General features: G+C 39.0%; 1 protein-coding gene and 1 long non-coding RNA gene across 23 annotated transcripts; one reads left to right on the top strand and one right to left on the bottom strand.

Moving 5' to 3' along the window:
* Positions 1-93,474: 93,474 nt before the first annotated feature.
* SNCAIP (synuclein alpha interacting protein) lies at positions 93,475-250,654 on the bottom strand. 22 transcript variants are annotated; one of them, XM_058277732.1, is made up of 15 exons: positions 250,298-250,409; positions 189,016-189,204; positions 183,127-183,235; positions 182,201-182,275; positions 167,650-167,752; positions 152,655-152,727; positions 133,444-134,312; positions 131,642-131,821; positions 125,025-125,138; positions 116,515-116,640; positions 112,365-112,534; positions 107,807-107,899; positions 106,163-107,231; positions 104,809-104,879; positions 93,475-94,092 (listed from the first exon to the last, which is right to left on the bottom strand). In XM_058277732.1, exons 5-15 carry the CDS (start codon positions 167,704-167,706, stop codon positions 94,008-94,010), a joined length of 2,907 nt encoding a protein of 968 aa, XP_058133715.1. In that variant the 5' UTR covers positions 167,707-167,752; positions 182,201-182,275; positions 183,127-183,235; positions 189,016-189,204; positions 250,298-250,409; the 3' UTR covers positions 93,475-94,007. The 22 variants fall into 22 exon arrangements, with proteins under 22 accessions (XP_058133715.1, XP_058133736.1, XP_058133719.1 ...); XM_058277753.2 differs by lacking the exons at positions 182,201-182,275; positions 183,127-183,235; positions 250,298-250,409 and adding exons at positions 172,844-172,959; positions 247,908-248,011; positions 249,041-249,163; XM_058277736.1 differs by lacking the exons at positions 182,201-182,275; positions 183,127-183,235 and adding an exon at positions 186,560-186,650 and having other exon boundaries at positions 250,298-250,516.
* A 290-nt stretch (positions 250,655-250,944) lies between these two features.
* LOC131273699 (uncharacterized) lies at positions 250,945-251,372 on the top strand. The gene is made up of 2 exons (XR_011646449.1): positions 250,945-251,033; positions 251,179-251,372. It is a non-coding gene; the product is annotated as an uncharacterized lncRNA (long non-coding RNA).
* The last annotated feature ends 36,986 nt before the right edge of the window (positions 251,373-288,358 follow it).

The following is a 288,358-nucleotide window of genomic DNA, read 5'->3' as shown; positions in this document are numbered from 1 at the left end:
GAAGGTAATGCATTTACATGCTGAGTTTGGCTTAGACAGTGGCCACATTTGAACAACATTGAGTCTCACAGGATATAACTCTTAGGCACCCTGTAACTCCAGACCTAGCTGAAATTTCAGGCACATAGGCTCATAAGCATAGTCATCAGTATCAAGGGCTCATCATTGGACCATCCTTCTTCATTGGTCTAGTCTTTGCCCTTGCACTTAGGGGATTGTTGCTGTTTCATTGGGGAATGTGACAGCTTCCCTCAGCATCCTTTCTTGATAAAAACACTTAGAAAGATAGGAATAGAGAAGCAGATGTGGCTCAACTGATAGAATGTCTGCCTACCATATAGGAGGTCCAGGGTTCAAACCCAGGGATTCCTGACCTGTGTGGTGAGCTGGCCTATGCACAGTGCTGCCATGTGCAAGGAGTGCCATGCCATGCATGGGTGCTCCCTGCCTAGGGAAGCCCAATGCACAAGGAGTGCATCCTGCAAGGAGAGGCACCCTGCATGAAAAGCACAGCCGACCCAGGAGTGGTGCCACACACACACAGAGACCTGACACAACAAAAAGAGACACAGATTCCCCGTACCACCTGACAAAAATGTGAGCAGACACAGAGGAACACAGTGAATTGACACAAGAGAGCAGACAATGGGGAGAGGGGGGAGAGAAGAGGAAAGAAAATAAATTAAAAAATCTTTAGGGAAACGGACTTGGCCCAGTGGTTAGGGCGTCCATCTACCACATGGGAGGTTCGCGGTTCAAACCCCGGGCCTCCTTGACCCATTTGCAGCTGGCCCATGCACAGTGTTGACGTGCGCAAGGAGTGCCCTGCCACACAGGGGTGTGCCCTGGGTAGGGGAGCCCCACGCGCAAGGAGTATGCCCCGTAAGGAGAGCCGCCCAGCGGGAAAGAAAGTGCAGCCTGCCTAAGAATGGCACCACCCACACGGAGAGCTGACACAACAAGATGACTCAACAAAAAAGAGACACAGATTCCTGTGCCGCTGACAACAACAGAAGCGGACAAAAAAACAAGATGCAGCAAATAGACACAGAGAGCAGACAACTGGGGTGGGGAAGGAGGGGAGAGAAATAAATAAATAGATAAATCTTTAAAAAAAAAAAATCTTTAAAAAGATAGCAATAGAAAGAAAGTTCCTGAATATGGTAAAGGGCATATGTGAAAAACCCACAGCCAACATCATACTCAATGGGAAAGGTTGAAATCTTTCCCTCTAAGATTGGTAACAAGACAAGGATGCCCACTGTTGCCACTGCTATTCAATTTGTGCTAAAAAATGGAGCTAGAACAAGAAAAAAAAAAGACATCAAAATAGGAAAAGAGGAAGTAAAACTATCGTTATTCACAGATGATATGATTCTGTATTTGGAAAATTCTGAACTGTCTATACAAAGCTTTTTGAGCTAATAAACAAGTTCAGCAAAGTGGAAGGATATAAGATCAACATACAGAAATCAGTAATATTTCTGTACAGTAGTATTGAACAATGTGAGATGGAAATCAGGAGAAAAATACCATTAACCATAGTAACAAAAAGACTCAAATAACTAGGAAACAATTTAACCAAAGAAGTACAGAACATATATGCAGAAAACCAGAAAACAGTGCTGAAAGAAATAATTGAAGACCTAAATGAATGGAAAGACATTTCATATTCATGGATTGGAAGACATCATGGAGATGTCATTCCTACCCAAATTGATTTATAGATTCAATGCAATATCAATCAAAATTCCAACAGCCTACTTTAGAGAAATAGAAAAGGCAATTACCAAATATATTTGGAAGGAAAAGTGTACCCAAATAGCCAAAAGCATTCTGAAAAAGAAGACTGATGTGGGAGGACTTTCATTGTCTGATCTTGAAACATAATACAAAGCTGCAGTGGTCAAAACAGCATGATATTATCATAAAGACAGACACATCGATCAGTGGAATAGAATTGAGAGTCCAGAAATAAACCCTTACCTGTATGGCCAACTGGATTTTGACAAAATTGGCAAGTCCATGTTAACAGGACAAAAGAGTCTCTTTAACAAATGGTGCCGGGAGAACTGGATAGCCATAACCAAATGAATGAAAGAGAATCCCTATCTTACTCCCTATATAAGAATCAACCCCAAATGGCTAAAAGACCTAACTATAAAAGTCAGGACCATAAAGCTACTAGAAGAAAATGTAGGGAAACATTTAAAAAACCTGTGGTAGGAGGTGGTTTCTTGGATCTTGCACCCAAAACACAGCAACAAAAGCAAAAAAAAAAAAAAAAAAAAAAGAAGATAAATGGGACCTCCTCAAAGTTCAACACTTTTGCACCTCTAAGGACTTTGTCAAAAGGATGAAAAGGCAGCCAACTTAATGGGAGAAATATTTGGGAATCACATATCTGATATGGTTTTAATATCCATTATATATAAAGAGATGCTACAACTCAACAATAAAAAGACAAATTACCCAATTTAAAAATGGGCAACAGACTTGAATAGACATTTGTCCAAAGAAGAAATACAAATGGAAAGAAATACATAAAAAATGTTCAACATCATTAGCAATTAGGGAAATGTAAATCAAAACTACAGTGATATCCTGCATCTGTCCCTGCAATATTGAAGCAGGCTAATAAGATAGAGAATCAATAGACAGATCTGAAACCTGGCAGAGATTCCACGTGAACATCAATAACCATCAAGGTGGCTGATGCAAGATCCCCACCCCCAAGATTCTGCTAGTCAAAACAAAGACTTCTGGAAGCCAGGAGAAACCCTGGATATTCCACAAGGACTTTATCATTGGGCCCTCATGGGGAATTGATGGGTGGGGTAATCAATCAAAACAGCAAACAGCTGGAAACCCTCCCCTGCCATTAGCAAAGGAGTGGAATAATTAACAGTTTAAAAAGGCAGGCACAGAGCCTAAGCACGCTCTCGCTCTCACTCTCTTGCCTCTGGACCTGTTCCTGCCCTCTGCGAACCACTCTCACCATTTTTCCTCTCCACGTGGCCACACAAGTAAACCTGGGCATTTATAATCCATAATGGGGAAATGTAGCTTGTAAATTAGCCTGCTTTATCACTTTTCAATCCCTTCTTCTCTACCTGGGACCCCTGATCTGTTATTTTCTCCCATTTCTCATCCCTCCCTGCCTGAATAAATTACTGGCTTAACTCACCTGGCATGCTCTTGAAATTCATTTCTGCGGCATAGCCAAGAACCTAAATAAAATCCGGTAACAATATCATTCAGGACAATGCAGGATATCATATATACTGCCATAACCCCCTGAATGGACTGGGAGAGAGTGTAAACTACAATGTAACCTGTAATCCATGCGGTGTAGCAGTGCTCCAAAATGTATTCATCAAATGCAATGAATGTGCCACACTGAATTTGGTAATGTTGAAGGAGTGGGGGGAAGGGGAGTGGGGATATATGGGATCTTCTTATATTTTTTAAGGTAACATTTTGTATGATCTATGTATCTTTAAAAAAAATTAAAATCTATTAAAAAACACAATAACATTTTAAAAAACCTACAATGAGATATCATTTTATATTTACTAGAATGGCCACTATTAAAACAACAGAAAACTACAAGTGTTGGAAAGGATCTGGGGAGATAGGAATGCTTATTCAGTGTTGGGGGGAATGTAGAATGATTCCCACTGTGCAGGACTGTTTGTCAGTTCCTAAGGAAGTTGAATAAAGACTTGGCATGTGACCTGACAATATCATTACTAGGCATATACCCAGAAGAACTGAAAGCAGTGACATGAACAGACATCTGCACACCGATATTCATAGCAGTGCTATTCACAATCACCAAAAGATGGAAACAACCTAGTTGTCCATCAATTGATGAATGGATAAACAAACTGTGGTATACACACATGATGGAATATTATGCAGCTGTAAGAAGAAATGAAGTCGCAAAGTATATGTCAACATGGGTGAACCTGGAAGACATTATGTTAAGTGAAGTAAGCCAGACACAAAAGGAAAAATACTGCATGACTGTGCTATTATGAACTAAATACATTGTATAAACTCATGGAGTTAATAATTAGAATATGAGGGTAGAGAATGGAAAGCTGAAGGTTAACCTGTGCAGAATTGGTAAAAAGATTGTTTGTTAGTCTTTGGAAATAAATAGAAAAGGAGAAAGAACAACATAGTGTTTGTAACTAAGAGTGCTTTTATATGGGTATGATATAGATTGAAAGGGAAAGTCTAAGGTCATGTATATTATTAGAAGGAAAGCTAAAAAGTGTAACATGGGACTGTATAGCATAGTAAAACCTTGTATGAAATATGAATATGGGTGATATTTCATATATAAGATTGTTTTCCTTTGACACTGAATGAATGTATGTTAATATTATAAGATCTTAATATCAGGGGGGAAAAAACTATGCTAAGTGAAAGAAACCAGACACAAAATACTGCATATTATATGATTCTATTTATATAAAATGTAAATATAAATCAATGTATAAAGATGCAATTAGATCAGCGGTTATGCAGGACTGGGGAAGGGTAGAGGGATTGCAAGTGACTGCTAAGGGGTGTGGAGTTTTTCTTTCTGGAGTAATAAAATTGTTTTTGCAGTGATGAATGCACAACACTGATTATACAAAAAGCCATCGATTATATACTTTGGTTAGATTATATGGCATATGAATATATCTCATTAAAACTGCTTTAAAAAAAAGAATCAGTATGGTTTACTTTAGTTTCCTTTAGTTCATGGTTAGTATATGTATGCACATCCTAACCTGACTTGTGTACAATTTAGAGTCCTAGTAAAAAGACACTGAGAGCTTCATGTTTATAGCTGAAGTGATAATTCTGAAAACTTAGAGCTATCTAAATTTTCAGAAACAACTAAGAAACAACTCATCCAGAGAAGCCCAAGGCAAAGGGATGATATGTCTTGTTTGTTTCTTGCCAGCTACTTGGTCCCATTTAATCCAGAGACTGATTTCCTGCACATAATTGAGGCATAATTGAACTAAAAACAGCCTGTTACTTGGTAGGAGCAGGTTATGTGAGCTGAGGGCGAGCTGGGATCCAGGAGGCATTTTCTGAGGACTTCTTATGAAGCTATTACTCAGTTTTTCACATTAAAAGACATTGCCTAGATGGAATCAGCAGAGACAGGAAAAGACAAAGAAAAATGACACGGTAGTTCTCGAAGAAAACAAAACCCAATTCCAAATGTTGCCCATCAGCTCAAGCCATTCATCTTCTCTGTACTTTCATGTCATCTTATTTTATTTCAATCGAAAATCCACCAGGCAGGGATATACCTTCTGAGTGATCTGGATAGCAACATGGATCCAACTGCTGTTCAGTGATTCAAAATAAAACTCAAGGGAAAAAATAAATAAAATGACAAAAACTTGTAAAACAAAACTCAAGGATAAAGAAGAACCAGAGAGAGACTGGCAAGTTAGGAGAAATATTTCCAGATCATTATTCGAGCAAATAGAAATAGGAATTGGGGAAGAAAGAGAAAGAAATGAACAAAAGTTAATTTGAATTAGTAGAAGATGAAGATATTTATGTTTTCATGAAAAATGTGATATGTTTTGGATATTAAAGTTTTGTTTTTCATTTGGAATTCAGGCAAAACAAACTGGATATTTATGTAAAATCCATATTTATCCAACAAGTCAATCAAGGAGAACCTCTCCTCTGTGCTCCCATTTTATAATGTGAACTATAATATATCTTCCAAGGGTAGTTTCAAGTGTTAAGAATAGATATATATAGCATTTAATATGGTGCCTGATTCAGTGTTGGTACTCAGTAATTGTTAGCTATTTTAAAAGCCATTTTAAAAGATGCTTCAATGCTGAAAAGCAGCAGAAGATGAAAGAGCAAACTTTCTCAGTACCTTAAAGCAAATATACAAAGTTTAGATATATTCTCAACATTTCAGGATCTGGGGAGTTAGGCTGTAAGTTTATAGATATTCATTTTTCATTCAACTCATTTTTTAGCACATATTATTTCATGTAGTTCTACACAAAAACAAACAAAAAACAAAGCAAAACAAAAAACATTGTGTCCACCTAATATGCCTGTGAGATAGACTAAATATATAGTGGGATAAAAGCAATGATAGAGGTACATACAAGAGTTTATGAACCTCCCAAGAAGGGGCATCTTAGTCAAATGCTTCTTGGAGGAGATAAAGTTTGAACCAAGTAAATCTTGACAGGAAGAAAACTTACAAACTGAAGAATCAGCATGTGGAAAAACACAGAGGCATAAAATGCACGATGCATTCCAGGAAGCGAAGTAATTGAGCATGGCGAAGGAAAGGCTGCATGTACAGGTAATACCAGAACAATAGGGAAGGGTGGGATTCCTGAAGCAAGCTAAAGTGCTTGAAGTCTTTAAATTACAAAAATGACATGCTTAGATTTGCATTATAGTAACAACAAGCAGTTGCGGTATGGAGGATGGGCCGGTGCTGTCAGTCAGCCATGGAGGATCACAGCAGTTATGTATCTGTGAATTGCTGTGCATTTGTACTTTGGTTCATTATAACATAATCAAGGTGAACGTTTCCAAGTTGATTGTTCAACAATATGTCTAAGGACATCCAGATCATCATTCTGAATTCAGTTTAAGCAAGTATGTAGGTGTTTGAGTGGGTGTTTGAGGAAATTCTTACCTGAAAGCCTCTATTTTCTGAGATGTAGGTAGCCAGGTCATTTATTAAGAGTGCAGTATGTGGCATTTCGGAGTTTAAACATCTGACTAGACCACTGAATTAAGAAGGGCAGGAAAGTACTCATCCAGCTCTAGCTCTAGCACTTGTGGTAACATAGAGTTATCAATAACTTCAGAGATCTTCAAATCAGGGTTACCCTTGGGTCCTCTGAGGACAGCTGGAAACCTCATTCTCTTTAGGTACACCCTGCAGGCTCCTCAGTCATGAGTGTTTACTGTAAACAATGCAGAGGCCAAGGAACTTATTTTCTACTTCAGTATTAAATTGAATCATATAAAATTGCTGACTTTTGACAAATTTTTAACTTCAAAACAGGCTATTTCATATGGGTCAATCTGTTATATTATAGATAGATGATAAATAGAATCTTGAATATTTTGGAAGATGGAGTTAGAGGTAAATTCACACTGAGAGATAGCTGCAGCACTCTCCTCAGCTGGAAGTGGTGGGGGGCTCTACATTTCTAAGCCTTTCACCTTGAGACTGTTCAGAATGTGTTTGCTAACCACGAAGAAGGGCAACCCAGCCCAGCCAGAGCTGCCGCCAATCCTGTGGGTACCCAAGTGAACGCCAGGTGGCTTCTGGTTACTTGCTCCTTGCTGTTGACTACTAATCTCCTGACTGTGGCATTCGAGCTAGTCAGGGTTAATGTGCCTCCCTGCCTGCCTGCAGCTGGATCCTCTCAGGCCTGAGAATCTCCCACACATCATCAGGTCCAAATCCACCCTGCCTCTGATCTCTGTTCTCACGGTTCACCACAGGCTCCTCGGGTCATCTGCTGTTTCCCAATCGCACAACCCCTCTCATCTCTGCCACCTTCTCCATCAGTCCACGCCCTTTCCTGCCCTCCTGCCCAAGGAAGCTTCCTCTCACATCAGTCACCTTTAAACTGGATGGACCAGTCAATCCAATTTAAGGTGTGCATAGTTTTAAGTAGCCTCACCGTGGTCGTCATTCCAAGTTACGTTTCTCCTTCTGAGTCTGTTTTAGAACGTGTAGGAGAAAAGTTATGACTGACACCTCAGTGACTCCAACGAAGATGTCCCTTCACTCCTCCCTTTGTTCCCCTTATTAAAAAACCCCTTCAGACTTCACTTCTCTTATTGTCCTGTTTAGAATCCATGGTGCATCATTATACTTTCTCTATTGAAAATACCCTTGTTCCTTGCATTAACAATATAATTTGGTCAGAATGATAAATCTGTTATTATCTAACTAAGGAAAATTTAAATCTAGGAATCCAATTTATCTCTCATTTTGGGAAAAAGAGAAATAGGCAGAAAGATAATCAGGGACACAAACGTTAGCTGAAAAGTGACTTTTTCTGCCAGAGTCTTGTATTTTTAGATAATATTCTCCATCTTCACACCATTAATGATGGGTGGTTTCACAATTTCCTGAAGTATTGCATTTCAGTTAAACACCAAGTCCTGCAGCCAAACCTTCAGTTCTTCTTTCCCAATGGTTTCTCTACTTTCAAAGTCTTTTGTGGGTAAGTCAAAGATCACCTTCCAGAATGATGAGAAAAGTAGGAGCCTGACTTAAATTGGTTTGGGGCCCCAAAACCTCAATGTCTAGCATTCCTAAAACTGTGGTTGAAAATTATGCTAGTTGCAAATCATTGCCAAGGTACATGGAAGTTTTCAAATGAAAAATTCTAGGACACCCATGGCTTCATGGTCCTGCCTAGGTTACCAGGAATGGAGCTGTCATACCCTGGCCAGACTTTCCTCTAATGTTACCATAAGGCCAACGTGCCTTAAATGGATCCCTTAGTAAAGTATTAGCTATAAAGGCATGACCACAGGAGAGTAACTCTCTGCCCCTTGTTCATACTTTGTCAGCTTTGTCAGGAGCTGGAGACTCATTTGGGCACAAAGTGGGGGTGGGAATAAGGGTGGGGGTGGGTGGCAATGGGGCAAATGGGAGGTGGGTTATTTCATAGCCTTTCCTCCTTCTTGGTCTTACTTCCATACAACTGCTGGTCCTGACACAAAATATACGTAACTAGAATTCTTATCTGTAGTAGAGAATGTTAGCTGTTTATCAAAATTAATACTCTTCTTTCCATACCAGATAGAACCTGTTTCCCTGACTCTTTTGGAGATGAGTTTGGCCATGTGTTTGCATTCTAGACAGTAAAATGAGAGGAAGTGCTGTGCTATTTCTGTGTCATGGCTTTTAAGAAGTGCTAGTTTTTCCTCCAGTATTTTTCCACTTTCAATGGCTGGATGCAAATAACAGTAAGGCCCCAGGGGAGGGCAAAAGGGAGGTCCCAAGTCACCAGGTGAAGGAGAACCCCACCAATGAGCAACACCTTCTTGGATTCTTCCATCAGCGAGAAGTAAGCTTCTATTATGCTGTTCTTATACATTGTTGTCTCTGTGGCTGTCCCTGAAATCATTCCATGTGTTCGCCACATAAACTTGAGGCCTTAACAGTTTAAAAGATCTCTAGTTTTTACTTGAGAATATTTTGAACAAAACACGAGCTGTCTGTGTAGGAGGACTTTTCAAGACCCCAGTTCTTGCTGTTTAGATATTGCCATTCATAGTACTTACACTGAACTACTTTTTCTGCACAACTATGGTCATATTAAGAGCTCATATATTTCACTCTCTACCTAATATTCCTTATTTCAAATTTGTTTAGTTATTTCAATTGCTGAACCTGTTTGGGTTTTTTTTTTTTTTTTTTTGGTAAACCAATCCTAAAAGGGAAGGCATTTGTGTAGTCATGGTACATATTCTCTTTTATAGAAATGGCCTCTGCCAAAACCATACTGTATGAAAAGCACTGATTCTTGTCAATTGCCTGATGCTCATCTTTTTATTTGTGTATGATTTGGTGAACTTTGAGGTACAGGGAAAGGAAGGGATATGAGAGCTGTAAAACCCGAACCCGAGTCTCCTTTATCCAACTCCAGAGGGCACAGAAACATGCCCCAGCACCTCACGGTAGCATTAGATCTGTTTGCTTAGAAAGTGAGCTAAGGCAACTAAAATTTCAAAGCCCTTTATGAGTTGTATGATTTTATTTAATCCTCACAACAATGAGAGGAGCTAGTAGGAAGGCTGTTTTGATTTTGGTTTTGCATCTGAGGAAACTGAGGTGCAGAGACAGTAAGCGCTGTGCCTCCAGTACTGGGGCTGTACCGCACGCGGCCGGAGTCCGTATCCTTTGTTTTTTCGCATTATATGATACAGCAATTTGCAGCCTCCAAGGGTATGTTCACATTTATGTTCTTTGGCATAATTTTCTCTAAGGTGAGGAATGTGTGAACTGATTTCCAAAGTTCCTTCAGTTCACATATTCTCTGACTACATTCTCCTATCTGCCTTCCTGTAAAAAGTTTCTAGGTTTTCATTATGCTGAAGGCCTATAGTTTTTCTCTCCTCTTAATTCTGTCTTCACCATGTGGAAAATGATTCAAGCTTTATTTGCTGTTCTTTTCTTCTTCACTTAATATTGATTCCATGCCCTTAAGTATATTACCTCTGAAGCTGTGATTTTTTTTCCTTGGAATCAAGCCAGGAATGAAGTTAATCTCAGCCCATTACACTACTAATGCTTATCTTCACCTCAGGATGTTTTCCAAACTGCTTATAAGTCATTATCCCTTATAGGACCTAGCACTGAGTTTCCACTTTGTTTAAAATTAGCATGACCATATATATTTTTATTATCTGAACCAGGATACCTTTACTGGGAAAGCAGGCTCTACAATACTTTTGATGGGCTATCTGGCATTAATTGTATGTCCCAATCAAACAGGCACATATATATGTTCACCCTTGTTAAAAGCATTTCTAGGTGATAGGGGGCCTTTTCTGGCTTTACAATCTAACATTGGTCACTCTTGTTATTGGCTATGATAGCATCCAATAATTGTTTTTCATGATAAGAGCACATTAATTTATATACTTTAAAAATGTCTCTATTCCTCCCTAAACTCTTTGCTCTATAAGGTAGACCCCCACACCTAGCATAGCACTTACTAGATAAGAGTTGCTCAATAAATACTGATAGGTAAAGAAATAAACAAATGAACCTACTGCTCAAAGGCAGCTGATTGATCACCCAAGAACTTGCCAAAATAAATAAATTTTTTTGTAAAGGGATGAAAATACCAGAAATGGTGTGACTTTGGTGGACTTCAGACCTAAACACTTCTGATTTGTATTTTTTGTATTCTCGAATAATTACTACACTATTCCCACCAAAATGGCATAGTAGATTTTGTGCTATAAGTAATTCAAGTTGCAGTGGCATGTCAAAATGTACTAATAGTGGATGTAAAAGGTATAATAAAGTATTTTCTCTTGTATTTGAACTTATTAAGAGTTCTGTAAGGAATGCTGTAAGTGAATGAGCCCAAAGAATGGTTTTCTGACTGTTCCTCCAGGTCTACAGGTGACAGTGCTTCAGGGACAGCACAACAGCTTCCAGGACTGCTCTTCACTTGCACATGATCAGCAAATAAATTCTATCAGATCGCTAAATTGGTCAGGTTTTAGAGGACTGCCTTGTGTGAGTCCAACTCAGAAGAGACTGATTAATATAGACTGAATACCAACTTTCAAATTTAAAAAGAAAATTATACCATACATTCCAGAATGCTCAAGTCTCCTGGTCAGTACAACCGGTCTTGCTGAGAAATGTGAATTAGCACCAAAAGGCTCTTCAGGAATACAGAGTCCACGTGGGTAGACCTAGGATCTGAATGCCGTTGGAATCAAGCTTTGAGAGTCAGGTGTGTGCATGTTCTCCTGGGATGTAAACTATATCAGGTCCTTGGAGATGCACCTTCCTGAAGTACTCGTCTGCTCTTGGAGAAAACTTCTCTCCTGTGTAGTGCTAGCCAAGCACAGAAGTTTTAACAAGCAATTTAAAAAGGTTTGTAATAACATACATGATAAACTATGATAAGATTTTTAAATTTTTAAATGAGAAAATAGGATACAAGAAGAAGAAAGGAGAAGGAAATATAACTTGATGTTTATATGCTTGACAGAGATGGTTTGTAATTTGAATCTGAGCTTTCCAGTAGCCAATAGAGAGACGGAAACTGATCAATTCTGCCTCTCCAGTTCCCTCTGAAATAATTAGTCAAAATGAGCATCTCCTCATGCCTGACATGTTGCCAAGTAACTGGGTAAGTAAGCTACATTCTGGTTTCAGAGACTGGACTGAAAGACTACTTAGTTTCTCCAGGTACAGATGACAACCTTCTACATATCAAAACATTAATCCTTCCTTCAATTCAGAGGGTGTTTGTTCCTTAGGCTTACTTCCAAACCTTGAAAAGTATGTCCTACTTGGCAGCTGTAGATCCCTGAATACTGACTACCATCAATCACTTGATAATAATTATACAAACATGGTATTTTCTTAGGTTAAGATTGATCAACTAAGCTTTCTAATATGTAAACTACAGATTTTTTTTAGAAAAGGAAATTTTTTTTTTTCCTGCCACATATACTATCTCCTACTAAAATTGAACTCTCTCAATTTTGGCATGGTGATAGAGTGAAATTCCTTCCACGATTAGTGCAATACCTTAAATTTACTCTCAAAATATGAGATGGACCACAAGAAAATATCATTTTGCTACAGAATAGTGATTCTCAAAATGATACCCCCTGTTCTCCACCATCTTCCAGCCAGATGAGAATCACTACTGTGGTGTTGACATGTGTTATATTCCTTAGGTGTGTTGGGGTTAAAATAGGTTGAAAATCATTCTATGTGGGCAAAGACTGAAATTTTAAATAAAGAAATTGCTTTTACTCAAGCCATTGGCTGGAACTTGGTAATGTTGTTGCTTTAGTGAGTTTATAGTTGTAACCATGCTTGTTTTATTGTGATCTAGACTATGTCTGAAAACAGAGTTAGCAAAAATTGACATTTTTCCAAATTTTAAAACACTGAGTTTAATAGCTGTACATGTACATATACAGAGTCCAGCAGCGAGACAAAGAAGAGTCTATGGCTTAAAATATTTCTAAAAACATGATTTGTAGTATGGAAGGTGGCATAATTGCTAACTTTCCTCGCCAAGGATGAATAACAACGTTCATGATGTTCAGAGATTGCATTCAATTAGGCATCCGATAATTCCATCCCTCATTAGAGATAATCAGTGTCTAGAAATCAGATTGATAGATGTTTCTAAAATTTTGGCTAGACTTATATAGAAGGAACTTAACTGGAATTAGAAAAAATCATGAAGGAATTATTTAATGAAACTTTCACAACTGGCCTAAAAGTAAAATACCTCCTGCTTCCCAACAACCCCATCCCCTTCCCCTCTACCACTAGGGCTTTTTTTGTCTAAAACATATTCTTACTGGAAGCAAAATGTTGAAAGCTCTTATTTTAAAAATGCATAATTCATGTTTTTCCTCAAGTTTAGTATTCTCATTTAGCAAATGCTGAAGGTTGTAAAGGATTTAGCTTGACATTAAAATCTCCAAAGCCTAAGCTCTGAAACATTCCATTATATGACTTTAAGAAATACAGAGTTGTGAGTGTGTGCATGTGTATGTGTATTTTTCTGGGGTTAGGACCTTGGTTTCCATCAGATTCTCAGAAGGGTTTGTAACATTTAGAAGGTGAAGACTTACTGTTTTACTGGTCAATTTGGACATTTTTTTGTAGTCGCAGGGATGACAGGTTGAGATTAGGATGAGACAAAAAAATTAAAATTCAGAGGATTAGCTTACTAGTAATAGAGGAAGGTGCTTATTATGTGAAGAAGAAAGCACAGTACAGGCTCAGAAATTAAAACCTAGTAGGAAGTCCTTGGTAATGATTTCATTAAGCTAACATAGGAAATTAGTGAGTGAGAATTGGTTGCAGAAATTTCAGAATTCAGAGTAACGAAATTGTAGTGATTAGTTGGTGGTTACATATTGGCAATATATGCCAGGGTTTCTAATAGTTTAGACAGTTTCAATTCATAACAATATTTAGTAATTCTTGATTAGATTGGGATTTGCATGTATACTTTTAGCATCTGGGTAGATATTAGGAAAATAGAGACTGAGAAGCCTGCCAAATTAGCATCTGCTTCAGAATTTCATTTGAAACCATTTGGAATTTATCACACAAAACATCTGAAAATATTTTTGGGTCTCCAATTTGTGTTACACATGCTAGGATTACTATTTTCAGAACCACTCCCCACAAGTGAAGAGTCATTGTGCTTACACTCTTCTGCATATGCAAGGTTTGACCTTGCAGATAAGCAAGAAACTTCCATACCATAGAAATTGGGCCCAGTATAAAGATTAACTATAATTTTGATCCATAGACTTATGTGCCCAACCTATGTTAATCTTAGATATAAATAGGATTGATTAGTTAGGTGCTAACTACGGTGATCTAATTATCAATACACAAAGAGCCAGAGTCCCAGTCTTGGTCCTCAGTGCTTTTACTGGCTACTCATCATCATGGTAGTTATGCTCCTGCTCATAGATACAAGATTCCGAAGAGGAGGTGGCTGCATTTCAGTTGACAGCAAGGAAAGGCAACATGAAGTACTAATGTGATGGCTGATGATATGGGGTCCAAGACCCCTCAGCAATTTGGGGGCATTTTGACACTGAATTAATTTAGCAGTTCATCTAATCAGTTCTCCCAAGACTTCTCCTTTTGGATCAGGGGAGTCTGAAGGCTTGTATTTCCTTGCAGGGGGAGGACTATCCTCTTTAGGGAGTGAAATGGGGGAGGGGGTGCTGAGGGAACGCAGAAACCACCATGGAAAATGTGATTTAGGGAAAGAGGAAGGGAAAAACCAATTCTGTGTGTGTGTGTTACTTGTGTGTGAATTGTATAATTAGGAAAATAAGAACAATTAAATATATGAGTACATACCTTTTTAAATGATTATTTCTTCATTAAAATTGAAATCAACATCTTAATTCTAACTTTTCTGAAGATTTTCTCACTTTATCATTTTAATTCTAGTATTTATAAAGGATTTTTTTGTTCATTATTTATCATAAAAGTAAGGTTAAAAAATAGGGTATTTATCCACATGTATGTTTTATTAAACTCTGGTATATTTTTAATGAATTTATATAGGAAAAACAGATATGCAGGGTAACAAAGAAATGGAAAACTTTTATCTCCAAAATTTTAAACAAACATCACTTTAAATAGGAAAGAAAATGAAACCCTTCTTCCTTCCAAACTAATTAATGTGGATGGTGGGTTGGCTTCTGGCCGGGGTTACTCCTGTCCCAGATGGGAGTTGTTCCGGCTTTCATCTCTCAGAGTCTCAAGCAAGCTCTCACATTTACCTGTGAATGAAGAAGGTGTTGGCTATTACTATAGAAACAAGCCTTAAAAAAATACACAGGCTTTGTGTTCTGCTTCAAAAATAAGTTTGTCTGAATCACAAACTTTTGTGTGATTTTAAAAGGACCTATAATGAGAAAATAAAGACAAAACGAATCTGTGCCATTTATAGAATAAAATTAGTGAAAATATAGTGAGATCCCTTCACTGTGTTGAAGTGTCTGACACAGCTTAGATAATTAAACTTTAATTTCTTACCAGAAGCAGGTTAAAACGAATACAATTTCCTATAAAACCTCATAGTGCATTAAAGCAATTTCATGCCTCCAAGAGTAAAATAAGGTTGAGTTTAAGGATACTCACCGAAGGAGATGAGACTAACTCTATTTAAAAAGGTAGGAAACCACAGGAGAGCTTGTCATCCTTCTCAGCAGACAGACTAACTGAAGATTAAATGTGAGGACACTTCAGTGAAAAAATTTAGAATATGTTTAGAATAAACTTAAACAAGACCTTCCTCCCACCTGGCTAATGTCCTTTAATCTTTTTGCTTTTATGGTAACTCATTTAGAAATAACCACCTGACTTTGATCTTACATTTATTCAAAGGTTAATGACTATTCCAGTGCTTTGCATTGTCAAAGTATTTTAAGTCTCTCAAGGTTGCTCATTAAATACTGCCGTGGCTTGGGGAATATGGCTTTACATACAATTTTAAGCAAGACTGAATCAAAGTAAGTAGGATTTATACTTTTTGATTTTTACACTTACTACCATATAGTAACCCCACAGATGAGGAGTAAATCCTCAGGTGATACTGGCATTTAGTGCCAAATCTGCCATCATAAACCTGACTGAGCTATTGGAGGCTCAGAATAACTCAGCAATTATGGGGTTGTATGAGTTTCCTCTTGTTGCTATAACAAATTACCATAAATTAAGAGGCTAAAAACAGCACACACTTTTTATTTCATGGTCTGGGAAGGCAGAAGTCTGAAACAGGATTCACTTCCTAAAATCAAGGTGTTGGCAGGGCTGCTTTTCTTCTGGACGCTCTAAAGGAGAAAGCTTCCTGCCTTTTCCAGAGAATTCCTTGGCCCCCTAAATTCCTTGGCTCATGGCCCTTTCTTCCATCTTCAAAGGCAGTAGCATAACCTCTTCACATCTCTGCCTCTGAGTCTCCTGCCTCCCTCTTTTACTTTTAACGTCTCTTGGTATTACATTGTGCCCAGATGGATAATCCAAAATCCTTAGTCCCATCTGCAAAAAACCTTTTACCATGTTAAGAAACAGTCATAGGTTCTGCGGACTAGGGTATGCACACTTTTGGTGGGTCGGTTTTCTGCCTGCCACATGAGTATTGACAGCATTCTATTATTTTCAAATGAAAATGAATGCACAGGTCATATATAAATATATTCACTTATATAAAAGATTATAGATAAATCTAAAATCTCTCTTTCACTTTCTCCCCATGGCCCAGTCTTCTCAGACGTAGCCACAGTGGCTCATTTAGTTTTTGTTTTTTTCTATCTATCTATCTATCTATCTATCTATCTATCTATCTATCTATCTGTATCTATTCATCTCTTTATGCCCATCATCTACCAATCATCTATCTTTCTATGCACACACATTTATATTTAGCCAAAGAAGTACAATTTGGATCTTTGGCTTTCTTTCTTCTTCTTTATTGTTATTTTTAAAAACAGATCCTGTTGGGATTACTCTGGGGTAAGAGAGTAGTTCCAAAGAGACATTATCACCTTTACAATATGTAATCTTTCCATCTTGGAATTGCTTATTCTTCCATGTTTTTTCAGGTCTTATTTTAAGGATCTTGGTAAAGTGATGTAGGTTTCTTAAGAAATCATCCCTTTTAAGAAAGACTAAAATAGGTATGTATTAAGATAGGAAGGACTGTGGCCAAGAATGTAACATGTTACTTTAGTTGTTGAAAGAAAAAAATATCATGTCATTATATTTACATTATCCTCTTCTCTTTGCTGTTCATTTAGGACACTTCTAAATTTTTGGTGAAGCCACCCTGAATCATAGTTACAAAGATTCTGTTGCCACAATGAAAATACTTTATAATATGGCAGGCAACAAAAAGGAAGCACAAAGTACAAGATTTGCTATCATTCCAGGCATGTGAACATGTGCTTACATAGGCATGTAGACTGGAAGTGGATGGTGGAATTGTGTGTTTTTTCCTCTTTTGGAAATTATACATTATTGCTACGATAATTTGATAATGAATTATCAAAAGCTTCTCCTTGCTTAGAATTTATTCCTATTTTTGTATGTCTTCCTCCAATGTTTTTTCTCAACCCTTAGACTTTCTCCATCTATATACTTCTCCTTGGCATCCTCGTCTGCTTCTATTTTCACTTTTTAACAGATGATGTCAAAAATTTCTATCTCATACCTTTTCCCAGGCAACTTGTCTTACAAAGAGTCTTAGAGCCAGACAGATCCTACTGCTGCCACTGAGTAATGTTTCCACTGTAAAATGTGGCTAATAACACATAGTGGTGTGTTGCTGTCACAATGAAATGAGATGACATGTAAAGTGCTGGGCTTGATGTGGGCACTGAATTGGAGCTCACAATATCCATTCCTTTTTCTCTTCTTTCTTATGGAAAGAGGCAGAACGTAAATAAATTCAATAAACATAAAAACTTCCTGTCCCATACTTCATACACCTTATCTCTGTCTAGAGGCTCCATATTTCTAACTCTCTGCTAGACAGCATGCCAAGCTCAATATCCCAAAATGAATTTATTACCCCTACCTCCAAATCTTGACCTTTATCTGAGCATGTTTTTCTAGTAACCACAGCAGCATTCTCCTGGTGTGTGAGCTGCCTTGGCCCCACCATGTAATTTGGTCCCAATTCTATATCCACAATATGTCTTTTAAAATACTATTTTACTTTCTGTGATCACCATCTTAATTTAGAACTCTATAATCCCCTTTCAAGACGATTGCAAACAGACCCCTAGCTGCTTTAATTTCAAGCCCAATGCTAGATTAATCTTCCTAAAGCATAGTTTGAAAGTGACACTCTCCTAAGGAAAAATCTTGCTCCCTATCCTCTTCTAAATGAAATTCAAAACTTTTTAGGTTGACATTCAAAGCTCTTGACAAGCAGGGCCTAACAATGTTTTCAGAGTTAATACTCTATCATGTCTCTCTTTGTGTTTATCAAACTTTTGAAAGTGTGTGTGTTTGTGCATGCTTGATTTGTGTTTAGGCAGTTGTCTCATTTTTGCTAAGCTAAGTCTTATAGGGACTTCCCCTCCATCAATATATAAAAGAGTAAAAAGTAAATTTGAACTGGTTAAACTAGAGTAGAAATCCTCATCTGTCCTGATCAAACTCACCCTCATGCTCTCGTCAACTCCCGGGAGTGACAAATCCCCCAAGCCCTGCCCTAACCAGCGCTCCCCCTCATTCCCCAGAAGTGCCGCTTACTTGTGCTATTACTCCTACTGCTTTTTTTCTAGCACATCTTCTAGCAGCTTTATTCATAATCACCCCAAACTGCACAAATCACTAAAAAGTGGGAAAAAATCCAGGCCTTCAACTAGTGAATGGATAAACTGTGGTACATTTATCCATATCGTAGCATGCTATTCATCAATAAAAAGAAACAAATAATTGATAGGCAGAACAAATTAGATGAATCTGAAAGGCACTGAGCTGAGTAAAAAAAGCCAGTCTTCCCTGATGGAAGAAGCTCTTCCTGGATGGAAGTCAGGCTCTTCCATAGGTCACATATACTATTCCAGTTATAGGACATCCATGAAATGACAAAAGTATAGTGACCGAGAGCATGTTATTTGGTTTCCAGGGATTAAAGATGGGAAAGGGTGTGACTATAAAGGCATAATAAGATGGCAATTTTGGGGGCGATAGTACTGTTCTGTATCCTGACTATAGTAGCACTCACATACATTTATAAATGTGTTAAAAGTCATAGAATTGTACACAAAAACAAAAACATGACAATCTTTCTGTATGGTATTTTTTAAATTAAAATTTATAAAGGATTTTGAAAAGTCCATCAGCTTATTTTGATATATAGCTTAAGTCTAGATTCCAAAAACTCAAAATGCACTTAATCAATACTCCTATTTTGAAACAGCCATTGCTACCAGCCTTTGAGACTCATCTCAGCTGCTATTTCCTTGACGGAAGCTTTCCCAGTATGGTAGTCAAGTGCCATCTCCATCCCTGCCTCCAGCAGCCTGTTACTATCTTCCCAAGAACCCTTTAGATATTTCCTTTATGCTAGAGTCATTTATGTGTGCATGTTATTTTCTATCCTAGATTCTAGTTTCCCTTAGGACAAGAATTCTTAAATTTTAAAACTCATTCAACTGTTCCCCTCATACAAAATGTTTCTAAGAAAGGATGTTCAATAACATATTTTGTATCTTAAGTTTGTGGTATGTTGCTTATAATTTTGAAATTTTTTGAAACTCAAGGAAAACTGTGATAATCATACCACTAGTAATGATTTTGATTTCATATTTAGTATACCTGGAAATATACATAGATAGATAGGTAGATATAAAAATGTACACCTATATGAAAATACCAGAAAAATATTATAAAATATGTAAAAATTTCAGAATTATTCACTTATAATAGGTTCATGATTAGATTTATCTTTAAAAGAAATTTTAAAACTTAAAACAACACAAACAAACAAAAACCCCAAAGATCCATACTTCACCTCTACACATTAACTAATGACTTTTTTTTATTCTTGTAGCCATTTTTGGTGGTGCTTCTTTTTGGTGAGGCAGCAATGTTGCCTTCTCTCTTCAGGGGGTATATCCTTGCAGTCCTAATTTTCCAGTGCTCGGTAAAGAACTCCCAGACACTTTATGTCATTCTAACTTCCTGTGGCCACAGAGGCTTCTTCGGAGAAGAAACTTAAAGGCTTATTAACTACTCTGTGAAAAATCACTTTTGGTGGTACATTTGATTACATCTCTACCTTAGGAATTAAGTTTTTTTCCATTAATAGGATCAATGTTTTGAACTGCTTTCAATGCACAACCCTAGTTATTTTACCATAGTGTCATAAAAATAACTTGGCCTGCCACCAAAAATTATTGTTTTGAGGAACCCGAGATACTCATTTTTTAATTGTTTGGGTCTTTTCTTTCCAATATATAAATGAAAATAAGTTGGAAGTGGCTGCCTGAATCCCCGAAGTCTCTCAGAAAAAAATGAAATCTTCTTTTCCCAGACCACAGTGTGGTGAAATAAATTAGTATAATGATTTATGTTTACTGTTTTAGTCGATTCTGATAGAGATTATAGAGACAAAATGACAAACTGCCTTAGTGGTAAACTTAAATCATGTCAACCAATCTTTAGTTTTTCCTTACCCTAATTGCTCCTCCTGTTCATTTATCTTCCCAGGCAATCTTTGGAAGAAATACTAGTTCAATCAGTGCATGTGCAAACCACCCGAGATAAAAAAGTTTAGTCTAATTTGTCTCACTAAATTGTAATGCCTACAGTAAACAAATCTTGGTTTGAAAGGAGACTAACGAAATCTGAATAACTATGGGTACAAAATGCTCCCTTTTTGCATTTCTAAGGATACCATTTATATATAGGCTTCTCCTCTCTCCACTCCTACCTCTACACCTCTTTTTATTATTTTTGAAAATGTGTCATATTTCCAAATTAGAACCCAGAATTGTGGGCAAATTTTTTTTACAAAGATTTATTTTATTTATTTCTTCCCACCCCTTCACTGTCTGCATTTGCTGTGTCTGCTTGTCTTCCAGTTTTCTTTAGGAGACACCAGAAACCAAACCTGGGACCTCCTGTGTGGTAGGCAGGGGCCCAATCACTTGAACCACCTCCACTTCCCTGCAATATTTTTATTCATGCAATTCAGGGCCTGATCAAGATAAAAGTGAAAGATACAGACTTTTTAAAGGAAAATACTCCAGCAGGGCTCTGCATTTAAAAAGACTATGTAGAGGAGTGACTTTCATAGGGATAATAAAGACATGCTTAAAATGGAAAGAAAACTTCTAACCATGTGAATGCTTTGAAGAATGTAAGCTCTTAGCTGATGAGAATGGTGTGAAGAGTGTGAGTGCTTTGTTTCAACAGCAAAACTTTATAATGGACCTACTGTGTGCTAAAAACTGCCTAGCTCTTGTTATATTACTTTTCATTTAAGGGGAGCTGGGGAATCCAGGGAAATTGTTATTTATTTATTTATTTATTTTTAATTAATTTATTAAGTATCTTTGTGTTTATATTGAAGAGTTACAAACTCTTCAAACTGGGGCGATTATGGTAAAATTAGTTTTCTCCCTTTTCCTCCTTATGTAAAATAAGCCTGACTTCCCTGTGACATCTCTCTTTATCCACCAGATAGAAAATTCTGAATCTGAGCTCTTAAATGATGCCAGACAAGCTGGGTGGGCTTGTCAACAACAAGAAATTAGAAATTAGAGCATGCAGCAGCTTCCATCACTCTTGCTTGCCTGAGAATGAAAAAGTCTAAAGCTCCTGGTCGTCACAGAAGGGTCTGATGTGATTCCATGGGAGCTTCGGCACAGGGATGGGAGTCAGGCCAAGCTCGGCAGCACCCTCATTCCACAAAACGGGTGTTCATGCTTGTCCTGAAGTGTTAGAAACCACCTCTGAACTGAGAGTCTCGGATATATGGAGACACTGCAGTCTAGAAAGGAAAAGGAACTTTCTAAAGATCATGTGGGAAATAGGTAGAGAGCTGCGACAGGAACTTGGGTCAAACTCTGCCAGGAGGACTGACTCTAGACTCCAGATCCACACTTAGGAATGAAGAGAGAGGAGGCAAACCAGAGAAGCACATTGAAAGCCAGAGAAGATTAGAAATGTTAAAGCAAACTTTAATCTTTCCTTGTTAAAAGACCATTTCTACAGCCCCTATGAGACTGGCGCAACTAATATGCTTACTTTGAGGCTTCTCATTTAGAGGATTGATAAAACAATTAATTAATCCTGCGTACAAAATCACTCTGTTAGGTACTTAGAGCAATAAAGAGAAGGACAGGGCAAGACCTCAGGGAGCTTACAGCCCAGTGGATGATATGAATGTAAAAAATGACTAGCCACAATGTAAAGTCAAATAGTCAAATAAAACAAGGGCAAAACTATAGGTTATTTGTAACTAAAAAAATACTTATGAGGGGAGAGATTTCATGGATATAAAATATCTTTTCAATTCACTGGTGGATCTTAACTGTGCAAGCAAAAATAATTAATGAGTGAATATTACATCAGGTTGAAGTTACACACTTCAAGTGTCACAGTCAATTGTGCTATACAAGTACTTGTCTTTCTTTTTTTGACTCAGAAGAAAAAAAATGTGCAATTTATACAGATAAGAAACAGATCCAATGTTTCCTTATATTTTACCACTAAATGACTGATTTAATGTAAACATAATCATTTTATCACATTTCTTCTTTGTGGAAATTTGTTGAGGAAATGTACATCCTGCCAATGCAACATCTGTGGGGAAATCTAACATTGATCAAGTGCTTCTGTGCACCTGGTACTGTCATAGTCATGTTCATGTATTTTACTTCATGTGCTCATTACCTTCGTCCTGTAAAGCATTGTTCCTCTTTCCATCTTGTAGATGATAAAACTGAATTTTAGAGAGGTGAAGTAATGTACACCCATGGCCACCTACTTAATAAATGGCAGAACCAGAATTTAAACCCAATTCTGAAGGCTCCAGTATCCATGGTCTTCTCCTTCACCTCCCTGCTAAAGCACGGTGCTACAGGGGAATCGAGAAGGAAGTGATTAATTCCAGCCAAAGAGAAGGGAGACCTTTCAAAAGAGAGGGCTCAGCAGCAATAGGATTTTGGCAGTGTAGTGACAGAATAAAGAGAGTATGAGGAGGAGTATATGGGAAACCTCTATATTTCTAATGTAACAGTAAAGAAAAAAATACAGAAAAAAAAAAGAGAGAGAGTATGAGGAAATAGTGTGACACTCAAAGGTATGAACACTGAGACTGACCATGTCTTCTATCTTTTCCTGTCCTGCCCCTGTGCCAGAGAAGCATTTGCTACCTGAGATCATTAGTGCTGAAGTAAAATAGATTTTAGCCCCTTTCCCTCAGTAAATTGAGGTGGAAAGAGGGAGATTGGGAGGTTAGGTTTGAGTTAGAATCACATTTACATGCAAGCTGGGCACTTTTGACAGAGAGGTCAGAGGCAAAGCACAGCCTGAGTGGCTAGGCTGCTTAGAGGGGCAAAGGGGGGAGGGAGCAGGAACATTCACATGTGCAATGCATATTACCAATGCCCAAGTTAGATGGCAATTGTTAGCGTTGGCCATTTCAGTAACAAAGTGTTTTTATGGAGGGAAAACAACTTCAATATTTAATAAGGAATGCTATCTTTTATTAAACACAGTATCAACAGCAACAAAATGAACAAAACCACCCAAAAAAACTTGAAGAAGAAAAGGATCCTAAAGCAAGATGTTTTGATACCAGACAACAGCCACAAAATGTTTTGTGAACTCTCTCTGTTTAGATAGGAAATATTGTTTTTGTAATTAAGAAATTAAAGAGTAGAGATAAGAGAATCTTTTCTCCTGTATGACTGAAGACATAACTCATGCCAAGCCCCTGAATTCTTATCACTTTCCCATTATAACCATTTATCATGGCCATCTATCTGCTTAACAGGCCTGTGCGAGGCAAAACATCAAACAACACAAGCAATCTGGAGCCCTTGAAGAAACCACGATACTGGGCATGACCCTTCAAAAGGCATCATCATCAACCAGAAGCTATGTTAACTCTCTCACAGGGCTAGAGAGTATGATGCTGAAGATTAAAGACTTGATGTTACAGGGAAAACAGGAGAAGCTACATTTAAAAGAAAGAGATGAATTTCTTCTTTTTTTCTGAGTTCTTTTCATGATTGTCCCTGTAATCCACTTTATACTGAATTGCTTGGCTGCAGTTTTCTGACAGAAAAGAAAAGCTTAAGGGAAAAATATCTTGTTGGAAATTTAAAGGATTATTTATTTGTGTTATTTTATTCAGGTTCTCAAAACTTATCTGCCTAGCTGGAATGCTAAAGTTCGAAGACAGAAGAATGAGAAGGAGGTGGGGAATGGTTCAAGAAGGCGCAGAGGGGAAAGGAAAGTTTTGGACATAGGATTTGAGGTGACATGATTGGGTACATCATAGTAGAATTTCAAAACCTTAAACCAGTTCCCGTGTCAGTGGCATTTCATAGAAATCCATAGGTTGAATAAGTTGTTCTCAGCTTTTATTGCAAGGAGCTCTTTTCTAAGACCATCTGTATATAACTGAGGTAGACATTGAGTGGAAACTAATTCAGAAGCCATGTTCGAGCTCTTGGTACCAAGGGAATGTTCTATAGCATTATGCAGAAAGGGCAATGATGTCCACAGATCTATATAGCTTCTGCTCCAACAGTGGATCTTCTCAGCAGAGTTATAAAACCTCTGTTTACCATGGCCTGTGGAGGAACTCATCTTGCAGTGAGGGATGGCGGGTACAGCCTGACAGATGGGGAGATGGAGATTAGCAGCAGCATAGAACAGCCACATTTGCAGTGCAACCTGAAGAGAATCTTAGTCTTCTGTGAATATCCTCTGGAGGAGCTAAGAATATGTCTCAACTAAGAGCATGAGAAAAACAAAGAGTAAGAAGCAGAAGGCAGGGAGGCCAGACCTTGGAGGACATAAAGGAGGCTCTGGATTAACCCAGAATGACCCAAACCAATCTGCTCCACCATCCTAGATAAAGGTTCATCTGTAGGTTCCTTAGTGGGGAGAGATGGCAATCGGCCATCTGCATCTCTGTGTCTTTTTTAGAGTATGAGGTCCAAACCTGAGGCCAGGGTACCCAAAGGGTTTTCATGGATGGGCTTTAGGAAGAACAGGAATCTTTTGAAACTGCATGAAAAATGTTTGCTTTTTTTTTTCTGTAGAAAGGAGTTTCAAATGTGTCCAGGAACCCCAAAAACTTTAGTGTTTGTTATATACAAGTAAGTATTCTGTCCTTAGGCAGGATTTGGGATGAACCATTCCCAACACATCTTTCATTCTCTTAATTTTTGTAAGATTCTTCTTAGTTGTGTCATATTATTATACTGAAAAGGGAAGGCCCTCCTTTGTGAGGGGCAACAAAGTTTTGATTTGGAGTGTGGACAAAGCTAGAGAAGCAACTCCCTTACTGAACTGACCCCATTTGGATATGCATTAGATTACAGGCAAAGGTTGCAAACTCAGATGCCTACAGGGGAGGGACCAGGCAGCTTACAGAAGTGAGTGAACAGATCAAGGCATAAAATGATAAAGGAATCTGAGCACTAACTTGGGGAGACCATGAGGAACTGTCAGCACATCCACGGGGCAGTCATGACTCAGCTGGTGGAATGCCTGCTCAGGGTTGCCAAGTCTTCCAGATTTCCAAGAAGATCTTGAGATCTCAATTTTCACACAAACATTTCTGTGATATTGTGGATATCCAGAAAAAGCACTATAAAATGTGTGATCTCTATCTACTTTATGCCTGACTGAGCCGTAAGTCTTGGTTTAGGGTAAAATGGATTAAGTGCTTTCAGAACTTTTCCGAAACTTCTCTTTGAGGTTTACAGAAAGTCTAAAAATATTCTCACTTAAAATGTTAATATTAGAATAGGTAGGTAGTTGGAACATATTGCTCTTGTTTGAAAATGTAGTTGATTCTATTATCTAATAATATAGAATGACATTAGGGCTGAGCCCCGGAAGAACATCCCTTCAAGTGCCTGGAGGAGAAGAGAACTTGATCCATATTATCCAAAATGGACAGATAAAAACTGTGATATTACTATTAATAAGTCTGAAAGGAGCTGATTTCTTTTGAAAGGAAGGTTTTCTGTATGTGGATAGAGAGATGAGGTAGTAAAGAAGGAAGAAAAAAACAAATGAAATTGCATAGAGCCCAAGCTGGAGATATGTTCCTTCATCTTGAGATGGGAAGAGCAGGGCCTCAGAATTCAGAGCAGCTATAGGAAATTGTGGGGCACTCATCCAGACAGCAGAGATGCCCCTACTAATAGGAGGGCTTACTTTCTAGTGTGCACTAGGACCCCGCCAAACCTAGACATACAAATACACCAAGTCTGATAAAGTCACACTCCGAAGACATGGACTCACCCAAGTGCCATTCTAATGGGCAATATTAGAGGAAAGACTACAATGGGATTGCGTGAGCTCTGCATTTAGTTCTTGTTGAAATTCCATGCTTACATAAGGGGCTGAGTCCACAGTTGCCTGACACACAATCCCTTTGCCTTGGTCCCAATCAGAAGAGTTAAATGTGTTTAGTTGGTTCTAAGGAGATTGTCTTTGTGGAGAGAAGTATGACATTGTTTTCTGTGGATTAGTTCTCTGTTCTTAAGGCTGATAATGCCATCGTAGTGTCTCTTGTGAGGGCTGTGCCTGAGAGAAGGGAAGTCCTTATGATTACTGTAAACTACTATGAAATAAATGACAACTTTATTTTGCATACTATTCCAGTGTGATGAATTTTAACTGCTTTACAAACAAAACTAAAACTGGGGATGGACATGACAAAGAAACAACTTATATTAATTTATTGCCTGTAAAACTTAAGTTTTTAAATTTCAAACTCAAATCTTGGATTCCAGTTTTCACACATTTCTTTCTGACCTGAGGAGATGAGGTATCCAGACAGAGTCTTCCTAGTAGTCAGTGAACGAGGTTCCTATGTTGTTTTATCCCCAATAGCTGCTTGTACTCTTTTTACCTTCTTAATAGTGGCCAGTTAGTAGAAAATGAAAGGTCATTTACTTTTTCCTCTTTAACAGGAGAATCATTTGAAATGTTTACTTCTGTTCGATTGAAAATTAAAAGAGAATTTCTTTATCCTGTGTTGCCATTTTCTAGAAAAATAATTGATTTTTAGACCTCCGAATGAGATAGATCCCTAGATTAGCACAGAACACTTCTTTAAACTCTGAAATATAGACAGCATTACTCACGATCTGGAAACTGACTCATTCTGAGAAAAATTTTAAGGAAAATAATTTATTTGTAGAAAGAAAAAGTAAACTATTTACAAATTTGCTTACAATTGTTGATCTTAAATCTTATACAAAAGTTGGGAAAATAACCTGGGTTTTTGTAGCTCTTTTTTGTATTCATACATACACAACATTGTGGAAAGAAGACCTGTAGTTTGAGAGATAAATCTCAAAGTTAGAGTCTTAGGCATAGGGCATAGTAAATATAATAGGAGCCTGGAAGTCAGAAGTCAGACTGGTTCCAGTCCTAGCTCGACCACTTATCCCCATCTGCAAATAAAAAAATTAAGTCATATGGGTATGTTAAGGATTAAAGAAGATAATACATGAAAAATACTTAGAATAGTGCCTGGCACATAACACAAGTTTTCCAAAAAAGGGATTTTCAGGATTTGGTTTTTCTGTTTGTTTGTTTTTTGTTTTCTCCATTCTAATAGGTAGGTAGCAGTACCTCATTGAGAGTTTAATTTGCATTTTCCCATGTCTAATAATGTTGAGCAATTTTTACTGTCCTTATTTGCTTCCTGCATATCTTCTTTGGTGAACTGGCTGTTCAAATCTTTGGCCCATTTTTAAATTCCAATAGAGGTATTGGATCTCCTTGCTTCATCATGGCCTGCAGAATGAAGAGTCACCCTGCAGTGGCAGGATGGTGCAAACACGAATCCCTTAGAAAGGATGGCTTAGAGCTCGCTAGCAACCAGCTACCAGCAGCAACTGATGCCCAAGAATTGGGAGATGCTGATAAATCAAATCTTTCCTCTCTTAGAATGTGCAATTGACTTGTCACCAGAGGAACTTTTAGTTGAACCTGATAATGGTGGTGGTATCTGAGCACAAGGATAATATCTACTTCAGGGGCTAAAGAGAAGGGGCTGCCAGCAGTATAAACAAGGAGATACCCACTTTGACCTCAAATAGTGTCAAATTTTGGTCACTTTAATTTTTTTTTCTGGATAGGTCAACTTGACTAGGCTACAGTTCCAATTATGCAATCAAACACTAATACAGGTGTTGCTATGAAGGTATTTTGTAGATATGTTAGAGAACATAATTAGTTGACTATGAGTAAGGGGAATTACCCTAGATAATCTGGGTGACCTGATTCAATCAGATGAAAGGACTTAAAACAAAGCTGAGTCTTCCCTGAAATTGAGCAAATACTGCCTGTGCCAGCATCTCCAGCCTGTGCCTAGAGTTCCAGCACGTCTTTCCTGATGGCCGATCTTACAGATTTCAGACTTGCCTAACCAGCCCTCCCAGTCATGGAAACCAGATCCTTGCAATAATCTCTGAATTTATATATCCTACTGATTTTGTTTCTCTGATTGAACCCTGATTGAAACAGTCACTCATTGACTATCTTCATCTTGCATTATACAGTCTTGTCCTCATTTTTCATAAGCATGGCACATCCCCCAAACTGTATTTTAAACAAATTAGACATAGTTCTGTTTTAACAAACCAAAGACAGAGAGTTTAGCCAAATTTTGGACTTTATTATAAAAATAGATGTTTTCTTTGAATTTTGGCTTTTTAATTTTGATGTATATTTAAGAAGCGTGCATTAACCTGCAGCCACAGAAGCCAAGGCTTACAAGAAGCATTGTCCCTTTACATCTCCATACACTTTAATTTTGTAGGAAAATATCTAAGCAGACAAGCTGCTCACTCTAATTTGTTCATTCAGTTGAGCAAAATCATTGGTTTGAACAATTCCTAGTACAAGTGACTTACACATGGTAGATGCAAGAAATATTTTAATTAAAATTTCTCTTAAAAAAACTACCTTTTTGCCATCGATTTTAAAAGTATAATTGCATTGTGGACAATGGACATACTTTGTATAATATCCTTTGAAACTTATTGAGACTTTCTTTTATAACCTTAAATATGCTCAATTTTCATGTGTACTAGAAAAGAATTTATTGGTTGAGCACAGGCTATCTTCCTCTATCTATTAGACAAAACTTTAAAATTGTTTTGTTCCAATCTTCTATAATTTTAATGTTTTGTTTGATCTATCAGTTTTTGATAGTTTTTAAATCTCTCATTACAACTGTAGATTTATCAATTATTTCTCATGATTCTCTCAGGTTTTGCTTTATCTATTTAGAGTCTTTGCTTTTAGGTGCTTCTAAGTTCCTGGCTATTAAAACTTCTTGTATAGGCTCTTTTATCTATATTAGTGTTTTTGCCTTAAATTCTATTTTTACTGAAAAGTTAATATTGCTAGAGCAGGTAACTTTTGGTTAGCATTTTCTAGGCATATCTGTTTCCATTTCCTTATGTTTAACTTTTCTATGTTTTTTTCTTCTTTCAGATTCTCTCTTGTAAGCAGCATATAGCTGAGTTTTATTGGATTGTTAAAACTTGCTTCATTTCTCTTACTGTTTCCCTTTGCTCTGGCTGTGTTTGTTCTATCAAAAGTTTCTTCTATACAGATGTATTTATATTTCCATTCAATACCATCAGGCCTTAGAATGGCTTTGGCTTTACAAACTGAAATCATTTGCTGGTTTGTAATTTGTGGATATTCTTTTTTAAAAAAATCTATATTCATTTAACAAAATATAGAGGTATTCAGTATTTCTATCTTTTTCCCAAACATGTAGGGTTTAAATACTATTGAAAGCTCCTAAACCAAATATTATTTTTCTCTAGAGTTTTAGTTTTATTATTTATATACATACCAAAATTTCATTTAGACTTATTTTTATAGGAAAGTTAATTTTTTTTTTTTGCTAGGGGCCAGGGATTGAACCTGGGACCTCTCATATCACTGAGTCAATTAGCATCCTGAGTTGTTTTTTCCATTTGTTTTGCTTGTTGTTTGTTTTTGTTCTTTCAGGAGGCAGGGAAGTGGGCACGCAATCGCTTGAGCCACGTCTGCTTCCTGAAAGTTAATTCTTTTCTCCACCATTCCTATATGTTGGAGCCTCGTATATGTGTGTGGTGTGTGTGTGTGTGTCGTATTTATATAAGGAGCCATTTTGATCCTCAATTTAACTTTTCATTACAGATTTTTCAATATTTAATATGATCTCAACTAATTAAGAATCTCAAGATAGGTCTTAAACAATTTAACTCAGAAATGATGAAAGTTTCACATGCAGAAAACCCACCAAAGGATGATGAAGAAAATAAATTTTAAGTTTTATTCACTACAATTTCCAAAGGGACATCTGTACCTATTCATTACATCCTAGAATCTCATACCGCAGCATCAGAAAAGAATAATGAAGCATCCACAACTGCTTTAAAAATATCTAGAAACAAAATGTTAATGATGTGAGATGAAAATTTAATGTAATTTAGACATGAAACTATAGATTATGCAATATAAGACAGCATTTAATATGCAGAAAGAAGTTCCTTTTCCTTAAACTTTTTTCAGAGGTATAAAATCACCCCTTAATTAAGAGTCAATTTTCAAAAACACTACTAATTAAACCCATCTTGTTATTGAGAAAGATTGCAGTTCCTGATGCATTGATTTGCACAAAGTAATAGCCATTATTACACTGAATTCAAACCTTCTGGGAAAGCAGAATACAAACCCTGAACTTAAATAAGATTCAGAGTTGTTCTAAAAATGGTGTAAGTCAATATTTAATCAATCAGAACAAATCTGTTTTTGTATGAAAATTTAAACACACAAAATGAACACCCTGAGACACTTTTGGAATATATAAAGCAAAGAATTTCCAAATAAACACAGTCTTAGCTTGTGAGTAAAGCCCTCTGTTGTTGTGGGCTGCAGAATGGCAGTGCAGTGTAGACAGAGCATGATGGGACAATAGATCACAGTAATAACATTTGCAATAAACAATAACAGAACAAAGCAGACATCTATAAGAATCCCACAAGGAATTTACGTTATCCATAATTTTTCTTTACATTTGAGAAAATATGGCAGGAAAGGCCATTACATTCAATGGCACCAATTAATTTCTGCAACTTTTAATGACATCTTTCTGAGTAAAAACCTCACATAATACCCTGGGCACATGATTGATAGCAGCTTGTGTTTGATTTGTACTGGATTCCTGATTTTTTTTAGTATTTTTAAAGAGTCCCTCTGCAGCCAATCAAGCAATCAACATGAAATACTCAGATTCTCTCTCGAAAAGTACAAGAAAACAGAAAAGACAATGTGACTTCCTTCCCTGACCAACAGACAATTGGTGATGTTATTTAAATAGTTTTCTGGATGATGGATTACAGAGATTTTTATTCCAAAGGAAAATGATAGTCAAACAAAACTATTTAATTCTTGTTCTATTCAGGATGTCAGAGTATAACACTAGCCTTAAATATGGGTTTGCAATACACGTTTCCCTTTATTGACTTCCCTAGACTTTAGCAAAAAGTATTTCTTCATATCCTAGAAAATATCCTCAGTTTGTAATATAAATCACAGGATTTAAAATGAACAAATAGGACCACACAAGAATTCCCATCTGTTTTCAGTGGTCATGATCATGGGAAATGAATCCTTGATTAGAATGTGGTTTGGATGGAGCGTCTCTCTCCTTTAACCATGGAAGCTTCAATCAAATTTTGGTTGAGTAATATCACTAAACTAGCCTGCCATCTAAAATGATGAGTGTGTCTACAGGTGTCCTCTTAAGCACAAGGTTCCTACCCTCAAGGTATTTATTACTGAGAAAGGTGTTCTGAATAGAAACAGAAGAGCCTAGAGAAAAAGCTGCATAGCATGTGTGCAAATAGTATTTTGGGTAGCAAGAAGGACTCAGTGGATACCAGAGCTTGCCCAAACCATTTGCTGAGTGCCTAGGAAGGACAGAACACAACTTCATTTTAGAAATATATATTGAGTGCCTATTATACCCAGATATTGTGCTAAATTCTTGTCCTTATGGAATTACAGGGCAGAGGGAGAAAAGCTTAGAGATGCTAAATGACTTGCCCAAGGGCATAAAGTAATTAATAGAGTTGAGATAATCAACACACCCCCAAATCCTAGTTTCTAACCAATGTACTAGTCTATTATGAAAATAACAAATGGATGTTGGAGTTTTCGACAGCGAATTAAAAGGAAACCATTGAAAAATTACCTTGATAATTTGTGGCTTAGATAGTTCTGTACTACTTCAACCATAGAACTTAACCACATTAGAAGAACTTAATTCTTATCCAAAAGGCACTCTCTTTAACTGTTAGCTGCCTCCTGTTCGTAGTTAAAGAAGAATCAATGCCTAGCTACTTGGGCAATAAATGTACTCGTGCCTTTAAATTCCCATGTTTCCTAGAATTATCCAGGTTTCCTGGAACGTTCACTAACCAAGAATTCTGGATAACCCAGAAATCACTCAAACCCCATAACCTCTGCTGACAAATAAGGTTATGGGTGAAACTACAAGACAGTGAGCTAGATTAAAGATGACAAACTTCAGATTTTTCCATGACTGTCAATACTGTCACCAACTCTGTGATATTATATGAGAGCGAGCCATAGGCTCTGTTCTAAGTTGTGTGTTTCATGCAATCTCTCTTTCAATCTGCAGAAAACTATATGGAATGGAATGACTTGTTATGAATGGGCATGTCCAAGTTTTACTTCCAATGTTGCCTTTAGTTACAAGATTGCTGCCTAGCTCTTGACTTCTGGAATATTATCCATGAAGATAACTGCTGAGGATCATTGTGTATTAAGGAGGATCTAAACCTAAGAGATAAGAAATTCTAATCTCCTCATTTTATCAATCCAGAGATTGAAGTTTGAAGGGTTAAATGACTTGTTCAAGACCACTGGGGAAACTTGTGGCAAAATTAAGATAGAACTCAGGTCATCAGACTCCTAATAAATGACAGCAATATTCTCTGATCACTCTACATAATCACTGAAGTTGGGATAAACAAGAAATAGGGTACTGAATTGCTTTCGTTAAAACATTTTGTGGGCCCTGTTAGAGACTGAAGCGTTCTTTTCCTTCCCCTCTTAAAGAGAGGCAAACTAAATCTTGCTCAGAAACATCAAGATCAAAACTAAAATTATTTCCCAAGTATACATGTAAATATTCTGAAAAGCCAGTATCAATCACATCCCCCTTACCAGAGACCGAGGGTCTTATTAACTGCCATCTACCTTTTCTTTTTCTGAAAAACAAAATGGACCCATTGTATTTGAAAAGGTTAATTCCTTATTTTACTAAAGCAAGGATGAGAAGTGGGGAGAGGAGTATTGAGAAAACCAAAGGAGAAAGATAGGAGGAGAAATAGCAAAAGATGAGTATAGGAAAGGCAAGAGAGCGAGATGTTTAACTTAAGAGTATTTGGGAGAAATTTGTGAATTGCAAAAAGGTAAATGACCCTTATACCCCAGTATTCACTGTAAAAATTCCTTTCAAGTAATATTCATTTTCAGTTCCAAAACAAGCAATTGCTTTTTTCAAAGACAGTGGTCTGGGGGCAATTCTGCTTACTTTCCCCACTGGCAATGGTTAGTGGCCATTAAACTGATGCTTTCTTTATAGCTTAGAAAAAGTATAAAGGATTTCAGAATAAGTCACCCTATGTAGTCAAAGTATTTTCCCCTGTGGTGTACAATATTTGCTTTGATTATTTTTATTTAAAAATAAACAGCTGAGTCTTATTTTTGCAATACTCTTTCTGATCGATCCAAAGGCAGCAAGAATGAAATATTTGTTCTTTCTATTCCTTTCAGTTAGTTTTTCTTTAATTACAGGAAACTCTCATTATAAATATGCTCTGGGTTATCAGACAGCATCCACTATTGGATACTTATCCTGGCTGACAAGTTTATTTTAGTCTTTAGAGCTCCTATCTTGCATGGACATTCCAATTTCTCCCATTCCCTATTAGAGACTGGGTAATGCCCAAATGGCAAAGGATCACTATTTATTAAATGATGGAATAAATTCCCATGAGCACAGACGATATGAAGCAATTAATTTAAGATATTTTAAATGGTGCTTGTTTTTACTGGCAAAATATATAGTATTTTTTTTTAATATACAGTGTTTTGAGGTAAATGTTTCTTTTATTACCACTGTAAGAATATCATATAATTATTACTCTCTTAGATCTTGGGAAGCTGCTGCTAGGTACAAGGTCCTTTACTATACTGCTGTAACACAAAGGGCTGCAAGACATGGTCCTTGCCCCCAAAGGATCTTAACATTTATTAGAGGCACTGAATGGATAGAGGTTGGTTAACCTGTTTTACTCAGTTTTATAACTGGAAATGCCAGCAACAGTTCTGCCATCAATATAGTCAAAAATTGCTTCCCTTTAATGTATCTCTATCTCTTATGTTGTGAGAATGGAAACCATCTTACTCCACCAGCTTAACTGTTGATATCAACATGACAATAGCATAACTTTACTTACCCTGATTGTTCATTATAGGAACTTTCTGAAAGACCCATCCAGTCTTCAAAAGAAATCGTCAACTGGCAACTCATAACCAAGATTCACTGAACCCCTTACTTCAAAATGCTTGATATTTCTGCCAATCTCTAGCTATTATATCATGATCCTTACCCAAACCTAATCAAGTCTCCACTTTAAACCCAGACTTCAAAATTTCAACTAATCAGGCCTTGCTCTTCCCTCAGAAATCTGTGGTATTTATAATAGCCAAAAGGTGGCAACAATCCAAATGTCTATCAATGGAAGAATGGATAACAAAATATGGTATAATACAATGAAATATTATTTAGCCATTAAAAAAGAACAAAGTACTGATATATGCTGCCACATGGATGCACTCTGAAAACAGTATGCTAAGAAAAAGCAGCCCAGACACAGAAGGCCACATATTGTATGGTTCCATTTATATGAAATAGCAGGAAAGGAAAATCCATAGAGACAGAAAAGAGATTAGTGGTTGTCAGGGACTGGAGAGAAGGGGAACTATATCTACTTAAGGGGTATAAAGTTTCCTTTAGCGTTGATGACAATGCTTTTTGGAGCTAGAAAAAGAAGACTGATGCACAACTGTGTGGATGTTTTAAAAACCATGGAGTTGTATGCTCTGAAGTGGTTAATTTTATGTTATGTGACTTTTACCTCAGTTTAAAAAGTTTTTAAAAATATCTGTAGAATTGATGTTCTCTCTTACCACAATAAGCAGTAAACTCAGTTGTCTTATCTATAGGTTGTTCTGGTGATATTTGGGGAGCCAGCTTTGGACAGCAGCGTTTTAAGCCAGAGACCATCGACCTACTCCGGTTTTGAAAACAGATGACGATCCCTTAGGTATAGGCCCTCAATGACTTCCAAAGATGGAGCTCAGTTTCCTCCTCTGTCTTCTCTTCCTGTGAGTAAATGGACCCTTTTGACACCATGTTTTATCCTCATATGATTCATCTTCCTATACTTTAGTGATCGTCAAGATACCATTGAATTTGAGGCACTCTTATTTGTAAATCTCAACTCCTGATTGGTCAGCTCTACATTTCTATCTCATAGCTTCTTCCTTATGACTCCTCAATCCTTAAAAAAACAGTTATACTATTTTCACATATCTAATTTGTTTTGATTATTTGTAACTTTTTCTTTGAAAGTTAAATTCTTGTGTTGAAAGTACAGAGACTCTCTCAAGTCATCTTAAACAAAGAGGTCTGTTGAGGCCCCTGTAGTCAGGTGAACTGGGCTAGACCTGGATTGGCAGCACCTGGGCCTGGGCTGGTCTCTTTGTTTCCCTAAGTAGGGGTAGGAGAGATGTGAGCATGTCAGGAAATTCACCCTCATTCTTGTCTCATTTCTCTGGGCTTTTTGTTTCCCTCAGATGTGCTGATCCACACCGACTTTTTTCCCCATTTTTTTCCTGATGGCTTCCCAGATTAATTAAAGCATAACCTAGCCAGAAAGGAGTTATGGGAACAAGTGTAGTGTAAAGATGCCTCATGCTTGCCTTTGGATTATTGTCCATTCCTTCTCACATTGCAAATACACTCAGACCTCAACATATTTGAAGTCATGAGGAATTTGTATAAGTATGTGTCTGCTTTATTCAAAGACAACTGTTTCGTTCCAAAGCCCAGTTCAGTAGATTTATCTTCCACAATTATGGAGCTTTGATCACCCTTGAATAGGTGATGTAATGTGGTATGTAGCTGTCCTTTCCCGGTGCTCTTCCCTTATCAGGATACATGTCTGTTGATTTGTGAGAAGCTGGCTGTTTTTCGTTCCTGACAAACCCCAGTGATTAAAATGTAGTGGCTTGCTCTTGTTCCCCTGATAAAGGTGACAGCTGCAGAGTTTCCAGTGGTGGTGGATATCGTCCATGCAGATTGCTTTTTAATGAAAGCAATATATTATCTTACCTAGAGACCTTGAAGCTTTACCTTGTTAATGTATTCTAGCTTGGCACCACATTCATCTATAAATTAGTTGTATTAAATGCACTCCTTACTATTTATCCAGCCTTTAAAGAGTTTTTCTAGTGAGAGGATTTTGTCCCCTTTCTTTACCTTAAAGATTGTTATACTCAATGACAACCCCAACGATAATTTAAAGTGTAACGTTCCTAAACAGGATGAATATTACTGCAATTACTTTTATACTCTACATTATAAACTGTAGTCCTTCACCACATTTAGTCATTAATATGAGTGAAAAGATGGAAGTGGTTAGAGCACCAGTCTTTCATTTGGGTCTCCTGGAAGTGTGCAAAAATTCTGAAAGCAAAGCCCACTAAATAACATGGTTAAATAAGTCAAAAAGAAATCAACTTAAAATTTCAGCTGATATAAAGCTTAAATATTGAGGTTATAGGAAATCTTCAATCCATATGTAGAAAAACAAAAATAGAACCCTGTCATAATTTAATACTCAAACAATCCCCAATAGGCAACTTTTTAATAACCCCACAAAGGGTATATGTAATATGTCAGTTTTACCGTGAGTGATCACAATTCTTGTGGGAATGAGTGACATCTATTGTCCTTCTCTTAGAGGACGAGTCCACAGCGAGTTGCAAATTTCATGCTGTCTCTGGAAATAACTACAACACCAAGGCCTTGTAATGACCCATGAACCAAAATTGGAAACAAACAACTATTTCCCTGAATGTGTCCTCTCTGACCTAAATCTAATATTAAACTTTTTACAAAAATATAAATCAAATCCATTAGAAACAAAAAACCCAGTGAACCAGTCTGAACTAAATCCAAGCCTACATATTTTCCAAAACAACTGAACTGTAACAAAACGAAAACATCAAAATATTCTCCAACCTGAATCGATATTTCATTTGGTTCAAGTCTCTGAACCATATTTTCTATTTCAAGACAGGATTATTGTTAAGTGTTAACCATCATGTTAAAGGGGAAATAAAAAAGGGAAGTTAGCACCTTATCTAGTACTTGTATATAACTAAGAAAGGTATGCAGTAAACCATGTGAAAAATACATCCATCCTACATATAATTGAAGTAAGCACCCAATTGTTGAAAGAAGAGTGTCAAATAGAAGGAAATGCAATAATCAAATTTGTGAACAGTTAAAAAGGCACAAGGGAACCAGTACTCATCACCTTCAGGAAATGGCAAATTTCATGAGGTATGATTGGTTCCATGGTAAAGGAAACAGGCAAACAAATTTATATTAAGCACCGCAACACCAACGTACATTTTAGACTCCCGGGAATTATACTCACTCTTGTGAGAATTTTGCTCATTTCTTAGATATTTTTTGTTGATTATGCATGTTAAAGGACTATGTAAAGAGGAATAAAGAATTTTGGAGTGACTTTTGGTCTGTACAAGCAGGAAATGACAAAAATCAGAAGTATATTATTTGAGTTGTTATCCTAGACAGGTTAACATTTTTTGACAGTTTTTAAAAAGCAATTTTAGTCAAGGAAATGTTTCTCTAATATATAAAAAATTTTTAATTGTCCTTTTCTAATGTAGAAACATGAATGTGCCTCTAAAAGACATTATTTTTAACTATGCTTTGGTATATACATATATATGTACACACACACACTCATTTATCTAAAGAATTCTGGCATCTCATCAATGGTATATTTTATTTTATTTTATTTTTTAAGATTTATTTATTTATTTCTCTCCCCTTCTCCCCCCATCCCGGTTGTCGTTTCTCCCTATTTGCTGCATCTTCTTTGTCCGCTTCTGTTGTTGTCAGTGGCATGGGAATCTGTGTTTCTTTTTGTTGCATCATCTTGTTGTGTCAGTTCTCCATGTGTGCAGCACCATTCCTGGGCAGGCTGCACTTTCTTTCGTGCTGGGCGGCTCTCCTTATGGGGCGCACTCCTTGCGCGTGGGGCTCCCCTACGCGGGAGACACCCCTGCATGGCATGACATTCCTTGCACGCATCAGCAGTGCGCATGGGCCAGCTCCACACGGGTCAAGGAGGCCCGGGGTTTGAACTGTGGACCTCCCATGTGGTAGAAGGACGCCCTAACCACTGGGCCAAGTCCGCTTCATCAATGGTGTATTTTAAAGCTAACATGTTTTAGACAAATGATCACAGTGCAGGGAGTATGCCTATCTATGATTTTTCCCAAGTTCAAGTAAGCCAAGATTTCCACTAAGAATACTAACATATTCAACCCATCTCAGTGTTCAGAATCTTGTAAAATAATAAAATTATTCTCTACATCTGGAAACTTCTCTTAAAAAGTAATCATGATTGTAAGAAGATTTACCCAGGAGGATTATCTCCAATCAGTATGTGGCAAGAATGATTTGTTAATTACAAGGACACATAGCTAACCTCTATTTCCCAGCCTCCTTTGTAGTTAGATGTGGTCATGGGATTAGGGTCTAGAAGTGATGTGTGATGTGCCAGCTCTGGGTCTGTCTCCTCAGTGATTGCTTATTCTCCCCCCACCTCCCTTCCCATGGAGACCTTGTAAAATAGCCATAATATGGAGCCATAGTATGGAAAGGATTTGGATTCCTAAATCACCATTTGAAGGAATGCCACCTGGTGATCAGGAACATTGGTTTGAACTCTAAATAAGTTATAAATAAAATTCTACTGCAATTCCAGGGGTTTATTCTTAATTACACAACATTTTTTAATAATAGCAAAAATTTGGAAACAACCTAAATACCCAGTAAAGTTCAAGAAGTAATCTGGCATAGTGGGGATAATTTTGATTTTCTTCCTTGTGTTGTTAAGAATAGTTTTCATTTCCTGCAATACATGCATATAACATTTGTAAAGAAAACAAAGTGTATAATTCTGATATTATACAATCAAATTAAATATGTACAGGATGATGGTGTACAGTTTTGTTGGCTTCCAGAAATGATGTATTCTTTTAATAGAAGGAGAAAGGAATTTTATGCTCATAAAACATAGTAAGTAGTTGGGCCTAAGAAAAGGAACCCTTTGCATTTTCCTCACAATTCAATTTGGCTATATTCATTTGAAAATGTGACAGGAGGGGGTTGTTATTGGTTGATTCCTGCATATACACTTGTCTTAGTTTGCCAGGCTGCTATCACAAATATCACACAATGGGTTGGTTTTCACAACAAATTGGTTTTCACAATTTTGAGGATATAGAGGTCCCAAATCAAAAATCAAAAAGGCTTGCTTTGTTCCAGTGTTCTGGTGCTGGCTGCCGGCCATCCTTGAGCTTTCTTGTTTTCTATCTCTTTTCCCCAACAGGCAGTGATGTCCTCTCTTTTCTTGCTTCTCTGACTCCCAGTTCTCTTTATAAGGCCTCAAGCACTCCAGACTAAGATCCACTCTTATTCAGTTGAGCCCATTTTATCTAAAAATCATATCTTCAAGAGATCCTATTTACAATGGGTCCACAAGGCCACGGATTAAGAACCTGCGTTTGTTGGGATACATAATTCAACCCGTCACAACACTGTTAAAAGTCTTTATTTGTGTATGTGATATCTAATAGGAATCCAGTCTAGACTTGCTCATACAAATGGCAATAGCATGGAGGCTTTTTAACACTCCTAAAAATTATATTGAATGACTGCCTAGTTGCCATGGAAAATATAAAGAACCAACTATTATTGGGGGTAAATCTAAGGATGGAAGAACATACCTAATTTACTTTTATGTTGACCAAGTTTTAATTTAAATATTAACTCTGTGGTTATCTCTTTTGATGATAGTTACTATTGTTTATATTATCCAATCAGCTTTAACTCATTTACTGTTATTAAGGTTAGGTAAATAATACCCTTTATTATCATAGCATGTGCTGTCTTAACTGAATTGTATATAACCAACTTAACCAGAATAACCATGTTCTTCTTTCAACTAAAAATCAATATTTTGATTGAAGTCCATGACACACTGAATGCATGCAGTAAACAGGATATATCCCAATACATCTGTGCATTTCCAGATCCAGCAGTTAAGCTGTATGCTTACAGTTGACTGTTGGCATTGAGATTTTATTTTTACCTTACTTACAGGTTAATGTTAGTCTGATAATATTTCGTTGATGCTGGCAGAAGACACAAAACTCCTTAAGCAGAGATAAAGGATTTTTATCTTTCAGGGAAGAACAAGTAGTAGAACTATATTTGGTTCTGTTTCCCTAGTGTTCAAGTGTCATGAGGGTGTTATGATGGGCCCAGGAGGATGCTATACCTGCAGTTGGTTTGCATTGCAGCTGAGGAATACTGGACATGGGAAAACTACCTCTTTTATGGTAAGCAGTATGGCAAATGGATGTATGTTATATGTCTTAAGTTAAAAACATTTAAGAAATGTATTTTTCTGACTCATGCTTAAACTACTTCAACAATTAGTTGTGGTTCCAACTATTCTACTTTTCTTCCTTTTTAAAAGCCATTTATTATCCAATGGTACTTTGTTCTAATGGTTTGGAATTAGATTCTCTCTGTGTTTTCTGCAGAGTGTACCTCACTCAGCAAAGAGTGTTATAGCCACATGATGTCTAGAGTCATGTTACCCATTTTCTGAGAGATTTCCTTTCATAGACCACTTTTCTTATTTCTCCCTTAGTTGGCGGGGGGGGGGGGGGGGGGCTCTTTTCAGGGTATTGCAGGTAATTACAAACCTAGCTACTTAAGAGCTAGTTTCCAGTTTATGAGTCTTCCATGAGCATGACTCTGTTGACAACATGACAACTTCCAGAAAGAAAGTCCACTACAGGTTGAGAAAAAAGAGTCTTAGTAGTTATCATATATATTTCTTTTCTTTTTTTTTTTAAATTCATTTATTTATTTCTCCCCCTTCCCCTCAGTTGACTGCTCTCTGTGTCCATTTGCTGTGTGTTCTTCTGTGACCGCTTCTATCTTTATCAGCAGCACCGGGAATCTGTGTTTCTTTTTGTTTCATCATCTTGTGTCAGCTCTCCGTGTGTGCGGCGCCATTCTTGGGCAGGCTGCACTTACTTTTGTGCTGGGCGGCTCTCCTTACGGGAGGCACTCCTTGCACGTGGGGCTCCCCTACGTGGGGGACATCCCTGTGTGGCACGGTACTCCTTGCACGCATCAGCACTGCACATGGACCAGCTCTACATGGGTCAAGGAGGCCCGAGGTTTGAACCTTGGACCTCCCATGTCATAGGCAGACACCCTATCCATTGGGCCAAGTTTGCTTCCACCATATATATTTCAGAATGGAATTATTTATGTTTATCCAGAGTTTTTCATGTAGTACCAGCTGCCTTTGACTAAGCTGCTGCTTTTTTTCTCTGACCATTGATAGGGAGCTCATACCTATTACCCAAAAGGCATGTAGCTTGAGGTCTGAGTTTACAAATGGGGGGGTAGATGGCCTCATGTCAAGAGTTTCAAACCATATCCATTAACATTATGCATTTTTTTTTATTGGTCCATTTTCTTTTATTAGGCACTATCTATGTTCTTGAGGAATACTTATCCCTCTAATTGAGGACATAGCAGGACTCCCCAGGATGGAAGTTTAATATTTCCTTGTTTATTGTGTGGGTGTCCACCCACTGAGATAACATACTATGACAAGATGAACACTCACGTAGTCCACAGACGCCTGCCCCAGGTGCTCCCTATCCCGCATATCCCCCCACACCTGATGCCCTACACCAGTCACCCTCCCCTGCCATATTTGCCAAAAGAATATTCCCAACATTGCAGTTTTAACCACAGACCATGAGCACTTCAACTGTGGCAAAGCCTAGAGGTTTTACAAGCCTGGAGGTCTCGTAGCAGCCCATAAACACAAAGGCCTATTTACACGAATTACTTCAAAAATTTAAAAACTTATCTAATGTACTGCATAGAAGAGACTGGAAATAGTTTGCTCTCAATTCATACTGAAAACAAATTTTGTTGAAAATAGCACAATGCAATCCAAGAGTGGCAAGTCAGTGATTTGATCTGAATTTACATTATGACAAGAAATATTAGGAAATAAAAAGTTCTTTGTGAGGAAAAATATTGGCCATGAGTTTTTCCAACAATTACAAAATTCCACAGAATATAGGTAGGCAAACCTCCAGAGCCCTGACTAACCCATTTATCCTCAACCCATACCAGTTCTTACTTTGTAAACTCTTAACATGCTGAACTCTCCTTTCCTTACCTCTTTTTTTGGGCTCATTTCTGTTGTATCCAGATATTTTGATTGACAAAGATGATCATCTGATGCAAAAAGAGCAAAATGTCCAGATTTAGATTACTAGGGAAAAGAAGGAGATTATCAAAGATCTAAATAATGCAACCAATAGCAAAACATCCTAGTAAATCATAGTAGCCCAGCTAAATTAGATAGCACTGTCCATATACAATTACACTGGTTGGCTCCCATGACAGCCTTTAAATGTGACATGTTATTTGACATGTTTGCAATTAGGGCTTAGGAAAAAAAATCAATTTTTTTCTATTCCACTTAAAATAAAAAATGTACTGTTTTCCGATGAAATGTACCTTTTAAAATTCAAGACAGACAAAAAAAAGTAATGCCAGAATAAAAATATCACAGCTGCATTATGAAGATAGACATTTAAAGCCAGTTTTATTAGATTTTATGAAAGGGCAGAACCTAGAAGTAATTACTGGCATGTTGTATTTACTATCACATCATTATCCTTATTCACTTTGCCCCTAGGCTTTGAACAGGCAGTGAGGTAGATGCACCAGGCACTATTCTAAATGATTTAAGTGAACTGTCTTATCTGATCTTCACAGCTAACCTATATTTTTATTATGATCACCAGTAAATATATCTGCAGTTATCAATAGTTTAAGAAATCCCAGCAATAGCTTCTGAGTAAATCTTTATAATTCCTGGTAGTTACTTTAATGCAAATAGGGTGCTATGATACTTAAATTAATTCTAAGGTGAAGTTTGGAGAAAACAAATCTAGCAATGTGAGAGATGGGTAATGGCACTTCAAAGAGGTCCTTGTCCTGATCCCCTAAATTTGTGAATATATTATTTTACATGGCAAAAGGAACTTTGCAGATGTGATTCAGTTAAGGATCTTCGGATGGGGAAAGAACCTTGGATTATCTAGGTGGACCTAGTATAATCACAAGAGTCCTTATAAAAGGTGGCATGAGCATCAGGCTAGGGGAGAGACTAGAATTTCCATTACTGGTGTTGAAGATGGAGAAGGGGCCAATGAGCCAAGGAATGCAGGAAGCCTCTAGAAGCTGGAAAAGGCAGAAAACAGATTCTTTCTTAGAGCCCCTGGAAGGGACACTGTTACCACGATTTTAGCCCAGTGAGACCACTTCGGACTTCTCATCCGCACACCTATAAGATAATAGATTTGTGATGTTTTAACCCACTAAATTTGGGGGTAATTTGTTATAGCAGCAATAGGAATCTAATCTAAGCATGAAGCCATATATAACGTGCTGCTTGAAGAAGTCAGGAGAATCACTTTAAAAGAGGCCACACCCAACTTGGTTTAAAGGGTGACTGGAAATTTTCCTTTGGAGCAAAGGAAAGGCAAAGAAGGAAATCCAAGACAGAGAAAACATGGTAAACAAAGGCACCAACACTTGTGGGATCTTCAAAGTAAAAGCTTTCAGGCAGCTGAAGTTGTGGGCCCTGGAGGATGGGAGTGCCTGGAGAGGACCCTGATTGTCAAGGCCTTAACACTATATATTAAGGAGTTGGGATTTTGAACCAAGAGCAAGGGGCACTTGAAAGATTTTTCAAGAGGGACTGATTTGAATGAAAAACTCTTTTGTAATGGAAATAGTCATTTCCTAATTTATGCTTTATGAGTTCAGGCTTTTGAATATTGGATTTCTTTTTTAATAGGGTAATTTGTATTTACAAGGAAGGAGGAAATTATCTTTATTCTAATGCTGACAGCAGAAATAGACAATCTGCTAAAGCCAGGCCAGGCCAGGCCAAGTCCCAGGGTCCCTGACAGAAACTTGGGCAAAGGTAGGCCAGCAAGGCTTTTGTGTCCCACTCCTAGCCTCTACCCCCACTTCTTCACATCATCTAAAAAATGCATTGCAACTGGTAGAAAACCCAGTGCTTCTGGGATGGAACTAGCTTGGGGGTAGACTTCTAGATAGCATATATTAGCCCAACAAGGATATCTCCAGAGCTCCCAGAGCCTCCTGGAATTATTTATTTAATCTTTGTTTTATTGCTTGCAAAGGTCTCATTCTGTGATGGCCAAGGCCAAAAGAGGATCTGAAACTCACTATTTTCCTCCATGCAGCTTATATGTGCCCATAGGGCTTCCCACAGAATCCTATTATCTCTCATTTCTTTTCTAGCAGCAGAGTTGTTTCTAAACACAAGCTAACTTGAGGGCATCTTTCAAATAAGAAAATTATATTAGGTGCTTCCTATAGAGGAAGGACTACAAGATTTCCATACCTAAGAACATGGCTGAAGTACTTGGTTCACTTTTTGTGTGAATTTGGTCATGTCACCTGGCTAATTTTAACCTGTGTAATGAATTAAACAATGATAATTTTTTTGGAGGGGTCCTTACTTCATAGTTTTGTGAGGCCCTGAAATGCCAAGGTAGTTGCAACTGATTGTACACGTGAGTTTGGTTGAGGAATACACACTGAAGAAGATAAGAGAGCTCACAATCTTCGTAATGTGTTTGTGTAATAGCCCTGCAATGATATTTGAATCTGAACCAAGAATGTTGCCTTAAGTTGTGAATATTACCATGTCTTGAGAACCAAACCTCTTTGAGAATCTAAGGAAAGCTATGGACTCTCTCTTCAGAATAGAGCCTATACGCTCATGGTCATAAAATGTGGGCTTAATTTACAGAGAGATTTCAGAGCCTGCTGAAACTGTTCATGGACCTCTCAGATAGAAAGCTCTGGTCTAGAAGAGCTTCTGGGAGAAAGAGAAAGTATAAGACCGGGGCTTTTATTCTCAAGGGGCTTAAGATCTAATTGATGAGACAAATTACATAGCCACAAAGATAAGTCCTTGTGTAGGATTGCTAGATTTCTCCAATAAAAATATAGGATGCCCACTTAAATGTGAGTGCCAGAGAAACAACAAATGATTTTTAGTATAAGTATATCTCATATATTGCATGAGGCATACTTATACAAAAAGAAAAATCACTCACTGTTCATTTGACATTCAGAGTTAACTAGACATCCTGTATTTTATCTGGCAACCCTACTCAAAGGCCAAAGGGGAAAACAAGATCTCTTGGGATTCAAAACAAGGAGGGTGTCAGCGGGTTCTCAAGAAGCAGAGGCTGGGGAAGCAGACTTGGCCCAGTGGTTAGGGCGTCCGCCTACCACATGGGAGGTCCATGGTTCAAACCCTGGGCGTCCTTGACACATGTGGAGCTGGCCCATGTGCAGTGCTGATGCTTGCAAGGAGTGCCCTGCCACGCAGGGGTGTCCCCCGTGTAGGGGAACCCCATGCTCAAGGAGTGCACCCCATAAGGAGAGCTGCCCAGTGTGAAAGAAAGTGCAGCCTGCCCAGCAATGGTGCCGCACACACAGAGAGTTGACACAGCAAGATGACAACAAAAAGAAACACAGATTCCCGTGCTGCTGACAACAACAGAAGTGGACAAAACAAGAACATGCAACAAATGGACACGGAGAACAGACAACCCGGGGGGGAACAGGGGAAGGGGAGAGAAATAAATAAAATAAATCTTAAAAAAAAAATAAAAACTTAAAAAAAGTTATTAAAAAAAAAGAAGCAGAGGCTAAGGCAGAGTTAGAAGAGCAAAAACTTTAATGTGTATTCACACCTGTGACAGGAAAAGGTACCAAGCTGAGTCTCTGCCAACCCAACTGAGAGCTCAGAACAAAGATTACTCATCAAAGAATCCAGGGTAGTGAAATAGTCAAATTCTTGTACCACCCGGTTGGTCCCGGCTGGTACAACTCATAACAGCTCACAGAGCTCTACTTGGGTTTAGGCTTTCCACTTCCCAGTGCTCCAGTTTTGAGCTACAGTGAACTTGTTTTCTGCTTTAGGCAAAGGTATACAATCTCCCACAAACATAATTTCCATGAGGTCCAATGAAAGAAATGAGAGAGAAGCTAAATACTTAAAAGTGCACAGAGCCTGAAATTACTGTTTAATTCTTTAGGCCAAATGCATTTTTAATCCTGGAAAACTGGGCAGCCCTGAATATTTGTGGTTTACTTGAAGAGCACAAGATGAGTAGATGGTCCCAATGCTTGCTGGCACAGCCTGCCTTCTCCCCTTGAAGGAGGTAAGTCCCTTGTTTCCATCAACACCATCCCAGGTGTTTCTCCTATTGTCAGATACTTCGGAAAAAGCTTCGTGACAATGTCCAAAAGGCTGGAAAAAGACATAGTTTAAAAAACAAATTTATATAATTTCTGACATATTTGACCACAAAAGTCCTTTTTTTGTTGTTGTTGCTACAACACCTACTAATATTAGGAAGAATTCATATTTGCCTGGATACCATTTGAACAACAGTTCATGGGTTGGCTTGAGCAACAGAAATTTATTGGCTCATGGTTTTGAGGCTAGAAGAAACTCAAAGTCTAGATACTGGCAAAACTTGCTTTCCCCCAAAGTCTGTGGCATTCTGGAAATGGCCCACAATCCTTGGGACTCCTTGGCTCTGCCATGACACGGAAATGTCCTTTTCTTTCTCTTCTGTTTTCCTGCTGACTTTCTGCTTCTGGCTGTGGCCTTCTCTGACCCTGGCTTCCAGTTTCTTCTCTGTATAAGGCCCCTAGTAATCCATATTAAGGCCCACCTTTATTCAGTGGGCCACACTGAAACTAAAAATAACATCTTCAAGAGGTCCTACTCACAATGATTTCATACTCACAGGAATGCTAAGTAAAATAAAGAAAAATTTTAAACCGGGGTACATAATTCAATCTACCACAAATACAAACAATAACAAAATGTGTTTTTGGCCCCTTTTTGAAGCAGATAGTGTGTTTCTGCTGACATATCATTACTGTTTCAAGACTTCTAATATTGAAGGAATGAGGGAGTCACTGTTGGGAGAAAGAGGAATGGATTTGGGGCTCTGGGAAACCACAATTCCACTCTTGGCTTTGCTGCTAACTCTCTGTGCTCTCTTGGAGAAGGTAGATCTCATCTCTGGGCCTTAGTTTCCTCTTGAATAAATTGACAATGGTAAATCACATGTTTTTTGGCTCCTTCCAGTTTTAAAGTTTTATGTAGCATAATTTCCCTAAGGTGGTCAAAACCATAAGGTAACTAAAATCAAAGTGTTTTAGCTCAAACAACAGTTCAAATGATTATTAACATTATTACTTTGTGTGTGTGTGTGGTAGCTGGCAGCATACAAAATGCTAGGTCATAGAGAAGGGACATTATTCCTGTTTTGTGATATAAATACCTTTTAATTTCTCTTGAAAGTGTGCATAGTTAGAACTTACTATAGGAAAATGTGGAATAATAGGAAGAGATGCCACCCCTTACTTCATACTACTGGAGAAAGGGATCTAAGCAGGTCCCTGGGATTATCCTCTTTAGAGATCTATACATCACTGCAGTGACAGGAGGCAAACCTGAAATATGCTGGTGGTTACAAGAGAGATACTCTTGGCTTTTATTTTATTTTTTTAAATAGAAGCTGGAAGAGGAAAAGAAAGAGTGGCTTCCTTGTTACTACTTTGCCCTTCTATTTTTAATATTTACTCTCTTCTTCATTCTAGGAACAAAAAGATCATTATACCATTTCAATACCTTGCCCTTAACACCATGAAAGAGCTAGATGTGGAATTTAAAAGGCATGTAAAATTTTACTCATCAGAGATATAGATGGCTAATTCATGAAATACAAAAACATCTACAATTACTTTGAAGATGTGTTGTGGATTTCTCAGTCCATATAAACTACTATTTTTAGCAACATTGTAAGAAGGAATTGAACCCTTGAGAAGAGAACAGAGAAAATGAAATCTTATTCAATTTGAATTTTTGGAGTTACTTCCCCGTTAGTATGAATCCAGAGACATTTTTCTCGTTTTTGGAAGAAGAAATAAGATAAGGTTGGAGAAAAATATTAAGTGGAGCCAGAAAACACCTGAATCACTCAAGAAAGATGCTTTCATTGGGGGAAATCAGTAAAAGAAGTGAAGATCTTCCACAAATCATCAAGTTTCCTTCTTCACTCTACTGGCAGAGAGGGGTATGTCTTCCTAGGAGCCCCAAGGAAAGTTCACATCCTGCCTATGTCTGATTCTCTACTCAATTCAGGATGATAGTCGTGTTATGATGTCTGAAACTATAACTTCTGTATTTGGTTATGAAACTTTGGACAATTATTCAATTAAATATGGTACTGAATACCTCCCATATGCCAGGCACGTTGGTGTCAATGATAAAAGCTACGAGACGCTCACTATGGAGAAGGAGTTGGAGGATAAGAAAAAGTCAAGTACACGATGGTTGAGGTGCCTTCCTGGAAGTTTTATATACCATTGTCCTCAAAGCAAAGGATTTGGAAGTGGGTTAAAATCAAAGTGGGTTAACATTTTAGCCAGATGGGAAGAAAATGTCAGCAAGACAAGGCCCACCTGTTTTACCCTGGGGGAGAGAGGCACTGGGAAGATTTTCTCAGGGAGGAAAATATTTAATTGAGTCTGGAGAAGGAGGTGGACAGACAAAGGAGGGTGAAGGAGCACCAACCAGGAGGGCCCTGCAGCAGCAGCACAGTCCTCAGTGAGTTTGGAGGAATGCAAATGGCTCCATCTGGTTGGTGGGCAAAGGTAGCTCTATAAGAAAGACCAACATGAGCCTGGAGATGAAGCAGGAGCTGATCTGGGTGAGTTGGCACACAAATTAAGGAATCTGGGGAGCCAGTGAAAGGCTTTCATCAGAGGGGCAGCTTGATCTGATTTGAATTTCAGAAAACGACTGTGACAGCAGCTCAGGGAATAGTGTTAAGCTTGGGGATTCAAGGAGAGAGGGAAGTCAGAAGCAAGGAGATAGACAGTGAGCTAATTTGATGGACTGAAAAGAGGCAATGGGGATAAACAGAAGGATGGCTTCTAGATATGTTTAGAAGGCAAATAAATGGAAGACTTGAATAACAAATCATATGGGTTAGATGAGGGTTCTATGTGATGGGATAGGGTAGGATTCTAGATTGACTCCCAAGTTTTCTGCTCAAGCAATTATGGCATTATTCACAAGATAAAGAATAAGGAGGAGGCAGATTTGGGGGAGGGGCACAAGCTTCTAATATGATGTGACTTTGAAGATCCACTATTAAGAGAGGAGTCTTCTTTGTTCCTTCTCCTTGAAACTGGGTAGGCCTTTGTGACTGCCTCAACCATCAGAATACGGTGGAATCAATGCTGTGTGACCTCTAGTGCTGGATCATAAAAATTCCATGCACCTCCACCTTGCTCTCTTGGGCTGCTTGAAATACAGCTGCCGTGCTGTGAATAAGCACAAACTGGCCCATGCTCACCCCATGGAGAGGCCTGTGTAGGTGTTCCGCCAACAGCTCGGCTGCTTTTGAGGCCAACAGGAGCATCAACCACCAGATATGTGACTGAAGACGTAGCCAGAGGATTCCAGGCCCAAACTGGCAAGTCATTTCCAACCATCAATCTCTGAGGTTCCAGACATAGTACATTACAGACAATTTGTGTCCTCCTTAAAAAAATCCTGGCCCCAGAATCTGTGGGCATGATGACACAATTGTTTTATGACACTAAGTTCTGGAGTAGTTTGCTGTATAGCAACAGTCCCTCGGGTCAGAGGCACATGAGACAGTCAAGGAACAAATAGTGATGTGGCTGTATCTGGAGCTCACAGTAGAGATCTGGGAACTGAAGCCATAAGATTTAGGTGACATCCCAAGACAAAATAGGTGAATCTGGAATCCTAGAGTGTACTTATATTTCAGGCATTTAGAAGAAAAGAAGCATGCAGAAGGGGGTGAGAATAATACTGCTCAGGGTTCAGACAGGAAAACAGAAACAACTAGAGGTATTCAAGCAGGAAGAGATTCAGGTGCTTACCAAACGATTGGTAAGGCTAAGCATCTGCTACTAGCTTTCAGCTTCACTGTCATGGCTGTGCTCTCAAGGCAGAGGGCTGCTGCTACCACCCAGAGGAGAGGAATCTGCAGGAAACTGCCAATCTCACAGATCTCCTCGGCATTGAGGCTGGTGATCAGTAGGGAGACCTGGATGCTGCTGCATACAACTCTTTTCTGTGTAGCCTGTGCTTCTGCCACCATTGCTGAAGAAGAAGTATAACTTCTACTTTCCATGTTCAATGCAATGCATCTCATTACAACCAGAATGCAAATGTTGTCCAGAGCTCTGGAACAAGGGAATAGAAAGAAATGTATCCCAGGCTTCTCCCAGAAGAAAGCATAAAAGTGGGGACGAGAAAGAATGCTGACTACAAAAACAAAACCAAACTAAACCAAAATACAGTCCAATGACCCTCCAAAGAAATGGGGCATCTTAATGTGCAGAATAGAGTTCAACCCTAAGGTCATGCCAAGGAGTGACACAGGGCTGAAGGGGAAGTGGGTTTTGGAGTCTAACAACCTCCAGTTCAAATCCCAATTCAGCCACTCACGTACAGGGCTCACCATCATTCCAGGCTGCAGTTTCCTCACCTGCCAAACAGGGAGCCTCCCACAAACACTGGAGGACTGTTGAGATAATTAGGAACAACCCGTGTACGGTGCTGAGCACAGAGATTGGGACACAGGCAGACGTCAGTGGTGGTTTTGTTATTCCCAAGTTGGAAAGTGAGCATGACTCAGTCCAGCAGTGTGATGGGCCCCGTCCTTTTGGGAGATACCTTGTTCATCCACCTTGCTGAATCAAAAGAAGAGCCACAAATGCAGTGGTAGAGCAGACACTTCTGAAAGGCGTTTCGTCAGGCTTTATTCTATGGTCCTTGACTTAACACTGCTCCTTAAAGAGCTTTAGATACAAGGTGGCCTCTGAGAGAGTTAGTTTCAGCACCTACTTTGAAGGGTGAAACAGATGAGGCCAAAATGAGAAAAACCTGCCTAAGAGCTTGGTCTACAAACTGGCTCCTACCAATCTGCAAGTTTCAGAGCTGACTTCACCCTTCCTTATGGCAAGTTCTGATCCTAGGGGAGGCGCACCTAGCTTCAAACATCTTGTGTCAGTCTGCCTCCCCTGCCACGTGGTTATTTCCTCTACTAAGTTATAGTCTAAAACACAGTGTCGTATCTTTACAAACTGCTTAGCCTAGTGTAGTAGAGAGGTCACAGCTGGATTTAAATCCAGGCTATGCTGCTTTTGAGCTGTGCTACCATTGGTCAATTCAGAACCCTTGAAGCTCAGTTTCCTATTTATATAATAGAGAAAACTACTGATTACTTGTAAGTTTGCTGTGAAGGTTAAACGAAATTAGTAAATGATGATAGATGCCGTTTATTGACACATATGTACCAGATGCTGTGCTAAATGTTTTATATACAGCATTATACTTAATTTAATGCTCAGAATAATCCAATGAGTTTTTAAAAAGGTCTAAACTATAAATAAGGCAATTGAAGCTTTAAAAAATTAAGTAAATTGTCCAAATCACACAGAAACTAAATGTGCTGAAAAGCCAGGAGTTGAGCCCCTGCTGATGGAAGCGCCTTGCATGGGGTTTGGCATGCAGGAAGTACTCAGTAAATGGAAAATGTTATTATTGTTATTTTTTCACTAGTCCAGTCCTTCTCATTTGATAGACTCCCAAACCAGTCACAGGGAGTGACTTGCCAAGGGGTAAAGCTGGAATTAAAACTCAAATCTCTTGATTCTGAGTCTAATGCGTTCTACATCACCCTAAACTGTTGTCCCAGAGTCAAATCCCTTTCTAAGACTACTGTAACTTGAAGCTCATATAGGCCGGGCAGGAAGGATCCCATGTGCATGACAGCAGCACCCTCTGCTGGCCTTAATGAGAACTGAGAGGGCCTCTCGGCAGAGTTTACCTCTTACCTGAAGGTTTACTTAACATTAAACTTTATCTCTCAGCAGCACTTGACCTTTCACCTTTTCAAAAAACCTGGTGGGGGCACTTTTGTGTCCTTAAATCTTTTATTTATATTTCCCAGGAAAGTCTTCCTAGTGACCCAGTCGGAGGGTGTGGGCCCTGTCTTCTGCTCTTCCCCATCCCCCAGCCCCGTTGAAACGTAAGACCTTGTTGAGTTCTGTAACTGGGGCTGGTGAATGAAAGAGTGAAAGGAGCACCTTCATACAAAGATAAGTTTATGGTGGAATTCGCTGTCATCTTCATGCTGCTGAAGTCATCTGGGAGAACCAACACGAGCAGGCAACACTGAATTTGACTCCAAACTAGGTTTTTTTGTGCTTTTACATACACCAGGATAACCAACACTGCATATGTCCCCTCAGATAGAGTCTCAGAATCACAGTAGCCTCAGCTGTGTTGCAACAAAAGCCCAGATTCAAACCCAAGGGCTCTAAGCATGATTTTAGAAAGAGTTTCCTTAGCATTGATTTAATGCTAAATAAATCTGTACAGTTTAGAAGAGAACTCACCACCTCACCACCTCTCTTCTCTCTCTTCTCTGCCTCCCATACTACAGTGGCTGTTCGGACGGTAGAAAACTTTAAAGGGGGTTGTTTAAAATGCATGCAAGGGGGAAGTGGATGTGCAGTTGGACATCCTCCTACCACACGGGAGGTTCGAGTATCGGTTCCTGGTGCCTCCTAAAAAGAAGACAAGCACACAATGAACAGACACAGAAAGCAGACAGCGAGCCTAAACAATGGGGGGGGGGGGGCGGACAGAAATAAACAAAATACATCTTTAAAATGTATGCATGGGTCAATACAGGGCTTCTAGAAAAAATTGTTTGGGAATACATTCTGTAGGGAAGAAGCCCAGGATCTCTTGGCACCTAACTGGGATGGAAGATCCCCGGGGTCAGATAGACTGGTGTCGGGTGACCAGTACATGTCCAGTTACTAAGATGTTGAGCAAAGGTTGGCAGTTCTAAATGATGAGCCCACTGATAGGCAAGTCCCTGCTCTCACTGAGGCATAATGAAACCATGCATATAATGTGCATTGCCTGGCGCCTGGCACACAGACAGCAATTAATAAAGAATCCCTGGACTAAAACAAAGCAAAACCACTCCATTCCCAGGACCAGCACAAGCTCTCTAATCTCATAAATTCCTTCTACAGATTGGTCACTGGCAGTTTAGGAATGAGAGTCTGATTGCCAAGCATTCCATTCCCAGCACCAGATACCTACCTCTTCAGCGGCCTTTGGTAATGCTGGAACACATCAGCTTCTCCCGCCTTGGGAAACAAACTTGTTATTTCAAATATCCTCTCCCATCAATCCTCCTTGCAATTACTGAGAATTTGCTTTCCTGCCTTTTGTTTTCAAATTAGAGAAAATTCTCTAAAGCATTTTCTTGAAAGCTCACTCTCTGGAACAGAGAAAAGGTAATTGAAAGATGAGTATCAGGGCTAGAAAGGCACTCAATTGTAGCACAGACAGAATCTGTGAGACCCACCTGGATGGGGCTTTCTATCTTATTTAGGTGGCATTTCCACCAGTAGGGACCAGACAAAATCCTAATGAGGTACAGAATCTGCAGAAATTCCTATTACTTTCTCAAGGCTGATTGTTTGTATATTCACTTTATTTAAAGCAGTTAATTGGTTTAGTGCTGAGAAGAAGACAGTCATGGGCCCAGGATCCATAGCAGTCACTTTCTAGCCATGCAGTCTTGATAATTTAACTTCTCTGGGGACAATAATAATAGAATCTCTTCTGGGAGCTCCTGTGAGGGTTTTATTATAGGACATACCGTGTAGAAATGGCTGATGACCATACCTGGCATAGAGTAAGCATTCAATACACTCATTTCGTCAAGGATCCAGCCATGGATGAAACAAACTCCCTGCTCTCAGAGAGCCTACCACCTAGTTGAGGGAACGGATGATGAATCTGTCAGGAGCTTGTGCTGTGAAGAGACATAAAACAGGGTGAAGCAATTTGATATAGTTATGAATTCCAAAAATAGATACTGGATTATGTTTGTAAACTGGACTGTACTTGGGCATGATTAAATTATGATTAGGGCTTTGTATGGGCTACATCAGTAGGGCATTGAGTTCCCGTGCCTTGGTGGGTGGGGATGCACAGATAAAAGGCATAGCAAAGGGCAAAGTTGGAGTTTTGAGATAGAGCCCAGGAAGTGAACACACAGGAGATGAACACAGAGGAATAGAGATAGCTTCTTAGACAAGAAAGAAGCCCCGGGGAGAGAAACAGAGCCATTTGCCTGATAGTCTACAGCTGGCCTTGTGGAGAAAGCAGAGGAGCTGAGCCTGAAGAGAAATGAGCCCTGGAAAGAGAGGAACCCAGGAAGCCTGAACACTGGCAGCCATCGGCAGCCATCTTGTTCCAACATGTGGTAAAAGACTTTCATGAGGGAAGTAACTTACCCTTTACGGCTTGACAACTGTAAGCTTTTACCTCCCAAAAATATCCTTTGTAAAAAAACAAATGATTTCCAGTATTTTGCATCAGCACCCCTTTGGCTGACTAATATACAGGTAAGGGGTAGGCGGTGACAAGGGGACTATTTTTGGCAGAGAGGTCAGGAAGGCTGCTCTGGGGGCATTTGAGAAGGAACAGAAAACATCAGGTCTCAAAGCAGGAATGTGCTTGGACTTTGGAGCAGCATTAGGCTGACATGGATGGAGTGAGAGGGCAAAGTGGAAAAGCCAGAGAGGGGGCTGGGACCCAGACTGTGCGAGGTAAGAGCTTGGAGCTGTGGGAAGGACCACTCAATGAGCAGCAGGTGAACAGGCTGGATAAAGGGTTAGGCAGGCCCTGGTCAGCTCAGGTTTTCTCCCTTCTTGGCTCTTGCTCATTCTCCTTTCTTTGTACCTGGAAGTCATGGGAGGATACCTGTGTCTAGTGGCAATCCTGAAAACCCTTCCATTTTATGACCATTATTTGACTTCTTGATTCCTGGAAAGCTTAAAGACTCACAAGAGCCAAAACTTTGGATATCCATTTTAGAAACAGCATTGAATAAATTCCATCCCAGCACTCACTCCTTCTGCCTTCTCTCTTCAGTAATATTATTGATATTATTTTTATTAATATGAAGTGCTTCCTAATAGTAAACAGAATTTATTCACTGCCCAGGAAGATTTTATATTTATATATTTGAAAAACTCTCTGATTAGTTTCCTTCAAATTAGTTTTGGGTTATTTGCTTATCCAACAAATATGAATGTCTCATTTACTTTTTCCAGGAACAAAAACTAAAGTTATTGATTGCTTCTTTCCTTCAGGACACAGAGCTAAATGCTTTATTTTCAAACTAGAAAAATAGTACAAAATAGAAAATCTTCCTGAAAATATAAGTGTGTCTAGGGAGATGGCTGGTGATATATATATATATTCACACACATACATATGCAAATTCACCCATAGGCATATACACACATGTGAACTATCAAAGCATTTGTGACCAGAATAATAAAACACATGCTTTAGAGTTCTTTCCACTAGTATTTACTACACTGAAATATAATAAAACATAATTAAAGAATACATTCAGTTCAATACACTTTTACATTTATACCATGTCAGCCACTGGGTTAGGTTCAGAGGATGCACAGATAAGGCATGGTCCTGCCTGGCCGTAGCTTACAGTTAAGCTTACAGTTGTATCTACCTGCTATCTCACCCCCATTTCATAGGCCTGGCAAAAGTCTTGATTCCTTATAAGAAGGTTCCTTCAGTTGGGGTTGAAAATTTGTATTTTCTGGCATTTGCTCTCATAAAAAGTCCATTGAGTGAAGTGATAAACCATGAGTTGAATCTAGAATATGGATCTAAAACACAATGATGATTGAGAAATCACCTCTCCCATACACCTGAAAAATTCCACCAGGTGCAAAGCAGTTATAAATGTTTAAGATGCCAGAGTAATATAGGACTATAGAGAATGGTTTACTCCAGTGCAGGCACTTGCTACCTGCCTAGCTGGAGGTAAAACAAAAATTATTCCCAGCCACATTGAAGTAGAAGCAAGGCAAATAGCTCTGTTTATGGAGAGAAGAGGGCCAAAGATAAATATATATAAATAAGCCAGAAATAAGAAGCACTGATATAATCAGGATCACTTTGTCAGATAAAGAGACCTGGATGTCTGCAAATTATATTTATTTAGCTAAATGTGAGTGCAGTATTGCTATAGCTTACCTGAATAGTCAGGAAGTGAATGAGACTAGAATTAAACCAGACATACTGGCCAGAATGATAAAGACTGTTTGGAAAACCAGTGATCTAATAAATATGGAAGACCAAAGCTCCTAAGAGCATTTTATCTCGAGTTTTAGCTCCTAGTCTGTGATATACATGTGCAGACATGGTGTCTAGTCGCCACAGAGGGCCTGTTCCTTAAGAGACTTCCGCTAATCTCCCAGAGCATGTAAGCCTATGCATGTGTCCCCCTTCTTCTCTAAACTCTGAATCCCTTGAGTGCAGTCTAATCCATGTTTCTATGCCCCAGCCAGCCCAATTCCTGGCACATATTAGATGACCAAAAACTGCTAATTGAACAAATAAATGATGAAAAGTGAAGGAGGAGTAGGAGAACATGTGTGAAACCTCAATACCATAATCCTCACCAGAGGACGGCCTTGTTGGACTTCTACCCCTACCTCCAGGAACCACATTCCACAATGTGACTACAGGTGGGTCCTCCTCGGATGGGTATTAAACTCTAAAGCTGCAAGACCTTGAATCTTGGACTGCATTTCTACCCCCTCTCTTTTGTCCACTTTTCCTCTCTACCCCCTTCTGTACTGGAGAGCTTATTCCCAACATATCTTCACCACGGCAGGGTGAACAGAGCAGAGGGTAAGGGACTTCCTGTCCCAACTGTCCTTCGCTGAGGAGTCAGCTGTTGCTTTCAGTCATTTTTGTCTTTTATTGACTGGCCAGAAATTAACTCAGCAGGAAATAAATATATCTCTAACTTATCCTACTAAACTTGTTTCTTCATTAAGTCTTCATTGTTAGAGAACTTATCTAAGCAAGATATTTTGACTGAGGAGGAGTTTTAATATAGGGTCATTTAAAAAAGATGCCTGTGGCAGTTTGAAAAAGAGAAAGATTATGTTTGTAAACTAATCTATTCCTCTGGGTGTGGTACCCTTTGATTGAATTAAATTCAATTGAGGGCCCTTTGATTAGATTACCTGCTATGACTGATTTAGGGCTTTTGATTCCACTATGTCATTGGGCATGACTCAGGTTGAGTCCCTGCCCCCTTGCTGGGTATGACATAAATGGACACTCACACAGACAGGCACAGGAAGAGAGAGCTCTGCTATTTTTGATCCTGCCAAGTGACAGAAAAGAAGAAGGTTCAAACAGCTGAGGCCCCAGGGAGTGATGAGCTATTTGTCTGATAGCTTACAGCTGAGATTAGAAAGAGAGCAGAACAGCTGAGACTGATATAGGAAGCCCAGAAACAAACAAGCCCTAGGCCAGGAGAGAGAGGACTACAGGATCACTTAAACAAGAAGCTGCAAGAGGCTGGGCCCACAGAGTTTAAGAGGAAAGGGTAAGCCCAGAGGGGAAGGCAGAGACCAGCCCAAGATTGGCAGCCATCTTGCTTTAACACGTGGCAATTGACTTTAGTGAGACCTCACTTCTTATGGTGCCTTGAGTTGGAGTTTTTATGGCTTTGGAACTGTAAGCTTTTACCTTAAATAAACCTCCTTTACAAAAGTCAACAGATTTCTGGTATTTTGCACTGATACTGCTTTGGCAGACTAATACAGTGCCCTATGAATTTGGAGTTATGGACAGATGTGCACTTTCCAACCATAACTCAAAGCACAATGCCATGGCCATGCCTAGAGCTATCTTATTACCATTCCATAAAAAATCTTAAAGCTTATTCATTAATTCTCATATGGCCTCTGAAGGAGGAAGCAGCCATTTTACAAAATGGGAAATGGAACTGCCATAAGTGTTTTCTTAATTTTGGACAGCAATGGCAAATAAATGACTTCTTCATGGCTGATATTTGCTAACCAATCATGGAGCTCATTTTTGCTAGGACTGGGTATGACCCAGAATCCTTTTCAATACAGCTAAATGTGGCTACAACCAGCTAAAGACATGTTAGAAAATATGCACTTGCCATCCCTAAGGATGCAGGGGGCAAAAGCTACTTGTGTTCCTGACTAGATTGTCCTGTAGGTATCTTATTAACTGGGAAACATGAAAATTTTTCAGATGAGTACCTTGAAATCAAAAGAGATTGCCAATTGACCAAGGTCATGAGGCAGGTGAAAGTCAGAATACAATTTGAATATGGAATGTCTAAAATGAAATTTTTTTTTCCTCCTCACCTCAATATTGTGTTCCATATTCTTAAATGATATCATCTAGGATAGACAAGTTGAGCTAAATCCTTAATATTTTCCTCATTATAGATTGCCCTTATTTAACACCATGTACTCAGTTACTTTTGGACAAACTCCTTGCTCCCTAGAGCCTGGAGTTCATAGTCTTACTTATACTATTTTCCACTCTTAACATATGCCCTATTTTCTAAACTATGAATCTCTATAGTTTTCATCTGAAACCCTTTAAAATACATTCTAGGATCTTGACTTAGAGACTATAAATAAAAAATATAAAAGACCAATGTCAACCTGAGAAGCAGCAAAATGTGAACCAACAAATAATTAAGGAAATTGATGAAAAAAGAAAAGGTAAGTCAAAACCTTTGATAGATTTCATCATGCCTCCCCCCCCCCCCCCAAAGCTGTGTTTAAGTCCTAATGTCTTGCCTTGTAGGCGTGGACTCATTTGTACATAGGACCTTTGGAGATCCTATCTGGATAAGGCCAAATTGAAAGAGGGTGGGCCTTAATCCAGTAAGGTTGAGGTCCTTACATGCAGAGGAAATTTGGATGCAGTGAGTCAGTAGAAAATCAGAGGAGAAGCAGGCAGTGGAAGCCAGAGAAGGAGATACTACCTTGTGAAGGAGGAGGAGCTGCATTACAAGCTAAGGGGTGCCAAGAACTGCTGGCAAGCCATCACCAGGACACTACAGACTCTGAGAAAGCAGGGCCTGGTGACAACTTGAGATAAGACATCCCTGCTGGTTAAGCCAACCAGTTTGTGGTGTTTGTCCTAGCATTCCCGGCAAACTAAGAGAAAGCCCTAACAGTTTTATAGAAGAGAGCTTACCAAATACATATTTTTAAAGCTATTGCAGAGTCAAGGAAATGTGAAATGTTGCCCACTTCATTCTATGTGGTAGAAAATTCTTTATAGCAAATTAGAGAAGATCACCAAACAAATAAGCAAGCAAAAACAACAATGTAATTAAAGCAAAAAAAACAGAGCTCTTAAATCTTTCATCTTGCAACCTCCCTGAGCTCCTCGCTTAGTGCTTCAGAACTTAGGGCAACCATAGAGCTCATCATGGGAAGCAGCCTGCTTTGGGATTCATCCTTTTGGTGGGGCAGCCGAGATGGAAGAGAAGGGAATCAGAGCTCAGCTGGCATCTCTGACCATTACAAAAATGTGTTCTTGGTTTCATGGGGAGAGCTACCTCTTCCAGGAAAATAATTCATTTGCTGAAAGACAGGGCTGCCACTCCCCAACAGGAGTGGAATGAGTGCTTCGTATATAGAAAGACTTGCATGTGGTTACACCAAGACATCTTCAGGCTAAGGGGGTGTTGTTACTTTAACAAAACTGACAGCCAGGTGGTATAAGAGTTGTAGAATAACAAGAATATTGAACCAGGAGCAGTCAGAACTACATACCTTACCAGCTCTTAGAACCTTAGCAAGTGATTTGCCCTCTGGGATCCCCAGTCTCTTCATCTGTAAACAGGAGATAAGATTATCTAAGACTTTTAGTTCCTTGGGGTAATGTTCAGTTGCAAATCTGTCTTCAAGAAATAAACGTTCTTTCAGCAGAATGTCAATCTAATAGATTTTTCAAATTGATATGTGTTAGAATTCCTGATTTCTAAAAACTGTGATTTTTAAAAATTGTGTTGGATTTTCCTCCATTCCAATGTATTACATCATAAAGTAGCATGCATGAACAGCCAGGAGTAGCTGTCTATGGGCATATACTATTACATGGTACTATATTGACAGAAATAGTTCAACATTAAAAATAAACCCCCAAATTTTAAGTGGTTATCCCCAGACATTCTATCTTTTCTCCCCCTTCCCCACAGACACACACACACTCACAGATACACACAGCCAACTTGCTGCTGTTGGCACCATCATTTTTGCTTCCTGTGAGGCCATCTGTTTTTGTGGCCCCACTCACACATCATCACTCCTCTAGCAGCCCTCCATGACTCTTCCAGCTCACCCAAAAATCAGTCATCTCTAATTCTGTTGGCCCTTTCCATGTATCTAAGGATCACCATGGGCACTGAGAATAAAATAGTATAACAGAAAAGGACTTTGGAACTTGTAGTATGATATTAAAGAGCACAGTTTGGAAAGCAGAACCTTCAAAAGATAGTAATTCAGCACATCCTTCATTATTTTTTAAGCTCCTCACCAGCTTGCAACCTTAAGCATGTTAGTTAACCTTTCTGAACCTCAATTTTCTCATCGGCCAAATGGGGATAATACTACTACTTCCCACCTAACAGGGCTGCTGTGAGGATTAAATTAATTAGTGTTTTAAAATGCGTGAAAGTATAAATGTTTATTAAGTAAAATAAAAATTAGATTAATTAACGTCTCAAAAGTTGTTGCTCACAAAATCATGGTTTTTTGGGTGATAAATAAGGCATCAATGAAACAGGATTTTATGCAATTTATAGTTCATCTTTTTCAATGTTTATAAGCCAGTTATTGCTGCATTTTAATCTTGCAGCAGTACCCTTCTCTACCTAAAAAATGCCTGTCCTGAACCACCATCTACACAGAGATGTGGCCGTGGGCTACATACTCATCAAATGGGGTGACAATACTCTAGAACTCCACATGTGGGCTCTAGTTAATTGTGGACTTCATTGTGGCATAAACACATGGAAGAGTTTTGAAGTATAGAACCTCTTTCATGTCAACCCAACCTACACCAGTGCATTGGACCTGAAGTCATCTTATTGAACTATTTTTGAAGTTCCATTCTGTTTGGCTTCTACCACACGTTTGCTTTCAACTTTACATATTTTCCAACAGTTACTTTCTCATTCAAGTCCTCCACCCCCCCCCCCCCCCCCATTTTTAACCTCCAGAAGAAATGCACACATTTTTAAGTTACAGTTTTGTGATCACACATTCTGGATGCTGCAGAAATGAAATATGCACAAAAGATATATTGTCATAGGCAACTTGGAACATGCCTCAAAATGTTGCCAAACATATTCAGATGTAATTTAGTTTTCACATTGCAAAATTAGCATCCCCCAAGCCATCTCTTTACAGGAAAGTTTTTAAACATTCCTGTAATTTGTAAATAGAGGAGTTCCGATTGGAGACACAGTTATTGGATCCATTTCCACAGTTTTAATGCTATTCTATCAGACTGACTAGACCAGAATGAATTGAGGTATACTTTAGATCCATCAACCGGCAATGTCTACCAATGGGAGGCTCATTTACACTGGCAGGACCATCCCGGAGAGGTGGGATGGTACCTGCTGAATGAGTAGCAGGGGACTGACATCCTTCCGGCCACCGCTGCTGAGATCAGAGCTTAACATTTGACCCATCCTGGGCCAGATTTTCAGTTTGGAGAAACTGGAATTGGGTTACAGTAACAGTCAGGAGCTTGACCTCAGAGGACACGTAGGACTTTTGGGGGCAGCCATTTTCTACCACACATAGAGTAAAGCAGATGAATCTGTTCTGCAGAAAAGAGAGAAGCAGATGTCCAGGGTCAGGAAGATAGACCATTGGGCAAGGAGGGGGCTGTGGTGCTGGAGACTGGGGCTGCTTTGCTTCCTAACTGCTTTGCTGTTCCTGTTTCCAGGCCTTGGAAAGGCCTGCTGATGCCTCCTGCCCTTGAGTTCTATGAAAGACCTCCGAGTCCTTCCCATATAATCGCTTCTCTCTGCGATTGGGATGGGTTGAGTGGGCTTTTGTCATTTATAACCAAATGATCCCTGGTTATGATGAGTGAGTAAGCAGAAAATAGGGGAAGAAGACTGAGCCAACTACTGCCACTCTTCTTGATTGTGGTTTGAATTGCATTGTTTGATTAGGTCCTGCTCTCATCACCTTGTCTTCTCAGATGGGTTACCTGGTGGTTTGGCGGAACTGTCCTTTCTTTTAGGTGTGGCTTCTGTACTGAGGACGTCAGGTTATCACCTGCCTGTCATTCACTAATCAATGTGATAAATATTTCATGAGCACCTACTCCAGGTTAACACACTCTGAGAGGCACTGGAGATATCTAGGGTGATAAACCAATTTCTTTCTCTCTGGGAGCTCAGTATAAATAGGCTGCATATCTTCTTTATCAGACCTGTGGATAAAGAGGAGCAAATTTTATTTTAATTCTGTTGATTTTTTAAAATACCTTTTCTTCCTATTATGTGGCAAATATTCTAACGAGAAGGCTTGAGAAAGATTAAAATCCAGAAATCTGATCTTAAAAGAAATCCAGTCTTTTTTTTTAAGATTTATTTTTTATTTATTTCTCTCCCTTTCCTTCCTCCCCCCAACCCCCCCCCCCCCAATTGTCTGCTCTCTGTGTCCATTTGCTGCGTGTTCTTCTTTGTCCGCTTCTGTTGTCGTCAGCGACACGGGAATCTATGTTTCTTTTTGTAGCGTCATCTTGTTGTGTCAGCTCTCCGTGTGTGCAGCGCCATTCCTGGGCAGGCTGCACTGCACTTTATTTCACGCTGGGCAGCTCTCCTTACGGGGCGCACTCCTTGTGTGTGGGGCTCCCTTATGCGGAGGACACCCCTGCGTGGCAGGGCACTCCTTGTGCGCTTCAGCACTGTGCATGGGCCAGCTCCACACGGGTCAAGGAGGCCCGGGGTTTGAACTGCAGACCTCCCATGTGGTAGACAGATGCCCTATCCACTGGGCCAAGTCCGCTTCCCAGAAATCCAGTCTTAAAAGTAATGACTTCTGAGGGAATGAGCAGGGTTTCACATATCTGTCATTTAAATAGAATAATTTGATACTTAAAAATCCAACTTAAATTTTGTGGTAAAACCGTACCAACTTGATTGATTGATTCCACATCAAACTCTCCTTTGCCTTGGCAGTGTTCAATTTCTTTCCTAAAAATATGCATATACCTATTTATCCAGTATTGGCTTAGTGTTTCTCTCAAGAGCACCAGGAGCTGACACAGTAGTTATGGAAACTTTGTACATTGGTGCTTTTTAATTCAGAAAGCAGTGCATTTTTCAAAGATTTTAGTTGCTAAGGATCTGCCCAGGAGATTTGCATTATTATTTCCTCTTTGGATAGCACTTTCTGGTAAAGCTGCTCCTTACCACTTAGAAAGCAGTAAAGAGGGAAGGAGAGCAGAAGGGGAAAAGAGGAGGAAGAAGGAAAAGAGGGAGAGGAGGAGGAGGAAAATGAGGAGGAGTGGGGAGGAGGGAGAGGAAGGCAAAGCAGCAACAGCAGAAGAAATGATAAAACAAAGGTTGCTTTCCTCCAGGCTCTGCGCTTTGCTGAATGCCTTGCTGCAGCGGGAGCCCCTGGATGGCTCAAGCTCTGTCTCCCCCTGGTGACCACTCTTATTATCTCTGCACTCCTGCACAGGCGGAGGCCATCCCTGTTTTTTCTCTGAGAAGTAAAACCCGCATTGATTAGAAGTGCGTACTCTTTCTCTCTGATGTCTTCCGTGCGCTTCATCTGCGTTAGGAGGGGGTGCCCTAGAGCCAGGCTGCCTGGTGGCAAGTGCCAGCACCACCGCCTGCTGATCAAAATACTGCCCAGGTTATTGAGCGCTCTGTGCCTGTTTCCTCCTCTGTAAAAAGAGGATGAGTGCTGCACTTACCTCAGAAGTTGCTGTGAGGGATGAACAAGATCATCCACGTCAGCATTCTGTAGGGTGCCTGGGCAGAGAGAACACATACTGTTGTTGCTCTGGTTTGTGCGCTCGCTGGGGGACCGTCGCCTCAGAGGGCTCTGGAACTTGGTTCAGTGAAGATATTCTTGTCATGAGAGCACAGCTTTCCTGACAAGTCAAAGCATCTGGAAAACGAGGCTTTATTAACTATGAAAGGATGGAGAGTGTGTATCTTAGGAGTCAGTTTCCATGTAGGGATTCACAATGTGTGCATTTAGAGCAAGTACAAGAAGTTACAAAGCATAAGAAAAACTTGTTAAGATTTTCCCAATTCCTGGTCACTGGAAGAATAAAGACATTCCTATCCCAAGATGATTCTGGAGCCTGAGTCTTTGTGTCAAATCTCGGTTCCATCACCTAACAGCTCTTTGACATTGGGTGAATTATTTGGCTTTTCGGAGCCTTAGTAATTGTACTCTGTAAAATGGGAGTAAGAGTACCTTCCCGCTCGTCAGCTAGACTCTAAGGAAGATTAAATGAGATCATTCATATAAAGAGCCTGGCAAATGCTTGGTACAGAGGAAGGCTGCAATATACGTTACAGAATATCAACTCTGATCCAAACTGAGCTTCTCACTCTCAGCACAAGGTTGAGCCCAGTATCAACCAGCCAGATAACGATAGAGTAATTTCCAAAGCAATAGGGTTAGCAGGAAGGAAGCCCATTTACCTTAAAAGACTGGTTCTCAACATTGGCCACATATTGAAGGCTTTAAAAAAGTCTATGCCGGGGCATAGACGGTTAATGTAATTGATTTTGGGTGTGTCCTGACGTTGGGCTTTGTAAAAAACTCCTCAGATAATTATAATGTACAGCCAAAGCTGAGAATCACTGCCTTAAAACCACTTTTCCACACACCTACATACTGTTTTATTTTTTGCAGCTTCATGCGAAAAATCTGCTAAGGTGTACACTAAAAAGCAATTTAAGAACAGAGTATTTTTGAAGTTAGAGGAGCAGGAAAACAATGGGAAAGCACATGTAACTCCCTCCAAGTATTTTTGTAAATTGTGATGCCCTTTAGGACCATAAATCTGCCCCCATTCCCTTTGACAACTGCTTTACTTAACACAGGAGGCGCTAGCCCTCTGCCATCCCTGGGCGAACAAATTTTGGGGTCAGTTGTACACTTACACTAGACAACTCAGCATCAAGGAAAGCTTCAAAGGGAGGCGCATTTGTGAAAAGATAAGACGGAACTCTTAGGGAAGTGATGGGGTGGGGTGTTTGGGTTGATGGGAAGAATCTGACTTGATATCTGCAGTGAGGGAGTTTCTAGAGGGAAGCCACCAGCATTCTATTTATCTGAGACCCTCAGGCTTTCTGGGAATGATTTAAGGGTTAGGCAGGGATTATTTATTGGTCAGCCTCCTGGAGTGAGCTACTGTGGGAGTGGGAATTTGTGGGGAGATATAGAAAGCAAGTTCTCCATTTTCCATCAAAGCACAGGCACATGGAAAGAACTAACTCCAAGGGGAGTGACACTGGGGACAGCAGTTAGCAATTAGATAAAGGGAAGCTTTCGAGGACAACATTGCATGTCACTCGTCTTATTTTCCAGCCTGGTGAAGTAGTTTGGTATTATTTATGAATTCCAAAAATAGATACTGAATTATGTTTGTAAATTGGCCTGTTTGCACATTAGATTATATTAGATTCAGAGGTTTCACTTTTACTTGATTAAATAATGATTAAGATTTTGATTGGGCCATGTCAGCAGAGTCCCCACCTCCTTAGTGGGTGGAGACTCACATAAAACTACCCGGCAGAGCAGAGGAGTTGGTTGGAGATTTGATGCTGGAGTTTTTGATGTGGAGCCTGGGGAAGTAAAGACACATAGAAGGAGGACACAAGGGAGTTTTTGAGCTGGAGCCCGGGAAGTAAACACACAGGAGAACACAGAGGAATAGAGACAGCTCTGTAGACATGGCAGAGGCCCCAGGGAGAGAGTCTACAGCTGACCTTGTGGAGAGAAGCAAGCCTGCTGGAAATAATCAAGCCCCAGGGAGAGAGACAAAGCCTAGAGAGCCTGATGGCCTATAGCAGACTTTGGTGAGGGAAGTAACTTCTGCTTTTATGGCCTGGTAACTGTGGGCTTCTACCTCAAATAAATATCCTTTATAAAAGCCAACAGATTTCTGGTATTTTGCATCAGCACCCCTTTGGCTGACTAATACACGTGGCATAATGTTTCAGAGCATGGGATCTGAAGCCAGATTATCTGGGTTTGAATTCCAGCTTTGCCTCTTACTAACTGTGTGACTTTCACATGCCATTTAAGTTCTCAGTGCCTCCGTTTTCCCATCTGTAAAATGGTGGTGACAGAAGTACTTATCACATAGAGGTGGGAAAGGCTTACTACATTAATCTATCGAGTGCTTAGAATTTGCCTGGACTATACTGAGTACTTTATTCAGTATTAACATTGTTATTTCCGATCCAGCTCTGAAAAATATTTTAGGTCTTAAAAAAAGGAAAGTATTATTAAACCAAAAGTGACTACAATGAAAGGGGCTGTGCAAAGAAAAAAATCTAGGAGAGTTATCCTTGGTTTGGGAGAATTCTTATGTCAGTGAATGAGGATCATTCCCTTAACTTTAGCAGTAGAAGTGTTGTAAAGAGGTAATGGCAGAGATTAAACTAGGAAATGAATGCTAATGTGATGCTAAAGCTGGCTGGTGTCCTCCAAGGTGACAGCATGAGATAACTCAGGATAACATGCAGGCAGCGCTGCAATCCTTTCACCTCCAAGGAGAACTTGATGTGCTACAGGGAGAATGCCTGGGCCACCCTGGGTCCAGGGATTGGGATTAATTTTCAGCAGTTTTGGTGTGGGAGTAGCTAAAAGTGACTATCTCCACTGTCAGTCTTTAACCTCTTCTTCCACTCAGTTATTGACCAGCTGGTCCCTGAAGCATGAGTCTTATCAGACCTAGAGGCAGAGTGATTATTCCAATCATATTTTGGTGGGTAGGGGGAGGCAGGGGTCTTGAAAGCTTTGGGGAATATGAGGTATGACGAAGCTCCTAAGGAAAGGCCCCAAACTCTTATCATTTCCCAGGACAAACCCAGAGACTCTGGCATGTCTCACACTGCTCTGGGGTGGTGAGCCTAGGTCCTGATTCTTTTTTTTTCTCCAGACTCAGATCAGGACAGTGAAACAGATATTTTATCAAGAGTATTAGAGTAACCAATTCTGGAAACCACTTAAGCAAGGATTTTATCCAGAAAATGTAAGAGTTGATAAACTCACCCCCTCCCTCAACAAGTAGCTTCAGTCCAGAGAATATTTCAGAAATGGGAATAATCAGATTCAAAGTGTAACATGATTTTTTTAAAAGGCAATTTCAAGGTCTCTGGTAATGAGGATATCACCAGAAGTTTTTCCAGAAAAGGATTTTTCAAAAGGTATCAAAGTTGTTTTTTTTTTTAATTAATTAACATTTCAGATTCAGCATCCCACAAATTTCACATCTGCCACTGATTAGGAGATGTTTGCACAGTATCAATTAGGACTTAATTAGAAGGCAGGGTGCATGCTAATGAGCAGCAAGGCTGATAGCCAGTGTTTACACCACCAGAAAAATCTTCCTCCTCATGTTTTTTTGAGCTTATTTCTGTAAGAATCCTATATGACTTCAGATACTGTTTCAGTTTCCTTGACTGCTCTAGCAAATACCATGCAATGGTTCAGCTTAAACAAGTTTGAGGGTTTGAGGCTAAGACAGAAGTCAAAATCATCATCAAGGTGATGCGTTCTCCCAAAAGACCATGGTGTTCTCGAGCTGGCTGCCAGCAATCCTTGGTCCTTAGCTTGTCACATGACAAGGTACATGGAGTTATCTGCTGATCTCTCCCTTCTTTCCAGGTTACGTTGCTATTCAGCTCCTGCTTCCTATGGCTTTCTTCTGTCTGAAATTCATTCTGAGTGACTCCAGTAATAGGATTAAGAACCGTGGTGACTGAGATGGCCACACCTTCAATAACCTCATCAAAAGGTCCTACTTACAAAGGATTCACACCCACAGGGATGAGTTAGATTTAGGAACATGTTTTTCTAGGGTTTATCATTCCAAATCACCACAGGTAATAATCCCCTTTGATAGTGTCGATAGTTTAGTAGGAGTTGTTTTCACCTACCCAATATTCAGAGAAAAGATGCATCTCTCTACAGTCTTTAGCCTTGAAATTCAATGGAGAATGTTGCAACCACTCAGTACTACTCCCAGGTGAAATCAGGTGAGACCTGGTTTCATTTCCATAGCCATCCAATAGTGATAGTTTTATTTTGGAATGCTTTTAGATACATATCCCAAAGGGTCTGTTTCCTTTCTGGAGCCTCCAGCCTGGCAGGGGCTGAACAAATTATCCCAGCTATCATGGATAGTAAAGCAGAGACCATACTTACTGTTATATGGCTTCAACTGTAGCTCCCACTATCGTTGCTCAGCCATTTTGTATTTATGATCTTACTCAGGCATGGAAGACAATTTAGAACAAATAAGGAGTATGAGCTATATGGCTAGTATATTAGTTTGCCAGAAGATGGCAGTGACATGGATGAGAACCTGCAACTCTTAAAGCAATTAGATACTTCTCTGGGATCCCTGCTTCCACATGGTTCTGATCCCTTTGTAGAAGGAAATTGCCACTGCACAGCCTGTCACAGGTCATGAATTGTTGGTCCCAGGTGATACCTAATATAACAAATGCCATTGTCCCCTCTTGGAGAATCCCTGTTCACTTTCAACCAGATCATCCTACAGTGATTGGCAACCTCATAATCATATCCTGATTCTTTAAGCCTGCAAGTATTCTCTCTAGCTTTATGGCTTTTGTCACATTCATGACCAGGTTCTTTGATCCAACATTGGTCAGGAGGTTCTCAGCAATTTCCCAGGCTACTCAACCATGTCGGGTTGCTTTGCACCAATATTACATACACCTTGCCATTACTGAGGCCAAGAGTTGTGAATTGAAAGTCTAGGGAGGCCAGGCAGGTAACACAAAAGATTGTGGAGACACTGGCAAATGGGAGAGCATAGGATCCTTCTAAAAAAGCAGCAACACTTGGCTCCAGCCACATGGGAACATGGACCCAGCATTGCCAGATGATCTGATTTTTCAAGAGAAGCTGGAACGGTGAGTTTGTACAGGAAATTTGCCAATTTTTAAATGCTAAAAACCAATTCCAAACTTTAAGAACTTGCAAGCCAAACAAAACAACATGAAGTAAAAAACTCATACTATATCCATGCTACATGTGGCCTGGACTGAATCCTCCTTAGGCTGATGTTTCCAGTCTCAATAGATACAAACGGAAAGGGCCAACAGAAGTTAGAGATGGGTGATTTTGGTGTGAGCTGGAAGAGTCATGGAGGACTGCAAGAGGAACGGTGAAGTGTAAGATGGACCACAAAACAATGGTGCCAACAGCAGTGAGGTGGCTGTTGAGTCTGTGTGGAAGGAGAAAAGATAGTCTCTCTGGGGGCCTGTATATTTACTTATTTATTTTTACTACTTAAAAATTGGGGATGTATTTTTCAAGGATGAAAAAATTCTGTCAATATAGTATCACGTAATAATATGTGCCCAAAGACACCTATTCCTAGCTGTTCCTGCATGCTACTTTATGATGTAATACATTGGGCTGAAGGACATTGCAACTCTTAGTCAAAACACAATTTTTAAGAATCAGGCATTCTAACACACATCAATTTGTAAATCTATTAGATTGACGTTCTGCTGAAAGAACACTTATTCCTTGAAGACATATTTTCAGCTGAGCATTACCCCAAGGAGCATATATATGAAGTAAGAATACCATAACATTCCAAAGGTAGTGATCATATGCTCCCTTTTGTACAACAGTGTGGTGATGCTTCTATAATAATATGTATTTTTTAATATGACATTGCTAGGATAAAGTTACTTTAAAATTTTTACAACATTCACAATTACATGTTAGAGAAAAGGGATTTATTTTACCTGGTGCAGTTTTTAGACTGTATTTTTCATTTTTAAAAATTAGGTTAATTTATATAAGTAAAACCCACCCTGTTTAGTACATAATTTTGTGAGTTTTGACAAACATTTATAGCTGTGTAATCTCTAGTGCCATGATTCGACATTGGGAGTCAAATATAAACTGAGTCTCAAACCTGGATTCATTAATTGCTTCAATTTGTTCTTTAGCTTTCATCCATTCAACTATTATTTCATTTCCTATTATGTACCAAGGATTGGAAATACAAAGGAGCAAAGATATGGCCCCTGCATTCAAGGAGCTTTCTGTTTTACAGAGAGGCCAGACACCTAAAATGTTACAATTGAGATTATTGCTATAAAGGATATCTGTACAGCTATCACTCTCATTCATTCATTCAACTAATATAATCTGACTCACTCATCAGTACCAGGCCCACTCCTAAGTGTTGGGAGTGCCACTGTAGACAAGAGAGCCCTGAGCAAGCTCAAGGTCCAGCAGTGGAGGAAATAGGAAAACAACCATGAGTGCTCTGCTGTGATGACAGAGAGCCAGGGGCTGTATGGGAGGAGTCCCCAATCTACACTTGGGTGGGGATCTGGACAAAGCTACCTCTAAACTGAGATCAGAAGGGAAGCCATGATGAGGAAGACTTGAAGGCTCTTGTTGAATATCCTGTGGGATTCCTCCAGCACAGCCCAATTCTTGATGGGTTTAAGGAAAACTTCACCAAGGGTTAAAGAGGTTGCTTAGAATATTGATTTATGGCTGGTTAATGATGAAGAAAATGTGTGAGAAAGTGTTTGCACTAAACTACAATCCAAGAAAGCTTCTGTTTTCATGCTCCAATCAGGCATAGAAAAATGGCTGTCTTGCTGACAGGGAGTCTATTCCTGCCACTGACCCACGTAGCGGCAGTGCCAGGAAAGCCATTTATTAGTGGCGGGAGAATGGAGAACTGCCTTGGGTGGCCCGGCTTCAGGGCTGACAACCAGAAGCCAGCCTGTGATGAAGTAGACATTGGCAGGGCTCACTCCCAGCCAGCCAACCACGGGGTGCAGAGATATGCTGACCTAATGCACTGCTTTGGCTGCTCCATTAATCTCAAGGCAGACAGATGATGGTCAGAAAGTAGCCAGAGCAAAAGGATCCCTGGACTGCAGTGTTTGGTTTTGTCCAGATCTGGTGGCTAGGTCTTCTGTATCCTCTGCCATGCTGGTTGTGCTCATCAGCTGATGGAGGGGACAGTTCACTGAAATGATCAGAAATTTATTTCCTTAATTTCAACTCCCTGCTCCCTCCCCACTCCTCCATGACAAATTAATGGAAATCTCCACTTCAATACAGTGACTTGCGTTTAGTCCTCCGTCACCCCTAGTCACACCTTCATAGTATCATCTAGGTTATCCTGTACATCTAGATGCTGGATGCTTGGCATAGAACAAAGTTAGACATAGAACCAGAGAGAACTGGGGTTCTTAACATTGGCACTAAAGGCATTTTGGGACGGATAGTTGTGTGCGTGTATATGTGTGTAGGGGGTTGTCCTGTGCGCTGCAGGGTGTTTAGCAGCATCCTGCTTCCAGTAGAACCCCCTCTAGTTGTGACAATCTAAATATCTTCAGGCATTGATTCTGCACTTATTGGCTCTGTGTCCTTGTTTAATTTACTTAGCCTCTCTGAGTTTCAATTTCCTTGCCCATAAAATATTTTCCTCCTATGGTTGTTACAGGAATTAGAAAAATGTAATGTTGGTTAACTCCTGACGTGGTATATCTTCAAAAGGCAGCTATTATTACAATTTGGGTATTCTGAGAATATTCCTAGATAATGATTTCTGTGTGTGTGTGTAATTCTAGATTTCTGGTGACCAAACAGCCCAAGAATTGTTGAACGGACAGAAATTTCCTTGGCTCTGTCCCTGCCACATGAGGAAGCTTGGCTTGGATTGCCTCACCTAAAAACATAGTTTGGGATCTCTCCCTGGGAAAGCTGCTGTTTTCAGCATTCCTGTAGGATGGGGTCAGCAGCCCCGAGAGCATGAAGGACTTCTGCCTTGGTACTATGGACTCTGGGGTTTGAATGGCTTCTTCACTTCCCATTATGAGCATGTAAGTCACTGATGGTTTCTGAGGCCCTGACTTGAATTCCTCAGCCTTTGGGATTCAAGACTTAGAAGAGATTCAAACTGATATAGTGGAGGAGTTTTTAAATGGTTTGAAAAGAGGAAATCATTTCTTGAGATAAGTTATACTTTGGAGAAAATGACACTTTAAGTTGTTGATCAGGGTCTAAGGAATGCCCCCTCCTACTCCCACCACACATACTCTTCTCTCTCATTTTGAAACTTTGCACATTTTTAGAGTGGTCTTCAATAAATTAATGTAAGAATAGAGATGGAGAAGGGGCATAGAAAGAGGAGATACATTTTGTAGTTTATGAAAAATACTAGGTAATTTTGTCCTCTATCCCCTTCCTTCCTCTTTTCTCCCTCCTTCCCTCCCTCCCTCTTTCCCTTCCTTCTTCCCATAGAAACCTTTCTTTTTGTTCTAGGACCTGCCATACATGATGATACATACACAGCTAAGACAATTATTGAACTGAACAAGAATCACACAATTAATTATTCAATTATATAGGAGTGAGCTGCATGTCCAGTGTAAGTGTATACTTTATTTGTGTTCAACCAGTGCTTAACAGAGAGAAAATACTCCATAAAAGTTAAAAGAAGGGGAAGAAGAAAAAGAAGAAAGGAGAGAGGAAGAAGGAAAGAAAGAAGGAAGGGAGGAAGAGAGAGAATCCTATAGGATAGCGTATATTAAGTGTCAAGTGTGGGGAACAGATAATTCATTAGGAATTTAGAGGAAATTCCTGGGTTTGGATTAGTCAGAGAACATCCCCTGCAATAGTCATGGAGAGACATGTGAAATGCCAAGGAGTTGAATAGAAGCGGAGGCCTTGGTTTGGCCAATAACGTAAATATTTCTGAGAGAAACATTCACCAGGCAACATTCTTTTAAATATGAATTCTTTTGAATTGCTCAACTTATATTCTGAGTGCCTCAAAATATCAAGTTATTAAAACATAGGGAAAAATTCTACAATACCACAACCTCTTAGTGTCCTAAACCATGTGTTTGTAGAAGATGGGAGCATGAGTTTTGGCTATACAGTGAGTGTGCCATGGCTCTGATGGAGAGAACAAAGCACATCTGGGAAGATGCCTTCCCTAAGGGCAACTGGAAAGAGTCAGAGACATGTCCTCAAACCACAGTCTCTTTATTTACTCACTCTAAACTGGTGGCCAAGAATTTCTCTCAATATGGGGTTTTAAGATCTTTCAGTCAGTACCTGCTATGTAAATAGTGATTCCTTATATGGTTCCTAAGTTTACCTTTTCAGGACTCTTTGCTTCATATATGAATCCTGAAATATTCCTTTTCCCGAAGAAAATCATCTCTGACTCCAAGTCTTTCTTTTCTGCATTGGCCAGTGCTGTTGGTTCTTGCCCAAATATGCAACTGGGATCAAATCTTCATTTCCATTTGCAGCAAAATGAAGAACTTCTTCTAGGTCTCTGCACATTTGAGATAGGGAGAGGACAGCAGATCTAGACTCAGATATTTACTTGTGCAAGGTGAATAACCTGATACCCCCTCACATTGATTTATTTAGCATTTATTTAGTAGGAGTGAGGAGAAATTGATTACATATTAATAAAAGTTGTATGCTTCATAATGTTCAAAATTAGGACATTGTTACATGTAAAATATGTAAAAATACTTTTTTCTTTAAAAAGTGTAATTGTTTGGAATTGCCCTTTTTTGGACTAATTTCTTTGGAAGCACATTGAAGTATTTAAACTTTAGATAATGAAATAGTCACCTGTTCTCGGTATACAGTTCTCTGCCATGAACTTTTTAAAAAATTGTTAACAAAATTTAAAGAAAGTTGGTAAACAGTAAGTTCAGCATCAAAACATGCCATTTACTTTTGGGCAAAATCATCAACATTTAATGTCTTTTCATATATGTCACTTCAAATAGGATGCAAAACAAGAAATATATAAAATCATAGAAAAATAATTTTGTTCTAGTTTGCTAGGCTGCTTAAAGCAATATACCAGAAATGGGTTGACTTTTAACAGTAAGAATGTATTAACTTGCAAGCTTATAGCTCTAAGGCTGTGAAAATGTCCAAATCAAGGCATCATCAGGGCAATACCTTCTTCTTGAAGACTGGCTGCTGGTGATCCTGGACTCTTCTGTTACACGGCACGGCAATTGGTGGCATCTGCGTCTCTCACTTCTCATCTTGATTTCACTGCTTCTGTGGTTTTCTCTTCCTGGACTTTTTTTCTTTCTTTTGTTTGAGAAAACTGTTACCTGGCAGGTTCCAAGATTGGTGCAGTTTGCACAGGACAACTTGAACACGTGCACTGCAAAAATACTCAAGGGAAGTAATGCCTTTTAGGCGGAGTGGTTTTTATAGTTATGCTCCAGGAGCAGTCTACTTGGTTGAAAGCCGGGTCTATTTTCAGTTTGCCCGAGTCCTATGTGTCCTGCCACTGAACCCAGCTTTCGAGCCTACCTCGGGCACTGTCACTCCAGGTCCCCATGCTGGTTATTCTGCAGCTCTTCTTGGTCTTTTCTTTGAAGTCTCACTCTTTGGGAATTGTTCAGGAGTGACTCACCTTCCAGAAGCAGCAGCATCTTCTTCTTCTTCTTTTTAATTAGGGTATATTCTTTGATGAAATAATCTGTAGGAATGAAAATTTAAAAATAATATTACAAGCAATATTGGGGATAAATCTTAAAAATATGCTGTGCACTTCAAGTTACCAGACATAAGTCAACACACTCTGTGTGATCCCATGATTCCATTTAAATACTTCTTAGGAGCAGGCAGAAGTAATCCATGATGCTAGAAATCCAGATAGTGGCTAAATTTGGGTAGAGATATTTGGTGATGAGAAGGAGGCATGAGGGTGGCTATTGTCTAAGTGGTTCTAACTTTGCTGATATTGGTGTGGTGCATATCCTGGAAGTTCATTGAACTTTAGGCTTTGATTTGTGCACTTTTTTTCTGAATGCATATTTTAAACTTTTTATTTTGAAATAATTCCCAATTTACAGGGTAGTTAAAAAAACAATAATACAAAAACAATACAGTTATCTCCACTATACCTCCTGTTTACCTATCAGATTTAATTTTTAACATTTTGTCACATTTCATATATGATTCTCTATCTACCTAATTATTTATTGATCTATATCTATTTGCTAAACATTTGAGGATAGTTTGCATACATCATGATCTCCACCCTCCACCTCCCACCCTAGGAATTGCATCCTGTTTAATTTTGGGTTTGATTTCCCTCCTCCTGGTGCTATGCTTTTCATGGGCAGAGCTATCCTTTCGAGGTTTTCCATGTGCTGGAGGGAGATGAATCTGTGGACATTGGACTGGGTCCTAATGCCAACCTTCTGGCATTGGGGGAACTTTTCTTTAAGGAAAGTTCGGGAAATAATTGACAGATACATCTTCATCATGATCTTCTTAACACTTGGTATAGTCATGAATATTCACTAAGAAAACGGACATTCACTTTTTTTTTTAATTGATTTTGTAAAAATATTACAAAAAATATGAGGTCCCATTCAACCCTACCACCCCCACCCCACCACTCCCCCCCCTCCAGCAACCCTCACTCCCATCATCATGACTCATCCATTGCACCTGGTAAGTACATCTCTGGGCATCTCTGCACCCCATGGTCAATGGTCTACATCATGGCCCATACTCTCCCACATTCCATCCAGTGGGCCCTGGGAGGATTTACAATGTCCGGTGATTGCCCCTGAAGCACCATCCAGGGCAACTCTAAGTCCCAAAGGCGCCTCCACCTCTCATCTCTTCCTGCCATTCCCCATACCCATCAGCCACCATGTCCACTTTTCCCACTCCATTGCCACCTTTTCTCTGTGGACCTTGGATTGGTTGTGTCCGTTGCACCTCTATGTCAAGAGGAGGCTCAGATTCCACATGGATACTGGATGCAATCCTCTTGCTTTCAGTTGTAGGCCCTCTAGACTCCATGGTGTGGTGGTTGTCCTTCTTCGACTCCATCTTAGCTGAGTGAGGTGAGTCCAATAAATCAGATTGTAGGAGCTGAAGTCTGTTGGGGCTCAGGGCCTGGCTATCCTATTGTCAGTCCAGAGATTCAAATCCCCTAAATATATCTTAAACCCCAACACCAACTACAATTCCAGTAAAGTAGCATGAAAATCTTGTGCAAAGAGATCCCATCTGAGTCCAGCTCCATCACACAGAAACACCGGCTCCAAAGAAGGGCCATCTGCCATGGCAGTAAACCCCATCTGCCATGACCATAGAACCCGTGGGTCTCTTTAGCCCTCAAAGGAACGAATACCTGGGGTTGTATCTACTTTATCTGTCTCTTAGACTCTGCTCAGTTGTGCTTAAGGGCAATCCTTCTGAAAGCCTCCAGACTCTTTTTTAGAGACTCGTAGCCATATAAACTCATTTCTCCTTTCCATTTCCCCCTTACATTAGGTCAAACAGCAATTTAAAGTCATGTTATTATATGTAGACAGTGATATTCTGCTGATCCGCATTGAACCTTCAATTCAAGGTCATTTTCCAGTTGCATCATCAGTTGGTACTTGGTAGTGATCCCTCGGTGCCAGGGAGGCTCATCCCCGGGTGTCATGCCCCATGCTGGGGGGAAGGCATTGCATTTACATACTGAGTTTGGCTTCGAGACTGGCCACATTTGAGTAACATGAAGGCTGTCAGGAGGAAATTCCCAGGCACAGTGCTGCTCTAGGCCTTGTTCTTATTTCAGGCATATAGGCTCACAAGCATCGTCATTAGTATCATGCTCTCACTGTTGGACCCTCATTCCTTCCTGGTCCTTACCGTTGCACCTGGGGGACTGCCGCTGCTCCCCTAGGGGCCATGACAGAGCACCCCTGGCCAGGAATGCAGTACCCCCCCAGCTTTAGTTTTTAATTGTTGCCACTATGAGTATATCCAAACATTACCATGCACCCTGGACATATGCCCTGTATAGCTCCCTGTCAGCCCTATATCACCTGTCAATAGTGTCCTATACCAGTAGCTTACAGTCTATACTCCATTTTGTTTTACTAAAGAAATTATAGGTATATAGAAACAAGCATAAAATACGGGATTCCTATATATCACCCTATTTTTTTATTTTTATTTTTTTGTCTTTATTTATTTTTTTAATATTACATTAAAAAAATATGAGATCCCCATATACCCTCCACCCCCTCCCCCCACTCCTCCCCCCATATATATCACCCTATTAATACCTTGCATTGGTATGGAATATGTATTACACATGATGAAAGCACATTTTTATAATTGTACTATAGTCCATGGTTTAACTTTGGGTTCACTGTTTGTGGTGTTCAGCTCCATAGATTTGTAAAAATAAATGTTTATTCTAATGCCATAGATACAACCTAATATTCCCCCTTTTAATTACATTCAGATATATATTTTAATGCTGCTAATTATTTTCACAATGTGCTACCATCACTATGATCCATTACCAAAATTTTCCATCATCCCAAATAGAAACTCTGTGCATTTCCAGCCTTAACTCCCTATTCCCTGCCCCACCCCAGCCCCTGTGAAAATGGATAACTATATGTTTACGTACATATTTTCTATGTAATCTACCAAATAGTGGTTTTAAGACAAAGGGCTTTTGTAATAACCACTACAATTGTTATGGTCTTGGGCAAAGTCTAAAGAAAAACTTACTCTGTGATTTACCAAAATGGTTAAATAATGAGAATCCCTTAGGGTCACCTTGATATGGCCAAAGCAGAGTCCCTCATTCTCACTTTGCCATTAAAAGGACTTTATCCTTAATCTAAGACCTCAAGGTCTGACAAGTGGGGATGGGGATGATGAGTGGGACTGATTGCTGGACCTTCCCTGGAGAGTCTTTACATTACTGAGGGAAGACGACTCACAAAAACGACTGTACTTTCTGTTAATTTGTCTCAGAGCCCTCATAATTTGGTGTATAAGTGATAAGAATGACATCTTTGTCCCCCAACTGTTTAAGTTTGAGAAGGGCAGTTATTAAAGAAGTAGGGCCAGTGTCCAATAGCAGCCCCAGAAACAAAGGGGGTTGTTGCACTTCAGCACAGAGCTTTGCAGCAGTGACTTAAAATCAGTGCAGCTGGGTTGTGAGAAATGAGTTTAGGCTAGAGCAGTGCATCATTTGCCTTCCATTTATGGCAGACCTAAGATTATAATTTCTACAGATAAGCCCCAAGAGTCTATTTTTAATGAACACCCCAGATGATTGTGATGTGCAGCTAGATTTCAGTTCACTTTTTGGAAGCACCTCTTCTCTTGGAGCAGACAAGGACCAAGGGATACTGTGCAGCTCCTTAGAATCAGGGAAGGCTCTGCATGAGCTTGCAGCTGTTGATTACAGCACACAATAGGTCTTGAGCAGCAGTGGGGCAGGAGTGGGATGATCTTTAGAAAACTTTAAAAAAATAAAATTAATTGAATTATAATTTACATGCAACAAAATGCATCCATTTAACTGTACAGTTTAACGAAATTTGAAAAATATCTACATTTGTGTAACACCCACCCTAAGATATAGAAGATTTCCAGCACACACAGCTACAAATTGTTGTGATAAATATCTTTATAAACACACTTGTGCAACTAAGAAAGTTTGTTTGTTTTTTTAGTATAATTCTCTCTAAGTACAATGTTGGGTCAATGACCTCCTCTCTCATGGCAGTATCCCCTTTTTCTAGTGACTTTTTCTTGGGCCTGAGACTGGATTTTTACCTCATGAATGACATTCTTTTCTTTGACAAATTTGTCCAATGTTTGCTTCCTCCAAGCCTTCTAAGTTTGTTGATGGATGTTTTTTCAGAAAATTTCATTGTTTATTCATATTGAATCAGGTAAAGAGATGAAATTTTGCTATATTTGTTGCTTCTCAAAGGTTATATATGTTTTGTTTTGATTTGTTTTTGCAGAGATGATGTAGTCCATGGATTATATCAGCACTTGGGCCTGGCTATTTGGCCTTCATACTGACAAAAAGTATTAAACTGCTAATGTCTAAACTTTGGGGAATGTCATATAACATCTGGATTTTCAGGATCTCTTGAAAAACTGATAACCTACCAACACTAGACCAGCATGCCTACATTAGATGAATTCGTAGGAAAGAGTACTTATTGCCTGTTTAGATAGGACATGTCCTTTCTACTTTGCCATAGTTCTTTCTCAGCCAGTGCCATTTGATTAGGACATAACTTAATCTTGTGGGCATTTTGGTTTAGAATCCCTGATTTGGTAGGATGGAACCTATTAGAAGACAAATGATAGTCACATATGGACAATTCCTCGATTTATCATTCCAAACGATTTGACAATGCAAGCATTGAAACTTCTATATGCAGGCATGGAAATTTTCCAGTTTCAAGGATGACATTCTGTCATGGCTTTCTCTTCCTTCTCCTAGAAATTCTAGATCTCCATTGGTTAGCCTATCAGTTTGATACCTCCAAAAGGAAATTCACTCTTTTCAGATACAGAACAGAGATCTCTTTTTCTGTGCTTTAATAAGCATGAGCTTCTCTAGACAAACATTGTCTCCAGAACCAAGCAAATATCATGTATCCACAAAATGTCTCTATGACTTTTCTGGTCTCATTTTTAAGAGTATATTGAAGATAAATATCTCATTCTTCAGTAGTTTTTAAATTCATGGCACAGTTAAAGTATATATGGTATAATCAAATCATTAATGTGAGATACCCTACCAAGCCCAAGAAAATTCTATAATTGCCTAATGAATTCCCCAATTCTTTTACTTGCTATAAAAAAGAGATTATTTTCTGGTAGAAGGTACTACATAATAAAGGGGTCAATATACATAATATAATAATACAGAAAATAGAGGGTGAGGAAAGCAGAGGAAAGAAAATGCTATGTTGAGAGAAGTTAGAGAATTGTGACTCAAAATGCTCTGGATTGTGTGGAAGTGTGTGGCAGAAGGGTGAAAAAGGAAAGAGGTTTTAATAAATATTGTTACCATCTTTGTATTTGGATTCCCTTTATGGTTTTTCAGAAACATAAGTAGAGGATTTGAGGTATTTTGAAACCACTTTTGGCTGCTGGAACCTGTTTCTTTGACTACATCCCTGCTTTGAGACTGAGGGTTGTCTGTCCCAGGTTTAGAGAGGTTACGTATGCTTAGAACAGGCTCTCCTTGGCCACGTTCTTCTTATGTTATCCTATGATTATATTAATTTGCTTTTCAGGAGATGGTAAGCACTGAACACCTGTTTAAACAGATTTAAGATTGTTCTTTCTGGTCTAGGGTTTTGGTGTGTACCCTCTTTGGAAAGATCCAAGACCTGGACAATAGAGATATATATTTCTTTTCTCCTTTTCTGTTTATTTTTCTCATTCTATGGTTCTTCTGAGGTGGGGAAGCCATATTAAAGGTCATACTGCTTCTGGCTCTAAGATTTGATTTCTTAAACACATCCCAGGTCAACTGGAGTGCTAGGGTTTATTAGTTTTCAAAAACCTAACCCCTGCCAAGTGTAAGGAGAGAAGGGGATGTTTAGATGAAAGTGCTTGATGTTCAAGTTCTGCAGTTTGTTGACATTTTATTGCTCAATGTAGTTTCTGCTACTCCTTCAGGGCATTTGCTTAGGTTTCCCAAAACAGTAAGATGAGGCTGCAAAGCAAGCCTCAGGTTTTAGCAAAAATGCTCTTATCCCAGTTTATATGTTACATTTGCAAAACTCTGCATAAATCTGAAGTTTTTCCCTCAAACACTTATTTTTTTATTCAACTCAGAAAATATGGCAAACCATGTTAACAGGCTGTATTAGATATCCTACACTAATCTGGAAATAAAGCAGGTAACTACAATATAATAGATCCTTCTGAGTGAGGAGAGAGGTACAGCTAAACTAGATTTTACATGTGCTATGGTCATTTCATTCAAGGATACCTGTCACTCAAGGTCTGATAGTGCTGGCTGTTGATTATGAATTTGTCTTTAAGAGCTGGTTGTCTTGGGTGTGATGCCTTAAACAGTGAATTATCTTAAGTATACCAAACAAGATGATATATAGCCCTAAGAAGTTTATCCTTCATAATTATTTATTTCATGGGTCAAAGGGAATATAAGTAATTTATTACCTTTTAAGTGGTTTTCCTCATTGACCCACATACATACCAATAAAACATGGCTTTATGAGAGGATATATTTAGTACATTTATGGTTTAAAAAATGAATTGCCAAGTATTACGCTTGAACAGCTATACAATCCCTCTCTAATAATTTTCTGCTTCCAGAACCATCGCTTTCCTCTTTTTTCTTTATTTGCACTGGGTGGGTACTTGCAATAGTCAAGGGAGTCTGTCCAAATAGAAGCATTTCAGGGAAGGCAGATCCACAGAAACAATTCAGCCTGGAGGAGGAAATGACTGGCATTAATAGTCGGACTACCCCAAAAAAAGTTTCTGAGAGGGATGGTGGCGTCTGCTTCTCTGGATTTTTAGTAAACAAGGTACAGGCGTCCGTCTGTCTGGAATAGTGTGCATGTGCTACTTCTGGAAGCTGTGGGGAAAGAGCTGACCTCTCAGGTCTTCACCCAGCATACCATGCTGTGCCTGCTACGAGATTATTACTGAAAAGCAGAAGAAAGGGTCTCTTGACCTTACACTAAACAAGAAGAGACAATGGTAAGCAGAGTTGGTACAGTCACTTCATTTCTGGAGGTTTCTAACAATGCAGTCTTCCAGGAACGAACATTAGCCAAACCTGAAATGCTTAAGAAGCTGTGAAGGTCTGAAATTGTGTTTAGGAAAATGTTAATACTTATTTGTAACTTCATCTGACAGCCATTCTGCAATACTCATTGCACAACAGAGGAAATTTTCAGCCCTGGTTTTCAGTTTTCTTCTCTTTTGTGGGCTTGGGGATGGCCCTCAATGTTATTTTAACTTAGTTTCCTCCAGGCAAGGAGATTTACTTAGTTGGGTAGCCAATCAAGAAACCCTGTCTCTGAACATTTTGTATAGCACAGGCCATGTGCGCCTTATAGTTTGTGGCATGTCTGGAAAACAAAAGGGGCATGGGAGAGGAAGCTGAGCTTTTTGAACGTATCTACATGGAGTCTAAAGGACATTCAAATGAAGTAAGGATTTTTAAGTGTCCACTGGGCCAAGATAAATTCTAGCAAAACAGTCCTAAAATCAGAAGTCTGATTTTTCTTGGCTGCCAGAGTTAAGTTCTGGGAAGGAACAATAGCTAGGACTTCACTCTGAATGCTGGTATTACATACACCAGCCTGAAGAAGGACTCTCCTTTCTCTTCTTATCACTATTAGAACTGAATGATGAATTGCTTCCTGCTGGGGACTAATTATTACAATCTAGCAATTACTGAGAATGTGACATCACAGCATTTTCTCAGGTAGATGTATGTGCAGATACAGAAAAACCTGGGTTTTCGGCCATGGTGCCAAGAATCCAGTCAGACAAGCCTCAGATAGAAGAATGGCTCCCTTCTCCATAAATTTTTAGAGCTTTTGGAAATTGACTGTGACAATAAATTTTCTGTACTTATGCTGAAAAAGGCAACTACTGTCAATAATACAATGACTATTAACTTTTCAATCAAACTTATTTATTCCCTGCACCTACTATTTATAACCTGTAAAAAGTTTATTAAGAGCGCCTGGATAGCTCAGTCAGTAGAGCATCAGACTTTTGGGAAGCAGATTTGGCTCAATGCATAGGGTGTCCGTCTACCACATGGGAGGTCCAAGGTTCAAACCTCGGGGCCTCCTTGACCCGTGTGATGAGCTGGCCCATGCGCAGCGCTGATGCGCGCAAGGAAAGCCATGCCACGCAGGGGTGTCCCCCCACGTAGGGAAGCCCCACGCGCAAGGAGCGCACCCTGTAAAGAGAGCCTCACAGAGTGAAAAGAGTGCAGTCTGCCCAGGTATGGTGCTGCACATGTGGAGAGCTGATGCAGCAAGATGATGCAACAAGAAAAAAAAGAGACAGATTCTGGGTGCCACTGACAAGAATGCAAACAGACACAGAAGAACACACAGCAAATGGACACAGAGAGCAGACAATGGGGGGGGGGGGTTAGGGAAAGGGAGAGGGAAAAAAAGTTTGTTAAAATTTTAAGTTTGTTTTAAAAAGTTCATCTCTTTCAACATGAATATAAGGAAACAGATGCTACAAACAATGGTAGATAACAACTTCGGCAATTTGCTAAAAAGGTTCTTTGAGCTAAATTGATGTAAAAATGAACAATGACAGTGTGAGTGATGAATGTAAGGTGAGAGAAAAAGAGAAAGTAGAGTTATCTATCTTTGATTAGTAAAAATTTTTAGAGTAAAGGACAAATGCAAAACAAAAACAAAGACAAAAAAATGGTGGAGGCTTCATGTAAAATGGAAGTTCTCCTCCACCTCTTACAGACCTTTCTTTCCTTTGAACTCAGTTTTCTTTGAACTTTCCCATGTCATGGGATGCATTTTCCTCAAACACACACGATCCCTCCTCGTCCTCATCCCAGACCCTCCCTTCCTCCCACTAAGCAAAGACCTGGTCCTTAACTGAAACTTACAAGGCCTAATGGAACGGAAGAAGGGATTTTGTGATAGAATTCAAGTTAGAGAAGGATATGAAGTCTCTTTAAGCATAAATTATGGGAAAACATAGAGACTAGCACAAGTTCCTCCTTGCAGCAAGGAGATAGGACCTGCGCCCCTACCTACCTCTGCTCACAGGATCCCAAGCACCATCTCTACCCCACACTCTCACACCAGGGCACCTACCTAGTGGGGAAAGAAGAGAAAGCAGAGAGAAGAGAATGACCCAAATTGAAGCCTAAGAGGAGGTAGAACCTGAAATAAGGTGGAAGCGTAAACAGAGGAGGAAGTGAAAAAGTGGGTCAGGGAGTGTGTCAGCTCAGGTTCTCTAAGAATTTAATTCTCCAAATCAAAATTAAACATGCAAGAGATTTATTGAGGGTCAGGTGTAAGAAGGATAAAGGAGGCATAGGCAGGGAGAGCCTTCAGAACGTGCTACAGGGCTGCTATCAACGAAAAAGGGAGAGGGGAGGAAAGGTTACATTCAGAGGAGAGGGTAAAGGTTTGGCCAGGTCAAGGGGACTCCCCAGGCAAGTGTTGCTCCTTTGAGGATCCCATGGCAAGGAGATGGGACTTGGCTCTAGTAGCTCTGCTGTACACACAGTCACTGGCTAAGAGGAGCCTGGGAAAAGTGTGGCTTTGGGGCAAGTGTCACAATGGAACTGAAGGTGCTCCCCACAGCGGGTTCTTTTGAAGAGCCCTCTGAGTGTACTCCACAGCCTCCACAAGGAGAAATACATGGTGCCAATTACTGAAAAGCAGAAGAAAGGGCCTCCAAGGGTATAGGACTAAGGCCCTGGAACTGGGTTAGAGCAAGAAGACAAATTGTGTAATATAGAGAAGTCACTTCTGAGTCTCTGCCTGCCTCAATGTGGGTTGGAAAATATTGCCTGATTAAGTAAGGGCAAATTCTTGGACATTCTCCAAGATTCTGTGTTTGACAAGTTACAGTAAGGCCATTTGCCTGTGGACATGTAGTGCCGTGGTCCTATCTGTGATCACTTAATCACATCACATGGGGACATGGGGACCCAATCATTGTATCTGAGTGTATTTGTCTGCTCTTGTCCAATAAGACCCTTACAAAGCCCCCAGGGAATGGGGCCTGACCTCAGCGAGGCCCAAAGTGGTTTCATGCTCCACTCAACAGCATTTCCCTGAGTCCCTACCACACGTACTGTACTGTTCCTTGTTTGCACTTTGCATATGTATGTAAGTGATTTCTCCTCTTCTTGACAGACAATATGAAACTTGAGGGCAACGATTGCCCTAAACTTCGAATTGGAATTGCCTTGCACACAGTGGTTGAGGGTCTTAATGTTAATTTAAGTTAAATGAATACACAGGCTTGGGCAGGTAGGGGGAAAGATGGCAAAAAATATGGCAACATTTATACTTAATTCAGTCTACTTATTTTCAGAAGGTCTAGAGGTAGCTTATAGTAGAAGACACAGGTAAAGTTAGAACCTTAGAAAAGCATAAGGAAGTAAGAACAAAGGAACAAAGAACAAAGAACAAAGGGGGTTGGTGTTGGAGAGGGACACATCCTAGAAAAGTTAGATTAAGAATTGCTACTGAGGGAAGTGGACTTGGCCCAGTGGATAGGGCGTCCTTCTACCACATGGGAGGTCCATGGTTCAAACCCCGGGCCTCCTTGACCCGTGTGGAGCTGGCCCACGCGCAGAGCTGCTGCACACAAGGAGTGCCGTGCCACGCAGGGGTGTCCCCCGTGTAGGGGAGCCCCACGCGCAAGGAGTGCACCCCGTAAGGAGAGCCGCCCAGCACGAAAGAAAGTGCAGCCTGCCTAGGAATGGCGCCACACACATGGAGAGCTGACACAAGATGATGCAACAAAAAGAAACACAGATTCCTGTGCCGCTGACAACAACAGAAGCAGACAAAGAAGAATACTCAGCAAATGGACACAGAGAACAGACAATTGGGGCAGGGGAAGGGGAGATAAATAAATAAAATAAATCTTAAAAAAAAAAAAGAATTGCTACTGAGATTTAAATGCAAATTTTACTTTTGACCTTTCCCTGGCAGGCAAGACAAAAAGGAAAACACAGGTCATATAATGTTCTTACTAGCCAATAAAAAGAAGCCCACTAGTTTTTCTATAGAAGCAGATTTTTCCAAGCACTAACTCTATGAGGATTTTATTTTATGGCTCCTAAAAATCATTTTAAATGATTTAAAAATGTATCATGGTTTCAATAACAGTTTTATAAATAAATACAGAAACTTCTGCTATATGGTCATTTCTTACATTGATTTTTTAAAAATTTTCCTATCCAGAATTTTATTGAAAACATACAACTGGTTAGAGACATCACCTTTTTTATGAGATCCTTTTTTTCCTTTTCTTTATTTTTTTTATTAGCGAAGGTGTGAGTTTACAAACAATCATGCACTAAGATAAAGAAAAATATTTAGAAACTTTTTGCTATATGGTTATTTCTTATACTGATTTTTTATAAAAGCTATAGTTCAGAGAGGGCATTTCTATGGAGACTCAGGATGTAGTTCAAACATCAATTGTAAAACGGAGTTGAAGTGTTACATCTGGACCCGTATCCTATGGAAGGGCCCTGGGATGCTTTAATAATAATGACCATAGGCTACTATATTAAGTATCAATTTGACATCATTAGCAAACTAATGAAATTGTATTCAAATAGGTTATAACTTCGGCTGGTTTTGTTTTGTTTTGTTTTAATTATTTGATTAAGTGGTTCTGCCCTGGCACACACATTTTGGTTTGACAGTGGGCCTTTAGGATAACAGAACAATCTAAATTCCATATATGTATAATAAGCTAAAAAAATTTTTTTTAAAAGATTTTATTTATTTATTTCTCCCCCCTCCTTCCATTGTCTGCTTTTTGTGTCCATTTGCTGTGTGTTCTTCTGTGTCTGTTGTATTCTCATTAGGCGGCTCTGGGAACCCATCCTGGGACTTTCTGGAGTAAGAGAGAAGTGATCATTCTCTTGCGCAACCTCTTCTCCCTGATCTGCCATGTCTTATTATCTCTCCTCTGTGTCTCTTTTTCTCATGTCATCTTGCTGCACCAGCTCTCCACGTGGGCCAGCACTCTTGGATGGAGTAGAAATCTGTGTGGGCCAGCTCACCACACGGACCAGCTTGCCTTCACCAGGAGGCCCTGGGTATCTAACCCTGGAATTCCTATATGATAGATGGGAACCCAATTGCTTGAGCCACATCTGCTTCCAAATAAGCTAAAATTGATTCCAGTAATTCCCAAACTGAAGTAATGAAAAAAGATGTTGTATAAGAAAAGTCCACAGGTTCACAAATAAGTTTAACCACCAAGGACAAAGTCTGGGATTTCTTTAAGATGTTAGCATGCCAATATGCTATCACAGATTGGGTTCCCTGGCAAGCAGACTCTGACATGGAAATTAGCATGCTGGAAGTTTATAGCATAGAGCAACAAGGATCAGTATCTCTGGAAAGGGTTGGAAGCAAAACAGAACAGAGGAAGAAGCTGGGTCAAATCCATGGTGAGCTCTAGAGCCGGATTGGCCCTTTGGAATTATCCCAGTTGAGTGAAGGCATTGAGCCTTTATATCCCTGCATTGACCAGTCCTTGTATCCAGGTTTCCCTGGGAAGGAGTATGCTGTTGGGCAAGGTGGCTTTCTTCATCCAAGGGCAACTCCCAGGGAAGGCAACCACCTGAGGGCTGTCCACCAGCAGCTAGGGGAATGAGTCTCTTTTTCCCCTCCCCGAAACTGGTGTATCACAGTGTGTCACAGGATTTTATATACTGTTTACAAAGGTAACTAACAGGAATACTTCAGTGCTGGAGCACCGCCAAACATCTCCTAGACTTTGTTATGAATACAATACAGTTTGTGAAATGCTGCTTTATTTCAGTGACCTGAATGTATACTCTTTATCAGTGAGTACATCAATTAGGTTTTATATTCTACTGCCCCTACCAGAAGCTAGATATCACTGACTTAGTCAAGTAAGGCTTTATTTTATTATCTTAACAAATAGTAGGTGGTGGGAGGTGCAGAGAGGAAAGCAGGCCAGGGCTTGTGCAGCTGCTCAGGAAACTGAGTTCCTTTCTCCTTCTCTTTCTTTTTTGTCTTTATGGCAAAAAGAGAAAGTGCTTTACCACAAAGGGAGAGAGAAAGGTGAAGTACAAGGGGCAAAAGGTGAGGACCAGATAAATTTCTACTCCACAAAATTTTCTAAAGCCCCATTCTACAATTTCCACCTACCGTTCAGTGGCCAGAACTGAGTTGCATGACACTCCTAGTTTCAAGGGCATCTGGGAAGGTAATTCTACCTGGGAACACTTAACTAGGTTCTCTAAATTAGGAAGAAAGGGAGAAAGGATATTGAGAATACAACTCGCATTGTCTACCACAAATAATAACAATTAAATTCTTCCTTCCTGCACCTAATTGACTGTAGCACTGCAAGAACAAATTCTGGAGAAACTATAAATACAATTATAAAAATATATAAACATGAGTATGGCATCATAACAGATTATTGCACTCTTCAAATTTAGCTCAGACCTTCACCCTTCACCAAAAGCACTACTTATGCATTTATTACCACAGATTTATGGTTGCATTTCCACCTCTCTAAACAGTGCCTTGCACATGGTAGGTATTCTGTGTGTGTATGTGAACTAAAGATGGTATTTGGCATACAGTATAGCACTGGAATGTGTAATATGAGGTCATAGAATAACACGTATCCTGGCATGCTTGCTGGCATGTCCTGAGGAGCCCTGCAGTGGTGGCTGGGAGTGGTATTGGGAGTGGGTTTTCATTTTTGCGTTTTGGTCTTGGTCATGCCACTGCTAGATGGATAGCTTCCTGGTGATTTCACTTGTGTAAACATAATTTAGTAAATTTAGAGAAATCTTTATTTTTCTAACAGTTGAAAACTCAAAACTACTGTGATTAAAAGTGCAATATACCATCCTGCATTGAAAAAGTATTATGCTGTCTTCTACTTATCCTCTCCAGAAAAGAAGCCTCACTTCCTATAATTATGATTTAAAAATTTCCCACTTATGGAATTATCTTGGGGTATTAAATTGATTTTTTCAAACGATACACACACTCTCTAAAACATCTGATAGTCTCCTCTGCCATTGTATTCCAGGTTTTGGGGTAGGCCACCATTTCCCTCTCCTTGAGGATAGGGTGTTAAATTATTCTTCTCAAAACTGATCTCAATAGACAGTTTACAGCGTTACATAGTTAAAAATGGAGGTCATGGCGAATGCCAGAAGATCCTGCAGTTCTGACATGCTCCCAGCTGATGCCAATACCAGGGGTTTCCTAACTACATTTTTATTTATTTATTTATTCTCTCCCTTTCCCCCTCACCCCGTTGTCTGTTCCCTATTTGCTGCATCTTCTTTGTCCGCTTCTGTTGTTGTCATGGGAATCTGTGTTTCTTTTTGTTGCGTCATCTTGTTGTGTCAGTTCTCCATGTGTGCGGCGCCATTCCTGGGCAGGCTGAGCTTTCTTTCACGCTGGGTGGCTCTCCTTACAGGGCGCACGCCTTGCGCGTGGGGCTCCCCCACGCGGGGGACACCCCTGCGTGGCAGGGCACTCCCTGCGCGCATCAGCACTGCGCATGGGCCAGCTCCACACGGGTCAAGGAGGCCGGGGGTTTGAACCGCGGACCTCCCATATGGTAGACGGATGCCCTAACCACTGGGCCAAGTCCGCCGCCCTAACTACATTTTAAGTAGCGAGGCACTGGTTTTCAAAACTTAGTTGCACATTGGAATCCTGGGGAAGTTTTAAAAATACAGATGCCTCTGTTCCTCCCCCAGAGCACTGAATTTATTTGTTGTGGGAGTTCAGCTTGAGAATGTATTAGAATACATTTCCCCACAATTCCCTCTAAATGCACACTTTGGTAGTGTTTGCCCACCCCCCCATGTCTGATACTGACTTTGACCTTTTTAATTCAAGTAGAGAACCTCACTCAGAGTCTCATAGTTTGTTGACTACATCGGCACATTGAATGGTGCTTGCTCTATTTACCTGCTCCAGCAAAAGAGAGATGATTTATTTTTAATTGTAAACCTGGGTTCAGCTCACTTTTACTTATTCTGCAATCACTTTGCCTAAATTTTTCTAGAAAGAATAGGCTCAGAGTCTTGGAATCTCAAAGGGCAGAAGTCAGAGAAGAGAAGAGGAAAAAGAAAAGATTAGGGCAAAGATGAAGAGGAGAAAGGGGGTTAGTGAAGAGGAAGGGAAAATGGAAGAGGGAAAAGAAAGATGAGGCGGAAAAGGAAGAATACTGAAGAAAAGGAAGGTGGAGATAGTGTTGAAAAAATTCTGAGTAGATATTTACTAACCACCATCTAGGAGGGCTGACAAAAAGACGCTGTTGTCTTCAGCAAATGTTAGGGTCTCCTTAAGAAACAGAAAATAAGTGGTTGAAAACTTACACAAAGCTACGCAATAGTTAAAGAACAAAGGGGGATAATACCAGAGATACCACAGGATATAAAGACAGACCTACTGTCAAATGAGTGATGGACTCTGCTATTTCAGGGGGAAGATAATCCCAACCCTGTTGAAGTGAATTCCTTATTCTTAGTTTTATCAACATAATAGTAAGCATATAAGTGGTTGCTGGGAAACTAGCATTTAATCCATTTTGTGCCAGGGAGGCATTTGGGTAATTATTTAAATCTTTATCTTATTTTTGTTAGCCTGTACTATCCAGCACATTGCTTATGAATATTCGCTTGAAATATAATTCACAAAATTGTACTTGAAGATATACTCTGAGAGCTTCATCCTCACCCCCAGCCCCGTCATGTTTGTCTAGAACTTTCCTATTAGGTTTGAAGCCTTGATACTAATATTTCATGAGAATAAATAATGGAAATTCAACCCATTTGGAGTGGCGAGGGTTTTGCCTCATCTTTTCTAAGAAACATTCTCAATTTGATGTGTTGAACTTTGGCAATACAAGTCCCGTTAGTCACATAAAAGAAGCCAGCCTTTAAAAGACCCTGGCAGATGTTGTGATAGTTTTTACAATGGAGCTGAGTTTCCTGCTCTGCTGCATGTAATTAGGCATGCAGATAGAGCTTTACTCATTTTACTAGCCCAAAGGGAGGGAGTTGGAGCAGAGACCCAAAGCTCTGCTTACTAAAAGGAAACACTCTTTTTCTTTAACATGTAAATGTGTCTCAATTTCTATAGAGATTTAAAGAATTTTTTTTTTTTAATTTAAAAATTCTACACAAAACCCAGTTTGTGGTAAGGAAAATTTTTTCTATTAATTTTAAACAATTTATTCATTTCATCAAAATGGACCTGGAAGGGAAGGGTATGTACACAGATAACTTAAGGGCAGATCTTTTCGTGTTAGTGACATCATTCAATATAGAATGCACTGTGTTGGAGCCTGGCTAATCTGAATCTGCTCGACTTTCCTACTTTATCTTTTTCCCTCTCCTGTACTTAGTACTGTGCTATCTAGAATGCTAGTGTCAATAAACAACTAATTGTCAGGGTTTTCTGGTCAAAGCTACATCTTTCTTTCCAACTCTTGACATTTTCTCTGCTATGTTTAATTGGGAACTTTGTGTCTGGCACATAAAATCTCTAAAGAATGCCCAGGCCACTCTCAACTTTCAAGTTTAAAAGCACAATCTAAGAGCAAAACCTGACCATCAGGGGACAGAGACAGCATTCTCTGGGTCCCCTTCCTTTGAAGGCCCCATTCTAAGGCTAAGCTCCAAAAGGTGGCTCACTGTGTGATGTCATGTCACCTCTGCACCAAGCAGAAAACAGCAGAATCTACATTCCACATGTGCTTGCCATGTATTCCGTACTACACTTTCAAGCAATAGGACAGATCAGTGAAATGTTAGGAAGCAATCCAGGCGTGTGCTGAACGCCGTAGAGCAGCCAAAATCGGAGATAGGGCATCTCACCAGAGGAAAAGACAATGTGAGAAATGCGAACCATGAACAACACCAAGCTCTACCAACAGCAACTCACAGGAAATGAATCAGGGTGGAGCAAATTGGCCGAAATTCAGATTTGTTGCTCTATGCGTTGGAAGGAGCTTCTTAGATCATATATGTTGGCCAGTCTCCCCATTTCCAGATTTCTCAGGGAGATAAGGTCTCCTGCTAAAGACCAAAAAGTTGTCCAGAAATAGAGCCAACACCAGAATTCATGTTTCCTGTGTGCTGGAACCACTTAGTGCATCAAAGAGATAGTGAGGTATTGGGGGACAATGAGCCAACATCTACTAAAACCTGATTCTGCTATTTATTCATAGTGTTACCCTGGACCCAGGACTAAACTTTTCTGAAGTTTAATTTTATAATCCATAAAAGGGGATTAGTAATATTTCCATATGATAGTGCCTGGTACATAAGAGACACTCAAATACTAGCTCCTTCTTCTATATATTATTCTGTCTCCTCAAGCCTGAGCTTGTCCTATGACCCACATATGTAAGATCACCTCTTAATTCAGTACCATGGCCGAGCTGTCAACCAGGATACAGAATGGTACATATTTGAGTGCAGTAATGTTGATAGTAAATGTTAATAGCACACAGGACTCCCTCCTACTGGTAGGAACACATTCTACTTTCAAACTAAAACTTGACAGACCTCTTATAGGCCATGCCAACACTTTGAAAATAAAACGCTTGAAGTTTCAGCAGAAATATATTTTTACATGATAGAACAAAACCTTCTGGAACCCACTGCTTACATGGATTGAAAGGTCTGTATCAACAATAGGGCTGTTATGAACTCAGGCTCCACACTGTCTCCTAAAGGGATTAGACAGGCCTCATAATGTGTTAGAGGCTGATAAAAGTGACCCAAGGAGGGGCTAAATTCTTAGTTGTCATTAGTATTTTCCCATGTCAATGCTGCAATTTGAGAAGGTAGAAGGAACTAACTTTATATACTTGTCTGATCCTTTAGTACTTAATGAAAACTAGAATGTTTTATTTGACCCCTATGGGAGAACCGTTAAACTGAGCAGTTTGTTCCTGAAGTCAAATGTCAGCAATCAAAATACTCTCAAAGTCCTTTATAAATCAGAACATCACAAATTTATTAGAAAGTAGGTGCCCCACGATTATAGGTGGCTGTTAACATTTTATTTCCTTTATACAAAAAGGTAGAAATGACAGAAAAAAATTCTCGACAGCAAATAATACTGCTGACCTGGTCTCATTGAGGAGCTGAGCCCAAACTGCCCATAATATAGGGAAAGGGAAGTTCAACCAACATTAGCAAATGCTCATGCAATTGATAAAATACTAAATGGCATCAGTGTCTTGACGACTGTCCTGTGGGCTGGTTGAATCAACGTAATCTCAAAAAACACACATTTGCTCAATCATGCCTTTAAATAGCATCTCTTTAAAAACAAGTTATATGTACAGATATCACCTGAAAATGTTTCTTAGATAGTCTAATTACTATAAATTTAAGGCATCCTGATATTCTGTTCTTCTGCTGGTGAGGATTTGTTCTCATGATTCTATTTCCACAGAGGGTAGTCCAAAAATTTCCAATGACATCCAAAGGGCAGCAGTGAGAGATGATAAAAAAGTGATTTACAAGAAGAGTTCTTTCGACTCTGGCTCAGCAATATGCTTTATGCTGTAGGATTTCTTCATTTTTCTATTGATGTCATTATGCCTAAGCAGAAGAAAAACCACAGGCCAACATTAGATAAAACCATGGTCTGGTGATAAGACAACACCACGAATGGCTCACCGAAAACAGAAATTATTCTCATATAAACCACACTGCAGTCCACTTTATTCCTGCAGGCAAATTATTCCATTTTCATTTAAACTACTCTTTAAACAATAAAAGCAATGGTCATATAATTACGCATGCTTGGTGAGCACTTTTTAATTAGGATTCAGAAGCAATTTCTCAATCTTACTGATTGGACCCAGGCATTCCACAGTCAAGGGAATTTTAAGTCAACAAGAGTCAAACATGATATCAAGACGAGTAATGCTGGTTCAGTAGAAACAAGGCATAATTCAATTGTACCTACATAGACTCACTGGTGAAACTTTTTATTCTCCAGTAAGCCTGAGTCTTCAAATTTAAAGAAGAAGGCTTCTCTTTGGGTGTGTGATTACTGAAACAACTGGAAAACCACAAGTAGGTAAATCTATAGGAAAGAGAAAAAACTAGGGAATAATACTGTTGTTTTCCCTCAAAACTTGATACTAGTAAATCCATGGAAAAGGGTACCAGCTCAAGCCTGGAACAGCATTTTTCTTTAAAGGAATATTTTGTTGGGTAAATTCATTTATGTTCATGAGATATTAGTTCCATTCTGGGTATAAAAATTTCTAGAGAAAAGCTATGCCCTGAGGTGAAAAAGCCTGCATATTAATAAATTCCTTTCTGCTACTCCTCCAGAAAGAAACAAAATTGTTTCTGATAATGGTACTCACTAACCTGAGGATACATTCGGAGGCAGGAGCATCCCAAGTGTGATTTTAGGGCTTCAAAATCATGTTTGCTTAAAAGGACCATGTAAGTCTATTCTCAGTGTTCTAGTAAATATGTGATAATCAACATCACCTGAAAGTTATAATTTCTGTGTCTATTTTTTCTTCTGAATAGAACTTTAGAGAGGTGCCCATGGGCAAGAAAGTGAAACAGGAAAACCTGGTCAAAAGATGTACAAGGAGCCTCCAATAAAACATAGTGGAATAAATACACTTATTTCTCTTGCAAAACAACACTAAAATGAAAATAAAGAAAATAAAAATCCACAAACATTTATACAGAAAGGAAGTGGCAGAGGAGACAGCAACAGACAAAATACCAATAATATTTCAGAAAGTGGAGGGTGGATGTGGAAATGACTTAGCAGAGGAGAAAAAGTGGGAACCTAAGCCAATGAACTCATTTACAGCACAAGATACAGGAATGAGAAGCACCATGAACTTCCGAAGATAACAGTGGATATAGTGTGGGCACTGAAAATAGGAAGGTTATTTAAAAAAATTTTGGAAGTAGGAATTTTTACCCCAGACTGTCTCCCTGATCCAGTGTAGTCAGGTGACTGTCCTTCTCCCAATTTGAAGACTGGAAGTTGCTTTCTGCAAGGGTGAACCAGAGAGAATCTGGATTCAGCTGAAGGGTATGGTGGCTGGGATTAAGGGAACATCTCCCAGTGGAATACGGCTCCTTCACCATCTCCTGCTAGTTTGACTCCCGGGCAGCTGGTAATTGAGATTACAGACCCAGCAGGAGATTGGGGTTTCCTTATCCTGAGAAAGAAAAAAGACCTACACATACTGACAATTAGTGGGTCAGTCTGTGTCGTGAGGTAAAGTTCATCAGTCAGCCAGACTCAACCTCCCAACGAGAGCTAATTGGCTTTAGGAGCTTGTTTTAAAAATTAACTAAGAGTTAAGGATCACCAGGCATTTGAAGAAAGTTCTTCTGTAAAAGACAAAGGCCAAAAGATACAGAGAAAATGAAGTCAAAATGAATAGAGGTAATATAGGCAGCTGATGAGAACTGAATTATAACAAGAAAGAAAAAACTGGGGAAAAAGTCTGCAATTCATATCACAAGGGTTATTTTGTACTTTTTAGAAATCCGTTAGAAATAAAAATGTAAAAGTCCAAAATCTCAAAAAAGCAGAAAGGATTAAATATAGTACAATCAATGGAATAATATGAAGCTGTGGAAACAAATTAAGAAACTATGTATTAATACATAAAGACCTTCAACAAGTTAGGTGAAATAAAGCAAGAAGCAAAACTGTGTGTAGAGTATGCCACCTTTTTATTAAAAAGGAGATAGAAAAATATATTTGTACTTGTATTCAATTTAAAATTTTAAATAATATTTGTATATATAATGCTATAAAATGGAAGAGAAAATAACAAAGTGCTATTGGAAATTAATGTTATAGCAGAAATTAAAAAAAAATAATAGAAAGGTTAGAAGGTACAGTCTAGAAAATATCCTAGAAAGTAAAACTAGAAAAGGCAAATATATGGCTAAGTAAAGGAAAAAAGTTAGAAAATCTGAGGATTAGTTCAGTAGGTCCAAGATTAGAACAATATGATGTCCAGAAAGAGTGCACAGAAATTGGAAGGAGGAAATTTTCAAAGAAATTGTACAAAAATATTTCCCAGAATTGAAACATAAGTTTCCAGATGGAGAAAGCCAGCTGTGTGCTTACCCCCCCGCATAATAAAGGTATAATATCTAGGCAAATTATCAAGAAATAAAAATTTGGGGATACATTGAAAACTGTAAACACAAGGGGTCAGCAACCAGAGTGACATGGGGCTTATCAACAGACATGTTGGAAGCAAGAAAAAAAATAAAACAATACATTCAAGATTATGAGGGAAAATAATTTCCCATCTAGAATTATAAACCCAGCCACACATTCCTAATACAATGACGGTAGATGGAAGATATTTTCAGAAATGCAAGGTTTCAAAAAATTTACCACTCACTCATCTTCCTAGGATGGGAAAATGTGTTTTTACCAAAAAAAGAGGATAAATCAAAAAAAGAAAAAGATTTAAAAAAGAGAGTTTCACATAGGGGAGAAGCAAAGGAATCCCCAAGATCCTGTAAATGGGATACTCCAGGATGTTATCCAGCGCCGGATAAGAGCAGTCCAGAGTGTGTCAGGGGGAGAGGCAGTATCTCCATGAAGAGAGTTACACCAAGTGATACCTGACTGTCTGAATGCTCTGAAAGAATTTTTGGTTCCAGCTGAGTGTTTACAAATGAATTATAAACTAAGAAATCAAAATTCTTTCCTGGAAAAGCCAAGTTATGAGAAAGTAAATGAAATATAGTATCTCACATGGAACAACTGTGATTAATATTTATAGCATCATCATAAACACTGAAGACTGATTTAACTCCAAAGAGTGATGTAACTATATTACAAGGATAGAGAGAGAGGGAACAGAAGGTAGGTATGTGTTTAATGTGTGTGGGGCTGTTGTGATAAAATAGCTAGACAAATCCAAGTCTTCCAATTAGGATTTGAGCTCAGGCAGACTGGCTCCAGCTGTGTAAGCTGGGCAAGACACACAACCTTCCTATGCCTCCGTTTCCAGGATTCAAGATTTGGATAGTAAGATCTACCACAAAGGGTCATTGTGAAGATTGAAAGAGTTAATATGTGTAAAATACCTGGAGTATTCTCTGGTGTACTGCAAGTACTTCCTAAGTAATAGCTATTGTAATTTTTATCTTCCATAGTACATTGTCAATAGGTAACCGGGATAATACCTAAAACTAAAAATCTTCATGGGCATGTTATTTGGGCATACAGACTATCTGAGAAAATAGCTGAAGGAAAAGCAAGTTGTTTCAGGGGAGTGGGAATAGGGTAGGCTGGGAGCAGGAGACAACCAATTTGTTACAATGGAGTTAGGATATGTACCCATATCACTTTGACAACAATAAAAATTAAAAATAAAGTAAAAATTTTAAAAGTTGGCTTAGCTGTTGTCTAAGGATAAAACCCTCATTTAGATTTTGATGGGTATTTCTGCTTTAATATAAGGGGTACTGCTGTCAAAGGCACTAAAAAGACTCTTCTGCCAGACAAAACTCAGCATGATTAGGGCTGTGTCTATACCACGTAAAATGTTAATTTGAGGCATTTAGCTGAATAGTATCAGGATAACTCAAACTTCCCTGAACCCCTCAATTACCTAGTCTTGAATTACCAGTATTCAATAGAACAAATGTGTTCGGGTAATTTTAGCATGTATTATTTAGATAATTTACTGCTTGATTTCATTTTTGGATATGAAATCACTCTCTGAGTGACCAAAATTGGAAAAGAGAAAATGCTCCAATTTAAATTACAGGTCTTCAAGCAATCTAACTTGCTGACTCATCTAGGCATGGATTCCATACTTGCAGAGCCCCTGCTTATGAGATGACAACTTACTTACAAGGTTAGTCAAAAGTGGTCCATTGACACACACTCTATTTCCACGAATAACCAGAATAGAAAGACCTTGCTACTTTGGTGACCTCCTTCAGAGCTTTACTAAGAGACCATCGATAAATCCCATCTACTCAACATGGAATTCTGGCTCCAAGTATGAAAACTTGTTCTCAGAATCCCCAAACTGAACCTCTGCAGGCAGGTGGACCTGCTTAGATTTATGCAGGGTCATTCTGTGGGTTGATGGACTTAGTGCTCTATGTTGTCGTTTCTTTTTCTCTTTCTCTTCTTCCTCTCTCTAGCTCTCCCTTTTTCCATATATTTATGAAGCCTCTGCCTTATGCTGGGCATCGAGCCAGACAACGGGATATAATGGAACTATCGAGGGTCACTGCTCCCATGAAGCTCTTAAAGCTTTCAAGGCTCTTTCCAGGTTTTAACCATATCTTCTGTGACTACTCCCTTGATTATGGCTTACCTGAGGGCAGGGACCATGCCTTATTCTGGCACAGCAACATGCATGGCTATTAGCCAGTGATGTAACCAATGAGTGGAAGGGCAATCTAAGAACATGGTGTTCAGGAAGTTCAGAGGCCTGCACTGTTTTCAGCATGGGAAGAAAAAGCCCATTAACCTCACTTGTGGAGCCCAAACCACAGTCTTCAGGAGGCGACCAAAAAGAGCTGCCAAGAAAATGACTGTGGATGGGACAGTGATGTTTGCTTAAGGTACCTGGGAGGCCTACGGGCATAGTCTCTGTTTCAACTTTTATATCTCAACCTGTCGCTTCTTTAAAACTGCACCTTAATTTTGAGTGTTTAAAGATAGGCAACCCAAGTGTCCACCAACAGATGAATGGATAAACAAAAGGTGATATATATATATGGCTGAATATATATATATTCAGCCATAAAAAGGAATGAAAAACTGATACATATGGCAATATGGATGAACCTTGAATTCATCATGTTGAGTGAAATAAGTCAGACACAAAAGGGAAAATACTGTATGACCTCACTGATATGAAATAATTAGAATATGAACATTCATAGAGTAAGAAACTAGAATACAGGTTACCAGGGGCTGGGGTTGGGCTGAGAAATGAGGAATTAATGCTTAATAGGTATAGAGTTAGTTTGGGATGATGGAAAAGTTTTGGTAATGGCCGGTGGTGATGGTAGCACAACATTGTGAATGTAATTAACACCACTGAATTGTATATTTGATAGTGATTAAAATGGGAAATTTTAGGTTGTCTATAGGTTCCCAGAAAAAAGCAACATAAAACTCTACAACACAAAGAATGAACTCCAGTGTAAACTATGGACTACAGTTAATAGTAAAACTATAATATTGTTTCACCAATTCTAACAAAGGTACTACAGTAATGCAAAATGTTAATAGGGAAAACTGTGTGTGTTGGGGGGGGTTATGTCGGAACTCTGCACTTTCTGCATGATTTCTCTGTAAACCTACAACTGCTCTAATAAAAAAAAACCTAAAAATAAAATATTTAAAAGCCATAACAACCAAATTAAAAATTACTTGGCAAACAGGGGGAAATGCCTCCTATGGGGCTGAGTAGAAAACAGCAATATGCAGAATTGCGCATACCATGATTTTGGCTATGTAAAAAACATACCCATAGAATATGCATGAAAAAACTGGAATGAGTAAAGCAGAAGAGCAGTTTTGTAAAGAAAAAAGACAGGCCCTCCTCTTTGAATGTGTAAAGACACCCCTAGAGGTGGAAGACACATGGTTCAAATATGATGCTAATTGAATATGTACCCCTGCTAGGGTTACACAATTCAAAACTGGACCCTTGGGGAGTGTGGAAAATAGGGTGGAGGTGGTAGAAGAGAGCAGTTGTTTGTTTTCTGACTACCCTTAAAGCAGAATTAACATGCTGAAAGAATGTATTTCTGGAGGGATGGTTTTGGGTCCCAAGGCAGGTCTCCCCTGTGTACCCTTCTACTGATAAGTCACGGGTGTTCACGAATTCCACATTGTCAGTTTCTGGCTTCAAGACAGAACATGGAGTCTTCATTCCAATAGCATTCTATAAAATGTTTTAACTTGTTATGCTTTGGTAGCAAATCTTAGCTGTCTTCCTATGGTGAGGTCTTTCTGCTTTCTTCTTTTCTCTGTGGGGGTGAGGACCTTATAAAAAGGAAGGCCATTTGTGAATCATACTCATTACTCTTGGGAATTTGACAACTTTTGCAAAGAGAGTTTTCTAAGCCGTACGTAGATACTGGAAGGATCTGATCATTTTAAATATTCCCACAACATGAATATTTTTCTATACATAAGATTCTACCTTATTTTTCTATACATAAGATTCTATAATTCTACTAAGCAATGACCAATGATGACCCTGAACTGTGGCCCACCTCAAGGGAGAAACTCAGTTAACGCTGTCTGTGGAGAAGTGGTTCAAGAGTGGACTCTCCACTCCTCCAAGACAGGCAGTGAACTACAGAAAGGAATAGGGATTTTCTTTCTGAACGCAAGTGAACAGTAGGGAGGCAGGGGTGGGGGTGCGGCACGGGCGTTGTGAAGGAGCACAGAACCCCCTGGGGAAACCTGGAGGGCTGTGGGGTGGGGACAGTCTGCTCTCAGGGTCCTGGAACAGGCCAGCAGCCCAGGCCTGGCTGTCGCCGTTCAGTTCCTGCTGCCAGGCCCTGGATCCCAGAGCTAGTGTATTGGAAATGAAAACACATAGAAAGCATACTTCAGATCATGTCTTAGAACATGAACCCATGGTTTTTGAGCAGAAACTCTAATGTTGATAGTGTGAAGCACCAATTACTTTACTAAATACCTTTTTAGTAGAACTACTTAAAAAAAAAACTTAAATTACACTGGTAAGACTCAATCTGCACTACAACTATGTAATCAACATCTACCCAGATGGCTTTGGTTAAGGACCTATGGCTGAGTAATTATATAATTATCACTTCAAGAATCCTTAAAAATACATGGGCTAAAACTTAATACTCCATAGGTAAAAAACTTAAGGCAGTTTAAAATGTGGTTATTTGATCATATACAGTGAAATTATGGCAAGCACACATTCGTTCAGCAGGATAAGGGGCCCTTCTCATGCTGTTTTTCCATCATAATTCTGGAAATGCATATTCACTAGGGCTGATGGCATACTCTGCTTGGGAATAGCCTCTAGTCAGTGCTTCACATTTAATTTCCCAGCATCTTGCTTGTCTTTGCTCATTTAGTTGATGTCCTGACGAGGACAAAGATGTGAGTTTGTATGTACTGGGGGAGAGGGCAAAGGGCACACTGAACTCTGACCCTCCATTAGGCACAGGAGATGCCCACTGCCATGCCCTCCATCACCCTGAGCCAAACTGACCACTGTCTCTGAAGTAGCTGTTAAACAACCTTAAATCTATGCAAAATATTTGGTATTAGCTCTTGCCTCTGGACATAAAATTTCCAGTGTGGTTAATTCCTTGGCAGCAAAACCCACACTAATGGTGTTTACTGCTTGATAAGAATGTCTTTTTAAGGAGTCTACTCTATTGCTGGTGTTAGGATTAGGAGATTTCTGGTGCTAACTCTTGGGCAAAAGTGCCATGTGTTCAGGGAGGGTGTGACTGGTGGTGGCCAGGGGTTAATGTCCTCGTTTTATCAGTAACTGAAATCAATGCTCCCTTCATGTGTTACAGATCTCAGACACACTTAAACTGTGGGAAATGAGTGTTTCATTGACATTTAAAGACAAGTAATTGCAAACATTCCCTTGGAGTTTAATAACTCAAAACTAACTTGTCCTTTATAAGGGAAGTAAAGATAAATCTGCTTGTTATAAGCAAAGTCATCCTCGGCAGTTGAATCACAGTGGGAAGGCTGTTCAAAGTAATAGAGTTGAATCTAATTTTAAAGGGCATCGAAAAGAAATTTAGTTTCCTTGCTATCAAGCTGTGACCAATTTAGAAAAATAAATAGCAAACAGATCCCCCACACAAAACAGAGAGTCCTTAAAATGTTGTATTTTTGGCCCTATTTTTCCTTTACTAAGAAAAATAAAAATTTCTCAGGCCTGAGAATGAGAGTCTAGAATCCCTGGAACTGGGTCCATTGCCCTACCCTTTTTTCCCAGCACTACCCTGATAGGGCCATTCAGTGACTGTGTTGTTTGTGGCTGACTCTGACCCAGCAATGGCCTGCCATTGGTGTCTAAAGTTAAACGATCCTGTGCCACACCTGCTATCCAGGAGGAGCCATTTGGCCTTCTACCAAATGCTTGGGCCAAGATTTGAAGGCATCACTCATAGATGAACACTTGGCTCTTTTCCTTCTTGCAATAGGGTTCCAGAGGCAGATTTAAGGAGGCACTAGAGCCAGTGAGGTGTTTCTCGTGTCTACATTCCCACTCTAGTTTTAATTTCTCTAAGGTGTTTTAATTTCTCTAAGGTATTTTAATTTCAACTAGAGAAATCCATCCTTGCTATATCTAATGAGTGAACCAGGACAAGCTGTTCTCTTTCCCTCTGTGTGATTATGAGTACATCAGAGAAACTCTGCTACTTCTCAGGGACACAGCCAGGGCATGCAACTCCCTGACTCTCCTCTTGTGTGAAAGAACCAGAGTTGCTATACAAACATAGGCCAAACTGAAATTGTGATAAAGTATAGACTGGGGTATATAAATACAGGGTAGGGAGGTGAGGTCAGGATGCTCATTCGAGTACAACGAATGTTTTTATTTTGAGGTTTTTAAGTGCTTATCGCTGAACTCAAAATATATTTATATATAAAACCAGTGAATCTGATTAGGTTCAAAAGTGAGCCTTCGGATGGATGGCTCCTAAAGCTGCCTGGGAAAGTGTTAACCTGCTGTCAGATATCTGAGTAGCCCTACAACCTCATTTTGTGCTTTGATTTTGTAATCCTATTATAGCAGATTGTTCAGCTTTGTTCTCTTGTTTGTAAAAGAGACAGGATGAAATATTTCTGGAAGGAGAATCTACTGTGATACTAATTTTCTTGTTCCCAGTTGCTGGAGGAGCTTGGAAGAAATGTGAGGTATTTTCCTTCTCCCTCCCAAGGAGTTTGCCAAGCTTTCATGCTTCCTTGCTTCAGGGTGTTGCTGGTGACTTCTGTTTTAGGACAAAAGCAGAATTTTCCAAGCACCAAAGGACATATCCAACCCAAGATGGGGGTGACAAAGGATATGGGGGTGGGGAACAGAGGTTGGGTGAAACAAAAGTAGACCAATCTCAAAGTCTGGGAAGGGAATGGCTTTTTCCCCCTTTTTTTCTTCCCATCAAAAGCACTGTGTTCTACCACTGGACAAGATTCCCACCCAAGTGTGGAGGGAAGCAGTCCAGATGCCTGCCTTCAAGGTGAGCTTGATCTCAGCAGATCACTATGACCAGTAAATAATGACGCTCCAAAGCTCTTCCTTCAAGGCACTGAATTAATGAGACCCTAGGGAGATCCCCTAAAATGACTGAAATTTCATTTCCCTTCAGCCTGAATGGAGGCCTGTAGCAGATTAAATCTGATTTAGAAGGGGAAATTAAAAAAGAGAGTGACAGTTCTTAAGGCTCAGTGTTCTGAACTAAAATTCATACGTATAACACACACATACACACATTCTTCTTTGGAAGAATTTGGAAACAGGTGAATGGTATGTCATGATTTACCTTTTCAAAGTTTTAAAAATTGTAGTCTCCTTTTAAAATGGGTTTAGGGAATTAAGGCTTCTGAAATAAACCAGTCATAAACACACTAAGTGCACTGATTCCCCTCTGCTCTTTTTATATTCCTCCCTGCCCCGGCCAGCTGGGATCGCCAAAGATGATCCCCTCTTTCATATATACAGTCCATGCCTTCTGAACCATGAACAATTTTAGAAAGTTCCCTGTTTTATTAGTGAGCATGCATAAGACTGGCTTAGCGACAGGCATCATGGCTCATAATGCTAAGCCAGAGAAATTTCAGAACGACAAGGCCTTGCTTTTCCCAAGGTCAGCAGAATGGTGACGAAAGGAGCTTTCAGTCTACAACCAGCAATGGAGTCAAACTCCAGCTCTGTTTCAAAGTTCTGATTCTGATCAGTGTCGACTCTTTCCACCCATGACAGGAAATTTAATTTCTGAACTTACTTGGTACTTGGCTCCATTAAAACAAAGACTGAAAGCCAAAGTCAACTAGGAAACAGAACAAGTTTGTGAACTGAGCAGATTCTTCTGCCCACTAATGCTAGAATAAAGCTCCTCCAGTGCATTACCTGCTAACTTCCAAAGGCCCAGTTACAAGTCTGGGTCTGCTTCTATTTGGAAGAAGACTTGTAAGTTTCTTCTTCTTCGTGTCAACCTCTGCTCAAAGGTACTCCAGGTCCATAATTTAAAAGCTCATGCAATTCAAACCACAGACCATGGTGCAACCCAGCCCCTAGCACCACATACCGTGCATAGTTACGCAGATGCTCTTCAATCAGCATATTAGAGGAAAGGTGACTGCAACTGCCGAAAGTCCCCTAAAGAAGTGCAATTAAAAATCACCTGAAAACATGCAACAAGCTCGGCACATGCACAAGTCTTAATAAACACGGGGCATGCAGGAGATAGATTAGAGGACAGCATCTTAGTACAGACATGGGGCCTGGGAAATTGTTGAAATGATTCTTTTACACTGAGCAAGAGAACCTATTAAGCTACTTGGAAAGTTTTATTCAAGCAATTTAAGTTTTGGCATATTTAACCCAAAGAGTCTAGTGTTTGGGGCACTAATGTGACTGAAATAAATACATGCCAAAGTCTTTCTAATGAGGACAATTCAAAGTGGAAAGCAATGAAAAATTTTAAATTGGTGTTCAATTAATTCGAGAGATATGAATCGAAACTTTATTTTGATACCACTAAGGGAATTTGGGCACCCCTTAGACCTCACTGTAATGGTATTTTAGCCTTATTATAGCAAATTATGCAGGTCCTGACACTCCACTAGGTGGTTTATCCAGATTGCATGGTGGGTATTTTGGGTCATTCCAGTCCAGAGTTTTGTATTTTGCCTGCTAAACTGTTTTTTTCTTTTTTTTTTTTTAGATGGACTGGCATTCATAGAACACACAGGGAACATTGCCTAAAAAGATGTTCACATCCCTTATTCACTGGATATAAATCACAAATTATAGTGCATGGTTTTCCAAAAAATGCAATTATTATAAAATGTAGTTCATGGCATGCTCTGCTATCCTGTGTACTGACAAGCATTTCAGTCTTCTAGAGCTTTCTGATCAACACTTAGGGGCCTGTGTTTTTAAATACCCTGTGGAGGTCTCTGTAGTATATTCATTCAAAGGTCATTCCAGATTGAGTAAAGTCTTTAAATATAGAGCTTCTATTTATGTGCTTTTTAATTGGGCTTGAGAATAAACTATTCAGAACAAACTCTTCCTGAGGCAGAATCGGCACCAAAGGGGGCTGATCCACATGAATTGGTGGTTTAATTTTATAGCCATGCTTCCCAGTTTAGAACTCCTAGAACCCAACAAGCAAGCCACTTAGGTAAATTTAGGGACCATAATATAATCTCCTGTGATTTATTTACCTTCCTCTTTTAGAGTATTTCCCAAAAGGTAGAGCAAAGGGTATATGCTCTAACATAACATGTCTTATTAGAAACATGTGAATTTGGCTTTCCATGCATCCTTTTGGATTTTTTCTGAGGATTCCCTCAAGGTGGCATGGGTCAATAATTTGTAATGTTAGGAACAAAATAATTCAAGGGAAAAAGGGCTATTCTCCAAATAGCACTCACTGCCTTGTTTTTTCCTTTGCTAGCAGAGCTCACAGGATTTCCCTTGGCATCTGTTGTCTTCCTTCCAAGTGAGGTCAAGGGCAGTGTAGAGGTCTTCAGCTGGCTGGTTGACTGATAGTTATTATTATTGTTCTGGTTGCCACTTAGTGTCTCCATGATGGATCGGAAGGTTCCAAAAGGCCTTTTCAGTTGATCCCCTGATTCGTTGCTTGTGGAGGACCGCTGGAGGGACCTGCCCTTATCTCTGTCCTTTTCTCCATTTAGTTCAAGGCTAGTTTGCTCCATCTGTACCACAGGCTCCTCGAAGGTAACTCTGAGTTTCAAGTTCTGAGATGTTCGACGTTTGGAAGATGGAGACTTGAGGGCACTCTTGGGACTTGTGGCAACTTTTTGGGCACCAGCACTGTCAGGGCTGGGTTGAGTGGGATCTCCAGAGGGCTGATTTGGAGGAGTATTCCCTGAGCCTGGATATTGGGATTCCAAGTCTGGTTCACTGCTCTCTGAGGTGGGAGATGGGCTGTGACCATCCAGGGATTTGGAGGCTTTGATAATAAACGGAAATCTGCGTCCTGATGACAAGGTGTGTTTCTTTATCATCAAGTGTAAGCTTTCTGCACTGTCCATACTCTCAACACTTTCCACAATGGGCTGTGGCCTGGGTCTGTCAGCCTTTCTCACAGGCGTGTTCTTGGGATCCTCAGAGTTGTTAGAATCTGTGTCGGACTCGCTCAGTGACCTCTGCATTAGCTGCCTCAGCCTAGCTAACTTCAGTTCCCTCTTCTCTGGAGGAATTTTTTTCAAATTTCTAGAGGAAGCCTGAGCATCCTGGAATTCCAAGGATAGCTTTTCCTGGGTACAGACGTTCTCTGAGATTTCTTTTCCCAGTAATTGGCGGAGGATTTTATCAGAATCTTCATCTTTTGCTTTGGCCTTAGCTCGGCTGGAAGCTGAAAGGTTTCCAAGAACCTGCATCCCTTCTTGAATTCCTGGTTTGCTTTTGGCTGTAGATTCATCATCTGCATCTGGAGACTTCCACTGGGACTTTCTGGAAGTTGGTGAGGATGGTGAACTGAAAAGAGGATGAAGGACACATGAAACATTTCCTAATGAGTTAAAATGACTCAGCCAGAAGTCCCTGCATGGCTCTTATTGTCACTAATAATGTATAAATCAGTAAGATTGGAATAAGAATAATCACTTAATATCTTTTCAAAGCAATTTTTAAATATTTCATCATGGCAACTACAGCCAAAGTACAGCAACCTTACACCGTATGCTACTACAAAAACTACTAAATCTCTTTTGCTGTTATTTTGTATGAATTTTTCTCAATTAATCCCATTTTCAGCAACCTTATAAACCAGTATGTCTTTATTACCATTTCATAGATGAAGAAAGGCTCAGAAACTGTAAGTGACTTGCTTATGGTCATGGAACTAAGAAATGGCAGAACCAGAGATAAACCCAGTCTTCTGACTCTAAGTCTAGTGCCTTTTCATTGCAATGTCTCATTTTTACTCCTCTTTATGAGAATGAAATATTTCCTATACCCATTCTCTTAAAAGACTTGAAAAGAAAGTCTAGAAGAAGCCTCAGATATTTAAGATATTTAAGAACTCTAGACATCAAAGTTTCTGGTATTACCTGGGGGAAGAAGGGAGTGACTTGCCCTCTGACCGTTGGGCTTCCAGAAGTTGCTGGAGTTGGTTTTGCAGTGTGACACGTTCTACTGTCTGTCTGGCAACAAAACAAAACAAACACATAAGTGATCTGATACCTGCCTACTACTCTAAATTAGTAGGCATTTCTTTTTTTATGGCAGTTTGCAATAAGTCTTCAAAAGACTTAAAAATATGCATACTCTTTACCCTTTTTCCTAAGGAAATAATCAAAAGTACCCCAAAAAGATATTTATTGTTCTTAGTAGTGAAAAACTGTTAGCAACCTAAATGCTCATCAACAATAATGGAATAAATAAATTATCATTATTTATATAGTGGCAGCTATTAAAAATGATAATATATTTGTATATCTATGGACATGGAAAATATTGCCCTAATATATTATTAACTAAGAGATAGAGCTGCATGTATATGTACTATGTGTAGTATATTTTCATTTTTAAGAAAACTAGCTTGCTGTATATCTCTATATGTATGTATATCAATAGGAAAAAGTTTGGAAAGATATATTAAAAATGTTACTTTATCTTTCTAAATTGCTTGATTTTTTAAAAAGTAATTTTTTTAATTTAAAGATAAAAAAACAAACAATTTGTACTTTGGCTGAAAACAATTTAAATAACTTGGTATTTTCTTATGTAAAGGGAGAACTGTATATAGCTACACTTAAAGTCTTCTGGAAGTAAGAGCATGTCTATCAGAAGGGACTTTAAAGTTAAGAAAAATAAGTTAAAAGCCATGGCTCAAAGAAAGAAAAACCCATTTAGAAAACACATTATTACAAAACTTGAAATAAGTATAGCAAACTGATTCTGATTTAGGAATACACAGTATTTATTCAACTCTGTAGCATTATTGTGGCTGGCAAACCTCCCCTGCTCCCCCCATCCCCCGCCAAGGATGTCCACATCCTAATCCTTGGAATGTGTGAATGTTACCTACATGGCAAAGGAAATTAGGATTGCAGATGGAATCGAGGTTGCTCATCTGCTGATCTTTAAATGGGAAGATTATCCTGGATTGTCTAATCACATGAGTCCTTTAGAGTTAGAAGAGGAGGCAGAGGAGTAGGTCAGACATTCCAAGAGTGAGAAGGACTGGATCTGCTGGCTTTGAAGATGGAGGAAGGGGACAACAGCCAAGGAATGCAGAGGTCTCCAGGTGGAGGGAATGGTGCCTAGACTGAGATAAGGGGACTTCAGTCCTACAACTACAAGGAATTGATTCTGCAAAAAACCCAAATGAGCAGGAAACAGATCACCATTCTAGTGCCTCTAGAAAGGAGCACAGTCTGCCAACCCCTTGACTTTAGTCCAGTGAGAACTGAACCAGACTTGCAAAGTACAGAACTGTATGAAAATAAAAATGTATTGTTTTAAGCCACATTTGTGGTAGTTTGTTATGGAAGCAATAGAAAACTAATACAGTGAGCTGCAAAAATGTTAACAGCTCTCATGATCCAGGACATGGAAATAAATGAATAAATTACAAGTGTTCTTTGAATGCCTGCTGAACCTTGGATACTGGCACGAGGAAGCCAAGTGCTACAGCACATACCCAATGACCTTTGGCTGCCTAAATCTAGTTTTGTAGAACAGATTCTGATAATACTCTTCCATAAGCCCAAGCAATATGTTTTCCTCAAAAGTGGTCAGTCTTAGTCCTAGCATTTCATCTCTAAGACCCGAGAAGTCTGTTTTTATCTCACTCATTCACCAGACACACCTGGTGAAAATTGAAATGTCTAAAGCAGGAGCCAGCAAACTTTTTCTTTGACGGTCAGATGGTAAATATTTCAGATTTGTGAGCCATATTGTTAAAGATTGATTCATGTACCCCATAAAAGACACGTTCAACTCTTAATCTGCGTTCTTGTGGGTGTGTAGCCATTTACAAAAAGGACTTTTGAAAATACTATTAGTTAATTTAAGGTGTAGGCTCATTTGTGAATAAGATCTTTGAAGAGTCTATTTAGATGAGGCCAAATTGAATCATGGTGAGCCTTAATCCATATGACTAGAGTCCTTCTAAGCCATGGAAATTCAGATGCAGTCAGTTAGCAGAAGTAGAAGTCAGCAGAAGCCAGAAATCAATGGAAATCAGAGGAGCAGGAGAGAGTGATGGCCGTGTAATGGAGGATTGTCAGAATGCTATGGACTCTGGGAGAAAGCAAGCCCTCTCACAACAAAACTTTGATCTTGGACTTCTAGCCTCTAAAGCTGTGAAATAATAAATTTTTATTGTTAAGCCACCCCTTGTGTGGTTTTTTGTCATAGCAACCCTGGCAAACTCAGGCACATACAGTCTCTGCACAACTACTGAACCTCTGCCTTTGCAGCACAAAAGCAGCCCAGATAATACATAAAGTATGTTCTGTGTTCTAATAAAATTTTATATACAAAACAGGCAGTTTGCTGACCTTGTTCTAAAGAAACAATAAAAAAACAAACATGCATTATAGCATTCTCCTTTTCCCACTTTGCTAGCTGGTATTGCATATTGAGTTTCATAGAAAAATATTTAAGTGAGGGCTAAAACAGACACAGAAAGATTATGGCCTTCTTTGAAAGGGTTTATTAGAGGTCTTAAAGTGAATTATGACATAGGCAAGAAAACATTTTAGAGGCAATCGGGTTGACTGATGACTGGAATTCCAGGTAGCTTAAAGGCAAGCTCAGTATGCATGTTGAAGAAAGGGTCTACTCTAGATTCTAAAGAAGCCCTCAAAAAGGTCTAATTAAGTTGAATTAGAGAAAGAAATATATAAGCCATGCCTAGGCTCAGAGACTAGGACTTCTAAAGAGTTAGAAGGTTATCAATTCTAACCAGCAACTAGGTTTATTAACATTAATATAGAGAGTTAGTAAAAGTGTTCTAGTACGAAAAGACACTTGAGATTGTCTCTCACTCAGAATTTTGGACTGAAAAACATTGAAGTTACTAGTGCCCAGGAGCCTGAAAGGCATAGCGTACTGTGGCTACACTAAGTGGATTCCTTTATTTCACTGAGGCACACTGTAAGTAAAAGACTGGGGTCTATAGAATCTTTAATATTTTATGTTGTCATTGCCTTAAGTAATTTTATACAACTGTCCACAACATTTAGCTCTGGACAGAACTGAAGGACTGCTGATGGTATCTGAAACATCAGGACAGACTTGAACATGTGCACCACACTTTTTCCAAATGAGCAAGTAGGGTGTAAGAGAAGAGTGTAGAAGTAGAGATATAAGGGAAACTTCTCCAAGCTTATGGAAGAGACAGAGGGTCCAAGCTTCTGTCTGTTTTCTAAGTGAGTTGTATTCAAGAAAATACATATATATATTTTTTATCACTTAAAGGTAGGACTTCATATTTTCCCCCAAAATTTAATCTTTAAGACTTTTCCTCCTGATCTATCAATATTACTTTGAATATTGATCCTGATTTTCAATGATCCCTCTACAAAGTCAGTATGCTTTCTGAGTACTGACTTCAGATGGTCTAAAGACAGCCTTTTGTCCTTTCACATTTGCTTTGCTGATAGAATAAAAAGAAGGGCATAGGAATCAAAGACAGCTCAAAATATACAGTGAAATTTACATAATGGAAATGGAATAATAAATGCATGTATGTATTTATTTTTCAATTTGACAAGTCTGTATGGGTGTGTTTCAAGAACTGTAATGAGGACTGATATTCCTTTTTTATCATTTTAACCTAAGAAGACATGATAGTATTTGGTGTTTTAGTAAGAGAATGTGAAACTCCAGCTAGCACTAATTTATTCTTAGGAATACTATATCATATACACTAAATCTTATTCTTACACCTTCATTCTGTGGAGAATCACAAAACATGAAGAAAAATAAAACTATTTTAGAATTAAAATAAATAAATAAATAAATAAATACAGTCTTGGTTCATGAAAGTGAGAATCTTCTTTCAGGTGGGTGTCAGCTCCTTCATCACTCACCTGGACACAGACCTACGTGAGGGACTTTCATCTGACCCACCTTTGTAAGCATATCATGACAATCTCCCAGAAATGCTCCCTGGCCTCCAGATAAATAATGTACAACAGTCCAATTATCTTATCAAGGAAAGAAGTGACTTTAACTAGTCATTTTTATTCTCTTAAAGAAATTGAGTTCCTCACCCAGTTCTAGCCTTTTTCTCTCTCTCATGCATTTTATGATTTCCTAAAGTTCTGGGATGATAGCCATATAGGCTTTCAGCACCATGTGATGTAACCTGCCAGGTCTTGAGATATGGACAGAGAGAATGGCTTACATTCTCTTAGGATGCTTGTTGTGCACTTTTTTGTTTAAACATCATTTTGCCTCTCTTGAGATGGCATCTTCAGTGTGAACCCTGGCTGTGTGGACTTGGGACAGAGGAAGAGAAGACGATGAAGAGAATGCTAGGAATTCACGGTACAACCAAGAATGGAAGCAGCTTTCAAAAGCACTTGTCTTATATTGAAGCAGACCAATTAATTACAAGTCAGGCATTATTTTCATGGGATGAATAGGACTTACTCCTTTAGCTGCTTGGTTAGCTTCACCACCTGAGATGCCAGTGACATGCAGGTCTCTACCACCACCAGATACCGGGAGCACAGGGTGTGCCCGTGCCGCTCGGCACTCTGGGAGGGCTTTTCCCCCGCGTGGTTCTGTATGGTGACGTTTGCTCCATATTCAACCAAGGTCTGTTAGAATACACGAAGATATGTAATTGTATCAGGATCTCTCCCTAAACATTTTTTAAAAACCAATATAAAGAATGTTGAATGAGACTTGTTTTATAATTCCAGAACTGCTTACTGGAGCCCATAGCAGGAGGAAAAAGTACCATCACTTACAGAGGGGAGCCTCTAATGACTCCACTGTTGATAACAGATACCTCCCTTCAGAGCCAACAAAGATATAACAGGGTCAATCCTCCGCCTACCAATTGGGAAGGGGAGGTGGGGGACAGTTGGCTGATCCTTTCCTGTATGAGGCACGCAGCGTTCGTGATAACATGCTTTGTCCCTTTGATGGGTGGCTTCCAAAAGAATCACTCATAAAGCCAGGGGATGCCTGTGAGAAGGGGGTAGTGGCATTTTTTTTTTAACCCATTCCTCTTTATTTGGGTAGCACACTTGACCTGTGCTGAGACTGCCTCATTGGAAATAAAAAAAGGGGAAGAGAAATGACAGGGCATAGAGTGGGGAGGTTGTGAAGCAGCCCACACTCCCACCATGTGCCACGGCAAGGATATGTCCTGTTGACTGAATGGACTTTGAAGAGCAGGAGTTCTTACCAAGGGGTCCGTGAGCTTGAATTGAAATTCAAAAAAACATTCTTGTCTTGTGGGGGCGTGTTGGTGTGGGTGTGATATATTTATAAGTAATACACAATATAGTGTGGACTTAGTAAGGGATCTCCTTACTGGCAGAGGGGACTGTGGAACAAAAAAGGTTGAGAACCCATGTTGTAGAGAGAGCTTGGAATGAGCTATTGTATTATTAGCCTCTAGAAAAAGGAGAGGCTCCTTGAGAAGCAAGAGGCAGTGGGTTCACCACAGGTGGAGGGAATTGTTTTGAGGAGGGAGGTGGTAAAGTTGGGGTCAGATTTCTCGTGACATAATAATAGGGAGGCTCTAGAGTTCTCTGAAGATTCAGCCCAGAGCACCCATCATGGAGTCAGTTTTGGAAGGCTTGCCATGGAGGGCAGCCATGGCAAATTGCTATGAACCAAAGAGAAGTAGCAATTTTAGGGAGAGTACCATGGCCTTTCCCAGTTAAGCAGAGACATCTGACTTTTTCTCTTCAGATCTCCTCTTGTCCCCTACACTGCAACCCAGAAGAGATAGGGAAGGAGGAGATAAAATGGTGTATAAAAAGTCAATCATGCCTCACTCCTTATTCCAAATCTTGAACCCCAAGTCTAATCCAGGTTGGGGAGGAAGAATGCTTTGAATCAGAAATGAGATTGGTATTTTAAGTGGGTCTGGAGTAAATTTTAATGTCAAAAGCAAGCAGAAAGTTACAGAATCTAGCCAAGTTATCTTGGCGGAGAGATATTTGACAGAGCATGGTTAAAATCAACAATTGAAGAAAAAAAATCAAACCAAAACCAAAACTATTTTCTATTTTCACTTTGATGACATTAGACTCCACAAAAACCTATTACACCAACGTTCACTGACTATCACAATCTGATGTATTCTGTGACAATATCAGGATGAGATTGTAGATGGCTCTGTTTATTTTGGTACTAGGTAATATTTTTTCTTCATGCAATACTTGCAGTATTTAAATTCCTGGACCACTTAAACTCAGAGGTCATTAAGGAGCTTCATTTTCTTTTTAGTTTATGGTCACCCACCATGAGAGGTCAATTCACCATAATGTCATGGTCACCAATCTCACAAAAGTATTATAGAGAGCAGGCCGGGATGGAGCTCTCGGAGTTCTCGAAGAGACTCAACATAAACACACACTGTTGTTATTCACCCTGGACTCTGACCTCTGCTTTTTCTTTCCAATGTTTTCCTTACTCAGTCTCTTCCTCACTCTCATAAGGGTCCTTGTTCACTTTCTTTTCTCTTCAGTCTCTTTTTATCTTTTTTTTTTTATCTCACACCCAGTGGATACACCCTCTTCCAAGATTATCCAAGTTTCCAAAGCCATGATATCCTGTGCCAAAAATATCATTTGTGTTAAGTAGAGTGATGAATGCTCTGAAAGCACTGGCTGCCTCTCTTCAGAGGTGATTAATATTTCACGTATTAAAAAGAAAAATAACTAAAATCCCAAACAGAATTAATGATAGCAACTGGTTTTCTTTGGCTTTCAATCATTTATTTGCTGATAAAAATTCATTTTGAGACTACAAAACATTAGAATGCTTTTTTTTCAAATGGAAAAATGAAGTTTTCCAGTGTTTATTCAATTAGCTTTCCTTCACAAAAAAATAATGCTAGTCCTTTAATCTTTTTACAGATCCTGGTAGTAATTTAAGTTTCTCTCCTTTCTATACACTCCAATTTCTCATCACTCCTTTAAAACTTGGTGCCTCAAATTAGAAGATGCACACTTTGCCAACAATAATGGGAACATTTTCATATCCTTGGAAAGTTTCCTATCAAGCTAGCTTTCCAAAGAGCAACTTCATTTGAGTAGATACTCTAGAGAGCTTTCTGTTGTTGCCTCTGATTTTGGTTCTCATTAATCTCTAGCCTTTTATATTTACCACGTGTTTTTCTTTCATTTCCTGAGTCCTTTCTACCTTCCTGACCAACTGGTTCTCACTGCCCAGCTGTCTGTTTCAGTTCGTCTACCTTGCACACAGTAGGACCTAGTAAATACCTGACGAATAAATGAGCATATTAAATGGATATGCAATAAAAGAAAACAACACATACATAAGGCAAAACAGAGTGTGGCTTTCTTGGATGTTGTTGTATACAGATAACAAATTTTGAACAATACAACCTTGGTGAGGTAAAAGTATTTTCTCTAATCACAGTCTCCAGCCATATGACAAACTCCCTTTCCCACATCTCAGGCAGATGTTGGAACAAACATGTAGAGTTTTGCTCATTTGTAATGATACAAAAGGTCTCATTCTTGTAATTATGATTTATATTCATGAATAAAAATCCAGGCCAAAGCTAAATCTCAACTTTGGTTCCAATTCTATGTCCTTTATTCTCCTCACACTTTCACTTCTCTTTTGTCTACTCTTCCTCCTTCCCCTATCCTATTTTTCCATCACTGAGATCTTCTAAATGAGGTCTATCCATTTTGACATTTACACACGCCCCAACTTCTGCAGACCTTCCTTGAGCCCTCCACCATGAGCTGTTCTGAGTGTGGCACTGCATTTGGCACAGAGCTCTGTGCAGCTGAGGGCTAGAACGCCGGTTCTCTCTTCTCACAGGAGCCCCATGCCCTCTTGGAATGCCCCCCTCAAGTGGCTTGGGGCAGGGGGAAGAACCTTACTGCCCTCTCCTGTTGCTGCGCTCCCCAACCGTTACATGATTTCTGTTATCTAGGAAATGAGAATACACATAAGCAATATTGGACTAAAAGAATAGGCTGCTTGGGGCCATCAAGTGGGAGTGGGTGGTGAGCCACAGACCTAGCTGTGACCAAGGTCCCCCATAAGGGATTCTGAGTCTTTCGGGCATGCATTTGAGAAGCTCAGTCCTGCTGCAGAGAAAGGACGAATACCATGGCAAGCACCCTCTAGTCTCCCACTTCCTGCTCTGAAGATTGCTTCGAATCCACCCCTTAGTCCTGATTTTCATACACCTGGAAAGGGAGGTAAGGTGATGATGGCAAGAACACCTGCCACTTGAGAGACTGAGAAATGCCACTCTGGGAGTGGTTTCCTGCTGTCCTGAGAACATGGAGGAGACTTAGAGCCTATTGCCCTCAGCACTGGGGCTTTAGAGCAATGCTAGGAGATCAGGAAAGGTCCTTTTCAACATCCTGTGACCTACAAGGAGCAATCCTTAGGGCAATTTATGCCTTTATTTGGGTCAATTTCTGGAAAATACAAATATATCAATATAACTCATTATCTACTAAAACACAGACAGCTGATTTGATCCAGACCTTCTCCCAGTGAACACACTCAAGTGTTTGCTGTGGCTTGATAAACTCATTTCTCTCGGCAAGGCTGCGGGCCTGCGTACCTGTATGCACCCGAGGTAGCCGTGCTGGGAGGCGACGTGGACAGCGCTGTTGCCATCCTGGTCCACTTCATCCAGGGAGATGCCCTGTTCTTGCATGAACTGAAGAAGCCACAGAAGAATCTTTTCCTATAAACACAAAGACTGTTGGAATTAATGGAACAAGATACAGAGAAGGCAAATGTAACGTCAGAGGAAAACAAAACTATACCTTGTGAAACTTAGACTTAACCAAATGGTAAGAGAAAATTCCCATTTGCATGGACTGAAAACACATGGATCTCTGAATGGAATGACACAAAGAGGACTGTTTGGGGAATTTTCAGAGCAGAAAGTTACTTTGGAAATGCTCTTTGTTTACCTGCTTATTCTACTGATGGAAAAATTGATTCGCAGAGAGTGTGAGTACCTCCTCCTCAAAGCCACACACTAGAAAGGCCCAAAGTTGGATCTTGAACCAGACTTTTTTACTCCAAAGAAACACATTTTGCTCCTGTGTTATATTGCTTCAAGGTCGCAAGAATATTATTATAAAACCTCGGCCTATTGACATGACTACCTTCTACTTGTAAATTTGCAATCCTTCAGTCATGCCTTCCTAATCCCCACCCTCCTGCAGCCAACAGGTGTACAAAAAGAGGCAACACAAAATGCCAAATTTAAAATAATCTCACTGAAATAAAACTTGGATCCTCTTGATTATTTTGACCAAACAGTGGTGTTGTTCCAAAGGTAGAGCTTTCTCTTCTTCCATTTTAAAGTGAGGGAACTCAAAGCTCTGAACATAAAGCAAAGACATAGAGCAGTCGGTGTGTTTTGTCACAATCAGTTTGCATTTTACCCACTGAGTCTTTTGTGGTATTTTCATGTTATGCTTGGCTTTGGGAGAGAGCAGTGGGATTCCATTGCTTTAAAATAGAAGAATTAAATATAAAGTTAAAAAAAAAAATGAGTGGTAAAAACAACAGCATGAAGTTTAGTGGGTGGAATTTGACATTTTAAAAAATGATCATGTGTCTCAAATAGCCCTGAACCTCTTCTTACCCTTTGAAAAGTTTTTTTTTTCTTCCCTAGTTATTTGCTCGGACTGGTCATGAACTTTTATACTTTTCTGGATTAAATTTGCCTTCACCTTCTGAACAAGCCAACTAATCTGCTAAAGGAATTTTGGATAAAAACAGCCAACTGCTTTAATGTTTCACCCTTAAGCTGGGGAGCAGGGCACTATTTCTGAAGGTATCTGAGACATCAGGGACAGACTTGAACATTTGCACCACACTTTTTCCAAATGAGCAGGTAGGGAGTAAGACACTTAATGAGCAAGAAGAGAAAATGTAATCGATGTCTGCGACCTACAAGAATGCACCCCAGGAAAGCAGGGCGAAGGCTAGCTACAAAAGCAGACACACCTTGTAGAAAGTGAAACCCTCAAGGGCCTCTAGAGGAGGTGGAGCAGAGCCTGCGGGCCAGGGCTGGGGGTTAGCATCAGGATAAGGATATACTGATATACTTCACCCTCTTTTTCAGAGGCAAACTTGGAGAAAGTTAGAGCTGATAGTTAGACCAGAGCAGGTGATGTCTATCCCTCATGCTTGAGGTAGAACCACTTCCTTTATTTTTCCTATTTAAGTAAGGGAAGAAAAAACTGGATAACTTTTATTTGGTGACAGATGAGTACATCATGTGATCTGAACTCTTCAAAAGATGTGGTTGAGCAGAAGTATCTCAGGATAAAGGATACAATCAACCGGTGTGAAGGCTTATGGAAACTTCAAGAGGGCAGACTGCTGTGCCTCCACCAGTGTAAATGACGGCAACACCATACATGGAACAAATCTTTGACAGTGGATCATTCTCCAGCTTTTGGTGACTTGGATTGTCTCAGAATATTAAAGTATGAGAGCTGTTAAGGAATTACCCAATTCAATGCCTTTATTTTACAAATCAGAAAACTAGGGAAAGGACAACTTCCAGTATTCTAGGAGCTTGTTTCTTTATCCAGTACAGCTCAGAGTTGGAGTTCAACAGATATTTAAAAATGTTTTATACGTAACTAGTTGTCAGGGATATTTTCAGACTTATTCAGACCAAATTAAATATGATGGTGGATATGTCTATTTCACATGCATAGAATATGCCTTTGCTAAAATTCATAGTGTTTTGAACTTTTGATAATGAGGTTGTGGAAATGAAATATTGAATTTCCTAAGACTAGGTGTTTTTCCCCTTTTAGAAATCTGGGGGAGAATCTAGGGACCTTGACTGTGAGGGAGTTGAGAATGGGGGAGAACAAGACACCATGAACTCTGTGGTAGGTAAAAGTTGTCTTGGCTGTGCATGGCTCTCCGCATCAGTTTCATTCCATATTGTTACAATGACCTGCCTTCTTAACTTACAGAGGCATGAGTAACTCTTTCTTACATTAAAGATCTTCGTAATTCAGTATGCAAGACTTACATAAAAGAAGAACTATTATTCCACTGTGCAGAACAAGACAGGTCTTTGTCCAGCAGCTCAAATTCAGCTTTGTGTTCTGGGTGGAGCAATTTATTTTAATAAAAAAAGATACGCAAAGGCCTGACCACTGAGATATTTTATGGGAACATATATTGTACAGAGGTATACACCTAAAGTGACTGGCTGACTACACACCAGGTCTTCTAGCACCCGACCTTTAGGATTTCTGACACGAATGTGGAGAGGGCTACAATTCTTTGCTTTTGGTAAAAGCCTATTCAGCATCCATTTTCAAAGAAACTGTGCTTTCTTCCATGATATTGGAGAACATGTCAGGAGAGATCCTTCTCACCTACGATTTAAACAGCGACCTATATGACAAACACCTGTCAAGGAAGACAGAACAAATGTGGCTCTTTTCTCCCACTAAGATGGCCCTTATTATTATGTAACGGTGACCACTTTCCCCTCTTATTATCTATAGTATTGTGTCTGTGTGTTTATAGAAAGGTGATGTTAATGGAAGAATGAAACTTCAGATCTTCATTTCCCTACATGTACTGGCTCTCAGAGAACATTCAAAACAGTAACATGGATGGAGAGACTCTTCCATATTATTTCTAATTCATATAATGCTTCTCCAGCTTAAATTTTATATATCTACCTACACATGCCTCTATCAGTTCAACTTTCATTTATTGACTGAAAACTTCCTTCACGCACTAGTTTCCCTTTTTGGGGATTTTCTGTTCTTTTTGTAACTTTTTTTTTTATTTTAAAGATTTCTTTCTTTATCTTCCCCCCTTTACTTCCTACCGCCCTTTACTTGCTGTCTGTCGTCTTCTCTTCTCATTTTCTCTCCTCTAGGATTCACTGGAATTCAATCCTGGAGACTTTTGATGGGGGAGAGGTTCCCTGTCAATTGTGCCACCTCAGCTCCTGGTTTCTGCCACGCTTCACCTTGACTCTCCCCTTGTCTCTCTTTTGATGTGTCATCATCTTGCTGCATCACTCACTTGTGCAGGGCACTGGCCCACCACATGGGCACTCGTGTGGGCACTGATTTGCTGCTTGGGCACGCTTTCTCTTCTTCTTTTTCACCAGGAGGCTCCAGAGAGCAAACCCAGGTCCTCCCATATGGTAGGCAGAAGCTCTATCCCTGGAGCCACATCTGCTTCCCAGTAACTGCTGTTTGCCTTATATATTCCTTAAGGCCATGCAAGTTGCTTGAAGAGGCCATTAATATACATAAGTTATGGGATTTTTCTGGACAAAATCTAATAAAAAATGTCAATGAAAAGCATGCCATACGTTTATTGCTGCTATTAATAAAATCTCTGTAGTTTGTGGTGCCAGCACAGTTCTGAAGGGGTCAGCTTCTTCTGTGATCATATTTCACCAAATCTAACATGCTATCAATTATAAGATTCATTCTAGTTTTTGAGAGGCTAAATTGTAAGAAAAAAAGTCCAACAATTTCATAATGTCATTTATTATAAAGTAAATATAGAATTCTGAGATGGTAAATGTGAAAAAAAGAACACTTAAGAATTGATGAAACAGATTGTCCTAAACAATTCTCTGCCAAGCTTTCTCTTATGCTTTTACTTATGGCAAAATAAGGAAACTAAATAACATTGATAACAGCAAAAACAGTAAATTGGAAGATATCCAGTAATCATAACAGCCAACACTTATCTAGTGCCCATGACATGCCAGGCAGCGGGCAGCGCTTTAGTCCTCATGATGTGCCTGAGGAAGGTTCTATCATCCCCATCTCACAGGTGAGGAAGGAAGGTCCAGGCAGACCTTCTCTTTTAAAAAACTAAACGCATCCAAAGTCACACAGCTAATAGGTGGTAGGGCTGGGATTTAAACCCAGACAGCTTGACTCAGGAGTCAGCGTTATTTGATTGTGCATACTCCCAACTTGCCATTTTCCATCACCCCTGATTCTGTAAAGGCTATGCTTCCTCTGTGTCCCTTTGGTCACAGAAATCACAATTAACTACCTATCAGCCTGTGGGTTTTTGGGGCTCTGTGTTGGTTATGCTTTCTCAAAGATCAGTCTTTTGAGAGCAGAAGGATGCTCATGCTAATCAAAGATCCTTCTATTTTGATTTCAACTGCAATCGCAGCACTTTCAGCATTGTTTACTTACTTTGCCTCATGATAGTGAAACAAAAAAGTTAAAGGAATATTCCCCCTTATGGTAAATTGTGGAAAAACAATAGCACACAACCTGTGAAAGCATCCCTCTCGCCAGCATGAATATCATTGCTCATAAACATTAGAAGGAACTGCTGAGCCTTTTCTTTTTTTTTTTGAGAAGTACGCTTTTTTTTTTTCTGTTCTAACTCACAGTAAACATTTAAAATGGAGAATGAACAGGGCACAAACAAATGTGCTCTTGGTAGATGATCAATGCTGCGATACAGGTTGTTTTTGTAAAAGAAACCCTGACCAAAAGTCACTCAGATGGATTCAGGAAAAAAAACAAAAATCAAGCAATTATAGGTTCGATGTTGAAAGTAGCACAGAGCCCACTGGACCAACAACCAATGCATCATGGGCTAAGTCTCTGGGCAGGGAGGGTGGACGCTGTGCTGTGAGAGCCTGGACCAGTCAAACTGAACCTTCATATTGTGAGTATAACACCCTAAGTCATGCAGGGGCTAGCTTTGAATTGAGACAATTTTGCCTCAATTGTTTCGCCACCAACATCTCTCTCAAGCAAGAGCAAAACAGGCCTGTCTGGGCCTGTGTCTGGATGAGTGTCCCCAAGGCTTTCACCATCATGCTCCTGTGGCTAGTTCTGCTAGGTACAATCAGGGAACGAAATAATTGCACCCTCTGAGACTTCAGGTGTCAAGGTGAGGAAAATCAATTTCTGTCACCCCAAGATCTATCACTCTAGGAGACCACTAAAAACTGCTGGCTACCATGTGGTATTGGAATCTTTAAAAGTAATTTTTACAAGGAAAAGGATACAAATTGGGAGTCAAATGGAGCCCATTCTTTAAGAATCTATATGCGGGGCAGAGGGCAACTAAAATAAACCAAGAGAGGAATTTTCCTCTGTACTATCCTTTACAGAGGTATTTACTGAAGAAACAAAACCAGAAATGCCTGCTTGATGTAGGAAAACGTGCATGTGCTGAATCCATTAGAAAGCTGTTCAATAACAGTCTTCCTTGTGAAAATATTAGGCTTGTAATGGTTCCAAATTCAGCATCTCCACAGGTTATCTGTTACATAAGTGGCCACAGCGGATGCAGGGTAGCTGGGCAGAATTTGCAGTTACGGGCTTTTACCTTTTCCACTTGGGCAGTAATGCTCTCCTAAGGCTGCTGGACTGCCCTGCTCAGAACTGTACTTTAGGTCATTAAAAATGCTTATTAGCTTGAAATAACTTGAAGATGGATACAAGCATGAAGCAAATGTCTGACACAACTCTTCGAATAGGTCATAATTTACTCTAGTCCAGTAAAATAAGCCACACTCTCTCTCAACCAGTCCTGGAAAAGGCACTTTCTTTTGTTCTGTCCCAATAGCTTCAAAATTATGAGAAACCTGCTGTGAGAGTTGAATAAAGAAACTGGCATATAGAAGCGACTTTTCCCAAGACAAAGAATGTCGAATGCCCCATTATTTACTTAGGGCCTCAGAACAGCCATGCAATCCTTTCCTCCTCTTTTTTGGCAAGCTCTACCAAAAACTCAGGCAGGCTTTCCCCTGATATCTAAAATTCTTAGTTAGGCTTTAAATAAGCAAATAAAATCGGGAATATACAACAATTATTCAGGCAATTTGAGAATAAACAAAATTCTGTTTTGTGCTGAAAATGATTTACGAAGATTAGCAGTGATCGAATCCTGCCAGTACCTTGAAAATTCTATTCTCCTCTTTACCAACATCAGCAAAAACGGCAGTCTTCGCAAATGCCTACAAGCTATTACTGGTTGTTTGAAGGACACCATCACTGGGGATAGGAAGTGCCAATGCATAGAGAAAGTGGACTAATTCATACTAGTTAAAAGATTGTGGCTTTTACAAAATTTAAAGGCTCTTCATACTCCTTTCTCTTCATTTTATAAATTTAGCAGTTGCTCAGTTCTTCAAGGAGCTGTGTTAAGGTATTTCAATATCACAATATATTGTTATATAAGACTATAAAAATGTTTTCTTCACTGTAAATAATCCATAGAAATGCTCTATTCAGATGGGAACAAAGTTGGAATTCAGTCTTTGCTCTTCTTAACCATTAGGCCATGCATAAGTCACTTAACTTTCTTTCTTCAGGCTCCTTGCTCAGAAGATGGAGATTAAATCAACAGGATTTCATAGGGTTGTTTTAAGGAATAAATCAGGTATTGCACACAAAACCCAGTGGCATGGTGCCTGGCACTTAGGAAGCATTTTATATAAATTGAATGAACTATGGCCCCAAATAAACTACCGGCTAATGTAACTCCTACAAAAGAACGAGTGTGGTATTATTCCTAAGTCTATTTTTTAAACATGTGATTGTCATGCTTGAAAAATCATAATCTCTTGTTGACAATACCACAATGTATTGCCACTGGGAAAATTATAAAGCCAATGGGGATATGATTATATGCATGAGAAGCAATTTTCTTTTCCACAAACAAATACGATTAAATCTATTTTAATACAGTGCTGCCTTTATTTTTATTTTTATTTTTAAGATTGAGACTGGCATTTTGTGGTTCCACTTCTTTAAAGATGCTACACTCATACCTCATAAAGGGAGGCAGTGAAATTTGTTACTCCCTACACTGGATTATGATCTGCATACATCAAATACTAACACAAGATTTACTAATGTAGAAAGGTAACTCATACAGCCATGTGGTTAGCCTGCTTGCTCATCTTTAATAATCGAGTAAGGTTTACTTGTAATACCCTAGTACAAATTTTCTTCTGAATTGTGGGTTAAATAAAATATATCACTTTTTGATTTTACAAAAGTAAAATGTATATTGTAGAAAATTTGGAAAATACAGACAACTACAAAAAATAAAAATAAAAAGTACCTGTAATTCTACCCTTAGTGATAACTACTATAAACATGTTATATATTTTTTTCTAGTCTTACTTCCTATTTCTATTTTTCTCTCTCTCATGCTCTCAAAATTCAAAACTGGTGCCAAATTATAGAAATTACAAGCATTTTTATTTAATATTAAATAATGACCATTTTCCCATAAAATTCCATCATATGATTGTAACTTCATTTATTTATCATGATATACTATCTTGGAATACTCAGGTTGCTTAAAAGATTTCTTCGGGACTTGGAGTTGCCCTGGATGGTGCTTCAGGGGCAATCACCGGGCATTGTGGGTCCTCCCAGGGCCCACTGGATGGAATGTGGGAGAGTGTGGGCCATGATGTGGACCATTGACCATGAGGTGCAGAGATGCCCAGAGATGTACTTACCAAGTGCAATGGATGTATCACGATGATGGGAGTGAGTGTTGCTGGGGGGGGAGTGGTGGGGTGGGGGTGGTAGGGTTGAATGGGACCTCATATTGTTTTTTTAATGTAATATTTTTACAAAATCAATTAAAAAATAAATAAATAAATAAATAAAAAAGAAAAAATGCCATGTTAAGGAACTATAACAGTCTCTAAAGAAGAAACCCTAAGTAAACAAATATAAACATGAAAAAAAAAAAAAAGGTTTCTTCATTAAAAAAAGTGCTTGTATTGCAGCCTTCTCATTTTTCCTGCTGAAAATATTCCATTGTATGACTATATCACAATTTGTTTATCCATTCAGTAACTGATGGACATTTGAGTTGTTTTCTTTTAGGGGGTTACTATGAATAAAAAGTGCTACAATAAGTATCATTATATTTAAACTTTGCTTGCATTTTAATGATTTCTTAGGCTTGGACTTTGATGACTTACTGCTGCTACCACTACCACTACCACTACCACTACTACTACTACTATATGAGACTGATCATATGGCAAGCTAAGAAGCAATTTTCTTTGCCACAAACAAATACTTAAAAACTCCTTCATACCTGGCCATAGCAGCCTGAGTAATGAATAAGGCTTGGAAAATCCTTTGAACAGCTCAATTCTGCTATGGCTTCTGTTTCACTCACCATCCAGCGTACACACTCCAATTGACCATTCTAGATTTAAAAAGAAGAGGAAATTCAGGGTTATTCAGGTTTGAAAAATACCTCATAGGTAGCAATTTTATCAAGGGAAGAAAAAATCTGAATGCTGGCTCTTATATCTGGGTTAATTTACCTGTATTTTGGCTCTATATCAATTGCTGAATATTAAATATATTTTTATCATTTTAATCAGTTATCATATTTTAAAATCACTTTGAGTAAAATTTGCATACTATAAAATGGGCCCTTTTTAAGTATATATTTCCATGCACTTTGACAAATACACATCTTGCGATTACCACTCTAATCAAGATATAACACATTTCAATCAGCCCAGAAAGTTTTCTTGTGTCCTTTTGCTCTCATCTTCCCCACCTTTGACCCAGGCAAACAATGATTTGATTTCTGACATAATGGATTAGAGTATGCAGTTTTTGTGTCTGGCTTCTTTCACTCAGCATAATGCCTTTGAGATTCATCTAAGCTGTTGCTCATGTTGTAGTCTGTCCTTTTATATTGCTGAAAATATTGCATTATAAGAATATACCACAATGTGTTTATCCAAATTGATGGATATGAGTTATTTCCATTTTGGGGGTACAATGAATAATCATGTATGAGTCTATCTGTGGATATATGTTTTTATTTCTTTTGGGTTAAAAAGTAAGAGTGGAATTTCTGTGTCATATGGTATATGCATATTTAATTCATAGAAAACTGTCAAACTAGTTTCCAAAGTGGGTGACCACTTTACACTACTACCAGCAACATGTGTTTCAATTGTTCCATCTCAAAGACAACATGTGGTATTGCCAGGGAATTATTTTTCACTTAAAAGTTTATACAATAGAACAACTGTTTACCAATAGTCAAAAATATTTGTTAATGAGAAAAATCTTTAAGTGATCATGTGAACATCTTAATCAGTAAAATAATTGAAATGTTTTACAAATTGGGGGAAATTATTATAAAAGAATAGGCCATTATTTAATTGTTATTAGTGATGAAACTACTGATACTAAATATAAAGCCTCCATAATTCTTACATATTTTGGGAAATAAACGATTCCTAGTTAGGATCAAGAGGGACAGTAAAGCAAATATAGGAAGGGAAAGAAAAGGCAGTAGTAGAAATTCCTTAGTCTTTGGTGGGGGTTTTATAAAACCAGATATTATTCTCTTAATTTTTAAAAATTTAAACCTCTCTCCTAGCTTTATACATTTTATTGGATTTTAACTCTCTTTCAGGTACTGTCCTATGTTAAGAGTTACAAAATGTGATTGAGACATGTAAACAGTTACCGTATAGGCAATATGTATTAGTAATAGCTCTTCTCCATCATTTATTTTTTATTTTTAATTAAAAAAAAATTTTTTTTAAAGATTTATTTCTATTTATTTCTCTCCCCTCCCCGCCCCCACCCCAGTTGTGTGTTCTCTGTGTCTATTTGCTGCGTCTTCTTTGTCCGCTTCTGTTGTTGTCAGCAGCATGGAAATCTGTGTTTCTTTTTGTTGCGTCATCTTGTTGTGTCAGCTCTCCATGTGTGTGGCGCCATTCCTGGGCAGGCTGCGCTTTCTTTTGTGCTGGGCAGCTCTCCTTATGGGGTGCATTCCTTGAGCGTGGGGCTCCCCTACACGGGGGACAGCCCTGCGTGGCACGGCACTCCTTTTACGCATCAGCACTGCGCATGGGCCAGCTTCACACGGGTCAAGGAGGCCGGGGTTTGAACTACGGACTTCCCATGTGGTAGATGGACGCCCTAACCACTGGGCCAAGTCTGCTGCCTTCTGCATCATTTATAACCTAATTATTAAAACCCAGCCTCTGACATGAATTTAAATCCTTAATCTACCACTCAGTTAAACACTTGGACAAGTTATTTCATCTCCCTGGTACTCAGTTTTCTCACTATGAAATAACAAAGATAATGTTAATAGTAACTACCTCATAAGGTTACAGTGAAAATTAAATGAGATAAAGCATGTAAGCTTACTAAGCAGACAATACATGCTACCCTTATATTATTAGAATGCTGTCTTAGAGATTCATGATAACTTTGCAAGACAAATGAGACATTCTATTGTCTTCCTGGTTTGCAGAGTGTGGAATTTTAGCTTGGGCGAAAAGAGTTACCATGGGCATGGAACCAGGAATGCTTTAATGAAGGTGACATTTGAGTATAACAGGATTTTTTTTCTCTGAGTATTAGAATCCTATTTAACTTCTCAAGGAAGAAAGCCTTTTCTAAAAACAAGGCAGAGGGGTCATCTGGTCATTCTTTATCTGCTCCTATTTGCACAAGGACTTTCAAATGGTCATCTCTAAACTAGTCACAGGCAGACTCTCTTCTCTTTGTTAAATATCTTGCAGTTGCCTATTCTGATTCATCTCCTCCCTTCTTTGCCCTAATTTCTCTGATCTAGATGGGTGGCTCCCTTGCTCTCTGACTTCTGGCTGTGCTTGGCTGGTGAGGAGCAGTGGCAGGAGATCAGGATAGAAAAATGAGTTTGAGGTGCCCTTTGTTCCTGGGAATCCCTTAGGAGAGGGCACTTACAAGCTATATCTCATTTAATCTGCCTAGTAATCTATGAGTAATTACTATTATCTCTGCATTCCACAGTGGAGAAAATAGAGTTCCTGGACCAGTCTTCACTCAAAAGTCAGCCATTGCTTTCCACTCAATCCCTTCTTACTCAGGTTCTGTTAACTCCTTTTCCCAGCCGCTTCGGACTTTAGGTGTGCTATCAGTGCCCTGTTACTGATCACAGGATATTGTACTATCTGTGGGCTCCTACACCCTACCCACTCTTTTACATATAATCCCTTCATTGTAGACTTTCCTTAAATTACCCAGTTTGAGCATGCCAAGTGTTAACAAAAATTGACACAACACATTTAATTCCCTCTGAATGAAGAAAAGAATGGTAGCCACATTTACTGAGCATCACTGAGCACTTACGTGGTAAAGTAGTTTAATATTTACTGGAATTTATTTTAAAAATGTGAGAAAACAACTCTGATTTTAGTAATGTGAATCTTTGCTCTTTTTTGTCAGTCTAGCTAAAGGTTTGTCAATATTGTTGATCTTTTCAAAGAACCAAAATTTGGTTTCACCATTTTCTTTATTTCATTTATTTCTGTTCTAAATATTAATTATCACCTTCCTTCTACTTACTTTGGATTCAGTTTGCTCTTCTTTTTCCAGTTTCCTAAGGCAGAAGATTGGGTTATTGATTTGAGATTTTTCAATATAGGCATTTATAGCTATAAATTTTCCTCTAAATACTGCTTTAACTGCATCCCATGAATTTTGCTTTGCTGTATTTTTATTTTCATTTATCTCAAAGTTTTTCCTATTTTCCTTGTGATTTCTTCTTTGACTCACTGGTTATTTAGGAGTATTTTGCTTCATTTGCCCATACTTGTGAATATCCCAAATTTCCTTTTGTTCTTGATTTCTAATTGTGTTCCACCGTGGTTGGAGAACATACTTTGTATGATTTCAGTCTTTTAAATTTACTGAGACTTGTTTTATGGCCTAATGTATGGTCTATCCAGGACAAGGCTCCATGTGCCTTTGAGAAGACTGTGTATTCTCTTGCTGTTTGGTGTAGTGTTCTATAGATGCCTGTTGGATCTACAAGCATACAACATTTAAAATAAAATGCAGCTAGAAAGGCAGAAGGAAACATTTTATCACAACCATGAGTTTGAAACCAATATACTTGTCATAAAGATATATACCAAGAAAGCAAAAAAAAAAAAAAAAAAAAGTTACTAAATTCCTGCAGGAGATTTTTGTATATTGAATTATCTGAGCCTGGAGCTGCTCACTATTTGTTAAAAAAGAATATTGGTAGGGTTATATGTTTGAAGTTATATTACTACCAGATCACCACTTCCCCCTTGGGCTTAATCAGAAGGACTGAAAGGGAAATGAGAAGGGCAAAAAGGTTATTTCACTTGTCTGTTTAGCTCCTAAAATAATTTCTTGTATTGGTCCCTTTTTAGAAAACAGACTTCTCTCACCTCCTTTTCCAAATGTGTCTAACTACCATTCCCAAAGGGCACTCAGTAATGCCCTGCACTCCCACAGTATCTAGTATTGAGTCCTCCACAAAGCACTCAATAAATTCTGCATGTAACTGGCAAGTGTTTATGTTCCCTTTCAGGCGTTTAAGAGTGGGGGAGAGGTTCTTAAGGCCTCTGTAGGACTTCAAAGCTCTTTTCCTCAGGTAACCATTTAATTTGATACCTTGTCTCTGATTCTGCTTCCTGTCAGCCAAGTAATATTAGCCAAGCAACTTCTACCCATTTATTACAAGTTTGTTTGTCTTTCATGACAGCAGAGCTATGAGAGCTGTGCTTAATGAGGTGAAACACCACCAATCAGTTACTGGTATTTAAAAGGCGGTTTGAAAATGGAAGAAGAATGGCTTGTTAGGGCTCCTGGAACATTTTCAAGGTCCATCACGTTGTACTGACTGATTGAGGCATCAGGACAGATTTCTGAAGGAGGTGGTACTCAAAATATTTGTATTTACTGCTTTTATAAATTGTAGATTAAATAAACAAATAGAAGAAGACTTCTATTTTTCAATTGTCAAGAAGTAAAGTATGAAAAGCCTGAGAACCCAAATCTCTAAAAGCATATGAGTCTTATGGTTTTGATAGGTGTTCTTTATTAAAAAGAACCATTAAAACAAACAAAATAACTGCTGTTTACGTTTGCTCTCTGATGGTATGCTGTGCTTTGTTGACTAGAGGAGATTAAGAATGAATTAAGACTTAATGTGGAGTCACAGAAGGAGTTTATACTGAGCGATGGCTTCATGAGCTTTTAGTGTCCTGTGTACTTTCTGACTTTTAAGACTCGACTCTCCTATCAAAAGAAGTGCCAGGGGATATAAACTGAGAAAAAAACATTCATCTAAACAGTTAGGAGATACAGGAAAATCTACCGTTTATTAGAAAAGCAAAATGAGAATTGTATTTTCTAAAACACTAAAATGACAAGGTAAATGTCAACATTCACAGGCATTGCAAGAATACTTTATTCATCCAGGACATAGGCCCAGTGATGGCTAGACTTGATTCCACGCTTTCCACCAAAACCTGCTGTGGGCCTAGAACTGGGAACTTCCTATTGTACTGCTTGTATCACTGATTAACTTACCTGTCTTAGATACCTGGATACCAGCTCCTTAAGAACAGGGACTATGTCTTACTCCAGTTTGTACTGTTAGTGCCTAACACAGTGCCCGGTGGACTCAGCACACACTGTCCAAATGAACTATCCTGAACCTTGACCTCACATGTGATTCCTCTTCCTTCAGGTTTGGCTGCTGGCCATCATAGGTCAGGTTTTAATTTGTCACAGCATCACATCATTCACAACCAAAGGAAAATGATATATACTGGAGTCAGATATTACATATTTTATAAAATATTTTCTACACTATCTTTGAAATCATACCTCAACTTGAGTGAAATATTTTAAATATATAAAATAACTTTACTGAATGGTAAATGAATTAAAGATAGAAAATCTCAGATTTTCATAAAAATACATATTAGGTATAGGGCATAAATTGCTTGTTTTTCAAATGTGATATGTTCTTTAATTAATTCACAGGGAGGTTTCTTTAATGAACAAGCACCCAGGTAAATTTTAATACAATTACATTTATAAAAATTATGATTATCCATCTTTTAGAAGACACAACTATTATATACAGCAAACTGCATATGCAGAAGCACAAGATGCATTATATTTCACTGAACTTCATTTCTGGCTTATTAATATATATGATTGCATCCCACATTTATTTGCCAAAGAACTTACAAGTAATTTTAGTTTAATAGCTATCTTTCCAGTGATGTGCAATATTTTGCAGGGACACTCACTGCAGTGCTATACAAGCCTATGTTTTCTTACAACCATTTCTTGGTTTTAACTTTATCCCAGTTGATATTAATTTGTGTAGTTTTTGACAGATAGTAAATTGTGCTCTGCAAGGGTAAAACTCAAACTCACCACTGATATTCTAAACAATTCCTGATACTGATGACATTTAAACTTCAGATGTGATCCATTAAAAGTCTACTTCATTACCTGAAATACCTGAGTGCCATCATCTCTTAAAATACATCTTTTCCTCATTTGTCTTGCTCATTATACTTGCATTAGGAAAAATGTAACAGTCTCTTATAAATCTAGCTGTGGTTAAGAATCTAAATTTGTGAATAACAAAAGCTCTTAAAACCACACTATATCATTTTCCTTTCTCTTTATTAGCTGATTTGAAGCTTACCCTCATTAGACAATAAACTGGAAAATAGTCTCAAAATCTCAAAGGAGTTTGTGACTGAAAAGATCTCTCAAATGTAATATGTTTATTTGCTGTTTGGTAAGTTGATCTCTCTCCATTCCAATACTTTATTGAGATCACTAGAAATCTTCAAAAGTAAAAATCCAGTCTTTAGTTGTGGAGAGCCCACCCCAACCAGTCACCTTGATGGCCAGGCCAGCCGGAGTCAACTTCCCGGCATTTCGCTCACTGAGGCAATCTTCTCCCATCAAAGAAGTGAGGTGCTGCAGGCATTCTGCATGTCCTTGTGACGCAGCAATGTGTAACAGATTGTTTCCACTTTCGTCATGAATTTTGTCCAGATTGTCTGCAGCTAAATGTGGCTGTGCGAAGAGTAAGAGAGAAAAAGTGTGTTAAAAAAATCAGAATGAGACACTGGGGATTTTGCTCTGAGCACGGAAAGAAGAGATGAGGTTCCAGAAGCTCTGGTGGCAGCCACAGGGATCTGATGAATCAGTGTTCCCTGTTATTAACGCTAATGACTTTCCATTTCTTTCTTTCTATAAAATACTTTTGAGACATAGCTTCATGTGAAGCATGGGGGTGGCCAAAGAGCCGACGCGGAGGGTTCAAGCAACTGCAGTGACATTTGTGGTAAGTGGTAGGTTCCCTGTCTGTCTCCACCCCCTCCACCGCCAAGTTCTTTGTGGGTCGAGACTTTTATTCCCTGTGGTAGGTTTGTTGTGTGAACAAATCACTTGTCTCAACTATTTGCTTTTCCTTGAACTGTGCAAAACTGACTTTCTCTGCAGACTACAACAGGAGTGCTGATACCAGTGCTGCCAGAGGTGCCTCGGTGCAGACACTTCCGTCCCCAGTCTTACTCCTAGGGGCACTTGGGGGCTTGCTGGCCTTCGGTTCTCACACCCCAAAAAGGTTTAGTTCCCTTAATATGGACTGGTTGCTACAGACTGTTGGGTGCACTGAGAAGCATGATCATCTGAGAAATGGGAAAACACGGGAAACAACAGAAAGGAATGAACCAAAGAGAAATAGAACCAGAAAGAAAGGAAAAGACATTGTTTTTCAGGCAAAAAAATAATTTTTATTACTTTGATAATAAAACTGTTCTACCATATTGCCCTATTACAATATGCTTTTTGATAATAAACCGAGTACTTTGTACTTATACAGGTATGCCGTTACACTAAATAGAATTATGTTTTCAAGAGGGATTGAGATTTTCTTAAATGAGACTTTAATTAACATCATAATATCAACCCAGGCTTGCTACTGTTCGATCCAAATCTCAAGCCAGAAAAGAACAATGCAGGCAGATGGAATGCTATTTCAGTGAAGCTCTCTCTGCCTCTAAACTGAAAATTTCAGATTTTCTGACATCATGTTACTCTGTGTCTAAAGTCTTTGGAAAAGCTTCTTCATGCTCCTTAGACATGGACTGCTGGAACTAGGTAAAAACTATGTGGGTCAGAGGGCAATCAAGTTCTAGGGTAAGCTTCTATCTACAAATGTTTTCAAACCTCCTGATCTGACTCTCCTGAATAATGATCAGGATAAAACAGAAGACTCTATTCACATATCTGGCAGATTTGCCATCAGCAAGGAACTGACATTTCTACAAACAACTGTGTGAGAGAGTTGGGAACAGTTTGAAAAGCAAACAGAAATACATTAAGATTCAATTTAGAGAAAGTGCTGAGCTTTCTTTGTTTTCCCTTTGTTTTAGTTTGTGTCCTTATTCGAGGTGAATTAATGCAAAGTTAAAATGAAATAATACCCCCTTTACAGCAGTTTGTTTTCCCCTGTATTAACCTCATATCTTTTTATTTCTAAACACAAAAAGTCACATCTCTGAACTAAAGCCACAGGTAAAGTTTAAACTAGAACCAGATTGAATGCATCATCATTCTCTTACTACTGAGTGGAGCTAATAAAATGGAGTCTCTAACTGGTCAATATGCGTAAAGAACTGGATTATACTCACCAGTAGAGATATTTGTCCTTCTTTTACGATGTTCAAGATGCTTTTTGCTTTTTTCAGATACTCACTCTTTTCTTCTGGGCCTTGGGAGCTGGTCCAAATCATGCCACTGATCTGCTCTTCCAGTTTGGGTTCTGTTGCTGAGGGAGGCAGATGGAAAGCCCTCAGCTGACAGTCTGGCACTGCCTTCTCGACCTTTCGGCTAGGAGGATCACTAAAGGTCTTATTTAGGAAGTCCTTGCTCTGGTTTTCGGGCTCGTACGTGGAGCCACATTTACCCAGAGGGGATGAGCTCTCAGGCTCTTCAGTGGAAAGCTTGTGTTGGTCACTGACCACAGACGACGTTTTTCTCAGGTGAGGGCTTTTCACAGGAGAAAGAACACAAAATGGAGTCGTATTAGACGGTGAGTTCTCGGCACTTCCTGTAGAACAGGCTTTGCCAGAAAGGCCGTTGATGGTTGAGCATAAACCCAAAATTCTTTTTTCTGAAGTAACCTTGGTAAACGAGGCAAACTGCTGACTGGATTTAATGTAAGGCACATCCAGAATCTCATCCATGTCGAGGTCGTAATGCTCCAGTTCGCCCAGCAAGGCGCTGGGCTCAGTGAGCCTACCTTGCAGGCCTCCCTCTCCATCTCCTTGGCTGAGCTCCTCCGGAGGGGGGCCAGAGTCAGAATCACTCCCTTTCTCGTGCTCCACCTTCTGGTTCTTTTGGTCATCACTTTCATTGTTCTCCAGAGTCTCTGGCTGATGTTTCAGTGGGGAAACCCGCTTCACTGGGCGGAACTTACTGTATACATCAGCAATTCCTGTGGGCTTCTGCGTGTTTGCAATCAGAGTTGAGACGCCACAATTCCAACTAGAGTTAGAAACTATTTTTTAAAAAATTAAAAGAGGAGACTATTAAATTGAAACAAATCTTGGCCATGCAGGCAAACACAGTTCACTCAAGTCATGCTCAAATTAAGCCCCTGTGTAAGAAGATTTAGAGAGAACTTGTATGCACAAAACAAACATTTCATATCTAATACTGGAAAACAAAGGAAAATGATGACATGTGAGCTCAAAATTAATTAAAACAATAATGAATAGTAAAAGCAGAGAACTAAAGAAAACCAAATCCAGACATACATTTAGGTTTATTTTCTTGATAGATCCACCACCCAGGCAATATTTCAATACTTGCCACCACCTGGAAGACATCCACTCCCACAGAGAGATCCTAGAGAGCAGGATCCTCAGTGTTAAATAAACCGATTTCATTTGGCAGCAGACCCCACTCTTAGCCCTCACATGCAGTGACTGCTTTTCACTCCAGTAGTTCATTTTAATTCTTTGTAGATATCACAATATGGAATGTAGCTGCACATACCGACACACTTGGGAGGACATGTCCTGTACTTCAACACAATCATTACTTATTTGTTGCTCACATTCTAACTTTGGCCATGGAGGGCTCTTTCAGGTTGGTCGTTTGGTCCCTTTGATACCCCTGCATCCTGTTCTGAGTTCTTGCTGGCACCATGAAATGTTCCTGCCCTGGAAGGAACCCTGGTCTCTTTTATTGGAGAATGGTGTTTAGAAACCAAGCTCTGGGCACTGGGGGTGCTTGTTGCTACTGCGGTGTCACTGAGTCTCTCCCTGAACAGAGCTCAGAAATCTGTGCATGTGCACTAACTCACAGATCTATATGTGTATTAGAACCATAACTTTATGCTGACATCTTGGATTCTAGTCCAACACCACAGGACTCACTCTAGCTCTCCCTCTTCCCTATTTGTAACTTATTCCTCTGAGAACATGAAGAACCTGACTAATTCCAATCTAATTTAGGGAGCTAAGGGATGGTGTGTTCATGTGGGTGCATGTGTGCATATATACACATACACACTAAATGCTTAAGAAATCAAATACAAAGATTAAAAGAAGACATAAATTATTTAATATTGGGCAAACTCAAACTGTGCCCTGTTGGGTGACTCATTGGGTCTCCTATTAGGAGGATTATGGAAAAAAATATAAAAGAATAAGTGGTTAGAAGTTGTCTGGGCCAGGGGAGAAAAGTCATAGTTGACTTAACCCCACTCCAGACTGAACATTCCAGTTAACTGCCCTACAGAGGTATTTCATGATGCTTTCTGAAACATGACACAGCAACATAATGTGCTAACACCTCATAACAGAATATGCTTCTTATGATTCCATACTACCCCTCCATTGTTGGGAAAGCTGGAAAAGCAAGAATGAGAAGGAAGTTCCAAAGGGAAAATGAATAGGAAGACTGAGTTTTCCTCTATTCTATGCTAAGCTGAGGTAAAGATTGTATCTTGGTTTGAATTTGAGTAAGTGTCTGGTTGAGATAGAGTGCACACTGAAAGTGCTAGACACATCTAGAGGTAAAAGAACCACCACCTCTCCTGATTAGGCTCATATGAGAGGCTCCAATGCCTCCTCTTGGGGCAACCTAATGGAGCAACAATATTCTCCTCAACCATGATGATACTCTTCCTCTTTGGACTACTCCCCTGATAAGACCCTTGGGAAATTTCAGGCTACTGGTTTATGGGTTCCTACTCCCTTTCCACTTAGCTTATACCACCCCCTATTCAAAGATGTGAGATTTCAGGGTATGCCCTCCAACCAGGGATCTCCCATCTAACTCTCCTCTTTGGGGAAAGTTGCATGGGAAGTATGAAACTGGAAAGCATATGTTTTTTATGTTCTTTGTTGTTGGGTACAACCAAAGAATAAAAGTACCCAGGATGTGTGTATGCAGGTCTGTAATTTCTGTGATAGTTTCTGGCTATTACTGATTCTTGGGTGAAAGTGGCATGTAAGTTATTAAGTGTTCTCTAAATTTAGACCATTAGTCATTCTTCCTCCTGGGTTGTGTTCTAAAAGGATTCTGAAAAGTTCTGGAACCAAGCCAAGGAGATGAGCATGCCCTAAGTATGAATGCTCTGTAAGCATCAGAAGGCTCTTTCCACTCAGTGGACTGCAATTTTGCATGATGTTTCAGAGGGACTCCACTAAGTAGCCTACCTCAGAAGAGAATACTATGAGGTGTGGAGGGAGGGCTGGATTCTTGCCACTAAAGAATAGGCATAATAGAGCAAGTTCCAGAAGGGAAGGACAGTATCTAGATGCTCATAGGCTACGGCTCCTCTTACTTTTTGCTAGCCTTGGCTCTTAGTTGTACATAGTGTTTGGCACAGAGTAGACAATTAACAAAGTATTTGAATTTGAATCTCACAGTGCACAACACATTATACCTACTTTTTTAAAAAAGATTTATTTATTTTATTTATTTCTCCCCTTTCCCCTCACCCCAGTTGTCTGTTCTCTGTGTCCATTTGCTGCGTGTTCTTCTTTGTCCGCTTCTGTTGTTGTCAGCAGCACAGGAATCTGTGTTTCTTTTTGTTGCTACTTTTAAATGCCCAAAGTGCATCCTTCTGGGGAGTTTACAGGCTAATTTCACATGGGACAAAAGTCCTGTGAATAAACTCAGAGGGGTAATAATCACCAGTAAGAGTGGGATTTCTAAAATTATTTATGAAATGGAAATTTGCAAAGGCAAAGACTAATTCCATTTGATCATTATAAATTGAAGATTTTTTCTATCTTTTATATGTCCTTTTCTCCCTAAAAATGTGAAGTTATTAATAATTAATGTCTGCCAGAAATTCCTGGCAAGACTTTCTCTCTTTCTTTTAAGAACACATGGCTACTTTTTTATTTAAAACAGAAGGAGACAGTGGATATAGAGTTTATAATGTTAAATATGTCTTTAATTTGATTAATTTTTTTAAAAGCTTCAAATGTAGTGGGTAAATACATATAAATATATATATATTCAATGTCATTTCTGAGATGATTATTAGTATTGTTTCATAATGCTTTGCCAATTACCTTGATTTCTTTGGAACTTCTTGAAAATGTGCATTTAGGATGTAATAAAAACGTTTAAAGCCACATAACTTAGTGGGTCAATACAACGAGTGCATTGTACCACTATATTTATGTATTGTATAAGGTCGTGGGTTCAAAGGGCTACTCTTTTATGTTGGCTTTATTTACATGTGAAATTTTTTCCAAGTGATACAGGGAAATGGATACCATATGTTTCCCAGCTGTTTTGTCCTAACAGAAGCCATTAAGAACACTCTATGGAAATGAATTCTGTCTGAGTCTTACAAAAACACTTCATGCCACAGAATGGTCTAAAAACGAAGACACGACATCAACATTTAGGTTTGTTGTCCCTCCCCTTATTCGAACCTATGATTCATATTTAGACTGAAAGTTACATCTGTGCTTTCTAGTCTGGGTCATGACTGCTAAGAAAAAAAATTCCCACTCATGAAAAATGCATTATGTAACAGGCTTTCCTCAAGATGCTCCAATTTATTGCTATATCATACACTCATCTGAGAGGAAGGGCAATTTTATGTTGTACACAAAAGACAATACCCAATTAGTTTATTTCTCCTAAACTAGGCAAATGGGCATTTTATGTACAACTCAAGGGGAACAAGATATTAATGACTGGCAAGGTTTTCTCTTCCAATTTTATAAGTCTACCAAAAATTTCACTTAACTTTTGTTCTTCGCCAATGGTAAACTTTGCCTATAAATGGAAACAAACTTCAGACTAACTATGGTTACTACAAAGATTTTGAAGCTAAACTAGATTTCTGTAAATCAGGAATAAGTGCGTCACATGTTAACAAAAATTCAATCTCTGAAAAGTTTATCTGATATGAGCTCTGTGAGAACAGGATCTGTGTCTAATTTATTAATATCTATTTCTCAAAGCATCCAGCAAATTGCTTTACATAAGCAGGTTCTTAATGACATTTTGGATGAATGCATTCTTTTTTAATGTTTCAGTAAAGTAAACTTATCTGATATGCCTTTAACCTACCTGATTCTGTCACAACTTTTCTAAAATGGCCAGTAGATAAATGAAAATGTACTTGATAATGTTTATAGGACACAATCATCATCTTCCAATCTGGCTGGCATTCAGAATGCCTCTGAGCTCCAGAAAAGTATTTCCAATTGCCTGCTAACCATCCATATCCGGACATTTATTCAACAAGCCTTTACAGTAGGCCTCAGATGGGCAAGGATTTATGATAGACAGCATGTTCCAAACCAGGGGACTTACCCCTCTCCACTTGCCCACTTCCTCCCCTCTGCTTCTCCCCCCCAACATACACACACACATTCCACTCCCCCTTCCCCAAACCCATTCCTTGGCCTGCGGTCTTGGCCTGGACAGTCACATCAGCACTTATGCAGTCTCCCAGGCAATTCAGGTCCCAGGCATCCTTGACTGTTTCTTACCTTGACTCCTGTCTCACGTCCCTCAAGTACCACGTCCCGCTGTGGCCTCATCCTAATCTAGACCCCCTCTTCTCGTTCACTACACTGCCCGGACCACATAGGGAGGCTCTCCACAGCCCAGCAAGGTTCTCCCTGCTTCCCTTGCTCTCTCTTTCCAGTCCTGGGTTATCCCTCATCAGATAAGTCTGATTTGGTTACTTCTTAGCCCCAAAGCCTCAGGTGGCCTTGCACTGCCTAAAGCAATATGTCCCCACATATTTGATGCATATTCCTGCAGTATCTGAGATGACACTTGGGTACCACTTTAAATACCTCTGTTTTATAGAGTGAGAAAGCTATTCATCTTTCAGCTCTCTTTCTCCATCCTAATTAATTTAAGGAGTCTCAGTTTGGTGCCAGAATGAATATAACTCCTCTCCAAAATTTACCAATCTGCCTTTCTAACAATGTGAGACTACAGGCCTTGGGCTAAGACTTGCATAAGCAAAGATATACAAGAATGTTTAATTTAGTAATATTCTTTTAAACACAAATTATCTTGAATTCATTGGAAGGAACACTGAATTTCTATTTACAACAGTGACAAAGTTTCTTTAAAACCCATGTTTATAAGTGAGCTGTGTTAGAAAAATATATTAAGTAAAGAATAGTACAAGCAGTACACATAAAGAGAAAATAGGTAGTTCTTGGATATAACAAAGTTGCAGAAATGATAAATGTATTAACAAAGGTTTGGGAAAGCTCCTTGGTGCTGTGTTCCTCTGACTTTCCCAGGGAATACTTACTCTGTGCTTCTTAGTACCCTGAAAATACATGCACATACCCAGAATCGGGTATTTCTGAAGATCTGTTGCAAATATTCACTCGTGTCTATCTTACCTTCTCTTTGCCTATGAACTTACTTGTCTTTGTACCTAGTCCTCTGTGTAGCATAGGACCTAGAAGATACTGGGGCTCAATCTTGGAAGGAAGGAGGTAAAGTAGGTAGAAAGGAAAGAAGGAAGGAATATGCCAGACCGAAGATGCAAACTATAGTGAATAGTTAAATGAGTCTTTCCTAATAGGTCACTCATCACTTTTTAGGCACACTGTGCTATTTCAAAGATAGTTTTAGTAAGCTATTGAAGATTCTCAGTCATTTTCAAATTTAGAAGATGTGCTACCTTGTGCTATATATTTCCTGCAAACTACTAGGCTTTAGTTTCCTCATCTGTAAAATGAAGAGGTTAGACTATTTGACTGCTAAGACCTGATCCACTCCCTAAATTTCTATGACTATGGAATGTCTACAAATAACAGGGCTCTTTATTCTGAGTGACTCATTATGAAACACTATAATTCTTCTAGATCCATGGCTTTCACCAGATCATCATTAATTTATAATTATGAGGCTAAGCTGATTGCTGACACAGAATAACTCTTTGGCTCTTGGGCTTGATATATTATTATTTTCTTAGGAAGATAATGCACAGTTTGCTCTTGCAATGGTGGATCCAATTTTGAAGACTGAATGTCATTGCTGGCTCCCAAAATGCATTTTATTTTACTTCTAAATATGGAGCTATCTTTCCATATTAGAAAAGTAGTTTTAGACACCAAGAAGACAGAGAAAAGGGATACATCTTTAGGTTAAAATAGTGCTTCTCTGCCTTTTTTTTTTTTTTTTGGTCAAAAGTTAAATGAATTCTACTTTCCACAAGAAACAAAGTAGCCAGCTACAGCTATAGCTGCCTTAAAGTATACATAATATAGTACATTCCACATCTACAGCTATTGGAAAAGAAGGCACCTCTAAGGACATGCCTTCAAAGTCCTCTAATTTTGGTTCCATTTCCTTCTATTTTTTATGCCAAAGGGGGAGGGGCATTAATGAAAGACTTGGAGAATCAATGCTAGAATCACGTTTCAGGTTCCTTAATCCAAAGTAAACTGAAATCTATCGTGGAGCCATTTATTGCAAACACCTCAGACCCTGCAAGAAGTGATGACAGGTGGCTTACACTAGCTCATGACAACAGGAAGAAGGTTATGTAGTCCAAGGGAGGACTACTTGTGGGATGCTCTTCTGTACTGCCCTTGGAGACTAAAATGTAACCTGAGCCAAGAAAGAACTGCATTCACTCTGGGTTTGGAGAATTGTGTCACGCGCTTCATGTTGGGAAGAGCAAATGTGTGTGAGAAATGCATATTCCTGGAACATTCCACAGGGTAGGTTGTTCATCCTTTCATTGATACCGAGAGCACTTATTGACTGTATAGTGAGGACTAAAAGGGGTGCTACAGAGCACGTTATTATTATTATTAGAATGTCAGCCAATGAACTCTTCTCATTAAGATGTTAAACTACTATGGGAAAAGATACATTGACTTGGGTTCTATACTTCCTGACTTTAAGTGGCTACTGCTATCAAGCGGCCGTTGTCAAAAGTTTCAGGTTCATTATTTCAACCTCTGCCTAGAATTTTCGAGATCTAGTCACTAATGTTTTTTGCCCTTTCTGTACCCATTTCTTCATTCTGTGAAAACTATTTTAAATATTTAAGCTCTACTATCTTGGATAGAAAATATACTTCTTCACCAAAGAGGCATATCCTATTATGAAATCAGTCTCAATATTTTGACAACTTAAAACTTTGGGCCTCAAAAGTACAGTTTATATAAAATAGCAATTGGTGGGTCTGACGAAAATACATGGCTTCAGACTTATTCTGTCATCTAAAAAGTATGCTGACCTTCACTTTCACATTAGCAAAGCCTCTTGAGTGGATAATGTCTTGTAGTCAGTTCAGAATCATTTACCAGGTTTTTATTCTTTCTCTCCTCCTGTCTTGAGCTATAGAGATAAATACACATCGAGGAACAGTGAAAAGGTTCATTAAGCAGAGAAGTACATGAGAGAGGAGAGAGAGAAGACAGAGAGGGACGAGACTAAGGTGAGAGCCTGCAAGCAGCAAGCCTGGTGTGGTTTCTGACAGTGCAGGGACACACTTACCTATTTTAACTGAAGGTGGCGGTGTTTTACAGTTTTAATCTACAGGACAAAGAACACCGAGTTACAGCTCCTTGGCAAGGAACAGATGGAGCAGGCGGGTTGTGTGTGCGTGCATGCGCGGGTGTATGTGTGTGTTTGTAAAAATCCCTGCCCTTTACTTCTGATTATGGCATTATGTATCCATATTAGAAGACTAGCTTTAGACACAAAGAAAAAAAGGAAAAAGGGTTTGTCTTTAGGGTAAAAAAGTGTTCCCCTCTTGTTTACTGTTTAAAAAATTAGATGAATTCTATTATCCATGAGACACAAAGTGGTGGGTCTGTGAAACCTGGTATTATTTTGAGAATGACACTTAAGGCCTTGAGGGGAGAGAGATGGGGTGAGAATTAGCAGTGGCCTGCAGCCTGCTCGTCAGCTTGGCAGGCTCACAGTCCACCTACTAGGCTCCTGCCTCTGTCAGTGTTCTCAGTTCCAAGGCTGGAGAGTGAAAGGGCAGGTGCAGCTGTAACAAAGCAAAGTGGGAGGAACGCAGACAGTGGCTCTTGCCAGGATAAATGAATGGCAGAGCTACTGGGCCTCTGTCTTCAGATTAGTATAAATCTGTCTTCAGGTTAGTATGAATTTCACCTAGGTACTATTATAAACAATGACAAAACAGTTTTTAAGAAGAAATTTCTCAAAATGGTATTTCTAAATTGGAATTTTCCTAAAATTTCCTGCATTTAACACTTTAAAAAATTGCCAACACAATCTGTTTGTGTAAGGTTTTCTACATTTCTGAGTACAAGTGAGTATATGATCTCATTAGAGATTTTCACACAGCTTTGGAGGATTGATAAGCAGTTCTTATTTATTCTCACTTGAATGCTCATGGGAGTTTTAAGTGATGTGTAGAAAATTAAATAGCATGCTGGCTGCTCAACCAAATCCAAGGTTTCCTGACTCCAATTTTCCTTCCATAATACTGCAGGACCTGACTTATCAACATTCAAATTATTCCCCAAACACACAATTCACATTTTCTGTATTCAGGTCACATATAGGCAATAGAATCCTAGAAACCAGCAGCAAAATCTGGTCATATTCACCTCATATTTACTGTAACCTAAATCCCAAACTGTGCTCCATCTCTAGATTTTTTTTTTTTTTTAAGATTTATTTTATTTATTTAATACCCCCTTCCCCCGGTTGTCTGTTCTCTGTGTCTATTTGCTGCGTCTTGTTTCTTTGTCTGCTTCTGCTGTCGTCAGCGGCAGGGAAGTATGGGCGGCACCATTCCTGGGCAGGCTGCACTTTCTTTTGCGCTGGGCGGCTCTCCTTATGGGGTGCACTCCTTGCGCGCGGGGCTCCCCTACGCAGGGGACACCCCTATGTGGCGCGACACTCCTTGCGCGCATCAGCACTGCGCGTGGGCCAGCTCCACACGGGTCAAGGAGGTCCAGGGTTTGAACCGCGGACCTCCCATGTGGTAGACGGACGCCCTAACCACTGGGCCAAGTCCGTTTCCCCATCTCTAGATTTTGGTACCCATTTAATAAGATGCTTCTGTGAGGGAGCAAAGTTAGAAAAATGGCTTTAAATAATGACTTTCCTGAGAACAAGTTGAGTCAAAGAATTTTCCTACTCTGTTTATCTTTAGTGGCATTAGCCTAAATTTACTTTAGAGCCATCTTATAACTGAGAATCTGTTCTTCCAGCTTCCTATTTCTTCAAATGGTTACAGGTGGCAACCTATTTTTAATATAAGCAAGGGATTCTGGCATATAACAAAGCATGTGGGGTACCAGACAATAAAGCAAGTACACACATGAATAAGAAATTACAGGGAAAAGGATGTGGCTCACCCAATTGGGCTCCCATCTACCATATAGGAGGTCCAGGGTTCGATGCCCAGGGCCTCCTGATGAGGGCACGGTGGCCCATGTGGCAAGCTTACCCACACAGAGTGCCAGCCAACGTGGGAATGTGGCCCCACGCAGGAGTGCCACCCTGCATGGGAATGCTGCCTGTGCAGGAAAGCCACCCTGCACAGGAGTGCCGGCCAACATCAAGAGCTGGCGCAGCAAGATGATGCAACAAGAGACACAGAGGAGAGAAAATAAGAAGACATAGCAGAACAGGGAGCTGAGGTGGCACAAGAGAGTAATCGCTTCTCTCCTACTCTGGAAGGTCCCAGGATTGGTTCCCGGAGCCGCCTAATGAGAATACAAGCAGACACAGAAGATCGCACAGTGAATGGACACAGACAGCAGACAACGAGGGGAATGGGGCAGGGGGAGGAATAAATAAAAAATAAATCTTTGAAAAAAAAGAAGTTACAAAATGCAAAGTGCTGTGAAGGAAACGAGCAGGGTGTTGGAAGAGACTAGCTGAGGGAGCCTACTAAGTAGAACAGCTTGAGGTAGGCCTTATCAAGCAGGTGATCTAGGGAGGCCTCGGGAATGAGAAGTCAATTATGTGAGGATCTGGGTGAAAATACAAGAGAAAAACCAATTTGGGAAGATTTGGATAACAGAAACTACATTCATAAATGCCTAACGCAGGAAAGAATCTGGCAGGTTCTAGAGTAGTTCTGACAGCTAGAGCAGAGTAAGCCAGGGCGAAAGGCTGGAAGATGAAGTTGAGGGCAGGGGTGGGCGTGGGAGTGGGGAGTTGTCAGAGGCCATTCTTGGCCACAACAAAGAGTTTGGTTTTTATTTTAACCGAAATGGGGTATCAGTAGAGAGTTGTAAGAGAAGAGTGAGACAATCTGTTTTCTATTTAAAAATATATCCCAATGTCTACTCTGTGTGAAATAGATTATTGCTGGGATGGTGCAAGGATTTTCTGGGGTCGGAGAAAGGGAAAAGTTGAGGAGACCATTTAGTAGGCTCTTAATCCAGATGAAACATATTCATGGCCTGTGATGGATGGTAGCTGTTGAGATGGAGAGAAGTGAACAGATGGGTATATACTATGAACATGGAATACTCCACACCTGGTAAATGAATGGTGTGGAGTATAAGGGTGAGGGATATTTTTGGCTTCAGGAACTAAGTGGATGCTAGTACCATTTACAGACTCTGAGGAGGAACTTGTTGGAGCGGGGGATTCAAGCATTCCATTGTAGAATTCTATGAGATATCTAATGAAGATATTCAGTGGGTTGTCAAATAGGAGGTTAGAGAGTTGAAGAGAGTAGCAGCAGCATGCAGGTGATATTTGAAGCCATGAGAATGGATGGGGCGCCATTCTAGAGACATTTAGAGATTGAGAAGAGAGAGAGTCCTATTATTAATCCCACTTGAATACTTAATGGTCAAGCAAAGGAGGAGAAGTTAGCAAAGGAGACTAAAGAGAAGTCAGGGTTAGGAGAAAAATGAGGAGAGAGGTGGTAGCAGAAATCCAAGAAGTGGTTGTTTCTGGAAAGGAGTGGTCTACAGTCTCAGATAAGCCTAAGTGGTCAAGAACAATGAGAATATCAAAGAACCAATGCGTCTGAAAACATGGAAGTCATAGTGACTTTACCAAGAGAGGTGGAAGCCAGAATGGAGATGCTGAAGGGCAAATGGGAGGAAGAGACGTGGAAATGGGGTTCCTATAGCTCTTTAGAGACGCCTGGCTCTAAATGGGGGCAGAGAAACAAGGTGGGAGGTGCTCAAGGGGGTTGTTTGTGTTTTAAGATGCGAGATTAGAGAATGGTTTTATGATAAGGGTATGACTCCATAGAAAGGGAGAGATGCAGATGAAAGAGGAGACAAAGGATAAGGACATTAAACCGAAATGAAGAGAAACAAAGTATCAGCTGTCCCATATATAATTTATGATACAAAACCCAAAGCAGCAAGGTTTCTTTTCACCTCTTCAAGTATTCATTCATTCATCCACCTATCAATCCCTCAGATATGAATTCTAAATGCATTTGCCAGTTACATTGTCAGGCACTAAACATAATAAACAAAATCACTCAAATGAGTTTTAGTCTACTAGAGAAAATAGATACTGAACTAATATGACATTATCAATATATATAAATATTTTAACTCTGATATTTAAAGAGGAGGAAATGCGTATGGTGTATACAGTGTAAAATGCTGATATAATCTAGGACTGCACTGTCCGATCCACAGCCACTGGCCATGTGTGGCTGTTGGGCATTTGAAATGTAGCTTGTGCTACATGTAGATAGAGCCCATTTAAGATTGGGAGACAAAAAGGAAAAGGACCTATGTGAGGAAGAAGTGGGGTGCTGTCAGAGATCACATGAAGCTCCAAAACAAACAAACCTCTCCCCAACACCCAAACACACTAATACTTTTGTTGTGGATTGGGAAGATGGGGCAGAGAAAACCACTTGTCCCCTATCACAGGATCCAGGCTCCCCAAGAAGCAAGTCTCAATGAGACCACACAAGGTGAAAGGCACTTGGCTTCTCTCTCGCTGTTTCTTTGCCCCTATGCTTGAGTTCTTTTCCTTTCTGCCCAAATTACACTTATCTCTCTGTACTTCAGGTGTCTCTTCCTTATTGTAGTTTCCCTAGAATTCATTTCTACTGAGAGGAGATTTTTCTATCAGTATCGAGGGTGGGAGCGATGCATCTTACAATCCAGTAAAAAGAAACTAAAACCTGGGAGAAGAGATTGTGAGAATCTTTCCCTAAGTTCTCTCTCCCTTTAATGCTATCTTGTCCCTGACTTTATGCCACAGGGTTATTAACCTTTTATAAAATTATGGAGATGTGGTACTCCTATCTATGGTTAAACAAAGGGAAGAAATGATCAAGTAAATAGAGGGGTAAATATGCAATGTATTTAAATGCTATTTCTTTCAGCTCCTTTCATTATTTTTGACACCATCAGAGTTTTTTCAACTTTTCTATTATCACCTGCCCCCCATCTTTTTCCCCATATTGATTATATTCTTTTCTCTCAGAAATGAAGAAAAGTGTTAATGGATTAAAGGTGGAGATGATCATTCCCTTTAGACAGAGGGGCAACTCTTCTTTGAGGAGTAAGTTCTGTGGTTCATTCAAATTGATGGCCATTCACATTCTGTAGTGACTGAAAAAAGCTGCATACAAAATTATCCCCATATTGTGATTACAACTAAACAAGAAAATAGTCCTTGGGGGAAGTACTGTAGAAATAAATATAGTAATTTTGTTTTGTGGCAGAATTCATTGCAGTTTTTACTTTCCAATTTTTAAAATGGATTATATTACCTTTATAATTAAAATTATAATTTTGTTAAAAACTAAAATTGTTTCCTTTATTTGACTAACATTCCCATCTATTTACTGTTTCTAAATTTTCACTGGAGTTAAATAAAGATTATTGTCATTAATGTTAGATTCGTTGCTGAAACAGGTTGAAATGTTCATTTTCTTGATTGAGATCTTAGAAAATGTGTTTCTCTATTCTTTGGAGCCCAGTTTATATTACATCATGTGAAATGGATTAGTCAGCAGCCTCTTCAGTTTAAACTGTCATACCAACCTTCTCCTTCATGCTTTTAGCATTTAACCTTAACAAAAATTGAAAACAGGAGGTTTCTATATTTAGAATACAGCTACATGACAGCAGTGTCTAGAGGAGAAATTTCATGACAATTTATTATTTTTGGTGCTGCCTGAAATCCTTAAAAATCTTAGGAGACATTTTATTTTTATAGTTTTGGGGTTTGTCACATAAGTTGTAAGCACAGGGCCTAAAAATATAGCAATTACGCATTGCTTTTAAATATACATCCAAAATGACCTTTCTCAGATACCAAGCTAAAAAAAGGTATGGTTTTCCTTCACCTACTGCATATGAGTAATATTTTATATATTTAGGTATTCAAATTATTTCATAACCTATTCCCAAACACATCACAGGGTCATTTATTACTGTTATATAACTGAATTTTTAAACCTCAGTGCATCTAAGTTCTCAGATGCAAAGCTGCATTAGTATTTATCTGCCTTCTTTCATAAGAAAACTATAGAATGAACTTAGCAGATATGTCTTTTAAAAGAATCACAAAACATTTAAAGCACTGTGAATTAAAACAAATGTGTATTTGAATGTCCAATTAATTTTAAAAAGCTCAAAATCAATGAAATTGAATATACCTTGATTTGAATACCATATGTCTACATAACTTATTTTTAGTTCACATTTGGAGAAAACCACAGAGAAGAGTTAACATTCACTGGCTTGTGCTGTCCCCCTTTCAGGGATTAAACAGAATACATGCACATGTTTCACAAATAACTTTCTCTTTTAGGTGCATCTATTTCATAGCTAACTTCCTTATTTTCTCATTATTGCCCCACACTAGTAGCCACACATGGTTGGTTCCTTAGACTAAATTTACTCCTTGATTAGTCCAGCTTCATAGTTGTTTTAGAAATAGCAAAGCTGGTTTCAAATCCACTTGTTAGTGCCAGGACCTTGGGCAAATTCACCCTCTATGAGCCTCACTTTCCTTAGCAGTAAAACGGGCATAAAAATGGCCCTTACTCAGAGAATTATTCTGAAAATAAATAAGCGATTTACAGAGGACCTGTCATAATGCCTGGTACACTAAACACTCAAGAAAAAAACTTAGAAAACTCAAACCAAGTGCAGGTAAAGTTTGTTCTCAGGCTTTGAACTCCTAGTTCTTTACGTCCCTCCCACCTACACTGTACTTGTAATACGGCCAATGCCCTCACACTCCCTTCCTTTCAAAAGTTCTTTTTTCACAAAAATTTTTGAAACCTAGTCATATTATAAGGTAAAGGATGGAGAACAGTTTAAGAGATTATTTCTGTCAGGAGGAAATACAGATTTCAAGGGGGATCAAAGCCTTTGGCTAAAGGGAGCATCAGTGAGCTAGTGAAAGCCCTGACAACAGTCTGCCATTTGCCATTCTTGGGGTTCATCAAGAAGCTGGCCCAGGACACAGGGAGGAAGTGCGGTGACCCCTGGGCTCTATGTCCTCAAGGAGGGATTACATGGGTTACACAAGCAGGGCCCATTTTACACTCCTGCTCCTCTCAGAACTCGTGGAAAGCAAGCAGAAAGGACAGGCGACAGTCTTTGTAGCCCACCTGGGAAGGTAGGAAAGGTAGGTGGTAAACCCTGGGAGCTGTTCTGCGGGGTTGACCATAGTGCATCTCAGAAGAGAGCAAGAAGAGTAAACGACACTCTTAAACGGAGAGGAATTTCAACCTGGGGAAAACAAGACCAAGAGTGACTGCTACCGCCAAACACTTAGGGACACTCTTGCTGAGGAGGGACAGTACTACTTCTCTATGGTTCCAAAGGAAAATCAGGATCCATGAGTGGGAATTCGAGGGACGCTGATTTTGTCTGAACAAAAAATTCACCTCTATGGATGGGCTGCCTCATTGAGACAGTGAGTTCTCTGTCAGAGAGAGATGATCTCTTGACATGATCAAGAACAGGCTAGACAAAAACCCACAGTGGGATGACAACGATTGCCTTCAGAGCTCTCACGGGCATTGAACTATGTGGCATTTTCTTTTCTTTCTTAAAAATTTTTAAAAACTTTTCATTTGTAAATAAGTATATAAATAGTTGCAAAAATAAGAATAGTACAAAGAACACCAATGCCCGTATACCCTTTACCCATATTCATTCATTATCCACATTTCACCCATTTTTATTTTATTATTTGCATTTCCTCATTTTCTCTCTTGCTTTCTTACAAGACTGTTAAGGTCCTTCTCTTATTGAGAGTTGTGATTCTACATGCTTCTTTCCAGGTAAAAAGATTTTAGGGAAATTGGAATACTGCTGACAGTTCACTTCACTGCACTTGGCATAAAATCTGAACTCCTTATGAGGACTGTCAGGGCCCTGTGGGCTCTGGCCCTGCCCCGCTCCCGGAGTGCATCTCCTACCTCTGCTCTCTTGGGTCACTGTGCTGCAGCTACACTGGTTTTCGTTTTCTTCTCACACATGGCAAGCTCATTCTTGGCTCAGGGTTTTTCGCACTGGCTGGTTCCTTTGCTTGGGACCTTCTAATCACCCTCAACTCCCACAAGTTGCTCGAACACATTACCTCATTTCTCCACTTATCACTATCTGAAATGAACTCACTTATTTACTTGTTTGCTTGCTTTGTTACCCTACTAGAATGAATGCTCTATGGGAACAGGGCAGGGACCTAGTGGGTCTTATTCTATACCATGTCCTCACTGCCTGACACAGAGACCCTAACAAATATTTGTTGAATGAATAAATAAATGAACCAATGGGCCCAAAAACATCTGGTCAAAGATTTTTAATAAAAGAATGGTTGTTAACATTTAACAACCTCCACAAAATACAAAGTCCATAATATATTCTAGAAATAATGAGAAAATACTTTATTTGGCAGGGTATATTCTAAGTGACAAAGGTGTGGAGAAAAGTTTGGAAAAACTTGGATGGTGGCCCATCCAAAATAAGATGTTTGAAAAGATTACCATGCAGATGAAAATTTGCAAGCATTTATGGAACAAACTCCTCCTAAGTGGCTGGTGCAAGAAAGGCAGGGGGTTTTATTTCTACATCTCTAGATGTAGAGAACTGACTGAAAATGCCTTGGTTCTTTGGGGAACTGGCTCTGAAAAGTTTACCATGTCGAGATTTCTTTTAAAAGAGCCCACAGTATGCCTACAGCAATAGTGTAGAGAGGTGTTTTTTTTTTCCCCAATGTATTCCTTATTCTAGAATCATTCTTGCTCTATCAGAAAGAGGCTTACCAGACTCCCAATGGTCCATCAAATTGGAGGTCTATGAGCTATTATTCCATAAGGCCTGAGTCTTTCCCTCATACATACATTTCCTGTCAGGTCTAACTATTGCTGATTACCTTAAGCTATGGCTATTTGCTCTAGGCGAAGTTTAACAGTGTCTGAACTGGAAACTTGCTTCCTCCTAACACTACCTATTGTTGAATGGGCTAAAAGCCACAAGACCTGGAGACAAGTAAATGAACCAGCAAGCAGGAAACACTATTTTTAAAAGCTTCTGTTTATCCACTTAACTCAGTAAGAAAGAGTAGCTACTTAACAAAGAAAAAAATTCACTTCTAAATCAATGAGGGAAACACTGATTTTAGACATTTTAAAAGGATAATATACTAAAATTAAATTATTGCCACTAAGTCCAGCTATTTGAGAGGTAGTATATGTAAGAGGACTGACTCTAGAGGCAAACTTCCTGGATTTTGAATTCAAACTCTGTAACTTAATATGCTGTGTGACACAGGGCAGGATATTTAACTACTCTGTTCTGTGCATCAGTTTGCTCATCTATAACATGAAGATCATAATAGTAAGTAGCTCACAGGATTTTAGAATTAATTGGGTCAATTATATAAATGTACTTAAAACAGTATCTAGCATGTTAAGAACTGCTGAAGTGTTTATTACTATTATTTTCTCTCACTTACCACCTCTACTTAAAGAAATAACAAAACCTCATATTTGCAAAGACCTTTCAGACACATCATCTAATTTTAATCCTAACAACAACCTGGTGACTTGACAGAACAGATTTCTTTTTTATTTTACAGATGATTAGTCACAGTTTCAAAGTCGTTTGGATGAAAAATGGCTACACCCTAACTGGAATCCAGGTCCTTTGACTCTGACACCCGGGGCCTCTTCACTGAGCCTCTGTTTTGGTCACAGACATAGGCTCAACTTGGAAACTGGAATGACTTTTAAGGAGACACATCTTTACGAGCCTCACAGCAAAAGCCTATGTGAAACCGTATAGAAACCCTACAGAAACTAGAGTGTTTTTCAAATAAAAATAGAAGGTAAGTTGAGACTTCTATTTGAACTAATCCTAACACTGAAGTATTACTTTCACTCACAAAAAAACAGAGATAAACTTGCCTATAAAGACTATTTTTCCCATCTCATCTAAAGCAAAATGTCAAAAGAAAACAAATAGCAGGGGGAAAAAGTAAATGAGCTCTGTAAAGGTCTTTTCATTTAGAAAGACCTAGAATTCTAGTAGCTGTATAGGTAAGGCACATCTATTTAATTTTAAATATGATACAAATAATTTGACAATTATCTTAAGCCTTCTATCATCCATGATTCTCAGGATTCTGGTCACTATCTGAGGATGTTCAGCTTTGGCAAGGTTAATGGTGATGCTAAAGTAATTATTTGGAAAAAATAAACATAATTTCCTAGTTTAATACCATGGTATCATTCCCATCAATATCCTTTTTTATTTTTGCCAGTCACAGAGAGAAAAGCAGAGAGGCTTAATTTGATTTACAGAGGGAAAAACAACTCTGAATGTATTTTTTTTGTTTTTTTTTTTGTCAGAGAGGGGGTAGGGGTGCAAGGAGAAAAGGTCAACCAGCTGGTTTTCATCTATATGCCATAATTCTCTGTTTGGTTTACACTATTAAACTCCAAAGCTTTGCTTTAATCTTAACTGTTACAGTATGCCTTATTACAGATTCTATCATGTCGCATCCCTGATAGAGTTTCAGACTTTGGCAAAGTACCATCCCCCAAGCTGGTCCTTGCCATATGGGTAATAAATGCAGCCAACATTTTTTCATTGGCGCCTGCATCATTATGTTTTGTCACCAATGGTTTCTCGGGTTTTCCGTAAATTGCTGCATATACTGTGGTTTGGAGCTGCCGAGATGCTCTCCTGCATTTATTTGTATACAGCCGAGTCCTCATTAGGGCCTCCCAGTCCTGTTATCCTTTGGTGGATAACCTAACATCTGTTTGTTGGAGGCGGTTCCAGGGGTGGGTGGGTGAGCAGAGAAGCCACAAAGGGAAAAGAAAACAGCAGAAGCAACCAGCGTGAGGACAAACAGCTTCCAGGAGTCCTTACACTTTAAATCATGCTAAAATGGAAAGGCAAGGAGTGAAACCTACCTGCTCTGTCTTCGTTTTGCGAATCACATCTTCGGCACAGTTCTGGGATGGTCTTGAGTGAAGTGACTGAATACTGAAGGGGAAGCCAGAGGAGAAAGGGTATAAAATGAGCGTTTCAAATGAGATTGTTACATTCACTCAAATTGTCCAGACAATCAAAACACAAGCTGAAACACTTCAGGACAACATGTATATCCAGAAAGCTTATGACTTTACCTTAAATGGACTACTTGGTTATTGGGCAGCAGCACAAGTTCTACCCACAAGCATCTAAGCAGATGCAGATTAAAAAGAGGGTTTGGGAAGCTATTCTTGAACAAACAAGGTGGAGTATGGTCATCAGACATTCTATCTCCTTTCACTTCTGCTATATGTGGAAGACAGAAGAATTGTCTGATCCTGAGAGTTCCCAGAAGATGGTGATAATATGGTGATAATATTTGCATTCAGAAGCTAAGTCATTCTATGTTTAAAAAGCCAAATGGAGGAGCAATCAGCTTCCTGAAATATCAGGGGCAGTCAAGAGATCTGTGCCTATGCTGATTGGACTTTGCCAAAGTCCGCAGTGTAGCCACTTGCCACCCATCTACAATCTTTATGGGAAACACCAAGGTAATGTAAAAAGCAAAATGAACATGGTTCAGATTGAAAGTTGATCTGTTTCACATCTAGATTATTCTGAAATGAAAGAAACCACCTTCCAGGCTCAGTCCCAACACCAACTCAGGATAACAAATTATGACATCAGGGGGCATAAAATCAGAGGAGCTTAAACAAATGTAAAATCGATAGCTTTGATTTATGGGGACTATGTTTGATGCCAATTGACTTTTCCTTAGGGGAGGATTTTTTAAACAAAATAAATAAGACGAACTCTTTAACCAAAGGCCAAGCCAGGGAGTATCTTCAATCACAGTCATATTTTAATTCATGAAATACAGCTTCCTAAAAATAGTTCGTACCTCTAAGACCAATGTTCTTATGTAAGGAATATGTGTCTGAATTACTTCACTGTTACATAATTTTGAGCAGTTGAGAAAAACATTTAATCTAAAAGAGAAATGATCAGGGAAACTCATTAGGATTGTTCTAGCATTACAAGTGAGTAATGTGTAATTAGGATTTTTCAATAAGAAGAGTACGTCTGTTGGCTTGATGTTGACAGATGAAGCTAAACATCTACATTGAGACCCACCAGAGCTTCCCACATGCTATCAGATTAGCAAGACAGAGGGAGGTATGGTTGTAGCTCTTGTCAGTTTGCCAATTGCATGTCACAAACTAATTAAATTTCAAGTACTTCCAAGTGAAAAATGAAATCTCAAGTGACCAATTAGAGAAGTTTCTCTTACCTGTCTGATGCAATAGCATCCTGTTTCTGTTGACCATTCCTTAGAGACTACAGGTGTGTGAGCAAATCCACTCACATTCTTGCAGGGAGGGATGCACTTAAACCCAAAATAGTTTCTTTCCTGATATGATATGTTCCCAGGTGGACAGGGTTAACACAGGTATAGAAGGCATTTTCCTTCTTGTTGTTAATAAGGTACTGATGTTTCTGGCCAAGTGCAAGCTCTCTAGGGAATCCTGGTAGCTTCCTGAGACCAGCTGGTACAGGTTAAATAATTACATAGTCTGTAATTCAATTAAAATTGGATTTTTGTTTTCAGTTGCCATGTGTCCCATAAAGCACCTTTTAGAGAGTCTCACACTCCCCCCACCCCCTTTTTTTCTTTTCTTCCAAGGAAAAATTTTGGAGAAAGAAAATGTAAGATTGATTCTGTTTATAGTTAATGATAAACTCAGTAAGGTTTGCTCACTAGCTTAATGATATATATTTGATAAAATTGGGTGAGCATTCTCTAGGCATATGCATTTTAACATCCACCTCCCACCCCTAAGTCAGGTATGTCAGAATCTCTACTGATTTATTGGCTGTGTAGCTTTAACTCCTTCTATGTGACCTTAAAGCCCCATAGTGTGCAGTATGCTTTAATTTGATGAGGTTTAAAATTGAACAGCACAGGCTGGTGTGGGGTCTAAGTCACAGCCAGGGACTCATCTAGCTTAGCCCCACCCACTGCCCTAACCTACTTCCCACATGGGTTTGCTGCTCTCCACCCATGGTCACATAGGAAAGCACTCTTTTGAGGACATATATTCTAATTTTGGGGGAATAATGAACTTGAAGAAAAAGCCATGTGCTGCTCATGTTATGGAAATAAAACTTATAGAAATCTAAGAAAAGTAGGGTGTATAGCCAAAAAATTGAAGCTTTGGATAATTTAAGAAAGGTGACAGAATGGTGAATTCACAGTGACTCCAATCTACACTATGAACAAATCCATCATTCTTTAGAAAGACAAGAAAAAAGCAATTTGTGGATTTGTTGCAGTAAAACACTGCTCCTTGGATGGAAGCTAAAGCGTAAGGGAATGCCACATAAGTGTGATGTGTGGTGATGCCCAGGAAACACAGAAACACAGAATTCACACAGCTACCAGGCAAGAACATTTTCATATTTGCAAATCTGAGAATTAACAAATGACCTGGGAAGTCTCTCTTACAAGAGTACATTGTTATACCATCTGGGAGCTGAAAAGGAAGGTTTCCTAGGCCTTCATCCTAGTTCCCTGAACAGATGGCTTTTTATAAGGAGAGGTCAGATCATGTCAGATGGTCAGATCTGCAGTCACTTCATTCTCAGACAATGCCTGCTCCCAGGGCAGTGACTACTATCACTTTGGCCCATCAGAACCAAAACTTAATGCATCTTCGCCCTCCCCGCAAGCTTTTTATTCTGTTCCCTTGGTTCATATTATTCTTGGGTGATCAGCAAGAAGAGGAGACTTGCAGTTGATTGAGAAGCATAATGTTCCTATTTCTATGTTGCTCTACTTTATTTCTTTTCTAAAAATCTTCCAAAGGTTATTCTCTGCAGAACTTTTTTTTTTTTTGTAGCTATCATGGCTGGGGATTGAACCTGGGACCACATATGTGGGAAGTCAGTTCTCAATCACTGAGCTACTACACTGGCTCCCAGAATTAGCATTTTTGATTCAAACTTCTTTTCTACTCCTCTCTCATGCCCCAACAAGAGCCAACCCCTACCCTAGGATGACCAGGTGCTTCAGCTTTTTTAATGCTCTGGTGTATCCAAAATTTAGCTCCCCTTCTGTTACTTTACTCTGGGGTTCCCCTGGTATAGAACATCTTCCTCTAGCCATGCAAATGCCACCATTCCTCAAGGCCAGCTTATGTTCTGCCTTCTCTGTAAAGCCCTGGCCAATTGCTTCTGCCCTTACTGACCTTTCTCTTTTCTGCCCTTGGTAGGATCCTGCTTTGTTTCATTTGTGTTAGTCTTGGCTGCCACAAACCCTTGAGGGCAAGGATAGCATCTTTGACTTATATATATATGTGGCAAACAGTTACTGACTGTTTCAATGAAATACCAAGATGTAACACACAGCTGAAGACTCCCTTGGCATAATATTATAGATCTTCAAAGAAGCTCTTTCATGTTTAGGTGGAATGTGGAATTTCCTTTGGGTCTCCATACTACCACTGGAATTAATTAGCTTTTTAAAATGCAAATTTGATGAAGGTTCTTCTTTGTTCCAAATCCTTCAAAGGTTCCGCACAGTCTATAGGAAAAGGCATGTGATGCTTTCCATGAGCTCTGTGTCATTTTTCTCCCTGTGGTCCATTTCTCTCTTGATAAATGGCTGGAATGCAAGATTTCTTGTGGATCCCCTACCTACTGTTTACCCAACTATATTAGTCAGCCAAATGGGTGCTGATGCAAAATACCAGAAATTGGTTGGTTTTTATAAAGGGGATTTATTTGGGGTAGGAGCTTACAGATACCAGGTCATAAAGCATAAGTCACTTCCCTCACCAAAGTCTATTTTCACATGTTGGAGCAAGATGGCTACTGATGTCTGTGAGGGTTCAGGCTTCCTGGGTTCCTCTGGGCTCAGCTCCTGTTTTCTCCACAAGGTCAGCTGTAGACTATCAGGTAAATGACTCTGTCTCTTTCCCTGAGGCTCCAGCTTAAGACTTCAGCAACAAACTCCAACATCAAAACTCCAACATTAAGATACCTCAACTCTGTTCTTTGCCATGCCTTTTATCTGTGAGTCCCCACCCTAATCATAAACTCAATTATGCCCAGGTACAGATCAGATTACAAACATAATCCAATATCTATTTTTGGAATTCATAACCATATCAAACTGCTACACTCCACCCTCTGAATTCCAAAAGACATTACAATATTGAAAAAACCTTAAATCAGTAACAATGCAAGTACTAAGTCATATCACAATCAATTTAAAGACATACAATTTGTCTTGGGGCAAACTCCTGTCTGCTATAGACCTCTGAAACTTACAAAACAATTTATCTGCTTCCAATACACAAATGGACAAAGGATACACATTTTCATTACAATAAGGAGAAATTGGGAGGGAAATGTGCAGTTCAGTAAATCTGCAGGGCATCCCCTGTTGTATTTCAGTCTGAGAGTCATTCTTATGATGGTTTCTTCTCCTTGGGGCCTTACGGGAACCCACTCTTTCCACATGCTTGCCCAACAGCCATTTTCTTGGTTCCACCCTCATCAAGCATCTGGGTGTCCACCAAGCTCCAGACCTTACCCTCCTAGAGTGCTGGGGTGATTGTCACACCTTACCCAATCTTTGGGTTAGAGTCTTAACTTCCCTAATACAGTGTTGTGAAGACAACATCCCCCCCAACGTTTGGAAAACAGCCTCAACCCTTTTTAGAGCAATGGGTTGACCACTTGGTCTTCCCTAACCTTTGGGGGACAGGTCCACCCCACTCAGACCTGTGGGGTGCTGACCTTAACCGCCCTATTTCTTGGGGAACGTGCTCCACCCTCTCTGTACTCTGGGGCAGCAAAGCTCTCCCAGAACACTGGACAGGAACATCCACCCTCTTCAATTGCTGGAGCAAACTTACCTTCTCTGTACACGTGGGTGGGGTTCCTCTCTTGGCCCAAAGTGATGTCCTAATTCTAGATCTCAGCTTCCATGGTTTTCCTCTTAAAGCTGTTTCTCCTTCAATCTCTCCTTTCCATGTTCTTTTTATTCCAGCTGACAGTGGTTTTGTTTTTACAGCTCTCTCAAAAACTTTGTTGGTTTAGCATGCAGGAAGCAGGGGTCCAAGCCATCAGACAGTAAGACTTTTCACAATTCTCTCCAAGGTAACTGCTTCTTCAATCCTGATTTACAAGTTCCAAGTTTAGTTAAGTCCTCCAATGGGCCACTTTGATCTCGAATCTTGATTTCCAGAGGTTTGGAATTTCCAGAATCAGTTTCTGTTTTCTTTGTGCCTGACAGTTCAGTCCTCAGTATATTTCTCTTGTCTAGCATTTTGCTATTAGCTGCAAGCAGAAGCCAAGCCGCATTCCCTGGGTTTACTTTGGAAATTTCTTCAGCTAAATGCCCAGGCTCACCATTTTCAAATTCTGCCTTCCAAAAAACACCAGGAGTTAATCTTGCTAAGTTCTCTGCAACTTTAAAACACAGATCTCCTTTCCTCCGGTTTCCAATCATAGTTTCATCATTTACATCTAAGGCATCCATATTGCTATCAGTATCTTTAAAGCACTATAGGTCTTTTCTTCCAAACATCTCACAATTCATCCAAAAAATACCCTTTACACATTTATAAAACCATTCCAGCATTTTGGTAATTGCAAGAGCACTACTTCACTCCTGGTACCAAATTCTGTATTAGTCAGCCAAAGGGGTGCTGATGCAAAATACCAGAAATTGGTTGGTTTTTATAAAGGGGATTTATTTGGGGTAGGAGCTTACAGATACCAGGCTATAAAGCATAAGTTACTTCCCTTACCAAAGTCTATTTTCACATGTTGGAGCAAGATGGCTGCTGATGTCTGTGAGGGTTCAGGCTTCCTGAATTCCTCTGGGCTCAGTTCCTGTTTTCTCCACAAGGAGAGCAGTAGACTGTGAGGCTCTCTAGGATTTGCCTCTCTCCACAAGGTCTATTAGGCGAACAGCTTTGTCTCTTTCCCTGGGGCTCCAGCTTAAGACTTTAGCAACAAACTCCAACATCAAAACTCTAACATTAAGAACCCTTAACTCTGTTCTTTGCCATGCCTTTTATCTGTGAGTTCCCACCCCTTGGTGCATGGGGATTAAATGCCCTAATCATAACTCAATCATGCCCAGGCACAGATCAGATTACAAATGTAATCCAATATCTATTTTTGGAATTCATAACCATATCACACTGCTACATCATCTATACCTTCACGCATGCTATTCTATCTACCTGGGATGTCATTCCATCCACTTCACTAGGCAAATGCCTTTTAATTCTTCAAACTTTGCCTGACTATCACTTCTGTGAAATCTTCTCTGAACCTCCCAGATGGAGGTAATGCCAGCTCACACAGTGTGGTCTCTGGGCCAGCGGCATTGATACCACTAGGAACCTGTTAATAATGACCTATCCCAGACCTACTGAATCAGAAACAGCAATCTGTGTTTTCATAAGCTGTCCAGGTGATTCAGATGCACACCAAAGATCAAGAGGCCTCATCCTATATTACTTCTTCTCTTAGGGGTATATCCATTGCAGAATCCATCATGTGATATTTCACCTATAGGTTTGAGTAACTGCTTTCTTTGCTTCCAGAGGGTATCAAGAATATTTTATTTACCTAAAATACTAGGCATTTATAGAACTGAATTAAATGTATTCCCCTAAGTAGCCCATGATTTCAGTGGCAATAATAATTGCAGCAGCTAATATTTACATAGTTCTTATCTTCTTAGAAGAAAATCCTTAAGTCTAATAATACAATCATGGTGATAAAATGATATAGAGAAAGCCATGAGGATCTTTCAGAGCCAAAACAAAAATAAAACAAAACTAAAACAAAAGAAAACCCCATGTCCTACTTCTTCTTTGAGCTCCCTCTTGGTTTTCCTTCTAATAATATTTGAAATTTTAAATTCTCACCAAGGCAGCTGACCCAGATAGCCAATCAAGTTTCTAGTTTATTGCATTTGACCCAGTACAAAAATAAGTCCGCCTCTCCTAAACCTGCTCCCATAAGATGGACAATTCTCTGTCCAATCAATAGGACTCAAGCTAACTTCCTTTTTATGGCTATAAAAATCATTTGCTATCCCTAGAAGATTGAAGTTATTTCCATTTTTACACATGATCAGGTTTCCTTGCTGTAGGAAGACTTCTGATGTGCCAAATAAAATGCGATAAACTGCAAACTCAACTCTGAATTGTCTTTTACAGTGGTAAATTTAAGTTAAAAAATTAATTCTTAATAGGCCTGCTGGCTGGTGGCTCAGCCTTTTGTAAAAAGAATGATGGATTTGAAGCCACAGATGTGCATCCAAGCCCCAGCTCTGACATTTACTAATTCTATGGTTCTGGATAAATAAATCATTTAATATCTCTGGGTGTCAGTTTCCTTATCCATAAAACACAGATATTCATGAGATAATATAGATGAAGTTATTTTGCAAACTGTCAATTGCTCAGAAATGATTTTGTCTCTTCTCTCCATCCTGTAAGCTATGTGTGTCCCATATCCCTTTACTCTTCATCTCCATTCCTGTCATGATTTTGAGCTCAGTATATCAGGATGTGAGAACAAGTGAGGAGGATGGAGAGAGGTTGAGAGGGAAGAGGGAAGACATGGAAAGGAGGCTTGGCCTGTCCCAGCAGCTTATTTTGGTCTGCCTTTGCTCTTCCCACACTGAGAGAATCTCTGGCCATGGCCTGAGCTTCACAGATTCCATACAGCTGATGTGACATGACACAATCCTACACATCCCAGCCTATGCCAATCAATTTTGTCACCCTGCCATGCAAAATAGTTTGACCATGCATGGGATTAATAAGAAAAGTGTGTGATTTCTCTAAGTCTTTGGGGATCTCTGTGCACCCTAGATATTGTTCAGGACTCAAAAGCTTTGGCCCTTATCCCTGAACACTGGAGCCAGTTGCGCGAACAAGCAGACAGACATTACTCAAGTGGTAATGAGCCACAGAAAATGAAATAACTAAAATCCCAAGCACCTTTTCAAGATAGACTTTTAAATAACTACGGTTCCATTTGGTTTCCAAAAGAAACAATTAAGCCAGTCATCCAAATAATCATCCTGAAATTCAGGATTTCTCACACAGCTTTCCAAAATTCAGGTAGGCATCTCAACAGGCACGCAATAAAAATAAAAAACAATAGTGTGTACCAAGCAAAACTAAGTGTGTAAGCAAGGATGCATAGCTGAAGTGAAACTCAGAAACAAAATGTTTTTCTAAAACTCTGTCCCCTCTCTAAAGGCCTGCCCTTCCCATTCAGGATGTCCTGACTTCATGCCCTTCATAAGAGATTGGGCTCACTGCCCCTTCTCTGGGGATGTAGAACTTCACCCCTTTCCCTGCTAGCCCTCGGCTATGCTCTGCTTTCCTCCTCTCCCATCTCCTCAGGGCTCTTGCTCCGCCATCATCCGCCTTCTCTTCTCTTCTGCCACTCTCAACACTGGCTCTCTCCTCTGATCCTAAAACAGTCAACAGGCACTTTCCCTTAAGAACCCTGCCTCCCTGACTGGCCGTGGGCTTTCTTGTTCTTGTATTCTTACACACTGTTTTCGACAGAAGGGTCTCTATTCTTGTCTCTAGTTCCTCACCTCTGTATTTATTCCTTCAGCCACCAAAGCTTGGCTTCTGCCACATCACCTTGTGGACACTGCCCTAATTATGGTGACCAATGAGCTCTTAGCTGGAAAATCTAGTGGGTGCTTTTCTAACAACACCCCCCCACACACACACACCTTTTTTTATGACTTGTCACCATTGAGTGCTCATCTTTAAGGTTTCCTTTAGTTCCCTTGGTTTTCCTTCTATCTGGCAACTTCTTTCCAGTTTCTTTGGTAGAGGCCTCTTTTGTCACTCACCACATGGGACATACTTTGGCATAGTTCCTTCCTCAGAGCAACATCCTCCTCTTTCCATCTTCCATGATTTCATAGGTGACCTTATCTACTCCCACAGTTTCAACCACCACCTCTACAAGGCACAGACACTGATGAGCCACACTTTCATATAGCCATCCCAGACTGATGATTTAAATAGATTTCTTTCTACCATTCAGGCTCCATCACAGAAAAGTGTTATAATCCTACTTTCACATGCATTTGATTTTTGCTCTTGTTCTTTTTATCATATCTTCCAAGAAGTTTTTAAAATAAATAATAATCAAATCCCTTTATGCTAAGATGCTGCCTGTGGTTGGTATGTGGGAAAACTCAGTAACTCTTTTTGATAAATTAAGAGAGCGTCAGGAACTAATGTACGTAGAGTTAGGCAAAAGATTAAAGTCTACTCTGGTGGTGAGCTGCTAAAATTCAGAACCCACAGTTCTGAATAACCTTCTAATCTGAGAAATGGAGATTAAACGTTAAATATGAAGTGACAGGAATGGTAACTATTGAGGCAAAAATAACAAATTCTAAGAAATTATAAGAGAAATATATCTTGCAGTGGGACAGGTAGCCTGCAGTAAACCCTTTTCAACTCCACTGACAGCCTAATTTCAATTGTGAGCCAACAATCAAGTACCACCAAAAAATAGAAATTGATTGTTAAGAATGGATTTTATTATATTTAAATGTAATCTACCATGAAATTTCATATATGCTTAACTATTTTTATAGCATATCTTAAACTGTTTGAGGGCACAGAAAAAGTCTGCATTATTCTTCCAAAGCTTAGCACTATGCCTTGAACTCTGTTTAACAAATGCTTGTTGAACGGGTTGATATAAAAGCTAATTGTGCATAAAAGCTAAAGTTTGTTTAAATAACCTGTATACTCAAACTAATAACTCCTATGATTATCAGGCAAGACAAGAACATCTAAGGCTGTCTGCAGAGCAAGAGAAGGACAAATAAAAAAATTTGACCACTGCTCATTCTTCTAGGGAATCACTCTATTCATAACATAGAGGAATTCAGGGAATAAGATTGTTTTCTACCTTCTCAGGCAGAGGTATCCAGCCCAAGATCTGGAGTCTGAGGACCCGACTCTATTCCTGGGCTGTAATACTATCAGTGGACATCAACATGTAATTTCTCTTTTCTGGATTACATGATTCCTAATTCTTCTCCTGGCAGATGTTAGAAAAGCAAGATAATGCATATGACTTATAATATTAGAGCAGGGTGTGAGGTTTATGATGAATGGGACTGGAGAAGGGAGGAATGAGAGGTAATATAGACTCAAATCCAGGTCATTGCAAAAATAATAGGTGGGGGTATTTTGAACAGTTGAAACTAGATCATATCAAGAAGCACCCAGTGAAGTTTTAATGCCGATAACATCATGGCCACTGCTAGGAAGGGCAGGGCCGATCAATGCAGATAGTGACGAAGGAATTGTGGCAGCCAGAATCCATGGGAAAGTTCTGGTCACCTTCCAGGGAGAGGCTGAAGCAAGTATGACAGGATTCATCCTACTCTGGTAGATTCCTTGCTAGGGAAGGGCAAGGCGGGTTCTTGGCACCTTGAATATCTATCCTCTATCCCTTAGTTTCAGGGCCAAAGCTGTATTGTTTTTTAAAAAATTAATTTTATTGATACATATTAACAAAGCATACAGTTCATCCAAAGTGTACAGTCAGTGGCACTCGGTACAATCACATAGTTGTGCATTCATCACTTCAGTCTATATTGGAGCATTTTCATTATTTTAATAATAAGAATAAACAAACAAAAAAAGACAAACACACAAGAAAATTCCTCACCTCTCAATCTCTCTATGCTTCCCCCACTGTATATAGCTGGCATTTCTGGCTATTCCATCCAAAGTACATAATCAATGGCAAAGCCGCCAACTCTATGCCAAGGCCCACTTGTTAAGATCTACACCCGCTTTCTTCCTAACACTGATATGTCTCCCACTGCTGTGAAATGGTTCTTTGTCAAAATGCGACAAAATCTGGGGATGTGTCATTGGACTGAGTTGAGTAAAATGTGGTGCATACAAAACAGAAAGTGGACAGGTATAATATTTTAGTGAAAATGATGCCTAGTCTGTGGGGTAGAAAAATATACAAACTCACTGAAAGTGAGATTACTTTGCCATCATAATTAATTTTCCTACTAGACAGTGGAACGGACACCTTAGGAAAATGAATTCACATGATTTTGTGCGTCTACTCTAGGTGGCAAGGGCTTGGGTCAAAGGGATGGTAAAGTGGAAGAACATTTACCTTGATCTCACATGACTTGCTGTGACTCACAAAAAGGAGGTTTTCTAATTTAAAAGCAATTGCTGTCAGAAAGATACAGAAAGCAACAATAATTTCCAGGCAGAAAAGCAATGTATTTCACTTCTATTTGTATGTATACACATATGTACATGTATGTATGTATGCCTATATGTATGTATATATACTTGTACATGTATGCATGCATATGTCTTAGTTTCCCAGCTGCTAAACAAATACCATACAGTGGGTATTCCAGAGGCATTTTGTTTTGTTTCTGTTTTAATTTTAAAATAGAGGAATCTGATTCCCAAAGGACTAAAGGACGAAATGTGTAAACCCATTTGCAGTGACAGAGAAGACCTACGGACCTTTTGTGTTTATGTGTGTCATCATCTCTTCCTCATAGATATACAATTATTGCACAATGTCTTGTCCTTTTTTGAGGGCAGGGTTACAAGAATGCATAGTTTAAACTCTGCCTTTTTCAAAAGATGCACATTATTTGGAGTCTGGAAATTTTCAGAATAATTTGATTGCCTTCTGTGTTTTGTCTTATTAGGTAAAGGAAAGGAAATTTTAGTTGTTATTTGTACCAATACACAGCTTGTGTCTTAATTAAAACAAGAACTAGGCTCATGGCCAGAAGGGAAAATCGTAAAACAGAAAGCCTAGACTGTGTAATAGGGCTATGGGTGGAGAGTAAGAAGAGGAATTTTAAACTCAGTCATCTTCTTTGAAAACATCTTTTCAAATGTAATGCACATTTCTTCCTCCCTCCCAGCTACTTAACCAAGAAAGAGGCTTAAAGACTGTCAGGATGGGGGTTATGGAATCCTAAAAATAAAAGCATGCTTATGGGAGACGATATTTCTTTTTATGTCAGTGTATTAGCAAGTTGAAAGCACCTTCATTTTTCACTTCTAACATCTGAATAGTCTTCATTTATCCCTAAAAGCAGCTGCAACATTCATTTCTCCTAGTTTACCTTAACAGGCTGAGAACAATCATTTCAATATGTAAGAGGTTATTTCAGCTTCTTTTCCCATGATATCATTATTATTATGCAAGAACAATATGATTCTGGCATGTTTAAGGTGTTGAATCTGGATCAAACTGAATTATGATAAAATAATCTACCCTGTTACAGAGGTTGCCAGTCAAAGCAGGGTTTCTTTAGTTTCAAATGGATTGAAACACATGATAATTTCTCATTATGGTAATATAGACGTTTTGAACAAAATAATTCTTTGTTGTAGGGAATTATCTTATGCATTTTAGGATATTTAGCAGCTTCCCTGGCTAGAGACACAACTAAATACCAGCAGCATGTCCCAACTGTGACAACCAAAAATTTCTTCAAGTATCGCTAAATTTCCCCAGGTATGTGTATGTGTGCGTGCAAAATCACCCCCATGAGAACCACTGACACAAATTATATTCATCTTGGAGAGACTGTCGTGTTGTGTCTAAAAGTGGCTATTCCAGAGACAGGCTGCTCTTAGCTAGTTAGCGACCCTGCCCTGGTTACTTAACATCTCTGTGCTTCAGTTTCCTCATTTGTAAAAGTAAGATAATAATAGTATCTTTTTTTTTGTAGGATTGTTGAAGGATTAATTGAAAAAATGCATGTAAATAATACTTAGTGCAAGGCCCATCCCATAGTAAGTACTCAGTAAATGTTAGCTATTATTACTTCAACAATGCTATGCAATTTCATCCCCCCACCTCCTGATTTAAGTTTGAATGTAAGTTACAAAATCAAACAATAGAAACAAACTTCATGGGAGAAAGTTTGAATGCAGTTACAGAATTACACTCTTTGTTTCAGAATGGTCAAATTAGAGAAGCTCAAGTATTGCACAGTCCTGCACCCCAATTTGCTAAACAGCTTCACTTACTGCTCAGCATATTTTATTATCTTTTGAGTAGAGATTCCTAATTCATCAAAATTATGAGCGGCTGCCTGATCATTCTTCTGAAAATACAAATGTTATGTTGTATTAAAAGCAAAAAATTTAGACATCATGCCTGGTCTTTTCTCTATAGAGTTCTTTCTTCACCGTCGGTCATATAAATATTATTGTATTGTTTATTTAAATAATAACTAACGCTACCATTTTTAAGAGCAACATACTATGTGCATGCTAAGTATTTCATAGATATTATTTCACTCAATCCTCCAAACAAGCTTAAAAGTCTGGTGGGTATCTCAGAGAGGTGAAGTTGGTATGCCCAAAGTCATCCAGCCAGTAAATGTCACAACAAATAGAAGCCCAGGTCTGTCTGCTTGCAAAGCCTACGCTCTTAAAACACATCTTTATTATTAAAGTTCAAAGACCTACCACCAAACTCCCAAACCTAATGTAAGTTTTCCTTTCTACAACACCTTCCACCCTGTCTGCTGCCTCCCTCCCAAAACTAACCCTTGCTCTCCTTGCTTTTCCCCACTCAGTTCAATGTATGTTGAGGAGAGTGGTCATAAAAGAACAACAAGCTCTGAACACTTTAAAATCAAGCATCATGGTAAAGAAGAGAGACGGTCAGAGCCGACAGACAGACGTTATGGGAAGGGAGAAGTTCACCTCATGAAGCTTGCTTCATCTCAATGAGGCCTAATAAAAATTGTCCAGCAGCTGAAATAGGGAAATTCGGTTGCATTCTCCACTTTCCCCGCGACAAAGAAAGATTCATCCAAGATTGGATGAAACAGGTGATTCATCAGACTCATTCCAGTAATCCATTTTTTGTATATGATATGCATGTTATACTTCAAGTTAATGAGCCAAGTAGAATAAAATTTCTGCCATAGGCATGCTAAAGTAAGCTCATCTTTTTGAGACAATTTTCCCATTGATGGCCCAAGACTCCAGGCCTTGAGAGATCAATGAAAGATCAGTCTGAAATTGTGACCTTGGAGGTCCTGGGGAAAAAATAACTTGGTTAGTTCAGAATCTGCAAACTCTGAGAGTTGGCCTGGGCTACAAGAGGTCAATACGTTTGCAGGTATGGCAGAATTGACTTTATGGGTCAGGATAAGGCACATGCAGCTCTAAGCAAGCTTCATACATGTAAATAATCTATTCAGAGTAGCCATGAGTTCACCTGGAAGCAACAGGATGCTTGTGGGTAATATAGGAAATATGAGAACCATAAGGCCACAGCAACATGGAGTTAAGAGGGATGTCAGAGGACAACTAGTCCAGTCCGTGTCAATGCATAACTCTTCCTCATTATTCCCAACAAGCATTAATCCTGTGCTTTGATATGAACAGTGATGGGAAGGATTCTCCTAACTTTTCATCCAGTTTGGCTGTCCTTAGTCCGCATCCTTGTGAATTCTGTGGTATGTTGGCTGTAGCAGAGTCAGCCATGCAAAGAGAACTAACATGCATAAGGTGCCTACTATATGCTGGCGCTTTGTAAATCTACTGCATTGAATAATTTTGACAATACTGAAACAGATTAGGAGAGGGAGGCTCAGCAAGATTAAATGCTTTGCCCCCCCAAGCACACATGCAATTATGGGGAATTCACTTCTTGGTCCAGCAGACCCCAAAGCCACACTTTGTCCGCCACACAGGGTGTCTATCAATTTCTGGATTTAATTGGAAAAGTCTGCATTGTTCAGATGATAAAGGAGAAAGCAGTCAATGTAGCTGAAGGCAGAATAACCTGAAAGCATTGCTTGCAAATGATAATACTTACAGAGATGTCATCACTGAAGTCAATTTCATCCAAATCAAGGTATTCAGGGGCTTCCATTATTCTTCTTTGAACATTTTGAGTAAGGTCAAATACTTATAAATTCCTGGACAAGACAGAAGCAGAAAAGACAGACAAAATGGTGAGCTTTTTTCTTTTTTGTAACTAATACGGCAACAAAAATTCAAACAACTAAAATGAGAAAGGCAGTTATGTGCTAGTATTGCCCTTGGGCACATTTTCTCTCTTTGAATGTCCCCAGTCTGGCTTTCTAGAAGCAGTAGGCACAGCTCCTTTAAGGGTCCCCCAATAGCTCCCCAGCAAGGATCCACGGCCCTCTGATTTACTTAATTTGTGTCTCCCTGTCTTCACAGGAAGCATTAACTCAGGTCAGAGTCTTCCCCTATGATCAATATTAGGCCACACTCAGCACTAATCACATTCTGGTTCAAAGCAGGGGGCTTTGGGGATAGAGAACCAGCCTGGAAACCTTAGGAAAACAATATTCAAATGCTTATTGTGAGTATGTCCTTAGATACTATGTTGTAGAATTTGAGAGAGGTTCAATTATTTGCGTATAGAAAGGCCAGGACTCAGGGATGATTTTGAGAAGGAAAAATGGTTTATTGATGGCCGGCCAGACTCAGGAGCTTTCTGTTTCAAACCTGAGCCCCAAAAAAGAATCCTGAGTTCCTTTTATACAGAGGAAGGGTTAAACCGTTCTTTGTTTCAGTGCTCAATAGGCTTGAATTAGCATATATATCTTCCACATCCTAGGTAAGCCTTTTAGCATGGACTTCATACATTCTAGATAAGCTTTTAGCACATTTGGTTTGCATTGATAAACTGTTTCCTGGGACTGGAGTCATTGCCATATTTACCAAGGGCAGGGCTGCAGCCTCTCACCATCCCACACCCACAAGTCAGGACAGACAGCTCAGGTTAAGGTTATCTCCAAAGAGACAAAGAGCCTCCCACCCACAGCCCACATCATTTCCCCCCTTATGCCGAAGCTTAACTTGCTAAGCTTTGGCCCTACACAAGAGCAATGAATACTGTATCTCCACAGTAGTAATACAAGACAGATACCAACTAACCAACAATAACGGACATTTCAGAATTTACAATGCAAAATTCAGTTCACCCCATCCCACCCCAAAAAGAAAAAGGATCTTGGTACAGATTTGTTGTTGTTGTTGTTGTTGTTGCTGTTGTTTTAACCAGGGCTTGGGATTGAAACCTGGGACCTCATATTGGGAAGCTGGTGCTCAACCACTGAGCTACACTGGCTCTCCCAAATTGTTTAGTTTGTTAGTTCGCTGTTTGTTTTTAGGCGGTACCAGGGACTGAACCTGGGACCACATATGTGGGCAGTAGGGGCTCAATCACTTGAGCTATATCTGCTCCCCTAGGTGCAGTTTTAAACCTGGGAGTTATCACATTGCTCTCTGCTTCTAACAGCTTTGCTTCAGAGGCCCCGACAGCGCCAAAGTGACCTGAGCGTAGCCGCCAGACTGTCCTCCATCAGCATTTGCCCCAGGGCTGCCTGTGGCAGCGCTTTAAATCTGATGTAAGACACATCACCTCCCAGTTCATTTTCCTGTCACTTATCATCATCACGACTGGCAGTGGCAGTGGCACCTACAGATGTCAAAAAGAGAAATATAGATCTCCTGGCAATGCCTTGGTGTGCAGTTATCTTTCAGAGAGGCAACTCTCAGATATTGAAGTAGGATTCCATTTCAAAACTTGTCTTTCTTATTATAAAAACTGTCCTAGGTACCTGACTTGATTATCTGAAATAGTTCATTTTCCACTCCTTGAATTCTCTAATCACTGTGTACCCTGCTGTATACACTGCACCTGCAATGTAAAGAATACATTACTGGAAAGTGAAAATAAATCTAGGATGGTGAAAATGGACTTACCAATATAAGATCAGAATGTTAAAATACCTATTTTTAAAAGGAAAATCTCATTCTGAAGGCATTGCTTTTCATTTTGAGATATTCCTTTGTTTATACTATGCAAATGGTGTATTGAATATAAAAGGAAAACACACTTGCCATCCATACCTCCAACCCATCAACTGATTTAATTTTCTGCATTTCCTCTCATCTCCTCTCCATCTACCTACACAATTTTTATATTTTTAAAGTCAGAGTGGATACAGAGTGCATCCAAGACAAGATTAGAATGTTACTACTGTGCTCAAAAGAGGTTATTAATTTAGAATATTAAAAGTTCTGCAATCACTAGAAGGTTTAAAATAAAAGGAAAACAATTCAAATTTGTAAAAATATATGTAAGGCCATGGATTTATTATTCATAGAAATCTAAAGATAGGTTCTTAAGCCAAGTACTTGGGTATAAAAATATATCACTGTCCCCCTAGTCCTCACAGAACTTTTCAGGGGAAAATACACGAACTCATATTTGCAAATTACTCAAAATAACTTTCTCTTCCACTCTGATGGATTTTGAGACAACCCAGACTCTTCGGATTCCAACTTGTCAGCTAACAGATTTTCTTCCAATCCAATTTCTTCTCACTACATCTGTACTCCATGATGAATTGTTGATTACAGTCTCTATCCCCTTGGCCTTGCTGAATACAAAGATGATGCTGGGTGCCAGGATGTGGTACAGCTAAACAGGATATCCCCAGAATCATGGAAATAAGGAAAGATGAAGCAGAAAAATATCCATCAAACTGGGGATGGATCCAGTGGATCTTTAAATATATGGAAATACAAAACCAAATTGAAAATGCAGATGAACACTTACTAACCAAAAGAATAAAAAAATTACTGTCGAGTCTCTGTTTAAGGGGCTCTGACAATCTAGAGAGCAATCTCTGTTCAAGTTTAGCCATTCTAATGGAACATACCTGGTAGATAATATAAATCATGACATTACAGCAGTTCGAGCCAATTTCAGGAAGACCTGGGCCCCAGTTCCCATTCGTATTTCAGTTGGTTGGATGACCCCACCTCAGACTAAGGAGCCCAAGGCACCTGGGACTCTCTACTTGTTCACAGGCCTCCACATGCAGCCATCACATTCTCGAGCTTTCAGAACGTCTTACTTAGTCTACGACTCAATTCCCTTTTTCTTCCACCTCCTACTCCACACCCAGTCTGCAAGGAAGCCAATGAGCCTCCTTTTCAGGTCGATGACACAAATGCTAACAGAATGCTCAGCTACAGAGGGCACAGACCAGAGGCCCCTGAGCTGAATCTGGCCCACAGCTGTGATTTGTCTCATCTTTAGCAATGTTTAAAAAAATCATATTGGTTGCCAACTTGTGGACCTTGGTTGATTTCACATAAAATTTTCAGGCTTCACTTTAAAACTATCTGAAGGTCTGGCAACACAGGTCCACTTTCCCCATGGCAACAACTGGCTAGAGCTGAGCAGGAGCTTTTCCTACCTGCATATGAGGCATGTGCTAACCAACAAAAAAAATTAATTGCTTGCCTATGCCCCCTCCCAGCCTGCTTTACTCACTGACAAGCCTGGCCTGGCCTGATAGGTATTTGAATGTTTCACCCTTTGAAGGAATTCAGGAGTAAACAATAAGTACCACCCCCCCCCTTTTTTTAACTTTTTACTTTTTTTGCTTATTTTTATTTTTATTGAAGTATATCATTCACACATGAACACACACAAACATATATCATTCATACATGAGCACATATAAAGGTTGCAAACTTACAAAATAAACATACATAACATCACACAGGGGTCTCATATATCACCTCCACCAACTCTTTGCATTCCACCCCCCTTTTTTCATTGATGCCTCCAGCTAAATGTTTATTTTTTCTAACTGAATTTGTATTATGCTAAGATCGACTTAACTTCTGATAACACAAAGCAACAAAATTAAATTTCTTACAAATAAAGTACCAGCATGTTACAATTTGTGCTTTTATAGTGCCTTCATTTTATCTCTTAGTACTAGGGAAAGAATACCTTCACAAATATAATAGAATGTTAGGAGACAGAGATTATGTTTCACTTTACAACTGGAGGAAAGAAAGGTTCCTACTTTGTTGTGATTTGTGTTGTGGATTTACATGGTGCCACTTTACTGTTGGGATGAGATAGGGAAGGGGGAAGGCAGGAAGTTGTGCCAAGCACAAGACCAGAAAAGGACCTAAAACGATCCTCCACCCGCCCCAGCATCTTAGAGGCAAGGGGGCTAACCCTACTCAAGGCTGACAAGAGTGGGTTCAGGACTAAGTGAAAATATTTTCCAGGCTTCCCAGAAAGGGCAGTCTAGCTCAAAATCCTTTACAGTAAATTTTTATTTACATGCATTATAGTCTGCCATGGACCCCTCCAGAATCTCAGGAACCAGCCATTGGTTAAAATCTACTGCACATCTACCTTATCACTACTGACTCTATAAGCTGCAGACACTTGTCCCAGATTTTCTGAGGTCTCCTGATGGCTTTCTTTTGTGTTACATCACCTTGTCTCCTAATACTTCTCTTAAGATCTGTCTACCCTAAGTCCTTTTCATTGACTGAAATCATTCCATTTCAAACTTAGGTGGGCTTTTAATGACACTGGTAGTTTTTAATTTTTTATTGATTCGGGCAGGTATGTGTGCTTTATTTATTTCTTTGTGAGGGGACAGGGGAAAATGAAGTTTGGACAGGATAGCTAAAGGTAAAGGAAAAATTTTCCAATGATTTACTTCTCCCAATTTGGGTAGAAAAATTTATGGGTGGGAAAGAAGAAGAAATGTTAGAAAGTGAGGTTACTGGACTGGGTTGCTGTCACCTGTAGGCAGTGGAGCAGCTACTGATTCTACCTTGGCCCCTTCTTTTGATGTGCTCAAGACACTGGAAGAAATCTTACCTGACCTCTAAACTGATGCCCCCACTTGAGGAGAAATAAAAAGCATCAATTATATTAGATGCCTGTGGCATTATTCCTCTCCTCAAAGAATTTTGATGCATTGCCAATAACAGAAGTGCCTCCAGTGCCTACTAAAGTGCATGTGAGGGGCTCATGCCCCTTATGGGTCCATCAACACTATGTCACCTTCTCCTAATGACCTCAGTGATGGCATAGCTGCTTCCTTCAAGGGAAGATTCCATTTGGGAAATAGCTCAAAGTAGCCAGGAGTCAAATCTGACAACAAAACGTAGGCAAGCAATTAAAAAGCTAGCCTCCACCATACCTCCAAAATGTAAACTTCTGGTGGTATTTTGTTGTTGTTGTTGTGTCTTGAAATCTGACTCTGAAGATAATTCCATATGAAGACTTTCAAAAGATGTTTTGGGAGATGGCAGATCACTGGAAAATGGAGGGAACATAATTTCTTTGAGGAACTGTACGGTTTTCAGCACCACATTCTGGTATGTTTGACTCATAAAGGGCTCACTGATTTGTGACTATAGTCACATATCACATAAATTGCTCTACTGAAATTCTTTTAAAAATGCATTGCCTCACTCTATTTTACAAGGAGTCAGCATGGACTCATTTTGAAGGCTCACATTACACAGATTTCTCCTTTTCTGCCAAAGTCACTGTTACTACATTTACCGGTATACTGGTAATTAAAAATAAGTTGGGCTTGTCAAAATAAATGAGTATATACATTTGGTGATGAGGTAACCTTAATTGATATGCATCACAATTCATTTCTTGACTCTTTAATCTACTTGTGAAAACACAGCGGCTCCTTACACACACACACACACACACACACACACACACACACAGACCCTTGCCAAATTTGTCCTGGGATTAATTTTCAATTTAAAGCCTGCACATAGACAGTGGCCTTACTTTCTCCAATATAATGAGAGCTCAAAAAAACCACAAACTAAGTACTGAAAGACTTGGGTAGGAAAAAAATTGGAATATATGAAAGTGTCCCCAGTTGGCTCAGTAGCATGGCTGGCAAGGAAGCAACTCATTCCAAATGTTGGATTCAGTTTCTTTCACTCTTTGATTCAACAGTGGCCAGAAGCATGGCAGTCACTAAATGCCTAGTCCTGAAGCAGAAAAATGATAGAGGCAAGACATTTCTACTGGAAAGAAGCAAAGGAAGGAAAGCCAAGAAATACAGATCAGGAAGAAGGGGGGCAGAGGGGGTGAAGCACAAGCTCTGTAGATTTCATCCACTTCTTCACTTGTTGAATATTTCTGAATGTCCCAGCAGTATGGAACATACAGAGCAAGGGTATACACACAAGAAAACAGGCCATTACAGTACAGGGTGGTACTTGCTGAGAAAAAATGAAACAGGAGCCTGAGAAATGAGGGAAGTCTGCCTGGAAAGGTGAGGTGTAAGCTGAAAGCTGAAGGCTGAGGAGAATTACCCAGGGAACGAGTGGGTTGTAGGGGTGAGGAGGAGGGCAGTGGTTATAGCACAGACTACACTGGCTTGTGGTTGGATACCATATAAAGATGGATAACACTGATGTAGTCCCTATTGTCATATTTTGCGTCTAAAAATGGGTATCAAAGGGTAAACACCAGGGAGAGGTAATTAGGGGTATTTCCAAAGCCAGAGTGTAAACAAAGCACATCTTCCTGGAATATCAAATTTTCTGGCATGTCTGGAAAAAATGCAAGTGAATGTTTAATATTAAACAGGAGATGTCAATGCGATATATTGTGCCTACACCAGCTCCTGGGGACAGGGTACTGCATTTCTTCCCCACCCACCCAGAGGAAAACTCCCACAGAAAAAAACTGTGAAGCAAAACTCTATGGTAGAGTCAGGGTTCAGTGATTTTACATATACTCTTTCTCATGTTGTTGTAGAAGTTGAGAGAGGGTCAATTATTTGCGTATAGAAAGGCCAGGACTCAGGAATGATTTTGAGAAGGAAAAATGGTTTATTGATGGCCAGCCCGACTCGGGGGAGCTTTCTGTTTCAAACCTGAGCCCCGAACAAGACTTTCAAGTTCCTTTTTTACAGGGTGGGGAGTCAAATGGTGTTTTTATCAAGGAAAACTACTGTCTTTATTATGCACAGGCTATATTATATTTCCCATTCGAGGAGTTCCCTTAAGCTTTGGCATCACCACCATCAGAGTCCGGACTGACTGGTATGTATATAGAGTTTGCATTGCTAAATGGCCTCCCAGGACTGGAGTCATTGCCATGGTCACCAAGGGCAGGACTGCAGCCTTTCACAGTCCCACACCCACAAGTCAGGACACAAAGGGACGAACAGCCTCTCATCCATAACTCACATCAATGTCTTCTGTCTTATAAAGACCCTGGGAGACAAAGACCTTTATAATCTCCTTTGTGGTGACAAGGAAACCAAGGTTCAGAAAGGTTCTGTGATTACCTCACAGTCACACAGCCAGGTCTTCGGAATTTAAGTTAAGTACTTTTCTCCTTTCTTTCAGCTTGTCAAAACTGTAACAGCAAAGTAACACTGTATCTACATGAAATATTTTTTTCAAGTTACTTGAAACTGTCCACTTATCGGATTTTATTTATTACAACTCTACAGGGGAGGCAGAGTGTGTGTATCATGATTTGTAATCACATACTTCCTATTTTACAGAAGGCAAAACTTAGGAACTTTTGATTAGGGTTATATACTACTAAGCAGCAGCAAAGCCAGAACAGACAAAACATTGTCAGCTAATGCATCTGGAGCTCTTCTGGTTTGCCACAGCACTGCTTTGAAGCATGGGTATATCTTGGAACTATCTAGGTCAGAATTCCATAGGTCTCCTTAGCACTGAATTGTATTGTTCTGGGTGTTCACAAAACATAACTCCATACAATTTTCTCTTTTTTCTTTCAAGTAGAGTCTGAACAGAAGTGTGAGGCATGATCATCATCATTAAAGAAAATTATATAGACCTTTGTGTACCCAACATACCTTACTGTCTTAGTTCACCAGGGCTGCTGTAACAAATACCACAGACTGGTTGGCTTAAACGACAGGAATTTATTGTCTCACAGTTTTGGAGCCTAGAAGTCCAAACTCAACTTGTCAGCAGGATCAGGCTTTCTTTGAAGTCCATAGCGTTCTGGTGGTGGCTTGCCAGTCATAACTCAATCCTTCCATCTGTCACATGGCCATCTGTCTTCTCTCTTCTCTGGCTTCTACTGACTGACTGCATCCTAATTTTCTCTTGTTTATAAAGACTCCAATCAGAGTGGATTAAGGCTCATGCTGATTTCATTTGGCCTCATCTTAATAGATCCTACATATTATACAAGATACTATATACAAATGTGTCAGAACCCCACAGAACCGGGGCTTAGTACTTGAAGATCCCTTTCACGAGTGAGTTACCTCATGGGACTGGGGTTTAGGACTTCAGTATGTCTTGTCGGGGATATGATTCAGTCCCTAATATTAACCCACAGATATCTGTGAACTGGTCAATAAAACATTCCATATCCAGTTGGTTTAATATTTCAGCTTTACCTTCAAATAAAAATTTATATGACCAGCTTTTCGTAAGTCTTCCTAAGAAGTCAAGGAAGATAAAATGGTACTAGAAAACCTTGTTTTGACAAATATCTTTAAAAGTTGGTCTTTTGATAGTTTTGAGTCCTAATTTATAGTTCAAAACTCTTATAAATGATTTGTTGGTTATTCCATTATTTCTAAAATCTAAATACTGAGAATGAACTGCCTTATACTGAAACTATGAAGCTGGAAAAGACCTCAGTTTTTAAGTCTAGGCTAAATATACATATTTTATACACTGTTTAATCTGTGTGTATGATTTAAAGTGAGTTGAACGCTTAAAATTCTATTTTGGAAGTAGGGAGGAAAGAATTCACATTCACAGTAGCTATACAAGAGAAGATAAAAAGGTACAATTGAAAAAAATACAAAACAAAAGGAAAAAAATACTGTTTTTAGTTCTGGGTGCCATTTCTTAAGAAGGCATAGGCAAACTGGAGTGTACCAAAGCAGAGTAAGGAAGCTCAATCAGTGGTTGGAAAACTCTGTCTCATGAAGTACAGCTAAAGATATATCTAACTTGGAGAAGAGAAAAACTCCCTTTTAAGAATCAACAAAGACATCAGGTGAAAAGGATTTGACTTCAAGAGTAGATCTTTGAGGAAGTTTCAGAGACGCCAATTTCAGCAAACACTTCCTTATAATGACATGCTGAACAGGCTTTAATGGAATGGACTGCTTTATACAATTACAACCACCCCAGCCAAAAATATATATATATTCAGAGGGTTAGGAGGATTCTCTGTCAGGGAGTAAGAAGAGAATCCTGCATTGGAAAGGAGAAATAGATGACCTTCTAACAAAGATTCTGTGTAATCTGAGATGGCACTGGGAAATGACCTTGAAACTGAACCAAGACTTTGGGATGGTTCCTGACAAGTTTTACTGTTTACTCCTCTTCAGGTTGCTACCATAACAATCTCTGTTGATCTTTCCTTATCCTCTTTTCATCTGCCATCCTGATTCTACTAAGAACTTGAATGAAATCATGGAGGTTAAAGGAGAGAACTAAAGTGAAAATAATCTAAAAAGAGAACTGGAATATTTTTCATTCAGTGAGCATATTATTTAGTCTATCATTGACTAAAACTTACCAACTCCACAAGGACAAATACTTTGACCTAATGAGGTTCAAACAAAAAGAAAATATCTAGGAAGAAAAAGGAAGCATTTCTACCACCGGGATGTTGAAAATGGGCACAAGCCAATCATGTTTTTTTCCGGCTTCTGGAAAGGAACTGTGGAATAACTTGGGAACTGCATCCCTTGCTCAGTTATGTGCAGGAAAACTTTCCAAATCCAAGTTTCAAATTCTTGGAGCACCTGTAGCGATCATACTTTTCTCTTGATTTTGCCAAGTTAGTTAATTTCTACAGTCAATTTGTTTGGTGATTATTACTGAAAGCATTTCAAGCACAGATGAGAATCCTGATTCCCATTTTAGAGACAAATAATACGTGATAGCAATATGCACGGGGAGTACTGAAGACAACAGGAGTCTGTTATCCTGGCTTCATTCTCATAACTCTGATTGTGAGATGAAACTTCAGAGCAACCTGAGAGATGAGTGATCCTCAGATTTTAGTGTGCATGAGAATCACCTAGAAGGCTCACTAGCACACAGATTACAGAAGGAAGAGTTTCCGATTCTACAGGTCTAGGATAGGAGCTGAGAACTTGCATTTCTAGTAAGGTCCCAGGTGTTGCTGATTCTGCTGTTCCTGAGACTACACTTTGAGAACCTGTCTAAGATCAAGGGCTATTCCCAGCCCCAGCTACATCTGCGTTTAATTAAATGATGGTGACCTCTTCCCCACATCCCCACTCTTCCCAGATGTCAACTTCATTACACAGGATCCATGCCTAGTGACCCTCTGATTAAACTGCCTCAGTGGACTCAACTAAGCATTTTCCCATGAAGACCACCCAGAAATCTTAAATCTGTGTTTTTTTTCCCATTCCCGGCACTATGTAAGGGACAGACATTGGCCCACAAATCTCTCCAGATTTGGGGCCTTGGTTACTTTAAGATTTCCTTTCTCCACAGCATCTCATGGTTGCAAAGATGTTCTAAGTCCCTCCTGCTAATGAGATCCAGAGGTTTATGTTTGTAGAGCAGAAATTTCAATTCAGGACTATCCATGTACTAGAATTGCAGTATAATAAACCCCAAGTCTACTAACATGGAAGAAAACAAAAAATGCAAGCTCCTCATAAGAATTAGTCTAAAATGTCATCAATAAATAACATGTATGTCTAAGATATTTAAAAGAATTAATTATTGTATCCAAAGCAGTCCAAATGGCTATGCTAACTAACTGTGAAAAATAAAACCTGGCTATGTGTTTTAGTTAGAAATATAAAGTGCTTATTTTTATTGAATCCACATCCAGACATCACATTATTGTGAGGATTTTTATCATTCATGAAATTTGTAAATATACCAATCCAAAACCCAAAAGAGGGAATAAATTCTTTAGAAAATGAACATCCTTTTTCAGAAGAAATGAGTATACTTATATATACTTAGGAGTTGCAAGGCTAGTGGGCTGAATATCTATATATAGTAAGCAAATATTCATATATCTATACATACACACGGAGTATGATTAAGCAAGCACTAATTATTTAATCTAATGCTTTTTTCTGAACACTAATTTACTAAAAATACTTAGGGAAAAGGACAATGAATAAAATCTTCTTCCAGCTTAAATGAGGCACTATTATTACATATGTAAAAAGTGAACACTGCAAATTTAACTAATGTACTTCCAACATGTTGAAGCATTTCAAGAAAAACATAAGATGAAAACATAAGATTACTGTGAAGTACCTTTTGGAATTCAGCTAGGAAGTGTTATCCTCAACATCAATATGCTGTTTTTAGCACAACACCTTGCATGCAGTAAATACTTCATATATGTTAGTTATGTTGAATTCCTTTATAGATGCTGATCAATGTTGAGTCACTTTAGGATATCTACATTAAAAATCTTGCTATTGTCCTACATAACAAATGTCATGATTATTAATTTTCTTTAAGTCACAATAACTTAGTGTTTATATATTTTCTTCTTGCACAGTTGCCCTCAAAAGTCTATTTTTGAGGAGGCATCAATTTCCCAGCCCCCTGTCAGAAACTGCTGATGAAGGCGGTGAAAACTTCATCTCTATTCTATGAGGGGATCAGCTTCCCCAAAATTAAAATTGAGTTATTTTACCATTAAGTGTATGGAGAAAGAATAACATTAGCAGGTTGTGTTGTAGATTTTTCCTCTTTTGCACCACATGCAGATACTAACTTTACTTTGTAGTTTACCAACATTAGCAGGAAAGGACTAAGAGCAGAGAAGCCTGAAGAGAGGGTTGTGAGAACAGCTGGAATAAAGATGTACACTGCCAAGTGTTTCAAGAAATAGACTAAGACAAAGTGAGAAATCCAAAGTGGAGTGATCAGCAACATTAATAAAATACTGAACTTGGCCCCTCTAAGGATTTCAATTTCTGAATCATCATCTCCAATCCAGATGTCACCATATGTCATCTTTTTTCTCTCCCAAAGGAGGGAAGACATACAGAAACAGACAAAGAATAAGATGGCTAAAGGGAGAATATCAATAAGAGCTAAAACTATTTTCCCATAGTAAAATTCTACCTGCTTGTTTCCAAAGTCAATTAGGCAATCCATGTAAATCCTGTTAGTTGACAAAGGGATTGTTGCATTTCCTGCATTCAGGTATTCTGCTTTTCTAGTATAAATTAAGACTGGGAGGTAGACTGCCACACCAGTCACCCAGAGAGCAGAAACCACCTTCAAGGAATGCTTCTGATGATCTAGGTTTGGAACATCACTCAAGGGGTGGACAACTTGGTAAAGCTTATGCTGGAAAAGCAACGCAAAGTATGACAGGAACCAGATGGCCAGTGATGTTGTCAGGGCCGCTGTGAAGTGCAGAACTTTACAGCCTGCTGAATCTAGCATGAAACCAGAAGAATAAACAATTTTCATGACATTCACCACCAAGTTTTTAATAAGGTGGACAAATATAAGGCTGAAAATTAGAAGAAAGGATGTCTGTAGGTGTCCAGTGATACACTTCCTTGTAGAATAAAATAAACATGTATTTCCAGTAAAGCTCACAAGGATTAGAATGGTACAAGCGGTGATCTCCAGCATGTCTGCAGATGGCTTCACAGTATACGGCAAATCACTCATCTCAAATATCCTCTTCTCTTCAGTGTAAGTCATTAGGAGTGCAGAAAATCTTTAAGAGGTCTTTAGTAAAAGATCTGGATTTCTTGTTTTAATCCACTGTGTTAACAAAATCATCAACTCGTATCATCCTAACAGTTCAAAGAAGGTCTGCAGCAGAATTCTGCTTGTTCCAGTGAGTTACTGAAAACAGAACTGCCTCCCAAGAGAATTTTTTTATCATCTCCAGGGCACTTAACTATGATGAGAAAGCACTAGGTATCCTCAATTAAAAGTTCTCAGAAATTTATTTATAGCACTATAATGCAATTTCCTAGATATAATGTCATACAGTTTTTAACAACCATGGGGAGGAGAAAATTAAATTTCTGAAAGAAGGGAAAGGTAGCAAGTTGTCAAAATTACCCCTCTCCAGTTATAGAAAAAAACAAAAAAGACGTGTGCTAGTATAACAATGAAGATTTCCCAAAAACAAAACGACAAATTAAGAATAAAGGGGATAACATGGCAGAGATTTACCCTAGTACAGCAATTTTCTCCTTTCTCTCCCTTTTTTGTGAAGCAGGCATAGTCTTAACTGTTCAATGATCTCTTGAAGTTGTTGGGAATACAAAGTAAGATGAGAGAAAATACTTGAGGAAAGAAGGAAGAAAGGGAAAGTATAAGCCCATGGCCAAATCTCTAAGCTTTTAATTAAAGAAGGATTCTGATAAATGGGAAGTGGTGAGGAGGACTTCTTCCCCTTCGAGCACTAGGGGCTAGGGAAAGATTTCTGTCCTAAGTATGAGTGGAGAGTACAGAGCAAGGACAGAAAAATGGCACTGAAACATAACAGGTATTAACTCACTTTTTGAACAAAACCTCTTCGTCAAGGATATCATAAAGATCCATTCTAAGGACAAACTCTTTCCCTCCCCTGCATGTGCTTTAAAGATTTGCTCTCAATCATCCTCAATCATTCTAAAAGTTGTTGAGTAATGGAGACAGGTTTCAAAGTCAGCTATAGCTGATCTGGAAAGCCAGTGGCTCTTAGTGTCTCTCCAAATGTCCTGCCAGATTGTAGACTTTCTGTTGACTATTTCTATCTTCCATTTAATGATGTATAGTAACTAGAATACACTTCTTTTGGGAAGCGTTTTCTCCGGCCAGTTTACAATGTAAGTGTCATGCAGATTTTTGAATGGCATTGTCTTCTCCCTCTTCCGTCAGTGATAATAATATATATATATGAATGTTTACTCAATTCTCTGCCTTCTATACCTTACAAAGAACTCTAAGTATTCTGTAAACCAGTTCAAGATGCCTTACTTGAAACTGAGAAATGCTGTTTCCATCAGTAGTAAACTCCCCATTTCTGGGAGCATTTAAGCAAAGTCACAATGATAGTATGGAGTAAATATGTAAAGGAGGAAAGAGGCACTATAAACCGGGGGCGACATATAGCCCACCTCAATTTGAGATATAATTTGGGGATAATGGATTAAGAAATTGTCTATGTGATGCCATTTCTCAAATACACAGACAGTAACAATTTATGGCAAATGTATCAACTTCTCAGAGCTAATAACTAATTATAAAAAAAAAAACTGTTCTGGGGAAAAAAGGCTTACATAAACATTTGCTTTTCAAAGGATTAAAAATCAATATTTTCCTTTGCATTAGGTTGAAAAGTATAAAAAAGTGTGGCAATTTTTCCTTCAGGGTCACTTCTAAACTAGAAAAGTAGCACATATGAAAATGTCAGGAATAAAATTAATTTTTGTATTTGCTTGACTGATGAATTCCCTTCCTTTGTTAACTATGAAATAGTTGGGCTAACCACATACCTTCATAAGACAGCGCTCAAATGTTAGCTGAGAACCTACCAGATGCCCAGCATGGCCTCAGACTCAAAGGATGACACCTGGGAGTGGAAGCCATTGTCCTTGCCTTCAGGAGGCCTACAGTCCAGTAAGAACACACTAATGTAATAAAATATTATTTATACTTTTAGTAAACAACTTGCTAATAATCAATACTTAATAATGAATAATCCAGTGTAACAAAGTGTTTGGCTCTGAGTGTAAGAACAAAACGTTCAGGGAAGGGAGGGTCTCTGTGGGCAATGCTAATTTTAATCCCCAGCTCACAGTAAAGGAAACTGAAGTTTGGGAAAGTTAAGCCACTTGAATTAACCAGCAGGAAGAGGTGGCATTGAACTCCAGGACTCTTGCTTTCAAGCATTGTTTTTTAAAGGGAAAAGGAAGAGGAAGCAAAGCCAGTTGAATGATGAAGCAGAGGTGCTAAGAAATCTGAGTGCCAACCCCAGTGATTCCTGAGAGCTGTACCAATTACCTTGTTATGGCAGAAAGTCCATTTCTCAGGGCCACACACATGGCCCAGAGCCAAGAGAGCCCGGGAAGCAATACCACATCCTCTGCCAAGGAAGGTAACTATGATGTGGACACTTCAAGGGGAAAAGAAAAAAATCTCCCTTGAAAACCAAACATTGGCCATGCCAATCCAACTTGACTGAGGTCACTTGAGAACAGAGAGGTTCAAAGGTTCTCTATAGCTCCATTGACTTTGGCATAAGATTTAAGAGAAAAGAACTAAGGGAGAATTTATATGACCCAGGCTGTTTTCCAAATCACTAACTGCTAAAGTTATTTAGAATTTACTTTAACTTGCAATCACATGTAAAGTGGTTCAGATGTAAATGCTTTCCGTGTGACTTAAAGCAATCTAGGTTTCCTCAAATGCATACGTGCAGTTCTAATATTAAAGATTTGGATTTAAAATCTCAAAGTACCTTGGATTCCTCTTGATTAGAGACTGCTGTTACTTTATTCCATGTAGGGCCAAAGGAGGAGAAATAAAGCACACTGCCTTCATTCGGATATTAGGCTCTCACAGTAGCACTAAGATAAACAAACAGGAAGAGAGGAAGGGCATTTACTCCTTTAAATTGAGTATGTAATATAAATAAATGTCCTCTAAAAAAAGAGATGCCTGAAATTTGATTCTAGCATTGACTCTACACAAGGGCACTAATTTATTTTAATGAAGATAAGTACAAAGCATATGCAGGAGGGCATGCTTCTAAAGAGCAGAATCAGTCTAATAGAGCAGATAATTCACTAACTCACAGAAAAGATTCCATTTGAAAATGTCTGATTTGTTCACTGGCTAGGAGCAAATTGATATTTGCATTTTTATAGAGAATAAAATGGAGGGAATTACCAGATCTTTTATCTTGTAATCAATGGCTGCCTAAAGTTATTTCAGTTCTCTCTAAGGCAGTGATTTTGTGACCAGCGAGGGTAGGACTAAAACCCCCAATCCCCAAATTAGAAGTGAATGGAGAGGGACTTCAGGCTGGCTGGGGCCAAAGCAAATTAAACGGCTATTGTCTTTTAGATATACAATGTTGCTAATTATATTACTGTGCTATGTGCTGGGAAATGGGCAGAAGAGCTCCAGGCCACTCTGGTGAGAGAAAGGAGCTAAGGGTTATTAAGCCTGATACTGAGCTGGATCCTTTACATACTTTATCTCCTGAAATACAACAATCCTATGAGGTATTATTAGCTTCAATAAGGCTCAATAACTTGCTCAGTTGGCTCTAGTTGTTAAGCGACTGAGTCAATAGACCCCCTGGGGTCTGTGAGGCTCCAAAGAGCAGTTGGTTGGCAGGGACTTGATTGAAATGGGAAGAAATTTGTGACTTCTGGATACATTGGATTTAAAAACTGGAAGAAATTTGTAGCGGAAAAAGATGAGAGTGTTTGCGAAAGTAGCCATGAAGAAAAAGGCTGGAAGAATGAGGAACCTGGGGCATCGTTCTTTGCTGTGTGTGGAAAAGAAGAACTGAGGTTAGTGAAGGTTTCAGGGCAGAATCTGCTGAAGCCATGATGAAAGAATACAGAAGGCTGGGGAAGGAGAAGCTTCCATCATAAGATGAGAAATGGCTCTATGTTCCACAAGGAAACTCCGTACCCCCTGGAACACTAGAGGTGCCAGGGCAGAGAACCCCAGATCTCAGGCTTAAAGGCCTGGTAAACCAGGAAGTAACGGGGGAGACTATACCTGACCCTCTACATCAATCTGCGAGAATGACAAGTCTATTAAACATGGCCCTAGGAATCGGAAGCCAGAAGACCAGGGTTTAAATCATATATGGATTATTCAAGGTTTGGTGAGTCATGTCTGCTCTGTGCCTCAGATTCCTAATAAGGATTCTACCAGAGAAAATGTAATATAGACAAATGTGTGTATATTTGTATTTATATATATGTGTGTGCATGCATGTACACTTGTGCAAATAATATATATATATATATATAATACACGCACATATATGTAGCCCAAAGGAAAAACCCAGTTTAAAGGTTTCAAAATGCCATGAAGGTTTCAAAGTGCCATACAACTGTTTTATTTAGTGCCTATTTCCTGAAATCACCATATGCAGTAACAGAAGTGCATTCTGCTTGCAACTGGAAAGTGCTACATAGACTGTCAAAGGTTGGGATTCCAAATGCACTGTCTTCAGAGCACAAGTTCAGTTCCCTGGGAAACAATTGTGGAAAATTCCCCCATGCTTTTCCAGGCTTGACTTTAGCCCTCAGTCCCCTTGTCTCTAATCTATTCTCAAACTTTTCCTAACTCTGGATTTTCCCACCTGATCATGAATACCCTTTAAGTCTCACTCATCCTACAAGTAAAACCCATACCCACTTTGGATTCCATCCCATCTTTTCTCCCATTTGATCCAAACTTCTCAAAAGAGATGTCTACATCCACTGTTGCTACTTTCTTGCCTGCATTTTGTTTCTTAATCTACCACAATTTAAGTCTCTATTCCCTTTTCTTCTGAAAATGACCTAGAACAAGGTTATCTCCTATCACTAAATCCAGCCACACATGAATCTGTCATTCTCTTTTTTCCTATGAAGGCTCTAAATCTTTTGCTCACAAAGGTTCAGAAGTCTTGATCCACCTCTCACTCATCTACTCCTGATGATGTGCCATGTTCAGATGTGCCACAGACACCCCAATCATACTTAACCTGATTTGGTAATACCAGCATGCCTTGCTTAGCTGAGGTGACAGACTTGGGTACTGTTCCTGGCCTCCCTCACTGCACATCCAGTCATCCTGACAATTTAATTTTTATCCATCCATCCCTCCTACCATTTTCTTATTGCTTCTTGTTTGAATGAATTTGAGTACAAGATTGGTGGCAAGGAAATTTTAGTTAGAAGACTTTGCTTCTTTAAAATTATCCTGAGTCTACACAGCTGACTAACTGACTTAAAATACAAGTGTGGCCTAGCCACTTCCCTACTGTTGGCAGCTCCCCACTGCCTGCAGGGTAGATGGCCAGGCCATTCACGACTCGTAAATAGCCTGCCATATTGTTGTCTGCCTGCCCTTCCGGTATTTACTATACTGAGTGAGGTTCTGAGGACATTGCAGGCTGTTCCTTTTCCTGGTATTTTGCTTGTGCTGATACCTCTGCATATTATATCCTCTACCACCACCACCTCAAACTATCAAATCCATACCTGTAACTTTTGGCTGGCCAATGAATTGGTGTCAATCATTTACCTTTTCATGCTCAGATCCATTCTCTCAGGAAACTATATTTCCTAAGCTCCTTTGCCATCCCGTTGGTTTCCAGGTAGGTTTGGTCAATGGTAGGCTCAGGAAGAAGACTGAAAGGGCAGAGAGAAGAGACTTGCTCTCTCTCTCTTTCTCTCTCTTTCTTACTCACTCACTCACTCACTCACTGCCATACACTTGCCCTGCCACAGGCAATGTCTCCTGAACATAATCAGTACCTGTAAGGCAGTGACAGCATTATTCTCATTGTGGTAGAAGCCTCTAATTTCTGGGTGCTAATAGACCTTTTTCCTTTGTCCTTTCAGCCATAGGGGTAGTAGTGGCTTCCCTGCTTTTGCTAATCTTAGGACTGCCTTAACATACTGAGTTAGTGGCTCAGCTCTTCTATCACCATAGTAACCAATTCCCAATATTAATATTCTCCTATTTGAAGCACTTAGAGTAGTTTCTGATTTTCTTACTGGTCTCTGACTTTAAATATATTTTCAAAGACTCTGTTTAGAGTTTATTTCCCACAATAAACTTTTGAGCCTACACTTGACTTCAATTCTAGATTATGTATCTACCTCTTACTCTGTGATCCTATGAAATCCTGAGCAAATTACATTCAATGTACTTACCACGATTAATGATGAAATCCTTTGTCTTGCTCACCATAATTTAATAGTGCCCAGCACAGAATTTGGCATATGGAAGGCCCTCAATAGTTTGCTAAATGAATGAAAAAGTATTAATGAATGAAATAGTGAAACCAAGCAGAGATCTTTCTTTAAGATGCTAACTTGGACTTAGCCAAAGATTTTCTGCACGAGTACTGCACATGGCTTAGTATTAGAAAATAAGTATAGGGCATACTGAACTTTTGGGAGAAAGGGTGTGTATCACAAATCAGAGCTATAATTCCAAAAAGTTCAAGTTTTATGGTTTCAAAAGGTCCAGACAGTGAATTGGGGGAAAGAAGAAGATGACATTTCAGAACAGTGACCAAATCCAACAAGACCAACCAAAGGTTGGGAAAGGGCAACAAAGTAGGCAGGAAGCCAAGGGGAAGAAAAACCAACAATATACATGATGGTTCTTTGGTGATTGTTATGTTCAAACCCTGGTCTTACTCAAATGTCTTGTATGTGTCTCTTTTTAATATTGTTCTCTTCTGCATTCTTTTCACTGGAGAAAGCCAGAGAATATTGCTATTTACAAAATTACAGATTTCTAGCACAAGCTCATCAGTTTACAAAGGAGGAAAATGAGATCTAGAGAGATCCAGTGATACTGCCTCAGGTCACTTGGCTTTCTGATGGCAAACTTGGGAAGGTGACACAGGTCATCCAAGTTGTTCTTCCATTAAAGTTTTCAAATTTATTGAGAAACAAGCAAAAATAAAAATAAAATAAATAAAACACATTTATTCACTTTTTGACTAAAGCAACTTAACCTCAAGTTGGTGGCTGCCTGTGCATTTGTACCAAAGCATCTAATCCAAATGATTCATTAGTAAGACATTCATAAACACTGAGTGTCTCCTTTCATTACAGAAAAAAAAATGGTGGTACAAATAACACGTATGTCTTGAATACAATTTTTTAGAATATGCATCTCAAGTCTCACATTCATGTCAAACAACTGAACAATAAAAAGTTGAATACTGGAAGGTTTTGTTTTCAGATACATTATACATAGTATGTTTCTTTAAGAGACCTCTCAGTTTCAAACCATTTTACATCAATCAAGAAGTGTTTGTTCTTGACTCATCAATTTCTAGCACTGTTCTAGGTGCTCTGGAAAGAAGGGGTTTCATTTTCTTCCTTTTGGTATCTTTGGCACCTAAATAATTTTGGATTCTCAAATTAGAAACTTACGTTTACTTCTAGTCCTACATCCATTTCCCTTCTATGGGGTTTAGCTCTTTCGGGTGATGTGTGGCAAAGAAAGCCTATCTCAACAACTAGGATCTTGGTCAACCCTTATGCAGGGTCCCAGGAAAAGAAGCTCTACCACTTTCCCGCCCAAGTTCCTTCCAGGCAGCAATGTGAGCTATTGGTAGAACATGCAAGACAACATGGGTATGGGGCTACTTGAATTATTGGCATTAAGTGCAGCCAAGTCAGTGAGAAAAAACAACAGGCAGCTCAATTTAATGTTTAAAATATTCTTTCTTTTCCCCTTGACAACCTTTTGTCTGGGATTCCAACTCTTATCAAACTTTTCAAATGTTATTCCTCAAAATGAAGCTAGCTAGGCGAAATGTTGCTTCACATTTATTTCATTTGCATGTGTTTGTCCTTATATCATGATCAAGGGGGCACTGCCAATGCAACTGAGTGTAGTTAATGCTCAGGTCAGAAGGTTGGACCCTCTGCTTCATTCTGTCAAATTCCATCTGAGTTCTCGGCACATTGGTTCTAGTTATCTGGAAAAATGTAGACATTCTCCAGTCCCCTTCTCCCATTTAATCTGATTCTGTGCTTGGTACCAGTACACATTCCTAAGTGTTCTCTGACTTCAAACATTCCATTTCTATCAATAATTTAAAATTTCCCTGTTCTAATATACTGCAATTCCCTTCAAGTCAATACTGTAATGAATTCTGAATATCTTTGAGTTTAATAGAGGAAAGACCTGGCCCTCCACCATTGTTCTTTCCACCTGTTCTATTCTTGGGGCCAAAAGACATTCAGATTCCTAAATTGTTAATATACCCTGTGGTGCACCATACTGATAATCTTTCTAGTTCTTAACACCTCAGTCTACAACAACCATATTCCTCTCACAGTCTTGCCAGATTTCTACTCCATCACCCAATATGCACAGGTATTTAAGTGTTGTAGACTCTGTTTCCTCATCAATATACATTTTAAATTTCAGGGTATTGCAAAGATTAAATGAGGTAATACAGTCAAAATCCTTAGAATACTGACAGAAATGAATTAAGTGCTCAAAAGGTGTTAGTAGTTATTGTTTTTATTGTCTCTCTCATTGTAGATTGATTATTATTTCCCAGTGGTAAGAAGCACAAAATTTCTCAGTGAGATGATTAGGAGATCAGAATTCCACATCTAGAATTTAGAACACTCACACATTGTTATCCTCCATTTTAGTTGTTCCCACACTGTATCCATCCTCCAGGAGTAGAAAATTTCAAGGGTTATTCTGTCATAATCATCACTGGCCAGTTTTATATTTAGAAGTTGATTGTGCTGATACAGAGCTGAGGAAGCACGGAGGATCCTTATTCCTTTCTCTGTGTCTGGATTGTCAGCAGGAGCTGATGATGTGGAAGCAGAAGACCAAGAGAAACTGAATGAAAAATTGTTCTAGAAAACCCAGGGGACAGCATACAAAAGTGTTGAAAAAGATCATGCTGGGGAACTTTAGGTCAATGATAGCGCTCTCACTGATGGCAATAACTCTACACAAGGAGACCTGGCTATCCAACCTCCCACAGTTTTGAGGTTGCAAAGGGATATATAATTTATCACAATAAAAAAAATACTTGTTAATAAACTGGCTCTTCTAAAAACTATCCCCATTCAGACGTCCTCCTCTCTGTTCAAGAGTAACATCTCTCCATATCCATTAAATCGCCATCTTCGGAAGTCAGTCCCTCCTTGGTTGTGGGAGATTGCAAATCATCCCTCAATGCAACACAAATACAAGGCAAGTGGACTGAATGTGAAATTGAGGAGCTGGAAAAAGGTATGGATTAACAAAGTTAGAGAAAGTGGTTTTGAAGATCCGCTTGAAACATATACCAGGCCTCTAGAAAAGTTGAGGTAGTTAATAATTTCAGAAGATCAGCAAGAATGATTATATAATAGACATTCACAAGAGCATGCTTTGACTATTAAAGAGTGGTTTGGGTAAATTGGTGAAGCTTAGGAATAGTTTTTACAAAAATTGTCATCTATCATTGATGTGGGCTATGGGTGGAGAGCTCTTTGTCTCTTCAGAGATAACTAAGTTGTTTGACTTGTGGGTGTGGAACGGTGGGGGGCTGCAGTCCTGCCCTTGGGGACTGGCTGCGGCTCCAGTCCCAGGAAATGTTTAACAATGCGGGGGCTATAAACTTTAAGTATTTAGGGGAAATGCAAAAACCAAATGTGCTAAAGGCTTATCTAGAATGTCTGGAGTCCATGCTAAAAGCTTACCTAAGATGTGGAAGATATATGCTAATTGAAGCCTATTGAGAACTGAAACAAAGGGACCATTTGGCCTTTCCTCTCTGTATAAAAGACGTTCGAAAATCTTGTTCAGGGCTCGGGATTCAAACTGAAAGCTCCCGAGTCCGGCCGGCCGTCAATAAACCATTTTTTCCTTCTCAAAATCATTGCTGAGTCCTGGCCTCTCTATACTCAAATAATTGAACTTCTCTTAAATTCCACAACATCATTACATGCTCTAAAGTTAAGCACAAAATGAAGGATTGTGTAATTTGTTGAAAAAATGATCACTAATTAATTTCAAAGATCTCATCTAAATTTTATTAAATAAAGGCATAAATGGACTTACTTTCATAATTTCAGTTTAATTATTCAAGAAAAATTCCAATTAGATTATTATTTACTATTCATGATTGTATGGTTCTAGTTTCTGCTTTTAAGTGATCTTTTTTTTCCTCTCCCAATTATTCTTAAATAAGGACCTCTGCTACATAGACTCATATTTTTTTTTCATGGACCCTCTGGAGTCATTTCACAAGACATTACAAAACAAACTTGAAGTGAAATGACTGTACTCCAACAAAATATAATTCTTTTCTTTTCTAAGTAAATCTCTGGTTAATGAATTTCAGAAGCTAAACAGTGAACACTTTTTTTTTTGTCTTCAAAAAAGTATTTATTTATTTTTTTGACTTTTTTTTTTAAATGTTACATTCAAAAAATATGAGGTCCCCATATACCTCCCACTCCCCTCCCGCCACTCCTCCCCCCATAACAACAACCTCTTCCATCATCATGAGACATTCATTGCATTTGGTGAATACATCTCTGAGCACCGCTGCTCCTCATGGTCAATGGTCCATATCATAGTCCACGCTCTCTCACAGTCCACCTAGTGGGCCATGGGAGGACATACAATGTTCGGTAACTGTCCCTGCAGCACTACCCAGGACAACTCCAACCCCTGAAAATGCCCCCACATCACATCTCTTCCTCCCACTCCCTACCCCCAGCAGCCACCATGGCCACTTTCTCCACACCAATGCCACATTTTCTTCGATTACTAATCACAATAGTTCATGAATAGAATATCAGTAAGTCCACTCTAATTCTGAGCAAATAACATATGCCAAACACTACATACTTAACTTCTAAACTTACAATGCTGCAGATTTGGTATCATAATCCCCATTTTAGAGATAGGAAAACTGAGACTCAGATTGCTTCATTTATTAGTTCAGAGAGCAGAAAACTTGTGGAGAAAGGATTGCAATCTACTTTGATCAAGATCCTAAGATCATTCCACTTTATGCTGAGGAGACAGTAGACGTGGTGCTGGATGCTGAGCTGGTGGGGACCAGTAGTTTTCAGCTCAGTTGCTAATGCAACCCTGTTCATTACCAGCCTCCACAAGAAAGAAACTGAATTGTAGTTTTTGTTGCAGGCTGTGTAACCTGTCAAGAAGATAAATCCATTGCTCCTAAGTAGCCCCAGGCATTCCATTTGACTGGTGATCTATAGACAACTGAAGCACATCCAAGCATTCTTATGTATTTGTTGTGGGATAGTCTTTCAAGCAGAAAAGCTGGCCATGCTACTAAACATTTAGGGCTCAATGAGCCCAAAGCAATTCTGACAACAAAATATTAACAAAATCCAAAAGAACTGTGGGAAAGTGGTTCCAGGTGTTTCCTGAAACAATGTTTTCCCACTTCTGCATTGAAGAGCCCCTCCACAAGTGCAGATAATCAATATCAAAAGCATAAACAGATTCTAAAAATCCATCAGGTTTTCTCCAGTCTGTAGCCTGATTCATACTCAGAAATCCTTGTAGCATGACAGTCTCCTCTTGAAAAGCTAAAGGCATTATTTGTGGCTTATAACAAGTTACAGACCAAGATCGTTATCTCTAAGCTTACAGATTCATGGGATGCTTATCACTTAGCATTCAAAGATCTATTATATTTTACCTTTTCAGATCAAAATAATGACTCTAACTTTCCACTAAGAGCTATTATATTTCTCTCATAGATCTTATTAAACACGAGTGTACTAATTCATTAAACTTCCTGGAGAAAGGCATAGTGGATATGCAGAAGATAACTGTTTTATTCAAAGTCTAAAAATAATCTCACATTGTTATCCAGGGAAACAGGTCATCACACGAGACCTACTCAAAAATTTAACGGCTTTGACACTATTTTGATAGCTCAATTCTAATAAATTTCTAGATTTTTCAGTCTAGAATCTAGATTTCATAGCATGACTGAGGAAATTATTCTGGGCTTAAATGATGTATTTCTTTGTCTTAAAACAGAAATGACAAATTATTGTGGTTGAAACCATTCTTATTTGAAAAATAATTTCCACATCTACTTTATGGAATTATTTCTTATCTAAGCTATTTTATATGAAGAAGTGTTTTTTTAAAAGAAAAAACTTTATATGAAGTATAGTTAAAGACTTCTGATAAGTTTTTAAACATTAAACTTTAAGCAAATATTAAAAAGTCAAGAATCACACTTATTTTTTTAAAATAGACGTGATTTGTTTCAGGGAAGACACAAATTCTAAGTCCTGGATTACTTTCCTTCTTATTACATATATTCAGAAGTTTCTCTGAGTTCAAAAGTTCACAGTAACAATTTATAAGGGCATTAGCTCTGAAGCAAGCCAGAGGAAAGAGCTGCTTTTAATCAACACTTGACTATGATCATCACAGTGCAACACATCTCACCAATACCGTATGATTTAGGGGGCTGCAAGTTCATACATTGTCAAGACACTTTTTAAAAGTATGATTTTTCACAAAGTAAATTCAGAAAAAAGCACAAGTAACTTGTAGGCAAGGGAATTCCATCTTTCTAACTTTGGGGAAAGTGAGTGTTAGAAAAAACTATGAGCATACATCCTGGAGATAAAGAGAGGAAGATGGTTTATCATCCCAAACAGATACCAGGAAAAAGGTATCTTTCTCCTGAAAGTCAGATAAGGTCTTTATTGAAGGAGGCTATAAGGAGATGAGGTAAAAGATGTCAAATAGAAGGGAACTGGGAAGGACTCCATTATGATGAGTAAGTATTCCCCCAGGTCTCACCTCACGTATTAAGGAACTTTATTTTTTTTAAATCTTGGAATTTAAGCAAATTTAGGGGCTATGAAAGGTTTGAAAACAAATATTAAAGTGATGAGGGTAGCTCTTCTTAAAAATATAAAGGTTCTTCCTTGTTCATTCATTCATTCCTTCATTCATTCAGCTCATATGTATTCAGTACCACGTGTCAGAAACAGCAACTGTACATTCAGTAGTGAACAAGCAAGGCAGGCTCTCTGCCTTTGAGGAGAATGTCACCCAATAGAACGTTGTGATGATGGAAATGTTTTTTATCTGTGCTATCCAATACAATGGCTACTAGCTATGTACCACCACCAAGTGCTTGAAATATGGCTGGCGCAATTGAGGAAGTGATTTTTAATTATATTTAATTTTATTTAAATGGCTAGAGGCTACCATATTGGACAGCATAATTCTAATGGATTAATCAAACAATAAAACAGGTAAATAACTAAGTATATAAAATCTGCTCAGACTTGGATAAGTGCAATAAAAAAAAAGCTGGCTGAGGGTGACTGGGGAGCGGGGAGGTTGGGCTCCATATGGAGGGTCAAGCAAGGTCTCTTCAGGGAGGTAACATTAGCGCAGGGGACCTGAATGGCAAAAGGGACCAAGGCATGCAAAAATGGGGTGTGGGGAGGATTCTAGACAGAACTTCGAGGCTAAAGCGGGGTGAGATGGGAAGGAGCTTAGCAGAGAGATGTAGGAAGGCCAGTGCGGAGGAGGATGGGAGAGAGTATTCCGAGATAGGCAGGGATGTGTGTGTGTGCAGGGCCTTGTGGCCCATGGAAAGAAGTCTGTGATTTACTGTGATGCGGTGGGAAGCCAGTGAATAGTTTCAAGTTGGAGAGTGTCGTGAGGTGATTTATGTCTAATAGGATCACACAAACAGGTGGAGGAAGACCAGACTAGAAGACTAGAGAGGAAACAGAGTGGCCAATTAAGAGGGTCCTGCAATCCAGGCCTGATGCTACAGTGGCTTGTCTAGGGTGATGGTGGTGGTCAGACTCAGTATGTATTATGAGGGTCCATCCAATGACCTTGGTGGTGGATGATAAGCAGTGAGTGTATATGTGAACATGACAAAGAAAGAAAGGAATAGAGGATGACTGATTCCAAGGTTGGCTGTAGAGCTTATCCTACCACCACCCAGTCCTGGGAGGAACTGACCTCTGAACTCCTGAACAGCAGGGGAAAGAAGAAGCTCAAATTCCCAAAAGCTGCCAATCCAGAAAACCATTGTAAGTATGTGAGGGAGCCACATATTTATAGTTAAAAAGTGCCCTATTATTTCAGTCTGATCAAAAAGAACTTCTTAAATTTAGGCCTATAAAACTGTGTAATAACCTTTTAAAAAGTAAGCCAACTCCTGCAACAGTGTATCATTACCAACTATACTCCAGGATAGTATTAAACACAATCTACATATATTTAAGCATGAAGAAATGCTGCCCACCAACGAAATCATAGTTATTCTAAGCCATAATCAAATGGTACCTAGTAGGAGAACTGAGATTCAGATCATTGAAGTCTGTCATTACAACTGTTGTTTTCAAGTGTTTAACCCTGGAGTTGACAACATATTATCCCTGACATCTATGCTTGTGCATTATGCATGGAAAAGCCCTATGGGGGCTTCACAGATACAATGATGCCATATTGTATGCACTAGATTCAATTATACAGAGAAAGGGAGGAAGATGGAAAACAACTGACATAGTAAGGGAAATTCCACTTGCTAGTCCCCTCAGAGTCTAGTCCTGAATGAACATGGGACTTGAGACAGGAAATTAGCTGTTCCATCCACTGACTTGGTTCCCATGTATTTCCTGGTGTGTGGAGCCTATTGTTCTAGGAGCCCTTCTAATGTTAAAGATGTACATATGTGCTGCCCTCCCCTCCCCCACCTCACCTCCCTAATCTGGTATTTGAACAAAGACAAAGTTGATATTTCCAATGCTGGAATTAAAACTAGCAGCATTGCACTTATGAGGAGGTGAATTTAATGGGCAATTTTAACAGGTTTTCAAGGGTTATTTTGACTAGACATAATTTTTACTTATGCAGAATTTACAACCTAATCACCTTTTAAGATGGGGTTCAGAGTATGCCATTATTGGCATAGAGCTACTTCAGTGTTATTCAGAAGGAAAATCATGAGGGATCTAATATCACTATATTTCAGTTCGAAAAATTATCTTTTAAGTAGACCTGTTTCATAATTTTGAAGGCAAGTCATCTATATATGAACATTAGCACAAACAGAAATGAATATGCAAATTTTGAAGTATCTTACCTGTTAAATTTATGGCCCTTGAAACAATTTTAAATCTCATTTGAAGTTATTACATGTTTATTTATATAACCTCTGGAGAAGCAACAGGAAAAGTCTTGGTATGGACCTTGCTTACCTCTTTAGAAATGTCTATGGTATGAAGCTTATTAAGTCTTGAACAAACAACACATGTACCCTCATACACACAAACTTTTTATTCTACTTTAAGATTATATGATCTCAAAACCTAAACATTCTTTTGGAACATAAAACCAGAATTTATGTCCTGGCACTTGCAGATTTGGGAATGATGCCTAGAAAAACAAAAATGTTTTATTTAATTAGTCCTAAGGAAAAAGAAATACAACTGGTAATTAATATTGTTGGTTTAAAAATGCAATAGACAACATGGTTCATATATTCTGAAGGAAATCTGAATGCGCTCTTCCTTTAGTCCTGGTGAAAAGTATAAAAATAAATAAAAAGCCAATTGATATGCTTTAAAATGGATGTTTCATTTACTGTTTTTGATTAGTTTGTATTTTTACTCATATTTAAACTACTAGGCTGATCACTGAAAATATTATGTGACTCATATAACAAGTCATATAATATTAACATGATTACTTCACTATATTTCTGCTCCAGGACTATCAGCTCAGTCAGGGCAACTTTCCTTTTATTGCCTTTGCTGAAAAGTTGCATAAACATCCCAGACCAGTTAATTCTTTCCCTGGGCTTTATGCCTCTTTGACATGCAAATAAGCGCCTGATTAAACAATATGCCACGGAAAGCCAAGTGATGCGAATGAGCCTATGTGCCAGGAAAGGATGGGTACTTCCCAGGCAAGCCCAGAGGAGCATGGCAAGAATTCTCTCTGCCTTCATCACAGCCTCTCTGGAAGAGAATATTATACTACACTCAATTCTCAAAACATTCTTCCCTGAATATAGTGAATTGTGCAACATGTAGAAGTAGAATGGAAAGGCTAGCCTGTGCCTTAATAACATGAAATATTCAAATTTTGAATAGGAAGATTGAGGCGAATCAAGAAGTACAAACTCAAACACCTGCTAGGCCAGTCAAGTCATATAAATGCATCAGCAGAAACACCTGAATTTTTAACTCTGTGAGGGCAGGTTTGTGGGGGTCTGGTTTGCCATTATACCCTGTACCCTGCCCTGTGTCTTGGACATGCCATGCACTACATGTATATGTATTAAATAAGTATATATACATATATATATATAGTATATATATGTATTAAATAAATTAATAAATGTCACCAAACAGCTGTGTAATTTGGAGCCAGTCACAGTTTCTAGAGGAGCCCTGATTGCCTCTCAGTGCTAAAACGTGGAGGTTGAGGAAGACCAGCGGTTTTCAAACTGGTTGAACCCCATCCCCATCCCTGTCTTGGATCCTCCCTGCTATCCCTCCTTTAAGTACAGCACCTATCTTTTTTCCTCTCCAATTGGCCCCTAACTTTTATAATTATTTTAAGCTTTTCTTGAAGAGTACACATCATCATTGGACACCTGATGAATCTTCACACCGAAGCCCAATCCTTCCTGTCCCATTTCAGTCACTACCTGCCTCTCTCCCCAACCCTAGGTAGCCCTATCCTGAATTCCAACACAGTAGAGTGGTGTACCTTTTTTGTACTTTATATAAATGGAATCACACAGCATATGTACTCTTGGGCCTGGCTTCTTTTGCTCAACATTTGGAAGCTTCATCCACATTGCTGTAAGTAGTTGTTGATTTCTTCCAGCTTCAAAATTCTACTGATGTTATTTTATAACCCAGTTTATAAGAATACTTTTTAAACTTCCAAGGCAATAAAATTGATCATAGTAATGTGAAATAAACTATAAAACAAGTAGTGTCTATGCATTATCATTTTTGTCTATATGTGCATTAAAATACATGCCATATAAATGAGGTTCTATATCCCCTGGGTGATGAGTAATGGAAACTGGTGATAATTCTAGAAGTATTTTTGTTGAAATTCCCAAAAGTCCATGGTTCTGATGAATTGTTCAGTTGGGGCCCTGGCATGTCAACTATGGATAACCATAAATTTACCTGTAAACAAGATTATTTTGAATAGCATGTAAATCACATGCATGAATTTACAGTGATTCTGACACATGGTAGATAACAAAAAATAAATATTCCTTTCCAAGGAATCCAAAGTTGTCTTCAGATGTTGTGTCATTCACCCACATGAGTAATTTTTTCCCCCTTGGGTTGTAACTGTGAGATTAAAAAGCCTGATAACTTTTCACAAGGTTCAGAGTGGGCAAGGAAAAGCTACCTGAAATTTCAAAGAAGTTTAAAGAAACATAAGTTTAAAAGAAGCCCAACCTCCAGAAACCTATTAGGTAGTGAGGAACTATGTTACCATTCCTACATAAAGCCATTAAAAATTTTTCTAATGAAGATTTACATCATAGAATCATGCAAATAAAAAAAATCACTGGGAATCTCACATTCAAGATTTGACCTTCATAGGAGACATTAGAAAATTCAGTAATTAAAGAGGATAACTGCCAATGAAGCAGATTTTAGCTTTATTAATGATAGCCTAATAGAAATTCCAATAATTTAAAAGAAGCTGTTAAATCTGTAGACATTTTTAAAGAAAGTTTATTAAAACATATAGTTTCAAAATCACTGGAAAGTTTGTAAAGACTTTTGCAAGTTTTATGCAAGGAATGGATCTTTTTTTTTTTTTATGGTTACAAAGAACTAGTACACCACGAATTAATTTTTTCTGGAAGACTTTGGGTGAAATGTTATAGGAGGACCAGAGACAAAAAGATAATAAGGGAAGTGGACTTGGCCCAGTGGTTAGGGTGTCCATCAACCACATGGGAGGTCCACGGTTCAAACTCTGGGCTCCTTGACCTGTGTGGAGCTGGCCCACGCTCAGTGCTGATGTACGCAAGGAGTGCCATGCCACACAGGGGTGTCCCCGTGTAGGGGAGCCCCACGCACAAGGAGTGTGCCCCATAAGGAGAGCCGCCCAGCGCGAAAGAAAGTTCAGCCTGCCCAGGAATGGCGCCGCCCACACGGAGAGCTGACACAACAAGATGATGCAACAAAAAGAAACACAGATTCCCGTGGCGTCGACAACAACAGAAGCAGACAAAGAATACGCAGCAAATAGACACAGAGAATAGACAACTGGGGCGGCAGGGGGGAAGGGGAGAGAAATAAATAGATAAATCTTTAAAAAAAAAGATAATAAGTAACTTTCATTGAAAATACCACATTTACCAATTTAAGACTTTTGTGAAAACACCATTGCAAATACTGAGCATCCCAGATTTTGAAAACTACACTTCGCTGATTGTTCAAAAGCCTACTTGCTTCCAACACAGCCATTAGATGAATCAGACATGGCTTGCCTCCTAGAGCATATCAGGGGGTGAGATCACAGCATCCTGCTTTTGAGGAGACAAGAGGTTCACGATCATTGAGAAACCCCTCCTTCCAAGCAAGGCCATAATCTGGTCGTCTGGTATTCAGCTGACATGCTGTATACAAACTCTTTTGCATCAGGCTAGAGTTTGGCCAAATTTGCTAAGCATCCAGCCTTCCCTGATGAGGTCAGCACAAACAGTCCAGTTACAGCTGTATCCAAATACAGGAGGAAGATGATGGATGCTGCTGATTATTGCCCTTTGTTCAAGCTTGAGTTCTGATGACATTACATGCAAAACCAAAAAAGCTGCTCACTAGCTAAGTACGCCACGACTACAGAAGAAATAACAGGTCCTCAATCAGTTTGGATTCTTAATTTTCCTCTGCAGTCATATAAGCACACTTTATCAGTGGAGAAGACTTAAAATGAGTGGGGAAGATATCACAAAGCAGAATTTATATGGGGTAGAAAAAAGTACAAAATATGATTATACTTGTTTACCTAAGAGACCCACAAAACTACACTGAATCAATAGAAAGAGGTTAGAAGTGTTGCAGAGATAAAGTAAAAATGAGAGCTGAGTTGCAGTAACTGATGTGCTAGACACATTTTTAATGTTCCAACAATGCCACTTAGGAATAAAAAGTCAACAGCACTCAACACTAAAAACAAGAATAAGAATATCTTAGCTATGAGATGGTCTTTGGTGTTGTAGTTTCTATTAAGCCTCCTTCTAAAGAAATCCCCCAGTTTCATTCCCAATTCACTTCATCATGAACACCCTTCTCTCTTCTCATATCTTCACTTCTTTCTGTCACTTCTTTTCTTTGCTTGAAGACAGGCCAGGCTTTGCTGTAAAGCAGTCAGGGAGTGGTTTGGAGACCCTTCTCATCATCCCTCCATCTCCGATCTGTGGCTTTATAGTACACCAAAGTGCAAAAAAATCTAAAATAGGATTGTGGGAAGATGGCGACAGACTAAGAGGCAGAGCTGAATGCACTCAGAAAAACAATGGAGAAAGAACCAAAAGCTATCCAAGGGAACTGCTTTGGGGATCAGCAGACCAGGACAGTGCTACACAACTCCCAAGGGAGTGAGGGACAGAGAGATGAAGAAGCTGAAATGACAAATGTAACCAAGCTCCCCTTCCCCATCCCAAGATATTAAGTTGTGGTAAAACCACTGGCTGACTGCAGTGGACTGAGAGGGGAACAGACACCTTCCTCCCTTTCAGTTGTTTCAAGGGAAAAGAGAAGGGAGGCCGTGAATTCAGTGAATTCAGATAGCAGAGCCCACTTTGAATCTCTAATCTGGAGATTCAACACAAGAACACAGGGAAGCTGAGACTGAAATCCTTCCTTGGAAAAGTGTGCTGAAGATCATCATCTTCTGGCCGGTCTGGAAATTGCATGGATAAAAACTGTTCTCCAAGCTCTCCGTACCTAGCCCCTGGGAGAAAATCTATGCCCACTAGTGAAACCATGGCCTGATTTTGAAAACTTAAGCCAGGAAATATTAAAGACTTAGAATAAGTTGAACTAAATATCAAAGAAGAGCTGTGAAAAAAAAATTGGCAGGAAAAAGAAACTGGCCATCAGAGTAAATTCACCAACATATTCCAATGCCTAGATATCAGAAAAAATTTAAAGGCCATATTAGAAATCAAGAAGAGATAGGCCAGCCAAAAGAACACTAAATATCCTGAAGAGATACAGAATTTAAGATAATCCATGATAATTACATAACTCTCCTAAAGCACTTCAGAGAACTTATAGAAAATATGACTTAAGAAGTAAAGGATATTAAGACACTGGGGGAGCATAAAGAACAATTTGAAAGCCTGCAAAGAAAACTAACAGATCTTATGGGGATGAAAGACATGATGGATGGGATTTAAAATATATTAGAAGCACGTAAGAGCAGATTTTAATTGCTTGAAGACAGAATCAGTGATTTTGAAGACACAACATCTGAACAGGAGACCAGAAAGAGAAGAGAATTGAAAAAATGGAACAGAGTCTCAGCTACTTGAATGACAATGCAAAACACACAAATATTCACATTATTGGTGTCCCAGAAGGAGAAGAGAATGGAAAAAGGACAGAAAGAATATTTGAGGAAATTATGACTGAAAACTTCCCAACCCTTATGAAGGAAATATCAATATGCAAGAAAAACAACATACCCAAAACAGAATAAATCCAAATAGACCTACCCTAAGACATCTATTATTCAGAATGACAAATATCAGAGATAATAAAGAGAGGATTCTGAAAGCATCAAGAGAAAAGCAAAGCATCACATATAAGGGAAACTCAAAAAGATTAAGTGCTGAACCTCTCATTAGAAACCATGGAGGTGAGAAGAAAGTAGTATGATGTATTTAAGGTACTGACAGAGAAAAACTGCCAGCTGCAAATTCCATACAGCAAAGCTGTCCTTCAAAAATGAGGGTGAATTCAAAGAATTCACAGACAAAAACAGCTAGAAAACGTTATGAAAAGACCAGATATACAAGAGATACTAAAAGGGCTGCTGCAGTCTGAAGAGTGAGAGATTTGGAGAAGAGTTTAGAAATGAAGATTATTAGGAAGGGTAAACTAAAGGATAAGAAGACAGGCAAAAGAATGAGATGAGAACAGAGAGATGAAGGACAAAACAGATGAAGTGAGTAATGCCTTTACAGTAATAACATTGAAAGTTAGTGGATTTAACTCCCTAACCAAAAGACGCAGATTGATAAATATATATATTGTCTACAAGAGACCCTCCCCAGACATAAGGACACAACCACGTTAAAACTGAAAGGTTGGAAAAAGTTATTTCATGCAAACAGTAACCAAAAAAAGAGCTGGAATAGCTAAACTAATATCGGACAAAATAGATTTCAAATGCAAAACTGTCAGAAGGATGAAGAAGGTCATTATATATTAATAAAAGGAGCAATTCACCAAGAAGAAATGACTATACTGAATATCTATGCACCTAAATGCACCAAGATACATGAGGCACACACTAGTAAAGCTGAAGGGAGAAAGAGATGTCTCTACAATAATAGTTGGAGAATTCAATAAGTGACTCTCAGTATTGGATAAAACATCTGGATAGAGGATAAATAAACAGAAAGCTTGAATAATATGATAAGTGAACTAGACTTAACAGATATTGATAAAGCATTGCATCCCAAAACAGCAGGCTATATTTTCTTTTCAAGTGCACATCGATCGTTCTCTAAAATAGACTATATGTTGGGTCACAAGACAAGTCTCAATAAATTTAAAATGAATGAAATTATACAAAACACTTTCTCTAATCATAATGGAATGAAGCTGGAAATCAATAATGGGCAGAAAAAAGGGAAAATTCATAAATATATGGAGATTAAACAATATACTCTTAAATAATCAGTGGATCAAAGAAAAATGTAAGAGAATTCAGCAAATAACTTGAGACAAATGAAAATGAAACACAACATATCAAAACCTATGGGACACTTCAAAGGCAGGGCTGACAGGGAAATATAGAGCCCATAGTGCTTACATTAAAAAGAAGAAAGAGTTAATATTGAAGCTATAACTGCACACTTGGAGGAACTAGAAAAAGAACAGAAAACTAATCCCAAACAGAGCTGAAGGAAAGAAATGGTAAAGATCAGAACAGAAATAAATGAAATCAAGAAGAACAACAAAAAAATAGAAAGAATCAACAAAACCAAAAGTTGGTTATTTGAGAAGATAAACAAAATTGACAAATACTTAGCATGACTGACAAAGAAAAAAAGAGAAGACGCAAATAAAATCAGAAAGGAAAGGGGGGACATTACCACTGACCTCGCAGAAGTAAGAGAGGTCACAAGAGGATACTATGAACAACCATATGCCAAAAATCTAGACAATGTAGAGGAGATGGACAAATTCTTAGAAACATGCAAACCACCTACACTGACCCTAGAAGAAAAAGAAGACCTCAACAAACCAATCACAAGTGAAGAGATCAAAACAGTCATCAGAAACCTCCCAAAGATGAAAAGCCTGGGACTAGATGGCTTCGCAGGTGAATTTTACCAATTATTCACAGATGATCTAATACCAATCTTGCTCAAGCTCTTCCAGAAAATTGAACAGAAAGGAAAGCTACCAAACTTGTTCTATGAGGCCAACATAACCTTAATAACAAAACCAGGTGAAGATAATACAAAAAAGAAAATTACAGACCAATATCTCTAACTAATATAGAAGCAAAAATCCTCAACAAAATACTTGCGAAAAGAATCCAAAAGCATATTAAGAGAATTATACATTGCAATCAAGTGGGTTTTATCCCAGGCATGCAAGGGTGGTTCAACACAAGAAAATCAATTAGTGTAACAAATCACATTGATAAACTGAAGAAGAAAAATCACATGATCCTCTCAATTGATGCAGAAAAGGCATTTGACAAAATACAGCACCCTTTCTTGATAGAAACACCCCAAAATATGGGAATAGAAGGAAGCTTTTTCAAAGTGTATATATGAAAAACCTACAGCTAGCATAGTACCCAATGGTGAAAGACTGAAAGCTTTTCTGCTGAAATCAGGAACAAGACTAGGATGCCCACTGCCGCCAATATTATTCAATATTGTGCTAGAGGTTCTATCTAGAGCAATTAGGCTAGATAAGAAATAAAAAGCACCCAAATAGGAAAAGAAGTAAAATTTTCACTATTTGCTGATGATATGATCCAATATCTAGAAAATCCTGAAAAATCCACAACAAAGATACTAGAACTAAGAGACATGTTCAGCAAAGTAGTGGGATACAAGATTAACATGCAAAAATCAATAATGTTTCTATATATTACTGATGCACAATCTGAGGAAGAAATCAGAAAAATAATTCCATTTATGACAGCAACCAAAACAATCAAATATTTAGGAATAAACTTAACCAAGGACATAAAGGACCGGTGTTCAGAAAACTATAAAGCATTGCTGAAAGAAACTAAAGGACATTCTGTGTTCATGGATTAGAAGACAAAATATCATTAAGATGGCAATTCTACCCAAATTGATTTACAGATTCAATGCAATCCCAATAAAAATCCAAACAGCCTATTTTGCAAAAATGGAAAAACCAATTATGCAACTTATTTGGAAGGAAAAGGGGCCCTGAATAGTTAAAAAGACCTTAAAGAAGAAGAACAAGGTTGGAGGACTCTCACTTCTGGACTTTAAAACATATCACCTAGCTACAGTAGTAAAAACAACATGGTACTGGCCTAAAGACAGACATATAAACCAATGGAATGGAATTGAGAACTCCAAAATAGACCCGGACATCTATAGTCAAGTGATTTTTGACAAGGTGATAAAGCCTTCCCAGATAGGCCAAAAGAGTTATTTCAACAAATGGTGCTGGGAGAACTGTATATTCATATCTAAAAGAAAGAAAGAAGACCCTTACCTCACACTTTATACAAAAGTTAACTCAAAATGGATCAAGGACATAAATATAAAAGTGACAACCATAAAACTCCTAGAAGAAAATGTAGGAAAATATCTTCAAGATCTTATAGTAGACAGTAGTTTCTTAAACCTTAGACCCAAAGAACAAGCAACAAAAGAAAAAAATAGATAAATGGGACCTCCTCAAAATTAAACACTTTAACACCTAAAAGGACTCTGTCAGAGGGTAAAAAGGTAGCCAACTCATTAGGAGAAAATGTTTGGCAACCACATATCTGATAAGGGTTTAATATCTATGATATACAAAGAGATCACACAATCCAACAATAAAAAGACAAACTAACCAATTTAAAAATTGGCAAAAGACTTGAAAAGACTATCCAAAGAAGAAATATGTGAAAAAATGTTCAATATCACTAGTGATTAGGGAAATGCAAATCAAAACTACAATGAGATATCATTTCACACCTACCAGACTGGCTGTTACTAAAAAGTTGAAAAGCTGTAAACGTCAGAGGGGATGTGGAAAAATAGGAATGCGTATTCACTGTTGGTAGGAATGCAGAATGGTACAGACACTCTGGACTGTTTGGCAGTTCTAACAAAGTTGAATATAGACTTGTCATGTGACCCAGCAATATCATTACTAGGTATACACCCAGAAGCACTGAGAGCAGGGACACAAACAGACATATACACACTGATGTTCATAGCAGCATTATTGCCAAAAGCTGGAAACAACCCTGGTGTCCATCAACTGATGAATGGATAAACAAATTGTGGTGTATACACATGATGGAATATTATGCAGCATTAAGAAGAAATGAAGTTGTGAAGCGTAAGACAACATGGATAAACCTGGAGGACATTATGTGGAATGAAGCAAGCCAGACACAAAAGGACAAATACTGTATGATTGTGCTATTGTGAACTAAATATACAGTATAAACTCATGGAGTTAATAATTAGAATATAGGTCACCAGAAAATAGGAGGATAGAGAATGGAAAGCTGAGAATTAGTCTGCAGAACTGTTAAAAAGATGGTCTGTAAATCTTTGGAAATGACTAGAAATGGTTAAAGCATATCCTGGTGTTTGTAACTAGCAGAGCTATTGTATGGGTTTGACAGTGGTTGAAAAGGAAAGTCTTAAGGTCATGTACATTACTAGAAGGAAAGCTAAAACCTGTAACATTGTACAGAATAAGAGAGTAAAACCTCATGTAAAACATGAATATGAATGATATTGCATTTATAAGACTTTTTACAAAATGGAAATACAAATATATCAGAGAAAAGGAAAAGGAATAGCAGCTATCTATGTACGAAAGGTGAGTCATAGAGAGATTGAGAGGCAATGAGTTTTATTTTTTGCTTATTATTATTGGAATAATGAAAAGTGCTCTGAGAGTGACTGATTTTCACTATGATGAATGCACTAACGTGATTATACCAAAAATACTGTTGATTGTACTCTTTGGATGGAATTATGCTTTATTAATATATATCAATAAAATTGAAAAAATGCTTAAGGAAAGAAAAATATGAATGTACAAAATAAATTAGAGAACTGGATATAAAATAGCACCTACATATGACAGGGGACGCTTAGAGAGAGTGAAAGGTGAATATTAAGGGGTACAGTTTTTTGGTTTTTATTTTGTTTATTATTAATATTGGAATAATGAAAATATACTAATAATGATTGAATTGATGAATGCACAACTACGTGATTAGCCAAATACCATTGATTGTACACTTTGGATAGATTGTATGCTTTATTAATAGGTATCCATAAAACTAAAAAAACCTTTTTTTTAAAAGCTAAATTAACATGGTTTTTGCCTTATAACCCTTGTAATTAAGGTTTATCAGAGATAAGCTTTATATAAGTCAGAATCTGAGCTAAAAAAACCCAGGTAATTTGTGAGGCTTTCCTAGGAATTAACATTCATTCAAGCAAAATTCTTTAATTCTTGTAAACTCTCTGTGAGACTAATTGTTGGAGGATTTACTATTCCTTTGATGTACTAGGTACTCATTAGACTCACATGGGAAACTGAAATATAGTCTCAAGTTCTACTCCCCACAGATTCTGGTTTAATTGTTTTAGGGGGTGTGGCTGAGGCATTTTTAATGACTCCTCAGGTGATTTTCAATATGTGACCAAAGTTGAGAATCACTGTGCTAAATAAATATTCTGAAGAGAGATGAATAAATAATTTGGGTTTTAAATGGAGGAACCAACTGAGGCATATTCTATTAATAATTACTGGAGATGGATAATCCAGATTGGTGGCTTTTTCAATAAGTCTTTATTATCAGAGAATAATTATAACAAAAAGGGCCATCCCACCTTTTCCTAGAAACAGAGAAACACACATACACACTGGGGTATTATCTTAAGTAATTTTGTAGTTTATACTTTATATCATAAGGAGCAGTTGCAACAATGAACTGGAATAAAGACTGGCTCAAGTGGTGTTTTTTGGGGACTTTTTTCTGACAAAATTATACAACACTTCAGCCTCAATTAAAGCTATTGTCCATAAATATTCAAAAATGTCATTAATTTTCCCAGGAGCTTTTCTTATCCTTTGATTTGGAAATAATACTCATACAAAACATATATTTATACCAACATCCATTTTTATTCTCTCATTTTAATTGCTTGTTGGTCAAACTCTGCTAGATTCTCATTTATCACTGGATTTATTTGTGATTCAGGCAGTTTTCCAACATCAATTTCTTTGAATTAAAGAATCTTGCAATCAATATTCTTCGTAATATGGATATGTGCACTGTACTTTTAATGCATTGTATTTTTTGCATTGTTATAGAGAAATCAGGTGTGTGCAGTATTGAAGGCCAGGACACGAGAACTCTGAGAAGGAAGTTGGTTTATTTCGACGGATGGGACCCCGAACTCTTGTCCTAATAAAAAACCAAGCCCCGAATAGCCCCAAATAGCATTTTTTGGTTTCTTTTATACAGAGGAAATAGGATTAGGGAAACAAACGGTGATTGTATGCAAACAGACTTTTTGTTAGTTTCTTCAGTGTTTTATCTGAGTATCAGATAGGTTATTTCCTCCAGGTAAATTTGATTTAACACATATTCCCCACATTCCAAGCCAGCTTGGATTTAGCATATCTTCCACATTCCGTCTGGATGCAACCTTGAATACACATTCAGTCTTACATCCTTTCTGAACATTCAAAGACTGTAGGGCCTATATTACTTATTTGAACTTTTAGGGACTAGGTACACTTGGAAACAATTTTGAATTTATGCACAGGCTATATCAGCATAGCATTGTACACATATTATAGTCAGTCCAAAGCTGAATAATAGAAACACTTATTTGATGGGGTATTGGAAAACCTACTTTTTAAGCAATGAAAATATTCCTCTATGACAACTCACTTTGTAACTGAATTGTGGGGACTCAGATGATGATGGCTCTCGTTACCACACCATTTATTCAAGAAACTCAAGGTAATAAACAAGAGTAACTGCCTAACCATAATGTTCCAGAAAGTGAAACCTGGGTGTGTGTGTGTGTGTATATATACATACATATATATATACACACACACACACATATATATATACATATTTACCTTCTAAAAATATGAAGAAATAAATTTTCTAAAATAGTTGTTTCTATTTTTTTTTTACATTACTTTAAGCAATATATAAAACTCTCTGGAAATTTAAACATTTTGAGGTTGTATCTCAATTGTTAAAATATTTTGAAGGAAATACTTTAATTTTGAATTTCAATAATAGGAATTTCTGGAATCCCAGATATTTGAGAAATAATCCAAACATAATCACTATTTTGTAGTACTTTTTATACATTGAGCATCGCTGTTAATTTACGCTATAAAAAACAAAATATATCTTGATATTAAAAGGCTGTAAGGGTAATACTTTTATTTTTTTATTTTTAAAAAAATATCAGAGGGAAAATCAGGACAGATGTTTCCCAAATTCAATTTTGCCCTCCCTATAAGAACTTCTTATTTCTATTTTAGATGAAAAATGATACATTTCCTTTTCACATATTATAAGATATTAACACAGAACTGTTTTAACAAAGTGTCCATTATTCCAAGGTGCTATGTCAAATGCAAATGCATTATTTTAGAAACGTTAAAGATTTATAGAAATTGGGAACAGCATTATAAAGGTGACAAAGAAAATTAATATTTTAAAATTTCTTTTATCAAAATTAAGAGTATCTACATATATGTGGAAGTACCAAATGATTTCCAAATTGCCTGGAGAAACATGTTCTTATGTGGATATGCTTACGATTTTCACATGCTCTACACATACACACACACACACAATTATTGTCTTTGTAGTCTGGCCTCAAGCACAGAAGCCTGTCAAGAGGAAAAAGAAATCATTCCCTAAAGCACTCCTACCATCCATCAAAGAAAGCGGAGCTGGTAAACAGATGTTCTTTGCAGTAAAGATGCCATGATGGCCACTTTTCCCCTGCAAGTTTGCAAAGCATTTCTCCACAGACCTTCCAGAAAGCTGCAACATATTATAGATGACAAAGAATTTATAGTCTATCTTTTCAAATAATTTGTGGGTAAAATGAAGAAAGGCAAATAACATTGGCTTCTTTAAGATTCTACTGAAGTAGATACTTTTTGCTCCAGCTGTATTAAAATGTTAGGTTATCTCTAATCTAATGGTAAAAATTAGCTCACTCACATCTGGGAATGATTCCTGGAAAGCTTGTCTCGAATGCTGTTCTAATTATTTTGTAATAGAGTTAATGAGATTGAAAAAAATACCAGACGCAATTCATTGATTACTTTCATTATACCCATATTGTTAAAGTGTCTCTCGAAGCCACGCCGTTCAAATATCTGAGTAGTCAATAATATTGTTACTTTTTATGTGGCTACTGAAAGGTTTTTAAATTGATTTCTTGGTTTTATATTACTATGTACTATACATGTCAAAAGACTTGCAAACAGATCATTTCAACTCTACTTTCATTTACTCAAATTCCAATAAGTCATTAAAAAAGAATGTGCAAGGCCTATTATTCAGTGACCAGAAGGAAATATGTATTGTGTCTCCACTGATTCAGCTGTCTAGGAGATTTCTCTAGTAATTTTAGTTTACAGCACTAAAACTGTATTCATCCATGAATCCATACTTTGTGAATGACAGAATCTAGCTGAATTTATTGCTTAAACTGCCTTCTATTTGAATAAAAGGAAAAAAGGAAGTTTTACCTCAACTTTGGAAAAATGATTAGCTTTTTGAGACAAGCTATTCCCTTACCTCTTTATGGAATCCTACTGGTAAGTCATTTAGTGAAGTTCATGCGCTTAGAAAATATAAAGTCACATAGAGAAAATTATGGGATAAATGAAATACTTTTTTAGATAAAAAAGTCTCTGAGAGGATGAATTCTAAAGAATAAAAATGCTACTAGCAAAATCAGTGCCATGCAGTATATGCCATTCTGTTGGGTCTTCCAAAGCCATGGGAGAAGCATTTCCTTGACTCTCTAACACTTCCAGAAAGAGGTGGTTGTGGGCTGCACTGGGCCATCTCAAGAAAGAAAAGCATTAGAGGGCACGCATTTCTTGAAGGCTGAGTCAGACCATATTCATCTTGTATTCCCCTGTTCATCTAGCAAAATGTTTTGTATTTAACATAAACGTAACCTATTGATTGAAGAGATTCGTTAAAAATATTCAGGAAATGCAGCCCTCTACTCTTTTCCTCTTTCTCTACCTTTGTTCCTTGTCATTTTCATTCATCCCATCACCATCATAATACTCCAGGTGCTAAGGATGTTAGAATCCAGGGGAGGTAAGATATGATCATAACATACAATAAAAGGAGGATAGAAAGAACACTAAACAGAGATCAAGAGAGTTACATGTCAGGAAAGGATGTATCACTAATGAACTATGTGAAACAGATGAATTGACTCCTTTCCAAGCCACCACAAATAAAGGAATGGGATAGACAATTCACTTTGGTGCCTTCCAGTTCTGAAATGAATCTGTAATAATCTGTAATAAACAGGTGGCCAATCCACAGCCCTAGGGCTGCTCTGGACTCTTCTGGATTTCATAAAAACCTAGGAAGCAGGTAGAGGAAAGGAAAAGCAAAGCAAAACAAAACAAAAACAGTGTTCTTACTAATTATATTGATCCTGTGTTTAAAGTAAAAAAATAAGATTTTTTGGAAGAGTTAAATGGACATTATAACTAGGAAACACATAAGGGCACTCTAACCAATCAACAATAATGCATTTGATAACATTTTTTTGAACAATAAATCACTGCAACCCATTGGTTGATGATTTGAGTGAATTCTGGCATCTGTCCATGGTGAGGTTAGTCATTCCTGTCATATAAAATTTCAGTAGGTCTTCAGTGCACAGCTTGAAGGGGCTGCATTCTTCACTCTGCCAGTACACAAGTCCATAATTTTTCAAGACTAGAAACATTTGGTAGAATGTGTATCTTTACTTTTGCTAAGCTCACAGCATTTTAGTCCATCCATTTCTGTGCTTCATAACTAAGCCAAGGATTTTGTGTTTCATCTTTTGATGAAATGCAGATTTCCTATTAAAGACAACTACTTCAATTCTAAAGATTGAGTGGGATGGTAATAAACACAATTGTAATTGGTTAAATTTAGGGAGCTGGAAAAAAGTCCAAAACAAGAAAATGTTTTGACAGTATAGAATAAAAAATTTTAAACTCTGAATGGATAAATCTTCACTTACTTTATTTTTTTATTTTATTTTTTATTTCTTCGCCCCCCCCCACCCCAGTTGTCTGTTCTCTGTCTATTTGCTGCGTGTTCTTCTTTGTCTGCTTCTGTTGTCAGCAGCACAGGAATCTGTGTTTCTTTTTGTTGCGTCATCTTCTTGTGTCAGCTCTCCGCGTGTGTGGCGCCATTCCTGGGCAGGCTGCACCTTTCTTTCGCGCTGGGCAGCTCTCCTTACAGGGCGCACTCCTTGCGCATGGGGCTCCCCTACATGGGGACACCCCTGCATGGCAGGGCACTCCTTGTGCGTATCAGCACTGTGCATGGGCCAGCTCCACATGGGTCAAGAAGGCTGGGGTTTGAATGGTGGACCTTCCATGTGGTAGATGGATGCCCTAACCACTGGGCCAAGTCCACTTCCCTTCACTTACTTTAAATTCAAAATGCTTGGTTATTAGTTCTGAAACTACAAAACAAGCATTCAGAGGAATATTAGGCTCATCCTCCATGGCTTGCAATGAAACCACCGAACAGAAGGTCTTTGCTTGTTGACACATTTTTAATGATTGATTCCATAAGAAATACTATTTTCCTACTGTTGTCTCACTTCATGCATCATCTGGGTTTCTCTTCTCATTTCCTTACTGCTCAGAGCTTAATATTCTCTGAGGCCACTGTTTACTTGACATGAAAAATAGACTCCAGTAAAACTAATTACATCAAATGAGGGAAAATCCTAAATCTCAATTATGGATTAATTAATTATAGAACCATTAGGTAGAATTATCATACTTGAAGCTGTGCTGTTTAAATAAAAATTCTCTCAACAATTTATTTTCAGCTACAACTGTGATCTTTAATATTCTTAGTCTCTACTTTTTTACAGCAAGCATTTCTAAATAACTGATTTATTTAGTCAACAGTTACTCATGGATTACAAATTAGGAGCCAGATATTGATCTATGCTCTAGGGTTATAGGGATGAATAAAAGACAATTTTTCTGCTCTCATATAGCTTACTTTTTTTTTTTTTGAGGAGTAAGGCAATAAACACACATAAATTCACATAGAGATGGGGGCTTGGAAGGTCTGGAAAGATGACATGTAAGCAGCCCTCTGAAGGATGGAAGGGATTCAGCCACATGTCTATTGGTGGGAAAAAAAATTCTAGCAAGAACAGAAAGTACAAAGGCACTGAGGCAGTAATCTGCCTGATGTGTACAAAGTACAGAGTAATGGAGCAATGTTTTAGTTTGCAAAAAGCTGGGCTGGGAGCAATATACTAGAAAATATGTTGGCTTTTATAATGGGATTTTATTACGTTAAAAGCTTACAGTTTTCTGAGGCTGTGAAAATGTGCAAATCAAGGCATCATCAGGAGGCTGTCTCACTAAAGGTTGGCTGCTGGTGATCCTGAACTCCTGCCACATGACATTTCTGCTAGTCTCTGGGTCACGGCCTTTTCTTCGAGGTTCACTTTCTCCCTGAGCTCAGTTGTGGGTGATCAGGCCTATGGCTCTCCCCTCTCCTCTGGGTCTCCTATCTTTGAACTTCTCAGGGGTCTCTTTCTGTGCCTCTGTGCTCTGCTGATTCCAGCCTCCAGTCTCCAGGTCCTCTCTCAGCCTCTTGGAGTTTCTCTGTCTCTGCTGCTTTTTTCTGTGTTTCTCTGTGTGCTTCTCCAGTTTATAAAGGACTCCAGGAAAAGGACCAAGACTTCCCGGATCACACCTCACAGAACTAATCCAATCAAAGCCCCCCAAATGAATCCAGTCCATTAAAGGATCCCACACCTACTGGAATGGATTAGTCCTAAGAACATGACTTTCTGGAATCCACCCAGCTTCAAACTCTCATAGGTAATATCTGGTTCAGCCCTTTCTGGGCTCTCTCCTAGCTCCAGAGCACATTAGAATTCATTCTCTTCGTTCCATTTCCAGGACCACCTGGTGGTTCTCTGGCTTCTTTTGTGCTCTCACCTCTGTGGTAGATAGGGTACGAAGCAGTCAGACTCCTCTGTGCAACTCCTGCATGACTACCTGCTGTGCCAGACCACCCTTCCAGCATGAGGAACCCAAGATTCACACATGGCCAGAAGAAAAAGAAAACCCATCTCAGCCTTAGATCCTAGCCACATTCTCCATTTCAACTTTGCCATCAACAGAGCTATTTTGATCCTCTTTGACTATGGTTTCTCATCTGGTTAAGAACCACAACGGCCACTCTCTAAGCCGAACTCAGCATATAAATGCATTACCTTTCTCCCAACATGGGACACGACTCCTGGGAATGAGCTTCCTTAACACCAAGGAGGGATTACTACCAAGCACCAACTAATGATGCAACTGGAAAAAGATGTTGACCAAAAGGGGGGAAGGGTAAAGACAAATGACAAATGAGTTTATATGGCTAAGACATTTCAAAGTGAGTCGGGAGGTCATTCCAGAGGTTACACTTATGCACATCTCAGCATGAACTCATTGACTGCCAAAGTAAATATTGCCTCAAATAGTGGAGACATCCAGATACAATAGGCAGGGCAGACAGTTCAGGAGTTTGGTGCCCTGCCAGTGGGCCCTACTTGGGAATTTATGCTCCCCAGTGTGACAGAATTGCACTCAGTTGTGGTTTACCTACACATGGCTCTTCTGCCCTTTCTATTTGAACCTAAAGTTAGTGCTGAATTGATAGGTATATGTCCAAGAGACTTAAATATTTGAGCTGTCCATGTGCCAGCTGGGCCCTGAATCTCAACACAGTTGCAACACCTATTCTCCAGTTCATTGGACTCACACAGAACAATGAACAGGGAGATGATGTTGGGCAACGACCATTCCAAGGAAAAGAGAGAGTCTGCAACTGCAAGCAAGATAGTCCCATCATCTACCCCATGGGACCTAAGCCCCCTCTCAATTAGAGGTGGAGTGGGCATCACCATCCCAGAATCCTCAGGATTGTAGAATGAATGATGGACTAGAGTAGACTTACTGGTATTCTAGTTTAGACTTATTGTGATTCTAGCAATGGAAGAACTTTTATCACTGATGTGGAGTCAGTGGCCACTGGAAGTTCTGAGGGGAGTGAGATGGGAAAAACAGGTGTGATATGGAGACATTTTCAGGACTTGGGAATTGTCTTGAATGACATTGCAACTACAGATACAAGCCATTATATATCTTGTCATAACTTACAAAATTGTGCAGGAGGAAGTGCAAACTACAATGTAAACTATAATCCATGCTTAGTGGCAGTGCTCCAAAATGTGTTCATTAATTGTTACCAAATGTACCACACTAATGAAGGATGTTGTTCATGTGGGAAAATGTAGGCGGGGTTGTGAGTGGAGCACATGGGAATCCCCGTATTTTTTATGTCTAACATTTATGTAATCTAAGTTTTTTTTTTTTAATTAAAAAGTGTGTATATATAAAGAACCACAGAGCAATGGTTCTCAATGTGTGGTGATTTTTATCCTTGAGGGGATGTTGGGCAATGTCTGGAGACATTTTCATTTGTCACTACTTGAGAGAGGTTGCTATGGAATCGATACATAGGTTGAGGCCAGGGATGCTGCTGCTAAACCCCTCCAGTCCATATGACAGCCCCACAACAAAGAATTATCGAGTCCAAATGCCAGTAGTGCCAAAGACTGCGAAACCCTGAAAAACCCCTCAATACCTACCAAAGTGAAAAACGCAGAGTATCGACCTTTAAAAGTATTTATTCAGAGGACTGATATTTCTTTTACAAAACATATTTCATGATTCATTAAGCAAGGTATAATTACTAATATTTTATTGTTTCAGGTTTAACTCATTATATTTAAAAGCCATATTACTATTCTTTTAAATACCCATAAATAAAATTTTCAGTAATTCCAATACAGTCACCAAACAGCTCAAATTTTTGAAGTTTGTGTGTGTCTTCCTACTTGAATGATAAATTTCAGACAGTGCTGACTGTTAGGAAGGAAGTGAGTTGAAAGGGGAACGTGAGAATGCTACCTAATAAGCAAGAGTTTAGCTCCTAGGCAAATATTTAGCTATTCACAACTAAGAGTAATTGGTTGGTTTAGTTTGAGAATTCAGCAGCTAAGTAAGTTTCAATAACAACAACAAAAAGCTCAGTTTTTAATTATATCAATAGGGAAATCTGGATGGTATAAAGACTTCTATAATTTTAACTCATGAACATATTTCCTAAACCTATTTTAAGATGCCATCTGCCATGTCATCTCTTCCAACACAAGTGTAATCACAAGTTTAAAAGGAAAGAAAGAACAGCATTCTATTTTGTTTCTTACTTAATGCAAATATGGAGACAGTCACATATATCAAGGGTGAATATCCCTTAAAAACTGTCTCTAAGATAAGAACAATATATAACATTCTGCCATTGGAAAAAGAGCAATTCCTACTTACCACACTGTCACCATGAAAGCAAGTAACAGAATAAGGAAGTTAATATTGTGGAATGGGTTGTACATATTGATGTGTAAAGTAGACAGTTGGAAAGATACAGGGTTGTATTAAAAGCCAGGCTTGGAAGCAAAATTTAAGGCCTTTCACCTCCAGTCAATCTGAAGAATAATCATGGGCAAGTACCTTAGCCCCTCTGTAAGCCATAGTTCCTTCACCTGTAAACTGGGGATGAGAGTCACCAAACTTGCCCCAGGATTTTCAGGAAGGTTAAAAAAGGCAATGTCTGAACGCACTGGCACTTCACCAGGCACTCTGCAAGGGTTCAGTGACCGACAGCCAGGCAATTATACTAGCTGCCTGCTGAAATGGTTCAGTGTTTCATTGAACATCCAAATCCATATCCAATGATCTGAATCATGGTAAAGAAAGATCAGATGTTTGCTTGCAAGAGGCTCCTGGAAGACTGCAGTTGTCATCTCTGTGGCCATAACTTGTGGGAGCAGTGACTCCCAGTGGGAAGGAACTGAGCAATTGCTGCTTCCACTCTTTGATCTCCCATACTGCTCGGTTCAGTCTTCCAGTCCTTATCCTTTGGCCTAACTATTTGGGAAACAAGACAAGAATGGATGGACCACTGAGGAGAAGAGAAGAGGAGGAAAGGAAAAACAAAACAATTATACCTTTGGGTGTTTGCATACAACCAATTCGAAAATTTCCATTGTCTGGCAATCAATTGTCTGATCTATGTGAGAACATGTAGCTGATAGGCAAACACAGCTAAAATTCAAACTATCCCGTGTGTCACTGTCCACAAGTTAGTCCCATTCTCCTAGAGAATGAGCTGGCTAGAAGACAAAAAGTATATTTCATTTCAGTTTATTACAGAAATTGCCTCAAAGTTTATTTTATGCCTCTTTAACTTCTGGTCCTATGACATACTTAAGAAGTGATTTTATGAGACAGAAGGTTTTGGAGGCAGCTAAATTCTGGATAGGGTATTGTTTATTTAAGTGCTGCCTACTCCCAACACATTACTAGGTATCTCCTCCTATCCAGCATTTCCAAGGTATTAAACAGTGGCAGAGGCCGAGACAAGGTTATACCAATTTCCAATTGGTAGAAGTGCCAAATAAACTGGAGGGTCACTGTACTTGTCTGGATTTAGGCAGAGTTAATTTAAAACCTGGGATTGGGTTCATTTCCAAAAGGTTATACTCATGTCCTCAAATGGTTTCCCTTTAAACACACTAAACAGCCAACAGGCTTACTGTCGGGGATTAAATCATGTACCTTACAAAAGGCATATTCAGGTGCCAACCCCAGCTCTTATGGGTGTGGACCCATTTGTAAATAGGATCTTTGAAGATGTTATTAGTTAAGGCATGTCCAAACTGATTGAGGGTGGATCTTAATCCAATATGGCTGAAGTCCTTATAGGGAAAGGAAATTGGACCCAGAAAGAGAAGCAGCTCGCAGTCTATGTAACTGGGGAAGAGTAAAGGGAAGATGCTGCCGTGCACATTGTCATGTGACAGAAAGCCAAGGAACCCCAATTGCCAGCTATCCAGAAGATACTGACCCTGAGAGGAAGCATGCGTTCTAGCCTCTGAATAAATAAATTCAATTAATCCCATTGCTTAGTCAACCTATTGGATGGTATTTGTTTTAGCAGCTAAGAAACTAAAACCCTTGTAAATGGGAAATATATTGTTCCTTTTGGTAAAAGTAACAAAATTATACAATATGAACCTTGCTATGAATAATCTTGATTTTTATGTTACTGAGTATGGGCTTCCAATTTTTATGTATTAGCTAGAAAATATCAATGACTAAAGTAGTCGATTCACTTAACTGACCACAGTGCATTATCCTAACAACTGAAAACAACTTAACTTTCAAAATCTTTGCTGAGGCCAGGAAATTGAGACTTCTCAACCTGTAAGCTCTGTATATTTCTCTTTCAACGCTTTAAAAAGGTACCCTTCAGTTTTAAGAGAGACAAGGTGCTGATTATCCTCACTGGTTAGGCAAGACATAAAGTAGAAATTTCTGGCACTAGAGAGTCTAACTTTAAATATGTCCTTCCTTACGGTAAAGCAGGCTCTTGGGGTTGAAAGAAAGGGAGGGTGGTGGGCCAGAAAGGCATTAAAAAACATTTTTCTTCCTTCTTAGTCCCTGATCACTTGATTCAATTTATGAATACTTAATCTCTATTCATGCTTAAATTCTAAAGTACTAAAGCTAATTTATGAACACTCTCGTGTAAGCAGCCAGAAAATCACCTTAATAAACAGGTATTACTCTCCATCAGCAAGTGCCTAATAAATTTGTCTAGACATACATAAGTGATGAGGTAGGAAAATTTACTTTAAAATTTCCACGGAATTGTAGGACTGTGTGCTTATTTTGCTTATTTAAGTATAAATGTTTACATATTTTAACAAAAAGGATTGTTGAAATGGATGCTTATTTTTTTTAAAAAGAAATAGCAGTAAATATTGAGGATAGTGTGCACAATTGACAATCCTGAAAAATTAAGATTAACTTTCTAAATTATTTTGGGGTCTGCTACAAATATTTGTAAAACATTCATTTCCCTCCAGGTGTCAACAGTTCTCATCAGTCTTTTACCTGGAGATTCTTAGTATTGTTGATGAAAGAGAGGAACTGAAGCTTTCTTCGATGAGGGATGAGAGAGGTTTCTGTTGGAAGAAACTGGAATGTACTGCCACTCACTTCTGCTTTTTCCCATCTCATTTACTGCTTAATAATTCTTACCAGGTAACTTAGTATGAATGAGGAGGAAAACATGATAGTTCTCTGTATTCGCATATACAATGAGGGAACAGTACCACAGAGTACTATTTACATTTAGCTCTTCGATATTTAAAATAATTCAGTTGCATCTTGGCTTCTCCTCATTCAGACCTTGTCTGAGGGGCACAGCAGAATTCCCACGTTTCCCAATGAACAACCAAAATGAAACTCAACACATGGAAAAATTGCCTCAGGTACAACAGTGAAAAAGAATCTCCTTACAGTTTCCAATCCCAAGTAGGTTTTCATACAAACTTTTTCTAAACTGCTTGTAAGGGCAATTTATGAGCTCCTGATTACTATAACATACTGTGCTCTTTTAAAAAAGGTAATAGTATTTTGGCTTCTTGTTGGCATTCCATTTTTTTACAGATTATATTGTCTTCAAGCTGAATGGAGTCTAAAATTAATGTAATTAACCCCCTGCTCAGCTTCACTCATCTATTTTCCATTCTCATTCATCTTTTCTCTGTCCCTAAAGGCAGATTTGGAAAGGAAAGGAACCTGTGTTCAGTGGTCTAACATCCATTGTTAGCTTCCAGACTCCTGCTCTAGAAGCCAGTATCAGATGAATGTGAAAACAACTTGAGAAATCACAAGAGACGCTTCAGAGTCGACCAGCTTGCATTACACAAACAGCATCTTACATTTTCTGTTAAAAATGTTATAAAAACATATCAAGGATATCAGACAGACAAATGATCAGATAGAATTGACCACAAAGGCTTGAATCAAGACAGGAAATCTCATATTGAATGGGAAAGAGGAAATTCAGTATCCAATTTTGGAACAATCAATAATAAAAGACTATATCCCATATGAAACAGGATTCCAATTGCTTTTTTTTTTTCTTTTTTTGCCAAACAGCATATGAACATGGTTTAAACTAGAACTCTGGACGATCATTGTATTTTTCACACTTAAAGAAGAAAACTTAAACCTATCAAAAGTTGTCTTTCATTCTATTCTGAAGTTTCTGTTAAGAAAATTAGTTTCCTACTCCAACTATATTGGCATCCCACATATGAAAAACAGAAGACGGACGGAGACTCCAGTCTGCCACGGACTTAGATGGGAATGTGAAAGCTGGAGGCCTTCAGGCCACATGTAAACCACATCAGGGTTTGATTTGGTGAACTCAGTGTTCAAAAAATCATGAAAGTTCACATAAAAATCCATATTTTTGTATTCTTTTGAAAATAAGATGTGGAGAAAGTGGTCCTACATTTCCAAATAACTATTGCAGCTGCCTCTCTCAGACCAAGCCTTCACCCTTCAATTAGCCATTCTCCACCTCCCACCCCCACAACACACACACTGTTTAATAGCCAAGTCCCCGTTCTGGTACTTAGTGCATTCCTGAATGCTGTATACTTATGGCTTTGCAATCTCTGCCCTAGAAGCAAACATATTTGTGAATCCTGCTACAAACTTATAAAGAGGTTATAGGAAATGAACATTCCCCTTGAAGACTTTGCCAACAGACTTGAATGACACACAAAATTTCCTCTAAATACTATAGGGATCTAAAATTACGAAACCCAAAAGTATTAAATTTTTGTGCATTATATATGAATTCTCCAGATATTATATTAGTACTTGATTTGTTGTAGTTTAAAAAAAGCTCAAAGTCATCCTTAATTGGTTCTCATAATGACCTTTATAATTGTTAGTGTTGGCCTAACTTGATAGATAGATAGACAGATAGATAGATAGATAGATAGATAGATAGATAGATAGATAGATAGATAGATAGATAGATAGATATAAAATGGTATTATTGTAGTTCTGGGACCATTTAATACCCAGAACATTGAAAAATTATTAATTAAATTAAATAATTTAATTAAATTATTAAGTCATATTGGCTGTAGCCAAGTAGTGATAATCTAGCCTACAGACATTTTGATTAATTCTGATAAACTGTGAATATGTATTTTTAAATGACTTGTGGTTTTTAATGAGCACACATACATATATACATTCAAGATATATTAATATCCCTGTATGTGTATATAACTATATACCTTTTACTGCATTTCAAAAAGCAATGGCCTGGAAATCTATAACTTCTCTATAGAAAACAAAACAAAAAAAGAAATGGCAAAGCTATATATTGTCATCTGTTTTTAATAATCGTGTCCTAAATAATTTATAATGCAGAGTTATACAATATATATGGTATGTTGTATCAATCACACAGAAATATCTGTTCCATCCAACTGTTCTCAAAATCCTCCATTAAATTAAGATTTGAGTTGAAACCAAAGACATATGAATAAAGTAATAGTTGCTTGGAACCCTGAGAAAAGACATAAAATATTTCTGAATGAGATTGTCATTTACTTTCTTATATCAAAGAATATAAGTGACTGAAAATATTACAAGGACTCTCGATTTTTTTTACTATAGAAGAGCAAATACTAGATGAAAATCTGACAAATGCCTTAAAATCTTTCTGAATTATCTAACATAAGCAGTACCCTATTAACATAAGCAAGGAAACAAGGGAATCTTGTCTGCTTTAAATGTGCTGTCAAAAACAAACCAGAGGAAATGGACTGTCACAGAGCGATGGAAGTGTTCTATCACTTGTAATATGATTTAACTGTAGGGATCAGTCAACCATAGTCTCTCAGAAAAAGAGACACATAGTTCAAAGCATTCTAAGTGAATGAAAAGCCCTTAGGAGGTTATTTTAATTTAAATGGGGCTTGAATTCATTTCAAAAGTCACATTTTTCCTAATGGTCACACAAATGATTTCTACTGGTTCCAGAATCTTATCATAAATAAAATGATTATAATGTAGGATCATTTAAAGGTTGATTTGTTTCTATATTAACAATCCATGTGTGTATACATAGTTCTCCTTTTCCCATAGTAATCCCATTGGAAGAGGATCCTTTGACCCAGGTTCAACTCTGACTCCTACTGCATTTTATCATCATGGATTTCTTTTGCCTGATAATTCATCTACTAAATGGTAGCTGTGCAGGACAGAAGTCATCAAGAACGGCTCTGTTTCCCTAAGATGCTGGGTCATTGTCACCAGCACCATCATTCTGCTAGGATGAGGATAAAAATTCTTGACTTTCTACCTACATGAATTGTGGTAAGAGTCATATGAGATAAATACTATGAAAAAGACATATAAATTCAAGCAATAATGCAAATATTAGTTTTATATTTTCATTATTATGTGATTTACCTAAGTTAAGTGTCAAATCATAGAAGTTTGTGAGGGCAAGAAGCTAGAGAAGGGAACAAAGTCTAAACTGGAGCAGAAAGTTATCTATTGAAGTAGAAGATCTCTGGCAAAGGTATAAGGACAAGATCTCTAAAACTACAATACAGGAGCAAGAAAAACGCTTTGGTTTGGACAGACTTGGCTTAGAGTATGACTACACTATTAACGATCTGTGTGATCTTGGTCAAGTTACTTAACCTCTGGGTTTACTTTTTCATTAGGAAAATCAGGATGACAGCTAACTTCCTCACAGAGGAGTTGCAAAGTATAAATGATAAAAATATATGTAAGGCACTTGATTAAATGCATCAGACTAAAAGTGATTCACCTTATTGCTTTATTGCATATATGTGTGTGTACATATATATATATATGAATATACATATATATACTCCTGCTACCCAGTATATAGCTAAATATATTACCTCTTCCTTTTCTTATGCAAAAGGGCTTCTTCAAATAACCAAATTTCTTAACTTTATTTTCCTTGTCTGTAAAATGTGGCTTATGTGATGATGATAAAGGAAAAAAACAAACAAATGAAAAACCAACTCTCATTGAGGAGTGGCTGTAGCTCAGTGGTTGAGCACCTTCTTCCCATGCATGAGGTCCTGGGTTCAATTCCCAGAACCTCCTAAAAAAAAAGTTGTAATGAAATCTGTAGAAATCACTTTTGATATTTCAATTTCTCTCATGAAATTAAAAATACTTTAATCAGGTACATAGAGAACACAGATGCATGCTACCCAAATTCCTTTCCAAGACTGAAGAACTTATTCTGCCATCTGCTGGGAAGGATCTTGGCTGACAGCCCTCAGCTATCAGCAGTCACTGGGAATTGCCCCTGGCTAGAGAGTGCCATCTGATGGAAGTGACCTGTACCAATGACTGGCTATGTGGGGTTATTGAGGCCAGACTCCTTTCCTCAACTTGCTACAATACTAAAAGGCTCTCCCAGCTTAACAGCTTCCAATGGGTTGACTGAAGCTGGGGAGACTGCATTAGAGCCCAATTTACCCCTCTGCCCAATCCTGCTTCCTTCACTCCCTTCCACAGGTGTTGATCCCAAGAATACTTCTTTATAAACTTCCTCTACAGTAATTCTCAGAGTCTGTTTCCTAGGGCATCTGACAGACAACAGTTATAATCCAAGTAAATCATCTGCCAAAACTCTGTATGTGTTAAGCCTTAACTCCCTATTTAGGATAATGCAAAATTCTGGTAATGGATGGTGGTAACTGTATCCATTCATCCATTCATCAGCTGATGGACACTTGGGTTGCTTCCATTTTTTGACAAATGGGAATAATGCCACTATGAACACTAATTAGTGTCCCTGCATTGAATTTTGGGGGGTATATGCCTAGAAGTGGGATTTCTGGGTCATATGGTAATTCCATACTTAACTTTCTGAGGAACAGCTAAACTGTCTTCCACAGCAGCTGTATCATTTTACATTCCCATCAGCAATGAATGTTTGTTGCTATTTTTTCATTACCACTCCAACACTTGCAATTTCTGGGGTTTTTTTTCAATAGCAGTCATTCTAGAAGGAGTAAAATCGTATCTCATTGTGGATTTGATTTACATTTCCCTAACGGCTAAAGATGTTGAGCATCTTTTCATGTGCTTTTTGGCTATTTGCATATCTGCTTTGAAGAAATGTCTATTAAAGTCTTTTGTCCATTATTAATTGGGTTGTATTTTTGTGATGAGTTCAAGGATTTCTTCATATATTTTAGATATTAAACCCTTATTGGAGATGTGATTTCCAAATATTTTCTCCCATTGTGTAGGTTGTTATTTTACTTTCATGATGAAGTTCTGTGATACACAACAGTTTTAAATCTTGATGCGGTACCATGTATCTATATTTTCTTTTGTTACTTGTACTTTGGGTATAAAGTCTAAGAAACCATTGTCTAACATAAGGTCCTAAAATGCTTCCTATGTTTCTTTTATGAGTTTTATAGTTCTTGCTCTCATATTTAGGTCTTTGGTCCATTTTGAGTTGATTTTGTATATGATGTGAGGTAGGGGGTCCATCTTCATTCTTATACAAATGGAGATCCAGTTTTTATAGCACTATTTATTGAAGAAAATATTCCTTCCCAATTAAATGGTCTTTGCACCCTTGTCAAAAATAGCTTGGTCATAAATGTAAGGGTTGATTTCTGAGCTATCAATTAGATCCCATTGGTCTACGTGCCTGTCCTTATGCCAGTACTATGTTGTTTTGATTACTGTGGCCTTGCAATAAGTTTTTAAGTTTGGAAAGTGTGAGTCCTCCAATTTTGTTCTTTTACAAGATGGCTTTGACTATTCAGGACCCCTTTCCTCTTCCCCATAAATTTGGTGATTGGCTTTCCTGTATCTGCAAAGAAAGTTGTTGGAATTTTGATTGGGATTGCACTGAATCTGTAAATTGCTATATACAGAATTGATATCAGAACATTTAATTTCCCAATCCATGAACACCAAATGCCCATCCATTTATTTAGGTCTTCTCTGATTTATTTTAGCATTGTTTTATAGTTTGCTATGTCTAACTCCTTTACATTCTTGGTTAGATTTATTCCTAGATATTTTATTCTTTTAGTTGCTATAGTAAATGGAATTGTTTTCTTGATTTCTTCTTCTGACTGTTCATTGCTAGTGTATAGACTCACTAGTGATTTTGGGGTGTTGATCTTCTACCCCACCACTTTGTTAAATTCATTTATTATCTCTAGGAACTTTGTTGTGGATTTTTTTCAGGGTTTTCTTTACACAGGATAATATCATCTGCAAGTAGGGAGAGTTTTATTTCTTCCTTTCCAGTTTGGATGCCTTTTATTTCTTTTTACTGCACAACTGCTCTGGATAGAGTTTCCAGTATAATGTTGAATAACAGTGGTAAGAGTGGGCAACCTCGTCTTGTTCATCATCTTAGAGAGAAAACTTTTAGTCTTTTACCATTACTGTGATGTTAGCTGTGGATTTTTCATATACGCTCTTTACCACGTTGAGGAAGTTTCCTTTTATTCTTAGTTTTCAAAGTGTTTTTTATCAAGGAGGGGTGCTGGCTTTGTCATATGCCTTTTATGTATCAATTGACATGATCATGTGTTTGTTTTTTTCCTTTATTCTGTTACTGTGGTATCTTACATTAATTGATTTTCTTAAGTTGAACTACCCTTACAAAACTGAGATAAACTGATAATGTTGTAAATTCTTTTAATATGCTGTTGGGTTGGGTTTGTTAATATTTTGCTGAGGATTTTTGTATTTATATTAATAAATTAAGTCATGGGTCTGTAATTTTCTTTTCTTGTGGTATTTTATCTGGCTTTGATATGAAGGTGATGTTGGCCTCACAGAATGAACTAGGGAGTGTTCTGCCTCTTCAATGTTTTGGAAGTGTTTGTGAAAGATTAATTATTCTTGGAATGTTTCGTAAAATTCCCCTATGAGGCCATCTGGTCCTGGGCTTTTCTTTGTTGGAAAGTTTTTTATTATGTTCAGTCTCATTATCGGTTATCAGTTTGTCGAGATCTTCTATTTCTTCCTGAGTCAATGTAGGCAGTTTTGTGTTGCTAAGAATATGTCCATTTCATCTACGTTACCTAATTTGTTGGTATACATTTGTTAATAGTATCATTTTATACTCCTTTATTTTTTATTTCAGTGGGGTTGTAATGTGCCCCTTTTCATTTATGATTTCAAGTCATTTGTGTCATCTCCCTTTTTTACTTCATCGGTCCAGATAAAAGTTTGTCAATTTTATTCATCTTTTCATAGAACCAACTTTTGATTTTGTTGATTTTCTCTATTGCTTTTTTTATTATTTCACTTATCTTCATTCTAATTTTTGTTACTTTCTTTCTTCTGCTCTGTATGGCTTTATTATGCTCTTTTTCTCATTCTTCCTGTTTTGAGGTTAGGTCTGATGTGAAATCTTTCTTCTTTTTAAATGTAAGCAATTAGAGATATAAATTTCCTTCTCAGCACTGCCTTTCCTGCATCTCATCAGTTTCGGCATGCTGCATTTTCATTTTCATTCACCTCAACACATTTCCTAATTTTCATTGTTATTTCTTTTTAACCCATTGATTTTTAAAGAGTTCATTGTTCAATTTCCACATATTTGTGAATTTTCCATTTCTTCCTCTATGACTGATTTCTAGCTTCATTCTGTTGTGGTCAGAGATGACACATTGTAAGATTTCAATATTTGAATTTATTGAGACTTGTTTTATGATCTAAGATATGGTTTATCCTGGATAATGATCCATGTGCACTTGGGAAGAATATGTATTCTACTGTTGTTGGATAAAATATTCTATATATGTCTTTTTGGTCTAGTTGGTTTAGAGTATTATTCAAGTCTTCTATTTCCTTGTTGATCTTGTCTAAATGTTCCAACCAATACTGAAAGTGGTGTATTAAAGTCTCTTACTACTAATCTAGAACCATTGGTTTGTCACTCTATATATGTCAGTATTTGCTTCACACCTTTTGGAACTCTAGTGTTAGGTTCATATATATTTACAATTTTTACAACTTCGTGTTGATAACTGAAAAAATTGGATCAATTCTCCCTCATTTTGAAAGAATGTCTCACTGGATATAAAATTCTTGGTTTTCAGTTGCTTTCTTATAACTTAAGTATTTCGACCCATTGTTTTCTTTTTTTTAAAATTACAGTTAACAGATCACAAGGAATGTTACATTAAAAAACAAAAAAAACACAAAAAACATAAGAGGTTCCCATATATCCCACTCCTCATCCCCACCTCATCAATTTTGTAAATTGTATTTTTTTGAAGATATATACATCACAAAAAAAAGTCACACTAAAAAATACGAGGTTCCTGTATCCCCCCCACTCCCCGCACCCCCACTCGTCCCACACCAACAACCTCCCTCATCATCGCGGCACACTCATTGCACTCAGTGAACACATTGTGGGGCACTGCGGCACTACACAGATAATACCCTGTAGTTTGCACTGTTCCCCAGTACATTCAGTGGGTTATGGCAGGATATATAAAGTACAGCATCTGACCCTGCAATATCATTAAAGGCAACTCAAAATCCCAAAAATGCCCCCACATCACATCTCTTCTACCCTCTCCCTGCCCTCAGCAACCACTGTGGCCACTTTCTCCACCTCAATGCTAAAATTTCTTCTATTACTCATCACAATAGTTTTGTAGTAGAATATCAGTAAGTCCCCTCTAGTCCATATTTTATTCCTCCATTCTGTGGACCCTGGGATGATGATGTCCTCTCCACCTTTAGATCAAGAGGGGGCTTAGATTCCACATGGATGATGAATGCAATTCCTCTGCTTACAGTTGTCGGCACTCTTGATTCCCTGGTGTGGTGGTTAACCATCTTCACCTCCCTATTAGCTGACTTGGGTAGGACCAATGAACCAGAGAGTAGGAGTTGCCACTTTGCTGAGGCTCAGGGCCCAGCTGGCACATGGGCCAGAGATTCAAGTCTCCTGAGTATGGACCATCCCTAGCGCCAACCAGGTTCAGTAAAAGTGACAGAAGGGGCATGTGTAGAAAGGTCACATCTGCTTTCTCGCTTCCATGGTTTCTTATGAGAAGTAAGTATTAAATGTAATTGGGACTCTCCTGTACATAACACCTTACTTTTTTCTTGCAGCTTTCAGAACTCTCTTACTGTCCTTTACATTCAGCAGTTTGATCAGTATATGATGGGATATATTTTTCTTCGTGTTTTTTACTGTTTGTGCTCTCTGAGCTTTGTGGATGTGCATATTCACTTCTTCTGTTAAGTTTAGGAAGTTTTCTGCCATTATTTCTTTGACTATTCCTTCTGCCCCCTACTCTCTTTCTTTTACTTCTGGGACTCCATTAATGCATATATTGGTATGCCTCATGGTGTTCCAGAGGTCTCTCCAGCTATTTTTACTTTTGTAATTCTTTTATCCTTCTGCTTTTTGGCCTGACTCATTTCAATTGCCTTGTCTTCAAGTTCACTGATTCTTCTGTCAGCTCTAATCTGCTATTGAAACCCTCCTGGTAATTTTTCTTTTCAATTATTGGGTCTTCAACTCCAGGAGTTCTGCTCTTCCTTTTGAAAATTCTTATATTGTTCATTGGTAATTTTCCTTTAGTTATTTCTATGTATTTTCCTCCATCTCCTTGAGATACTGAAGAGCTTTTGTTAAAAAAATTTTGTATGGTATGTCCACAATCTGATCTTCCTTGTTGATGTTTTCTTGATTTTTGTCCTCTCCCTTTGTATGGGCCCTGTTTCTTTGTCTTATAATGGTTTTTTTGCACATATACATTTTAATATTTTAAAATGTTAAACCTGGGATTTTTTCCCCCTGAGGTTTCTCTTTCTTGAGTTAAACTCTTGGTGAAATGATAGATGTTTTCGTCAGTGTCAGGAGCCAACAATATCAAGGAAACCTAATCAGAAAACACCTTTCACCATCTTTTCAAATTGGCTTTGCGTTGACTGGTGTTCTCCATTGGAGTTCAGCTTTCCTATCAGGAAGGTTTGCCCAATTAGAATGCAAAGTGTAAGGTCCTCCCTGCCTTTCTGGGCCTGTGTTTTCTCCTGGGCATGTGCCTGTTATGGCCTTAGGAATTTCCCTGTTTATAGTACTTTGCAAGTCCTCTGTACTTCCAAGCAAACACTTTCTCCATTTCCTGGGTGTTTCACTGCAGGTCTTAAGGCAGGTAAGCCTTTGCCCTAGGCCATCCCCCTCAATTGTTCCTTGCACAGCTTTCATTGTCTCAAGCTGCTTTTCCCAACTCAGTCATTTCCAACCAGAACAAGACCAGGGACCCACAAAGGGAGTGCTGGCCAGCTCCACATTTTCCTAAGGAGGTGTAGCAGTTTGATATGGTTATGAATTTCAAAAATAGATATTGGATTATGTTTTTAAACTGATCTGTCTGAGGTTTCACTTTTACTTGATTAAATTATGATTAGGGCTTTGATTGGGCCACATTAGTAGGGTGTTGAGTTCCCATCCCTTGGTGGGTGGGGACTCACAGATAAAAGACGTGACAAAGGACAGAGTTAAGAGTTTTGGCTGGAGACTGGGAAGTAAGCTCACAGAGGAGTAGGGCAGCTGAGCCCAGAGAGAAACAAGCCCCAGGAAGAGAGGAACCCAGGAAGCCTGAACTCTTGGCAGACATCAACAGTGATCTTGCTTCAACATGTGGCAACAGACTTTGGTGAGGGAAGTAACTTATGCTTTATGGCCTGGTAACCGTAAGCTTCTACCCCAAATAATACCCTTTGTAAAACCAACATATTTCTGGTATTTTGCATCAGCACCCCTTTGGCTGACTAATACAGGAAGGTATAATGGAGAGGCCAGGAAGGCCACCCAGAGCCTCTTCCAAAGCTCCCCAAAATTGCACTTTTCTGTCTAGGCCCCTGCCCACCAGATGCAGCCAGCCCCTTCCACTGTTCTCCAAAACCCTGAGGGAGTGTACTGCCTTTAAGTCTCTCCATCACCCCCAAACTCCTGGATTTGGGGGAAGTGGATTTTTATATCCCTTTTTTGCACTAGTAACCTGTGCCATGGACCAGACCCCACTGGTGCATGCTGTGTGTGTGTATGTATTAGGGGGGGCATGGCAATTGCCACACAAAAAGAACAATTTACCAGTATCTACTGTAAATTATCAGCCTCTTCATCCTCCTCATCCCTGGATGCTGTACAGTGTTTACCTGGATGCAAGAGATTTGAAATGGTTGATGCAGAGAATTTCTGCCTGTTTAATAGGTGTCTGGTGGTGGGGATCATTCCTAGAGCCTCCTACTCCACCACCTTCCCAAAATCCATCACCATGGTAATGTGAGCATCCAAAGGAAATTAGAGAACACGAGAATGCAGGCTGTAAATTTTCAAATTAGATATGAACTTGAATTTAGAGGAGCCCACTATTTTTCTACAAAGTGCCTTATATCTATCTACTTCACCTAATACCACCAGCAACAATACCAGCTCTGGTTTAAAGAGTTCTTGAGACTCATCAGGACCGTATGAAGTAAAAAGGACAATATCTCGCTATTACAATAGCTACTGTGTATTGGCTATGCAAGGCAGGCAGTAGTAAAACCTGGTGGGAGTCAATAAACTGAGTAGATAGGCCTTGGAAAATACCTAACCAACAAATAGGTTCCTTAATAATGTGACATTTTTATAGTCACATTTTTAAACCATAACAGTACTTGAATGGTAACCATTATAGTATTTCAATTTAGTCATTTATCTAAAAATGAGTTTTATCTTGGCTCATAAATAAGCAGTGACAGTCCAGCAATTTGAAAAGCTCAGCTTCACCTTTTGCTTCAAAGCTCATTTTACAATTACAGAAACACAAGCCTGCTGTGCCACGCTGCTTAATCCTTGATTTATGGCTCCTATCTTTGTGCTAACCTCCTCCTGTAAACCACAAAAAGTTTGTACAAACTCAGCTATTTCATTCTTATTTCTAATCTTAATGGGTTACTTTCTCCCTAGTGGCCATGTCTGTCTACCAAATAGGATAGGAAGAAAGTATTAACTCTTTTCGTCCACTAATGATGATTCTGTGTCTTTGTATGTTCTCAGAGTCTGAAATGAATAATGCACTTTCCTAAAAGCCTGGCTAGCTCCTCCAGAAAGCCTTTCCTTTCTGTCCCTGGCTCCTCCTGCTGCGTGTTCTCATGCGCCTCACAGCAAAGCCCTTACGGGACATTGCTGCGGGCGCCCCTCCTTTCCCCACTTCACTTTCAGCAGGCTCCATTAGCCGGTAGGCTAGGAAAAAAATTAAAATGTCACATCAGAATTGCTTCTCTTTCAGTTCCATCTCTACTTTTTGAGGCGCTACCTGGATGTCTACAGGGTCACTCCCCACACCTCTCACAGCTCATCCCTAGCTTTATGTCTTGTCGCATAATTCAGGGAATACCAGAGATGTCTTTTATGGCAGTGCACTTAATTGGAGAGAAACTTGTACCTTGCTTAAGGTACAAAGTGGTGAGTATCGGTTCTTATGCTCACCCTCCCCTCTATCCACATAAACAGAACTGGCAGGTATGCTGCTCTGGGGTTGTTGCCGGTTACTTGTCTTGTGTAACAGGAGGGGTTGTTTCCCTCTGCTTCTCATAATTTCTGTTGTATTGGAGGGTGGGGAGAAATGCAACTTCACTCCACCATTTTTAGGTAGAAGTCTTTATAAAATATTTAATACAGAAAGATGCTTATGATGTAATACTAAATGAACAAATGTAGGGTACAGACCAATATATGTAGGATGATACATCATTATATCAAGTGCCTGAAGAAAGAAAACACACTAAAGTATTAGGTCATGGTCTCAGAGCTAGAGATTAAAATTTTTTCTCTTGATACTTAAAGTTTACAACAAGATCGTGTGGCAGCACAACTGGTTAGGCCTCTCTACCAAGCACAGGTTTCCATCTTTTATAAATTTATTACTTTGATAAATATGACTGAATTTTCACTATAGACCAAGCACTGTGCTAGCTTTGGGTAATACAGCAGGAAACAGAAGAAAGTCTTGCACTCATCAACCTACATTCTAGTGAGGAAGGCAGACAATAAACAAAAAAATAAATGTAGGACAGGTTAGATTGGAGTAAGTCAGTGAAGGAAAAATAACGCAAGGGAAAGACACAGACAATGACAGGGGATTGCGTGGAAACACCAAACACGTTGAGTCTGAATCAGTCAAACCAAGGCAGGTAAAAAGGCTAATACAGCAGACAGATCATCACGAAGGTTAATATTAAAGGTGGTGATTCATTTATTGTTTATTATCAGTTAGGGAGACAGTAAGTGAACAAGCATTTTAAAATTTTATTTCCAGGCAACTCTAAAGGACAAATTATCTTTAAAATATTTAGGGATTAATTATATCTTCCAAGCATGTAGAAAACAGCATAATTTTAAGGGCTCTTCCTGTTCAGATGTTTGACAAAGTAGCTAAAATAAGGAATAATAAATAGGACTGCTTAATAAACATTTAAATGAATGAACTTGAGAATTCCCACCAAGGAGGAATTAACTAAGGACGATATTTTCATATAGTGAGCATTAAATGACTGTTCAAGACTACAATGTGTTCATCTCACTTTTTTCTAGGATGGGAAAACCAAGTGCAGTTAGACTGCCCTCCAGCAAACACACAGTTCCTTGAAATAAATTTCCTCCCTTTATAACATATCTACAAAACATTATGAAAACCAGCCAAAAATATATTTCAAGTACAAGATTCCAACATTCACATTTTTAACTAATACTCTATACTGACAACCCCTAAAACTTAAAACTACTCCCCTCAAAGCTTCATTTTTGATTGAAAGAATTCTAAAGTACATAACATACTTCCATATTTACTTGAACAACTAATATGAACCTAATTTAATTTGATATACAGCTTTAATAATTATATTGATCTTAAAAATCCATCCTGTATTACCCTTATGATATGTCTGCTTCTAACTTTGTCTCTTCATAGGCTGTTGTGACGTAGGTTGCTTTTGTGCCTGCATCTGATAGTTGCTCCTCTAGTCCTAAAATACTAAGTTATTAAGAATTAAGATTTAAATAGATTGTTAAGTTCCTGAGCGAGCTCTAAGGAACACCTGTTGGGCTGTCTACTCTATTGTCCTTCCATCCATCCATCCATCTGTCCATCCATGTATTCATCCATTCATCCACCCAAGATTTCTATCATAATCCTCTCTACTTTATTTCTACCGCCACTGCCCTAGTACAGATCTCTTTGAAACTCTCACTTTGCTTCTTAAAATACTGGTCTAATTGAACTTCCTGTAACAGATCTCTCGCCCAATCTTCTATTTTTCACTTTTCTGATGCATTACCTTTCCCAAAGCCTAGCTTGAACTTGTTTATCCCCACACCTAAACCCATTGTCTTATGGCATTTCCCATGACTACCTGTGTTTGGGAATGAGTACAGTAACCACCCAGCCAATAAACACATTGAGACTTCTGCTGAAAATCTGCAGAAATTGTGAAGTTTGAGGTTTATACAGTCTTATTGCTACCAAAAGGGGAAGGCAGTCTGAGAACAGTGCCCTCATAGAGAAGGCAGAGCTGAAATGGAAAGAAGCTGAGCCACGATGACATAACCTAAGCCCTGAACCTGAAGCAAAAACTTCCCCTGGGCTTTGCAGTGCCATGAGTCAATAAATGCCACCTTGTAAGCCAGTTTAAGTATTTGTGTACTTACAGAAAATGGAATGCAACTTAACTTTTACCTTGCTTTATTTATTCATTCATTTATGTGACCATAACATATATTCTGAAATTGGTGGTATAAAATTAATATGATTAGTTTTATATGTTTCCACCAAAAACCCAGAATGCTTTTGTCAGGAAATAGGCATAGGGAGAACAAAGGGGAAGGGCAGAGAAGAATTCTCTTCTAGCAGTAGCATCATCAATATGTATCAAATTACAGCACACGCAAATGCAAAGGGAAGGGTTTAAGTTATTGAGGATATGGGATGTACTATTTATCCTAATGTCTATTTCCCATTTCATTCATTCATTCATTCATTCATCACCCATTTATTCATTAGTATGGGTTAGGAAGTCAAACAACTAGGGCTCAAAGACTGGTTCTTTTATTTCCTTGGTGCTCAATTTTCAATCCATTACTTAACTTCTGTAGGCCTCAATGTCCTCACCTGTAAAATAGTGATTTTGGAAATATCTACCTGACAGAATTGCTAGGAAGATTAATAAGAGACAAGGGAATGCAAAGAATTTAGTGCTATGCTTGGTCTATAGTAAGTGCTTAGTTATATCAAAATAATACTGTTGACCATGTGCCCGCCATAAAGCTAGATGCCAGGAACATGGCAGACATAAATGGCATGTGGTCCCTGGCATTAAGAAGCCTGCAGTCTACTGAAGACAGAAAACTAACCCAGCTATCACCACACACACAGATGTGCAGGGATGAAGGAGGAGACACTTCACCCCAACTTAGGTGGAGGGAGAAGTCAGGAGAGATGAGTTGACAGGGTAAGAAGGCTGGGATGAGAAATCAGAAAATTCCTGGGAACTAACAGACTCTGGAAATTTCAGGGAGATTTAAGCCATACTATAAGGCTGAAGGATGGGGACGAGGTCCCCCATGAGGCTGGCCAGTTGAGCAGGGCCCAAATCATACAGGCTTGTATGTCATGCTAATAATCATGGATTTAATTCTGAAGACAATAAGAACTAATAACAATTACTAACATTATCAAGGATGCAATCAATTTTAGGAGACCAACTTGAATGTGTGGGAACTGATCAGTAAGTTATAGAAATGGATTTAGAGGCTGCTGCCAAAATCAAAGGGGAAAATGATGGCAACCTGAATTAAGATACTAAAAATGGAGATGGAAAAGAGCCAATAATGTTGAGGGTAACTTAATAAATAAGGCAAGACTTATTGAGTGTTGGATGTTGGGGGATATTGGGAAGTTCAAGAGAAGAGAGTAATGGATAATTTCCAGATTCTGATTTGAAAGCCATTTGCTAAATGAGGTTACTGGGAGAGAGCCAAGATTTTGAGGAAAAGGTAATAAATTTACTTGGGGATTGGTGAGAGCTGATGAACCATTAAAATGCTGATGTCCAGAAGGCAAAGAGAACCTTGAGCCCAGGGCTGGAGATACAAATTTGGAAGTCACCAATATAGGTGACAGTAGAAGCCTTGGAAAAGGATGACAAACTCTATGTAGGATATTTATTAATAGCATTCTTTGATAAAGATATATAAGCTCCCGCTTTTAAGAATGGGAGAAGGATTGAGGTTTGGTTCCAACCACACTTTTACCACTTTCTCCAGTCACTCCACACCATGGATCTTATTGTGAAGTTTCATCAAAACACAGTTTCCTATGTTCTGTCAGACCCCAAAGCCCTCTTCTAAAAAATGTCTGCCTTTGAACACCCACTTCACCTTTAACTCTAAATGAAGAGTCCCTTTCCTGGGAGGCCCTTGCTAGTAAGACTGTCCTCCTCTCCACTCCAGATAGTTAAGAGCTTGCTCCTCCTTTCTACTTCAGCACTTATTCCAATTTTCTACTCCACTAGAAAGCAGGTTCCTAGAAGGAAAAACCTCGTCACATACATGAAAAGGAACAGAAACATTTATACATGTTTATAGAATGACTGTATAAAGTAGCATGTCCTCCCTCTGCCAACACCTTCAGTCTTTAAAGAATCCATGACTAGTGTCGGTAAACAGACACACAAGTTTCCTGAGTATAATGTGATATTTTCAGTACATATCTACTAAGAACTTAATTTTATTCCCATGGTACAGGTACTAATGTTGACAAAATAGATGTGGTGAAAACAGCATAATCATTTAGAATGATAATTACAATGACACTAGCTCTCAGCAAAAATGTCACTGTTACTTCACTCAAAGCAAAATAAGAGGAGATGAAATTTAACAGATGTGCAGGTCTGGAACAAAGTGATAGGTGGCTTCACAATGACCAACTAGGAGACCACTGTGCATGTGACACCGTGATGTTATATCTTCTCCAGAAAAGATAATTTAAAGACAATAAATAGATGATATAGCTAGATAGGTAGATAGATAGATAATAGTTGCTAAATTTTATATTTGCTTAGCACCTGATATGTAAAAAGCATAATTTTTATAAAGAAAGAAGTCAGGAACCCTACCTGGGGTTGACCTTTAAGAAATTGCTAAAAAAAAAAAAAAAAAAAGAGAGACCCAAAGGCTTAAATGACAATAATTCCTTCCAGAAGCATCAGCTCTTCTACAACAGGATATTTGCTTTTGCCTACTCAGCTCCTTGCACAGAAGGGACAATCTATAAATCCTTAATTTGGACGGACATCAAAAGACCTTTCAAATTGCTATTCTTCCCTTGCCTCTACTTAATTGTGAAAAAGAGACAGTTTTGAAATTCTCTTTCCTTTTAGTTTGTTAGAGAGCACTTGGACAATTTTTCGAAGGCTTTGAAAGGTACGTCCATATGGTTTGAAATTTCAACAACAATGAAAAATTTTATTATCAACTAGAAAGAAGTGGTGGTATGTTTTGTTTTCAAACTGCCCACTACTTCTTCAGGGAATTTGTTATTTTCATTCTTGACAAACATTTTAAATGTATTATAAGTCATAAGCAAAAGAACTCTCATTATCACAAAGTGACCTATTTTTATGTGATTCACAAATGAGAATTGTAACACAGAAATCAGAAAAATACGTAGGAGCAGAAAATCTACTATATAAGCATTATAATAGTGGTCTCCTATTCAGCAATGATTATAAATAAATAGACCTATCCTCAAGAGCCTATAAGAAATTCAGTCCTGAGGATCATCTGGTTTGAAACCACCAAGAGAGTGCAAATGTGAAAATACTTTTTTCCAGTCTTACAGAAACTAATTAACTTGAAGATGCTGAGTCATCCACAAGTCTACCCAATTATTATTTAGTGGTTACGAACAGGGTTTACTATTTATTACATCAGGGCATACCAAATTGTCCAAAGTAGGCTATGCTTTAATTCACTAAATACTTTGAACTTGCAACTTTCTTTTCCAGACATGCATCACTGTGTACTCTGTACAAAGAAATGAAGTCAAATATTCTTAGTTCACTTTTTAGTTCTGCCTCTGGAGCACTGTGCAACCTTAAGCCTTCACCCTCTCTATGTTTCACATTTCCCATTTTTAAACTTTGCAAGATAATAGTTTCTCTTCACCTTTTTAAAAATTTTAAAACAATCCAACAGTGGTTAACATTGCAAACCCAATTCTTTGTAATAAAAGCTACTGAGAGTAATAATGCAACTTTGTTGAATACTTTAATGCCCCAAACATATTAAATTCTACCTAAATCATCTCATTCTTAAAATGACCTCTGAGGTATATAATCTTGTGTCAGTCAGGTTCCCAAGAGGAAACAGGTGACACACTCAAATGTGATTTGAGGAGAGTTTAATAAATAGATCATTGCAAAGCTGTGGGCAGGGTTTGGAGAAAATGCAAGAGATGGGGCAGCACCCTGAGCTAGTAAGACTAAAAGAGAACACTTATGAACCCACAGGGGCTAGGGGAGGGCACAGCTACCAGAACCCGGAAAGCAGCCTTGGAGAGAGGGCTGCCAACAGAAGCTATATCACAGGAGGTGGTGACCTCACCAGGTCACCTCGTGAAGAGAAAGCCCAGGGAATGCACAGCATAAATGCCCTCTCCTTTCCTGCTTTTTAATCTCCTGCTGATGCCTCCTCCAGGTTAAGCCCAACCTGAAGCCAGAGGACAAAGGAGCCCATCAATTCAGTCTATACAGGCCATCATTTCAGCATCAAAGAGCAAGTGGAGGAGGGTAGAGAGTGGATTGATATCCACTATTCCCATGTTATTGCTAGCACCCAAAATCTACCTTGTAAGGAGGAGGTAATAAATAAAAATGTGTTAATGGCAGAAGAAATAAATGTCAAAATATCAAGAAGTAAACTGCCCCAAATCACATGTGTAGTAAGGGGCTGAGCTCAAGAAGTCTGTAAAATGTGTGCTTACAGTGTTTATTTATGTCTTACCTTTCCATCTCATTATTGTCAAAGTTCCAAATTCCCTTCTAAAAAGTGGGTTGTGGCACTTTGCCCACTTTGTTGACAGTATCCTTCTTCAAAGGGATGTTCTGCATATAAATAACATAGGTAACATGATGATGTCTTTTGAGAAGATAAGCCCCTAGCCTCTATTTACTGCAGAGGAGCAAGCCTTAGATCTTATAAAAATGCTGCAATGGAGTCTCTATTTAATGCAATGGAGCAAGCCTTAGATCTTATACTATAAATATGCTAACTTGGAAGACATTTTGAAGGATTCATTTATTTAGCCAACATATACTGATCACTTAGTGCTTACCTTTCCTACAGACCTTTACGGATTGAGGAAGCAATTACTACCAAAATCAACTAGCTGTCTACAGAAATGAGTCAGTAATCATCCCAAGGGTGGTTAAAACTGTGCTAATTACCAAGGTGGTCTTGGGCACACATCCTGGAGGGCAGTCATGATCCTGCCTCACAGTAGCCTTCTCCCCTAATTCTCCCCAGATGCAGAAGATATAATCCCGTTATACACACAAGTCATCCTAACTCTGATTTTGTTCCTTGAGACAATCAAGTATTCTGCTATTTTTTCATCTCTTAGGAAGATTGCCTCCTTTGAAATAACAGCCCTGTGTGCAAGTCCCACGTCTCAAATAGATCAAACAGAAATTTGACCCTATGGGTTGTCCTTAGCTCTGCTTTTGAGCTTGGGGAGACCACTCTTTATTCCTGATCCTGACTGAAATAGCACATGGCAATCTTTCGTCTTATTCACGGACAAGGCAAGTGAGCTGGCATAGCTGCTCCCTTTCATGCTGTGCAAGCATTAGCATTGCATTTTTAAAAAACCATTGTACAATGTATCATGCAGCTAGATTTGTCAAAGGGAGGAAAAGAAAGAACAGAAAGGCAGAGTTGGTTTCCTACATACAAGTTTTAATGATCTTGGAAAACCATCAACCTGGATCAAATTTCTATACTTATTTAACATTTTCCCACTAATGGTGAGAATGCAGAACCATCAATTAGACGCATGATAATTAGATTTTAAGGAGCAATCTATTTTCTTGATGATTCTAACAAATGGAAAAAATCTGTTACATTAAAAGCCCAAATACTCCGTGATGCTCACTTCATCCAGGGGCTCTAGGTAAAAATAATTTTCAAATATTTTCTGAATATTTACTTAGTTGCACACACCTGTGCTTTCCATTGCCAACAAAAGCCCTGAGTATACAGAAATTCTGCTACATGAAAGGCATTTACATACACTATGAAAGAGAAAAGAAAGGAACAAGTCCCTTACTCAGAGAAGCTCACATCCCTCTTCTCACCAAGTCAATCTGTAACTTGAGAAGAGCCCCCGATTTCCTAGCAACACGGGTAAACACTGTACTACTTCCAAGGCCCAAGATTTGTAACCATGTTAATCTGTGAGTACTCAACTTAATTAAAGATTAGACTTTTAAATTGTATTTTTAGTGTGCAACAGTACTGCTAAATTATGATTATCACCGGCTAAGTGTGCTTATGTCTGCAGAACTCAGGGAATGGAAATGAATCATTTATTTCCATCTCGATATGACTGTTCTTCTCTGAGGCGCTATTCTTTGAGTTCACAGGCCTTGGAGTTCATTGGAATTCTATGGTTAAAACACAGCTTGGAGACCTCATTTATGAAAATTCCTTTAAACCTTTCACCACTTTGACAAATCCAGTCCAAGTTCACTGAGCCAATTCAAAAGTAGCTCTCAGCCTTTTTATAGGTTTTCAATTACACCAACACAGCACACCAGAGCCATCATGTTTGAAGAAGTATATTATAGTTACAGAGAGGCACAAGTTCTTTTTTAAGAGACCCAAATGAAAGCAGCATTCTCAAAACTAGAGCCAACAAATGCAAAGCTTTGTCTATCTTGAATCATTCTTGTCTTATTAAAGACGAGATCATCAAATTACTAACATGGCTAATGTTTAATTATATACTGTATGAGGTATGCTATGATTTTTCTAACCTTTAAGAATTTACCTCACAAAGATATTAGTAAACTACCTCACCCCAAACTGTTCCAAAAAAATTTTTTTTTAGAGAGAGAGAGGGAGAGAGAGATAATTTGTTCAAAACATTTTCTAGATTACATTCATCCTCCTAATACATAGTATTTGGCACATACTACATGTCTCTATATACACACTGAGAAACAAAGCATGTCAATATGAACTCTCCAGATTGAAATTGGTGATTAAAGATAAAACTGGGGTAAGACCCAATTCTATTTTTCATTTCAATATACTCTTTGAGTGGGCCTGAGGTAAACGAACTCTTTTCTGAGACAAAAAAAAAAATCCCTCTTAAAAAGCTTATATGACTTAGACCAAATGCCAAAACTTTCCTCCATTTTCAAATTGTGAATTTATTTGAACATGTGGTCAGTATGGTTTTATGAAAGTGCCAATCTTTTAAACTTGGTTGTAGGATTTTTTTAAAGTGAAATTTATCATTTAGCAAAGAAGACAAGCAAATGTATCTACATTAGTTGGTTAGAAGCATTTACAAAATTTAAATACTGTATGTGCAAAGGCAAATTTACTCAGGACATAAATCTCATGTCTCTCAGGGAGTACACTGATGACTCTAAAACCACTGGAAACAGAAAATGCATCATGACGATTCTAACAGCTCCCTGGTGCTGGCTCTTCTTTCCTTGTATATTTAATGTACTATACGTCAGACAGCCTTTTTGTAATCTCAGCAGGAGCTTCGTCAGTAGGTAAGTTTTTACTGTTATGTTTGGTCTGTCCTGATTTTTGCATCCTTTTAATTTAAGTATACTATTAAAAACAAGACTGCTTGTAAGTTCTTCTGGTATTCAATATTAGAAGAGGTAAAACCAAAAGCTGAATAAGACATGTATAGGTTCAGAACAGTTCTAGGTTAGAATACTTTTCTGATGTGAGAGGCCTCCAGCCCACTCAGTATGACTCAAGTGCTCTTCTGTGGCCTTGGAACGAGCCAGGGATTGAGAGGTGGGAGCAGAGCCTCTGGGAGAAGGACGTGAGCCAGCAGGCAGGGGCTGGTGAGGCTGACCCACATACCAATCCCTTTGGCTCCTGGGGTTACATAAAACCTCCCTTGTTCATTAATTCATTCACCATGTACAGAATGCCTATGAATGCAAATTTGACAAAGATTTTCCTTCCAAGAGCCCAGGTTCCAGCACATAGACACCACCACACCTCACACAGGGGCAACACCAGAGGCGGGAACTAAGATCTGAGGGACACGAAGGAGACGGTCACCGATTCTGCCATTGGGCCGTCCCAGGGCCTCCCAGGGCCCAAGCCAGCTGCCCACCCCAGGAGCCTCTAGTTCCACGGCCACTACTGAGCACTGGAAGTGTGGGCAGACTGAACTGAGATGTGCTCTAAGTGTGAAATGCACACAGAATGAAAGGCTTAGTCTGAAGAAAAGAATGTATGATATCTCATCAGTAAGTTTTATACTGATTACATGTGGAAATGTTAATATTCTTGATATTTTGGGTTAAAGAAAATATGTTATTTAAAATTAACTTTACCCCCTTTTTACTTTTTTTTAATCTGGCCTCTAAAAAATTAAAAATTACATATGTGGCTCACATTTGTGGATCCCATTATATATTTCTATTGGCCAGTGCTGGTTTAAGCAATCATTAAGACAACACTTTGGGGAAAAATTGGAGGAAGCTGCCCCTGAGGCAGGTGGGTGAGTGGGAAGGAGTAAGTGTGAAATGAGAGAAGAGACAACACACAGGGAAACCCATCAGAAAGTACAAAGGGGGAGCAGAGGCTGGAGCTCTGCTTGCTCCCCAAGCTGTGCTTGCCTGCCAGCTTCACCTGAAAGTCTAGAACATAAAGGTCAAAACAATGACAACAATCACATCAGGACTAAATAAGCAGCAGCTTGTGGTTTACAATAAGCAATGATCTACTGGGGACCAGACCAACCAGTTACCTCTGTCTTCACCCCATTGTCTACCGTAAAGTTATTTGGTCACTCAGCCTTCTCATCTGCTAAGGGGGACTGAGATTAACTACTCTGCCTCTCTGTCCCCCCAATTCTGTGAACTGAGCCTCCAGAAACTCAAAGCTCTCTAAGCATCCTGAGGGGAGGAAAGCGTTGGAGAAGCAGACAACATTTTGTGACCAGGCAGAGTTTTGAGGTTGCAAAGAAACTCAAGGAGAATAAATCCTTTATACTTCCTTTTTCGTAAAACTTAGCACACTATATATTAGCCCCTCCATGACTGGATACAAGATAGACGTAAGCACCATGTGCTCTAGATCCTTGTCTGTCATGCTCACTGCTGTGACCACAGCTCCGAGGACAGAGCCTGGCCTAAAGCAGGCCCTCAATAAATACGCAGAGCAGAGGTTGAATGGAAAATTTGCAGTCTTGTGGTTGGTTATCTGCTGAGCTAAAGTTTCCAAGTGCACTCAGCCCCGAGCTCACCCAGGGATGATAAAACTAGCAGTGCTATAGCTGTAATGATGTTATCTACTGTGTGTGTGAAGAAGCTGTGAAGGCTGAAGGAGGAGAGTGAGCCGAGACCTCACCCAGCCCTGTCTGCTCCTGTACTGGAGACATTCCAGGAGGTGCTGGCAGCAGAAGCAGCCACTTGGCCATCTTTCAACAAGGTAAGTTGAAGGCTGAAGGAAGTCAGGACTAACAGACAACAAATTTCAATGGCAGAGGTCTTGTGTGACTACTTGCTAAGATGGATCAACATGGAGGCAGAGTAAAGTAGGAGTTACACAGATCTGGATTCTGGTTTTAATTCTATTCTCAGCACTTGCCAGCTGGGATACTCTGAGTAAGTTCCTTCTCTGAGCCTCACTCTTCATGGCTTAAAATAGGGAATGCATGTCTTAGAGGGTGGGTTAGATATAATGTGCTTTTCTCAAGGACTGGCATATGGTAAGCACTCAGTAAATGGTTCATGTGACACCTGGTAAATGCTCCACAACAGCTATTATCCTTCTTCTGGATTAAAGCTTTAAAACAGGGTTTTTAATCTAGGGTCCATGAAATTTCTGAAAATCCACTAATAGGCTTTCACAGACCCTTGAACCCCTAAAATTAAATACAAAGTGGTATGGGTGTGCATGCATGCACATCTTTTTTCATGATGCAAAACTCCATAGATTTCATCAGAACCTCAAAAGTCACTCACACTGCTAACAGGTTAAGAAGTGCTGAGCTTCTGTGTCTTCCAAAGTGTTTAGCCCATTTTATTGATTTATACAAAAACTCTGAGTGATCCTCAAAACCAAACTTTTTCAATACCTGCTCAAGAGCCTATATTTTATATACAGCATTATGACCTCTGTATGAGAGGTCCTGATTATTTGGCAGCAGCAGGAGAAAAGGAATGTGATTGGAATTTCTAAGGTAAGAAATTCGCCTTAATTTCATCTATAGTATTCAAGCCCTTACCTCTTTAAATAGATCTTCTTCTATAGCCTTTTTAGTATAATTGGTGACCAAGGCCTTCTCTCTTATCCTTTGTTAGGGAGGCAACAGAAATGTTTTATTCTGAGGAGGTGGGTCACTTGGTCTTAGAACAAGAAATTCCTAACACATGAATTGCAAGAGCCAAATCAAAGCTTGGTTATATTCTTTAACGACTCAGTGAGTGACGGGCAATCTGGCAAACTCTAGGGACAGGATGCTTAGTGGCAAGCAAGCCACTTACACTCTCTGAATCTGTTTCCCCATTTCTAAAAATGGGTTCTAATAATAACACCTCCTTCCCAGGTGTTGTGAGAATTAAATAAGAAAATAACTGTGAAGCACCTGGTAAGAATCCAACCCAAAGCACCTCATAAATATCCTCTAATGATAGGAAGAATAATGATTCCTCATCTAGTCTCTGAACCATATATTCTAGCCCCAAAATTTACTTTGGACCACTTATATTTTATTTTCTAACTTCTTTTTAAGGTGGGTCTTAGTGACCACATAAAAAACAAACACATAAGCAGTTTGAAGACCCACTGAAAAATTATCTGGGCAGCAACTTTGAAGAGGATCTGTCTTCACATCTAACATTCTGAGATGGAAATGTGAGAATTAGTTAATAGGAATAAATCTAAAAATAATCACCCTAAAAACCCAAAGATGAATGATTCAGCACACATTTTCCATTCATTCATTCAAAAAATATTGAACATATATGGTGGAAGAGCAGTGTACAAGACATGGAGATACTTAAAGATGAGAAAGCCCAGTCCACCTCTCAGGAGCTCCAGTCTAGAATGGCAGATAGACAAGGAAAATGTGATGCAGGGGACGGGTAGGTGGGCATGTTCTGCAAAAGCTTCTTGAAACAGCAACACTTAGGTTGGGCCTAGATGGATAAATAGATGTTCAGCAGGTCAAGAAAGGAGATAGGTATTCTTCAGAGAGAAAATGTGTGAAAGATAAAAGCAAGAAAATGGAGAGAAAAGGAAGCATGTGGGTCTACAGGCCAGCTACAGCATGAGGACAATGTAGGCTGATGATGGGGAACCATCTAATTCATGGTCAAGAGCCTGGACTGTCCTGCAAGGGCTATGAGAAGCTTCTGGGTGATTCTTAGCAGGAGAGTTCCATGACTGGATTTTTCTTTTTGTTTTTTCTTAAAAAGAACACTCTGACAGTGTGAGGCAGATGGATTGGAAGGGAAAGAAAGGAGGCAGCATTTTTAGAGGTAACTTGTGAAGAGTGAAACAAGGAAGATCTAAACTAAGAAGGAAGAGAAGAAAGATTAAGAGGTAGAACAGGAGGCCTTGGTGACTCGTTAGTGGAGGAGGAAAGGAGAAGGTCAGACAGGAGCATCCCCAGGTTTCAGGCTGGAGTGCGTGGTGACAGGAAGATATTTGCTGTTTGGCTTGCACAGCATCCACTCTCTTTTGGACATTTCTTTTAAAAAACCACCCTTTTCTGCTGTGAGATCAGATGGTTCAAGAGGGCTTTGCTGACCACAGCCTCCCTCTCACCTCACAGAACTCACACAGACCACCCACCACTTTCCAAAGGCTCCAGGGCTGGGCACGTAATCAGTGCATAGCCAAATGGCATGTTCTAAATCTCTGGCTACAGGGGACTGGTTCAGGCATGTGTGGGATCAAAGTGTTATATAATTAGTGTTAATCTTGAATTCTTCTCTTTCCTTCAGGGGTTAAGCCTGAAGTTGCTGATGACCAGTTTGTCACCATGAAAGAAAGAAAAAATCAAAATCAGATTTGGTGTCTTCCTGAACTTTTCCAGTATAGGAGCCAGCATATTCCTCTTTCTACTCAAGCAAGTATAAAACTGGGTTTCTGTCATTTGTATCCAAGAGTCCTGACAAAATCAAAGAGTAAAAACAACAGTACTTCCAAAAAAAAGTAATTTTGTGAATAGTGGATTAAAAAGCAAATATTACTGTTATATATAGAGAGTGTACCTTAAAACATGTAAATCAACAAAAAGCATTTAGGGACTTTATAGCAAAGTCTACCCTGAAGAGTGAAAGCTAAACCAGGCTGGTTTAGAAATTTTTACACACCAGGTAATGGTGCATTCACTCATTCAATGAACATTTTTGGAGTATCTTAAAGGTTGCTAGGATTGTGCAATAGAAACTATAACACTGTATGCTTGGGTCAGAGCCGGTCCATCCAAGGACCATCCACAAAGCGCAGCTCTGTGTGTTTTTCAGACAATCTGTGTAAAGTTTGAGAGGCCATATGTTTCCTTATGGCCTGACAGCTGCACTTGGTAGTAAGGACACCATCTGAATTTCAAACTGGCCATCTGTAAAACAAGGCTGGTGAAACAGCACCTTGACTGAGCCCTTAGGTTAGGGGTTCTTACCTTTTTGTTCCACGAACTCCTTTGCCACGGACCCCTTACTAAGTCTACACCACACAGTGTAACCACAGACCCCTTACTAAGTCTACACCACACAGTGTATTATTTAATAAATATATCACACCCACACCAATGCATCCCCACAAGAATAACATTTTTTGAATTTCAATTCAAGCTCATGGATCCCTTGTTAAGAACACTTGCTTTAGGAGAAAGACAGAGCAGAAAGTGTTTAGAATTCCCCTCTAATAAACAGCAACTAACGGTTATGGAGGAGTCTGCACTCACAAGGATATTGTGTTGGGCCCAGCTTTCTTTCTTTAGCTCCCTCTCTGAGATAATCCTACTACCTGCATGGGTCCAACTGCATCTCTATGCAAATATACCTCAATTGTCATCCCAGTGGCTAGCCCCAAATAACTCTTCAAGTGCCTTTCTCCGGTGGGCATTTGTTGGTTTTGCCATCCAATGTTCATTTCCTCTTCTGAAAATGTCTTGAGGAAGTACCTACTCTCTACTGTGTGTCTTGGTGGGTCTGTCCATTACATGCTTCCTGCCTAGAAATCACTTGAACTAAACCAAAGGGACTCTCTTTCCTGGTTTGCTGAGCCTTCAGCAGCGCACTCCAAAGGCAGAGTTCCATCAGGGCCTCAGGAGAAAGAACTCAGGTCCTACTTCCCAGACCTCCGGGGCAGTGAGTGGTTTATTGACATCCCTTTGAGCCTGAGGCAACCTCCCTGACTGGCCAATAAACATTATTTTTGCATTTGTTTTCTGTTGCTTTACAACTAATGAAACTTAACTGATATACAAAGACCACAGTAATTTTCAAAGCTAAGCAACAGCTAACATTCACTGCATTCTGCACCTTATAAAATACTTTTACATTCAATTCATCTCTTTTAATCAACCTTCCTGGAACTGAATATTTCTCCTCCCCCCCAGATAAATCACATTGATTTCTCTATTTCTCATAACAGCCCTATCACTCTTTTAGTCACTGAAGCTTTCTAAAATCTTCAAATGATCTTGACAAACCCCCTATAATTAGCCATCTAGTCCTAAATAGGGAATCTCCCAGATTGATCCCTTCCTTTCCATTTTCACCACTTCTAGCTTTGTCAGGGCCCTTCTCACTTCCCAGCAGGTTACAACAATGCTCCTGTGAACTCTGCCACTAGGCAACTGTCTCCAAAGCACCTGACACCACTGTTAGAAGGCTATTATCATAGCGTCATTCCTCTTCTACCTATTGTTTACAAAAAAAAGATTACAGGACAATAATTTATAGGGCAACTCATGAACTTAAAATTCTGGGCTGTCCACAGCAGTCTCCACCTCTCTTTCATAACTTACATTCCATTATTCCTCAGCAGAAAACAACTACTAGAAACAAGTGACTTCCAACCTGTAGTAAATCACAATCATGGCTTCAATTTTTTGCAGCTCCCTTTCATTAATAAATGAAGTCGTCCTATATCCCTTGAATCTAGGGCAGCCTTGTGATTTGATTTAGCCAATTGGAGAGTAGAAACATGACACAAGCAGAGGCTTAAAACGCACTTGTGCATTGGGGCTTGATGTTCTGCTGCTCTTGGAACCTAATTTGACTACCACATAAAGAAGCAGGTTAGCCTGCAGGAAGATATGAAATGCATGGCCTGTTAACCTGGCCAGTAGCCTGATGATTGCCAGTCATGGGAGTGAGGCCATTATAGATCATCCTGCCACGAGCCAACCCAGCAGCTAACTGGAGATGCTTGAATGGAACCCAACCAAAGATGGTAGAAGAATCACCTAGAAATCCCTGGCCCATACTGCTAACCAAGGAATCATGAACTAAATAAACAGTTGTTGTAAGCAACTATGTTTCCAGGTGATGTGTTATGCAGCAATGGACAACTGACAAAACACTTATGCTGATTCACTTTCTCCTCTTAATTCCTTTTCCATTACTATTTAGTGTTGTGTAACTCAATTATAAAATGTCTTATTTGATGTTGTGTGTATTCTTTAATTTTTTTTGTTATCTTCTTGTGAAGAGACTAGGCATTTTTGCACAAAGTAAATACACAGTAACTATATGGGACACAATTAGTACTTTTCCAGGGCCAAGCCATCACATTAGGTAACAATCATCATTTCAAAACATATTTTGATCATTAATTTTAAAAGCTTAAAAAAAGAAATTCATTAACAATTTATCGCTTCATTTACAGAAAATATTTACAGAAAAAATGCAAGTGAATCTGCATATCGGTCAGAGGGATTCAGGGAAACAAGTATACAGAAGGGTAAAATTTTCACAGAAGCAACTGTTTGATTTTCACCAGGATATTATTTTTCTCCCAAGACACATATTTCTCCTATGTGGTTTGCAACTGTAACTTGACAGACTGCCAGAAACAAGGCTTCTATTCTAAGTGTCACTGATTCTCGTGCTGCTGTTCAATTAGATTTTGCTTTAAAAAAAAAAAAAAATTCCCTTGTGTTTCTTATAACGATGCACCTGCTTCTTGGGAGATTTCCTCCTTTGACAAGAATTGCCTTAAATCTGGCAAGAAAAATGGCTCTAGGCTTTCTCTGATGATATCAAAGAATATTTGTTTGTGTTAAATGTTTGTGTGGGTTTCCTTCCCCTTAAGAATTGTAAACTACTGCTACAATTCCTTCCAAAACAACAGCACACATGAAGTTTCTTGGCCTCTGTTCTGCATTTTCACTGTGCACCTGCAATGGAACAACTGCCTGGAATTAGCAAGGCTGGGACATAGAAGACAGAGAAATTCACTTACTTTAGTCATTTCTTTTCAGACATTAATAAATGATAAATTCAAATGAATAAACATAGCATCCTTTCAAATCTACTATCTTGTAACTTTTCCTCATGAAATGCTTGCTATGGAGAAAATGAAATTTATATTAGAAATCATATTCCTTCTTTTTAATTCCTTATTTATATTTTATTTCTGAGCTGTCCAAAGATCCTTAGGAGAAGCACCATCTTTTTCTTTCCAACACTAGTCTTGGGAACTTTTATATTTTTGGTATGGAGAGACTTCTCTGATTGGTACTAAAATGCCACATCTTTTTCACATAGTTTTAAGAACACCTTGAGGGATCTTGGTACATTCTAACCACGCCAATGTTACTGAACATTGAGAGGCATCAGAAATAGTCAACAGATATTCTCTCCCAGAGGTGTACACATTAGCACGCTGCTTTATACATCCTGTTCTCTACCTTTTTAAAATCTCAATATGTACAGATGAAATACAGATTCTTTTCAAACCATTCCCTACTGGGATGTCTGCTTCATGACAGGAGAAATAGGTTTTTGTCCTCCTCCATATTCAGCAACGAGTGCACTTGAAAATTAAGTGTTTAGAGTTACACCTTGGAGAACTGACATATTCTGCACACATGTAATCCTCATAAACCTCCCCAGATAGCCTTGATTTTATTTTGCAAACTGCACCCTGGCTGGCCTCCACAGCACGTGGTGTGTGGCGAGACTGTCCAGCAGAGGTTCTCTCTTCCTCCGGACTCTGATGGGCACTTGTCAGTAACAGCCAGGAGAAAATTGGTGTCCAGCCTCCGGCCAGTGAAAAACGGACGCTCACAGTAACAGTAATGCTTACTTAATTAACTTTCCCAAGGAAAGCAATGTTCCCACAGGAAAAAAAACAGCACGTTTGCCCCCTCCTAGCGGTCCATTGAAAATGAGCAACAATGCTGTTGGCTTTTTGTTTCCTAAAGACTTTCTTCGCTGCAAGCAGTAGCGTGTTCCTCAAAGAATGCTAGTATTTCCTGTGGAAACTGTATGGCTGCCAGCAAGGGCTCATAATTTTCCCCTTTTCTTTCGTAAAATGAAACAAACAAAACGTGGCATTTGACAATAGCTAAATTACCAGTTCGCCTCACTTACCACCTGCAGATGAAAGTCATCACCACGAGAGAAGGCCAAGAAGAGAGAAACACTCCCTGCTAAAACCGACGCGGCCGAGCCGCGGACGCAGGACCGCGCCGGGGAGGCGGCCGAGCCCGGGCTGGACGGGGCAGCCGGGCCCGCGGGGCGGACGCGCGAGGGCTGCGCCTGGGCGACAGCGGCACCAGGCGTCCTCTCGCGCGTGTGTTATTGTTGTTAGTATCGCCGCTATTATTACTACTTCGCCTCTCCTCGCCTCAGCTCTGACGAGCCGCGACACTGCCTGTCCCAGCCTGCGTTACCATCCGAGGTGGCAGCGAGAAAAACAACGACCCGAAGCGGGCAAATGAAAAGAACAATCCTTTGGAAATTGGTTGGGGGGGGGGCTCCTTCCCCCTCTCCCTGGGTAAACGAGCCGCTTGGCAGCCACCGCCGTTACTATAGAGACCTCTCCCCAAACCCTTTCGGCCGAGGCGCCGCTGCTGCCCGAGGGAGCCGGACGCGCGGCACAAAGGGGGCCCGTGGGTTGGGGCGAGCGGGGGCGACTCCCACCGGGGTCGCCCGGTGCAAACTTGGAAGGGCTGAACCGCCCGCGGCATTCCCCGCGGCGCCCGTCCCGGACCTGGACTCACCCGGGGCGCCCGGCGCGCCGGCGGCTCCAGAGCGCGGACCGACTGACGGACGGACGGATGGACGGCGGCGGCGAGAGCAGGAGCAGCCGCAGCGGGAGCGGGCGGGCGGGCGGCGGAGGCGCTGCCGCGGCCCCGCTACGTCACAATGCGGCCGGGCCGCGGGCGCAGCTCCCCGGGCCCCCCAACGGGCGAGCGCGGGCGGGGGCGGCCCCCAGGCAGCTCCGGCCGGGAGCCGGCGCGATGGGACCTGAGCGCGGCGCGCGGCCGGAGACCGGGGGCGCGGTCACCGCGGCCGAGGCTGCTGGAGCCGCCGCGCCCTCCAGCTGCCGCGAGCCCCCGTGCCCGCCCCCGAGCCCCCGAGCCCCGCTCAGCCTGACTGACAGAGACCCTTCCCGCCCGCCCCGCGGCGCCCCCCGCGCAGCCCGCGCCCCTCCCTCGCCGGCTCCTGTCCACAAACCTGCTCTTTTCTTTACGTTTGGCTCGTCTACCTCTACGGCCTCTGCATTCCCCCCAACTGAGTTTCTCTTTTCCTCCCCTCCTACTTTTTGCCCCTGCTTCCCAGTGTCCCCCCACCCCAACCCCCGCTCGGCAGCCTCTCCCTCTGGAAATGAAAATCGCCCCTCACCGTGATCCCTGCGTCGACTGCTGCTACCTTCATTGGTCCCCAATTCCAGGATTCCAGGATACACTGAGAAAAGAAAATCGGGAAGGGGGAAATGGGACGTGGGCACGGCGCTGGAAAACTGCTGTGCCCGAGAATCCCTTTGGCAGAGGATTTTGCGTTGGTAGGGAGTCTTCAGCCTCCTACCTCCCCTCCCTTCCGGGAGGGGGTCCTCTCACTCAGGAGGGCTTCGCCAAGGAGCAAAGGGCTTCGGGACTTGTTGGGAATGTTATGTGCTCAAGTGTGGGTGGTGCATGGAAGAGTCTTTGGTCTGTAATAATAGCTCTTTAATTGAACATTTTAAAGCACCAACGGTCCTACAATAATACTTTTAGCTTTCCTTTCTTTATTGTTGGGGGACGGGCTTCTGGATAAGGAGTCAGCAACGCCCGCAGTGATGACGAGCTCTTATTTCCGAAATGAAATCAGGGGAGTGGACGTTTTGTAACCCTGGCACACAACCGTCTAGCTTTTGCCCTCTGGAAAGCTTTAAATGGTTTTTAAGAAATTTTTTTTCCCAGGCGAGATGACTCGGAATAACTCACTCAGCAAAGCCACTGAGGACCACAGTCTTGCTCCAGGGAATGGCTGCTTGCCTGAAGATACTCCAGACAAAAGTATGAGAAAGCCAGGTTAGGGGCACTCTTGTTTCCTTGCAAGTTCCGGAGGTCAAGAACAGCACGGTGATCTGAGAAACTGGGTTAGCAGCAACGGGGATGTGTCATGTGTGAGTCTGTCATTGAAAATATATTTCCGATTAAAAAAAAGGACCAAGCTGTTTAAAAATAGGGGTTCCCTGGAGGCAGTACCTATGGAATCCATGGGTTGCTCTCTTGGCATTTCAGGAAAGAGGCAGCTGTGTAGTCAGGACAGGGTGAAAGGAACAATGCTTGTCCTGGAACTATTTGGACTATTACCAACATCATTGAAATGAGACTACCTTGAAGGCCAGCAGATGACATTTCACATGATTTTAATTCCATTTCCTACTGAGAAACTAAATATCTTTCTGCTTTTGACATAAACAGCCAATACCTTGTCCTGTGGTGTTGTAATTTGTTTACTGTAATTTATCATGTAAAAACCTTTAAGTACATACATGGAAAATGGCTTCACAATTTTTAAAATGCACACATTATCCCTCAGTAGAAAATATAAAATCAGATGACATCATATGGCACTAAAAATACTTGAAAATACTGAGTTTAATTCATTCACATCTGGTTAAAATAAAGCTTTTTTTTTTTTTTTGGTCTTGTATAAACTCAGAAAAGCACATCTTGCTTCCATCCTGCAGATACTGATGGAATTGGTGTCATCCTTGACATATTCTATAAGGAAATACTTTCATTCCCAGTCCTCTTATTTTGACACCCTGTTTTTTGAAATGTTTTTAATTTATTGAAGGAATTATTTATTGAAGAATTACAAAGATATGTCTGCTTCAAACTGTCCTAAACATTCACTCTAACAATAAGCCAGGTGTTAGTTTAAATGATTCAACATGAAAAGGCCAATTGTGTTGCATGTAGAGAATGGGAGTGTCCCAGGAAGGAAGGTTTTGCATAGCCAAAGGAATAGCATGCCATAGTATAAGAGCAAACTTTGAAATGTTGTTTCAGATGTTTTCTCCCTTTTTGCAGTTCCTTTATGTTTTTTTCCCCCCATTTCTAACATGGTTTTGATTACATATTTACCATTGTTTCCATGTGATTATTTTTACACTGTGATTTTAGCATGTACTTATATACACTTTCCCACATAGGCTGTGAGCTTGCATTTGCTTGGACTTTTTATTGGTTTGCTTCTCTTGTGCAAACTCTTGCCAAATCCTAAATCACAAACTGATACACCAAAGTGTGGAAGTAGTGAAGTAGTTGGGTTGAAACAGAACTGCTACAATCTAATAGACTGCTTCTGCCTGGTCCTTTAATCTCTTCTTCTTGACAACCAGTCTCTGAAACTCAAGTTTTCTAACTGCGCACTTTCTCTATGGACTAGGAAGTAGTTAATGGAGTAGCTTTAGAAGTCACAGCTGCTGGACCATTTCACCCCTTTTTAGACCCCTACCCACCCACGGCTCCACCACATAGGGTGTGCACCTCTTAGAGCATTATTTTTGCTTTACCCTCTACTATTCAATTGTCCGCTCCCATCATGCTGCCAGGGAGTTCATATAACTCATATTTGGATCATCAACACTGAGCACATTTTTATACTCAGCTCTAGCTACTGAAAATAATTAGTGTGGAAGTGCATTTCATTGTATATCATCTGCCAAATAGCTGCCATGTAATTGTTCATTCAATTATTACAATTGAGCATCTGTCTCCTCTATCCTTTAACCTAACTTTCACAATATAGCTTATTATGCTACAAAAATTGGATAAACCTGCCATAATACTAAGAGTGATTAAGCAGTATTCTTTTTTTCTAGTATTTTAAGTGTAGAATTTGTTCAATAAAACATCCAACCCTGTATTCAAAGTCATTTCTTACTCATTGCTGAGTCCAGGTTACTGAAGAGAACCCTGTTTGAGGTCCTTTCTAATTTCTGATTGGGAACTCTATTTGGCTGGGCCAGCCTCACTCTTTTACTCTGAAGCTAATTTTCTTTCATTTTCTTGAATTCCAGCATATATAAATTATTTATGCCAAGAATCAGATCACACTAATTGCATATATGTGATTGTAATCAAGAGAGGTTAGGTTGGGAAGCGGACTTGGCCCAGTGGATAGGGCGTCCATCTACCACATGCGAGGTCCGTGGTTCAAACCCCGGGCCTCCTTGACCCATGTGGAGCTGGCCCATGCTCAATGCTGCTGCGCTCAAGGAGTGCCCTGCCTCGCAGGGGTGTCCCCTGCGTAGGGGAGCCCCACGTGAAAGGAGTGTACCCCGTAGGGAGAGCCGCCCAGAGCGAAAGAAAGTGCAGCCTACCCAAGAATGGCACTGCACATGCAGAGAGCTGACACAAGATGACGCAACAAAAAGAGACACAGATTCCCCTGCCGCTGACAACAACAGAAGCATACAAAAAAACACGCAGCAAATAGACACAGAGAACAGACAACTGTGGTGGGGGGAGAGAAGGGAGAAAAATAAATAAAATCTTTAAAAAAAAAAGAGAGAGAGGTTAGGTTATGCTGTGATAATAAGTAATCACAAAACAAGAACCCCACACTTGCATAGATTTTTAAAAATATATTTCTTGCTCCCACTATATGACAATTGCAAGTCAGCTGCATCTTTGCTTCATATCTTTCTCAGTTTAGGATTCTAGCCTGAGGGAACAGCACTAATAGCAATATTGCTGATCTCTGTCATGAGCAAAAGAAAACTCTGGTGTCTTACACTAGCAATTAAATGCTCCAGCTCAGAAGTAACATGTCACACCTGCTCACAACTCATTAGCCAGAGCTAGTCACATGACTCCACTCAAAGTTTAAGAGGACCTGGAAGAACAATCCTACAATATGTGCAAAAATACTTGGTAAATAACATGAGGAGATATGACCATATGACACCTCTTGTAAACGAAGAATACAAGAAAACCATTTTACATAAAAGTCATGGAGCTTAAGTATGAGCATGGATACTAAACAGAAGAATAAATTATATAGCAGTTTTATTCTCAGAAATAACAAAAACAAAGAAATGTGACTTTGGCAAAAGTAATTAGGAACCAGTATCTGAACATCTTTGAGTTTTACAGCAAAGGATGATTATAGAAAAACATGGTCTTATACAGATTTTCACAGTGTTTTTCTGACATCCTCATATTTTCTCCACCCTCCTTTTCCATGAACCTACCTTCCTAATGTTTTACTTTTACTTTAGATCAGTGTTCATCTTTGTTGCATGCGTGTATGTGTCTTTGTATGTCTGGGCTGAGTGGACTACTGATTTGGTGTTCCTTTCCTGATATATTTTCCACAATCATTTCATTTTTTGGTGGCTAGTTTTTTCCCTTCAGTATTTCTTCCTTTCTTCCTTCTGGGGCCAAGTTTTAGTCCTGAAAATAAAGTTAGAATTGTGGAGGGAGACAAAATCAAGTCCATCAGCTTAGCTGCATGTATTATGGTAGCTTTAATAAAAGTTTTGGCATAGATGAAATTTTATGGATTGCTAATCTGATTCCCTGAGATTATCCTGGGTTTCTAAGTAATCCTATTACTCCTCTTTACCCATACTTACAGATCATTAGACATGTTGTTGGTATTTTTAAATGGAAACAATTAGATCATGTGAAAAATGCAATCGGATTTAAGAATGCCATGCCTTGCATTATGAGGTGACATTGGACAAAAGTACAAAGATTGCCTGCCTGTACAGGACCAGGCTCTTTCCCCTGTGCTCATCTTCCAGAACTAATTTCAGTAGAGTATACAGTGAGTCTGAAAGATGCCAGGTTACAGAAAGGAGCTATGGGTTTAAACTGCATTTAGGCAGGAAATTTATAAGTGTAATGACTGAATTTAACTACCCTTACATTAACCCAAACCTGGATTTTTACAGTTTTAGCTCTTTTTTTTTTTTTAAAGATTTATTTATTTATTTATTTCTCTCCCCTCCCCTCCCCTCCCCTCCCCTCCCACACCCCGGTTTTCTGTTCTCTGTGTCTATCTGCTGCGTCTTCTTTGTCTGCTTCTGTTGTTGTCAGTGGCACGGGAATCTGTGTCTCTTTTTGTTGAGTCATCTTGTTGTGTCAGCTCTCCATGTGTGCGGCACCATTCTTGGGCAGGCTGCACTTTTTCTCGCGCTGGGTGGCTCTCATTATGGGGAGCACTCCTTGCGTGTGGGGCTCCCCTACGTGGGGGACACCCTTGCGTGGCACGGCACTCCTTGAGCGCATCAGCACTGCGCATGGGCCAGCTCCACATGGGTCAAGGAGGCCCGGGGTTTGAACCTTGGACCTCCCAAGTGGTAGACGGCCGCGCTAACCACTGGGCCAAGACCGCCACCCAGTTTTAGCTCTTTATTCTTCTTGAGGTTGACTTGGTTTCTTACCTTGGCTCTGAGAGACTCTGCCCATTCTGGTTAAGCTTCATCCAGAAACCCTCAGTTTGGATTTAAAAGTGGTGTTTCTGCAGCTACCTGAGCCCTAGTTGACTAGTCTCTTTTTCCAGGATTTCCACCCACGTTGCTTTAACAGGTCTCTTTTTCCTGGATACATTTTTTGGAGAGCTTTTTCCCTCCCAGGGTTGCTTGTTGCCTTCAGGTCTATTTGAATTGACTCCTCACACACTGGTCACATCACACGTCCCAGTCTGTTTCTTGAAGCCTCAGATCCATTGACAATATTGAAATTTACCTGAGCTCTGTGCTCCCGGGAGACAGTGATGGTTAAAAAAATCCTACCACCACTTTTTGTTCCAGGAAATGGCTTACCATAAAGGACCACCCTTCCCCATATAACTGAGATAAAACTTGTGGTCTATGCTTTCTCATGAATCCCTCAAGGTTCACAGATGACACCCTTGTTTACTTATGATAAAGTCAAATACAGACTCTTTCCCTTTTGCCTGAATGTTCTGATAAACCTGATAGCGACCCCTCCGATTTCCTATTCTTTGTTTCATGAATGAATAGTTGAGATTAGAATTGTTTATCCCTCTGAAACTTGCTAGACACAGAGATAAACATTTCCTGTTCAGCAAAATCAACCGAGACTCCCCCAGATCGCAAAAAAACCCCAAAAACCCCAAAAAACAAAAACCCAAATATAAATCGCCCCACCTGTAACTTGTCTACACCTCCATATTAAAGTCTAAGGCAAAATCACCCTGCAGAGAACTCAGATATTTAGATTTAGTGTGGTATTCCTATTGAAATAGCTAGAATCAAATCAATCTTGTCTGGTTTTTATCTTTGACACCACTCTTTTCCCCTTCATAATCTATTGTCTCTTTTTCTCATTTTCATTATGAGCTCCCTTAGTCATGTGAATTGTTGTCATGGATCTGTTATTTAAGCATAAAATGGAATAACCTTTGCATCAAACATTTGCGTCTGCAGGGAAATTCTAACACTGTACAACAATAAACAAGTGTTTATAACTCTTCAAATTTTCCAACCATATGCAACCTTTTCTTAGGGTTGGTTTTTTCTATTGGTGAAATAGCCCCTCTACGTTAGAGTATTCAATTTAGGGATAAATGAAAATGCTATACAATTGTTAAATGATCATCACAGTGGCTTTCATAAGTTGACATTTGCATATAATATCTTAGTTATTAAATACTCAACCAGATTTTCTGGTGTATGCTTCACTGTGGGATTTCATATATTTTCCAAAGTTTTTCAAATACTAGTTTGGCTGCTTAGTCATGCTGAAATCGCTCAAGTGAGTCCTTTTGCCCAATGCGCATAATGCCAATACGGTAGCATCAGGATTTTGAGAAAAGAGCTTATTAGCAAAGGCCAGCCCAGTGGAGACTGCGGGTCAGTAATGTCCTCAAATCAGTCTCCTTGAGCTGAAAGTTTTGCTGATTTTTATGTGATTTTGTGGGGGCTGGTTTAGTATAGTGAGGTAGAAGGAATGTGATTACAGTGGGGGTAGGAGATGGGTCTTAGCTGAGCATGTTCTGTTTCAAAATATGCTTGGTCATAGGTTGCATGTGAGAAAATGGTGGTGCAACCGTGGCTGTGGGCATGATTTTTACTATTATAATGAAGCAAAGATACATTTTAAGTTAAGTTTCTCCTAACTATGCATACCCTAGCGACCTGAACCAGTTTATTCTAGTTCTAAAATGGAAGACAAAAACAGGATCTAACACAGGATCTTGGGATTAGATCATCTAATAGTCTTATATTATGCATAAGGTGTGATAAGTTTCCTATTATACATGGAAGGGGTGAAGTTTTAAAACTAAGAAAATGGAAACTTTAATGAATCAGTAGGAAAGGTTATTTCTGTCAGGGGTTAGTGAAGCAGCAGCTTCAATGCTACTTTCCACCTTGGGTTGATAGGACAGACACAATTAATTCTTAAAGTGCCAGCACAGGATGGGGTGCTTTCAGCAACTGGTATATCTCACAGATTAAACTTCTTGAGAGAGAAAGACACACAGAGATTGTGGAAGGAGGTGGAGACCAAGAGAGAGACTGAGCCGCAGGAGGACACATGTAGTTTCCCTCCCAAAATGATTCCCTGGTTGCAGACCAGTGTGAATAACACTAAATATCACCTAGGGCAGACTGACACTAGCTGGGAAATTTTCTCCTTCTTTCCATTTGCAGAAGGTAAATAGAAAAAGAAAGTTGATTTAAGACTGGATAACTTAGGGTTGGGAATTCTTGTGAAATTCATAGTCTTGTAAACCTAGAGTATTCTTAGGCAAGAACAAGTTTAGACACTGGTGATTTAACACGTGTACATAAACACAGATTAGATCTCTAACTGGAGGCTTCGGTATTTGAAATGAATTTGATTAGATTGTTTTAAAAAGAAATGCAGGTCAGCTGAGTGTGGTTAAATGATTTGAAGAGGAATGCAGGTCAACTTCCGAACACCATGCCACATTCAACCAGACCTGCCACAGTTGCAGAATACGAAACCTGTGAAAACATACTCCACTGATTACTTATCAGTTGTAACCCCACTGTATATTAGATTATATCTGGTCCCATAGGCAACTATAAAGTCTCTTTTCTTCATTTCGATAATGATTTCACTGTAGCTTATAACCTGTGCTTTGAATAGTACTATGACACTATATGTCCTCATTACTTGACTATACAGTTTCTCATTTGATTTTGGCTTTTTAGTTTTGTTTTGTTTTTACCAGTAATTATAATAGATTTGCACTGGATCTCTCTCCTCTTCATTACCTATTCCACCTTGAGACCAAGGATATGTGTTTGGATATGATTGGATAGGTCTACTGATAATGCTCCATGCCTATGAAATAGAATAAAATTATTTAGATCCTATGGGGATTAAAGCTAAAACTGACTTGTGTCTTTATCTTTAAACAACTCTTGGTGGCTTAATAGAAGAGAAACTTATTCACCTTGGATAAGCCATGCAAAGGCATCAGAATTGGTTACCTCAGTGGGCATCACCATCCCAAAATCCTCAGGATTGGGGAATGAATGATGGACTAGAGTAGACTTACTGGTATTCTAGTATAGACTTATTGTGATTGTAGCAATGGAAGAACTTTTATCATTGATGTGGAAGCAGTAGCCACTGGAGGTTCTGCAGGGAGGGAGAGGGAAAAACAGGTGTACTATGGGAACATTTTTGGGACTTGAGAATTGTCCTGAACAACATTGCAAAGATAGGTACAAGTCATGTATCTTGTCATAACTTACAAAATTGTGTGGGAGAGAGTGTAATGTACAATGTAAACTATAATCCCTGCTTAGTGGCAATGCTTCAAAATGTGTTCATCAATTGTAACAAATGTACCACACTAATGAAGGATGTTGCTAATGTGGGAAAATGTAGGAGGGGTTGGGAGCAGGGCATATGGGAATCCCCTATATATTTGATGTAACATTTCTGTAATCTAAGTGTTTTTTAAAAAATAAAAAAGTATGTTTAAAAATTTTAAAAAAGAATAATTAGTGAAGATAAAAAAAGAATTGGTTACCTTTAAGCAGCAGAAGAAAGCTGCCAATGAATGGAATGTCTAAGTAATTAGAATCCCAACTGTTTCAAACCAAGATAAATCTTACTTCCAAACAGCTTTTGGGAGAAAGACTAGTTCTGAAAATGAGTCTTCTTAGATATGACTGTCTTGTGAGTTTTATTTTCTTCCTAAAATTTATAGCTTTCAGTATCCAAATTCTTGGGTTAAAGACACATGGTCCTCTTTAGAAGCAAGCAAGGAAAGAAAAGCTAAATACATATTTAACTGGATGAACAAAAACTGATGAAAGAATGTTCTTTGTAAATCATGGAAAATTTTTAAAGGTGAGTTGTGGATAGAATAAAGACATAATTGTTGATTGACTAAACATTTTTGAATTTAAAATCCAGAATAGCCCAGTAGTATAGAGGTTAAGCACATCAACCTGGAGTTAGACTTCCAACTGTAGCTCTTATTGTCTTCAGTTATTTAGCTGTGACCAGGACCTTAGATCCTCTACTACAAAAAGGGGTATTTATAGTTCCTATTTCAAAGGATTGTTATGAGAATTATGGAAACTATATTTATAAAGAATTTTTAATTGAGCACATGAAAGGTATTAAGCCTATGGCACTGGGGTAAATCCATCAGAAATAGGGATTCTAGAGCAGAGTGCTGGCTAGCTGGCTGCAAATGCCTCCGTTTCTTTACTGATATTTTGTAATGAGGAGAACTAGAATTCTTTGCTCCTTAAACCACAATAATACCATGTTTTGGGTTCCTATGAGGTATGTGTAGAGTTATCTAAAACTCTACTTTTATTTTAATCACTATTAGATTATGGAGAATGTTATTTAGAAATTTTAGTTCATTTTTAAGTATTGGCATTGGTTCTACAGCAATCTAGAATTGTTGCTGTTGTTTTAGGGCCTCTTGTTTGATACTTAACTTTGGTTTATACAACATTTAACATTCTACCCAGCTCTCCAGTGATGATTGGACTAGCAATACAGGAACAGATGAAGAGGAAGAAATTTTAAAAATGAAACATCTTGAATGAGAGAAGAGTATCATCAGCATTTTAAACTCTAGGGTGGAATTCAAGATGGTTTTGATATATTTTCCATTAATGGATATGGTGTTACTGGCAATATACAAAGTACTCTGTAGTGAATTTTTCCCAGCTATGTGCTGGGCACTGTGTTAGTTGTTTAGCATATATAAGGGTGAACAAAACAGAAGAACTCCCTTATGGATAGTCAGCAAACAAGTATATATCAGTAGTGTTAAGAGCCATGAAGTAAAAACACAGATTGTATAGCAGAAAATGAAGAGGGGTCAACAATACACATTGGGTGACCAGGGATGGCTTCTAAGATTTGGAGAACCAGAACAAGTTACCGGGTGAGCCGGAGAGGAAGAACATTCTGAGCAGAGGAGGCACCCCAGCCTGCTGCGTGTCTACCCACCAACCCCTCAGCAGCCGTGAGTGTTCACAGTAGCTCCTAAATAGCTAAGTGATTTCAGGAGGGTCACATGAACAAACATGCAAATCAAAAACAATCACCACCAACCACAGCACCATTAACCATAGAGGCAGGCAATGTAAGCGAAAATGCTGACACGTTTGACACAAAGCATCTGTGAGAACAATGTCACTATGGATTGCTCATCTCTAGAAAGCAATTCTTTAGAGAAAGTAGAAGCTCCTCGGGTGTCCTTGCGGTGTGAGGATCAGGCAGTGCTATTAGAAATTAGTAACCGAAGTGAATAGATAAATAGCTCCAAAACCTTGGAGAACTAAGACTAGAAGACTAAATAAATTAAGAGCAAACAGGTAGCAGAAAATCATGACAATCATGAGTAGGATTTTCATGAGAAAAATTCTATGTGAATTACATATAATCAGGTATGTAATTTTTCATAATTTTGTTATCTAATATGGAATTTAACTTAAGAATGGTGACCTGGAAATTTGGAACACTTCTCCCCATCTCTAACTTCCATATTTTCTAAAATCTGCCATGACATTGGAAATGGCTTGTAGTAGCTAGATTAGCTGGAGCAAAAAAAATCTTGGAATCTTGGTGCAAATTTAAGGAAGCTAAGATTTTTGAGAAAACAATTGTATTGGTCAAAGCATCCTGAACTACTCGGAGCTATGTAGTACTATACGAAAGTACCAGAAAGTTTGTAGCAAATAGTTTAAGTATAATCTACAGGATCCTTCCAGGGCCACACTGTTCAATAAAATAACCACTCGCCACAAGTGCCTATTGAGCACTGGAAATGTGGCTAGTCCAAATTGAGATGTGCTGTTAATGTAATTTACAGACCAAAAAGCAAAGACTTCAAATCTAAAAAAAGAATGAAAAATAGCTAGTGAGTAATTGTATGATGTTTGGAAATACTGCGTTAAATAAAATATTAAAAATGAATTTCATCTGTTATTTTAATTTTTATGCAGCTACTGGAAATGTTAAAATGGCCTTTTTGTTCACAATATATTTCTATTGATCGGTTCTATTCTAGGGTATGTGAAAAAATCATCCTCATCATATCTGGTCCTGAAACATCCATTCAAAACCATTTTGTCAAACTGGATAGCAGCATTGTCAAAGGGGGAAAAACAGGCAGCTAACTGACTACAGGCTTACAAGGAAGGTAACAAATGTATGTGACAATTACACAGTATTAGGAACATTGATGTTTGAAGGAAAACTCATCAATAAAAGTCTGAAGGAGATTACTGATGTGCTCTGTCGATATTCCCTAAAAGGAAACTGGAAGCATTAAAAACAAAACAAAGCAAAACAAAAATGCTATTTTGTGCTTATACTCAGTGGCTGAGGTGCTGGCAGAATATATGGTTCTTCAGGTCTATTGTGCTTTTATCGTGAAGTAGAGCATGCGAGAGTCTCCAAAACTATCCCTAACCTCTCTCATCCTCCTCCAAAACTCCAATGCAGCAAGCAGAAAATAAGCCTTTAAAATGAGTTAAGGCCCCTAGTCTGTTGTCTGCAAACTTCATGATAATCATGCCACTCCATGAAGACTATGCAACAGAGCCTTCTGATGCTAGCATGAGCTGAAGGCAGAGAAAAACTACTTTATCTTCTTACTTGGCCTAGGTATGAAAAGATCTGTGTAAATGTATGCCCTTAGCCAAGAAGCTAATTTGTCAGGCATCAAAGTGACCAGACTGTAACTAACTGTTTTACTAATCCCCTGCCTTTCCCTCTTTTGAGATGGTTGCAGAGAAGTCCATTTTGGAATATTTCCCTTTGGCTTTAACACTTGGCAGAGGAGTCCACTGTCCTCTGCTCTTCCTTGTGTTAGTTATGAAGCTGTTTGTCATCTCTAGTATCCGGAACACCTGCTTTAAAGGACTCCTGGCTCAGGAAAAAGAACATAAGTTATTTTTATGCAGAACTCATCAGCTCAAGACTTTTTAAAAAACCTATCTGAAACAGTGCATTTTTCTCCCCACATAATCAAAGGTATTTTAAATCAGAACTTTTCATTTTACCAGAATTTCCTTTTGAGATAAATCACAGAAAAGCAAGTGACAGGACAGTTGGGCAAAAGAGAGGAAGAGAGAGCTTTTTGCTCATAACAGGATACCGCAAGGGAAGAAAATCATAAGCAACATGCCCTCCAATTCAATGAGCTTTTTTTAAAAAAGAAATCACAGAAGCTTAAGGAAGGGAACATTTCAAGAATTTAGGAACACCACAAAGATGAAGGTGACTGTCATGTCTTCACATGAAATGTGTCACATTTTTAATCTCTTGCTTAGTGTACGTATTTGGAGATTTGCCTTCTTAGCAAAACTCTCTTCTTATAGAGGCAATTCTCTTTTTCTTCTTGGAACTCTCCCGTCCCCAGTTGGCGGATTTATCATTTGACCTTGTTTCCCTCACCACAGGGAGAGCTTATTACCAAGGCTGGCCTAGCAGTTTCTCTCACCCTCTTGGCCACAGCAATTGCCCAGCGATGGGGATTGGGTGGAGCTATTAAAAAGGAGGCATTATTTCTTTTCTTAGGGTGTTAGATCTGAGGGAGATACAAGTCTGGGGCAGCTATGGTTGCCATTTCTGCTACCTTGAGGGGACAGCCAATAGAGAATGAAAATAACTAGAGAAACACAGCACTGAGAGGTTGGAAAAGAAAGAAAATCTCCATGAAAAATTTTAAGCCCCTGGATTTCTTACTTACAACTCACAAAATTCTGTTTTTGGCATAAGCTAGTTTGAGCTGGGTTGCTGTCTCTTGTAATCAAAAGATTCATGACTAACATACGTTTGAGTACAATTAAAAGCTATGTAATAAAAGAGAAAGGAAGGAAGGATGGAAGAAAAAAATTTAAGAGAATAATAAAAGTTTCCCAAAATGGGAAGGAAAAGAAAAAAAGTGGAAATGAGTCAATATTTTCTCTTCCTTTCTCTCAATGTGTTAGGAGAAATCACGCGTGTGTGTGCGCAAACACACACACACACACACACATACACGGGGAAGGGGGGAGGGGAGAGAAATAGAGACAGAGAGAGAGACCAATTTTAACTTACCCACTAGAATCCAACACAAACTAAGCAACTGCAAAAAAAAAAAAAAAAAAAAATCAGTCTCTTCCTGGCAAAGGAGGAAGTCTGCAGGCAAAACTGCCAATCTTTGAACTATACCTCTCAGCTCTTTACATATTGCTTTTTTCTATTTCATCACTATTTCCTTTTTTTTAAATTCACTTTTCTTAAAATTTACTAAAGTAACATATATTCAAATTTTTAAATGTAAGTAGCAAAGACATTGATTCAGTAAAAAGTAAAATTCCAGACCTTACTCTCCTCAAACCTATTCCCTAAGTGTATCTTTGGCAATACTCTCCCAGATCCTCTTCCTTGCATATACAAAAAAAAAAAAAATTCTTTTTTTAAAATGAAATCAAAGTATACATCTTGTTCCAAATTTAAATCTTTTTTCTTGCAATTAACAGCATATAATGGACAGCCTTCAATACAAAAAGAAAATATATCCACCTCATTTAATTTAGTGACTAATAGTTCATTGTACTGGCTGATTTTTAGTCTATCTCTAGTTTTTTTTCCTTTTGTTTTTACTGATAGAATCAATAATACAATAAGCAACCTTCAATATATTCTTATACTCTCCTACTCTTAAAAATCATAAGTACTTTTATTATTGCAGCAGTTTCCTAATTGCAAACTACGAGCTAATGACCAAGGCATAGCAAATTAAACCTTCATTGTGCACACATCCATATGTACATACACGCTGGGCCTAATGAAGAAGGCGGGAGCCAGTGAGGCATGATTTGAAGTGTGGCATGAGGAGAAGGATCAACATAAGTGATCTAATCGGGATGGGTGTTGCTGACACCCATGGGCATACATGCACAGTTGTCTTCTCTATTGTTCATACATAACATTCAAATCATGCTCTAGGCTCACAGGTCTTGGCAGCTGACTGATCTCTTAACCTATATCTCTGCCATTTTCCTCTTCAGTTGTTATCAATTACCACACAAGACACTTAGTGAAACAGTGCTTCACCTTCAGGCTGGTGTCTGTTGTCCATTTGTCTAGATCAAAAGACTCACAAGCACTCCTAATTTGGAATTCTTGAGGAGTGTTTGAGTTCTGGCAGGACTGACAATACAATTGCTGCTCTTTAATCACCCCAGTGGACAAGATTCATGTATTTTAACTTCTGCCTTGAATTCCTTTTCAAGGAATCTTCTAGAGTTTTGAAATAGTTCTTTTTACTTTGCATCATTATTAATCCTGCATATGGTATTGGCCCCTCGTGTGTAGTTACCCTTTTTAAGCTTACTGAAGCCTGAGCCTATTATTTTTCATATTTTTTCCTACCTTCTCCAGGCATGAAAATTTGAAGAAAAAAAATGATCCCTTCTTGTGGTGATTAAACACCTGGCTTAATTTTCTTACACTGGCATTTTTATGCCTGAAAGCAATGGGATAAAATGTGCTGACTGATGTGTAGCATTTGTTTCCTCCTCTCGTTTGTCCAGATAACCTGAGTGATACAGGATGTGCAGGTGACTTGCCTGTGACCCCAGGGATGCAGCAGGGCCCACTTCTATGTCTGTTTTATTGTTTTCCTCAGTTCTTTTGAAACTAAGAAAATAACATGAGACAATTTTGTAGTGAAATTTCTAAAGGTAGCAGGTTATTTGGCTGCAAAACACTGGCCAATTAAAACAGTACACCCTGCCCCTTTGTTGCCAAGGAAGATGAGTGTCTAATGGCAGATTCTTGCTCAACATTGAAATATGGAAGAGAGTTTGAAACCCAAGCCTGCGCTGGCTCTCTGTAACTTCTGTTTCACTCTGTCTGACAATGCAAGTCATAAATGGCTTCTACCAAAGCAAGGCGCCTTCCTTACTCAAGGCCAAGACTTAACTTAGCAAAATTAAGGGGTAGCTAAAGTTGATGTTGGGTACCAACTATCTCACTTCACTTTTCAACTGCACTTTGCCTTTTAAAATAGGCCCTACACTCTAAAAACTCATTACCCTCACTCTGGACTGTGCTGCTCAGGACCCATCACTCTTAAGTGTGGGCTGTGCACCACATCTCAGGCTTTTGCTATCTATACCCCTTACTTGTCACCAAAATATACTAATTCTGTGCCCCATACCCTCTGGATCTGAGCAGAATCTGGAACCAAGCTGATAAAACCCATCCAAGTTAAGGTCACTAGTGGGTACATCTCTTGTGGAAAATATGTGCAATTAAGAGACTCTTCTTAGTCTCCATGTTGCTCAAATGTGGCCACTCTCTAAGCCAAACTCAGCATGTAAATGTATTACCTCCCTGCAGTATGGGACGTGACTCCCAGGGATGAGCCTTCCTGGCACCAAGGGATTACTACCAAACACCAACTGATGATGTAACTAGAAAAAGTCCTTGAATAAAAGGGTCAACTCAGACTAGCAGAATATCTCAGCCTACATGTAATATCAGGAGTTAAAAACTGCTTTATGACTTTGGATAAAAGGGAGAAATCAAAAGGACAAATGAGTTTATACGGTTATGAGTCTCCAAAAAAGAGTCAGGAAGTCATCAGAGGGATAGAGCTTATGCATGCCTCAGCAGGGTCCTAGAGACAGCCAAAGTAGATAGAAGTCCAGGTACTGGTTCTCCGCAGGGCTACAGAGACCCACATGTTCTACGGTCATGGCAGATGGCTCTGGAGTTCAGTGCCATATTAGCTGGCCGTACTTTGGAGTTTGTGTCCCTGAGTGTGATGGAGTTAGACTCAGATATGACCTTTCTACACATGCCTCTTCTGTTACTTTTACAGGACCTGTGATTGGCAATGGAGTTGGTGTATACTCAGGAGACCTGAATCTCTGGACTGTCCATGTGATAGCCAGGCCCTGAGCCTCAGCATACTTGCAACTCCTACCCTCTGGTTTATTAGACTTACCCTGGCCAGCTAATAGGGAAGTGAAAAAGGTCGGCCGCCACACTGGGGAGCCGGGATTGCCCGCAGCTGTAGGCAGGAGAATTGCATCCACCATCCATGTGGAATCTAAGCCTCCTCTTGATATACAGGGGGAGTAGACGTAGCCATCCCAGGGTCTACAGGTTGGAGGAGTGGAATGTGGATTATAATGGGTTTACTGATATTCTGCTATGGAACTATTGTGATTAGTAATGGAACAAATTGTGGCATTGATGTGGTTGGGGTGGCCATGGAAGCTGCTGAGGGTAGAGAGAGGGAAGACGAAATATGATGTGGGGCATTTTCAGGACTTGGAGTTGTCCCGGGTGGTACTGCAGGGACAGATGCTGGACATTGTATGTCCTGCCATGGCCCACTGGGAGGACTGGGAGAGAGTGTAAACTACAATGTAAACCATTGTCCAAGTGGTGCAGTGGTGCGCCAAAATGTATTCACCAAATGCAATGAATGTGCCATGATAATGAAAGAGGTTGCTGAGGTGGGAGGAGTGGGGTAAGGGGGGTGGAGGGTTTATGGGGACCTCATATTTTTTTAATGTAACATTAAAAAAAAATAAAGAAGGAAAAATAAACAGACAAACCAAACCAAAACAAACAAACAAACAAAAAACAAAAAGAGGCTTTTCTTGAGTCCTATAAGAATCTCCTTTATGCAAATGAGGGAATATTATGGTGGGACTTCCAGGCATTTTCTTATGGGAGGTGTTTGGTAGCAGAGCCACTTTTCATTCATTCATTAATTATTATTTTTTTATCTTTTTGAGGTACTAGGCACTGAACCTGGGACCTTGTACATGGGAAGCAGGCACTCAACCACTGAACTATACCCACTCCCTAAAGTCACTTCTAGAAATTCATTATGAGGCAATTCCCTACTGCAACAATGTGGGCCTGGCCTTCTGCCATATTGACAGGAAACGTCATGCGATAGATAGTGGATAGCCGGATGGCTGAACAGAGCAGCAACTGTAACTTAGCATTCATTAGATCTCCTCCTCACAGCAGGGGAAGGAAGCTCTGCCAGGGAATATTCTCCAATATGAGGCACCTTGATGTTCCATAGGGGAGGTCAGGAAAGACCTTGTTGTTTGAAATGTATGGATTTTGATGATTGCCTTTCCCACACCTATATCTCACGGTCTTGGTGACTCATCTACCTTGTCTATTACTGGGAACGTGAGGAACTAAGTGTGTTGCTTCTATAGAGCCTCATTTAAATACCTGTTGGGTTGTTATTTTCAAACAAGAAGTTCAAAAGAAACACATGCTAGGTCAAACTGGGATAAAGAAAACAGCATCACTCCAATGCATTAAAACATTCAATTACTACTTAGTTACTACTTTTGTATCTTGTCTTAGTTTGGTACTAAGATCCATCTTAGTTTGGTACTTTCAAATTTTCTGTTTCATATTACAATTATTCTTTTCCTCTTTCAACGAAGATTTATTTCATTGTGTTTCAATTGTACATCCCAAGCAGCTCCTGAAATGGCAGGATGTGATCTACGTGATTTTTCATTATGACAATAGGGAAGATAAGTCAATCTAAGATTTTAAGGAAAAGGCTATTTCTCAAACAAATATAAGTAAAAATTTATTTCAAAGATGGCAATGTTAATAAATAAATTTAACTGATAACTAGTTCTCTGGCCAAGGCCTCTAGTTCTGTTTGTGTCCTTTCATACAGTTGTCTAGTCAACTATTAATAATCTTCAGTCTCCAGGAGCAGAATTTCCTGGCTATTTAACTATTTTGGACATGGTTGTTTCTGAACACCCTGGTTTATAATTTTTCTAAAGGGGAAGATCTTTGTTCGATTTACTTGGTGTTAGTACAATATTATGAAAATTTATAGATACAACATTACTTAATTTTATATTCAATGAAGGAGCTATTTGAAGGATTAAAGACTAATTGGAGATTTTGATTTGAACTGAATTAAGCTCTTACAATCAGTTATAAAAGGAAAATTTATTACTTTTTACTCATTTAATTAAATATGTATTTACTAATCATATTCAAGAATGGAATTACACAGTAGGGGAATGCCTCACATCCCTAGAAATATAATAAAAATGAGATTGCAGTTATAAATCCCTAATCAGGAGATCTTAATGTTGGTGACAGGACATTAGGAACAAGCTAATTGGCAATGTAAGAAAGACCTAGGGCAGGAGGGAGATTTCAAATCAATAGAGTAAACAACTGGCTGACACTGGATAGATAAGAGAAACTTGGTTCTGTATAACTATTTGAAAGCTGTATTTTCCCTTGCTCTCAGTCTGCGGAACTCAGACTCTATAATGTGAAATGGCAAATAGGGGATGAATCCAGGGATTTCAGGCTTTCAGCTTGGGGCTTTGCCATAGTCTTAAATCATCCATATGGTATTGACTCATCCTTCTCTACTTTCTCCTCAAGCCATGTGCAAAGGCAATAAAAATACCTGTCATTTTAACAGTCGACTGCATTTCCAGGCAAAGGCTTAGGAAGAAAGCAGAATTCCTCTCAGGAATCTTTCTCTAAACATGTATTTCCTAATGATCTGGGTCTGTTTGACTAAGAGGATTGAACCTCTCTCCCACCCTCTCCCAACCTGGCCTAAAAGAATTCCCCATCCTGTGTTGCATTTATTCCCTATTTGCCACAATGCTTTCAGTAGACTTCTATTACTCCTATCAGTCTTGAGTTAATAGTACTTTGGCAAGTGAAGGAAGAAATTTTATTTGCCGCTGCCGTGCTGCCCAGCTCCGGGGACGCCATTTGCTTCCTCGATGTGCTCCAGAAGATGTCATGCGCAGACGGCAGGGTGGGTGGTGCCCCCTAGCGCTGTGTAAGGAGATAGCCCTCCCTCGGTACTGTCCAGAGGGGGGAGGGGAGTGTGGCAGTAGGTAGGCAGTCACAGAGGCTAGGAATTCAGAGAAAAAGATGAACTGGAAAATAAAAGCTCCCATGGCAAATCCGTCAGAGTGTGGGGAGGAACACAGGGATTGGAATATCGATCCAGTTTATTTGGATATTTAAAGGGTGGCCTCGGAACATTGAAAACTTGGGGTTAACCCCAGGGAAGACATTTCAAGTCTATCTCCACAAATACACATCTTTCTCCATTTCCTGTAGAAATGTGCTGCAGATCTGTCATTATCAGCAAGTCCACTCTTAGAAGAGCCTATCCAAAATGAAAGGGACTCAGCCTGAGTATAGTGAGGGAAATCAAAAGGCTCTCCAAGAAGAATCCCACTGATGAAACTTGTTTTCCTTAAGTTCTTTCCTCCCTTTAAATATCTTAGCATGAAAAGCTAGAGGTCAGTCCTCCCATCCAAGAGAACTGAAGACTGAACAGAGTAAATTCAAATATGCTATAACAAATTTAAAACACTTACACCCATAGGAAAGGATTGGAAACTATGTGGAAGAAACCCACTTAAGATATTTGGGTTTTGAATTTGTGAAGGCAAACTTTCTTCCTCTCTCTCTCTCTCCTTCTAACAATTTTTAAAAAACAGCACAGTTCTTTGTTTTTTACATGTAAAATTGACTGTACCCTAAAAACTTGAGATAACCAGAAAGAAAACCATTGAATAATACAGGTGAAAAACTTTGTATCAAGTTGAGATTAAACATTTTGATCCCTTTTGCCCTACAGGGAGCTCCTCCCTATTAAAATAAAACAAGTCTTTTAATATTAACTTTAAAATGGAAACTAAAGAATTCTAAATTAATGTGTATCTGATTTAAAAGATTTTACTTGTGAAACAGCTAAGTTAGAGAAAGATTGGTTCAGATGAAAGAACCATGTGATGCCTAAAAATTAGGGGGTTGGAGAGAAGAGAGGAGAGTTTTTCCTGGTAAGCCAAATAGAAAGCAGCTGGGACTCCAGCAGTTTGCCTCATCCCAGCTTTATATGCATGCTCTAAGAGCTTATCTTTAAATAGTCTTTCTGTTAAATTCATCTTTCATCTCTTAATAGGAACACCCCTCCCACTTCCAACCCAGAAACACTCAAAAGGGACCTACGTTTCAATGATGGAAGGGATAGTGGAGAATTCTTATTCTCTTGTGCTTTTGTGACAAGGTGCTGGAGTGTGCATAGATCTTCATGCAGAAGTGTAGATCTATAAGCTGTGAAAAACATAAATCTGCCATAATATTGGATAAGAAACTAGGCACATTAAAAAACAAATGACTTTGAAACAAGCAAGGCAGCTGGTGAAGGAATTTTACCAGAACCAAAAGATCTGGAAAATTATATCAGGAGCTTATCCCCAATAGTACCAGGTTGTTTATAAATGAAAGGACAATTATGTTTTAAGCATAAAGTAAGCACCCAGGTCTGAGAAAATGGTAAGATATTTTAGATATTGTTGCATTTGACTCTATTAATATTGTTCATTACAGCATCAGCTCGTTGTCACCTCGCAGACTGTCTAGTGTCTGAATGGAAGTCAGTGCAGAGACAGAGCCTTGGGGTCAGGTGCTCAAGGTGAAGTTCAAGCACAAAGTGTGTTTTATCCCCCATTTGCTGTTGCACAGCCATAGCAACATTACAACTGCATGTGAGAACAAACCTTCTCTGTCTTCAGGCCTCCTAAAATGCCTGTTCTGTCCCACTATCCCCTCTCAAAGGATAATTTTGATCTCAGATATGTAGACAGAGGCTTAATTTATGTGAGTTATGGGAGGCAACCTCAAAGAACAACTTGGGGACTTCGCCATTTACATTGAAGGGGTAGGTAAGACTGGCAAAGGAAAGTTTGTGTCCCATTCTTTTATGACAGGGGTAGTGACGTATTGTTATTCACACTCATTCCCCATCACAAACGGCACACGCCCAGACCCATGGCACTACACCATCCTCTGTAGCAGAAAAGAATGGTCCCTGATAGACTGCTTGTTCTAGGGGAATGAAGAAGGTGTGGCCTGAGCATGGAGGGGTCATGTACCCTAGGCTGGGGTCGTGTCCCATGAGTCCTGAGGTTTCTGCTCAATACAGTCAGATTCTCTGAGAGGAGAGGTTAGAATAGTTCCCATCAATTCAGGGCAAATCTAATGTTCTTGAACAGCTCAGACCCACAGTGGACCTCTTCCCACTTTTCACGATGACTGTTATCTGGTACAGTCTTCTCCCATAGGTCAGGAGGGGCCCAGTCACACTGCGATGTGTGGATATCTTCAAGCAGGATGGGGAAGGGCATCAGGATCTGCAGCTGCTGTCGGCACTTGGCCCATGTGGTACCAGAGCAGATGCCTGCTCGTTCTGAGACTGCTCTTTGAGCATATCCCAGGGGGAGTCATGTTCTCCTTGACCTGCCAAACTCTCCTAGCCCTGACATTACTCTAGTGATGGATAGCCCAGCTCATGAGTCTACCTGACCAAAACACATTTTGCAAAGCCAAATATTTCCTTTAGTACAAAATAAACATGCTTGCCAAAAACTACAAACCTACAATTCTGATCTGTTAACACTTTTAAAAGAGAAATTCAGAGAACAATAGATTTTCCTTGGATTCTTTAACCTCCTACGTTACCTTTACTGTTGTTTTCAACTACCTTTCAGTTCATACTTGGACATCAGGGCAATTGCAGATTAAAACGGAAAACATAATTATTAGAATAAAGAGTTACTAATGTCCCTGAGAGCAGTTGTCAGGCATCTCGGGGTGGAGTGTTTTGTTCAATGAGGAGCAATTCATAATTTTGAACCAATGCTTTAAGGCCTTGCACTCAATAACATTCAAATAACTCTATATGCTTGAAAAGAATTGTATCTACAGTTATTCAAAGAAACACTGATTTCATGTGTTTCTGTATTGACCAAGGAAAAAAATTCTAATCTCATACTTTTAGAGTAATATATGTTAGAGGCCAGTTTATTCAGGTGAGTGAACTGGACTGTCAAATGAAGAAGAAAACATGTACTGGACATTTTTGCATGGTATCTGCTACTCGATATTACCACATCACTTATAAATTATTATTTTCTTTGTGGGTTCTTTACCTTGGGACTGATTACTTTAGAATGTATACTACCCATTAGAGTTGAGGGTAAGAGCTATGGGGTGATGTAGTGATTAAACTTTCCTGCTTTGTTATGGGTTCTTGGATGACATGTGTATGTTTGTGTATGAGTGTAAGCAAATGACTTTTAAGCATCCTATCTACATGGTTGTTCAAAATATAACTCATCAGGGTTAAATTGAAAACACTCTTTGTTGCTCTAAATCTTGCCACCTCCCCCCCATTTTTTGAAATGTGCTGGCTAACAAGTCTGTTATATAAATTCACAATATCTCTACGGAATTAGAGAGCAGGAGAGCAGGAATGGGTGTGAAGGGCATTTGTGTTTACATTTCAAGACCTTATATATCTGTTGTTTTTATCATGTCACCCATTAATTAGTTAGTCAAATTGGAGAAGAGGGGGCTAATGTCCAATTATTTGTTATGTTTAAAATTTTTCAAGGTCAAAACTTGAGGTTTAAAAATTGTCTAAAGAAATTGACAACTCACTCATGTTTGGGACTTTATCAACATTCACATTTGAATCAAACACTACTTTTATAATCATAGGACTCATTAAATTTAATTTTTACTGGGTTGAAAAATCATATTCTAGTTATGGATGTGGTTCATAGAGTTTCAAGATTTAAGGCCAGTTTTCCAATAGTTCATATGTGGTATGATCACTTTCCTTTATTTTCTCCTTCCCTCCTACATATGCACACATACCAGGGTATCCAGTTTCCATACAATGTATGCAAATTTTTAGAGCCCTTAGTTTTGGGGGAGCTAAATTTTGACCTAGTGGAGAGGAAGAGTGTCCTTTTGCAGGAAATTGGACTGTGGGTTCTTTGTGCATTATTTGTCCCAAGTAACCTGCTTGCATTTTACCAAAGACCACTCATACCCCTGAAAGGTCCTTGGAGAAAGATTCTTTAGGGTTAGAAGGGCTTTATGATTATCTTTAGATTATAATACATACATGGGCACCTATGCTGAGAACCTTTGTGTGGCCCTGCCTCCTGTTCCCTCCCATTGGCTGTTCTGAACAGCATAGGACAGGCAGGAGAGCAGGAACTGGCTTACCCTTTCTGTCTAAAAGAACCTAAGGACCCCTCTTCATCTCCACTTCCAGTGTGGGCTATTAGATGTGATGGAAGCCAGACAGGAGAAATGCTGGGGGAGCAGGGAAAGACAGCGTTCACATTGGTAAGGGGACTTTGTTGTTAAGGCTCTACTAAGTGTCCAATATGAAAGTAGATGGCTGAACATCAAAGAGGAGGTCCCAAATTAATTCATGCAGAAATACAAAAATGCCAGGGCTTCCCTCCCTTAAGCAATCCTCCTTGGAGGATTAATGAGAGACAAATACACACTTAAATTATTTACCAGCCTGAGCTTCACCAGGGGCAAACAACCATAAATTGAAAAAAGTACACATCAGGCATATTCTCAAACAGATTTTGGAAAAGATGGACTCTTTTTTTTTTTTTTTAAAGATTTATTTATTTATTTCCCTTCCCTTCCCCCCCACCCCAGTTGTCTGTTCTCTGTGTCTATTTGCTGCGTATTCTTCTTTGTCTGCTTCTGTTGTTGTCAGTGGCACACAAATCTGTGCTTCTTTTCGTTGTGTCATCTTGTTGTGTCAGCTCTCCGTGTGTTTCTTTTTGTTGCGTCATCTTGTTGTGTTAGCTCTCCGTGTGTGTGGGACCATTCCTGGGCAGGTTGGACTTTCTTTTCATGCTGGGCAGCTCTCCTTATGCGGCGCACTCCTTGCGCGTGGGGCTCCCCTACGTGGGGACACGCCTGTGTGGCAGGGTATTCCTTGTGCGCATCAGCACTGTGTGTGGGCCAGCTCCACACGGGTCAAGGAGGCCGGAGGTTTGAACCGCGGACCTCCCATGTGGTGGACGGACGCCCTAACCACTGGGCCAAGTCCGCTTCCCAAGATCAACCCTTTATAGCACTGCCTTAGGATGATGAGCATTAATTTCTTTCTCTTTTTTTTTACAGACTTACACCCTAACCCCCACAGAATTCTTCCTTCTGAATGACTGCCTGTTTAACTGCTGTCCTTTGTGCCAGCTTTCTCTTATTTTTCTTCATTGTCAATAAAATGGTAAAAATATGCATTTATTTAGGTACTTCAGATATTTTCTGTAAAGTTCTTTTTATAAATAAGGAAATAGATTACAATAAGAAATTTACCAAATGGCTGAAGAAACTTCTTGGCAAAACAGTTGACTAATCTGTCATTGGAACTGTCCAAACAAACTTGGATGACCAGCATCAGAGATGGACTAGAGGACTCCTCTTCACTAGTCTAGATGGACTTCGATTTCCTTTCAATTCCAGAAGTCTTTGTTCCTGCTTGGTCCACTATTGCAGCCTGTCTAAACCCAGCTCCTCAAAAATCTCACCAGTCACCATCCTTTCCGTAAAGACTTTCCCTGTTTTCCTTGCTCAGAAGGACCCACTTCTGAATACTAACTGCTCTTGTTTACATGGCCTGTATCTTAGGGCATTTAAGACTTTCCATTTTATAGTATTGATGTTTCTGGATATGTGTTACTTTGAAACCTATTTCAAGGAAAAGACTCTAAAATCTTTCTGCTTACTTCAGTGCCTTGCATAATTTTATGCACTTACTATGTCCTCAATAAATGTTTGTTGAATAAATGAATAATACAAACATAAATTAATTAGCTAATGGATTAAAGAATATACAATTAGCATATCTATAGAGTAAAGGTGCATAAACAACGGGATAGAGAATAAAGAAGGCTTCAGCCTCTAATCCTAGACTTCTATTTCTACAATCATTTTTTTTAACACAGAAATGAGATTTTCACTTTGCATTATAGAATGACTCCAATTAACAAATGACACATGTTAACTATCTTAATTTTAATAAATATGCCATAATCAGAGATTAAAACAGCAATAAACCTGAGTAGTGATAGTAGAAGAAACACTGCTTAAGGCCATAATTAGCAAGGCTTTGAGATAGAAATGCCACTTTATTAATCATTCTGTATGGAGAAACTGGGATTCTATTCACAACCAATATATTTTTAGTATCTCATCCACCACCTTGTTCCATAATAATATTTGAGGATTACCATATGTGGTTCCAAACTTAGAATACAAATTTTAATATTTTAAGTATTCATCATTTTTACATAAAATAGATTAATAATTCCCCACTAACTCTTGTAGAATTATACTATAATTTGACTCCTTGGCCTTTTTTTGGTATTGAAAAAAATACTTTATTAAGCAACTAGTTATCAGGAAAATATTAGAACTGATGATTTTTTAAATAAAACTTTTATCTTGAGATAACTGGAGGTTCACATGCAGTTATAAGATATAATATAGAGAAAGTCCATGCATCCTTTACCCAGTTTCTCCCAATGATAACATCTTGCAAAATGATAGTATAATATCATCGCCAGGCTAATGGAATTCATACAGTCAAGATACACATTGTCCCCATCACCACAAAGATCTTTCTTGTTGTCTTTTTATAGCCACACCCATTATAGCAGTTTGATATTATTGATGAATTCCAAAAAGAAATATTAGATTGTGTTTGTAAACTGATTTTCTCCTCTGGGCCTATTAGATTATATTGAATTCATAGTTGTACTTGATAAAGGAATTATGTAAACCTCTTGTGTCAGTAGGGCATTGAGTCCCCACCTTTTGGTGGGTGGGGACTCAGAGATAAAAGGCATGGCAAGGACAGGGTTGAGGGTTTTTGATGTTGGAGTTTGATGCTGAAGCCTTAAGCTGGAGCGCCGGGAAGTAAACTCACAGAGGAACGAGAAACAAGAGCTTGGAAGGGAGGAGCCCAGGAAGACTGAACCCTTGCAGATGTCAGCAGCCATTTTGTTCCAACACGTGAAAATAGACTTTGGTGAGGGGAAGTAACTTATGCTTTATGGCTTGGCATCTGTAAGCTCCTACCCCAAATAAATACCCTTTATAACAGCCAGCAGATTTCTCGTATTTTGCATCAGCACCCCTTTGGCTGACTAATACACCCACCTAATCCCATCAACCAGTAATTTATTCTCACTTGCTATAGTTTTGCCATTTTCAGAATGTTATATAAATGGAACAATACAGTAATATATACATAATGTAACCTTTGGGGACTGACTTTTTTCACTCAGCAAAATTCCCTGGAGATTTATCCAAGTTGTCACATATATCAATAGTTCATTCCTTTTTATTGCTGGGTAATATTCTATGCTATGGATATACCACAGTTTGTTTAACATTTTACTTGTTGAAGGATTTGTGGGTTGTTTGTAGTTTGGGATTATTTTAAATGAAGCTGCTGTGAACATCCATGAAAAGTTTTTGTGTCACTACTATGGGGTATATGTCCAAGAGTGCAATTTCTGGGTTGTATTATAGTTACAAGTTTAGTTTTAATAGTTTAGATGCATAAACTGTTTTCCAAAGTGGCAGTTCCATTTAACATTTCCACAGCAATGTATGACTGATTCAGCTTCTCTGCATCTGTCAGAATTTGGTATTGTCAGTATTTTTTAAAAATACATTTTTGTCATTCTGATAAGTGCAAGGAATAACTCCTGTGGCTTTAATTTACATTTACCTAAGATTAATGGTATTGAACATCTTTTTCATGTGCTTATCATCTGCATATCCTGTTTGATGAAGTATCTGTTAATGTTTTATGCTCATTTTCTATTCAGATTGTTTGTTTGTTTGTTTTTTACCTACTGAATTTTGAATATTCTTTATATATTCTAGGTACTTCTAGAATAAAGTGTTTTCTTTGTCAGATATATGGTTGGAAAATATTTTTTCCTGGTCTATAGATTTTTATCCTCTTAACAGGGTCTTTCACTGAACAAAAGTTTTTAATTTTGATGAAGTCCAATTTATCTATTTTCCCTTTTATGGCTTGTGATTTTTGTGTCGAGTCTAAGAACTCTTGCCTAACACTAGATCCCAAAGATTTTCACCTATTTTTTTCCTAAAAGTTTTATAGTTTTGTGTCATATATATACACCTGTGATCCAGTTTGAGTTAAGTGTTTTATAAAGTGTGAGATTTAAGCTGAGATTTTTTTTTTTTGCCTATAGTGCTCCAGCACCATATGTTGAAAGAATTATACTGCCTCTATTGAATTATTTTTGCACCTTTGTCAAAAATCAGCTGAGCATATTGTGTAGGGGGTCTATTTCTGGCTTCTCCATACTGTTTCATAGATCCTGGTGTCTATCTCTTCCCCAATACCACACTGTCTTATTTACTGAATCTATATGGTAGTACTAAATATTAAGAAGAATGAGTCTTCCCACCTTATTCTTCATTTTCAAGATATATTTTAACTATTCTAGAGCCTATGCCTTTCCATGTAAATTTTAGAGTAAGTTTGTGTTTAATTTATAGATAAATCTTGGGAAAATTGACATCTTTATTACGGTGAGACTTCCAGTCCATGAACACTCTATGTCTTTCCATTATTTAAGTCTTCTTTGATTTTCTTTCATCAACATTTTGTAATTTTCAGCATACAGATGCTAAATATGCTTTGTTCAGATTACACCTCAGTATAATCTTCAGAAAGTCTTCAGAAAGACTGTGAATGGTATTATGATTTTAATGTTTTAATTTTGGTTTTAGCATGTTCCTTATTAGTGTGTAGAAATATGACCTTGATGAAATTACTTATTAGTTCTAGGAATTTTTTATGTAATTCTTAGGTTTTCTGGATATTTCTCCTTTTCCTAAGTGGATGCATTTAATTCATTTTTCTTACCTTATTGCAGTGTCTAGAATTTCCAGTAATACGTTGAATAAGAGTGGTGAGAATGAATATCCTTGCCTTAAGTCTGCCACTATTAAGTATGATATTAGCTGTGGGTGTTTTGTAGATGTACTTTATCAAGTTGAAAAAGTTCTCCTTCTATTCCTAGTTTGATGATAGTTGTGGTTTTTTTTTTTTTTTTTTTTTTTTGTATCATGAATGCTTTTTTTGGTCAAGTAAATTTTCTGCATCAATTGATATGATCATATGTATTTTCTTCTTTAGCCTCTTGCCATGATGAATTACATTGATTGATTTTCAAATGTTGAAACAGCCTGGAACAAATCCCACTTGGTTTTTGCTGTGTGGTTTTAGTTCTTCTTTTTAAATACATTGCTGGATTTAATTTGCTAATATTTTGTTGAGGGTATTTGCATCTAACTTCATGAAAGATATTTGATTTTTCTGTATTATCATTGTCTAGTTTTGGTATCAGGGTAGTATTAGCTCATAAAATAAGTTGGAAAGTGTTTCTTCCTCTTCTATTTCTGGAAAAGATTATATAAAATTTGTGTTAATTTTTAAATGTTTGATAGAATTCTCTAGTGAAATCATTTGTGCCTGCAGATTTCTTTTTCAGGAGCTTTTAGTTACTAATTCAATTTCTTTACTGGTTGTAGAGCTATTCAGGTTGGCTATTTTATATCGATTGAGTTTTGGTAGTTTGTGATTTTTGAGTCCATTTCTTCTTTTTTTTTAAAGATCTATTTTTTAAAAATTTATTTCTCTCCCCTTCCCCCCCCCAACCCCCCATTGTCTGCTCTCTGTGTCCATTTTGCTGCGTGTTCTTCTTTGTCCACTTCTGTTTGTGTCAGCGGCACGGGAATCTGTGTTTCTTTTTGTTGCGTCATCTTGTGTGTCAGCTCTCTGTGTGTGCAGCACCATTCCTGGGCAGGCTGAACTTTCTATCCCGCTGGGTGGCTCTCCTTACGGGGTGCCTCCTTGCGTGTGGGGCTCACCTACGTGGGGACACCCCTGCATGTGGGGGCACTTCTTGCGCGCATCAGCATTGTGCATGGGCCAATTCCACACCGGTCAAGGAGGCCCGGGGTTTCAACCACGGACCTCCCATGTGGTAGGCGGATGCTCTATCCACTGGGCCAAGTCCGCTTCCCAGTCCATTTCTTCTAAGTCATCAAATTACTAAGCTTGCAATTGTTTCTAGTATTTGCTTTTTATCCTTTAAATTCTGTAGTGATAGTCATTGTTTTATTCCTGATATTGGTGATTTGTGTCTTCTCCTTTTTTATCTTTGCTAGTATTACTGGAGGTTTATCAATTTTATTGATTGTTTCAAAGAACCAGCTTTTGGTTTCATTGATTTTCTTTACTATTTTCCTGTTTACAATTTCTTTGATTAAGTATCTCATTTTCATTATGTCCTTCCTTTTGCTTTGGTCAAAAGCAAAGTTTCTATATTCATGTTTTCATTTTTAAAAGCTAATGATTTTGAATTGTCATGATAGCACATAAATATTTTTAATTGTTTTAAATATCAAATAATCCTAAATTAGTTTAATTAGTATTTAAATGTATATGGCAACAAAGTTTAGATAGGAATCAGTTAATAGGTATGTAGTAGGTTAAAGTCCTACTTAAACTTTCATTTGAAGAGATTCTTGGCATTTACAAGTATTCTCTTTCAATTGAAAAAGTCATACCTGAGGAAAATTTATAACACAACACTAAATCACTGTGCTCAGATATGTTGAGAGCTAAGAAAGTTCTGTAAGAGGTCTTTCTTCCAAAGAGGAGTGGGGAAACTGCAGAGTAGAAAATAAACTGGAGAGAAATGAATTACCCACATAGGAAAGAAGGGATTTTTTTTAGCTGAAAAATAGCTGGAAAATTTAAGTAGAAGTCTTACAGGAGAGAGGGGGGAAAGGCAGAAATGTCTGAGTCAGAGAAAGATCGCTCCCTAAAGAGAGTAAGCTGCCAAAAGGAGCAGGGGTTTGCCACTGAACTAAGTTGAAAATAAAGGTAGAAAGCAAAGAAAAGCATTTTTAAAAAATTACATATATATAAGCATGTAAAGAATTAAGAGGCAAGATTAGAAATAAAAACACTAATTAATCCTTAGGAGTTTAATTCTCTTGTCCTCCTAAAACTTGTAATCTAGTCAATTAACTCTGTTTTATTGGTTTGCTTTAAAGTATAGCATACTTCAAATCTATGTTCATATATTAGTTTAAATTTTAATTTCTGGAGAGATAGTGTTTTTGTTTATTTGAACTTTGAAATTCATATGAATCCCTGAGTTTTAGCCAGTGTGTCTGCCTTAACAATTAGTCCCATTGGGGTATAGCATGTTGGATTTTCTGCAGACTACAAGACTGACCAGAAGCTAGGCACTCCTTGTGTCTGCTGGAGTACTAGAACAAGAAATAGGTGGTTTTATTCCCTTTAAAAGTTAGCTCTGGGCATTAATTTCTCCCATCCTGTCTTTATCTATTTTGATTTACCGTCTTCCTTCAGCGTCTTTCTTCAGCTTCCTCAATGTTTTGTCCCCTAGGACTTTCCTCTTCTGGTCTTCAATTCTACTACCTCTCTGTTGGAATGTCTGTTGACTCCTCCACCCACCATGCTTTCCTCTTCCTTCCCCAGCCATCAGCACCACATTCTATCAAACTCCACATGTACTTTCAAATCCAACTCAGAAGTCACCTCCTCTGGAAAGTCATCCCTAAATATCCCTTCCCTCTAACACTCTTTTCATCCTTTGCACATATTGCTTATGTTAACACCTGTTAACCTGTTACACTGCATTGTTTATTTTATACAACTTGATGGCAGAGTTTGGGTCTCATGACTCTGCTATTCTGTGTTTCTAGCAGAGGGAAAACACTTGATGGTAAATGCTATTGGACAGATGGATACTTTTATACAAGCAAATAATGGCCATTTAAATAGCTGTTCATTCAAATAGTTTTAATATGTCCACAAAAATATCCAGCATATTGTAGGTATTCTTTCTCTGAACGAATACAAAATTAGTTAAAAATATCTTTGGTAATTCACACACTTCAGTAACTTAGGATCAGTGCTAACTAGTAAAACATAACTTTGTCATAGAATAAAACGTAAGTAACAAATAATGCTGTTCGCCTTCAAAAAATGGATATCTGCCCTACATTTCTGAGTACAAATAATTGAAAAGAAAAAGACGTCAAAGCATGTCTGTGGACTACCTGCACCTGGAAGTTTGTTAGAAATGTAGAAGCTCAGGTCCCACAGGATACCCACGGGATTGGAATCTGCATATTAATAAGATCCTCAGGTCATTTGTGGGCACATTAGAGTTTGAGAAACACTGGTGTGGAACATCAAGATTTAAACTGGGAGCAAGGAGAACTGGTTTTTTTTCTCACACAAGCCACTCATCAGTTGTTTGGCACTGGGCAACATATTTACACCACAGCTTTCCACTCTGTAAACCAAGAGGGTTGGACTAGGTCAGTGGTTCCACTGTGTGGTCCCTGGGCCAGCAGCACCAGCATCACCTGGGACCTTGTTGGAAATTCAAGTTCTACTGAATTAGACATTGCGAGGTGGTATCACATCTGCGGTTTAATAAGCCCTGCAGTTGTTTCTGATGCGAATTAAATTTGAGAACCGATGAATGATCATCTCTAAGGCTCTCTACAACTTGAACATTCTGTAATCGCTTGGAAAAAAGTAACTTTCGTTAAATCTTGATTTTTTTTTTCACTTGAAGCTGAGTCCTTATGTATTTACGTGGCATCCATTTCACTCTCAAATAATGCTTTTATCTATTTAAAAATATTTATCTTGCTCGATTTTTCAATTGCACGTTTAAGTAATGAAAGCAGATTCTTTGGACTCTGATACACTGGGAACAAGTGATTTGAAGACATCCATCAGACAAAGAAACTGAGCTTGCTGTCCAAAAGAGAACAGATTTTAATCTGACATAGTAGTGTTTTTTTCCTTTGTAATTAGCAAACCATACATTTTTAGTGCCAGGATGTCTGGTTAGGGTCATTTTCATAATAACAGCTCCCACTGAATGCTAAGCACATTTCTCTCATTTAATAAGAAAATCCAAAAAAGCAGACAATTAAACTTTAATTTGAGTACATCAGAAATAAGAATTTCATGATAACACACCAAATTGTGAATCATTAACCAGCTGATAGAATTCAGTTAAGAAATATGAACACGGTCACTTCCTGACTGGTGGCAGCAGAATGAGAGAATTTATCTTCATTTGAAATTCTGTCAAGAGCAACACAGATGAGCACTATTTTTACTCTCTACTTTCATTGTAAGAGAATTCAGTGTAAGAATCAAACAATCAGCATTTTCAAAGGTGAAGAGGAGGAGCAGGGTGGGCACACAGTCTAGTAGCTCAGTTTTCATTATCAGACAGCTGCTAATATTGTGTGTGTGTGTGTGTGTGGGGGGGGAATCTATATTTGAAGGTTTTGAGTGTACTCACTCTTTGAGCAGAGCAACCCCTAACAGAGCTCCAAGGGGTTTTTGTCCCGGAGTCTGAGTGTGTACTATCTGCTACATATAATAAAACAGTGGTGGGGAGATAATGCATTTGCATGCTTTAAGTATAATTTACTTTAACCTTTTTGTTTCTCTTATACAAGCTCTGGTAACCCATCATAATGCTATCAGATGCTGACCCAGATATCTTCTATTTAATCTACCCGATAGTAGTTGCAATACTGTCATTTTTTTGCTTAAAGATTCTCATTCTCTTGATCTTTTGAGCCTTGTTGAACAAGTCCACAGACATTTCTGGCCAGACTTTCATAGAACAGCCTGCTGTTGTGAGAGCACATTGGCTTTTTGCCTCTTATTTTGCTGAAAACACTGTATTAGCTTTAAAAGTAAATCAAACAGGAGCCTTAAAAATAGGAGGCTCTGAAAAGGGAGGGTCCACGAAAATCTGGCCTAAACCTGTTGCTGATAGCAATGAATCAATAGGATTTTGATATCCTATAAGACACATCTCTTATCATTCTTCTTCCCTGAAGGGAATGATGTTTTTGGGTTAGCTTGGACTAAGGATGCAGTGCACGCAGAGGAAAGGATGTGAGACGTAGGAAATCTGGGTCAGCAGAAAGGTAAGATGATGAAATAGGCTCAGCAAAGAAAGTACTCATCCCCAAAGAATACCCCAAGCTAATGAAAGAGATACAGGGAAAATAGAGAAAGGAGGGTTTGATAAAAGGAGAAGAGTCAGAGGAAGAAAGGGAAAAGATGGAGGAAAAGAGGAAGAAAACAGATGGGGAGGAGAAGGTGAGATGAGAGAAGATGAAAAGGCATTGAGAGGAGCTAATGTAGCTCAAGTGTTTGAGAGCCTGCTTCCCATGTATGAGGTCCCAGGTTCAATCCACAGTACCTCCTAAAAACTAACAAAAAGGGAGTAGTGGCTCAGTGATTGAGTGCCTGCTTCACATGTACAAGGTCCTGGGTTCAATCTCTGGTACCTCCTAAAAAAAAAAAAAAAAAAAAAGGCATGGAATAGCAGGAGATAGGAACTGAGGAAGAGCCCAGATGGACAGGAGGCAGAGACAGAGACGAGGAAAATAGAAAGAAGGAGAGGGCTGGGGAAGGGGTGTGTTGTCTTGCAAGACTCCTCATGGGTGATCCTGAAATTTTTCTAATAAGGTTATGATAATTGCACAGTAGACAGCCTACAGAAGCTTCTCCCCAGCACTTCTCTGGCAAATGCTGCACTAGCATGGGTGAAATTACCTGAGAGCCAGGGCTAGTCTCCTGAAACACATTGTTTTCCTGGAGCAGTCAAAGTCAAGAGGGGAAATTTCTCTGCTGTAGTCATTGGTTCTAGTAAGTACAGTCAGAGGGGAGGGTTCTGGTACAATATTTTCACACCCCAATTAGCCTAGAAATATGCCTCAGCCTCTTTATAATTGTTTCCCTCTTACCATAATAGATTTTTGGTCACTGCGGGATGCGTTAATGCACATCAGGGGTTTTCTCTTGTTCAGAATTTACGAGTCCCTCCATTGTGTCTTGGAGTTACCTGTTACAGCCTCTCTCACAACTTTGTTTTCTATATCATGAATGCAAACTGTCTTTTCAAAAAATTTATTTTCAGGACATAGGCCTAGTAGGAAATTTGGAGAAAGAAGTCCAAATATTTTCTTACTTTCACCTATGGTACAATAAAATCAAATTTATTTCTGTTCAACCTGACCATAAAGTTTGCATCATTTATTTATTAATTTTTTTAAATGTTTGTGCTATAGGTTAACTAAAGGCAATGGGATGTAGTAGATGATATTATGATTTCTTTCTCTAGCTATTTATTTCATGTTTGCTTAATCCAAGAGAAAGTATTTTATTCAAATGAACTCATTACCCCATTAATAAGGATTAAATATCCTATAAATAAAAATATGCCTTGTTACTTTTTCTTTTTTTTTAAAACTACTTTACAAACTGTAAGTTAATATCACTGGTTACTTTTTAATAGTAATAATATTTCATTAACATTTTCAGGATTTTTTCCTGAATTCCTAGAAAATAAATGACTCCCAATAAAATACCAGTTAAACAAATCCTCAAAAGCCTTTGTTTGATTTTTGTTACAAGGAATTCCTACATAGGCAATTTGGAATGGGTTCAACACAAGTGTGAATCATCAGTATGTACTCCTCAAGAATACGTTAAAGGAAAGTCTTTGCAGAAGAAAAAAATACCTTAACACAATATTGTAGCATCTGGCTCACACATGGAAAAGTAAATTTTACAGTTTAATACTACAATTATTTTATCTAACGTGAACTGTCCTTGGATTTTACATTTTCTTATTTCAGACTATTTTCATGACCAAAACTAGTTGGATTGTTTTAAACCTTTTTGTGCACAGCTAAATACCTGAAATAAAAAATTGCAGAGAAAAACAGTGACATTGTCTCTCAAATATTGGCCAGAGTTACCTGTGTGAGTGTGAAAGTATTTGTGTTATTGTGAAGCTTAGTAAGTTTGTGATCTCCCTCTTCTTTAGCCTAAGAACATGAACACACCTATACACAAGATGCATGTGTAAAATCTATTTATGTAAAAAAGTAACACATCTGATGCTTTTTGAAAAATGCAAAAGATTACTGAATGTCAGTATAGCATGGATCTTTTTCTTCTTTTTCTTTTGTGTATTGTCTTGGTTCCTGAATGTGATTCTAATTCATTCCTTCATAACTTTAATTAATGCACATAGGAAGGCATTCTGCAGTCTGTTTTTAATTTGTATCCCACTCTTGGCCCATTTATTCTGAATTTTATGCATATAATAATTTTGTTGAAAGGTGATAAATGTCTATAAAACAGCTATTATTTTCAGTTGATATCAAAGAGTAAACTAGTATGTCTAGTTTTCACAGTATGTTAATTGATGGAGGCCTTCTTCTCCATCTTTCCTTTCTCATGCCTCTGTTTATGTAGGTCCTGCCTAGTCAGTTCCTGTGAACCCATGAACAGGTTTGCACATATATGTTTCATACACATACATAACTAAAGATTTTACAACTAGTTTCAGATGCTTTCTTTTTCCTTTCTGGTCATTTATATTTTTTGTGATAATTTTGGCCCTTACTCTTCCACTTGATGTCTTGACTCAGGCTAAACCAAGTTATAAAGGAAAGATTGTGTTTAATGCTCCTCCCTCTTCATCATTTTTTCCTCCTCTCTTTTAAGCAGTCCCTCAAGCTATACCTGTAAACTCTCCCTTCCCAGCCATCCTCCCTGCACATGCACATATCCTGGTTATAACTGGGTGGCATCTCATATTTCCGAATCATCCTAGCCCTGCAGGCCATGGAATGCATCTATTCAGATGTTACAAGGTCTTGCTCTTTGATGGAGGACAAGAGTGGTAATAAATTACTTGGAAAGTAATTACTTGGAAAGCCTCTCTTGGTCAGTGTGTAGGTAAGGTAAAGCACCATCTTCGCAGAGGGTTTGCCCCAGCTCTGAGCCTCTTATCCTCACAGATCACCTCCTCAGAAAGCCTGCCCCTGACCGCCCTCCTCTATCTACTCTCTATTCCATTATGGTTTATTTTCTTCATAGCATTGAAAAATTTTTATCAAAGTATTTCTTGTCCACAGAAAAGTGCATAAATCATAATTCTCCAGCTTGATAAATTCTACACAGTTACTGCCAGCCAGATCCAGAAGTAAAACATTACCAGAATTCTAGAGGCCCCTCATTCCTGCTTGGGGTCATTACTCCTCTTCTACCTCAAAGGTAGCTGTACTGATTGACACTGACAAGTTTGGACAAGCTATCTAATATTCACTTCTGTAGTTTGTAATCCTCATTTATAAATGCTTTGGGAGGTTCCAATAAGATAATGTGTGTAAGGCACTTGGAAAATTATCTGGTATATTAGTGAGCCAATACAAGCTGGATGCCATTTTTATGTCTCTATTTATCACAGCACCCCTTAACTTTGTCTCCTGCTTTAATGCATGGTTTACATGTCTATCTCCCTTGCTAAGTTATAAGCTTGGTGGTAGGACCATCCTTGGTTTCGGCAAGAGGGACCCATGCCCCAGTTTTCATACTTCAGAGAGCTCCATATGCAGCTAACACCGAAATGCTAAATTTATTAAAGAACAAGTGATCACTTAGTCATTTGAGCTTCAGCCCTGTGCCCAGGCACAATGCAGCCTGCCATCCTAAAACACCAAATTAGTGCCTAAACTGTTCAGATCGAGGGAAACTCTTGTCCACATTTCTTGCCGAATGCCCTCAAACAAAAATGATTCCATTTGAATGCTGTGACGTTTGTTGGCTGTGCCGCTGCACATGTCAGAAGCAAATGCTGCTCTGAAGTAAGGTGAGAATTTGAGGGGCAGAGGTGCTTATGGAAAAGAAAAGAAAAATTGGTAACTATCAAAACTTTTCTTTGGTAGAGTACAAAAGTAATAGATGTTACACAGCAAAGAATCATTTCCCTTCAGAGCCAAGGGTCCCCTTCCTTGCTTCTCATGGTGTTCCCATTTGTAGTTCTGGAGGTATGATACTCACCAAAGCTGCCCCAGGTGGCTGAGGAACATCCTGTGGTATTAAATCACAGGTGTGGGTCTGGCTAAACTTAATACGCATGGAGTGTGTTACATTAGCAATGAGAGAGATATCGACTTGAAAATAGTTTAATTTTATCAGAATATTTAATAACATTTCATTAAGTTTTCAAAATTCAAACATTTTCATCTTTAAATAATTTTGATTTAAAAAGCTAATGTATGGCTTTTAAATATCTAGACATATGATACATGGGCGTCCATTTGTACTCTTGCCAGGTCCTGGAAAATATGAGTTAGGCCTATATTAGAGATCAAGGGCCATGTCTCATTCATCCCCTAACCATACTTAAATGACAAGCACAGAACTCTACACATGGTAGGGGCAACCCACTCATGTTTAATTGACAAATGCATTCTTGTTGAGTGAAATGAATGGTGGGAATATCAGGTGTTTTAGAGAAGGTAAGTCTTTTGACACCTCTAGCCTACCTTTAGATATAACAATATTTAGTAAGCTTTGAGTAAAGTCACTGTATGCTCAAACTCTGCCAAGAGGTATGCTTCTTCCTGCTTACCACTTCCTTCCCCAAGAGCTCAGGCATTCCTTCAGAACCCATCTCTAGAGGCTATCAGATTAAGGCAAGCAGGAAAACTGGTAAAAAGGTTAATACAATTGGATCCAAAAGTTAGAATGGTTTAAATTCAAGGGTTTAGTTGGTAATTTCAGTCCCAGGGTAGAAAATTCAAAAACATAGACTGTGCCTCTGTTTAAATAATCTTCCTTAATGATGATGTAAAGTAAAAAAAAAATAGTTTTAAAATGATCTGAAAACTGACAAAAGTATTTTTAGCTTTTTGGTTTATGCATATGCCCACTCAGACTGGATACGGATAAATATAGCCACTTAAAGTTGCCTGTTTAGGGGGGGAAAAAGACCAACACAATTTTGGACTTATTAGAAAATGTAAAAATTATGATACAGACCTCTCACTGAGTTGATTTGAATCAATTTAAGCAATCTCTGCTTAATCGTGTAGTACTTCTCTTTCTGCA

Source organism: Dasypus novemcinctus, chromosome 2 (assembly GCF_030445035.2).
Source record: "Dasypus novemcinctus isolate mDasNov1 chromosome 2, mDasNov1.1.hap2, whole genome shotgun sequence".
NCBI classification, from domain to species: domain Eukaryota; kingdom Metazoa; phylum Chordata; class Mammalia; order Cingulata; family Dasypodidae; genus Dasypus; species Dasypus novemcinctus.
The sequence above is the reverse complement of the archived record's forward strand: the minus strand, read 5'-3'. Positions and strand labels throughout refer to the sequence as shown.

Excerpts from the sequence above, each read along its gene's own strand:
- SNCAIP (XM_058277697.1), bottom strand. The coding sequence starts at position 167,706 with ATGGAAGCCCCTGAATACCTTGATTTGGATGAAATTGACTTCAGTGAT. Across the intron at positions 152,728-167,649 it reads ACTTCAGTGATGACATCTCT|TATTCAGTCACTTCACTCAA; the intron begins GTAAGTATTATC and ends CTTCCCCTTCAG. Across the intron at positions 131,822-133,443 it reads AAGGACAAATATCTCTACTG|CCACATTTAGCTGCAGACAA; the intron begins GTGAGTATAATC and ends CTCTTCGCACAG.